Genomic DNA, 288,358 nt, shown 5'->3' on the forward strand with positions numbered 1-288,358 from the left:
TTGCTCGACTTTGAAGACACATGCTTGTCAGCAGTATAGTACGAACTCGTAGATTACACCGCCATCTCACATGCGAGGGTGGGTGGGTGAAAACTACTGAGAATACTGATAACACACGTTGGGCATGGTCGGAGATATGTATATAGGAAAATTGAAGAGCGAGAGCGAGAGGATTTCCTTTCCAGGCCAACCCTTGAAATCATCGCTAGTTCCCACAATTCCGAAAATATGAAAAATAAAAAATTTAGTATCGGAACGTGATATGAAGTATTACTAACTTCTTTCCAAGGCTATGTCCTCCACTAAGTATTAAACTAGGGATCTCGTGCATTGGTAGTACGTGTTAACCTTTCTCCTTTAAAAAGGGACTTGCTTGTTTAAACAGTTATAGAGGGTTTCAACATACAATATTGTTCCAATATATCGGCATTTGATCCCTTTCTATCCCTTGGATGAGTGTAAAATTATTAAAAAATCAAAAAACTATGGGAGAAATAGTGACCTGCAAATAACGGCAGAATACATATACCCTATGATGATGAGATTCTGATGTATGAGGCCCACTAGGTAGCGATTTGCATCAACACAACGCTAAATTTGCGTTCGAAATTCGAAATAGCGGTTACAATTGAGGGGTTTCCGGCAAAACTTCCGTAACTTTAAAAAAAGGAAAAAAGAGTTAAATGTAGCATCATGTAGTGTGCAGCATGCATTTTTGCCGATCCCAAACGTTTCAGCATTCTTGCTAATTTGATGTCGAGAACAGAACCCAAACAACCCCTGCGGGGCTTCTAACCCGTTCCTACTACTACTACTACTGCTACTACATTTGCTGTGGATCTATATAGTACAAGGGCAACGTACTACTACTACATTTGCTGTGGATCTATATAGTACAAGGGCAAACTTATTTTAATGAAAGAAGTTTAATGAATTTTTTTTAAAAAAAGATCGTTAAATCACTTTTTGAATATTATTTTTAATCTTATTTTAACGAAAGAAGTGTTATAAAAATTTTTAAAAGTAGTAAAAAAAACTGTCCGTAGGCAAGATTTGAACCCACGCCAAAAACATTTTCTTTACTAGCATGTTGCGCTAGCCCACTTTTTTTTTCAATAGTCACTTTATTTTCCTATATACATGGTATTACAGAGTAGATTTACAATGGAGAACAAACATGTCTGATCAGCAAAGTGAAGAAATAAAGTGATGGTTGTATCCTACTTGTCCAATACCACCTTAAGAAAGTTTTCAAACGTTTTGTTTTCCTCCAAACACTGACACGTCTTCCATCTTGTTCTTCTCAAAAAATCCATGTAATCTTCCACTGTGAGGAAAGATCTATAGCTGCCAATATACCAAAGAGTGTTGACTATTAGCCATGATACAGCGTTATTTTTAGATTTCGGATAGTACTTGTAATCAGGGTAAATTATTATTTCAGGCAAGATAGCATTGGGAGATGTACGACATATTAACGCTAGCATCGTTACAAGTTGTATCCAAATGTTCTTAACGGTAGTACACGTTGTAAGTCTATGTATCAATGTATCATCATCTCCACATTTTGCACAGGCACTTGAATCGGAACGTTGTATCTCGGATAGGCGTTTGTTTGTCGGGAATAAATCATGTATTACCATATACCAAAAACTTTTCACCGTAGATGTCAAAAAGGTACAATGCAAATTAGACCATATGTGGGACCAATGTCTGCATGGATTTTTTGTGACTACCCTTGGTACATGTTTGGCAGTAGATCTGTCCAAGAGAAACATATAAAATTTTTGAAGTCTGACATATTCCAGGCACTTCCGTGGGTAAATAACTCCATTCAAGTACAGGGTGCGGCACGTAAAACCGGCCCGTCGTAATATACTGGTATATTGTGTTTTTGGCAACACTTAAATAATCTATCTTCCTACCAAGAGATGGCGTGTCGAGGTCGGGTCGACTTACGTGACCTGCAGCAGTCACGTGCAGCCACAGCCAGTGAAACTTGTCGAAACCAGTTGAGAAAAAGGCCTCATTGTGTTAAGCCGGGTGAGTGTCAGTGTGTGATAATGCCGTATTCGATACCCGAGCGTGTTGCCATTGTTGAAGGGTTCATTCTCACTGGATCTTTTGTGAAAACAAAGAATTTGTTACGGGAGAAATTTCCAGGACGTTCTGTGCCAGTAAAAAGCACCATTCAGGAATTGATTGAAAAATGGCGGCGTACAGGATCGGTTCAAAATGCTCCCAGGAATAGACGACCATCTGTCTACACACCTGAATTAAAGATGCAGGTGGAGGAGATAATGACAAGAAGTCCTCGAAAGTCAACCAGGAGATTGAGTCAACAGGTTGAGTAGTCATATTCAATACATTACATTTCATTTATGTGTTGTAGTTAATCATATTCAATACATTACATTTCATTTTATGTGTTCACTTTATGGGCCGGTTTTACGTGCCGCACCCTGTATAATTGTTTGCATATATTTTGGGCTATGTTTTATGTAATCATAATTTGGTGGATTTGGGGCAGGTAATTGTGGTGTCCAGCAACGTAGCCATTGACTTGTATGTGTATCATCAAGATGAAACAAGGTGTAGGTGCGCATGAGAAGTAAAGCTTTACATTTAAGATCTATATTAATTAGTTTTAACCCTCCTAGATTGTAATCATTCATCATAACTTCTTTTGCATTTCTAAAATAGCACCCTGTCCAAATAAACCAGCCGATTACTGACTGGAGTTTCTTAACATATGTATCTGAAATTTGATAAATTTGTGCAGGATACCATAGCTTTGAACAGTGATACGTGTTCACGTACCAAATACGCTGAACAAGATTTAAATTTCGCGAACTATTGCACTATCATCTCTAATTGCATTCACAATTGGAGTCCAAATTGCATTCTCTTGATCGGCTTCTCCACAAGTTAACGTAATTCCTAGAATTTTCAGTTTTTGCTCCGAATCATATTGCACAAGATTTGATGTCATATCTCTCCATGACCAATTATTAAACATCATGCATTTACTTTTGTTAAAATTTATTTTAGCGCCACTCGCAGAACAATATCTTGTTAAAGTATGTTGTACATGTATCATTTGTTCATTAGTAGTACATGTTACCGTGACATCATCTCCTGCAAAGGCCACCACAGTTATAGTGCGGAAATCATGAAGATTGGCTTCCTTATAGCAAATTAGCGTTCGTAATAATGGTTCTATTGCTAGTCCAAAAAGTAGCATAGACAAAGGACATCCTTGACGGATCCCTCTCTGAATTTTAATTGGTGTGCTTAAGTGGCCATTAATTTGTAACTGAGAGGTAGTGTTTGTATATAGATCTTGTATGTTTTTAATGAATCGTGGTGCGATGTTATAAGCAGCTAAAACAGCATACAAATAATTATGTTCCAATATGTCAAACGCATTTTGAAAATCTACAGACAGTAAACATGCTGGCACTTTCCGAAAACGAAAATATGCAATAATGTCACGGATTGTACTTAGTGCATAATAAATATTCTTTTCTCGAGAGAAGGCTGTTTGATTGTCGCCTAGTATTTTGTCGACAAAGAGGCTGATGCGACGTTTATAAACTTTAGTGATTATCTTGATGTCTGTATTTAAAAGCGTAATAAGTCTAAAATTTTGAATATGTCCAGACGTTCCCTTTTTGGGAATCATAATTATTACCCCGTTGTTTTGAAGTACATTGCCGTGTTCGAATATTTCGTTACTAATTTTTGTGAAGACGTCTCCAATGATATCCCAATATTTTTCGTAAAACATATAAATAATTCCATCTTTACCAGGGCTGGTATGCTTACTCGTAGATTTAATTTCAGTGAACAATTCTTCTTTTGAAATGGGTGCAATCAAACTGTTATTATCAATATCTGACAATGAACCTGTTAAGTTATCAAAAAGGAAAGGCCATTATCATCTTTCGCCTGGTTGGCTGTAAAAAGATCTCTATAATATTCCTGAAATTGAGTCATAAGCTCTGAAAACGCTGTTATTTTCCTCCCATCAACTGTGGTTATAAAGTCTATAAAATTATTGTTTTTCCGTTTGAGGGTGCGAACTACATGATAGAGTGTCATGCGTTCATTCGTCAATAAATCGGCAGTTTGAATATTATGTTTATAGGTATCGAAGTATTGCCTTTGTTTTATTAAAATTTTTGCTTTTATTTCTTTTACACGCCAATAGTTCTGGGGAGTCGCATTAGCTTTCCACAAATCATTTAATACACTATATAAAAATTCTAAAGTATTTCTACTGTCCCGTTGTTTTTCAGCACTAATCCATTGAAAAAACTTCCTAATTTTTTCTTTTGTATAGTGCACCCACCAAGCGTTTAATGTAGGAAAATATTTTTGTTGTGTACACCAATACTTCCATTTTTCATTAAATAGCAGCTTTGTATCGTCGGAAAACAAAAGCTGTTCATTCAGTTTCCAATACGAGCGTCCATATGTCTTACGTGTAATACCTTGAACTTTTAATATTAGGGAGACCGCTGCATGATCAGAAAAGGAGGTCGGAACAATTGAAAGTGAGCATACATTATGTAATATTTGTTGGGAGACATACATTCGGTCAAGCCGTGATTTAACTGTCGAAGTTATGTACGTATATTCAATATGTGTATATTGAGTAATCCAAACATCGTGTAGCTTTAGTTGTCGCACTATATTGTCCAATGCATGACATTTATTAAACTGTCCTGTTGTATCTTCTTTTCTCAAAACACTGTTAAAATCGCCACATAACACAATATTGGTCGTTGTTGGTGGTATTAGGGATATAAGGTCTTCATTAAAAAAGATTTCACGTTCAATCCGTTTCGTCGTTCCAGAAGGACTATATGCATTAATATACAGGACATTATCACACACCACACTGATACCTCTCCCTGATATAATTCGATGCACTTGGTCTACTGATATTCCTTTTTTATTACAAAAGCAGTACCTCTCCCATCTAACCCGATATTCACATATGCATTGTAATTTTGTAAAAATTCGAATTCCGAAAACACAACTTCCTGTAAACTCAGAATGTCGAAATCATGGATTTTAATAAAATCCACCAGTGCTCGTTTTCTTATAGGACTTGTAAAAGCATTGATATTTAATGTACCTATACGCCTGGCATTGGGAACTACAATATTCATTACTTCTTAGTTGGTAAATATAGCTGCATATATATGGGTGCATACATACGTACAGATTTAATTTGACCTAGTAGATCCAGAAATATCAACTCTTCATGTTTTCTGCGCATGTAAATGGACTGAAGTAGAAACGAACATTATAGGTGCATGCCATGGAACCACAGTAAATATACAAAAGTAAGAAAAAACTATGTTGAAGGCTCGTTCATATTAGAATCATCCTGTACTTTTTCTGATTCTTTGCTCTGTAAGAGGTGTTGATTGCCAGTCTGACATTGTCTTTGGCTGAGCTTTCTTTTCGTTTTCTTCGTTGAACATGATGATAGTGTACCGTTTTCTTCCCCATCCCGTAGCGTGGAGACAATACCAGTTTCGTTCATATTTCCCGCACTTATAGTCGCCTCGTGCACATTTGCTGACTTTGCGTCAGCTGAACCGGGTTGTTCCGGTGAAACTTTCTCGGCAAAAGCATCACTTTGATTGGAGACCTCAGTGTTAGAACAAACGGCAGTATGTACGTGTTTGGTCCTTGTGCTTGTACTCTGTTCATGTATTTGTTCTTGAAGGGTTAATGTTTGTTGGTTCGATAAGGTACTGAGCAAAGTCGGAAATTCAGTTTCAAAAACTGAGTCAGCAAGGACAGGATCTTGGTTTATTGGATGTGCCTGTGCTAGAGTAAGTCTATCTTTTTCGTCAGCACTAATGCAAGCACTTACAGAGCTGGATGCACCAGTCGGCTCGTTTTTGAAGGGTGTAATATCGCTTTTACTACTTGGTATCATTTGCTCTGGTAATAAATCATGTAATGTCGTATTGTGGGACGGTTCCCTTTTTTGACGGTTTTTGTTCAATAAACAACTATGCACAAGTTGTTGGTCTGAGCCACACAAAAAACATGTTGGTGGCTGGCCATAGTACGATACTGTTGCACGATGACCATTGATTAAGAGTCGGGAGGGGATATGCTGTTTGATTTCCATGTAGACTAGTCTATTCCCATTATTTACAGGAAATAGAAATTTTTCTGACCACTGTTCTTCCACAATTTTTTTAATGTTTCCGTACTTACGTAATTCAGCACTGATTGATGGATTTTCAACTTCCATAGGCAAATTGACTATTTTAACTTTTGTTACATCCTCATTTGCACTCGTTATGAACACGTCACTTACAGTGCCGTCTTCATGCTTGAAAGGTAACTTATCCGGCAAAGTCCGTAAAATATTGTCCATAGCACTTTGGGATATAAATTTGACATATATACAATCAGTGGCGAAGGGTGATAGTTTTAAGAGGGTAGGCCCAATGTTCTACTACTACTACTACTACTACTACTACTAATAATAATAATAATAATAATAATAATAATAATAATAATAATAATAATAATAATAATAATATGAAACAGATTAGACAAATATTTTACTACAGAAATACAAGAAGACGAATTCACATAAATTTAATGCAATTGTGGTTAATCGACAGCACTTATTCGATCCAGATCTCAATTTTCGTAATGAAATTGACGTATGTGACTCATAGATGATCTTAATTCGCCATAATGCAATTTAATTGTTTTAATTGGCGTGATCGGGTGGGGAAGATGGACTATCACATTATCTGCGTTTCACAAGAAATATATGTTGTTTAGTCTACATGTACTAAAACAAACTCTGCTTGTAAAATTTTGTCTAATTACATTGTTCAAAACACATGACAAGCATTCAATCAAGATATTTTGTGTCGCTTAATTCCCCTTTAGAAACAGAATCAGACTTAAATAATCAGATTTATATATATTGAACCAATGCATGCAGAACTCTCTTGCAATCTGTTTGTTCTATTTTCAAGACAGGCGTTAGTCTTCGTTCCTTAATAACACATTAATTCCAAAAGACCACTCACATAGAAGGTTCTTTAATAGAAATTACATTACTATATTCATATTCTCCACATACAGACATTTTTTCTCATTCTAAAAACTAACTAACTAACTAACTCTATGGCCTATGGAACCCGGAGGTTCAGTGCCGCGTTCACAGAAGCTCTCCACTGACTTCTATCCTTAGCTAATTGCATCCAGTTTCTACTTTGTATTCCTATCTCTGCGAGATCCATCTTAATATTGTCCTCCCATCTGCGCCTAGGTCTTCCTAATGGTCGTTTTCCTATGGGTCTACCAGTCAAGACTTTGAAAGCGTTTCTACTTTCTTCCATTCTAGCTACATGACCTGCCCACCTAAGCCTCCTAGACTTGACGACCCTAACAATGTTGGGTAAACCGTATAAACTATGTAGTTCCTCGTTATGAAGCTTCCGCCATTCCCCATTCTCGTTCCTCTTGGGTCCGAATATTCTTCTCAGGATCCTGTTCTCAAATACTTTCAGTCTATGTTCTTCCCTCAAAGTAAGCGACCATGTTTCACAACCATACAGAACAACAGGCATGATTATCGTTTTATATATTTTAAGCTTCAAATTCCTCGACAGAATTCGCGACGACAAGAGATTTTGAACCGAATAGTAACACGAATTCCCTGCTCACTCACTCACTTTTGCAAATGTAAGAAAAAAATCACTCAAATCTCAAAAACACACACACTTTCTAGTGAACTCAACGAGTCTGATTTCGTATAGGTTTGCGCCAACGCAACGGAATAAAGGGGCATTAGTTTGCGATAATAGGCGTAGCGCCTTTAGAATTTCTTGTTCCACTTTTTGCGTTGCGTGTGAGTCCGCAAAATTTAGTAAAGTTGGAACGGAATGGAGCCCACGTTATCTTGCTCTTTATTTGTTTGATATATCGAATCGAAAATCTCGAGAGAAACTAGTAGGTAGAAACGAAAGTCGATAAGCGCTGAGGCCGGTCTCTTCCGCAGGTTATACGCTGGTGAAGAAAACGCCATTTCCAACACGTTCTCTCGCGGGATTTTCTGAGTAGCTTGGCGGTAGTTCTACTGCGCCTGAGACACTGCTCGGTGAGCCTCCCAGCAGTGGTGCCAACTACGATTTCTTTATCGAACAATTTTTTTTTTCAACTTAGAAAATATCATGCATTCTGTGCAAGGAAAATGAATTAATTATAAATTATAATTTCTGAAAGTGAATGGGTAGGCCGGGCCTCAGGGCCTCTTACGACCCTTCGCCACTGTATACAATACTCATCACTATTTAACTGCAAGCCCTCGATTTGATCAATATGTAATTTGACAACATCTGCTAACCAAACATGAACTTCAAAAGGTTTTGGTCGAACACTCATTGTCTGTCTATCAAATGAAAATTTAACTGTATTTTGCCTTACCTTTTTATTCATAACTGTGTTTCTCTTCTACTGGTGCAAAACAAGAGTTTATGCAAATAAACAGATTTTCTGTCGATATATCTATTAAAGAAGATAATGTGATATGTTTACAGCACGAAACTCACAGAAAAGCCTGCCCTATTGCACAGCGCCCAGAGGCATCCACACACTTCAGCAACCACACACAGACTGACTCGGCTACGAGAGCCGACACCATTCGCTCTTTACTTTGTGCTATATGTAGATCATGTCTTGTGATATCGTATCTGTATCGACCAATCAGATCACAGGATATCTGAAACGTTTGGGATCCGCAAATATGCGTGCAGCATTACGCACAGGATTAAACAACGGATTTTTGTCAAGACACCATAGGCCGTACTCCAAAAGATTCGGCGATTCGGCAAAACCCCCACAACCTAAGTCTGGAACTTTTCTAGCAAGAAAGAACATCACTACTCAGTGGTGCTTCATGCAGCTGCCGCGAGAACTCTTACTCAACACGAGGCTCTTTTGACGACTCGATCTACATTTTTGTTCATTTGTTTGTTGATCTGTCTGCACCAGGCTACGGAGCGCAATTGCCAGTCTTTTAACTTGAAATTTTGAGAGTGAAAGCAGAAGACGCCCGAAATTTGCTGTATAACTTCTGGCGGAAATTCTGCGAACAATGTCCAAATGGTGGCTATTGTTTCAAACTGGCGGGTATCCACGCTACAGAGCGCAATTTTCAATCTTTGAATCAGAAATTTGGAGGGTAGTAGCACGATATGCTCTAAATTTGCGATAGACCTTATAGATTTCGACGCCTATCCGACAAACATTTCAAGGTGGAATCTTGTTTACAAAATGGAGTACATCTAAGCAACAGGATATTTTCGAAATTCTAACTTCCAATTTTCAGAGTGGAAGAACAAGGCACTCTAAATTTGTTGTATACATTTTGGCGGCATTCCGACTTAAAATTTCGAGATGGCGGCCAGTTTCCAAAATGGAGGCCATCCACACTACAGAGCAGAATTTTCGTTCTTTTAATTGGGCATTTTGAGGATAAAAGCACGAGACATTCAACAGTTGTATACCTTTTGAGAACAATGTGACAGAATATTTCTTAATGGCGGCAATTTTTCAAATGGTTGGCATCTAGGCAACAGGGAGCCATTTTCTGTGTAACTCTAAATTTTGTGGGAAGAAGTATGAGTTGTTCTAAATTTTCCTTATAAACTTTAATGGCAAACCTAGGGACAATTTCAAAATGGCGGGTATACACACTCCGGGCCATTTTCAGTTTGTTAACGTGAGGCATCTAGTCTGTAGGCTCACTAGTATTAATATACATTGGATAGTGGGGTTTTTAATTCCGTGAAAACCCCAATAGACCTATATAATTTCCATCCTCCCTGCCAGAGCATATATTTGGTATCATTCAATGCGTTCCGATAAAATTCCTAATACCTACAGAGTATTTAGACACAATATCACAAAATTCGGTATTGATGGGATGAAGATAATGCATTTTTTCATTTTCCCAACATTGTGATTTTCATCCTTATGTTTTTTTCGGAAACCCCTTAATTGCTTAGGCATTTTTGCATTGCGTTATGTTCCCATCCGCGAATTTTTAAAGATGGATGCAAGTTGAGACTCATGATCTGTTCTGCTTGTAGTTAGTTCATGCTCGCTAGATATCAACATACTTGAAAATATTAATTTTACACAGAGGATTTGAAATTAGAGGAACATAAGTAATATCCCTTAACGGGATGATCTACCTTTTCTCGGCACAAAAATTTTTATATTGGACCTTATGGGGAGAACATGGCTACCGAATTTCCTCAGTTTCTAAGGAACTAGGTATCTCTAATTGGAAAGAAAAATTTTGCAGCATTCTACAGAAGTTTATTAACGGGTTGAAATACTTAAATTGTATATTTGTCTGCTAGTTTAGCAGAAATAAATTATTAAAAAATAAATAAATTAGTTTCTTTTTATACAAATTATAATATGTCTAACTTTGGAACCAATTATGGTAGAAAGATCAACTTTTTTTGTTTTATTCCTTGAGAAGAAACGACTCTAATAGTTTTAATCACAACCATATCTGATACGTCAATTAAAAAATAGTATTTTAATATAAGTATTAAAGTCCACCTGTCAAAGTTTGACGAGGGTAAGTCACGCCCCACTCTAAGCTTGGCCGCGGAAAGGGCGGGGGTTGGTGAAATGGAGGGGGGAAGGGGATGGATGTCTGAATGAAACAGGTTCTCGACCAGTTTTTGAGATTACCTGTCAGCTGCCAAGTACTGTTAGCTTTATAGAGTTTGTCTGCCTAAATGGTTCCATACTAAGAGACTGGACGATGTGGTGTGAAGTATCCTCTTTTCCCCGTTACCGCTGGAAGTTCATCAAGATGCATTCTAGAGTACGGGCCGTGGTGGCTCAGTGGTAGAGCGTTCACCTCTGGTGCATAGAGTACCTGGTTAAAACCCTGCTCCCACCAAGTGAACTTTGTGGTGGACAAACACCGTGTGCGTGGGTTTTCTTGGGGTTCTCCCGTTTCCTCCCACTTTCTTCATTCCACCATTTCATTCATTTCTCATAATCACCGTCACCTTTAGCCTAACCGGCATAAGCATGGGACGTAAAACTCAAAGATTTCATTTCATCGCATTGCGAGAGAGATCGTGAACCAAGGCACTTAGAAAGATAATTTTGGTGTCAAAGTATAGGTTTCTGAGGCCGATGAATTTAAATATGGCATTGTTTATTGCCACTTATAAACCTTACAACCTGGCAACACTGTTGTCTAACGATTAACTGTACAAAGTTACAAATGCGTATATGCACGCATTACTCTAGAATGTAGCGTACTTCCTTAGGACTAAACGAAACCTACTTTTTCTGGTAGCTTTCATCACAAGACATATTTTACATGGTAACATGAGAGAACATTTGTCTAAATCCAATATGGCAGCCAATATGATGGCTAATTACTAGGCAACCAAGTAATGGACTTATTCAAATGCCTGTCAGTCCTAATTGGCCTAGAGCCTAGAGAATGGGGGAAAGATGCAGGATACGGTCTCATTGAAGAAGCGTCTCTTGAGGGGGCGAGGGAAATTTAAAATACTCCATTTTTTAATGAAAAACATGGTTTTGCCTCCTTGTCCGCAGACAACACTGCACACCAAATGCTCTATAAGACGTTCTCTAAATAGCCCTGTTAGATCCAACCTGTATTGTATGTAAACCGTGCATTTTCACGGGGGAACAGCGGAGCAAAAGCCCTGTTTTTTGTGATATTTCTGGTTTCTCGTGCTTACTTCACTAAGACTAAGCACTGTAAGCCAATCTCGAATTATCCTATAGCAGTGTTAATTTCAGATCATTTCCTCCGGAGGCACCACGCACAGGGGGGAAAGCGACTAAAAATTGCGTGCTCCACAGAAATTTCTGCGAAGATCTCAAGCACCCGAGGGTGAATTTCGCAGCTCTTGGGAGAATTCCCCCCAGAATCACCCCTGAAATCATCACTGTCCTAGGGAGTTGAAACAAGAAGCAGGATACGCAAAAAACAACAAAATTTCAAAGCATTTAAAGTTTAGGCTCGTTGCGCTAAGCACCTTCTTAGGACGAGGATATGGGAATTGAAAAATGCACGTTTTCTTTTATTCATTTATTTATTGAAAAACATGTTTGCCCTTTTTTGTCCCCAGACAACCATGCAGACGACATACACCAATTGTCTTATACAAAAATGTTGCCATGATAGCTCCTGTAAGATCCATTTGGAACGATGTCCATACTGTGCATTGTTATATGGGGACAAGGGAGCAAAGCCCTGTTTTCTTTGACTTTTTCGTTTTCCGCGCTTACCCCGCTAAGACTACGCACTGTCAGTTAGTCTCGATTTATCCTAAAGAGTTGAAATAAGAAGCAGGATACGCAGAAAAGAACATACTTTCAGAATGATGGCGTCCTATGGGTGGGACCTACAGCTCAACGTAGGATCCGAATCACTTGTGTCTTCATCGACAATCAAACAAGGGACTCCTTGATTATAAGGGATGAGCGTAACTATTTATCCACGACACACACATACATACATACAAACATTCATATATATATATATATATATATATATATATATATATATATATATATATATATATATATATATATATATATAAAACATTGGATAGATTTCCTTTATTCTCCGATCCTGGTACTGGAATAGCCTTTCTAAGCATCCACGATTTCTTATTTGCTTTCGATTGTTTATTACTTCTGGTGGTCAGAACTTGACATTCAAATTCCTTACTATTGTTTGGGCATTTCTCGGAATTAGCCTTCTCTTCAATACAAAAAAGCGTCCTACGGGGGAAATATTTTTGTTGAATGTTTACGCAGGCATATCCAAACGTCGGTTCGCGGGCCGGATCTGACACGACGAGATCTTTTATACAGCCCGCGAAATTGTCCGTTATTAAATTATCCGATAATTATTTCTTGTGAAAATGTAATATATTACCTTTTACAGCCCTTGACGACAGTAAGATTTCTGTGATTCGGCCAATCCCTGTTCCTACTTGCAAATGCCTGATTTATAGCATTTACGCTATTAGTAAGAGCTACTGAGGTCAATAAGAGTTGAATTAGATTTTTGCGAGGGGCGCATTGTTATAGCATGTTTTCTAACGCACAAAGGGATGTTCTGAATGGGGGCAGCTATGTGTATGTTTAGCCAATGGAGCCATTTGTATCTTCGTGGCTTTGCACTCTAACTCCAAATAATAATAATAATAATAATAATAATAATAATAATAATAATAATAATAATAATAATAATAATAATAATAATAATAATAATAATAATAAAACTTTTGCCTCCTGAAAATAACCAGATGGTAAAGTTATGGTCGATACATTTTTGGAATTCGAAGGCATTTTAGAATGCTTGTCTATCATCTGGCTATCAGAGGTAATTGATCACCATTTTATCTACATATCTATAATTTTCTTACAGGGTAGAAACACCTCCTCGGAAGAGAGAGAGAGAGAGAGAAAAAAAGAGAGAAAGTGGCCGAACTTGGCCTATTGAACGTGAGAACAGGATGTTTACATTCGCATTGACACCTGCTGTGAAAACGGTCCCTTCATATCTCTCGGGACGAAAACAGAAGAAAAGGGTGGGCGTGGATGCCTTACCGTCGTCAAACTTTGACAGGTGGACTTTAATACTTACAATAAAATACTATTTTTTTAATTGACGTATCAGATATGGTTGTGATTAAAACTATTAGAGTCGTTTCTTCTCAAGGAATAAAACAAAAAAAAGTTGATCTTTCTACCATAATTGGTTCCAAAGTTAGACATATTATAATTTGTATAAAAAGAAACTAATTTATTTATTTTTTAATAATTTATTTCTGCTAAACTAGCAGACAAATATACAATTTAAGTATTTCAACCCGTTAATAAACTTCTGTAGAATGCTGCAAAATTTTTCTTTCCCATTAGAGATACCTAGTTCCTTAGAAACTGAGGAAATTCGGTAGCCATGTTCTCCCCATAAGGTCCAATATAAAAATTTTTGTGCCGAGAAAAGGTAGATCATCCCGTTAAGAAAATCTAAAAAGAAAAAACTGTTTTCGGCAGAAAAGAGATATTTCAATCAGGGGCGTCCGAAGAAAATTTTCTAGAGGGGGACCATCCCCATAGTTGCTATATTATGTCTTGTATTTAATATACGTGGTTTGTTATTACGTATACATTTTCGTGTGCCAGAGGGGGGGCACCCTGCCCTCCCCTATGGGCGCCCATGATTTCAATATAATTTTAGGTTTGTACGTAATTTAGACTGTCACTATCTAACCTCAAAATAATATATCGAACAAATGCCGTAAAGATTGGAAGTCAAAACTTTTCCGCCCTTTCAAAATACCACCATGCCCCTATGGTCCATATATATAGGATATAACCTCCGAACCCGCTATATTACACATCGCATAGCTACTGCTCTTACTCGTTCTAGATATCTTCCTCTGGACATCTTGCAATTTACGAAAGAGACACAAATTCCCATGACTACAACTCGCAGCGCAATATATACCAAACCCATCCACATATATATCGATAATGACCGGACCACATAGGCTACAAGCTTTAGCCTAAGATTACCATCCCTTTTTATGGTGTCTCAAAGTTGACATTTTTATTATAGGCTCTACACATAATTGAAACCTATCATCTCTACAGTAACCATCAATCATTAATGTAAAACACTGGCCAAAGAGAAGGCGTAACTAGTACTCTCAACGGGTCGGGCCCACCCGACCCGTGACCCGAATTGACTGACCCGACCCGACCCGACTGACCCGAACCGTGATCCGATTTGATTGACCTGACCCAATAACCCGACCCGACAACCCGACCCGAGTAGCCTGACCCGACTGACCCGACCCGACAACCCGATCCGAGTTGACCCGACCCGACCCGAACTGACCCGATCCGAGTCGGGTCGGGTCGGGTCGGGTCAACTCGACCCGTTTGAGAGCACTATGGTCACGACATTGGGTGAACGCCAAAATGCACTCATATTGGGAAACTAGTTTTAAAAGCATAATTTTAGAAAATAAAGCATAATTTAAAATATACAGGGTTTTCATAAAGTCTGGACGGATTTAATTTGCTTATAATTTTCATAAAAATGCTCATAATGAAATCAAATAAAGTGCAAACGGTAGCGGAAGAATTAAATTTTTACTTGGCAACACTGTTAGATAAGCGGCAACTCTGAACAAGTTGAGAGAGGGAGAGGGAGGGCAAGGGTCAGTTTCTTACCAAATTACATCCATTATTGTTTTCATTGTTGTTTCAATGTTGATTGTTAAAAGTAAGTTGTAAGCTGTATTGGTGTGTGTGTCTTTTAAAGAAATAAATAAACGAAAAACTCCTCTGAGAAGACTATTTTTTTTACCGTATCAAAGATGGCGTCGGTTAAAGAGAAAGAGCAATGTGTTCTGTGGTACGCAGAGCTAAAATCACCAATTCTGGTGTGTCGAAAGTTCACCAAAGAGTTCAAAAAGCCGGCACCGACCGAGAGTGCAATCCGAAAGTGGCATGCTAAGCTCTTGGAGACAGGAAGCGTCCTGGACCGTCCTCGAAGTGGGAGGCCGCCAACATCGCCTGCAACAGTGAGCAGGGTAAGGGAAAGCATCATAACGGCCCACAGCCTACGCGAATGTGTGGACGTAAATGGCGCCCAGTTGGAGGTGTGGCGGTGAATGAACTGAGCTGGTGCAGATTACAGGTAAAAATTTAATCCTTCCGCTACCGTTTGCACTTTATTTGATTTCAATATGAGCATTTTTATGTAAATTATAAGCGAATTAAATCCGTCCAGACTTTATGAAAACCCTGTATAGCACAATTCTTGGAAAATTCTCTTTAACTGAAAGTTTAACATACTGTGTTAATAATTTTTAAAGCCAATATTTACAATTCAAAATCATTGAGAACATAACAATGCAACAATGAAAAGCTTATTTTCATTTCTGTAAACTTTTCGGTGTAATCCTTTGATGTGAAGAAAAGAAAGTAAAAGAAGAAATTTTTCCGCCAACAATGAATAGTATGCAAGAACTCCATACTATATTGTTACAGTGAAGACGCCAGCTTTAAGTTCTTAGGGGGGCAAAGGAGGGGCAGATACATTTTCGGGGGGCGGCTATTTGCCATACCAAAAATGACATATTTATTACGTTTGACTTATTTTACATTACATTGTGTATTTCATTGCTGTTTTTATGTTAGATCTATATGATTATAAATTAAACTTATTTCAAATAAAATTTGTATCTAACAAATAAGTAACGTCTGCACATGAAATATTTTTCAATGAAACTTTTGAAGCCTAAACATAAATTGAATTACTTTCGCGTATGCTACAAGCAACACATTCGTCTATATGCTACGTCTCTCTCTCTCTCTCTCTCTCTCTCTCTCTCTCTATATATATATATATATATATATATATATATATATATATATATATATATATATATATATATATATATATATATATATATATATATATAAAACTAACTAACTAACTCTATGGCCTATGGAACCCGGAGGTTCAGTGCCGCGTTCACAAAAGCTCTCCACTGACTTCTATCCTTAGCTAATTGCATCCAGTTTCTACTTTGTATTCCAATCTCTGCGAGATCCATCTTAATATTATCCTCCCATCTGCGCCTAGGTCTTCCTAATGGTCGTTTTCCTATGGGTCTACCAGTCAAGACTTCGAAAGCGTTTCTACTTTCTTCCATTCTAGCTACATGACCTGCCCACCTAAGCCTCCTAGACTTCACGACCCTAACAATGTTGGGTAAACCGTATAAACTATGTAGTTCCTCGTTATGAAGATTCCGCCATTCCCCATTCTCGTTCCTCTTGGGTCCAAATATTCTTCTCAGGATCCTGTTCTCAAATACTTTCAGTCTATGTTCTTCCCTCAGAGTAAGCGACCATGTTTCACAACCATACAGAACAACAGGCATGATTATCTTTTTATATATTTTAAGCTTCAAATTCCTCGACAGAATTCGCGACGACAAGAGATTTTGAACCGAATATTAACACGAATTCCCTGCTTTTAGTCGACATTTAATTTCTTCGTGAATATGATTTTCGTCTGTTATATGTATGTAGAGAGAGAGAGAGAGCCAGAGAGAGAATTTACGAGGAGCTGCTGAAAATGTCGTAGTCCAATCCAGAAGGAGTGTAGGTACTAGGTAGAAAAATGAAACCGAAGTTTAGAAAAACATATCTCTATGCTCTATGTACAAATATAAATTTTCATATTAATAATGACATTCTTATTGTTTCTCAGGCCTCTGAAGTGATTATGTGTTCCCAAACAGATAATTTCACGAACATCCAGATCCTTACTGTTATAACATTTTTGTTCTACCAAGGAAAGTCACCGAAGTAAATTAATTAGGAAATCAGTGAAACACCACGGGACTCTCCTCCGTTATATATAGTGGTGAAGAAGTAAGTGGCTTAGTATAAACGTTGCAATTTCTCAACAAATTATGCTTTACATTCAGGATGATTAAAAGCAATGACTCTTCCTGGAATCATAGATGCAATTTGTGACATTATTCTTGAAAATTGCAGCATTTCAGCCAGTGGTGGATATAGCCCGGGGCCGGAGGGCCTAGGCACCCCAGTTTTTGTGTGACAAAAATAATTTAAGCTATTTATATTTATTATAGTCTGAGGTCTGCACCCCGCTTTCTCAGTTTTTACCTTCTCAGCAAAACTTGTGTCAGAGATTCTCGGCATTTCTTTGGAACTCGTCGGTAGCATAATTCAGAATGGCTTGGGTATGCGCAAGTTCTCGGCATAATGGGTTCCCAAAATATATGTCAGGAGAATAAAAGGGTAACGGCATTAAGAGAAGTATTCTTCGAATTTGACCGTAATGCTGATCAATTTCGCTGACGAATAGTAACCTTAGATGAAATATGGTTGTACCACTATGATCCTGAATCGGAACAACAGTCAATGGAGTAGTAGCACTCATTTCTCCATCGCCCCAAGAAGTTCAAGACACAGAAGTCGGTTGAGAAACTATTTTGAACATTCTTCTGGTATAAGTATGGAGTGGTAGACTACCTCCTCAATGGTCAGATATTTAATCCAGAATCTCTACATTACTTACAAAACTGAAAGAAAAATTCAAAGTTCAACGCTGCGGAAAATGAAAAGAAAGGAATTCTGTTCCTTCAGGAGAATACATCTGTCCATCAAGCCCCTGCGAACATAACTGACATTGCATAATCTAGGATTTCAATGTCTAGATCATCATTCTTATTCCGCAGATTTAGCTCCGTCTAACTATTACGTGTACTTATTTCCCAAACTTAAATAACACTTGAAAGACGCATTTTTAGATCTGATAGGGGTAGTGCTACGAACAGTGGTGCGAGGAAATCTAGATTTTTTTAACTTTTCTGCAAAAGCTGGAGCACTGTACAAGGTAGTATATTGACTCTCGGGGGAAGAGAAGAAGAAGTAAAACTTCACCAATCCACGTCCACTCCTTCTGGGTTGGGCTACGAATTTTTCAGCAGTTCCTAGTCAATATGGTAGACGTCACGTCAGTACTTTGAAACAAAATAAGTAAAGGAGCACTAGTATAAACCAATTACTAACTAAAGATCAGCACTCTGACAATGCATTTTATTGGGAATCAATTTCATTCCATAATTTTATTATTATCATTTGCAGGAAGGGAAAACACAACTCTTTTTATCTCCTTCAAAAAATTAAGGCCTTGTAGTTGCAAACTAAGCTGTTATAAGCACATCCTCTGAATATTGGAAGCCGAGAATAATGTTTCAGAAAAAAGAAGTTTTAAATAAAACAAAATATGAAACTGAAAACTTCAAACCTGGACAAATACAAACAAGTTACGTAACTGGTTTTACCTTTCTTTTGTTTCCAATCGAAGTTGATCCAATGAGAAGAAAACAAGTCGACCAAATCTACTATTGTTCGCTAGGCATAATTATTAAAAATCATAAGAAAGAAGTATAACTAAAATTTACCTCAAAAGGGGCTAAATTAGAAAACAGAAATATGCTTGCATACCCAGACGCTCAAAGAAGAAAATTTGAGGATTAATCTGCCACATAGTAAATTCATGGAAAGTAGACTACAATTTGTCAATGAGATTGGTTATGATACTGATATATACATGAAGAATATTTAAAGATTGTACGAGTCTGGGGGGGAGTCTAGGTGGCAGTCAGGGGGGCAGAAGTAGCTACTAGGGGGGCGCTCGCCCCCTTGCCCCCCTCTGGCGTCATCACTGTATTGTTATGTTTACTTTTTGAACTTAAGCACTTTCTGTACTTTTTGGTGGCATCTTTTACTTTCCCTTTCTGTATATATGTACCTGTAAGGCGCACACAAATGATAGAAAAAATTTATTCGAGCAAAGCACATCTCTTTACAATGAATTAAGTAGAAAGTTCATTAAATATGAGAGAAACTAGTTGCAAAAAATATCAATAAATAGATCAAGATATTTAGAATATTTGATGTATAATAAATATACATTATACACGATTAATGTAAAATAATCATTGAAATTAACAATAAAGCATACTTTTTTTAAAAAAAAAAAAGCATAATTAAACAAGAAATAAAGCATAATGTGGGTTGCTCTAACAATTAAGTTGTATGAAGACGAGAAGAAAACGAAAACTGATTCCTTAACGAATTTCGTTGATCTTCTTTGTGTCTACAAAAACGCATTCCTAGAAACCTACAAGCTAGGTATCATCTCTGCAGGCACGCAGCCAGGATTTCGCAATAGGGGGGGTCCGTGACGAAATACTGTGGTTGTCATACCAGGGGCTCGATCATTCTAAGCTATTTTAGTGGCAACATATATTCGTTCGTTTAGCCAGGATTTCGTAATGGGGGGGGGGGGCGTGACATGAAATACGTGGTTACACACCAGGAGATCAATCAATCTAAACTATTTTACTGACAACATACCCATATTGGTTTGTTACGACAATAAAATGAGGATATGTTAATAATTATTTTAATAAAAAGAACGATGAAGAAATCTTGAGTAAATGAATATAAAAAAGTATTGAAAAATAAAGTCTTCCGAGGTCATTTGAACTCGGTTTTACTTGTCTTCTTTCTTCTTCTTTTTCTTATCTTCGTTTAATACCGTCAAGGATAGCAACAAGATCTCTTTCGGGAGTAAAGACATCCTATAAAAAGGATTAGTGTTGCCGCGAAATTCAAAATGGCTCATATTATTGGTGATTCTGAGCATTTCTTAAGTTCTACCCGAGAGTCTTTCTGATCGAACCCATTTATCGATCGTCATTTGCAGTCCATAGGATTAGCATGGAGCTAGACTGAATTCGGAATGCTTCGTCAGAATAATATCCATTTTTAACTTGACCCTCCTCCCCCGTTTCCTCCACACAAAGCTCCTCGTAAGAAAGAGTAACCCAACGCTTGGTGTACTTTATATTTTTGACGCTGATTCAACTTTTTCTCGTTACTTTTTATTTTATCCTTCCCTAATATTTTTCATTTCTGAATCCGAAGGGGGGGTCCGGACCCCCCGGACCCACCCCTTGGCTACGTGCCTGATCTCTGTGATTATATCAGTTTCTAGTGCTACATGTGAAAGGTCATTCTCTTCTTTGAAAAGATTAAAGACTTGTATACGCAAGTCAATGACTCATGATAGGTTGAAAAACTTAGTGTTACTTTATATTGAGAAGAAAATTGCTAAATCGTTAGATCTTTAACAAGTTGTGGATATGTTTGCTGCTGCCCACACGAATAGAAAGATCCTCTTCAAGTAGAGGCATGAACCTATAAGTTATTTTCTTTACCTGTAAAAGTGTATTTGCTTCCACTTAAGTCAACCAGCTACACATATTTTAAACGCCATGATTAAATAACTATTTACTTATATTAGAAATCAATTGCATTAATGAATCCTAATTGTTTGAGGTCCTAAATTCACTGTTTTCCAAAGAGTAAAATCATGAACAATAAAGATGGAAATATTCACATTGAATACACACACACACACACACACACATATATATATATATATATATATTGGAGATGTCCCCCTCAAAATCCTCTTGGGCCCTTCATTGCCCCCCCTGAAAAAAACTCTAACTACGCTACTGGACACCATGCACCAGAGATGAATTATCTACCACTGAGCCACCGCGGCCCTGCTTGGGCTTGGTCGTCCATATCCAATCTCTCTTTTGGCGTTGCTTAAACAACTTCTAGTTTTGTTCTAAAACCAGACTCCATATTGACGTAGATATTAATATTACAGTCGATTGGTAAAATCAATCTTCCACATTTAAAAATTAAAGTACACACAAGTAGAAAAATAAGCATTTATCATAAAAACACTAGCTGCAAGTGTTCAAAATAGATTTATGGTTTCTATAAAATCAATTGAAAACTGCTATTTTTAAATAGGCAGCTAGTGAAAAACAGCAGCTTTCGACTCCAGCCGAGTTTAAACTCAACCTAAACTCAGTTGACCAAAGTGAACTGACCGTACTGACCCGACCCGACAACCCGACCCGAGCTGACCCGATTGACCCTTTTTTTTTTTTTTTTTTTTTTTTTTTGCAAGGGAATGCAGTCCCACAATCAGAAATGCGTTATCATGTCCCGTTCCAAAGTTACGACGCCTCAAAGTCACAACTACAGGATGTGTTCCACATGTTGCCTGTCCATTGCAACACACAACCGGAGTCTCTTAATCCAGTCCTCCTGAACCCGTATCAACACAGCGGGGGTGATGCTATCACAGGCGTCCTGAATACGTCCCTCTAGGTGTTAACATCCCGAATCTACTCCTTATACAACAAGTGTTTTAAGTGTCCCCATAAAAAATCCAAGGGAGTGAGGTCCGGCGACCAGGCTGGCCACTCCACAGGGCCTCGGCGACCGATCCAACGTCCATGCTGACTAGGATAAAGGAGGCGATGATTATGAGAAATCAATGAAATGGTGGAATAAAGAAAGTGGGGAAAAACAGGAGAACCCTAAGAAAACCCACACACAAATGCTGTGTCCACCACAAAGTTCACTTGTTGCGAGCTGGGATTGAACCAGGGACTCTATGAGCCAGAGGCGACCGCTATACATTTGTTATAACTTCCTGACTTATTCTCTATTTCAATCACATTTCAGGATTCCTAGAATCGACAGGGACATGAATTCAGAAACATCGAGGACAATTAAAATTCTTCCCTTCCTACTACAGAGGGACTCGAAAACCTCACGATCATCAGTCTAATAATGATATCAACTCGCTCGGCTCGAGCTCAGGCTCGGCTAGATTCAAGTGAGCCAACAGCTCGAGCCGGCTCGGTTCGGCTCAGCTTAAGTCAGCCATTGACTCGAGCTAGCCCGGTTGCGATGAGAGACCGGCTCGGTTCGGCTCGCCTCAGGTGAGCCATCGGCTCAAGCTGGTTCGATTGGGATGAGCCATCGGCTCGACACAGGTGAGCTACTGGCTCTGTTCGGTTCGGCTCAGGTAAGCAATTGGCTCGAACCGGCTCGGTTGGATTAAGCCATCGACTCGGTTCGGTTTAGGTGAGCCGTCGGCTGGAGGCGGTTCCGCCGGGATCCGCCATTTTCTCGGCTCGGTTTGGTCCAACTGAGCCGAGGATTCGAGCCAGCTTGGTAAGGTGAGGTGTGGGCTCGACTCACTTCTCGGTTGGGCTCGGTGGTGGCTGAGCCGTGAACCGAGCCTCTCAAGCCGTTGACAACACTACAGTCTAACACCTCTGGCTGTTCAGCTATATCCACCGGCTTTCACTCGGCCACTGCGGCCCCTAGCTTTGTACAGTTTGTAGTAATATTTATTATCTTCACCCTCGCAATTAGCTATCGAGTCACAGTGATTAAATTATTCATATGTATTTTATTTATTTATTTACTAAAAGATTTGCGATACTGCCAAAAGATCATTATTTTTGTAAAATATTTATTATTTTCATGAAGCAAGGAGTGAATACTACTAGTAGAGATAGTTCCACTTGGGTTTAGAACTATCGCTACTACACTTTTAATTGACAACTAAGAGTTTATGTTCACTATTTCTGTAAGTTTTCTACAAATTACTTGCAGGGATTATTCGGAGTAAATGTTTTATTTTAGTAATGTTTCATTAATGTTTAGTCATATGTTAATTACTATTTAAAATATTTATAAGTTTCCCCTTCCGGTTATTATAATGATTAGAAATGAAGTTTCCTCTTTTTATAAAATTCTTGATAATTGTAATAATTTATTTAAAGGAAGTAATTCTGGATTATTTGGAAATATTCAAATAAGCTAGAATGAAGACGATAATACTAAGCAACATTATTAGAACAAAACATTTATGTTTAAGAAATTGACAGAATCAAGCTTTTCTAAAAGGAAAGGCAGCGTAGGGTATGGAATTCGAACTGATGATCATGGATAAAAACAAAATACTTGGGAACGTGCACTAACCGTCTACTATACGAAGGTTTTTTAAGGTTCGCTCTCGTAGTAAACGCATATTAGAAAATCAATACCACAAACTGCCTGATCGCTTCGCATATTTTGTGGCTTATTTCCTTTTATTTGTTTGTTTACGTATAAAATGTTTAATATCTACTATTATTAGAGCTATGCAATATGTGTAGCAGCTAACATTATGAAAGATTTGCGTTGTATTTCTAATAAAGCATAATATTCCCTATCTCTCTGTAAATTTCGCTGTGCGCTTGCCATGCTTACGAAAATGGAACTTAGAATTTGGCGATGAGTTTCAGAGATTTCTTTTATTAATTATAACTTCTTTATTAATTTGTTTACAGAAATATTTTTTTTTTTTTTTTTTTTTTTGGAAAGAGAGTTATTTCTATTTATCTAATTTTGAAAGACATGCGGCAGAAATTCTGGACAGAGTTTCTTCTTCTATTAATACTTCATTCCTAGACACAGACCAAAAAACTTTCCTCCATTTTCTTGTTCTTAAACAAATCACGTAATGACCCATACCTTTGGTTGTTCTGTTTTACTTGTTAGCTCTAAATTTCTTGCGTCTCGATTCGTTTTTTTTTTTTTTTACTTTTCTACTTGTGCCCAAGAATTAAAAATAGTTCTGCGTGGGAATCGATCTGTGGACTACAAGTTCTTCAGACCACCTTGCTATCGAATACTCTACGAGGGAGGATGGCCAGAGCAGAGGAACTGATTTCTTTGTTCAAGAGACATACGCACATTACTCTGGCTTCGTTTCCTCGATCTGTGTGCGAATTTACACAACTAACTCGGTCTTCAAATTTTACACGTGATTTCGCCAACAAGTTATTATTAAATTTTCACGCTACATGCAACGTTGATAAAGCATTAAAGGAATAACGCAAATTACAAATAGTGATCGAACTTACAACTCTAGTCACAAGAACGATTCTATTCAAGGTATCACCTGACCTTCATATCTAGAAAGAGACCCGGGTTTGATTCCCGGAAGGAGCTCATGTGTTTCAGATTCCACGTTAATCAATCCCGTTTCATATAGCCTTGCTGCTGAAAGGAACATTAAACTCAAAATCAACTCATCCTATTTAGAAGAAGGGTGAAACAAAATTCATTACTGCTACCAGCTAACAAATATTTATACTCCATTTCTTGTTCTCATAAAATAATAATTCTATCTGTCAATCCATAATATTATTACGTTCATATGTAAACCTAAAAGGAATCTAACATATTATATATCTTCTGTTCCTATCAATAACTTCGATTATGTGTCTTTTTCCTTCCTTCTTTTGTCATTCTAATAATAATAATAATAATAATAATAATAATAATAATAATAATAATAATAATAATAATAATAATAATAATAATAATAATAATAAATGGACACTGTTTTCCTAAGAAGCATGCGACTTTAAGGTCTACAGTGTAGAGCTCTGCCGACGACAACACACTGAACATTGTTTATAAAAAGATCGAAAAGCGATTAGTATCAAGTTGGCCCCACCACTTTTGGACGGAGAAAAATAAATAATGCTATTCGTTTGTGCTACGTTAGTGCTGATTAGTGCCCAAATTTCAGCGTTTGTGCAATCAAAAGAACAAAGTTATAAATAATTTAAATTTCGGGGCCAACTTGACGTCAAGTTGGCCCCGCTTTTTTCCCTAATTCAGATAGAATGGATTTTATAACGTCAAACGTTTGTGCTACGTTAGTGCTGGTTAGTGCCCAAATCTCGCCGTTAGTGCTCTTCAAATAACGCCGTTATAACGAATTAATTAGGGTCAAGTTGGCCCCGCTCTTTTTGCCTAATTGAGATAGAATGGATTCTCTAATGGGAAACGTTAGTGCTATGTTAGTGCAGGTTAGTGCCCAAATTTGAGCGTTAGTGCTATTCAAATAACGCCGGTATAACGAATTAATTAGCGTCAAGTTGGCCCCGCCTTTTTTCCCTAATTGAGATAGAATGGATTTTCTAAAGACAAACGTTAGTGCTACGTTAGTGCTGGTTAGTGCCCAAATGTCAAGGTTAGTGCTGTTCAAATAACGTCGTTATAACGAATTAATTAGCGTCAAGTTGGCCCCACCTTTTTTCCATAATTGAGATAGAATGAATTTTCTAACACTAAACGTTAGTAGTACGTTAGTGCTGGTTAGTGCCCAAATTTCAATGTTAGTGCTGTTCAAATAACGCCGTTATAACGAATTAATTAGCGTCAAGTTGGCCCCGCCTTTTTTCCCTAATTTAGATAGAATGGATTTTTTAACGTCAAACGTTAGTGGTACGTTAGTGCTGGTTAGTGCCCAAATTTCACTGTTAGTGCTGCTCAACTAACGCCGTTATAACAAAATTAATTAGCGTCAAGTTGGCCCCGCTCTTTTTGCCTAATTGAGATAGAATGGATTCACTAATGGGAAACGTTAGTGCTATGTTAGTGCAGGTTAGTGCCCAAATTTGAGCGTTAGTGCTATTCAAATAACGCCGGTATACCGAATTAATTAGCGTCAAGTTGGCCCCGCCTTTTTTCCCTAATTGAGATAGAATGGATATTCTAACGTCAAACGTTAGTGCTGGTTAGTGCCCAAATTTCAACGTTAGTGCTGTTCAAATAACGCCGTTATAACGAATTAATTAGCGTCAAGTTGGCCCCGCCTTTTTTCCCTAATTTAGATAGAATGGATTTTTTAACGTCAAACATTAGTGCTACGTTAGTGCTGGTTAGTGCAAAAATTTCACCATTAGAGCTGTTCAAATAACGCCGTTATAACGAATTAATTAGCGTCAAGTTGGCCCCGCCTTTTTTCCCTAATTTAGATAAAATGGATTTTTTAACGTCAAACATTAGTGCTACGTTAGTGCTGGTTAGTGCCCAAATTTCACCGTTAGTGCTGTTCAAATAACGCCGTTATAACGAATTAATTAGCGTCAAATTGGCCCCGCCTATTTCCCCTAATTGAGATAGAATGGAGTTTGTAACGCCAAACGTTAGTGCTACCTTAGTGCTGGTTAGTGCCCAAATTTCACCGTTAGTGCTATTCAAATAACGCCGTTATAACGAATTAATTAGCGTCAAGTTGGCCCCGCCTTTTTCCCTAATTAAGATAAAATGGATTTTCTAACGTCAAACGTAAGTGCTACGTTAGTGCTGGTTTGTGCCCAAATTTCGCCGTTAGTTCTCTTCAAATAACACCGTTATAACAAAATTAATTAGCGTCAAGCTGGCCCCGCTTTTTTTCCCTAATTCAGATAGAATGGATTTTCTAACGTCAAACATTAGTGCTACGTTAGTGTCGGTTAGTGCCCAAATTTCACCGTTAGTGCTGTTCAAATAACGCCGTTATAACGAATTAATTAGCGTCAAATTGGCCCCGCCTATTTCCCCTAATTGAGATAGAATGTATTTTCTAACGTCAAACGTTAGTGCTGCTTAGTGCCCAAATTTCACCGTTACTGCTGTTCAAATAATGCCGTTATAATGAATTAATTAGCGTCAAGTTGGCCCCGCCTTTTTTCCATAATTGAGATAGAATGGAGTTTGTAACGCCAAACGTTAGTGCTACCTTAGTGCTCGTTAGTGCCCAAATTTCAACGTTAGTGCTATTCAAATAAGGCCGTTATAACGAATTAATTAGCGTCAAGTTGGCCCCGCCTTTTTTCCATAATTGAAATAGAATGGATTTTCTAACGCCAAACGTTAGTGGCACGTTCGTGCTGGTTAGTGCCCAAATTTCAACGTTAGTGCTGTTCAAATAACGCCGTTATAACGAAATAATTAGCGTCAAGTTAGCCCCACTTTTTTCTAATTGAGATACAATGGATTTTCTAATGCCAAACTTTAGTGCTGGTTAGTGCCCAAATTTCACCGTTAGTGCTGTTCAAATAACGCTGATATAACGAATTAATTAGCGTCAGGTTGGCCCCGCTTTTTTCCTTAATTGAAATAGAATGGATATTCTAACTACAAACGTTAGTACTGGTTAGTGCCCAAATTTCACAGTCAGTGGTGTTCAAATAACGTCGTTACAACGAATTAATTAGCGTCAAGTTGGCCCCGCCTTTTTCCGCTAATTGAGATAGAATGGATTTTCTAATGCCAAACGTTAGTGCTACGTTAGTGCTGGTTAGTGCCCAAATTTCACTGTTAGTGCTGCTCAAATAACGCCGTTATAACGAATTAATTAGCGTCAAATTGGCCCCGCCTTTTTTCCTTATTGAGATATAAATCGATTTTCTAATGCCAAACGCTAGTTTTACGTTAGTGCTGGTTAGTGCCCAAATTTCAACGTTAGTGCTGTTCAAATAACGCCGTTATAACGAAATTAATTAGCGTCGAATTGGCCGCGCTTTCTTTCCCTAATTGAGATAGTAAGGGTTTTCTAATGCCAAACTCTAGTGCTACGTTAGTGCTGGTTAGTGCTGTTCAAATAGCGCCGTCATAACGAAATTAGCGTCAAATTGGCCCCGCCTATTTCCCTAATTGAGATAGAATTGATTTTCTAATGCCAAACGCTAGTGCTACGTTAGTGATGGTTAGTGCCCAAATTTAAACGTTAGTGCTGTTCAAATAACGCCGTTATAACGAATTAATTAGCGTCAAGTTGGCTACGCCTTTTTCCGCTAATTTAGATAGAATGAATTTTCTAATGTGAAACGTTAGTGCTGGTTAGTGCCCAAGAATAACGTCGTTATAACGAAATAATTAGCGTCAAGTTGGCCCCACCTTTTTCTCTAATTGAGATAGAATGGATTTTCTAATGCCAAACGTCAGTGCTACTTTAGAGCTGGTTAATGTTCAAATTTAATCGTTTTTCTGTTGAAATAACGCCGTTATAACGAAATTAATTAACGTTATGTTGGTCCGGTTTTGTTCCTTATTTGAGGTAGAATTTTTATAATGCCAAGCGTTTGTGCTATGTTAGAACTTGGTCGCTTGGTTGTGCTTCCATATGTTCTATAGTTGTGATGAAATTTCACGTCAGTGAACTTGGCCTCCACCTGAGGCATTAACAATAAAATTAGTGTCAATCGTTGGTTCATCTTAGTGTACAACCCCTAACGTTAGTTCTTCATTAGTGTACATGCTACAAGTAAAAGAAAACCTTCATGGCTCCAACTTCACATTGGCCTCCACTTCAAGCACTAGCTGAATAATTAGTCATTCGTTAATGCACCGTCAGTGCGTGTAGAAAACACTAATCGTTTCGTTAATGTTTCAATATTAGTGTAGTTATGGGAATCACATTTCAGGAAACTTCCCTAAAGAAATACATGAGTAATTTTTCATTGCGTCAAATTCCCGGTAAATTCAAAAGCACTTATGATCTATTTCAGTGCAATCGTTAATGCTTCTTAGTGTACGAACCCCTAATGTTAGTTCTTCATTAGTGTAGGTTGTACAAGTAAAGCACTTCTGGAGGGCTAGTGTGAATTTGGCCCCCATTTTAGGAACTAACGAAGAAATTAATGACATTCGTTAGTGCATCGTTAATGCTTCTAGAAAACTGTGATATTTTCGTTAGTGCTCACTATTAGTGAGGTTATGGCTAATTTCATGTCACGAAACTTCCATAAGAAATACATGGGTAATTCCTGATTGCGTCAAACTCCCGCCAAATTCGAGAGCACTAATGCTCTGTTCTAATGCGATCATTAGTACATCATTGGTGCGTTTTGGTGCATCAACACCTAACGTTAGTTGTTCATTAGTGTAGATGCTACAAGTAAAACATATTTGGAGGGCAAGTGTGAACTTAGCCTTCCATTTAAGCACTAACGAATAAATTATTGTCATTCGTTAGTGCATCGTTAGTGTTTCTTGAGATCTCTGATAGTTTCGTTAGTACTGCATTATTAGTGTAGTTATGGATAATTTCTGATTGCGACAAATTCCCGCCAAATTCAAGAGCGCTAATGATCTCCTTTTGTGTAATCGTCAGTACATCGTTAGTGCTTCTTTGTACAGCAACCCCTAACGTTAGTGCTCATTGGTGTATGTAGGTGCTACAAGTAAAAACCCTTTGGGATCAAGTTGACATTGCCCCCACTTCAAGCACAAACGAAAAAATACTGCCGTTTGTAGTGCATCGTTAGTGCTTATTAATGCACCAAACACTAACGTAAGTGCTTATGAGTGTAAGCTCTAGAACCAAAACAATTGTAGGGATTAGTGGGGTCAAAACCTTCTGCCTCACTTCTAGCACTAACAAAAAGGTAGTGCCAGTCGTTAGTGGATTGTTCCTGTTTTTTAGTGCACAAACTCTTAACGTTAATGCTTCATTAGTGGAGGCTCTAAAGCCAAAACATGATAGTATGTAATTACACTCTGGTCGCCATTTCAAACACTAACGAAAAAATTAGTGCCATTCGTTATTGCATCATTGGTGTTTCTAGGAAACACTAATAGTTTCGCTAGTACTTCACTATTAGAGTAGATATGGCCAATTGCATGTCACGAAACTCCCATAAGAAATACATTGGGAATGTTTCATTGGCTCAAATTTTGGTCAAATTCAAAAGCACTGATGATCTCTTTTAGTGCAATTGTTATTGCTTCGTTAGTGCTTCTTAGAGCACCAACTCCCAACATTAATGCTTCAATAGGTTGGACGCTAGAAGCGAAAAGCGTTAGCCCTTAAGAAAGCACTAACGATGAAACCTAGTGAAATCGATAGTGCATCGTTAGTATTTCTAGAAAACTCTAATAGTTTCATTAGTGCTGCGCTATTACTGTAGATATGGCCAATTTTATGTCTCAAAGCTCCCATAAGAAATACATGGGCAAATTTTTATTGTCTCAAACTTCCACCAAATTCAAATGCACTAATAATCTCTTCTAGTAAAATCGTTAATGCTTCGTTAGTGCTTCTTGGAGCATTAACTCCCAACATTAATTGTTCAATAGTTTGAATGCCAGAAGGAAAAACTTTGGGAGGTCTAAATACATGTTAGTTTCCCGAGAAAGCACTAAGGATGAAACGCAGTGCATCGGTCGTGCTTCTAGAAAACATTAATAGTTTCGTTAGTGCTTCACTAGTAGCTAGTGTAGAATGGCAAATTATATCATGAAACTCCCATAAAAAATACATCGGGAATTTTTCATTGAGTCAAATTATCACCAAATTCAAAAGTAGTAATGATCTCTTCTAGTGTAATCGTTTGTGTTTGCTAGTGCACCAATTCCGAAAACTAGTGGTTCTTGTCGTGAATGCTTTTGTGCGGAGGGGCTAGTCCTAGCGTGTAGTTAGCTTCCCCCAAGTTTCACCTTTTAGAATGCATACAATTGGAGCAATAATATTAGGAGTTCTGCAATAAAACCTCCGAATGTAATAGTTACCATTACACTATATATGTTCATTAGTGCTTTTAAATTTGGCGGGAATTTTACAAACTGGAAAATGCCACTTGTCTAAATTTAGATTCGCACGCATCTGAATTACTACCAAAACAGTTCACATGGTTAGTGCTTCGTTCACTAAACACTAACATTAGTGCTATGTGAGTTTAGGAGTTATTAGTGAATACCTCTCGTGGGACTAAATTGAAATTTATTGAACTCTACAATAATTGTCCTACAAAGGTGGAATAAACATCAAAAGTTAGTGCATCGTTATTGCCTGCCGAAACATCAAGCACTAACGTTAGTGTTCTCATAGTTTAGGAATTATAAGTGAATAACTCGCTCGGGACTAATTTAGTTTTATCGAATTTTACAATAATCGTCCCATACAGGTGCAGTAAACGTCAAAGGTTAGTGCATCGTTAGTGCTCCAAAAGATACTAAACATTACCGTTACTGCTATCGTAGTTTACAAGTTATTAATGAACAACTCGGGCGGGGCTAACTTTAAATCTTTCAATTTTTATACAATTTTACGCTAATTGTCAGACAGAAATGAGACAAAACCAGAGGTTAGTGCTCCATAAACTCAGCACTAACGTTAGTGCTATCTCAATTTAGAAGTTATTAATGAATAACTCGCGCGAGGCTAAATTTAAATTTATCGAATTTTACAATAATTGTCAATCAAAAGGTAGTGTAATCGCTAAATATTAGTGTTTTATTAGTGCTCTAAACATAGTAAGCACTGACGATAACGATATAGTTTAAGAGTTATTAGTGAATAACTCGGACGAAATTAAATTGAAATTTATTGAATTTTACACTGATTGTGTAAAAGTTGAAAAACCTGATTTTATCCCTGCCGAGTTATTTATTAATAACTCCTAAACTGTTATGGCACTGACGTTAGTGATTAGTGTATTATGGATCACCAACAGTGCACTAAGCTTTGGTGGTTATCCACCTTTGTGGAACAATTAGAGTAAAATTCGAATAATTTAAATTCAGTCCTGCCTGAAGTATTCATGAAATTACAACGATAGTGCTTAGTGTTTTATAGAGCTCTAGAAATGCACTAAGCCCTGGTATTAGTCCCACTTTTGTGGGACAATTAGTGTAAAATTGTGTAAGTGAAAAATCTCATGTGAATCTAAATTAGTGTAAAATGAATAGCCTCGCTTGAGTTCTTCATTAACAACCACTAAAATGAGATAGTACTACGTTAGTACCTAGTTTTTTTGTTTTTCTTTTTTGACTGCTAAGGATGCGCTAACCTTCAGTTTTTGTCCTACCTTTGTGAAACAGAGTAAAATTCGATAATTTTAAATTCTGTTATTCATTGGTAACTCCTAAACTATGATAGCACTAACGTTAGTGTTTTGAGTTTTATGTAGCACTAACAATGTACTCATCTTTAGAGTTTGTCCTATCTTTATGGGGAAATTAGTGTAAAATTCAGTAAGTTTCAATACTGTACCATCCGTGTAATTCAATAATAACTCCTAAATTATGACAACACTAACAATAGTGCTTACTGTTTAATGGAGGTCCAACAATACACTGACTAATGTTGTTGATCTTGTTTCTATCTGACAATAAATGTAAACTTCTACAAAAACTGAAAGATCTAAAGTTAGCCCCGCACGTGTTATTCATCAATAACTCCCAAACTATGATAGCACTAACTTTAGAGATTAAATATCACTACCGTTAGAACTTTTTAGAGTACTAACGATGTACAAAAATTCGACGTTTATTCCACCTTTGCGAGACAATTATTGTAAAGTACGATAAATTTAAATTTAGTGCTGAGTGAGTTATGCACTTATAACTCCTAAATTATGCTAGCACTAACTTTAGGGCCTACTGTGTCATAGAGCTCTAACAATGCACTAACCGCTGGTGTTAGTTCCACTTTTGTGGCACAATTACTATAAAATTGTGCGAAAGTTGAAAAATCTAAACTTAGAACTGCCCTAGTTATTCATTAATAACTTTTAAAGTACTATGGTACTAAGGTAAGTGGTTAGTGCACTAATGTGCACTAAAGAAGCTGTAAATATGTAAAAAAAAAAAAAGTAGTAGCATTTGAGAACCGTGCGGGGTTAATTTTACGGACATAGCATTTTTCATTTTGTAAAATTAAGGCCAAATTTAAAAGCACTAATGACGACGTGTATTGTAATGGTTACTACTTCGTTAATAGGTCTTATTGCAGAACTCCCAACATTAGTGCTTCAACAGTATGGACGCTATAAAATAAAACTTAGGGGATGCTAACTACACGCTAGCTCTTCCCTACAAAAACATTCACAATGAGAGGTTTTAATGTTCGGACTTGGTGCACTAGCGATGCACTAACGATTGTCTAGAAGAGATCATTACTGCTTTTGAACTTGGCGAGAATTTAAGTAGTAAAAAAATTAACGTTTTTCTTTTGGGAGTTTCGTGACATATAAATGACTATATCTACAACAATAACGTAGTACTAACGAAACTATTTGCGTTTTTAGAAGCACTAACGATGCACTAAGAAATTCCACTATTTTCTCCGTTAGTGCTTAAAGTGGGGCTTATAGGGTAATTACTCCCTATCATTGATTTGGTTCTAGAGAATACACTAATGAAGCACTAACGTCATTGGTTGGCGCACTAAGAAGCAATATCGATGCACTAATGAAGACACTGATTTTTCGTTACTGCTTGAAGTGAAAGCAGCGTGAACTTAGCTCCCCAAAGTTTTTTACTTGTAGCATCTACACTGAAAAAGCACTAACGTTATTGGTTGGTTCACTAAGAAGCACTAACGATGCACTAACGAGTACAATAAAAGATGTCATTAGTGCTTTTGAATTTGGCGGGAATTTCACGCAATTAGAAAATTGTCCATGCATTTTATATGGGAGTTTTGGAACTTATAATTTGCTACATCTACACTAATAGTGAAGCATTCACGAAACAATCAGTGTTTTCCAGAAGGCTAACGATGCACTGACGAAAAGCACTGATTTCTTCGTTAGTGCTTAAAGTAGGGATCAAGATCACGCTGGCAACATAGGTTTTCCACTTGTTGCAGCGACACTGATGAAGAACAAACGTTAGGGGATGGTGCACTAAGAAGCACTAACGATTGCACTAGAAGAAGTCATTAGTGCTTTTGAATTTGCCGGGAATTTCACGCAATGAAAAATTCCCCATGTATTTCTTAAGCGAGTTTCGTGACATAATTGGCTATATCTACACGAGTAGTAAAACATTTACGAAACTATTAGTGTTTCCTAAAAGCACTAACGATGCACAAACGAATGGCACGATTTTTTCATTAATGCATAGTGTGGAGAGATCAGCAAGGACTTCCTTTGGCTCTGAAACCTACACTAATGAAACACTAACGTTAGTGGTTAGTGCAGTAAGAAGCACTGAGGCTGCACTAACGAATGGCACTAATTATTTCGATAGTCCTTAAAGTGAGCCCAGCACCAATTGAAACCCTAAAGTTGTTCTACTTGTAGTATGTACACTAACTAAGCACTAACGTTAGAGGTTGCTGCACTAAGTAGCACTAACGATGCAATATTGATTGACAATATTATGCTGCCAATATGTCTTGAGCCGTGGCAAAAATGCGAACTAAAGCTCACACCCTCGACACACCCACGCGTTGAGCCAATAAGAGTTGAGCTGTTGCTGAGCGAGAGAACCTTGCAGTCGTCTACGCTATTCCCAGATTTAAAAACAAGAAACTATCGTATAGAATTCGCACGTTCTGTACTGACCGCAAGATTCGCGTTCCGAAGTGCGGCAACATTGCTCTACGGATGACGAAAGAGAGTGGAATTCCTTCAGCCGATAGCAGCGCTTGGAAAGGAAGACTAAGTATCAAGACAATGTGGCATCTCTATAATTTTATCGTTAATGCGTTAAGTGGAGACGAAAAGTTCATGTACGTGCAATTTCAACACCACTAACGGACAAAATGAAGCACGACCAAGCACCAACGATCAAGCAAAAACTGTTTGCATTAAATATAAAATTATACCTCAATTAGTGAAAAATACCGAGGCCAGCTTGACGCTAATTAATTTCGTTATAACGGTGTTATTTGAAGAGCACTAATGGTGAAATCTGGGTACTAACCAGCACTAATGTAGCACAAACGTTTGACGTTAGAAAATCCATTCTATCTCAATTAGGGAAAAAAGGTGGGGCTAACTTGACGCTAATTAAATCGTTATAACGGCGTTATTTGAACAGCACTATCGTTGAAATTTGGGCACTAACCAGCACTAACATAGCACTCACGTTTGACGTTAGAAAATCCATTCTATCTCAATTATGGAAAAAAGGCGGGGCCAACTTGACGGTAATTAATTCGTTATACCGGCGTTACTTGAATAGCACTAACGCTCAAAATTGGGCCTAACCTGCACTAACATAGCACTAACGTTTCCCATTAGAAAATCCATTCTATCTCAATTAGGGAAAAAAAGCGGGACCAGCTTGACGCTAATTATTTTTTTTATAACGGCGTTGTTTGAAGAGCACTAACGGTGAAATTTGGGCACTAACCAGCACTAACGTAGCACTAATGTCTGACGTTAAAAAATCCATTCTATCTCAATTACGGAAAAAAGGCGGGGCCAACTTGACGCTAATTAAATCGTTATAATGGCGTTATTGAAACAGTACTAACGTTGAAATTTGGGCACTGACCAGGGCTATCGTAGCACTAACGTTTGGCATTAGAAAATCCATTCTATCTCAATTAGGGAAAAAAGGCGGGGCCAACTTGACGCTAATTAATTCGTTATAACGGCGTTATTTAAACAGCACTAACGTTGAAATTTGGGCACTAACCAGCACTATCGTAGCACTAACGTTTGGCATTAGAAAATCCATTCTATCTCAATTAGGGAAAAAAGGTGGGGCTAACTTGACGCTAATTAATTCGTTGTAACGGCGTTATTTGAACAGCACTAACGTTGAAATTTGGGCACTAACCAGCACTAACATAGCACTCACGTTTGACGTTAGAAAATCCATTCTATCTCAATTATGGAAAAAAGGCGGGGCCAACTTGACGGTAATTAATAGCACTAACGCTCAAATTTGGGCCTAACCTGCACTAACATAGCACTAACGTTTCAAATTAGAAAATCCATTCTATCTCAATTATGGAAAAAAGGCGGGGCCAACTTGACGGTAATTAATAGCACTAACGCTCAAATTTGGGCCTAACCTGCACTAACATAGCACTAACGTTTCAAATTAGAAAATCCATTCTATCTCAATTAGGGAAAAAAAGCGGGATCAGCTTGACGCTAATTATTTTTTTTATAACGGCGTTGTTTGAAGAGCACTAACGGCGAAATTTGGGCACTAACCAGCACTAACGTAGCACTAATGTCTGACGTTAAAAAATCCATTCTATCTCAATTAGGGAAAAAAGGCGGGGCCAACTTGACGCTAATTAATTCGTTATAACGGCGTTATTTAAACAGTACTAACGTTGAAATTTGGGCACTAACCAGCACTATCGTAGCACTAACGTTTGACATTAGAAAATCCATTCTATCTCAATTAGGGAAAAAAGGTGGGGCCAACTTGACGCTAATTAATTCGTTATAACGGCGTTATTTAAACAGCACTAACGTTGAAATTTGGGCACTAACCAGCACTAACGTAGCACTCACTCACGTTTGACGTTAAAAAATCCATTCTATCTCAATTATGGAAAAAAGGCGGGGCCAACTTGGCGCTAATTAATTCGTTATACCGGCGTTATTTGAATAGCACTAACGCTCAAATTTGGGCACTAACCTGCACTGACATAGCACTAACGTTTCCCATTAGAAAATCCATTCTATCTCAATTAGGGGAAAAAAGCGGGACGAGCTTGATGCTAATTAATTTTGTTATAACGGCGTTATTTGAAGAGCACTAACGGCAAAATTTGGGCACTAACCAGCACTAACATAGCACTAACGTTTCCCATTAGAAAATCCATTCTATCTCAATTAGGGGAAAAAAGCGGGGCCAACTTGACGCTAATTAATTCGTTATAACGGCGTTATTTGAACAGCACTAACGTTGAAATTTGGGCACTAACCAGCACTAACGTAGCACTAATGTTTGACGTTAAAAAATGTATTCTATCTCAATTAGGGAAAAAAGGCGGGGCCAACTTGACGCTAATTAATTCGTTATAACGGCGTTATTTGAACAGCACTAACGTTGAAATTTGGGCACTAACCAGCACTAACGTACTACTAACGTTTGGCGTTAGAAAATCCATTCTATCTCAATTATGGAAAAAAGGTGGGGCCAACTTGACGCTAATTAATTCGTTATTACTGCGTTATTTGAACAGCATTAACGTTGAAATTTGGGCACTAACCAGCACTAACGTAGCACTCACGTTTGACGTTAGAAAATCCATTCTATCTCAATTAGGGAAAAAAGGCGGGGCCAACTTGACGCTAATTAATTCGTTATACCGGCGTTATTTGAATAGCACTAACGCTCAAATTTGGGCACTAACCTGCACTAACATAGCACTAACGTTTCCCATTAGAGAATCCATTCTATCTCAATTAGGCAAAAAAGCGGGGCCAACTTGACGCTAATTAATTTTGTTATAACGGCGTTATTTGAAGAGCACTAACGGCGAAATTAGGGCACTAACCAGCACTAACGTAGCACAAACGTTTGACGTTATAAAATCCATTCTATCTGAATTAGGGAAAAAAGCGGGGCCAACTTGACGTCAAGTTGGCCCCGAAATTTAAATTGTTTATAACTTTGTTCTTTTGATTGCACAAACGCTGAAATTTGGGCACTAACCAGCACTAACGTAGCACAAACGAATAGCATTATTTATTTTTCTCCGTCCAAAAGTGGTGGGGCCAACTTGATACTAATCGAAAAGCGTTATTCACTAGCTTATTATCTACGTTTTGAACTGCAAGAAATGATCATTTTTCTTCGTGATAATGTGAATACAAAAGTGAAATGTTGTGTTTCTACACAATTTCCTTTTCTCGGATGACTGGATAATTTAAAAACACTTCTATTGTAAAGAAATAAAAAGTATATCTTCAGGGGAAATCGATCTGAGGATCTCGTGAACTTGAGCCCACAGTGTTACCGATTACACCATCAAGACCTGCTTGCAAGGAAAGAACTACATTGAGTGATTCGTCGAAAGAATCCAAGGACTTTACCGGTACATCCCATTGTATTTTTTCCTTGTTTCGTTTTTATCGCGGTCACTTTGTTTTTCGTACAATGCACGAAAAAGCAAATACACTTTTCGCCACGATGCCCAGGAATACTGTTTTAACTGATCAGGAAATAGAAAGCTACTGGCGAAATAATATGGGGTAATGTGTAGTATTTTATTTTCGTAGCAGCAAGCGGCAAGATACTATCCCGCAGAAAACAATGCATTTTTGATTTGACAGACAATACATAATATTAAGAGGCACATATAATCTACTTTTCTTACGTAACAGCACCATTTTCTCACCAAGGATTGTACGTAGCACCGCTTCATGGTTTGTGCCTAATTATTTCACAATTGTCATATTCAATTCACTATGAAAATAATCACTAATTTGGTCGAATTGTACGTAATGTTTCCCATACTTCAAAGTACAATTTTACACCAAATTGTTCTGCATTGCTCAATCTAATGACATGTTGAAATGAAGTAGCACTGTTACCAATCATTACATCACAGACTAGAATATATACAGACGAACAGCTATTAAAATCAGTTTGGATCGCCTACACAGCGAAAGAACCAATCAACGCTCTTAGTGGGCGGGATCAGTGTCGTCGTGTGTGGATGGCGCTGCCATCGGTCTTGTAACGTGACGTCATGGGTTGTCATAGTAACCGGCGGATTGTTTTCGTCTGCTTCGCATCTTACGTTTAGTGTTAGATGTAGTGCAGAAAGATCAGATAATCTAATGTTCACTTTTTCTTGTACTGTCTCTGGGCTGGACGTTCCGTTCCAGCTTTTTTTTTATATATATTAAGCAGTCATCCTTAAAAGAGTTCACTTTGAAAGCAGTGTTTAGACTACAGAACACCACTGATAGATTTACATGCTAAACGGAGGAAATAACTGATTGTGATCCCATCCTTATCACGTATATTTAATGTGACATACAATCGATTATTCCTTCCAGTTATCAGATATAGCAGTGAAATTAAACCGTAATCCTTAAAATAATATAAGTACTACTATAAAATATTTCGATTGTATAACAAAATGGAAGAAAGATAATAAGAAAAATAATCTAGTCTGTGGCTACTTTCTAATTTCCATGTAGGTGACTTCAGATCGACTGGTTAGTTCTGTCATCGTGTGTTAGAGGCGCTACTGTCGCCAAGTTTCCAGTTTTTCGCTGAGTTTGCGCTCTGTATATTCTAGTCTGTGCATTACAGGTTTTGTTTTAAACATATTTACTGGATAATAACTGGCAAATAGGAATTCTTTAAAGTTAGCAGTACACATTTTTCAACTAGAATGCTCTTGCTCGAATGATTTCATCACAGATCATAGAACTGTTGCTTACATGTTGATGATGTCATGCTGACACGTCATTGAAATAGAATATTGCTAACGTACGGTGGCGTGCGGTGACTTTTCTCATAGGGGACTAGGTTCGAAGAGAATATGCGTTGTACAGTGGAGGTACTGAGAGGTATTGTTGATACCAAACTCAATTTATATGTTTCTCTAAACGCTTCTTCTACCAAGCCTTTTTCTCTGAAGAATTTAAGTCACAGTTTTGTTTTAAAAATGTGATAGTTTGTAAACTGATATTAATTCACTCCGCAAATTGTTAAAATTAAAATTTAAAAAAACTCATGAAACTTGCTGTAAGGGTCAAAAACAAGCAATCAGGAAATCGAGATTTGAATCACTGAAATTTCTTTGAATATAACAGCTCAAGAAATTGCAACTCACTGAGATCTTGAAATCTCACCTCCATTTGTCCAATCACAGTATCAATAATGTCATGGTAGAGACGCACATATTTAATTTTTGGATCTGTTGAATCATCTACTTCACGTCTTTTATTAGAAGGTTCCAGTTGTCATCTAATTCTACTTTTCTATCTCTCTTCAAAATCGTTTCTTGTATTCCTAAGATGAGATACCGTCTCTTGTACTTTTTCGATGCAATATTTCACATCCAATGTTTTACTTTAAAGAATGTTGAATAGTATGTCTGTGTGCATAAAAAATATGACTGAAAACTTTTAGTAGAGATGCAAAATCTAAATCCTTCAATGATAATACACAGTCTTTTGCAGTCATGAAAGCTTCGGTGTTACAATTATCTGAATCTTCTGCAATGTCCTCAAAACACCGTAAGAGCTATATTTGATTTTCATTCACTGCATTCACAATTCTGGAATTTTAATTCCATCTTATATTGGCAACCGTTGGAAATCACTTAGTTAGTTTTGATTCAGCAAACCCCATACAGCATTTCGATGAATGTGAAAAGAAATTTGGAATGCCACTTATTGTTGTAAAATAAATTTTACATTCCTTGATGTGATTAACAGATTGTAGAACAACGAGATTGAGTCTGTGAGCATACCAGTGTATGGAGAGTGCACTGGAACACCTTCTTTTCTCAAAAGATTGTAAACCGTTCAAATGTCTGGAAAATGTGGCAGCTCCATCATAGCCTTGTGCTACTCACAATCAAAGTGAGAGAGATCTTGGAAAACATGATCACTTAAGCAGTCGCAGTGCAATCATTACTAACATCTGCAAAAGAAATAAATCTGCCATGAATATTACCGTTTTTTATGTACGGAAGGCGATTAAAAGTTGAGAGATCTTTGCAATGTCCGTAGTTTTGTTCAACATTATTGCTGTAAAAAGTGTATTGTTTATTTCCGACTTAATTTTCTCCAGATTTACGTCACCAACACATTTAATAATTCTGAATCCTGTTTGATGTTCCTTTAAACATTGCTGTGCTGCGAAGATGACAAGTCAATTTAGTATCGTACTTAGAAAGTAACTAAATTACTGCAATATAGTTTCCCTAATTGACAGACTCTTCCTGTTCGTTATGTCCTCTAAATGATAGCCCTTCTTTAGCCATAAAACAAGAAACACACAGATGGTGATCAGAAAAATGGAAACACCTGTAGTTGGAAACACGTCAGATGTATGGGTTGGCAGTAGTGTCGTGGCGCCCGCAGCGCCGGAACGCTGGTGCTGATGTGTTAGTTCGGTTTCCATACTACGTCAGGCGCAGTGGAGCAGCAGTGTCCAGTGGCTGCAGCAGACGGAGGTAGTGTAAAATGGAAGACCTCTCAGATTTTCAAAGAGGGCAAATTGTTGGTGCTCGGTTATGTGGAGTGAGTGTGACGGCAGTGGCTATTGTGTTAGGTGTGTCGCGTGGAACATTGTCGAAGGTGATGACGGCCTACACAACACACGGGAAAACCACATCGGGGAAGCGGAACAATGGGCGGAAGAAAATCATGAGTGACAGGTTACGCCGGGTATTAAAGCGCATTGTCACGCAGAACCGTTGTGCCACTGCGGAGCAAGTGACGGAGGAACTCAGCACCTCCCCCACTTTGTTTCGACAATCACAGTCCGCCGCGAATTACATGACATGAACTTACGGGGTCGTGTTGCACGGGCCAAACCGCTCATCAGGGACCATAACGCTTTCGCACGCCGCAAATGGTGCCGCGACCATGCAACTTGGACCGTTGAGGACTGGAAACGTGTGATATGGTCGGATGAGTCATCCTTCACCCTTTTCCCAACCACGGGCCGTGTTTATGTGTAGAGAATGCCCAAAAAAGCTTATTATCTGCAGTGTCTCCGCCCAACTGTGAAACATGGCGGCGGCTCGGTAATGCTGTGGGCCGCAATATCATGGTTTTCATTGGGTCCTGTGGTTACACTTAGCGGACGGATCACTGCCAACGATTATGTCGCAATTTTAGGAGACCACTTGCATCCTATGGTCCGGATGTTGTTCCCGGACAATGACGCCGTCTTCCAGGATGATAATGCACCGACTCACACAGCTGGCGTTGTTGCAGCGTGGTTTGAGGAACATCGGGATAAAGTTCAACACCTTCTCTGGCCCGCCCAATCCCCAGATCTCAACATAATTGAACATCTGTGGTCCGTCTTGGAAACACGACTTCGGCGACGATTTCCACCTCCATCATCTCTCACAGAACTCTCCGATGCCCTGCACGAGGAATGGTGTAAAATTCCACCTGCTACCATTCACGATCTCTATGCCTCCATCCCACGTCGCATCAAGGCTGTTCTGAAGGCGAAAGGTGGCCGGACACCATATTAATCTGGTAAGTTGCAATTTCGTTCAGGTGTTTCCATTTTTCTGATCACCATCTGTAAATCAATCGTTTCATTAGTTCTCGATTTGAATCAACTTCTGCATTATGCTTTAAAACATCTAACCTTCTTTTCACATTCATTCTTTGCTCACTCAATTTTAATCTCAAGCTTTGGATTCTCATCAAATTTACTAAAATTGTTTAAATGTTATCTGTATCAGAGAAAACAGTATGTATACTTCAATCACACAAGATCATTCAGTTATAATATTAATTCCGGTGTCCCGCAGGGCTCAAACTTAGGACCCTTATTGTTTCTACTTTTCATAAATGACCTCCCAAAATACGTTAAATATTCCAAATGTTTATTATATGCTGACGATTTAAAATTATACAAAGATATACAGGAAAATCAGGATGTATTGAAACTAAATGAGGATCTAAATAACATATATCAGTGGAGAATAGAAAATAAATTATATTTTAATACTAAGAAGTGTAAATTGATGATATTTTCAAAGCAAAGAAGGTTAACTAAAATTAACTCTACAAGATAGATACCAAAGTATTAGAACGTGTATATACATATAAAGATTTGGGTATTACTTTCAGTTGTGATATGTCTTTTAATAAACATACATTGTCGCTAACACATAACGCTTTTAAGCAATTAGGATTTATTATAAGAAACACGAAAATGTTTACAAACATTGATGTTATAGGAACTATTTTTAAAAGTATTGTAAGATCAAAGATGGAGTACGCCTTGGTGATCTGGACTACGAAATACGTAACTCAAAACAATTAATTAGAAGCAATTCAGAAAAGGTTTTTAAGGTATCTGTACTACAAGAAAACTGGACAATCTGCAATTACTAATAAAATTTCGTATTCCAGACTACTAGGTGAATTCAATAACGCAGCTTTTTCGGATAGATGTATTATTTTACAAGAAATTGTTTATTTAAAATAGTAGATGGTAAATTCGATAACAGTGAGTTTTTGCAGTATATCAAATTCAATATAAAATCAAGAACTTTAAGAACGAGGAAATTATTATGGTATGCAACTGCGAAAACCAACACATACAGTAACTCACCTTTAATAAGATTATGTTCATTATATAATAATATAGCTGAGAGTATAGATGACATTGACTTAAGTTTGAAAGAAAAAATATTTTTAAAAATATTGAACAGATATTTGTGCGAAATTAAGTTAAATGGAAAACGTAATTAATATTGGATATTACTATATTAACTACGGTAATGACATTTGATTATTTTCTATTTTCATGCTATTGTAATGTACAATATCAATGGTGAGCACATGAATGTGTGCATGTGAAATGTGCGAGATATGTATGTGTGTTCGTCCATATATATATTTGCATGTATAAATATTGGTGTATGTATATGTACATATATGTATATGTAAGTGTATATATGTATTATGTATGTATGCCTATTTCTAGAATGAGAGCATGAGTTCGTGCTTCATAAAATGTATGCATTGATCTGTGGAATGTCCGTATGCAAAGTTATATATTGTATTTGCTTATTGCTAGCTTAATATTCTTAATATTTTCATTTTTAATATTTTCATTTATAAATTTCTGTTTTACTTATTATTATTATTATATAATGCAATCAATTGTGTACACCTCCTATAATTGGAGAGATCTCTCTGTTGGAGGAAATAAATAAATAAATAAATTAATTAATACTGTAACTTTAATTGTGTTAAAACTATTTCCTGTAAAAAGCAAATTAGCATTAAATTCGCTACCGACAGAACGCCCGAGCTTAGAGCCTATACAACATGATATCCGGACTAGCTGGCTGGACCCTCGACCTGTTCCTCACCCTGAAAAAAGCCGATTAAAACCCGAGCATTTCCGATCTCTACTTAGCTATCTCACCCAGCACACACACGAACGCGGACTAAATTTGTGTGACAATTGAAACAGTGTTATTTTATGAAAATAGAGAAACATAAACAATGTTTTCGTTTTCTTAGGTATTATCACAAAATACTTTAATTTAAAATACCAGGGGACTAGCCTAGTCCCCTCGACGGCACGCCGCTGCTGACGTAAAATTCAAAAAACACGCGTTTATCATAATATGATGTGTCCATTCTCTTTTCATAGGACATGCTTCATTCTTAAAATTTGGAAGGTGTAGGCTATATAGGTCCACTCTTTAAAGTTGTGATTGTCTAAAAACAAAATTTGATAAACGTTATCTAGGATTCATATAAATTTGGGTGGTTCTGCAAATTCCCTTCTACCGTAAACAATTACGAAAAGCTCAAAATTTTGAGGTTATTGACCTCAATTTACCTTCTTCGATAAGACTAATTTTAGATGGAAGCATTTCTCGTAGCAAAAATCGTATCTTCGATATCCTACCGTGTAAATGAAATGAAATCTTTAAGCTTTACGTCCCAGGGTTATGCCGGTTAGGCTAATTGAGACGCAGGTTCGATTCCCAGCAGGAGCTCATGTGGTTCGGATTCCACGTTAAGCAGTATCTCACATAGCATCACCGCTGAAAGGGATGTTAAACTTAAAAGCCACTCAAGGATTTGCTTAGTTTTGGATATATGACGTAAAGTAATCCTGAAAGCAAAATTAGTTTATATAGCAAATTCATGTTTTAATTAAATTCTCAAACACAGGTTATCACCACTCACAGTTCCAGGGGGCCAATTAACCTTGAGGGAGGGTTCACCCCTTGACCCCGTCTGGCAACGGGTCTGATGCTCCTCCGAAATATAAATCCGGAACAACCCGGAACCTCCTGAACGATGTCCTTGCCTCCTAGTCTTCACGACTACCGAGGTCGGTAATAATAATAATAATAATAATAATAATAATAATAATAATAATAATAATAATAATAATAATAATAATAATCAGTAGTAATAGTATCATTGATAATAATTATATTGTCTATGGAGGACACTTGAAGAGAGTATTTGAAACTCCACACAGCGTATGGCTCGATTTGTCTCGTTCCGGCTCGACTCGACTCGAAACTCGATCCAAATTCGAGTCGAGTTTCGAGTCGAGTTGGAGGAAATTTTTCGAGCAGAGTTCTCGAGTCGAGTTCAAAGATGTCAGTTTCTAGTCGAGTCGAGTTTCAAAGAAAACTCGCTCGAACTCGCTCGTGCCCATCCCTACGAAGGATGTACTGTACCTTCCGTTTCGTATGATTTGTTTTCCTGTGCATTTCCATTCATAGTCGCAAATAAATAAAATATGAAAAATTGGGAGTTTCACACCCGCTTATTCAATATGCAAAACAACTTAATATCAATTATATCTATCTATCTATCTATCTATCTATCTATCTATCTATCTATCTATCTATCTATCTATCTATCTATACAGTGGCGGAACCAGGATATGATCAAAGGAGGGGCTACACCATAGTTTGCCGTTTTAACCAGTGTAAAGCAGAATTGAAGTCCATTTTATTCAGTATTTACCTGAGTGTCAAGGGAAGGGGGCTATAGTGGCGGATCCAGGATATAATCAAGGGAGGGGCTAAACCATAGTTTGGCGCTTTATGCAGAGTAAAGCAGGATTGAAGCCCATTTTATCCAGTGTATACCTGAGCGTCAAGGGGGGGGGGGCTATAGTCCCTATAGGACCCCTTGGATCAGAGCCCTATAGGTCCCTATAGGACCCCTTGGATATATATCGGGTGATTCCGTTAGTCCGTACCAGCCCTTTAAATCGAAAACGGTCCGAGATATGTACAAACTGAAAAACACATATCCCATTAGTTGCAAAGGACAACAGAGCGAAGTAAAAAGTTTCGTCCCAGGGTCCCAGACGGGGTCCAACTCAAAATTGTCAACCTGCTCCCGCCAAGTGAACTTTGTGGTGGACAAACCCCGTGTGCGTGGGTTTTCTCGGGGTTCTCCCGTTTCCTCCCACTTTCTTCATTCCACCATTTCATTCATTTCTCATAATCACCGTCTCCTTTAGCCTAACCGGCATAAGCGTGAGACGTAAAACTCAAAGATTTCATTTCATTTTCATTTTCAAAATTGTCAAATGGAAAGAGGGGTCAAGTGGTATATCGCTTGAAAGCTCTTGTAAAAAGAAAGAAGCTACAACAAGTCCCGATTCGCTACGATCACCGTATGCAAAATGGCGGCGGGTGAAAATGTCATCAAAAGTTGCATTGAAAACAATATGGCCACCCCTATAAATCTGAGACGGGCAGCCAGATGTAAAAACTGAAAAACAAGTGTCTCATTATTTCAAAAGTACAACATATCACGGTAACCAGTTCTAGATATCCAGGCAGGGTCCACCTCCAAATTAGCAGTTGTTTGATTGTGCTGGAGGGAAGACCCTGAACATTTTGAACACTGTATTTCCTTGGTAACATACGTTTTCCGGGTACTACAGAGACTGTTCAGTCCTCTTTCGTGACACTACTGAAAAGTGTTGTCTTGTCTCGTCTCGTAGTCAACACTGGTAACACACACAGTATGGAAATGGAAGCGTTATGGTGGACAGGTAAGCATATTAAATTCAAACGTCTAACGTTGTTCTAAGAATTAACCATCGCATAACGTACAAAGGATATATCATATTTACCTTTGAGACGGCTGCTGTCCGTTATGTAACAGATGTGCACTTCACACAGCACGTTTTACATCACGTTTTACCGAAATTGTCGTCCATGTACAGCAAGACAACGGTTCAGACGGCGATAATAATTATAGCCCACAGTTTCAAGCTCTGCCTCTCCTATGCTTCGAAATGCGGTCATTATACGTTGCCTCATATCTTCTGGTGTAGTTGGTCTATTCGTGTAAACAAGCTCCTTGAAACGACCCCAGAAATAATAGTCCATGCACGTAAGGTCTGGAGAGCGAGGAGAGAAAGGAGTATTGGACCCTCTTCCTGGTGGGGTGCTGACTGCCACGGGTGCTAACTGCCACAGCCAATTATTGGTGCTGATTACCACGACTGGCACTGATTGCCAATATCAAGGTGCTGACTGCCACGATGGCGTGCTGATTGCCAAGAGCCTGAGAGAAAGTTGCTAGACGTAACATTACCGGACGCCAAGAAGCATGAAAGAAACTATGATCCTTAGGATCGTGTTGTTCAGACCAACACCTAACAAAGGTAAACAAGTCTCTGTATGTACACTCATGTCCAAAATTATTGCCACGTGGTTATAAATATGTTGTTCTAGTAATATAATTTGATAACGAATTCACCCGGTATTTCTTATAATGTTAGCATGTGTATAATCGGCAAAGACAAGTATGTGGTAAATTTCATGTCAAAAGAGCAGCAAATAAGAACAATAAAACGAAAATAAAATTTTCTTGTCCATTTAGTTACATTTTATTTTACTCATTATGATTTTCGTATTTATAATTCTTTTCCTATGAAATTTATCACAAATATAAATTTCCTGACTATACACATAAGTATTAAAAGTACTCTGCAAAATTATCAAATTATATTCTTACAAGAAGACAGTTATAGATATGCGACAATAATTTTGGACATGAGTGTACTTTCAGTTTTGTCAGAGAGCGGTGCGTACAAAAGTGGTACGATTTATGTATTCTCACTTGAACTCCCTATGTCAGCATGAACTGTGTACAGCTGTGCAAATTGTTTCGAGCAGCTCTTGAAAGTTCCATCAAAAAAGCACTGCTGGCTGTACCTCACAAGGGAAGTTCAGGAGAAAGCACTCGCCTGTAGAGAAACTAAGCATGCCATTTGAAGTCCCAATTCATGCTGATTATAACAAGCTAATAAAATTCCTGTACGGTTGAGAACGGTTCGAGATATTCAACTTGGAAATTTATATGAGAAAATGAGGATATACGCATTTATACGCTTTAAGTACAACATAATTAGTAACGAATATTGACATACGAATTGAAAGCTATCGGAAGTAACAGAAAAAAGTGTTTCGCAATAACTAACGGGTTTGTTAGATACAATTAGTCATTACCAGGGCCCGGATCTTGTTGACAAGTTAACTTTTTTCTGTTACACATAGGACAAGGCAAGTTCAAATAAAAACATTATCCATCAACTCTAGGTTCTAAAAATATATATTTTTAGGGTCAACTTTTGGTCACTTTTTGCCGTTTTGAAGTTTCAGGTAATCTTTTAATATTTTAAAGTAACTTTTAGGTCACTTATGGTCTTTTTATTCTTTTTCTTCTACATAAGGAAATCTTAAAATTAACACTGTTTATGGATGTGAAAAAGATGAAGCTAAATAATCTCTTTCCATGCTTCCTGACTATTGGAGTGGAAAACTGCATTCTTAACAAGCTCATGAAAATTAAGCTGTAACTGCTTAACGAAAGGTGGGGGGTTGGTAGGTGACCAAACAGATAGTTTTGGGTTGTTGACCACAAAGAATGTGATCACGTGAATAACTAAAAATGGATTAGAAGGAGTACAAAGATTTCAAACAGGGTTTTTATCTATTATTCTCATGTAGTCTACACTTGCGAACTTTTGTTTTAAGAGTGCTTCCTAGTTTCAACTCGGGAGTGAATTGATGCTTTCAGTACGTACAATTGCCGTACAATGGACATAAATGATCAATGGAGTGCAGCTAACTGAAAACTTTTTTAATATGAGTGAGAAACGTTAATTAAAACCCAATAGATATATTTTTTTAAAAAAAAATATCAATGTTTAACGAAATAAACACGCAAGTTTTAAGGTCAATTTTTGTGAATTTTAGGGTCATTTTACAGGAATTTTAGTATCATTTTATAGGTCACTTTTTAGAAAATTTTAGGTCAACAAGATCCGGGCCCTGGTCATTACATTGTTCACAATAATCATAGGTTAGAGATGAAAATTGATCACTTTTGTTCTTCTGTTTTATGAAGAAATGACGCAGGCCAAATACTCCCTTGCACCATGAACAGTTTATATGTGCAATTGCGTTCCATCCGTCAAGGGAAAAGTTCGCAGAACCAAAGCAAATTCGACAAGTGATTCAAAAGTTATAGGCCTATAATTTGTTCGTAACCTGCCTTGTAGAACGCAAACTGAAACAATCCAATGTATCGCGGTGATCGGAAGTGATTCGTATGGACACGAACTTTATTTGATTGTTTCGTTGGTACATTATAACGTCCAGATGAAGAAGATTCATACTATGTACAAATCTCCTGCCATAATCTTTGATTGATCGGAATCAAAACACATCAAATGGTTGCACAAATCGTATCAAATGGTTGCAATTCTTTGGTATCTTTTCAACCATTAGGTCTTTGCCATCCGTCATGCAACTTGTAATGGACAATTTGTCTGTGAATGGACCCCAGTGATCAAGCAATAGCAAGTTCAAACCATCAGGCTTCGCCATGGGTGAGAATACTTAACGCATTGAAACGTGCATCCACTCATTTTCTCATATAAATTTCCAAGCTGAATATCTCGAACAGTTCTCAACGGACAGGAGTTTTATTACCTGTAGTAATCAGCATGAATTAGTCCTTCAAATGACATGCTTATTTCTCTGCAGGCGAGCGCTTCTCCCAAACTTCCCTTGTCAGCTGGCTTCAGACCATCATATCCATTAAATAATATAATAAAACAATTAATATAAACAATGAAATGTGCAAATTGCACATATAACAGAAAGGACAATCCCTTTATAAACATCCAAGTGTATGTCGTTCCACTTAGTGAGCAACTTTGTAACTTATAGGATGCCACATAGATTTGCTGTGATGATTACTAAATTAATTAATAATCATAAATTTAGTATGAAAGATTAATTCCTCTCTTTTCAAATACAGTTTCTCCCAGGCTCGTGGCAGTCAGCACGCCGTCGTGGCAGTCAGCACGCCGTCGTGGCAGTCAGCACCTTCATATTTGCAATCAGCGACAGACGTGGCAGTCAGCACCCATAATTGGCTGTGGCAGTCAGCACCCGTGGCAATCAGCACCTATCCCTCTTCCTAACCAACGGTGCTGAAATAAAGTATTTAATGCAGCTCTTCATATACGAGCAGCATGTGCTGGACAACCATCCAATTGCATCCACATATTACGCCGCTCATGAAGTGGGATGTTTTCCAGCAGTTGCGGTAGATGTTCTGTCAAGAATTGATGGAACAGAGCCGACGTTAAATTTCCATCAATAAACCAGGGCCCAATTACATGTATTTCAATAATACCACCCCACACATTGATGCTCCAACGTCTTTGTCGGTCGATCTGTAGTGTCCAGTGCGGATTCTCCGCAGCCCAATAATGCGCATTGTGTAGGTTGACATGGCCATCACTCGTAAATATTGCTTTGTCTGTCCACTGCACGTACATACTGAAAAACGTTGGGTTTGTCCTCAATTTCTTACGGGCCCAATTTAAAAACGGGAGGCGCTTATTACGGTCGGCATCTGTTAGCGCCTGGCACAAGGAGATATGATACGGGTGGCGTTTATGTTTCCACAGTATACGCAGTACACTTGTTTGACTAATTCTGCGATCCCGGGCAATATCTCTTGAAGATACATTAGGACGTACTTCGACAGCAGCCAAAACATCAATAACGACATCGTTGTCATCTACAATTGGAGCATGTTTGGGACCCCCATATTGAGGAGGTATAAGCCCTGTTTCTTTCAGACGATTTGCTAACCGTCGAAGTACATTATGGGAAATTGATTGTCGCTGTGGGAACCTTGCGTTATAAATTCGGGCTGCAGCTCTATAGTTTTGCCTACATTCCCCTAACACCATTAACATGTCAAATGCCTCTCCCGTTCGTATATGGCATTGTTCCAATACAATGGTATCTTTAGCCGACACTGCACTAACACACTATATTAGGGTAGTACGTGCCACCTTCTACAATGAAATTGAAGCCTTCTGACACACACACACACACACACACACACACACAACTCAATTCGTAGCGTGTATTACTTTTGCATAGCACAAGTACTTCACTACAATTCGTACTAACGACCCTTCAGCAAAGCCTGCTCAACTTACTGTGGAACAAACTGTGTTCCAGTGTACCTCACATTCGTGCCTTTCAATTCAAGGTTGTCTGCGACTGTTTCCCTCGAAAGGCGTATGTTTTGTACAACAAAAATAAACCAGCAAACAGCACAATCCAGTTGCAGTAATCATTATCAAAGATGTGTATGTTTATTTATTTCGGTATTTCATTTGAAGTTATACGTTTCACGACATTCATGTCTCATGAATTTCACTTTTACACGACGCATAGGGAAGAAAAGGGCAGGTAAGGACAGGGCTGGAACCTTGTGTCAATCCCATTATTCGCCTGTTGTTACTGAGGAACACTGAACTTAAGATAATTATACAGACGAACCAGGCAGTGACATCATTCAAACCTAGGTCGGAAAATAAGGGGGGAATGCATTCTCGAACGGAAATAACACAATAACGCGGAGAGGGTCGCAACGTGACACTCGGGGATTGGCAAGATTTATACGTCATTGGATAGCACACGCCAAGTCCAGAATACAGATCTATTTATACCGCCATTTTGGGTTCTGGGCTGAATGCGGGCAAATGGTACAAAACAACATGTCCCAGGGGAATGTTGCGTATAATTGCTGTACCCTGGAGAGTTATGGTGTGCATCATGGAAACAAATCATCGCGTAGTGCACACAGCCGAAATATTTCGTCCGTTGCACTAGCCAGTCGGGAGGATACAGTGTTCAATTTCCTTGATCCCATAGTGTCAGAGGTCTGGGACGGAAGAGGCCACCCTAAGAAACAACATCACAACTACCGACAAAGGGCTTTCAAACACACATCCTGTGCGGACACCAAGGTCAAGATCTGGGAAGAGCCCCAGACCTCTTACAAAACAGATGCAGGAAACATTGGTAGAGCACATGCTTGCCTCGTTCCACATCTCGAAGAATTCTGTGCAAGCAAAGTGAAAACAGTTGTTTTCTCCCGATCGACTAGTGTCATTGACTCAATATTTCGGCTGGGGCCGCGGTGGCTCAGTCGTAGAGCGTTCGCCTCTGGTGCTAGGGGTCTCGGGTTCAAACCCTGCTCCCGCCAAGTGAACTTTGTGGTGGACAAACACCGTGTGCGTGGGTTTTCTCGGGGTTCTCCCGTTTCCTCCCACTTTCTTCATTCCACCATTTCATTCATTACTCATCATCACCGTCTCCTTTAGCCTAACCGGCATAACCGTGGGACGTAAAACTCAAAAATTTCATTTCATTTTTCAATATTTCGGCTGTGTGCACCACTCGCTGATGTGTTTTTATGATGAACACCACAACTCTCCAGGGCTACCAGGCACTGTCCAGCAATTTTACCGCCAATTCCACTGGAATATGTGTTTTTTCACATTCATTTCAATGCAACTTTTGATGACATTTTGACCCGCCGCCATGTTGCATAGGGTGATCGTAGCGAATAGGGACTTGTAGCTTCTTTGCTTTTACAAGAGCTTTCAAGAGATATACCACTTGACCCATCTTTCCGTTTGACACTTTTGAGTTGAACCCCGTCTGGGACCCTGCGGGGGACCCTGGGAGGAAACTTTTTACTTCGCTCTGTTGTCCTTTGCAACTAATGGGATACGTGTTTTTCAGTTTGTACATATCTCGGACCGTTTTTCTTGTGGAATCTGAATCGAAAATTACAATGACAGAAAAACGTAAGAAAAGGCTCTGAAAATAATATGAGATAAAACAAATATAGAAAAGGTAAAAACAATGATGGCTGTGATGATTGAGAATATGACGATTATAAAATTTGAGCAAGAAAGTAGAGCAGGTCCCTATTTTTCAATACCTAAGACTAAGTAGTACTTCTAAGGAAGATATGAAATATAAATGATAAATAAATAAACACCGCAAGTACTGCTGAAAGATTTTCAAAATGATTGTCGATAATGATGAGAAGTGTTACTGAGTGAATTACTATGTGAGTTACTGAATGAAGAATTACGAAAAGGAACCATTTTGAAGAGCATTGGATTGTACGGAGAAGAAACATAGGCATTACGCAGAGACAACGAAAAATACTCAAGCTGTCGGAAATTTGTGTTTTGAAAATTTCGAGATGCGGATCTAGCCCGGAGCCGGGGGTCCTAAACCATCACAGTTTTTGAGTGACAAAAATAATTTAAGTTATTATTTATATACTTTGGAAGTTTATAATAAAATCATGATATAGTTATCATAGTCTGGGTTCTGGATGAACCCTCTGGTTTTTACCTTCTAGATCCGCCACTGCGATTTCATACAAACTTAAAACAATAAATACATGAAGGGGCATTGGCAGTGGCGTATTTACGATTTTGTTTCGGGGGGGGAACTTTACCTGGAAATGTGAGAATTCTGCAAGATATTTCATTTACTTTACTATAGTAAGTAAGATTTCGGGGGGCTTAAGGTCAGAAGCCTTCCTTAAATACGCCACTGGGCATTGGGTATAATGAAAATAAAAAAGTATAATTCAAAGTAATTAAAAAAAAATATTAGAGAAGAGAATGTACCCTGAGTGACATGGTAGAACGTATGGTGGAAAGAAAGGAATGAGGTAGAGGAAGATTAAATAGGATAGTATTAAAGGTTCAATTCCTATGTCAAGACGAAGTTCCCTAAAGATCATAGTATATAATGCCTAAATATAGAGCAGGTGATCTACCAGTGATGGAAGAAATTTATGATGAATTCTACTGGTGAAAGATGGATCTTGGAAGGCTATTTAAGGAAGGTATTTAAGGAAGGCCAGCTCTTAATTCAAATAGCTTCCCATCAGGCACGTAGCCAGGATTTAGTGAAGGGGGAAGGGTCTGTGACATGAAATACTGTGGTCATCACACCAGGATCTCGATCATTCTCAACTATTTTACTGGAACATATATTGGTTCGTTTAGCAAGGATTTCGTAAGGGGGGGGGGGTGCCATGAAATTCTGAAGGCCCATGAGCTCGATCAATCTAACTACTTTACTATCAACATAACTTACTACTTTACTATTGGTTTGTTAGGACAATAAAATGAGGATGTGTTGGTAAGTATTTTAATAACAAACTATCGAGTAAATCTAGAGTAAAATAAAAAAAAATATATTGAAAAAGATTTTACAATATTTGCATCCTTCCTCTGTTTATTCAAATATAACAATTTTCCTTTCATTATGACCTCAACTATTATAAAACGTGATCACATTCACTATTATAAAAATATATATACTCAATAATGTCTTGTAAAATATTTTACAAAATCTGCTTTCCTTTCCCTGTTCAATCAAATGTTAACAGAACTTTCTTTCCACATAAATGTTTGTTTTTATTATTCCGTCAACTACTGTCTGTTCCAAATGACAGGTTAAAGAAGCAGTAGTAAATTATCTTTCAAATAACATGTTTGATACTGCAAGTATGCGATGACGAAAACTTATGATAAAAAATGTCCACGCTGTAACACAACTGCACTCTGCTTTCGGAAGCTTGAAATCTCCCTGACTTAGCAGCAGAAATTCTGAGAATTCCATAACTTTTCTAGAAATTTCAAACTCCCTGACTCTTCCAGGATGTCTCGCTCACCTCGCCACTATGCATTGCAAGTAATACAAATCTCGTCATAAAAAAGAGTAACCAAAAGCTTTATATATATAAAATTTTAACGCCGATCCTTCTTTTTGTTCATTTCATTTTGTTTCATCCTTCCTTTACTCTTTCTTTTCTGGTCTCGAAGGGGGTCCGGACCCCTCCTTGGCTACGTGCCTTTCCCATATACTTACGATTTTGATTTAAATTTAGTTGGGGGTTTGCTAGCATTCTACTTGTTCCCCTCAATTTTGGTATCCAGAGATACCTATGGAATAAAGTAAGATTAAATAAATTTTTAATGCTTTCCTTCCCTTTCTTTTGACGTCCCCATTACGCCGCAATAAATTCAGTGGCGTACGCAGATTTCTTTAATGGGGGATTTCTTCGGGCACTCAATTTCATTTTGTTTTAGGACAAACGTGATATTTGTATGTAGGGTTGCCAACTGGCCGGATTTTCACCGGCCTGGCCGGAAATATTGCCGTTATTTTAATTAAAACCGGTGACCGGTGCAAACTTCTTACCATCCCATTTATGACCGTTTTTTCCAAACTTATATCTAGTATGAAGTATAAACTTAAAAAGTAACTTTCATTCTGTAAATTCAAAGCTGTCACCTTTCACTATTTATCAACGATTAATATATTGTTCATCTGTTTACATAATTTTAAAGAGATGACAGGGACTATATCACGGAAAATTTGAAATTTACTTGTAAGGAATTTTACACATTTATTGAGATTAAAAAAGGACTTCTTAAAGCAATTTCATGTAGTTGAAGTATAAGTTTAAAGAATAAATTTCATTTTTCAAATTCAAAATTGTCACGTAAAGATTAATTCGTCCTTTTTTCAACAATTTTAAAGAGGTGGTGATAAATACAATAAAATGATCAATGCCGATCTCAGTTTCTAATTTATAGTAGGGATGGCCAATTCCGGAAAGTGAAATTTCCGGAATCTGGATTCCGGAAAATTTTGGCCATCTCTAATTTATAGCACATTGTATCTATTAAGGTTTTTAGTGAATGTACTAAGGATATACAGAATGCAGATGCTAATGCACTTTTGTTCACGATAGTATTTTCCTTCCCACTGGGGAGGGGGATCCGAACAGAGATACTGCACACTTAGACCTATGTCTTAGCGAATATTGAGGGGACGCCGGCTTTTCTATTTTCCATAGTTGGCAACCCTATTTGTATGTATCTTAATATAACAAATGTTTATTTTTTCATATTTTGCTCAAGGCAAGGAGTTTCAACCCCGAAACTCCTTCTTGCATACGATGCAATCAATCAGTGTTTTCTTCCTTTCTTTGTATTTTTATTTATTTATTTATTTATTATTTTTTACATTTGTATTTTTACAGAGTTATAAATATGACTTTGTGCATATGAAGGTGGGGAGCGGATTTTAAAGTACACTAAACCGAGTGTTATCAATCTGCAAGCACATCAGTTATTTTCGAATCTGTCAAGTTTTTACGATCTTGAACCTGTTTTACTTTTTACATTATAAATCAGTTGCATAGACCCTGAATGAAATGCTATTTTTATTACAATACATTCTTTCGTTGCCTCTGTAAAGATCATTTGCATAATAAAACTTTAAAGGTCCTGGCTCGTTATGGCCAGTGGTTTCTGGAAGAACGCTGTTAGACAGACAAGTTTCGCGGCGACAGCTGTATGTTGTTCTACCCATAAGCCTTTGAGCTAAATATAAGAAACTTAGTAAGCGCACTTTTCGGAATCGTTGACTCTCGGTGGAAAGTGCGTGTAGTGTTGACGTTTTCCGTGTTGTGCAATCCGCGTGGTGAATTTTGCAAAATGAATATTACTTCAGCAGGTATGGTATTTAACATATAGAAATAATAATATGAAGGTACATATACTATTTAAGAAATAAATAATTTTCATTTTGTTGAAAACACGTGAGAAAGTTTGCAAGTCATGCCGGTCAGTCTGCTAGAACACTTGTAAACTTTTTAAAATTTTTGGAATTCTAATCTTGGGCCTAGAAATGTGTATATTTTGTCTTTATTTTGCTTGAACATAATTAAACGGGTTACATTTAGCTTATTTGAATTATTGCTTTAAAATAAAAGATCATATTAATAGCCTTGACAGTTTGGAAAGGGCACGATAGTTCGGTTAATTTTTTGAAATAACTACTAAACCTTAAAGTTGTGACTATAAAATAATTTATAATGACGATATGGTAGATTGTATAAATTTTATTCTTATCATATATGTAGAATTGTAGATACGAACTCTTTTTATTTACTGTGCCCTTGTACATACTACAAGTAAAAGTAAAATTTGCTCTTAATACGCAATATTGTTTCCATGTCATAACACTGTGAAACGTAGCCATTTAATGATTGTCTGGTATTATTAGGAATTTTCATAGTGCTTGTATGGTATTCTTAAGAAATGTAATTAAAGACACTTGCAAGTACACTGGATCTTATTTTTGACATTAATAATATCTATAATCAAATGCTACGTTCATTAACTTTAAAGATTTTTCGGTGATGTACGGGGGAGGGGAGAAGAAAGAAAGAAAAAATAAATATTCTTATTTAGTGTCTTGTTTTGGTTGAATATGCAAACGGAACTATAGTGATACTACCTGAAATCGATTTCGTAATAACACGACTACTTGGAAACAGCATTTTGGTAAGATATAGCCTAAAATGTTCGCGGAAAAGAATGAGTAAATTAATTACTCCTTCCGTTGCAGTAATGAGTGTAAGAGTAAATTAGGGTTCTACACTTCTCGGAGATGTTGAATTTTTATGTTACTGTTTGTTTAAAGTGGGGGGCTAATTTAAGTAACCGTGCCGGTTTACTTTTGGCACACCTTTCACAATAACTGTTCAAAAATTATGATTCTTTCACTAATTTCCTTCTTATTGTTCGCTAAATGATTTGCACTGGGCGATATAAACATTTCTTACTTGGCATAGGTCAAATTCAAGGGAGCCACCGAAAATAATTGTTGAAAAGTTACAATTCTTTTACGATTTCCGTGTAAATACAACGTCCGAATATATGGCATAAAAACTACCGTGCAAAAAGCAAGAACCAACCAGTGCTAGGTGGCCACTATAAAGCACGAATTCTATCTAACTGAATCAGGGCAGGACGAGACTAGTGGGCCCGCGCGGAGTACGTTTTTGAAGGGGACAGGCGCGTCAGCGACGGTGGGTTTACGCGTAAACGAGGATAGGGAAAAGAGATGGATTTTGGTAATGATGAGAGTTTTAATAGCACTTGTCATGGTTTCATACTAGTAGCGCTTCACTTGTACAGCTTTTGTACACTGTGAGAGATATACCGCTGTGGAAAATAGCATCTAAGACAGTCATCTTTCATATACGCTCACTTATTTTATCCGACGTAAAGCATTTGTAATAATTTGACACTTGTAAACCTACAATATTGTTGTATTACTTTGTATATAATTGTATCGCCTGCAGAAATATTCCTTATAAATATATTTTTTCATGCAGAGTGTTGAATTTTATCTGTAAATTTTCCAAAATGCGGTGTATCAAAAGAAACCAGCACCGAAGTAACGTCGGTAAAAAATTAACTTCGAGCACTACAAACTAAAGGAAAGGGATCAGTTATAATTATGGTGAACCCATTTAATGTCAGATTCACTGCTTCGGTCAGAAGCAGGGTTGGCAAAAACCATTATTTTTATTGAAAAGACCAAAAACAGTTTTTTTTTTTCGTTTAAACACGGGTTTTTTGGGTTTAAACCAGGTGTTTTTGGTTTAAATAATTTGCTCTATGTATATATATCACATATGGACAAAAATAAATTTGTTTCGCCTTGGTGTTATTATACAACAACCGGGTTATGCTGGAAGGAGTCACATAAGCTTAAAGCGGAATCCAAGCCCGCTTACGTCCGAGAGAAACTGTCCTCCATTTGAACTCGAAACCGGGACTGATTGGTCACAAATGCCGACTCACTCACGAAAGACTCCTGATGAAAATACGTTGTACTGATCTTTAAATACTTGTTAATATAATTGTCAAGAGTCACTTCAGAAGGACAAAAAGATAAACAGTTGCACAAGTGAAACCATTATTCAGAATTACATATGGACAATTTCAAAATACTGCAGAGTACAGAAGAACGAATTTAGTCCAAGTTAGTTCACTAAGACTTTTATTAGTCCAAGTTAAAGAAATACAGCGACTTAATTTGCACATCAGTAAGAAAAGTGAATAAAGATACGGATTATTTAAGTCCACACTGACCCATTTATACATAAATAGATATCAAAGATACTTCTGATTTCAATAAATGCCTCTCGTGCGGTTTGTATGACCCCCCCCCCCCAAGTACGGCATTTCGATGTATTTTATCAATAGTAAACATTATTAGAACGAAACAATATTTAGAATTTTTCTTTGCAACTGCATAATAATAATAATAAACTGTAAAAAAATCACATAAGAAACATTCATGAACTTATACAAGAAACAAAAGTTGCTTTTGTAATATAATCCCTTTGGGTAATGAATGGGGAATTTAGGTACGAATACGATAGGAATACGAATAATATACGGGAGTGAAACGTAATAACCCACAAAGTGTGTCCATCAAGATTTTACGAACATTTTTTGCTTTTTGGTTTAAACCAGCCAACCCTGATCAGAAGTAATTTGAATAGCGTACGTGAATCACGCAAACTAATCACACGAATCGAAGCAGTGAATGGGAACATAATCCAGTAGACAATTACTAGTTCGATACATTTACAAAGTACACGTATCCTCCACAATATAGATTCATTTTTGACTAACCTAAAACCTAACTATATTGAAACTTTATAGGATAGGCCTATATTGGAACCAACTAAATTGATAATTACAATGACAATAACCTTATTCTAACGAGAACAAAGCAATAATCATTTTGCTAATTATAAATGTCAACATGGAAGCAGAAGCAAAGACCTCACCGTAAGTTTATTTCTTGACATCATTATAAAAATCTATGATTTGGATATCCTTTTCCACGAATAAATCTTCGTTAGGTGCTTTCATCAAATATATGTATATTGGTAAATCGATGCAATATCCCTCATGGAAAACCTTGCACAAATATAAGAAACAATTTTAAGCCAACACGTTTAATTACGTTTATTTCAAAGCTGCAATAAGAACAGTAATGAAAATTACTATTAAATGCCACTAAAGAACCATAATTTTGCAGAATTTAACAGATTAGGAACAAATGAACTGATTAACGAATTATGAAGAAACTTACATAATAACTTGAACGGGAGCTATTTGAATTCAAAAGAAGCTGTGAACTATAAATTGAACGAATAGAATCGTGGGTGCTATAAATTAAATTATATTAGAGCCAAGGATAGAAATTACTTGATAACATAGTAAGGTGTATATTAATAATTAAAAATTGCAGCACTCTAATGCTGACCGCAGATTTACGCTACGTTTCAATGACAGCTTTTAATTTTCTTATGTTTTTTGTAAATTTTAATTGCTTATTGTATAATGACAGCCTATTCTGATCTGTTCCCTCCATTGTAAAGAGAACTTGAAAAATTCCTTGAATCACTGCTATACAAATTTATCGATAAATTCTTTCCTACTCTAATGTTTTTCAGTAACACATCAACAACCCATCATCGTGTTCATAAATATTGTTGAGTATAAAATATTTTACAACCTGTGCTGTTTTAACCAAATCACTTAATGAACTGTGAATGAATTTCTCTGTACAACTTAGGTAATACAACTGGTTATTACCTACCTACAGGGCGGATTCTGTTTCTAAAGTCATTCCTCACGTTCTGTTATAGTTCAGGAAAATGCTAGTATATTCCAGTCTCCACTCATTTGTAATTCAGTTCTGTGTTTTATTTTCTTCTCTGGAAATTATTTAACTTTGAAAGCCGATCAGTACACGATGTAATGCGCTGAGAACCTACAGGGCGGATTCTGTTTCTAAAGTCATTCCTCACGTTCTGTTGTAGTTCAGGAATATCAGAGTACAACATTGGAACACCAAACCAACTCCATTGTCTTTATTAGATCCTCAAACTCTTACTCAATATGAAATTATTTATGCTTCAGCCTAACTAAAGCACTTCACACGGTTTTATAAAACACTGATCTATAATTTTAATTTCTACTTAGCTATAACCTAATAAATAATTAATAAATTCACGTACCTTAGAGTATTGGTGTTTTATTTAATTGTCGATCATTTGGATGTCATATTGACATCTTCCAGACGTGCATCTTGTTGAATTATTAGTTTAGTTAAGATGCTGATATCTTACATTTATTTTCCTTCTTCCAACTAAAATACTACTTTTTTAACACTCTACAAACACATAAACACACTATAAACAGTTTTCAAACACTAGTGAAATAGACAAAAGGCAATTTAAAGTAATGTTAAAAACTCTTAATGCGTACATTATAAAGAATAGACACATGAGTGTTCTTCATAATGTACGCATTAGTGGTTTTTATTTTTTATTTATATATTTTTTGTATGAACCAAAAATTATCCAGATAATTAACTAGCACATTGTCCATTGTGTTCGTAGTGGCGATTTAGTATATTTTTTCAGTGTTTCTATAACAAATTTATATTCTGCATGATTTTAGAGCCAATATATAAATGTACGTACTTGTCTGTGTAGAATTGTTGAGAAAAAAAATGCACCCAAGAGGATAAGAAACTAAAGTTTTATTAAATTTTATGCCACAAGAAGCATCATTATTTTCAGATTGATCCTACTTTGCTTAAGTTTTATTTCACGTTATATCAGTTTTCTGATGATGCCCATAGCAAAGAATGTAGGTGAAATATAGAAACAGGAAATAAATCTATAGAACAAGAACCGTAGAAAGTAATTGTTTCATTACGTAAACTGTTGTGTTCAGTGCGTGATCGACTTAGTAGGTATTACTTGTTCCGAAGATATACATATAATTCATTTCTTGCTTGGTCGATACGAATAAGATGGCAACTTAGCCATCGAATTGTAATCGTTGCTAAAGATTCAACAGACTATTCTTTAATTAATTTGTCACCTTATCGCGCTGTTTAAATTGTATTCTCATATATGTATAAGCTTCTAAGGAAAAAAAAAATAGTTCAATGATATAACTAACCTGATCAGTGCCGATGTATTTATGCCAGTAATATGATTTCGAGAGTCACTTCTGCTCTGATCCTCGGTCGCTCGATGTACGTAGAACAGTGAAATCATTTAATTCATGTAAAATCTATATGGAAAATGGGTGGCCAATTACAACTTAACTCATGTATCGAAAAATAACCAGAACTTAAAAGTAACCGAAGCACTGAGTATCAAAGCTATCCACAAATCACTTTACAGAATGTAACTCGCAGATTTTACCACTGTATACAATTGCAATTGTATCACGCTCCTGATCAAATGCATAATGAGAATTGAATTGGCCAACTGTTTTTCATATCATGGTGTATTGACGATTTTATGTACAGATAGTTATGATAATAGTTCCCAATGTTTTTTGACTTCCGACACATTTGAATAAACCCCTACGACATCGCGACACAGTTCTTTGATTTTTAATTAATAATACTATAAATTATAGTAATGTAAGCGTGTATGTTTCTAGAAACTAGTGACTCTATATAGTATTGACCATTATTGCTTTCGCTAGAGCTGTCGGCAGGTACAATCTGTCTCAAAATTGATTTCAAGTAATTAAGTGTTTCATGATCTTCATATTCTATAGTTTTGCGACACATCGGTTGGGAACAGGGTGTCTATCGGTCACGAAAGTCATGGAAAAGTCACAAAATTTAGCTTTTGAGTCACGATTTTTTTTTTTTTTTTTTTTAATCTGTACAAATATAAGTGAAGACCGGAAAATTTTGTTCTAAAAACGTCAAAATTTACCACCAAAAATGTCTATGGTCGGTTTTAGACGCTACCGAATCGCAACCAAAGTATGTTTCTATCGCATGTATGAAAATTCGGCCTGATTCGCACTTAAGAATGTTACGAAATTTTATGCTTTGGTAATGAAAGGGTCACAAAATTTCATTTTGAAATTTTAGTAGACACCCTGCGATAGAGGAAAGTAAAACACAGAACTGAAGTCTAATTACAAATGAGTGGAGACTTGAATATGCTAGTCTTTAATACAAGTTGTACTAACTAAAACTAACTCTATGGCCTATGGAACCCGAAGGTTCAGTGCCGCGTTCACAAAAGCTCTCCACTGACTTCTATCCTTAGCTAATTGCATCCAGTTTCTACTTTGTATTCCTATCTCTGCGAGATCCATCTTAATATTGTCCTCCCATCTGCGCCTAGGTCTTCCTAATGGTCGTTTTCCTATGGGTCTACCAGTCAAGACTTTGAAAGCGTTTCTACTTTCTTCCATTCTAGCTACATGACCTGCCCACCTAAGCCTCCTAGACTTGACGACCCTAACAATGTTGGGTAAACCGTATAAACTATGTAGTTCCTCGTTATGAAGCTTCCGCCATTCCCCATTCTCGTTCCTCTTGGGTCCGAATATTCTTCTCAGGATCCTGTTCTCAAATACTTTCAGTCTATGTTCTTCCCTCAAAGTAAGCGACCATGTTTCACAACCATACAGAACAACAGGCATGATTATCGTTTTATATATTTTAAGCTTCAAATTCCTCGACAGAATTCGCGACAACAAGAGATTTTGAACCGAATAGTAACACGAATTCCCTGCTTTTAGTCGACATTTAATTTCTTCGTGAATATGATTTTCGTCTGTTAATATTGATCCTAAATATTTGAAAGTATCCACTTTATCAAAAGCATTATTTAATATTTTAACGCCTCCACAATTTGCCGTATTACGGTCCCGACGCACTTCCATGTATTTAGTTTTCTCTGCATTTACTTCTAAGCCCATGTCCCTGCAAGCGTTTAATAAGATCTCTGCATTTATTTCTACTGTTCTCCTATCATCCCCTATTAAATTTACATCATCAGCATATGCCATAACCTGGTGAATGCCGTTCAACTCTAGGCCCTGGTTGCTATCTTTGATTTTCCTTATGGCGTATTCCAGCACAAAGTTAAATAATAATGGCGACAACGCATCTCCTTGTTTCAGGCCATTTTCGACGTGGAAGCTCGTGGACAAAAATTTTCCTACCCGGACTTTACTTTGGGATTCACTTAAACATATCTTAATTAATCTAATTAGCTTTCTCGGTATTCCAAGTTCTGTAAGAACGTTGTATAATGTTTCTCTCCTAACCGAGTCGTAAGCCTTTCTAAAATCAATAAATAGTTGATGTACCGGGGTATTGTATTCCCACTTCTTTTCGAGTATTTGGCGAATGGTAAATATTTGGTCGATAGTTGATCGATTTCGTCTAAATCCGCACTGATAATCTCCAATAATTTCATCTGCGTATGGGGTCAATCTTGCTAACAGAATATTTGAAAGGATTTTATAGGATGTTGACAGAAGAGAAATGCCTCGATAATTATTACAGTCAGTTTTGTCGCCTTTCTTGTGAATTGGAACAATGATTGATTCTTTCCACTCTTGTGGCAATTCTTCCTTGTTCCAGATAAGGAGAATGAGTTTGTGTATCTTGTTCCACAATTTTTCGCCTCCAGCTAAAATTAACTCAGCCGGAATTTCATCTACACTCGGAGATTTGTGTTTCTTCAATTTCTTTATAGCGGCTTCCACTTCTATTCGATTGGGTTCTGGAATATACGGTTCTGCGGTGTGTATCTCCTTTTCTCCACGCACATTAGTTTTTGGCTGCGTGTTCAGCAAATCGTCAAAGAAATCTTTCCATCTATTTAAGAGGCTATCCGTATCGGTGAGAACTGTTCCGTCAGATTTCTTTAATATATAAGCACGAGGTTGATAGCCTTTCTTAAATTCGCTGATCCCCTTATACATGTCCCGAATATTTTTATTTTTACTATTATCTTCAAGTTCCTTAATTTTAGCTTTCAAAAAATCCCGTTTCTTTGTTCTAAAAGTTTTGGAAGTTTCCCGCCTGATATCTGCGAAATTTTGTGTAGTTGTTTCATTCGGATTTTGTAGCCACCGTAATTTTGCCTGTTTTCTCTTCTCTGCTAGTTTAATGCATTCTTGGTCGAACCATGGTTTGTTCCTATGTATTACCGCGTGTCCCAATTGTACAATAATACAAGTTGTACAGCGAGATTAATTCAAAGTTCACTAAGTGATTTGGTTAAATCAGCGCAGGTTGAAAAGTATTTAATACCTCAACCTCAATATTTATAAACACTGTGATTTATTGTTGATGTGTTATTGCGAAACGTTGGAATAGGAAAGAACAGTTTTCGATAAATCACTGGAATAATTGCATGGCCCTGTAAGGTTAATTGTAACATTTGGTTGAGAAAGATTTACCTGATAGTTTCTTTGTTTCACAGTAACAGGATTTAACAAAAATAGGAAAGTTCCTGCATATTATTTCATCAGATGATAAGTGTAAGAGATATTATAAGGAATTATAATCTGTGAAGCGCACGGAATGAAACGTCACACGGAATCTATTTACCGTAATAAGTAAGATTTCCATACCTGTTTCTGGATCTCTTGGTTACAACTAGGTTGCCATTGAAGTTCGGGTTCGAGTCCTCAGCCTTCGGCTCGCCCAGCCTATAGGTTAAAATCGTCCTAAGATTAAAGTTCTATCTGAATACCTCTCATTCTAGCGTAGAAACTTCTTGTATAAAATAAAAGACAAATTCTGACCAAAGCATATACAGTGAAACCTCTCTAAAGCGGGCAGGCATGGGGAATTAAAAATTGTCCGCTATAGAGAGGTTTCAATATTTTCTTACATAAATTAGTAAACAAGGGAATATGCAATTACAATCAATCTCAGGTAATTTATCAAACCGTTCTATACCTGGAGGCATGTTGACATCTTTGGATTCTCCACAAATCGCTTTGAAAGAAATTTTGTGTAATCCGTAACTTCTCTATTCCTTCGTTCGAGGCTTTGAAATCTGTGACACCCATTTCTGCTGCTACCTCCAAAGCCTTAGCTTGTAGCATCGACTCTGACACAGCAATGTTTTGATTTCGCACTCTACAGAACCATTCAAAAACTACTTCATTCACTTGCACACAAACACTGTTCAAGCACTGCGACACTGTTTTTTATGCCATCTTCACACCATAACTTCATTAACTTGTCTTGCGTGTGTGTGTTTTTTAATTATTTCAGTTGCTTGTTTTACTGATACAAAAATGTTCAGCTATCCTTCGCACACCTCAGTTTTCTTTCCCCTAAAATTCAATCAATTCGAATTTTTCTTTTAACATTAGTGGTTTCCGTAGCATTTCGAAAGCTCACAAAAACTTACACTCTATTGCTTATTCGATGCAGAATGACTTAGGAAAGATTTCTTTCTACAAATAGAGGCACTGAGACAATATGCGTATACACGGGCAAAAAAATACCACATTTATCTTCTGCTTGATTAGGGATTCTAGCGGTACAGTACAATGACATGCCATCCAAAACTGCGGGCAACTGTCAATCACTTTTGATTCTAAAACAGGTTGGTTTGGAGTGGAATGCAAGCAAAGAACATGAGGGTGTTGTTAAACATACACGTTTCATCTGGGTTGCTGAACAGCCGGTTGAGGAGCCAAAATGTTATCACAATGCTTCCTTGGTGACACATGTATGGATTATTTAAAATGTACTTTTACTGTACTTTTCAAGTGGTTTCTAGAGACAGTGTCCGTAGTACGAAGGTAAATAATACTTATAAAAGATAGGAAAGACTGTCCGTGTCCGCTTTAGAGAGGTTTGCCAGTATGTTTTTTCTTATTACAGTGTTCGGAGATTACAAAATATGTCCGATACGGGAGGTGTATCGCTTTATAGAGGTGTCCGCTAGCAGAGGTTTCACTATATTATTTAATAAATATCGTTACAGTTTCAGCAAAGGATCATTGCCTTCATCAGACGCATTATAAAATATAATTCCTAAGACTACAGCTTTTATATCTTAGAAAATGGGAGGTCATATCTAGAAACCAGGGTTGGCTGGTGTAAACCAGCTGGTTTAAAAAAACTGGTTTAAACCAAAAGACGAAAAATGTTCGTAAAAGTGTAAGTGTTCGTAAAATCTTGATGAATACACATTTGTGAGTTATCAGGTTTCACTCCCGTAGACCTAAATTCCCCACTCATTACTCAGAGATTATACCACAAAAGCAACTTTTTTTTTTTTTTTTAAAGAAAAATAAGTTTATGAATGTTTCTTTTGTGATTTTTTTTTTATAGTTTATTATTATTATGCAGTTGCAATCAAAGGAAAATTCTAAATATTGTTTCGTTTAAATATTGTTTGCTATTGATAAAATACATCGAAATGGCGTATTTTTTTGGGTGGGTGGGGGGGTCATACAAACCCTACGAGAGGCATTTATTGAAATCAGAAATGTATTTGGTATCTATTTATGTATAAATAGGTCAGAGCCGAAGTGGAGTTAATAATTCTTATCTTTATTCAGTTTTCTTACTGATATGCAAATTAAGTCGTTGTATTTCTTTAACTTGGACTAATAAAAGTCGTAGTGAACTAACTTGGACAAAATTAGTTCTTCTGTACTCTGCAGTACTTTGAAATTATCCATATGTAATTCTGTATAATGGTTTCCCTTGTGCAACTGTTTATCTTTTTGTCTTGAAAATTATATTAACAAGTATGTAAAGAACAGTACAAAGTGTTTTTATCAGGAGTCCTTCGTGAGTGAGTCTGCAGACGTATCGCATTTGTGGCCAATTAGTCCCGGTTTCGAGTTCAAATAGAGGACAATTTCTCTCGGATGTAAGTTGAGAAGCGATTTGGATTCCGCTTTAAGCTTATGTGACCCCTTCCAGCATAACGCGGTTGTTGCATAATAACACCAAGGCGAAACAAACTTATTTCTGTCCATATGTGATACAAATACATAGAGCAAATTATTTAAACCAAAAAAACCTGGTTTAAACCAAAAAATAGTTTTTTTCAATAAAAACCATGCTTTTGCCCACCCTGCTAGGAGTCAATAAGATCCGTTTTTTCACTTGTAACAATTTTTAATTGTTATTTAAAATTAAAATTACTATTTATCAATTTTAGAAATCGTTCAAAGTGAAAGGATGGATCTTATTGGTTCCGAGATTACTTCCTTTCATTTTCTGATATATATAAGCTGTAGTCTTAGAAATTAGCGCATTACTAAAACAGTGTAAATTACTACATACTATTGATGTGAGTTTCAACATTTAAAAGTTCTACAACAATGCTACAATTGTTTTGGAATGTTCTTAATATTAAATATCAAAGCACGTTGATGTTCAGCATAATCACTATATCATTTTTTAGGTAATTGACTATTGGCATCAAGCAGGCTGCGTTCGAAGCGAAGCGGCGAGTGTTAGCTAATAGGAATTAGTGTTACTTACAAACTGAAACGTTCTCTTTCTGTAATAAAGATTTTATTGTTCTTTTTAAAATTTCAGCTGGGATTATATCCCTGCTAGATGAGGAGAATCCAACGGTCAAAGTCTTCGCCCTGAGGAAACTTAATTTGATTGTTGACGAGTTTTGGCCAGAAATTTCTGAAGCAATTGAAAAGATGTAAGTATTCGTTCAGTAAAGTTTGTAATGGTAATTGTTGTCAAAGAGATTATGTAAGTGAATGAATAGAAAACAACACGCAAACTTTCGTTCTCAGCAATTATTTAATATTATGGTACGTTTCCAGCTCATGAATGGAGCTCTTCTTCAACTTATCAAGTGACAACACACTCAAAAAATAACTAAGACATGACAGTAATGTTGTTAATTTGATACATGTCTGATTCACGTTATCACGAAGGAAATAATAACTGAAATTCCCAGTGATGGTGTGTTATCAGAATTCTAGACTGGATGCCTAAGCAGCATTTTTTTTTATGACACTGTCTTTTGTAATTCATTTATTATTTTTCTTTTGCTCTGAAGATTAGCACCGGGGTCATTCCATGTCAAATCAACAGACTATTCAAACAAAGTCTACCTTACTTTACCAGATTTTGATGAAATTTGATACAGTTCTTGGAATCACTAGAAAATGACAAACTTCAGCATATGGAACACATTCTAATACCTCAAATCACTCACCTAGAAGTATTCCTTATCATTCTTTTCTCCATCATTTCGAGTGAAACGCACGGATCATTCATCTTAAGGGGGCACACAGTGGTTTATGTGAACTGGTTTCGAAATCACAGGCCCGCAAGTTCTCAAAATTTACGAAAAATTACATGAGTAACATTTGTTCGCTTTCTGCTGACCTAAAGGATACAAGACGTTGGTTAAGGTGTCATTTTAAGGCTTATGAAAAGAGCTTTCAGGTGATAGATTAAACTATAGATTAAATAAATAAGTAAAGAATAATGGGGATGTCTTCCCATTCACATTTTATTTTATTATTATTATCATCATTATTTTAAGTACAATTTCAAATGAAATTTGCGAAATTATGAGAGCATATGAGAACATTCCTGGGCGTAATGGGAACAAAAACATAAAAACTGGGACTTTCCGAGAAATGAAGACCTATAATAATAATTGTATATGGCACAGTTGAATGAAATCCTATTTAACAATACGTTAATTGGCAGTAAAATTACTATGTTTATTCTATGTCACCCCTATAAGTGTTACTTAATTTAGTTATGAATTATCTCAAGATTAAATAAAGTAAAACATTTAATTTTTCTATCAGACTATTTAACTTATTATTATTATTTGGAATTTTGGAAGATAATTAGTACAGGCTAGAGTCTTATTGATGAATAATAGAAGATAATGTACAAAAGTCTGTGATAAAGTTGACTGTTAATATTTTCACATATCTTACAATACAATCTTTGTTTTATAAGTTTGTGGTTTGACATCCTTTCAGTTCTTCTTATTTCAGTTATCCTCTTAATGACATCCAAATACAGTTTGTAATATGTTATTAATATAATCTTAATCTATAATTGGATTAAAAATTAATTATAACATATTAAAAGCCTAGTTACTGTAATGTATATTTAATGGTTTGAATAATAATTTATTCAACTGTTTTGTACACTTCAGTATATTTCCAATTTTATTTTAGTGAAATACTGCATGAGGACCAGTCATTTGATGAACGTAATTTAGCAGCGCTGGTGGCAAGTAAGGTATATTATCACCTAGGATCATTTGAAGATTCCTTGTCATATGCGTTGGGAGCTGGAGATCTCTTTGATGTTAACAGCAGGACGGAGTATGTTGATACCACAATTGGTAAGTTGAAGGGGAAGATTACTTTGCAAAAGGTCATTTTTATTTTAGCTTTTAGACGTTTCATCAAAAGTTACTACTTGTTCCTGTAATTTTTTTCCTGCTAGTAGTACAATGTCTTTAGGTATAAATGTGAATAGTAGTTTGGATTCCATTTAATACATTGCATTGTGCCCTTTGAATTATTCCATGTTGAATCGCCAGGGGGGGGGGGGGGGGGAGTTGCTCGACAGTCAGGTATTTTTTTTCTTTATATATTCATGGAAATTTACAATACTCATGATGTGCTGAGAAAGATTATGACATTTTTCATCTGCCGCCATATTGGATTTAGGCTTAGTTTTCTTCACGTGAAAATAAGAGTGTGCAGTGGTGCAGAAAACAGACTGCTGCACAGTTACTATGAAAATTAGAAAGTTCAGGCTTGTAGTAGCTAAAGCAGAGATATTTGTGTTTCATTAAACATATAAAAGCAGGATAATGTTTCGGTAAAAAGAATTTTGACGATCTCAAATGCACCTATTAAAAGTACAAAATTTGCCAATTTCGAAACTTTGTAAACTCAAAAGTATATGAAACTAGAGGATGTGGTTTTCTATTTAAGAACTATGACTAGAAGGATTTACAGAAATGGTAAAATATAGTGGCTGGCTCCGAAAATAAGGCATTTTGAAAAATTTCAAATTTTTCAATGAGGAGCAAGTAGTAATTTGAAATTTTGGCCCTAGATATTTCTACTAGTTCTGAATAGGAAGTGTGGATTTCATTTTGTAGTTGTACTGATGAACGATTTACAGCCTCTCAAAATAGTTACGTACAGTTTTTTTTTTTTTTTAATTATTATAACTTGTTGCAAAATCTCTGCAGATATAAATATCAGAAATATTTTAGAGGGAGAAATTCTGGGGGTGGGTTGGGAAACAACTTTGAAAATTTGAATGGGGACCCTCATTTTCTATTGCAGATTTGGATTCTACGGAAATATATAATGTTTTTTTATTCGAAACATTTTTTTCCGTTTTGTAATAGATGGCGCTGCAGTCATTGAAAATAGTTTCTTCACTTTGGAGTTCCCACATTTCATTCCAGAATATATATGTGATAAAAGATAACAATCTTTTGTCTTAAACATTTTCTCGACTCGTATAGATGGCGTAGAAGATTGCTCTGCATTCAGCATTCATTCAGATAATTCAGAATATGACTAGTGGTGGTTATCGTAGTTGGCTTCCTATTATTTTATTGGCTGCATCTCTCCGTGATCCATGCCTATGTCATCGTACAAGCTACCCGATATTTTTATATTTGACACTCACGTCTTTAATTGAAAAATACGTTAATCTGATTGTTAATTAAGAAGTTTACCAATCGCTTCACTCATTTATTTTCTATTACTTTTGAAGTGTTTTATTTTACATTTTGGATTCTATTGACAGCACATTGAATTGGATATATATATTTTTACTGCATTCGGTGAGTTGTCTCATTTGTTTAGAACTGTGTTCATTTGTTGTTTTAGACTTCCCTATGCTATGTAAAAGTGTCGCAAGCAGGGGCGGATCCAGGACGGACTTCTGGGGGGGGGGCGATGGGTTGTAATACTACTACTTATAGCTACTTGTATGAACTCCAAATTCTGGGATGGGTTTTATTTATATATAAAAAATAAGGAAGTTTCCTCTTCTGTGGGGGGAGGGAGGGATCGGGGCAATTGCCCCCTCCGCCCGTGGTCGGAAGTCTTATAGGACGGCAATGTCCGTCCGTCAGTTGACAAATATCAGGACTGAAACGGTAAAGATATCGAAAAGAGGTCTTCTGCAATTGATTCAGTATCCCAAAAATTGCTTCCATCTTCCTTGTTGACCCTCTATTCAGACCGGAAGTGGTTGAAATTAGCAATGTCCGATTTCAATGCGTTTCGTCGTAGAACAAAAACGGTAGTAGATAGCGACAGGCAGTTCTTTGTAATCGGTTCTGCGTTTAAAGAGAACATTATCACCCGCTATATTCTGTAGAAACTGGAAATGGTTGAACTTTACTAGTACTTCCAGTTTTAATATTGATTTCTATAGAGCAAAAACGTTACGAGATACCGAGAAGAGGCTTTCTTTCTTTTTTTTTTTTTTTTTTCGATTCAGTCCTAAGAATAAGTTTTATTTTCTCCATTAACCCTTTGTTCAAACCACAAGTGGTAGAAGTCAATCGTTTGTGGTTCTAACGTTGATTGCCAAAATAAAAATAAATAATAATAAATAAAAAAAGACAAGTGTTTTATAGTAATCGATTCAGCGAAACACGGAAGTGATCGGAATTTACTTTCCAGTTTCAGTACTTATTTCAATAGAGCAAAAACAGTAATGGAGATCAGAAAGCTGTTTTTGATAGATTCAGCATTTCAAGAATGATTTTCGCCTCGACTTTTATTTATCTGTTGTATTGGGAAGTGGTGAAAATGATGTTTTTTTTTCGGTTACAACACTGATCCCATAATAGATAAAATTAAAATAGTTAGCGTCAAGCAGGGCGAATCCAGGATATGATCAAGGAAGGGGCTAAACCATAATTTGCAGCTTTATCCAGTGTATTCCTGAGCGTTAGAGGGGGGAGGCTATAGGCCCCCTTGGATCCGCGCCTGTATATATAATATTTATTCAATACTAAGAATATGTTTCATCTCTGACTTTATTGCAACCGGAATTGATTGCACTTCCGGCTTTAATGGTAATTTTCATTCTTCAAAAACAGTAAGCTATATAGAGTAATGGCTTTTTGGATTCAGCATCCGAGGAACAGGTTTTATTTCTGATCTTATTTCTCTGTTGCAACCAGTTATAGATGTACTACTTCAAGTTGAATTCGGATAGTCTGGAAGTCTACCGTAGTTTCATGGCTAGGGAGAGAGACAAATGATAAAATGCTTGATAGCCACCAACGATTAGTACTACACGTTTCACCTAGTTGCACTATCACGTTTGGATTTCGAAATAATTTTTAAAGGCATTTCAGGTATTCCTGTTATGTTAAATTTGTAATTACTTGATTGTTGTGCATTATGTAATCTTAGTACAGTTTATATATTGTTATTACTCCTGAAGCAGGAGATTGTTTGCCTCTATTTAACTTTTGGATATTATTTCTCATACTTGCAGCTAAATGCATTGACTACTATACCCAGCAATGCGTGGCTATTGATGAAGGCTCTGGTGATTGTAAGAAGATTGATCCGAGGCTCGAAGCAATTGTTGATAGAATGTTCCAGCGATGCTTGGAGGACGGCCAGTATAAACAGGCCGTTGGCATTGCTCTAGAAACCCGAAGAATGGAAACCTTCGAGCAAGCAATTATGCAAGCTGTAAGTGTATTAGTAGCACTGTATAGGTGTAAAGAGATTAAGTCCTCGATTTACTATTTGCTCGTTTAGTTTGCTGAGTTAATACACTTCGTACAGTTAGTGAATATGTACTGAGAGTTAACATTAACAGAGAAAATCAATGTCTTACAAAATCCTGACTGCCTTGTATCTATGAGATGAAATGTTCACTTGCTCACATCACTTAATATTCTTCCGATATAAAAGCACTTTGACCCAATGTAGTGTTATGATTCGATATCCTTCGTATTTAAAAAAAATCGTCACTGGGCAGGATTATGCTGAACGTAAACTTAAATGTTTTCGCTGAAAGACGGAGGCAAGAATACAAAATTTCGTGTGTATCGTGTTAGTATTGCTATAGCAATAACATATCTTTTATATGAAGCAGGATCTGTGTTTGTATGTTTGCTCAGTATACGAATTCACACCGTTGAACCATTCAAAACGAAATTTTAAATATAGTTAGCACTTGGGGTTATTACCACATTATCCTAAGGGTGGGAGAGGCAGGTTAAAAAATATGCCGAAAATAGAGTATGTCAGAAGCCCCTCAAGTTAGTTAGATAAATTCGATATATACAGGGTGTTTCAAAACAACATTGACAACGTTTGGGAGGTGATTCCTGACACAAAATAAGACAAAAAGTATAGACCAACCTAGGTGCACAAGTGCTTCCTTTTGGAGTTACAGGCTGCTGAAAACATGAAAAAATGAACTTTAAAGGTTCATAGTTCCAAAACTACAGGACCTACCGTGGTCGGGTCAAGACTTCACTTAGGAACTAGTGTGTGCTCTATCCAAATATCCATGTTTCAGAATCTTAATGTACTTTCGCAACAAGTTTTATAGAGATAGTTGGTGAGTACTTCAAATTATTTGCCCGTAGTAAAACCGCCTCCACAAAAATTGTTGCGTGAGTACCTTAGGTGTTTTTTGTGGATAGCGCACATATTAGTTCCTCAGTGAAGTCTTGACCCGACTACGGTAGGTCCTGTAGTTTTGGAACTATGAACCTTTAAAGTTAATTTTTTCATGTTTTCGGCAGCCTGTAACTCCGAAAGGAAGCATTTGTGCACCCAGTTTGGTCTATACTTTTTATCTTGGTGTCACCTCCCAAACGTTGTCGTTGTTGTTTTGAAACAACACTATATATATACACGAGTTCATTAAAAATAAATGGACATGTATCCTAGCGTTGTCGAAAATTCAGTTTGTAAAGGGGTAGTTTCTACAACAGTATTTTAATTTCCCGGGTTTTTCTTTCATTTCGATTCAAATATGCATACTAGAGAGGTTAAAAAATACTTTAAAAATATTTACTAAAACTATTCTTCCTGTGGGAAGACTAGAGCTAGTAGGAGTTACGTGGCATATATGTTCGTTTCCTTCGACTTCTTTTATTGGATAATTCATTTTACACCGGAAGTTACAGTTAGACTGTGTTAAAATTTGGTGTTGTCAGCAACCAATCTGGCCTAAATGTAACTGTTCATTGTTATTTCTGCTGGACAATATTATTTAGTACTTACATACAAGGTATTCCTAATTTCAATTTGTGCGTTCACTAGATTCGTGATGCCGTGTTTTCCATTTAACTGTCTTAACTCAGGGAAAGAAAATAAGCACCCTACTGCCTTAGTCAATATAAAAAATATAAATTATTTGCAAATTAATACATCGAACATCGAAAGCGTACATGCATCTCGATACCTAATAAACTCAGTTTTCAGTGTGTGAAGTGTGAAGAGAGGAGTGTGAAGAGAGCGATAATAGCATTACGGGTTTTAGTATAGAAGTAGCCGTTTATAGTAGCAGTAAAAATCTGTCAATTTCAGAAATAGAATCTGATGACGAAGCTAGTGAGTTATGTTTTTAAGTTTCGTATTTATTAATTATTCTGAAAGTGAACATACCAAACATGCAGAATTTCGACCACTGAACACATATGTGCTGTTTATTCTACATATTAATGACAAAACAAGTTTCCTACAAAACAAGATATACAATTTTTTTTTTTTTTTAATGCTTCGTGTTTACATCTTGTACTCACTGATTTTGTGCAGTCACTTTGTCCACAAGAACAGTTTCAATTTATAGCTTTGGTATGCTTCAGTATATTTATTTACTTCGTGTAATTTTCAATGGCGATGACCATTATCATCACTTGCGATTTTGTTTCACCATCTACTGGTATTTTAATCACATCTCGTGGCGGTAATTATATTTTGAGAATTTTACCGGCGTGGTATTAACATTTTTACCGGAAACCAGTAAATTAATAGAAAACATAATTTTACATCATTGAATGGTTCGTAACAATTGTAGTAATTTTAAGTATCTGAGTGTTTAAAATAACATTATATACTCCACTTGAATATTTCAAATAGTGAAACGCACTCAACTTAATAATACTTGTAATTTTATCAAATGGTGCAGATTCACTGATAAGTGACCATCTCGATGGACTACTGAACTCCACTTGAAATTATTTGTAACTTTATCAAAATGGTACATTTTACTGTAAGGTGCCCTTCTTGATGGAATAATAATAAAGAACTTTTAGTGTATTGAACTCCACTTAAAATTATATATATTTTTAGCAGTAAATAAAAATTCCCACCCCTTATAGCATAGACACAAAATGTGGGAATGGTTTCCAGGCATTCCTTATGTTAATTCAAGACCGTCAATTGAATGTTCATTATTTGTGATCCTATGTAGATGTACTGTATATACGAAGGGCATTTTATTACTATTAGAAAGAACTAGGAGTTTTAGGCGCAAAAGTTTGATTAAAAAGAGGTACGGAAAAAGATGAAAACTTTTGGAAAGAAGCACATTTCAAATATTCATAGAAACAGTTCCGATGACGTAATGTGACTAGAATGATGTATTCTTTTTTTGTACCAAAATCACTTCCCATTACACACTTCATACTGCATGTAATGTTGTAACGGCCATGAAAGTCAAGAAATTTAGCTTTTGGGTCACTTTTTTTCTTTCTTTTTTTATCTATGCAAATATAAATAGAGACTGGAAAATTTTGTTCTATAAAACATCAAAATTCATCATCAAAAATGTCTATGGTTGGCTTCAGACGCTACCAAATCGTAAGCAAAGCACGCTTCTATCGCATGCGTGAAGATTTGGCCTAATTCGCACTCAAATTCGCTCTTCAGAAGGTTACTAAATTTTATGGTTTGGGAAAGAAAAGGTCACGAAATTTCATTTTGGAATTTTCGTAGACACCCTGTATTTGAGACTAATCAAAGTAATTGCTGTATTTTCGTTACAGAAACTGTCACGAAGTAGTTATAGTTTTAGTCTTTTAACATATGCACTAACAATGAAAATATTTTGTATATGCACAATTATAAGGTAAGATTTGCGTAGTCACAACGCTCTCGCTTTTGGTGGGGGCGGTCCCGAGTCAGATTCCTGATGAAGGTACTCTGTCAAAAAAGTGTCACAGCTTTTTCAGGCTAGCCTGTATGAGTGTTTTTTTTTTTTCTGGATTTACCTCATTCGCACCAGGAAAATGCCATGATGGTACCCAACATAAAAATTCCAAGCCGCTTGCTTCCTTCTAGGGATGGACACAAAGTTCCGGTTCGAAGAACCGGTTCCAGAGCCGGATCTTAGGAACCAGTTCCAGATCTGGATCTGAAAACCCGGTTCCAGAGGCTGATCTTAGGAACCGGTTCCAGACCTTGATCCGAAAGCCCCCAAAGACCCGTAAAGGAGGGACAAAGTTCACCTTCAAAACACTGCAAAGAGGACCATGCGCTTGTGCCTTCCCCTCCCAGATCCGCTTGTGCCCCCAGAAAAAAATTTTGGTCCACCAGTGGGTGTTAACCAAATGAGTTGGCCAGTTTGCCTGTTTAGCCAATGAGTTTGCCAGTTACCCAGTTTATTTAGCCAAATAAGACAAACGGTCGCCGCCTGGGCGCCTGCCTGTCGATTCCACCATTTCATCTAGCACACTGTTTACAGCGTGCCAGCAGCTGGGGTTTAGCGTAGGGATGGTCACAAATTTTCGATTCCAGCGGAACCGGTTCTTGAAGATCCGGTTTTCAGAACCGGTTCCAAACTTGGATCCGAAAACCCGGTTCCGGAACCGGATCTTCTAGAACCGGATCGTTCACACCCGATAACCGGTTCTGGCCATCCCTACTTCCTTCCTTGGATAGGGTGCTTACCGAGTGACGTCGTTTCTTATATATGAAGAGCTTAAACCCGTAGATTCTGGTAATACCAGGGTGGAAAAAAAATCATGATTTTTTTCAAAAAAATCATTTTTGTTGATTTCTTTGATTTAAATCGATTTTTTGGATTTAAATCAAATCTTTTTCTTCGTATAATACAAGTCGCGAACTGAAGAAAAAACATTAGGAATTAGTATTAAATGTTAATTATGTCATTTACGTGAAAGTATTGGGTTTAAATTTTGAATTAATTCCCAATCATTAACCTGTTTCAATCCCAAACAATGTTCCTTAAGCATTAAGGAAAAAGTACAGCAATGTATATCAACATGACACTTTTCTTTTCACGAAAGTTACTGATATTTGGCAGGCGCATATTTTTAAACAATTGGAACTAGCTAGCGGCACGAAATCCATATAAAGTACATAAATTTCGCCTAAAATTAACTAACTCACTCTATGATCTATGGAACCCGGAGGTTCAGTGCCATGTTCACAAAAGCTCTCCACTGACTTCTATCCTTAGTCAACTGGATCCAGTTTTTACTTTGTATTCCTATTTCTGCGAGATGCAACTTAATATTGTCCTCCCATCTACGCCTAGGCTTCCTAATGGTCGTGTTCGGATTGGACTTCCAGTTAAAACTTTGAAAGCGTTCCTACTTTCTTCCATTCTCGCTACATGTCCTGCTCATCTGGGCCTCCAAGATTTGATGACCCTAACAATGTTTGGTAAATGGTATAAATTATGCAGTTCCTCATCATGAAGTTTTCGCCATTCCTCATTTCCGTTCCTTTTGGTTCTGAATATTCGTTTCAGGATTTTATTCTCAATTACTTTGTCTGCGTTCTTCCCTCAGCGTAAGCGATCATGTTTGACAACCATACAGCACAACAGGCATAATTATCGTTTTATATATTTTAAAGCTTCATATTCCTCGACACAATTCGCGACGATAAGAGATTTTGAACTGAATCATAGCACGAATTTCCTGTAGGAATTTTCTGCAGGAATTCCAAAATAAAAAAAAAATCAAGATGATCAGTTCCAGAAGAAGAAACACTTACGATTGTTAAAAATATGTTTTATGTGACGTGAAAAACAGTTCGAATGCGAGTTGTCCGTGCATTTAAGACATCTATATATAGCAGGCACGTTTTTATACTTTTCTGTTGGCTATTTTATTTCCTCTGACAATATTTCCTGCACAGGCACGGCAAATTTTTTGCGATCACATCGCAGATCGCGGCATGTTCTGCAATGGGGTCAAGTATCCGCTTTATCAAAAGTATTATTCGATATTTTAACGCATCCAAAATTTGTCGTATTACGATCCCGAGGAACTTCTTTGTGTTTAGTACATAAATTTCGCCCAAAATTTTAAAATCTAATTTTTTTCTTGTTTCGGAGAGGGGATCGGACCCCTCTAAATACGCCCCTATTATCTGGAAACAAACAAATAGACGTGTACACAAAAGAGTTTTCATCTTAAATGTCCATGGTGATTTCCCCGTTGGAATAGAAATTTTAAAACCTTGTGTTACAAAGAGAAGAAAGCAGGGTTCACCCGTAACCCGTTCGAACGGGATTCTGCCTGATCGATTCCTACATGATACTAGTTTTCATACTGTGCTTACATACATTTGAGTCTCATTGTATTATGATTATTATCTTCCGTAATCGAAATAACAGAAGAGAAACGGGATTTTACTTACTTTCACTTTAAATTAATTCATTTCGGAATTTGATTTAAATCAACGATTTTTATTTTAAAAATCAAGTGATTTAAATCGTGATTTAAATCAGACTGATTTAAATCAATCCACCCTGGGTAATACCCATGAATATTATAAATACAGTGTGTTTGAAAGAGAACTCCCTAGTTTTAATGTGTCCTAGAATCTGTACAAAGTGACATACACTATTCTAGTTTGTGGTGTTTGATTCATCAACTCTCCAAGTTTGGCTCCCCTGCGGTTGGCAGGTCTGCTTGACCTTGAGACGGCATCAGTGCTGTTTTTTTTTTCTCTGTTTCCTCAGTTCAGTCCAGGGAGGCGTGCAGTGCAGAGCAACTCAGCAACAATTTGTACTCCGCAACAGAAAGCGCAGTGTGTTATTTGGCTTGTGAAAACTGAGTCAGTTATAACAGTGCAACGTAATTTTAGACGTCAGTATGGTGGTGAACCACCTACAGCGAAAACCATCCGTCATTGGCTAAAGTCTTTCAAGGAAACCGGTAGTGTTTTCAAAGCAAAATCACTAGGTAGACCGAGAACTTCTGAAGATGTTGAAAAGATTCGTGTTTCTTGTGTTCGGTCCCCGAAGAAGTCATTTGCCAGACGTAGTCTACAATTAGGAGTGCCTAAAGGTACTGTGTAAGATGTTGTGCGTAAAAGACTTAAGTTACGCGCCTATAAATTGCAGCTGTTACACGAAATTAAACCTACTGATAAAATCGAAAGGTATGAGTTTGCTGCTGATTTTCTACACAAAATTGATGATGATGTCAATTTTTCTAAAAAAGATTCTCTTTTCTGATGAGGCTACATTTCATGATGTCAGTGGAATAGTTAATCGTCATAACTGCAGAATTTGGGGGCAGAACGTCCACATGAAGTTATTCAGCATCAACGTGATTCTCCCAAACTTAATGTCTGGTGCGGTTTGATGGAAGATCGTATGATTGGTCCTTTCATTTTTGTAGAAAAAAACAATAAACGGGGACGTTTACTATGACATGCTGACAGTGCGTCTTTCCCCAAATGGATGATATTGAGGCGGGAAAGGGGCTTGTGTTTATCCAACAAGATGGCGCCCCACCTCATTACAGTAACCATGTGTGTGCGGCTCTTGACACTCGCTTTCCAGGAAGGTGGATAGGCAGGGCTGGCCCAATACCTTGGCACCACGAAGCCCACACTTAACCCCACTGGACTTTTTTTTTTGGGGTCACATAAAAAATGTTGTGTACAGGAAAAGATCAGAGACATAGTGGAATATCGTCTCGACGTGTGCAGGGCCACAAATGGATCCCACGTTGAAGTCTACCAACTTTAAACAAAACTTGAAGGCTACCAACTTTAAACAAAACTTGAAGGAATTCTCTTTCATGATATGTACTCATTGATGTAAGTTTTCATTCATTTCCCAGTTAAATTTATACTTAAAACTAGGGAGTTCTTTTTCAAACACCCTGTATAATAAAAAGAGGTAACACTTCTGTCATATTGAAGCAGACTGATTTGTTCGACATACCAAGCTATTAAATCCTTTATTTTTTTTTCTTTTCTTTCGTTAGGATGATGTGGCTGGAATGCTGTCGTATGCTTTCCAGGTGGCGATGACACTTATACAGAATCGCCGCTTCCGAAACAAGGTGTTAAAGAAGCTTGTGGATCTATACCGTAGTTTAAATACTCCAGATTATGTCAATATGTGTCAATGTTACATTTATCTAGAAGATCCAAAGTCTGTAGCGGAGGAACTAGAGAAATTAAGTAAAGGTACCGAGGTAAGTAGTGATGTTTACTTGTTTGTATTAGTAGTACCGTAATATTATCAATCTATATATATAAAAGAGAACGTACAAAATCCTTTGTCCGCTCATCACGCTAATACGGCTGAACCAATTTCTTTCATTTTTGGGGGGTTATTAGGATTTGGACCCTAGATGGTTTTTATCATATCACTTTAATTTTTAATTACCAGTGTCTTGAGATAATTGACCATTCAAGTGTCCATAACGTACAAATCCTTTGTTATTAGTTCATCATAGGTAAAAATAAACGTATTTATATGCAACCCGCATGACCGTGTCACTCGGCGGGTTAACATAAATGACAGGCGATATACAGCGGAAAATAGCTTGAATCTTCTGTTTAAAATTTTTTAATTGATTTGCTTATTTTTACAGACACTTTTACAATATGCCAGCACCGGGATGACCGCAGCGAAGCGGGGCGGGTTAACATAAATGACAGGCGATATAATGTTAAGATTTACTGCAATCTTCTATGGTTTTTATCATATCACTTGAAAGCGAAAAAGTAAAAATTATCTAAGTAACAAAGTTTATTGCGTTCCGGGGTGACCGCAGCGAAGCGGGGTGAACGCTGCTAGTTACAAATAAATAATTAACAATAATACCTCTAGCAATATAATGAAAGATCATAACTAAACGGTAATAATGTTGGCAAGGATGTCAGCCGAAGCTTATTTATTAAAGATTCCTGGAAAAAGATCTGCAGAACGCCAGTCATGATGAAGCTCGAGGTATTTGAATAAACAGATAGTTGCGTGGTCCAATTTTATATCTAGTCTGGAGATTATAAAGGCGGTGGAGGCGATGGACTGAATCACGTATGTGGTGCATGGTAGGAGCACTGAAATAACTTACAGTAAAGGAAAAGGAGTAAAGGAAACTGAAAATGGCTCTGCAGATATTTCAGTATAATTACATGGTTTGGTAAGGGCAAAGGACTATGTCATTACTTTTTGATTTACAGTTTGTTGAGGTAAAGAACTTATCTCATTACTTTTTTCAGGCTTTCCAATGCTCCTATTTTTCCTATATATTTGCGTCTCTTCCTATAAACTCCTATATTTCCTATATTTTAACGAAACCTCCTATATTTTTGTGGCATTGCTGAAGCACTTGTGAAAATAACATAACAGCGTTAATAGATGCTATGCAGAACGCCTGGAGAAAGTATAAAGATTACTTAGAAGAGTGCAGATCCAAAGAGGCCGCAGTGGCAAAGATTTCCAGAGAAGAAAGCGCGTTAAGAAATGCAAAGCAAGAAGCTATATCAAAGTAAGTTTCAAAGAGTGAATCGTCTCTGAGGAAATGAAATGAAATGGACGAAACAGTACAGAAGGAAATGGAAGTAGCTACTAGACTGATGATAGATGCTCAGACAAGATTATCTTCTATGCTATCAAAAAAGGACATGGCTGACATTAATGTTGCCCAAGGAATGATCCAGACCGCATCCTTGAAGATGAATGAGCTACAGAAAATTCAAGACGAGCAGAACAAAGAGAATCGGAAGATGGCAAATAAGCATATTCAGGCACTGAAGAAAATGAAAGTGTAACTGATACTTTTATCGTTGGATATATTTGCTTAGATGCACTAAGTTCTGTGTGCAATTGTGTATTTAGATTCTTAACAAACCAGCTCTTTTTGTGATTTATTTTTTTATTTCTACTTATTGGATAGTTGAAATGTTCCTTCTTCACAGCTTCAAGAAACTTCGTATATTTTTTATCGTGATTTCCTATATTTTTTCATTAGCATGGAAAGCCTGCTTTTTAATCTTGAGATCGTAAAGAAAAGTGAGTGTGGATAAAAATAGAGAAGTTAGTTAGCTGATTCGTGGGGAAACCATTGATGAAGTGGCATCTAAATTTAATTAGGATATCATAATTACTATCGCTGAAACTGATTTTTTAAAATAAAAGTTGGGCTCCCCTCTCAGGGCCTCAAGTTCAGGTACGTGTACCAAAGATTTATGAGAAAATACTACGTCCCCTAAGAAAAGGTACTTGCCAAGTTATATTGAAGTACGGTTGGTAGGAATGAAAATAAGTTTTTGAACCTAGCATAGTTTTTTGCAGGTAACACGATGTGCAGAAATGAAAATCTTTGTTTTACGTCCTACGGTTATGCCGTGTAGACTAAAGGAAGACGTTAAGTCCAAGTAGTTAAGTGACGTCTAGCCATGAATTAAAATTTCGACTACCGTATGAAATTGTGATAGTAAAAGGTGTAATAATTGTCTAAAAGAAAAATGTTCCTCTTTATATTTAAGACAAAGATGCATGATAGATTTCTTATGTATACTTTTATAATTTTACAGGATAACGCTTTGATGGCATACCAGATCGCTTTTGATATGTATGACAGTGCTACTCAACAGTTTCTCTCCCAGGTGCTGCAGTATCTGAGACCAACTGCACCAATTCCTTTGCCTTCTACAGGTACGTAGTAAAGATCTTAAATTTATTTATTGTTCGTGATGGTGGAAGCAAAGAAATGTGGGTGGTGATGGTCGCAGCTCTTGAATGCTAAACTTAACTTTTTCTTTTGCTAGGATGGAAGCAAAGAAAATTTCTTAGGATTAGATTAAATGAAATAAAAAGTAAGCAGAAAAATACAGGAGGTTGTTCGGTTTATATCGGACGCTACAGTTATTGGGAATGAAGCTAGAACGACGCGTGTGATGCGAGCAGTAGTGTGTCTAAAGTTGTAAGTGGATGAATATCGTCAAATCATTATTGGGAAAGAAGGGTATGTCATGACCTTTCCATTCTCATTTTTTCCTACGTACACATACCAGACGTTTGTTGCTACAGTGTCGGTAGGATTCACTCGGGGTGACTGTTGCGAAAGCTATTACACATACCAGAACAGTCACCCACGGAAAATACCAAGAAGATTCCAAGGAAATGACATCGACAGTGTTGCAGAGGATGTCCTGATTGGCATGCCAGGAAAATCCGTTGACCGAGCCTGCGATTCAATTTGTCATTTTCAACTGTGAGCACAACCATTTGTAAATGCTTTGGTAATGTGCATCCACAAAGCCCGCGTGCACCACCTACTTCCGCTCCGCACTGTACATCGAAAAACTAACTGCAGAAAACTATGAAATAAAGTTTGCACTGTGTAAATGGCAGACGATCGTCACAGCGGATGAAGCCTACATTAGTCCCACTTCCGTTCACATTTAGGCGCTCACATACGTGACAATAATGACAAGAGCTGCTACAACTTTGTTCATCATTGTTGGGAAAGTTTCCCGCGTAAATTTATATGGTTATTATGGGACTCAGTTACGCAGGGGAAATTACTGATACACAAGGTTTATATAAACGTGAAAATGAGCGTAAGATACTTAGAGAAATCCATTACGAGGCCTATCTTCTGGTTGTACGTCCCGCAGTTATACGGTGTGGACGCCAAGCAGGCAAAGATCCTTATGAGCGAAGCTTCACGTCATATCACCAGAACATTTTTATATTTTTATCAGGAAATAGAACTAATAGTAGAAATTCATGTCATTCCGTTTTAAGACATTTCTGTGAGGAACTCTGATGCCAGTCCGATCGATTTGTGTGGCTTTGGCCTGTTAAAAAAGATATCTTCAAGGTCGGCTTCCGCTCACCTCCTCTGGTCTCTAGAAATCTTATATGGAGGATTGGGACCGAATTCCCTTGCCCGTGTTTCGCGGGATGATGTTCCAATGGAAACTTTGATGACGGGCGAGTCTCCTTTGTTAGAGTCCAATAGGACACTATCGATAGTGGTGGCGAGTTTTCTTGAAGGTGAGTTTCCTTTAAAATCGGTCCGATATTAACCGAGGAACATCCTATATTACGTAGCAAAAATTAACATATCTAAATGAATAATACGGAACCATTAATTTTGTGCTAGATAAGTCCATCAATAGTTTACTTCTGGCTTGTTTTTTGTTCTATTTCTGTGATTTCTAATAATTTAGATTGCAGTATGTAAGTAAACTTTCTAATCTTCACTATCTAGCTAAGCACAATTGTGCAATTACTTTGATACAATAGTATGCATATCAAAAAAGTGTTATGGACGTCCAACAGTGATCCAAGACGTTCTTATGAACAAGCCATTCGCGACACTTTCAGCAATAATCCCATGCCAATCAGTACGTTTTTTAAAAAAAATATATAAATTTATGTTGCTCGAAGAGCTTCATTTTTTAAAAGTTATCGTTATAAGAAAAATGGTTGTAAATTGATAGAGGAAAAAATCGTTGGCTTCTAACTTTAGTTGTCTTCCTATTTCCAGTAACTAGACTTCGGGCTCGGGCGGGCTTGGACTGTAAATTTTTAAATACAACCATATTTCTCGGGCCTAACTTTGTAAATATACTGTACAACGATATACAGTATATTGCACCATTCTTTCTGGAGAACTTTTAAAGGACAACTGCAAAATTAAACCTCAAATTGCTGTAAATAAAAATACAATTTTGCATTAATTAAGTTTTTGTAATTCCGGGTTATTTCGGGCTCATTTGATTATCACACGGCTCGGGCCTAAAGGCAAGAACATATTTCGGCTCTGGTCGGGATTCACATTATAAATTCACGGGCCGGGCGGGCAAAAAATTCCGGCCCGTGCAGACCTCTAGTGCATAAAGGAAGAATTTGTCGACGTTTATGTACCTTAAGATTGGATGCTGAAAATAATGACCCGTTATAATGCAGAAAATCCAGTGTTTTTTTTTTCCTTATTGTCAATTTTTAACTAATAATTTCTATCGGGAAGATAATTAGGCAAAAAGGTAGTTCTTCGAGCAACTTGAGACTTTTTAAAAATAACTAATTGATTATGGCGATAATTTATTGCTAAAACTGTCTGCAAACGATATGTGCACATGTGTGCTTTAAGTGAGTGTTGGACTTCTGTTAATTTTTTTTTTTTTTTCTCTTATGCTAACTTTTTCCTTACACTTACCGCAAATGAAAAGTATTTTGAATGAGCTTAATCCTACTTTTCAAAAACAATAATAATAATAAAAAAGAAAACACTATCCCACATCAGTGTTTTTTTTTTTTTTTTTTTTTTTTTTTTTTTTTTTTTTTTTTTTAATGTTTTGTTGCATTTTTTTGGGTTGGTTTATATTTCAGTTAGTCGGATCACATAGTTATGCCGTCGTATTATCGATCCGATGTGTAAAAATTATTTTTGAAAAGCCGATATCAGTACTATTGAGTATTACTGCTGGATGTATGGTGTGACGGTTGATCTCGAGTTCTGTAATGAGTGTTGGCGTTACCTTTAAATGAAGTTTCACCTTTTTTTCATTTATAGATAGCATATGCACAAATTTCAAAAGGTATCAGTTTTACATGATTATTTATATTTAACTGTCCAAACAAAAACGGAAATCAGACATCGGAACGGGAATCCGCCCTTACGAAATCAGAACGTATTACTAACTATGGTAACATAAGTAACGTTTATCTTGGGTAAAATGCGCGATTGAGGTTGAAAATTTCCCTGAGAAGGAATTCGTAAAACTTTTAAGTAACGTACGAAGGGAAACAGACAGAGGAAGAGGAAAGTTTTACAAAAGAAAATGTGAGGACATAGAAGAATTAGAAAGAGTTAGAAAATATGAGGAAATGTACAAGGAGATGAAATCTATGGAACGTCGGAGGAAACAAAGGAGTATTATGATGGAAGTAGGAAGTTAAAATTGGACGATAGTCAGCAAGATAAGTGAAGTGTTATGTAAACGGAAAAAATATGTTGAGGACTTACATGAGACTAGGGAAAGACCGTTTGGGCTAAATGTAGAAGTAGAAAATGAAGTAGGCGAGGATGATAATGGGTTTAATATTCTTCGGGATGAGTTTGAAAAAACTATATCCGGGATTAGGAGTGGAAAGACAACCGGGATAGATAACATACCAATTGAATTCAATAAGGATATGGGAGACAAGGGTAAGAAAGAATTGTTCCGACTGTGCAATGAAATACGTGAAGCAGGCGAGTGGCGAAAAAACTTCCTGAAAACTATCATAATACCGATGGATAAAAATCAAACCCAAAGAGATGTGAAGATCATAGAACTATTAGTCTCATATCTCATGCAGCAAACATTTTGCATTGAATACTGAACATGAGACTGTATGGAAGAACAAATGAAATAATTGAGGAGGAACATTTCGGGATCAGGAGAGGTAAGTGCACAAGAGATGCAGTTGGATTTTTTAGGGTAATCGGTGAAAGGTTTATAAAAAAAAGGAAAGAAGTGTATGTTGTATCTATTGATCTAGAAAAGGCTTTTGACCGCGTGAATTGGGAATAAGTGTTGGAAGTTCTAAAGAAGGTTGGGTTGGAAGGAAAAGATCGAAGACTCATAAGAAACTTACATATAAACCAACAAGTAAGTATTAGAATAGGAGAGGAAATGATAGAGAAGAATGCAATTAGAAGGGAAGTTTGATGGAGTTGCTGTGTCTCGCTAACATTATCTGTCTAGAAGAGAGAGTGAAAAGTAGTCTACGTTATGAAAACAGCATTTGGGTAGAAGGTAGAATGATTAGGTGTATACGGTTTGCAGTCCGGAGTCTGAAAATAAAATAAATAAGATATTAAAAGAAAAGCTTGAGTAAAGGCTGTGAAGAATATGGGATGAAAATGTTAGACAAAAGCCACTTCATTGGAACGAAGCTGTCGGGGTCAAATATAGAAGTAGAGGGGGGAGGAGGAGGAGGAGGAGGAGAATAGAACAGGTTACTAGTTTTTGAAACCTGAGTAATATTAGTGATATGAAGTGCGAACGTGAAATAAAAGCAAAGATAGAAGCGAAAGAAGCCTTTTAAGAGGAAGTAAAGTCTATTTTGTGGGACCTTTAATAAAGATTTGTGAAAAAGACTCATAAAATGCTTTGCGGAGTATTGTATGTGTGACAGAAACATAAACATTACGCAAAAATTATGCAAAACTACTAGAAGCTTTCGAAATGTGGATGTGGAGAAGAATGGAAAGAATTCGTTGGGTGGAGCGGAGTGTTAGAAATGCTTGGGGAGAAAAGAACAATTTTAGATATTGAGAAGAGAAGGAAACTGGTTGGGACATTGGCTAATAAGAAACTGTATGATGAGGGACGTGCTATAAGGTATGGTGGCAGGAAAGAGAGGAAGGGGGCGAAGGAGGCTAATATTGATGGATAGTATCAAAACAAACATCGTACTTGAAAACTAAGAGGTTAGCTGAAGACCATGGAGAATGGAAGCTTCTCAGTTGCGGCAAGTGATCTGCCAGTAATGGTAGAATATCTATGACGATAATAATATAAGTAATGTGGTAGAAGCAAGAATGAAGTTCTAATAATAAATTTCAGTCATGGCTTTTTGAATTAGCGGTCTTTTAGATGACACTGTAGAAGTTAGGATTCATACTCACTGTCAGTAACCACAGATAAATTTTTGATTTCCTTTCACAAGTCTTTCTTAACATTAAATAAAACCTTTTTACTTTTGTCTCACCTTGTATATACAAACATACATACATATGTGAGATTATCCTAGATCATGGTAATAACATCTTAAGAACTTACTGAAAGTATAGAACACATTACGTTACATAATATAACATTACCTAATATTTTGTTTACGTTTCATGCGTGTCCTTATCCTACCCGCCTGCTTTGATGTCCTTATGACCTTACCTAGGCTTGATGAACACCTCTAGCACTACTATGCACAACATTATCCGTAACGTGAAGGTATTTAACTGTGAAATAGGTAAGTTTACGAAAAGATACGTATTTGAAATCTTTCTGTGATCCTTGTAGAGTCTAGAACACAACAGATATCTTCCTATGAGTATTCGCAAGACTTTTCTCTGAGTAAATGTGCGTTTCGCTCTAATTACTGCAAGAATCACCTTATATCTTCTTGTAAACGTTTGTATCTTGGATGCTTGAAGAGTAAGGTATTTAATTGCTAAATCCTCTTCCGCAACTAACAGACTATCAAAAGTATCCACATTGTCAGTAATTTGCTTAACCTGATATCTCGTAGTCTCTCAATCAGTTTTATGATTCAGATTCTTTACATTTTCTCGGAAAACATGGTCTTTGTTTATTTGGCGTAAGTCAACCCCTTTTAGCAACGAAGCTTATGCAATGTATGCCTACACATTAATACATTAATGTGAGAGCTGAACCACAGGAGCCACGCCAAAGGGTAGAACAGTAAATATAATACTACAGATACTATATTTGTAGTAAAGATGTACAAAACTTCTCATTTTTATTTAAAAAAAAAAAAGAAAAAAAAATCACAAAAACTGAAAGTTTGTTGTCTTGAAACACCGAGTGGGTTTTTCACAGAAATCTGTTTCGATTTTCCAAAGAAAACATTTTCAGTTTCCTCCAAAAGAGTTCTCGATTTTTACTGAATCCAGTGTGCTCCCCAAATCCAACGAATCTAGTGTGAACCACAAATGTAGTGAATCCACCGCGATTTTCGCCGAAGCATTATTTGTTCTTGCAGGATTCATCTCCAAACAATTAATGAAGGAGCAAAATGTTTTTGACAGAAAATAACCGGTTTGATAGAATAGTGAACTTCAGTAACGGATTTTGTGCCCACGACTAGTTTGAACAAAAGAAAGAAAAACTCTATTGATTACAGACTGACAGTGACACATAGGCTTCCCAAACAGGCTTTAAGCTGACATCGGTCAAGAATAAAGTGTAAACAAGGAGAGGGAGTAACTTCAAAGTTGGTGTGGTGGTTTCTGCATATATGCACTTATGTGATGAAACATTCCATATATGTCTCACTCGTGGCAAAGTGACCGACTTAGCTCCGGTCTCCGGCTTGGTCTCAGTTTTGACCCCAGTGGTTCGGATCCCATCGTTTCATATAGTGAGTTACACTGCAAAGTGTCACTCAATTTTCCACGACAATTATTGTACAAATTTGGTTTATGTTGCTTTCCTTGGTTTCTGTTCCTCTCTCCCGAATCTTCAAAGTGCGTGGAGTTAATATATGTCAAGAGTAAGGAATAATTATATGCCATCTTCCTTTTTTTAAAAGGAAAATAATAATAATAATAATAATAATAATAATCAAATCCATTATGCAGTTCTGATGTTCTCCGATTTTCCTTGACACACATCGTGTGTTTTATTTGAGACTTAGAATTGAATTACTCCTATTGCTTGGCTTCGTCACACTAATTATGTCTGCATCAGTTAGGGATGAGGAGATGAAATCACTCAATTTTAGAAGGGTGTGTTAGTTGATTATTTAAATAAAAAAAAAAAAAAAAAAAAAAAAAAAAAAAAAAAAAAAAATCATTGCGTGTTTTCTTTGAGCCTTACCGAGAGATCGATTGCATCAATTCGATATCGTCAGTGATAAAGGGGTGAATTTACTTCTAATGTTTTAAGAAAATGTTTTGAGGCAACTATACATATACAGTATATAATAAATCCATTTGAAGCTTACGAATTACTCGTACTCTTGAGGGTTTAAATCATGTACGGCTGCGTTTCTCAAACTTTTTCTAGTGGTTACTAGTTTTTATTAGCCAGAACGTTCTACGGAATACCAGACTTTTGTGACCTTCGAAAGTCAAGATACATATATAAATGTGTGTGTGTGTGTTTTGAGCATATACCGGTATACTTATAAGTATACTTTCACACACTTCTAAGTATATACCAGTACTTGTATAAGTTATTTACAAGTATACTATTTTAAAAATAGTGTTAATTAAGATTTTTAAAATTATATTTTGGTATTAACAAAAGAAAATTCATATTCATTCCAATATTTAACGATTTTTACCAATTCTATCAATTTTTAGAATGGCAGGTAGAGATATCAAGTACTCAAAAACAACTCTCTGAAAATGATTGTGGAAGTACTGGAGGTTTTGAAAGATGGATATTTGGATAGTTCACATACTAGATCCTGAGTAATGTCTTGACCCAACTATGATCGGTCCCATAGTAGTAAAACTATGGACTTTTAAAGTTTGTTTTTTCACGTTATTCGCACCCTATAACTACGAAACTATGCACATGTAATTAATATATATATATAATAGAGAGAGTTAAAGGGTATCAAAAGTGTTTTGTAATAATACGCGTATCTCCATATAGGACTTCCTACTTTGTGAGACGGAGTTTTCGTGGATTTTGTTTCTTTACATCCTTTTCTCCTAATTTTCAGTGTAAGAGGGCAACAACGGGAGACTTTCAGGACTGCTTGTGGTTCGCAGACCACAGTTTGAGAAACACTGGTGTAGAATGAGAGGTGAATTCTCCGTCCGCCTCTAATTTAAACGTACTTAGTTCACGTTTATTGATACTGTGCACTTCATCACCACTTGACTTTGGTCGAGTGTACTAAATTGTTTTGAGTCTTTCGATAGCGTGAGGTTGAGCAGATTTTGATAGTGGTTTGCAATCATATATATATATATATATATATATATATATATATATATATATATATATAAAGCCATTTGAAATATTTCTGGCCCTAAAACTGTGGGTTACAGTTGAGGGTCCATGTAGTGAAAATGAAATTAAAATGGAATGACAAGAAATTAAATAAAGTGACGTTGTTACGTGTTTATCGTCTAATGGCGTGAGCTTTAAATGAATGCTCAGCTTTAAATTTTCGTGTTTCTTTCAAATGCGACCCTGTATTCCAAATTTTGGTCAGTCATACAAAAGACATGGCAGCTTATAATCAGCAGTACGTACCAAAGCAGTTTCCTGTTCAATTATTAAGCACTTTGTTATCCAGCCGGTGTAAATATAACTGGATGGGACTTCGAAAACAAGAGTAAAATCTAATCGTAGGAAGGGGATTGCAAATTCAGTTGGAGCTCTATAACTGATATCCCAACCATATGACTGATTCAGCTGATCACAGAGTGATAACCAAGGTTTGATTCTCTTCATATCAGTGATCATGATCTACTGTGTTTTTCCATTTTTTCAACATTAGTATTCTTTGAAAACCGATATTTCTTCTTTAAAAAAAATTCCGAATTTTTTCCATCAGCGCATCGGTCTTAAAATACCAGAGAGATAGCAGAAGGATTTAAAAAAAAAAGGTATTTTCTTTGGAGGTTTATACTGTTATTTTCTTAGGCTTGAAGCAGACAGTGACAATTTTAGATTGTGGTCAGTCTAAGTACCTGGGGTCCCTGGTTTGATCGTGGCTCGTGCCAAATGGGCTTTCTGGTGAGCAAACACCTTGTGTGTAGCAGATCTTGGGGTTTTCCCATTTCCTCCCACTTTCTTCGTTCCACCAATTTCTTAATTATCATTCATCAGCTTTTTTCTTGGCCTCGTTGCATATCCTGGAATATTGCACTCAAAAGTTTTTGAAATTTTGAAATTACATTTCTCTTAAGTAATATGGGAAAATGCGAAGGAAATTTGCTTTCTTGGGTATTCGTAAGAAGATTGTGCTATAAATATTGGGTCATATTCATTAAAATAAAAATAGTCGTACTGGCGGAATGAAATACGTAAAACTCCGTCCACATTCCACTTGTTTAGGTACCTTCGCACATTGGCTACGTCACAAAATTTTGTGATGGGAATTGTTCATGAAGAGAGCGCGAGGAAAATTCGACAAAACCAGAACATACAAATACAATACCTAGTGTATATATTACCATTCTTCTGTTTTGTCCTGTTCATCTCTGGTGCATGGAGTCCTTAATTCGATCCCAGCTCGCGCCTAGTGAACTTCGTGGTGGATAAACACCGTGTGCGTGGGTTTTCTTGGGATTCTTCCGTTTCCTCTCAGTTTCTTCATTCCACTATTTCCTCCATTTCTCATCATCACTGTCTCCTTTAGCCTAGCCCGCATAACCGTGGAAAGTAAACTTAAAGATTTCATATGATTTTCTTCTGTTTGACCCTGTCGCGTACCAAATTATAGGATTAGTTCCGTAACAATATACCAGTTCGGAATACAGCACAAACACACACATGCAACAAGTTTGTACTCTATAATTATATTTTTACACTCATTTCTTTCGTTTAGTATTGTTCATGCTTTTTGTAAGATCTGTGCGTTGTTGCTTGTTGCTTCACTCTTATTGCTAGCTAGTAATATGGAATTTTTTTCGTTTGTGACCTGTCTGTAATGCATTTCCATGTCATTTTATTCGTAGTTAAATCTAACATAAGTGTTATTTCAAAGAGTTGTGTATTCTTTCGTAACTTTTTCAAGCTTGAATTAATTGAATTTGAAATTTCATGAACTGATTTGATAAACATGAAACCTTTTTAAAGTAGTATAGGAAAGGATACATTTTCAATACAATTTTATATACAGACTATTTCCGTGTCCAATATGGAAAACAGGAGGCCAAATTTTCAACTGCTACGTTCTGCATTCTTTTTCTGAGCCAGTGCTAGGATGAGTTGATAGTTTAGTTTTGAATGACATCTAATATAGAATGTCTCAAGAATGAATTACCTGAATTTTAAAATAAATTTTAAGTGCTAGACACTATGATGTTATTTTCTTGTTATATTTTCATTTGTCTAACGTATCAGTTGTTGAAAATTTAGTCTATAATTTCCTGTAATGGACACTTCTTTTTAAAGTAAGATTCTGCTTTGTAGGGTACATAACGTTGTCCAAGCGAGTAATGTCTGTCTAGTTTAAGAGTGTGTTAATAAAACAAATTTGACGAAAGCACTAAATTTGTGATAGAGCAAGATGATATAGGTTACGTAAAACTTAAATAAAATAGACTTGTGGTGGACAACACTGGGACTTTTTTTTTCTGGGGGTTCTCCCGTTTACTGTTACTTCTTATTCCACATATTATTTCGTAATCGTTCACTTTCATTAATCATCTGTCTCCTTTAAATTACTCGCCTTTGGCGCGGGAGACCCGGGTTCGATTCCCGGCGGGAGCTCATGTGGTTCGGATTCCACGTTAATCAGTAGGTCGACGTCTCATATAGCCTCGCTGCTGAACAGGACTTTAAACTCAAAATCAACTAAACTCCTTTAAATTAATGGATATAATCGTGGGACTAGAATCATGGGACTAGACATATATATGAACTAACAAGTAATTCTATTCCAGAGAATAGGAAAGGAAATGAGAGTGTAATTGGAAGGGGAGTTCGACAGGGATACTGTCTCTCGCCAATAATATTTAATATCTATCTAGAAGAGGTAGTGAAAAAGAGCCTTTAAAATGAAGACGGCATTTCAGTAGAGTTTAGAATGATTAAGGTGTGTACGGTTTGCAGATGATATGGTGCTTATCGCGGAACCTAAAGAAAACATCAACAAGATGTTAGAAAAAATACGTGAGGAAGGGCTGTGAAGAATATAGGATGAAAATAAATGTTAGAAAGACAAAAGCCATGGTGATTGGAACGAATCGGTCGATGTCAAATATAGAATTAGGGGGAAGGGGGAAGAAAATAGAACAGGTGACTAGTTTCCGATACCTGGGAAGTATTATTAGGGATATATGAAGTGTGCACGTGAAATAAAAGCAAGAATACGAATGGCGAAAGAAGCCTTTAGGAGAAAGAAAATACTATTTCGTGGGACCTTGAATAAAGGGTTGAGAAAAACTCATAAAATGCTTCGTGTGGAGTATTGTACTGTATTGGTCAGGAACAGTGGTGGGTACAAAAAACAGGTTTTTCGATTTTCTTCAAAACCGGTTTACTCTAAAACCGGTTCGGATTTTTATCGAATCCGGTTTCAGTTTTTATCAAAATTTGTTCTAATTCTGACCAGAATAGTATTTCGTTGTTCTCCGTAAATAGATTCCGTTTTCTCAGAAACAAGTTTTCACCGAAACCAGTTTCAGTGAAAACCGAGTAGTTTTTTTGGAGAAAACCGAAACCGGTTTCGGTGAAAAACCGAAGTGGTTTTTGAAGAAGACCGAAACTAGTTTTGGTGAAAACCGAAATATCGATTTTTTTTTGATTTTGGTTTTCTAGAAACCGGTTTCCGGTTTTAAAAAACTGTTTTGCCCATCCCTAGTCAGGAACATGGACAGTACGCAAAAATAATGAAAAATGACTGGAGGCTTTGGAAATGTGGGTAGGGAGAAGAGTGGAGAGAATTAATGGACGGTATCAAAACAGAAAAACCGTACTTGAAAAGGTTAACGGAAGACCGTGGAGCATGGAAGCTTCTCAGTTGTGGCAAATGACCTACCAATAATGGCAGAATATCTATCTATGATGATGATTCAGTGGGATAAGCCAACGGAGTTTATTGATATAGAATTTAACATTTGTATTGCAGAACTGTAATAGGGTGCCGCAGGTTTGAACGATATCGGGAGTACTGTTTTGTACTTGAGTCATTATATGAAACTGGTTTCCGTTTCATTTGGCACGTAAAGTAAATACTTTTGAACGATGTAACAGCCAAAGCAGTTTAATTTTATATTGTAGAAATACATGCTATTAAAATAAAACAAAATAAGTTTTTTTTTTTTTTGTATAATAATAAAGTTGAAAACCACCTGATTTTGCGGGACATAGCCAATGTTGATAACTGTTTAAACGTAGATCATTTGCATAATGTTCTCTCTCTCATATTGTCATGTAGTGACGAATTTGTTGTGTATTACAGAAAAACCGGAGGCCAAGGATCAGGAGATGACCGATGCATCTGCTGAGAAACCGCCCGAAAAAGAAAAAGTAGAACGAAAAGTAGAAAAAGCCTTGGTAAGTATTGACTTTTATTCCGATGTACACTTACCTTTTTATCAATTAAACAAGAATTTTAGGAATGATCCAAAAAGTGCATCAAAAGATTGCAATCTTGGCCATTAATTAGTTTTTGGATTAGGGGCCAAAAAAGTTTTGAACGGTCTCCAAATGAGTTTTTTTTTCTTTTCTTTTCTTACGGAGTAAGCACATCATACTGAGTTAAGTGATAGTTTGGGTTTGGCTACACTATGTGTAGTTCTCCCGATATAAGGCTTACAAGAAAAATGTTTGCCTGAAATATATTGATATTTTGATCCAAGAAGTGATAGATGATATTAAAAGAGAAGAGGTTTTTAAATCTCTAATCTGAAATGAGTTCTCTTTAACGATAGACAGCTGAATCGCTTTCTGGAAAAGATAGGTTCACCTCATTTAATTAAAACTCTCCTAGCTGGCATAGTAATTAGCGTGGGCTCCTTTGGTTCACATGGTTGCGACTTCGATTCCCAATTGGAGAGCCTTGAATTCATTACAGTGGTTTGGATTCCACTTCAAGAAGTGTAGGTCCATGTCTCATTTTCTCTCTGTGCTAAAAAGGACGTTAAACTTAAAAAGATGTACACTCATGTCCAAAATTATTGGTACATGTCTGTAAATATGTTGTAGGAATATAATTTAATAACGAATTCGCTCGGTATTTCTGATATTGTTAGTATGTGTATAATCAGCAAAGACATGTATGTGATAAATTTCATGTCAAAAGAGCAGTAAATAAAAACAATAAAACGAAAATAAAACTTTCTTGTCCATTTAGCAACATTTTGTTTTACTCATTCTAATTTTCCTATTTATAATTATTTTCCTATGAAATTTACCACAAATAATTTCCCAATTATACACACAGTATCAGTATTAAAATTACCTTACAAAATCATTGTCAAATTATATTCTTACAAGAAGACAGTTATAGATATGCGACAATCATTTTGGACATGTGTACATTTCTTGATAATAGACCAGATTTCAAGGTAATATTTGTGACCAAAAATCTAAACAACCATTCAAGAATCGCTCACCTTAGAGTGTTGTGTTTTTGATTTAATCTTTAAATTTTATCTGAACCACTAGGTTTGTGTGTAATTTTCCATCTAAAGAATGCGAAAGAGTAGAACACTTACTGTACATTAAAAATCATGAAGAAGCTAAGAAATCGTAATGAAAATCAAGAAAAAAAGCCACTTATTTAGCTCATGTGGTCATGACTTATCATAGGTTGAATAAGTGAGTTGTGCTTGAATCATCGAGCCAAATCCAAAATTAAAAGCGCCAACGCCCAAACTCAGTCCTCCATAGTAGTTCCAAATTCCAGTGAGATCATGAAAGTCAAGCAATGTAGAACTTTCAGCATTATCGAAAAGGAGGATAATTGAAGAAAGAAAGAAAGAAAGAAAGAAAGAAAAGTAGTCCAGGAAATCCAGAAACAGGAATGGGACTCCCACACATTCTCCAACTTAAAATCCCCGGCTTGCTGGCTTATGCCATTTGGGACTTCATATTTACTTTGCAATTAACTTACTGTGAAACTAAATGCGAAGGAAAAAGAACTTGATATTGACACTTGTTTTATTCATAACATTATGGGTGCAACAAAACTGCACATAAGTTTTGGTACACAACCACATATCAACCTCATATGTACTGCGTGTATATATAATGCAAAGTCTATCATCAAAATGTGCTTATTTGGTGCGTCTTACAGAGTTTACTGTTTCGATATGTAAAAGGTTTGTGCTTACTTAAAAAGCGATTAAGGTTCACTTTTCTTGATAAAATACGTAAGCCAGACATAAGTATACACCGAATTTCAACGTTCTGCAGAATATTTTTTAGGAGACTCTCTTCTATAAGCAACACTTTCAATCTTGGTGTGTGTGATTGGCAGAATGGGTTCGTTTCTGTTCCTTTGTTCTACACAAAGCACAAAGTTTTCGAAAGTATAAAGTTTTCTCTAACCTAAAGACTGAATTAATGTTAGAACGCTACCCACAGATAACCCAGTCGCTTCAATAAGCTGTCGTGTAGTTTCACATCTGTCAATGTAGTCTTTGTTAACGCGTTCACTATAGTTGATTTTCGGAACAGTGTTTGTCCAGCGGACTGAAATCACCACTATGGGATATCAGAAGCTGTTTGCGTCGGATGGGTGTGGCTGAGTAATCGTTGGTCTTCTACAGGAATTTAATGACCTATGGTTGGGAGGTATGGTTGGTTGGGAGGTATGGCTGTCTCTTCCTTCTCTATCTGTAAGTAGAAGAAGAAAATTTGTTATACAGCTTCATCATAAAGGACACATATATACACAACAAAAATATAATTTTAGGGCTAGTCGTAAAAACGGTATGAACCATTGTGCAAAACTTTTTGAACGCCCTTTGTATACAGGATATTGATAAAACAGGATTTTTATTTAGTAACTAACATCGTATTATATTAGGGACCGCAGTGGTTCAGTTGTAGAGCGTTCTTCTCTCGTGCATGGGGTCCCTGGTTCGATCCCAGCTCACGCCAAGTGAACTTTGTGGTGGACGTGTGCGTGGGTTTTCTCCGGATTCTTCCGTTTTCTCGTAGTTTCTTCATTCCACCATTTCCTTCATTTTTAATCATCACCGTCTCCTTTAGCCTAGCTGGCATAACCGTGGGACGTAAAACTGAAAGATATAAAAGTACATATTATTATTTTTCTTTAGTCAGAGTTTCCCAACTTTTTTTCAACTTGCGGCACACTACGGGTGTAACTTTAATTCTCGCGGCACACTAATAGATTTTATTATATGTAAATATAAAATACCGTGGTCTTTTTCTGTGATTACTAATCTCACAGAGTAGAAAACTCGATCACTGGTTTTCCACCGTAGTAAATCATTATGCTTATTTTTCATTTTAATTTAAAAATAGAAAACAATTGCAATGAAATATTGGACTTAGGTTTTTAAAAATACGCTTTCTTTTTCGAAAACTGTATCCAACCTTTCACTAAGAGGGAAAATCACCAAATAACGAACGAACAAACAAATCTCTTTTATTTTGAAAACACAAATGTAGGTAATTTGTATTTTTTTTTTTTTTTTTTTTTGGTCAAAAGGATTGAATATTTTAAAATTTCAAGCTACGAAATAGTCTGCAACAATAAAGAAGGAATAATGGTCATAACAATGATAACAAATACTTTTTTCAATATTAAAAATGCACAGAAAAGTAACGCTGTATGAAACTTAAAATTGTAGATTTATATTAGAGGTTCATAGTAATGTGAAATGCAAATATAATTTTTTCCCTATGTCTTGCAATTTAATTGCTATAGAATTAATAATTCTGTTTCGATTTACTCGCGGCACACCAGCGACCCATTCACGGCACACCGGTTGGGAAACGCTGCTTTAGATGATAGCAAGCTTGAATGTGTCAGTGAATTCCATCAAGTGTAGTTGGTCAAAGTGTTAATGTTTCTGATTTCTTTATTTCAGAGTGAAGAAGAGAAGTTGCATCAGCAACGTATCGAAAAGCTGTCGACGATCCTCGGAGGCGAAGTGACGATCGACCTTCATCTTCAGTTCTTAATTCGTAGCAATCACACGGATATGTTAATATTGAAAAATACAAAAGATGCTATTAGAGTTTCTATTTGTCACACTGCTACTGTTATTGCAAATGCGTTTATGCATAGCGGAACAACAAGCGATCAGTTCTTAAGGTACGTTTTGTCTGTTTAAAATTGTATGCTGTGATTTATTTAATTTAATTTATTATTATAATAATAAGAATATTATAGTAAAGCATGTACGAGTTTTACACCTTGGGCTCTGAAGAAAATTACAAACTTAAAATGGTCAGCTTAATGAGTGATAATAAGCTCACTACTATATTTATATTATTTTATAGATATGTGTAGCCAAATTAGTTTCTTTTATATTGTTAACTTCGTGCAGATTTTAGATAATTTTTATCAATTGACTCATTTTAGGAGTGTCATTTTATTTGTAGTTTATTTCAAGATTTCACTTAGTTATCCCATACGTTTAAAATTAATGAACGTGTATGTTACCTTGTTTTATCGTCTTTGAAAAGTAGGAAACTTCATACGCAAATTATGATTGAACCGAAATTTTATTTCGTATTGAATAATATCCTTCTGTAACTGAATTTGCGGAGACCTTATAAGAGATAGGGAGATCTATCTACTTTTATTAATAATTAGTTTATTCCTTTGTGTTGTTTGTGTAACCACAAGGCTATAATGACAGAACCTACAGATTAAAGTATGTTTCAAGCTATTACTTTCAACTTTTCAGGAGATGCGAATTTATTAATATGCACATGCAGTTAGTTGCTTGCCTATTCAATTGTACCAAGCAGTATACTATATGTAGAATAAGTCCATAACTTATTCGTGGGTTTTCCGGAATCAACGAAACTTTCGGCACTAGTTTTGTTTCTATTGACAGTCGGACCCCCCCCCCCCCAAAAAAAAAAAGGTTGCTCAGTGGTAGAGCGTTCACGCCTGGTGCGTTGGGTCCCTGCTTTGATCCCAGCTAGCGCCAAATGGACTTTGTGGTGAATAGACACCGTGTTCGTGGGTTTTCTTGGAGTTCTCCCGTTTCCTTTCACTTTCTTTATTCTACTATTGCATTCGTTTCTCATCATCAGTCTCCTTTAGTCTAGCCGGCATAACCGTGGGACATAAAACTGAAAGATTTCATTTTTATTTCGTTAAAAAAATACCCCTCGTATATGATTGATTTCGCATATATAGGGGAAGTTAATTTGACAAAGCTGTGATTTTCCTCATTGATCAAGTATAATATATAATTCAGCCGTCAGAAGAGTATGTAGTTTTATGACCTTAGTTTCCAAGCACAATGTAGTGGTCTCAAAACTAAGAACTGATATAAAGAGTGGAAAAAGTATATTGCTGTTTAGTTAGCGGACTGGGTATCGTAGTGAATTTTCAAGGGAAACCGGAGATCCAGGTTTGAATTACGGTCCAAAAGTTCATTTTTCACTTTGTTATGTAGTGTATTTTTAGATGCTATAATTAATAATTTTCTTTTCCAGGGATAATTTGGAGTGGTTGGCCAGAGCGACCAATTGGGCTAAGCTAACAGCTACAGCCTCCCTCGGCGTAATTCACAGAGGCCACGAACAAGAAGCTCTCGCGTTAATGCAGAGTTATCTTCCGAAAGAAGCTGGTCCTAGTTCCGGCTACTCAGAAGGTGGTGGTTTATATGCGCTTGGACTTATTCACGCAAATCACGGAGGTGCTATTATAGATTATTTGTTGAATCAGCTCAAGGAAGCACAGAATGAGGTAATTTGAAATCATCTAACTGAAACTGTAATAATGTAACTGGAACTGTAAGTTTGCAACTCTGCTTAGAAACATGTAATACGGAGAACTTCTAATTATAGCTACCGAAAACTGTTACTGTAATGTCAAACAAACAAACGAAAGCAACAACTATTTTAAGAAGTTCCCACAAATACGCCATTTTAAGCAGAATAGCAGTCCGGGGGATTTTTCATATCCGGAAGAGTTTGAGGTATCAGATTGCTGTATAAACAGCAGTATGATCTGTACATCTATTAAAAACCATATACGTGCTTAGAGTGCAATACTTATCTAAGCACTTTATCGCAATAAAACTATTTAAAGGAAGTCAAATTTTCAATCCTGTGTAACTTTGCTCCTACTTGCTAGAAATACATCATGTTTCTAGCATTAAGTTATGCGATACTAAGGTAAGATACTTCCAATGTGCATTGACAAGTTCTTCTCAACATGCATTATCACCAGAGCACGGATTTTCATGTACAAACAAACCGTAAAATTTGCATTAAAAAATTAACATATGCATTGAAATATGCACTAAGAAAAAAATGTCAGTTTCGTACAAAAATATCTTATCTTAATGACCTTTGTTGCAATGAACTATAAACGTTTTGTAGATAAAAATGTTTCTTCCTGGATGTACAGAAGTCACGGGTGCATGTGAAAACACCAAATGTCTTTCTGTGTTAGGTACCTGGAATTTGTGCCTAATACTTGGCAAAGTTTATCTGACGCTATTTTCGCAAGACTGTCAGTTTCACTGGACAGACTTTGCGATAATTCGCCCAGCAAGAAGAGTAAATGCTGCAAAGCATTCTTACGGGATTCCAAATGTCTGATAATTTTAGGTATTCTCGAGAAGCGGTTGTGTATGTACTTAATTTTGTTTTCAATGCCACGTATAGAGAAACATTTTTCTGACAAATAATGGCTGCATCATCGGGATTTAGTGAGTCTGTAACTATCTTCACATGATTTAAGTTATCTGCGTAATACGACACAGCTTCTAACGACGAGCTTCACTGGTTGCGAAGGTACCGGATCTTTTTTTCGCAACTTCGCGAATGATACGTACGCGCGATGGAGCTTTCACAAATACTTTCTTTACATTTGATGCAAGCGCGTCAAGTGCCAGATATTAGTATCTGATTGTTTCTGCGATGAAGACTGTGTGCAGGACAAGTCAGGTGGACTTATTTAGGATACAACACTGTATTATTTTATACAACATTTTATTCCACATCTGCGTTTACAAAGTGATTCATTTCACTTTAAACATAACCTACTTTCGTGTGATATAATTACATTGAAATAAGCTAGTATGCAGCAAAGTTTACGAAGTATGCACGCATATCGAAATTCACTCAAAATATACACTTACATGCACTATCATATGCATCTCAAACGAAGTTCGTTGGAAAGAAAAAAACATTTTCCATGCGTTTCTGCATGTCACTATAAACATGAATATAAATATAAATTAAATACATTAATTTTATTTTGCATATAAATCCGGGCAGTAGTTATCACTATTGTAGAGGCCTCCAAAATTTGGTTGTTTTTCAAAGTTTGAGATATTGTAGCGTTCTTAGTGTACGACACTGAACAATAGGTGGTATTGTATGTTTACGTTTGAATATGTAGATTTGAAATTTGTATTTACCTGGCGTGGTGCCATTTGAAAGGAAGAAAACAACTGTTGGGTTGGCAACACCATTAACCTAGTAGTATTGCAGAGTATTTCAAATAATGTCGTCCTGTTGATATTCGCCTAGTGCAAAATTTCAGTTTTTTGTGTAGTGATTTAAAAGTTATAAGGGCATTTCAAGATAAATGGTCCACCCTGTAGATATAATCAGGCAATAACTCTGAATTTGTGACTTGTTTTCTTCTTAGATTGTGAGACACGGTGGTTGTTTGGGCCTAGGACTGGCTGCAATGGGCACTCACCAGCAAGATGTTTATGAACAGTTAAAATTTAACTTGTATCAAGATGATGCAGTTACGGGAGAAGCTGCGGGAATCGCTATGGGAATGGTTATGCTGGGCTCGAAATCTACCCATGCTATTGAAGATATGGTTGCGGTGAGTATAGTGGATGCACATTTTTTCTCCATTTTGTTTTATCTTCTGAATAATTATCGTAAACAATTGAGAGTAGCCGAAAGTATCAGTGAAAATATTTATTGATTGCGAATTACTTTTACTCATTTAGCTGTAATTCCGATAAGAGTCTATATATGTCTGGTTTTTGGCTCCGGCTTTTGACACTTGTAAAGAAACGACTATTTCCAAGAAAAAAGGAAAGAAGTTAGACAGTCTCAATTAACCGTAAGCGGTGGCTCAGTGATAGCGTTCATCTCTTTTGCATGGGGTCCCTGGTTCGATCCCAGCTCACGCCAAGTGAACTTTGTGGTGGACAAACACTGTTCGCGGGCTTTCTTGGAGTTCTCACGTTTTTTCCCACTTTCTTTCCACCATTTCATTCATTTCTCATCATCGTCTCCTTTAGCCTAGCCGGCATAACCATGGGACGTAAAACTTCAAGATTTCGTTTCATTTTTATTTCAATTAACTGTAAATAATGATGGACTAAACGATAGATTCCATTTGATAGTACGACGCTCATAATCTGGTCACTCTGAATCCCAGTGAGTGATCCAGTAGTGACACGTTCCCCGCGTCTGAAAACTACTGTCAGAACCGACAAGATATCACTTTAGCACTACTTCTCCCAAGTGAGTTCGTTCTTTTTTTTATTTGGTTGATAGTTTCATCTGTGATTCACATGTCTAGTAACTATGTCCAAGATTCCAGGGAAAGCAATTGTATATAGTGGCCAGAGCTTTGCAGAAATTAGAACCAATTCTATTAAAAATTCCTAAGTATATAATGAATTCAAGTAAAGAAATTCAATGCATGATTCATATTTGAAAATAATAAAACTAATCAGGTTTCAGATTCAGAAAATTTGTGTATCGTCGTATTTTATACTTCACCTGCAACCAATAAAATAGAATAATATGTATGTACACTCATGTCCAAAATAATTGTCGCATGTCTATAAATATGTTGTTGTAGGAATATAATTGATAATGATAATGAATTCGCCCGGTGTTTCTTATAATCTTAGTATGTGTATAATCGGCAAAGACATGTATGTGTTAAATTTCGTGTCAAAAGAGCAGTAAATAAGAACGATAAAACGAAAATAAAACTTTCTTGTCCATTTAGCAACATTTTGTTTTACTCATTCTAATTTTCAATATTTATAATTCTTTTTCTATGACATTTACCACAAATATACATTTCCCGATTATACACATAGTATCAGTATTAAAAGTACGCTGCAAAATCACTGTCATATTATATTCTTACAAGAAGACAGTTATAGATATACGACAATCATTTTGGACATGAGTGTACTTATTAGTTGAAAAGAGGTGAACGTAGCCAGTCGTAAAGCAAGACTATAAATATACATTAAAAAGGTAGATCCTTATTTAAGGTTCCCTCGTGCTGAATGGATGGGAGCCTCTAGTTCGATTTTATGGGGGTTCATGAATGACTAAGGAGACGTTAAACTCCTAAACAATAATTTAATCATCATTTTATCATATGCCATGCCATATTAGCGCCAGTATTCATGTGTACGGGTAATGATTAGAATAAGGCCCTAATACTTTAACACTATTATTAGAATGCTATTTTCTCTAATTTGGTCTGATAATTTTGTAACGATTATTCTGTAAGAGGTAGAACATTGAGTGCGCCCAAAAGTGTTACATTGAGAATTATTTTTTAGGTTGCAAAGTATTATTGACTATATTGAACAATTGTATAAATAGAATTTTCTTGACATAAGTCGTGACGTGCGAAAGAGAAGCACAACAGGCAGAAGCCTGTAGTGTACATTATTACAGAGTAAAATTCGTTGGACGTAAAATTCCTGTGAAAATTTTACCATTCTGGGAGGGGTACGCTACAGTCCTTATCGGCATAGGATATAGTGCAATCAACAGATAATGTTCAAGTGTTTTCAGCTCATCTATAAGGGGTATCAGCAATTTGAGATCAAACTTCTTAATAAGAGTGTACCGCCAGAGCAGGTAGGTTGCTCCACAGTGGTAAGAAGAAATTATCTCTAGCCTAACGTACAGCGGATGTGGTTCAAGATGAGCATTTGCTTGTCAGCAGCGAGAATCCATTTAGATGAAGAGTTATTGTCATGGGTAATCTCATACCCCCCCCCCAAAAAAAAAAAAAAAAATGAAAAGGATCATTAACCATGATTTACAGCTCAAAGTGAAATGTAAACCATGTATTTAGTCGCTCACTGAACACACATCCAAAAGCTCAGGGTGCAATGGAAACGATTGTTTGAGCGGAATTAATCGGGTGACAAAAGGTTATATATTATAACCCTCTATGTATAAGGCCTGGATATACTTTCCAAATTTTATGCAGATCCCTGGCATTGTCTACCATCCCAAGGACGCCAATAACCTGCCCGTTTTCACGCATGCTGTGAAAGTATTCTTCTCGGTGGTAGTAGCAGATCTATGCTGTAAGGCAAGCTTACATTTCACATAGTTGTGGCAAATTTCAAAGTACATGCAACATATTATAAACAGCATGTCCTTGAGCCGTTATACTTACGAGATTATCTCTTCTTTGTACGGTGGTCGGGTGTCAGGCGTCAGGTGTATACATTCACCAAGAAAGCGTTCAATCATAGGACTCGAAGAACTGTTGCCAAAGTGGCCGGAATGCCACGCGTGGCTACACAGTATTCAGTTATTTATGTGCACTGGTGGACTTGCGTGCATGAAAGCAGTCTCAAAATATCGTCTACTCGCACAGTAGGTGGTTTGTGGAAAGTGCGCCTGAAGGAGTGGGACAGTTTTGATCAGACTGTTCTTAAACGAAAGCCTCCTGTAGTGGAAACTGTGGTGTCAAGCTAATTCTACAGAGGAGGCTATTATATAGAACGGAATTACTAGATACAAGATTTCACGTCATAGTGCAAGGCTTCGGATTACGTTTCCTTGAATGCGGACAGAGGTTCAGTAATTGTGGTAAGGAAGCAATAGCTTTATTTGACAATACTATAAGGAAAGAGAAATTAATTTTTGAAACAGGTAAGTGTTCTTTCTTAGTCTTACAATGTCTACAGTGGGCGGCAAAAATTAGCTGTGGTGTATTTTTTCTGTAATTAGTTCAGTTGTTTACGGGACATTCATTGTTTTTAGTTTACGGTTGTCTGATAGTCATTTTGCTATTTTCCTTTTAATGTAACATGTATGTGGAGCTAGCAGTTTTTGCTTCCTGTTATATATTGATTATAGAATAAAATCCTGAGACGAATATTCGGACCCAAGAGGAACGGGAATGCGGAATGGCGGAAACTTCATAACGAAGAACTGCATAATTTATACCGGTTACCAAATAGTAGTTAGGGTCATCAAGTCTAGGTGGGCAGGTCATGTAGCCAGAATGGAAGAAAGTAGAAAACACTTTCAAAGTTTTTGCAAGAAATCCAATCGGAAAACGACCCTTAGGAAAATCTAGGCGCAGATGGGAGGATAATATTAAGATGGATCTTGCGAAAATAGCGGTACAAAATAGAAACTGGATCCAGCTGGCTAAAGACAAAAGTCAATGGTGCGCTTTTGTGAACGTGGCATTCAACCTCCGGATTCCATAGGGCACAGAGTTAGTAAGTAGTTAGTTATATATTTGAGACACAGTCTGTTTCTTAAAACTATCAGTATAAGACTATCAATCATACTGTACAACACTAACGGTGTTTCTAGTTTACAAGTGTTCATTTTTAAATATTCGAACAATTAAAATCGTACAAATTGAGATCTGTTAATTCTGTAGTGATACGGTAATGATGAAATTATAGTAATAATTTGCTAATTAACTATTTTATCGACTTGTATATTATAAACACCTAAAATTATCAAAGAAAATGAAGTTTTTTCTTTTCTCAATCTTTGGGTCAGGTTTAGAATTTAGGTGTGTGTGTGTGTATTGAATGCTTTCATGTGACCGTAAATTAAGCACATGTGCATTTGGTGTGCATGGTTTTGGTTTCGTTTCCTGTTGATGGAGGATACAGCAATCGGAGAGGTACTTGCATTAACAGCTAGGAAAATCCAGCATAAAAAGCCAAAAGGAATAGCAACAGAAGTCGATGTGCTTGACCCCATATCTGACTAAAATTCCCCTGACATTAGTTACATATCTTTACGACCGTCAGCGCTTTGTTTACCTTAAGTCCTTTATATATTTACCCTGTCCGTGTTTCCGTCCGTCGGTTCGGGACACAAAAAAATCTCAAGAATGATCTGAAAGGATCACCACCACTTTTGGTCAGGATGAAAGGGTCAAAAATTAGGAATTGAGATTGTTGAGAGTTATAATATTTAAAACGGAAGTGTTAGAAGTCAAGTATTTTCGGTTTTTACTGTAGAGCAAAAACTGTGATAGCGAGAAGTGGTTTCCATTAATCGACAAAGATTATCAATAATTCATTGTCTCCATCCTTAACTTTCTATTAAAACCGGAAGTGGTAGAAATCCACTGCAACTTCCGGTTTCAATGCTGATCTACATAGAGCAAAAACGATAAGAGAGAGCAAAAAACAACTATGTGAAATAGACTTAACGTTCTAAGAATGGGTACCATCTACTCTCTTAACCTCTATTCAAACTGAAAGTGGCAGAAACCAACTACTTTCGGTTATAACATTGATCGCTATAGAGTATAAAGAGTAATAGAGAAAAGCAGGTTTCTGGAATCAGGTAAGCGTGCTAGGAATATATTTCACCCACACACTAATATCTCTAATAAAACCAGAAATGAAAGAAATCCTGCCACTTCCGGTTTTCAAATTGAGAACATATCACAGCATATAAACCAAATTCCTTCATGTGTTGTACACACGACACTGCTACTTGTTTTAATTTAGAGTTAATGTCAATACATCATCGGTTTCCATCACCGTCAGTTGAAATGTTTAATTCAAGTAGCTCCTTATCCTCAGAGTGCTATATCAACACAGAAAATCATATTCTAGCACTGGAATTTGTGTCGAGACGACGGGCGCTAAGATTTTGGCTATATCTCAGCCAGCTATATGTGTAATTAAGTAATCAACTCTATGTGTAGTAAAAAATCAAGAGGGAGTTCAGTTTTATGAACATATTGAAGTCATGGATGTAAGTCGTCGAAATAAATAAAAATCCCTTCCTGTTGCTCTAGTGGCTGTGCACGTAGTTCGATTTCGGTGGAAGTGTATTAACAAATTTGAACGTATCATGGTGGTTCGGATTCCACTTTAAACTGTAGGTCTACGTCTCTCATAGTTTCCGTGCTGAAAAGGGATGCTAAACTTAAACGAAACCATAAGTTAGAAGGACTTGACTGTTAAGGAAGAAAATAAGGACTTGCATTTGTAGTAGTGTTGGACTTTTTTTTTTTTTTTTTTGTACAAAATGTTCCAAATTTAACAATACAATGTGCTAATTAAACCTTTTCTGGTAGAAATAGCTTTCAGTCAGAATTATAATTCGTGAGAAAATTACTGAGATAAGTATTGAAACAAACCTACTTAAAGAGTAATAAAATAAAAAAAGACTGGAAGATTATTGAAGGAGAGTGTATTTAACATATTATAACTTTCATAATTCGATAATAAATCTTAAGAATTACGTACGGAAGGAGACTCCTGAGCGTAAATGGCAATTTATTGAGCTTGCGCGATCAGATCGATTTTTATCTAAGAGGGGTTCAGTTTAAATGGAATTCGAGTATAGCAAAAATGTTGCCGAATTAACTGCAGGTACTAGCTTTACGCGGTAAAGGAAAGGAGTAATTAATACGTATTATGTTTCTTGTGGCTGATCTTTAAAATAATACATTATTTGCTGTTATTTTACAATTTTTTATTCACACTTTTGTACATACACTTACTTCTTGTTATGTTGTAAATTTATGTTCTGCGGTTAGAACACCATCTGTCGGGAATATTTTCGCTTATGTCTCGTTTTCACCGGTGCTCACAGGATGTCGTTGCTAGTGGAATGAGTTCATATCGTGTATTACTTCATTCATTGTTTCATACGGGAAGAGAGAGAGAGAGAGAAGGAAGGAAAGTGGAAATAAAAAGATTGTATTAAAGTTGTTCTGCTCTGTTTTCATTCATAAATATAAGTTTTTTATTTATTTCATTTTTCTGTAAAGTAACACATTTCGTACCATTGGATTACTCCTGGGTGCAAAATAGACATATGTTTTAATAAACATTTCAGAACTGTGTTGAAATCGGCTGATTAGTTCGTTGATGCATGCTTGTGTTCGATTCCCAGTGGAGACATTGTTTAGCGTATAGAAGGACAGAAGAAGTTCAAGTTGTTGTACTTTTTTCATTACGTTTCGATCAGAAATAAATGTATGCAAATAATAATTTCGTGGAGTTTGCAGTTCGTTAAACATTATATATATATATAAATGAAAGAGACTATATTTGTGACTTCATATCTCTGGAACCACACGATCGATTTCGATCAAATTTTCTACGTAGATAAGGTTTGGGCCTGGAATGTTTATCATTTCACTTTGACGGTATAACTTAGAAGAGGGAGGAAGGATATTTAAAAATGATTAAAAATGACTGATATTAGTGTCGAATCCATGGTTTTCGGAGTCTGTGAGATGAACAGTGACACTTCCGATGCCGTTTAAATCCAAATTCAGCCTCACAACTTAGAGGAGATATATATGTGTTCGAAAAATGATCGATATTAGTGTCGAATCCATTGTTTTCGGGGTCGCTAAGATGAGCAGTGACACTTCCGATGCTGTTTAAGTCTAAATTCAGCCCTTTATGTCTAAAATGAAGCGTATCCTCCCCGTGGCAAAAATCGGTATTCTGCTAGTCGTTAATATTATATATTTTTTGAATTTGGAAAGATGATCACGTTATATATAAAACGTTCATAAAATAAGCTTAGTTTCTAGCAGTCATATTTAGAGCATATTAATCTTGAGTTCTCTCGTGATTATTAAGGTTACCGTTCGCATCTTCGGCACAGGAGAACCAGGTTCCATTCTTGGTGGGGGCTTGTGTGGTTTGGATCCATGTTAAGCTGTAGGTTTAAGTTTTATATAGTGGCCGCGGTGGCTCAGTGATAGAGCGTTTATCTCTGGTGCGTGGCGTTCCTGATCCAATTCCATCTCGATATGAGTGGACTTTGTGCTGGACAAAGATTGTGTGTGTGTTTTCTATGGGGTTCTACCCGTTTCATCCCACTTAGTTCATTTCACTGTTGTCAATAATAATAATAATAATAATAATCTCCTCCTCCTCGCCTAGCTTCCGTTCATAATCGTGGGATGTAAAACCAGATACTTCATATCATTCAGTTTCGTATAGCTTCGATGCTGAAAGGACCGGTAAGCTTCAATCCAACCATCATTTGTCTATGTAGTCATACATAGCGTTTTGAGTTAGCACTACTTCGCAGGGAGGAATGAAGGAGCGAACAAGACAAATTTGATTTTAATTTTTGTGACTTTTTTTTTGTATTTCAGTAGATATGTGAATCAGATCCGTGCAAGAACGTGTATTTTGTGTAGGCAGATTTGTTTGAAACGAAGTTACTCATATAGCGTGGATTCAGGAGGAGAGGTAAACGAAGAGACAGCATTCTGTCCCAACTCTTCGAGTGAGTTCTCTGCCTATACGCGTACAGATTTATCTCTCTCACTCAATTTGTAAACAAGTTACGTTTTATAAGGGGTGTAAGAGAAGGTCCATTGTTAAGATAGGTTAATGTGATGTTTAAGTATGATCTTTGTTGTGAATCTTAGGATTGAGAAGCACATTCACTAATGCAGTGTTCACTGAATGTTCTCAGTCTTTCCGTCGGATATATTTTATGATGATCACGCATTTTTGTAATGCAATATGTACGTCCGTTCGTTACTCCACTCGATAACTCGAACGAAAGCAAATTTTTGAATTCTGTTGTTTGCAATAGAGAGCTAGAGCGATTATTAGATAGATAACCGAGGAAAAAGGATGAAGAACAATTTAAAGGAAAGAGGCGTTTGAGTAATTATAATTTTGGCACTATACTCACTTTTAGAATCTGGGCTATTGCTGTCGATTGCGACGGGGCAAGTGGCGTAGGATACAAAGGTCAATCCAACGACAGAAACGTCTCGTTACGTAAAGTGTAAAATGTTTAGTGTATCCATCCTTTAGTTTAACGTCCCATGATTATGCTCGGAGGCTAAGGAGGACAGTGAACGAAATGATGGAATGAAGAAAGTGGGAGAGCACCGAGAAATCCCACGCACACAGCATTTGTTCATCTCAATGTCCACTCGACACAAGCTGGGATGAAACCAGAGATCAAACGCACCATAGGTGATGAACCGTCTTGTGGCTAAATGATTAGCAGTCTTGCTTCCGAAGCGGGAGACCTGGAGCACCTTTTCTTGAAGTTGTAGTATTAGCGAAAGATAAACTACCATATTCACACGATTATTAAGAAAATTAAAATCTGTAACAATTAGAATCGATAACTCGGTGTAACTACAGTTATAGAAAAATATGGTGGTTGAATTAAAGCTAGTATTTCACTTATTGATCAGTCACGATAGCTGTAAAATTTCTTACATAAGTGAGATAACAATTCTTTTTAAAACATTAAAAGTACCATTTTGTAAAAATAAAACATTTGTTTGTTTATGAGCAGGGAGGTTAAGCATTTCCATAATTTCTGTTACGGAAAGAAGTTAAAGAAACTACAGCTAGTCTTCAGTCTAGTTAGCACAGCGAATATATCGAGTTACGAAAAATTTTCCATTGTGTATTCTTCCTTCTTACAGTGATCTCTTGAGATCTAAGCTGTAAAACATTTAGTCCTCAGTATGTCGTAAAATTCTATGAAATTCTCTGTTCAATAGTCAAAATTATAGTATATCTCTATGAAGCAGTTGCCGTGAACCTATGAATAACAGACATTGGTGGACATGATTGTCTGACTGTGAGAGGTTCCACAAATTTAGAATACTAGCAGCTCACGTAATTGTTTGGAATATTCAGTAAATACATTAGTTATAAGTATGAATTTAAGCTGATACTGAAATCCTGTATTCAGTATTCGAATAACGGGAGGATTTACGAAAGGGGAAGGATTCCTGGTTATTACAAAACTGACGGTGTTTGTTCCTTTATTTCAGAGTGAAGCAGACATCCCGTTTTTAACGGGATTGGCCTTTTTCTTTTTCAGAAAGTTTCTGGTGTCTGGAGAAAAATGCAAAAGGGACGCAAAGTGTCCCGATTTTTAAGGGTCCCGTTTTTTTTGTATATATATATACATACATACATACACTTTAACAGTACTTCGTAAGAAAGTCCAACCCTTCTACAAGAAATTCAGTCATCAAAAAAATATGAATTTAAGAGAAAATAGGTACCCGTAATTGTAGTTTCTGTTAATTGTAAAAGATAATATAAAAATCAAATTAAAATAAATTTAAATACAATTTAGTTGATTATCTGCGGAATTGGTTGGCAAGGGCATCGCGGATAACCCGAAAAAGACTAAAAATGAGGTGCAAACACGAAAAGAAATTCGGCATTAAAACTGTTTTATTGTACAAAAAATATAATAAAACTTTTAAAATAAGTACAGTACAGCAGAAACCTTTGCTCTTTGTCTAAATCACTAAAATAAAGAACAGTAAGCAAAAAACAATATTTATATGTAAACAGTATTCAGTTACTCCTTTTTAACACTCGAGTGGTCGCCCGCATACTCTCATCCTGCAGTGATCAATGAATGTAATTTACTGCCATGCAGATAGTTCTTCCCAATTCTCGTGTTTCTTTCCGTACAACAATCGGCTTCTGCTTATCAAAATAGAATTGCACTTCGAAAGTGCGCTATTGCTGGAATATTTTAGAAGATACAGTACTTATTTGCATGCTGATTGTCAGATAACAACGACTACTTACAAAAAGTAATTGAGCGCGACTGCAGCAGTTTTTTTTTTTTTTCGGGGCACTCGGTATAATCGGGTTTTCACTGTATATAAATAAAAACTGATTATTTTGAAAAAGTTAGAAACTTCTTCCATGCTGCCATGAATAACGGTGTAGCAATGACTATACCTGGGCGGACTGTCAAAATAGGCCCGTTTTCCCGTGTTTTTGTTTTTCTAAATCTAGTCACCCTTTATCTTCGAAGTTGCAATAATTAGATTTCGCGAGTGAATTTATTAGGGATAGAGAGAAGTTCTGCATAGAATTTTTGGCCATATGGCTAGCTCTCTCCACCATTGTTTCCATTCGGGGGCCGCGGTGGCTCAGTGGTAGAGCGTTCACCTTTGGTACATGGGGACCGGGTTCAAACCGTGCTCCCACCAAGTGAACTTTGTGGTGGACAAACACTGTGTGCGTGGGTTTTCTCGGGTTCTCCCGTTTCCTCCCACTTTCTTCATTCCACCATTTCATTTATTTCTAATCGTCACCGTCTCTTTTAGCCTAGTCGGCATAAATGTGGGACGTAAAGCTCAATTTCATTTTTATTGTTTCCACTCATTGACGGTTTTCTAGAACTCCCAAAGAAGCTGTTGTGAACAGAGGAAAGAATAATTTTAAGGTTCCGCTTGCAACCTGTTCTGTGGCGGTTCAACCAAGTCATTGACGTATGACAAAGACATTTTGTGGGAAAGTGGTTTACTGTTTACTGTATTGCAACATTTATTTTCAAATGGCATAAAATTTATTTTCTGTACTGACTACGTGTAAACTCAGTATAGGACAACCTCTTAAGTATCTTCTAAGGTTCACAAAATTACCGTGAACTTAAGGGTCGTTACTACAAAGCAAAATATGATGGTGTTTAAACAACACAACTACTGATAACTTCCTAGGGTATCAGAAATACAGATGATGATCAGAAAAATGGAAACACCTGAACGAAATTGCAACTTACCAGATTAATATGGTGTCGGGCCACCTTTCGCATTCAGAACAGCCTTGATGTGACGTGGGATGGAGGCATAGAGGTCGTGAATGGTAGCAAGTGGAATTTTACACCATTCCTCGTGCAGGGCATCGGCCAGTTCTGTGAGAGAGGATGGAGGTGGACATCGTCGCTGGAGTCGTGTTTCCAAGACGGACCACAGATGTTCAATTATGTTGAGATCTGGGGATTGGATGGGCCAGGGTAGGTGTTGAACTTCATCCCGATGTTCCCCAAACCGCGCTGCAACAACGCCATCTGCGTGAATGGGTGCATTATAATCCTGGAAGATAGCGTCATTGTCCGGGAACAACATCCGGACCTAGGATGCAAGTGTCTCCTAAAATTGCGACATAATCATTGGCAATGATTCGTCCGCTAAGTGTGACCACAGGACCCAATGAAAACCATGATATGGCGGCCCACAGCATCACCGAGCCGCCGCCATGTTTCACAGTTTCATGTTCACATAGCTTCTTTGGGCGTTCTACACACATAATCACGGCCCGTGGTTGGGAGTAGGGTGAAGCATGACTCATCCGACCATATCACACGTTTCCAGTCCTCAACGGTCCAGGTTGCATGGTCGCGGCACCATTTGCGGCGTGCGAAAGCGTTATCGTCCCTGATGAGCGGTTTGGCTCGTGCAACATGACCCCATAAGTTCATGTCATGTAATTCGCGGCGGACTTTGATTGTCGAAACAGGGTGGGGGAGGTGCTGATTGAGTTCCTCCGTCACTTGCTCCGTAGTGGCAGGAGGGTTCTGCGTGATAATGCGCTTTAATACCAGGCGTGACCTGTCACTCATGATTTCCTTCCGCCCACTGTTCCGCTTCCCCGATGTGCTTTTCCCGTGTGTTGTGTAGGCCGTCATCACATTCGACACTGTCCCACGTGACAGACCTAACAAAGTAGCCACTTCCGTCACTCTCTCCACATAACCGCGCCCCAACAATTTGCCCTTTTTGAAAATCTGAGAGGTCTCTCATTTTACAGTACCTCCGTCTGCTGCAGCCACTGGACACTGCTGTTCCACTGCGCTTGACGTAGTATGGAGACCGACCTAACACACCACCACCAGCGGTCCGGCGCTTCGGGCGCCACGACACCACTGCCAACCCATACATCTGACGTGGTGCCAACTACAGGTGTTTCCATTTTTCTGATCACCATCTGTATCTAGCAACTGATAATGAGAAGCCAATTTATAATTTTTTGCTATGAGCCATGCTTTACACCGAATGTTTGACATGCATACGAAGTTATGAGCAATGTATTAAATTTTCTGTAGTCCTTCACGAAAATAGTTTTTATAAGAATAGACAACATTTACATGAATATAAGTCCTGCCCATCTTTTGTTCCTATATTCACTAGGAATAGTTACTAAATATTTCTGATATCCTACTGAGGCGATGGCCTTGGTGTTGAAATATTACGGTTTTATTATTATTATTATTATTATTATTATTATTATTATTATTATTATTATTATTTTGCTGTGTAATTCCTAATGTTTCTGAATAATATTAGGGTGTCCCTTATTTAGGGTAATTTCGTGTGCTTACCCGCTAAATGTATTCTATGTGACCGTAAGCACACATTAATGAAATAGTAGCTCCCTAGGAGAACTTAACCCGTGCCGACTTGACAAAATCATGAAATGACGTGTCCACATTATAATATAATTTAGAATGTCCAACCGTGATAACGCAGAAACTAAAAGAGATAGAGGAACGAAACTTTGCACGAAGCAACTAGGGAAAGGACGACATCTGCCCGTGTATTAATGAACATTACCGGATGAACAGTGTTGCGAACCCAAGAGAAAGTTGTGTTTTTGTAAATCGAATGACCTAAATTGGATATTATCATTCGAAGCAACAATTAAAATAAAAACAAAAGGGATGGTAAACGCAGATCAATGTTGCAAACTTTTCTAGAAATAACGTGGAACATACGTTAAATTCAATTCCCGGGGCGCACACAGGGAGTAAGGTACTAACGTCTTGTACACATTAAATCAAATATTGACAGAAATTGTTTACGCGGACTTCAAGTCTAGAAGGGTCGATTGAACAGTGTTGCCATCAGCAGAGGAGAAATGTTGAGTTTGGAAAAGTACAATAACTCGGAAAATGTCGTTAGTGCAGTATGGTTTAAAACCTATAATGCAAGGCTGTAGAGCATGAGGAACAGTACCATGCTTGTGTGAGATCGATAAGTCACGTACTGACCGAGACATTCACGATCTTGTTAAAGTTGAGAAGTAAGGTTTTTAAAAGATTGCAACGCTGCGTACTCCAACGGCGTTTGCATTTACCATAGGTTTCACCTTATTGAAAGTTTGCAACACTGATTTGCATTTACAATTCCTTTTGTCATTATTATCATTGTTGCTTCCAATGATGATATCCAATTTAGGTAATTCGATTTACAAAAACACAATTTTCTCTTGGTTTGGCAATACTGTTCATCCGGTGATCAATACAGAGGCAGGTGTCCTCTCTCTAGTTGCTTCCTGCAAAGTTTCTTTTCTCTCTCTCTTTTGGTTTTCTCCGTTATCACTTCTGGATATTCTGAATTATATTATAATGTGGAAACGTCATTTCATGATTTTGTTGTCAAGTCGGCATGGGTCAACGTTCTCGACAGGAATGTGCTCAGTGGCGGCGATTGGACGTTAAAAGTGGGGGAGGGGGCAAGATATGATCTGAATATTTATATATCAATTTTATTTTTCCTGGTTGTTTCTAACACTTTTGACGAAAGGTTGTATAACTAATAGGATACTGTATTTTTCAGTTAAAATACCGTATATCGAACTTCATATTTTATAAGTAAATTGACAAAATCAACAGGAATAGATACTAGCACTTTGCACTCTTAAACAACGAAGTGTAAGAAGAAATTTGATTCCTTGCTCATTAGCATCTTAAAATTGTTTGATCAGATTATTGAATAACAAATCTTTAAAACAAATAAACAGAAAGGACAATATTAATCATAGTAATGAATAATGAGACTTGTTTCGTAGAAGTTACATTGAAACAAGGATTAATGAACAACTTAATTTTTAATTCCATACATGCTATTAAATGTATGTTATTACTCTTAGAAAATGAAAGACAGTGAATACTACAAGCATATGCTACATAAAAAGAAGAAGAAAAAAAAAACACTTTTGCAGCTTCCCGAAACATGTTCGTTGCCATTAGTTCGTTTTTACTTTTTTTTTTTTTTTTTTGATCTCATCAAAACACAATACTTAGAATCACTCTACACTCCAGTTATACAAAATAACCCTAAAACCTAGAATTATGTTGAATTCACTAAATTTAATTGTATTTACACTCGTACACCCTTAAACACGCCACTTCACTCATATATTACACTGCAAAATAATGGAAAATGAAGTTGTTTCATATTACTCACTTTTTAATCAATATTCCATACTATTAGAAGAAAGGACATTTTAGGAACTGTCAGTTTCTGTGCAATTAAATAATAACTTGTGATTTATTTATTTATTTATTTTTTTTTTTTCGAAATGTTCTCTCAATTAGTTTCAAAGCGGCTAACATATCGAGCTCTTGTAAGAAGAAGTGAAAGTATGCTGGAATTGTTGTGCTCCAATAGGTTAATTTTTGAGTTATTTTCGGTGGCAATTAAAACCCAATTCCTGTAGCTTTCTTAACTCCACGGGCAGACAACCAATACGTACTCACGCAACGGCAAATATTATATGGCACCATTTTTTCTATGAACCAGTAATACATACAAAAACTTTACATTTCCAAATGAAACTATATACTTTAATGAGTTCCTTAAGAAAGTGGGGGGCAACTGCCCCTCCTATCGCCGCCCATGGATGTGCTATGTCACTAATGCGTGTTTACGGTCACATAGAATACTTTTAGCGGGTGTGGGTATCGCAACATGACATTACCCTAAATGAGGGACACCCTAATATAAGTATAATATTTGTAATATGGAAAATTTGAAAAGTGATACATGTAATACTTAATAAAATGCTATTAAATGAGTTGAATACTGTTTTTAAGACTTAGTAGAAATTTGCGAGGTCGAAATTGTTGACAACTGTTCATTGATATTTCTGGCCTGTAAGGAAGGACATAAAATTGATAGGTATCTGGTGTTTTAAAAATGGCACCCACGAACAACAGAGCGCTATTCTCCAGGTCAAAACAAAACGAAAATCCTATATATTGTCATAACTTCCAGGCCCTCCTTCAGCCGCTGTACGGAATCAAAATTTTACTATGTTGCAACGTCGCAGATTAATTTGGAACCATTAGCATTGCTCTACGAATCAATCGAATATTATGCTAATAAGTGATGCAAGTGTCAACGTATGACTTCCATCTGGAAAGTATCGATATAACTATTTGATAGATTTTCTCTGTTTTTTTATCTGCGACGTTGCCACATAATGTAATTTGCGTCTCCAGACGAGGACCCGAAAGCTATACAATATATTTCGCTTTATTTTGACCTGTAGAGTAGTGCTTTCTAGTCCGTGGGCGCGATTTTTAGAACATTCGTACAATCTGATGAGTCTGACTGTATGGATTGAATGCAAGACTGCACTATGATTGCGATTGTTATAAATTGCGTGATATTAGGATATGGAATGTTACTAAATACTGTAATTTAAAACTTACAGAACAGCTAAGGATGATAATTTTTAAAGCACTGTTCACATGCTATTTTTTTTTTATGTAATGTCATATTTTTATCTGTTCTGTAGTTTTTTTTTTTTTTTATACGGTAATACAAGAAGACCACGTTATTAAGTTTTCTGAACGTAAAATAATGTGTGATTTTCATTTTAAAATCATCAGATTTTAATTTATCGGCCAGACATTTTGATATTGTTAGAGCAAAAACGGCGTAACTAACTGTATCAAAATTGTGTAACTGATATTGTTGGAGCCAAAATGGTGTAACTCACTTTATCTGGAATATATTCAACTTTATTCTCACTTCCGGGAACAGAAAATAAGTTTTCCATATTCTATTCCCTAAACTTGAATTGTAATTTAAATATAGTTTTTCAGTGGACAACACGTTGAGAAGATGTGAAAATAAAAATCATCACATTTTTATACTTGATTTTCTCAAAAGTACTAAAACTGCAGTACTTTCAGTTTGCAACTCAACCATCGATCGATATGGAGGTAGTGGGAAGAAGCGTTGTACTGAACCACAAGTAGTTGTCAGTCATAAAGATATTTTGTTTTCAATTTTTACTGTTTTGTATACTCTAACGCTAGAATTCTTCGTAAATTTTGTCTTAAAAATTAGCCCTCTAACTTTATACCCGCCTAGATGCTTCATAGCTATTTCTTTTGTTTCTTTTCTTTTCCTTTCCTTTTTTTTTCGTTCCTGTCTGATGAAACGCGAAATATCTCTCTTTTCTTCCTGGTGAAAGTTTAGCGAAAAATAAATCTTCCTATCTGATGAAGCTGTTGCCAAAAATATATTTTCTTCCCATCTGATGAAACTTTAACGAGTTTTTCTTTTCTTTCTGTTTGATAAAGCTTTAAGGGAAAAGTATACTTTTGTACTGTTATTATTATTTAGTATATGTGGTTATGTTTTCATTATTTACGGTAATTAATTTGCCATCCAGTTTTGGAATTCCTTTGTTCCTGTAGCGAGCGAAGTTGGGCTTCCACGTTTAGTTTATTTTCATATTTTCTGAGCAGGATGGAACAGGATTTACACTATATCAAGTAACAGTACACTAATATTTCATTAACATTCTTCTTTCCAAAAATTAATTGTGTGCAAGTTTAGGAATGATTCAACATATTATCCGTGGAAAATGGAAACTATGATTGTGGTTTACGGGTATCGTATATCCTCGTTTGGTGCTTGCATATGCCGCCTCATTATTCTTATGCAAATGGTCTAATTAATATCCAGTCGTATCGACAGCTTGTGGTTATGGATATCATGTCGTATGAGAGAATGTCAGATGTCGCTTGTGTATTGTCATCTAGCGATTAGTTTAGTATTGTGGTATCAAGGATGTGAAAGCAAATTAGTGATGACTGAGCGTCACGAGAATTTAGCTGTTGAAGTTAATGTGGCATTTAAGCGGATTACTTTTTTAGTAAGGTGAAATAATTTTACGTTTTTTTCAAGAATAAATTTCAAAATAGGAAAGAATTAGTCTTTTCTTACGTAAATATGGCTTAGGGTGCATGGTAGATGCGCTCACTTCTGGTGGAAGTAGTTCCTACTTCGATTCGAGGCCGTGTAATGTTATAGCGGGTATGATATTCTGTCCAGCATGATCGTTAATCCATCGATTTATTCATTTGTAGAGAGGCGGCACGGTGGCTCAATATTGGAGCGCTTCCCTCTGGTCCGTGGGGGGTCTCTGGTTCGATACCCTGTCAAATAAGTTTGTAGTGGACATCATCATGCTTGTGGATTTTCTCGGGTACTCCCGTTTCCTCCTACTTTATCATTCCACCACTTGCTCTAATAATAGTCTGCTAATAGGCATAATCGTGGAACGTTAAACTCGAAGATTTCATTTCATTTAATTCATTTTTAGACTTCCAAGTTATGCTATGCATAAGTATGGAAAGCCTTATGGAACGGCTATTTCGATCCATTCATTCATCCGTTAGTCATCAGATATCAGAGAACGATATTTTTCTATAGGAATTCATTGTTCCAGGAGTAGTTTTCAACTTTTAACTCTCTATTCAGACCGAAAGTGGTAGAAATCAACCATTTCCAGTTTGAACGCTGATCACAATAGAACAAAAACTAAAATAGATAAGCATGGCTTGGGGTTTCGAAATAAATTCAACTTTCCAGGGATAGTTTCTGCTTCAATCTTTATTCTTCACCGAAAACCAGAAATTATATAAATGTGCTACCTCCGGTTTCTATGTTTATTTTCATAGAGGAAAAACTGTAAGAGCAAGAAATTACTCATACAGGGTGATTCTTTATAGGGTTTACAACTTCAATCAGTTATAATTCTTTATTTTAACCACATATAGGCTTGGTTCATATGTCATTATACTGCAAAACACTTCAAGTTTGATTCACGTAGTGAGTGGTTGCGGAGTTGACCACACGCGGCGCCACCGATCAGTCGTTGAAAATGGAGACTCATTGCTGTGGAAAGAGCTAAGTGCGTGTTTTGGTTTGAAGAAACGAAGTCAGCAACGAGAGCACAGCGTAAGTTTCGCACACAATACGGCAAGGAATCACCCAGCAGACCAACAGTACAAATAGCACCAGACATTTGTTGAAATAGGTTGTTCTGTGCGACACAAAGTCTCCAGGGCACTCACCCATGACTGATGATGTAGTGGAAGCAGTTACGGAGTCCTTGAAAATCCACACGACATGCAAGAAACTGTATCCGTCAGACCACTATTTGGCGTGTATTGCATAGACGTTTGTCCATGAAGCCATACAGACTGTCCTTGATTCAAGCGCCCAGTGAAGCGGATAAACACACCCGACATGAATTCTGTGTTACCATATTGGATCGCATTAGTGGTGAAGAGTCTTCTTGAACAATATGGTATTCAGAGACAAATCAGCTTTTCACTTTCTGGCAAAGTCAACACACACACAATTGTATGTTGGGCACGGAAAATCCACATGCACGTGTGGAGCTGGTTCGTGACAGCCCCAAAGTGAACGTGTTTTGCGCTGTTTCCAGAGCAAAGGTGTATGGACCATTCTTCTTTGAAAGCACCATCACCGGCATCGCCTATCTTGATATGCTCCAGAATTTTCTTGTTCTACAGTTAGATGAAGATGACCACGACGGCCGCTTATGGTGGCAGCAAGATGGCGCCCCGCTGCCATAAGGGAATTTCTTGATCAGCGTTTCCCGGATAAGTGGATAGGTCATGGTGGACCAACTGCCAGGCCGCCACTGTCTCCAGATTACACGCCACTTGACTTCTTTCTGTGGGGTTTGTAAAAGATAAGGTGTACACCCTCCCCTACCTGATAATGGACTGAAACATCGCGTCACAACAGCCATCGCAGACGTTACCCCCGAAATGCTGGCTACTGTTTGGCAGGAAATCGACTTTCGTTGGGATGTGTCCAGGATGACCGCAGGTGCAAACATTGAGCCATAATGGATATGTCACAAAAAACGAAGAGTTTTGCAGTATAATGAGATATAAACCAAGTCTGTATGTGGTTTCAATAAAGAATTATAACTGATTGAAGTGTAAACACTATAAAGAATCACCCTATATATGAATTCAGCATCCTAAGGATATGTTTCGTCATCTCGGTCAATTTGTTTAAACCGGAAGTAGTAGAAACTTGCGATTTCCATATCGATCGTGATAGTAAGAGAGGTGTTTTTTTTTTTTTTTTTTTTTTAAATAGGTATTTAGTAACGTGTAGCGACCACTGGCTTTATCTTTCTACAAAGTTGAAAAGCTGTACAAATCTGCTACCAATTCCGGTTACAGTTCTGTTTCTCGTAAAGTAAAAGCGATAGTAGGTACCGAAAATCGGTTTAGTATCACAAGAACAGCTTCCATCTGACCTTGTCTCTGTTGCAACCGGAAGTGATAAATTTATAACTTCCGGTTTCAATATGAAGTCACCGTAGTTTCAAAACTTTTCTATTTCAAGTGTGCCCCTGCTGGCGCTGCTGTCGATGTGTATTTGCCAGTGCCTCCCTCGAAAGAGGAAGGCTGAGATCTTTCAGTAGTTGATGCAGACAAGGTTAACACATTGAATCATTTCACGGATTTTGCTGTGAACTGTCTTGTTGGTCATTCTAGGTAGCCTACGATCTTCACTCGCCAAGATTAAACGGCAGCATGACAAATTGGCAACACAGCCAAGGTCATTCACTTCTTTCCTCAAAGGAAAGGGAAGGTTTCTTCCGTAAGAGATTGGCGGGGTGGGGCCTAAGTATGTTTTATATATTTTCCATATTTTGCGAGGGTACACTTGAAATAGAAATACTCTAGAAGTCTATCGCAGTTTCTCAATGTGAAACAACCTGTTTACTTTCACGATTCGTTTATTTCAGCCTATAAAGAAGTATTTATGTACTTTACAGTTCGTCTTTTGGTGAGCCACTACGAATCTTCCATTATATCGTCCGTCCGTGAACTTCTTTCTCAAAAGCAACGTGACTGATTTTGACCCATGTTGACATGAAATTAATTGATGATGTATTTAGATAGTCTACCGAATGTATTGAGATCGGTGAAGTGGCCTGAAAGATTCGTCTGATTTTGTGTCCATGATCTTTTACTGATTATGAACGACGCAACCAATTTGAAAGAAATTCGGCTTGAGTGTAATTGACGACAGATTAGATTTAGGAGTAATGAAGTTCAAAAGGCGAAACCAAGAAATGTCAGAAATAACCTCAGGTTGAGTCTGTGATACAGACACATTTGAACTTAACATGGCGATCAGGAGCGTCATTTCAGATTTTGCTTGGGGGGGGGGCAAAACCCCTTGATATAAGTAAAATTTCGCGTATTTCACTGATTTACTACTATTTTATTGATAAAATCTATAGAAATCTCAAACTCAGGGGGGCAATTGCCCCTCCCTGCCCCCCTAAATGACGCCCCTGATGGCGATTCTGGAAGTAATGTGAATTATTTCTTAAGTTAAGGGGAAAGAAATAGCAGATGTAACTTGTGAAAGAATTGGTGTTATGTTGCTTTCATTTCTCAAATACAGATTAAAGGACCAAGTGTTTTTATGCAGCTGGCACTCCTGGAAAAGTATAGCTGGAGACAAACATAGGAAAGAACACATGAAGATCAATGCAGACTGGGCGTAACTATAATATGACCAAAATACTTTATATGCATAGATTCAAGTGTACATCCAGTGAAGTCATATCTCCGATCTTAGCGTGAAATCTGCTATAATTTAAGCACGCTTAACATCTGGCACTTTGGTCAAAGCTAGCGTAACTTCATAGAAAAAATAACGAAAATCGTTATGTTTCAAACATCGTCGGTTATGATGCCTTTTTGGGTGATGGAATAAAGTAATAAAAGTGGTCAGTATTCCGCTGTGTTATTCTTGAATGTCTAAGTAATGTTCAAAAATAAATTTGAGAAGTAGATGATGACCCCCACAACAAACTGTTAATTTACTAATTTACCTACTAGGTTTATTATTGTCAATTGAAATCTGACTGCGAGACTGTATTCGTTTCTAGTAGTATCTACAGATCCGATTCAGTGGTGCACATTTTGTTTAAGCCTACAGACCGGTTCCTAGCATGTGCTCATGTAGTGAGAGCTTGTCACAGGTACCTTCCATTGAACATCAGGAAACACCATTAAACTGTAGTAGTGATGATTTGTTGGCATGATCGATGCTCATCAATTTTTACGTCGTTGGAACTTAGGTCATTCGAGGATAGAGCGATCTTGGAACAGTACGTATAGCAGGTGCTATTACGGTATTCGTAAATTCATTTATGATCCATAATTACCGTCCCATGGAGCTGTCTTCGTTAACTTCTTTGCTTGTGGGGATGTTTCTTGGGTGGTGTCAGCAGCTAAGTTTTCTAACTTAAATCCGATCAAACGTGTGAGGTCCTTCATGCAGAATGATAGCAGAACGTCTCATCTCCCAGAGACCGACGGGAAATAAAAGTGGCTTTTCGCAAATGATAATTTTCTGTTAAGAATAGGGATCTCATCATTAACCCTTACTTCGAGTACGGATCGCTGTTGTGGAATGTGTATAGCAGTTCAGTTATCATCATTCCTTATTTAGTTCTGATTTCATAATTTGCAACATAGCTGTTCGTCCGCGCAAACTCGTTTTGTGACAAAGGTTCACTGGTTTTAAGGACAAAGATTTTTTTCTTTCGTTCATTATTTTGCTTTTATGTTCACCCGGCAGCGTCATGTTTCTTTCGTTCTGTAATATTTGACGTGTAGCACGTGCGCTGTTTGCAGCGAAATAACCCGATTTTGCGTTTCCCTTTACTTTTGCACATCAGTGTGTACACACAAACACACACACACACACACAAAAGTTATTTAAAACACGACTGTATATCCAGTGTATGGGCTTTGTAATATAAACACGTTTGAGTGCATTGAAATGAAACGTGAAAAGCCTATGGCTGAAGTAGTTAGTAATATTTGTATATGGTATTTAATAAAGAAGCATATAATTTCCCGTTTAATTTTTTGAGTCAAAAAAAAAAAAAAAAAGGAAGTCCTTCGTATACAGCTGGTTGAATTTAAAATGTGCATTGACTGGTTAGTTGGAGAGGTTGGAGAGGCATGCTTACCGATACTTGAATTGCTAGGAACGTTAAGCTTTTTACTTCCTCCTCCAAAGGTTTTGCTTTTCATTATTTTCATGTACTACGTTATTTCTCAAATTAAGACTTGTGCAGCCTTGTATACGTTTTTAACTTTATATGCACATTTAATAAACAAAATTAGATGATGGAGTGCCGTAACATTTCTAAGGAAATGTTTTCTTTGTAAAATCGAAGCATGAGTAATTTGACATTTCGAACATTTTTGGATCAAAAGATCCAATATATTTCAATCAAAAATTTTCTTGTACGCCTTATGTTTGGAGAACTACATACAGTGTAGCCAAACCCAAACTATCACTTAACTCAGTATGATGTGCTTGTGCTTATCCGTAGAAAATACGAAAAGTCATTAGGAACCGCCCCAAAAAATTGTGGCTCCTGATCCAAAAACTAATTATTAGCTACGATCGCAATTTTTGATCCATTTTCTTTTGTTCATTCCTAAAATTCTTGTTAAAGAAGTAATCATAGAACACCATCACTATTTTAGAAATTTGCTAAGGTTTGCAGATGATACGTCGGAGGTTGGGAAATCTGAAAAGAAAATAAGATGTTAGCTAACTTGAGGAAAAGTTGCGGATAATATGGGATGAGAATAAACGTTGAAAGACCAAAGCATGTGATTGAAACGTAGCGATCTGTATCAAATACAAAGTAGAAAGGTGTAAAGAAGAGCAGATGACCAATTTTCGATATCTGGTAATAGTGAAAAGATGAAGTGCGGAAGTGAGATTAAAGCAAGGATAGGACTGGCGAAAGAAACACTTAGGAAGAAGTGTCTATTGGATCCTAGAATAAAAGCTTACCGGGTTACGAAGGAGGCTGGTGGAGTACAGATCATACCTTTCAATGAGATGAAGTCTCCAGACGCAAGTCCAATGGACTTATCTGAATTCGAAGTGCTTAAAAGGACTTTGGGCAAGTCATGTGATGTATTGTCTGCTAGATATTGTGTAATTTGTTATGTGAGCTATTGTAATCGTTTTAATACTTAAACGAGTCTTTCTTGTGGAACGCCACTTACACTTTGATCATGGGGAGGAGCAGAGGTAAAAGTGAATGTGAAAAGGTGGGGGGACAGCAGGTAGCGGCGTGACGCACACCGTTTCCCCTGCCTATCTTTGCCCATTGTAATTGTTTTTTAGGAACCAGGGAGACGCCGTACATATTTTCGAGGTGGGGGGACGACGTCCTCCGCTTTTCACCTCACTTTTACCCCCTGGGGAGATCAAAACAAGTTTTCTACTTATTCTGTAATGTACACTCATGTCCAAAATTATTGTCGCATGTCTGTAAATATATTGTAGGAATATACGGTAATTCGCCCGGTATTTCTTATAATGTTAGTATGTGTATAATCGGCAAAGACATGTATGTGGCAAATTTTATGTCAAAAAACAGTAAATAAGAACAATAAAACGAAAATAAAACTTTCTTGTCTATTTAGCAACATTACTCATTCTAATTTTCGTATTTATAATTCTTTTCCTATGAAATTTACCACAAATGTACATTTCCCGATGATACACATAGTATCAGTATTAAAAGTACCCTGCAAAATCATTATCATGTTATATTCTTACAAGAGGACAGTTATAAATATACGACAATCATTTTGGACATGAGTGTACAAAACGTCACTTGCACTTTCATCATGGGGAGGAGGTCAAAACAGGTTTGCTACGAATCTATAATTTTGTAATGTACATATCTCACATCTACAAAATGAATAACAGGTTATTTAAGTTTCAGTATTAAGAGTTTAAACAACAGGTGGGACCCCTTCGCCTGGGCGCCCGGGTGCATTGCGCTGCTGATTGCTAGGCTCTGGTTATAAATCAGAAAAAAAAAAACTAATCTGGTGGATATTTAAAAGACATTTTCAGTTAATTTTTAAATCAAATTGAATTCAAATCCAGTACAATAACCCTGTATAATATTGTAGTATGTACTATATTACGTGTTCTCCCAACGCATGAGAGAATTTCATATGAATGAAATGTTCGAACGAGATGCTGTGAATAATCGTTTTGTGAAAGGTCAATAGTCGTTGCATCGTTCAAACGATTCGATTAGGTGCATTAGTCATTGCCTGGATCATTTTATTTGATTGTTATGGATTTCTGCATTCCTACTTGATGGCCACGTGTTAATGGCGTTTCAAGTTGGCTGGCTTGGTGACTGACAACTCATGGAGGATTTTAATTTCTCAGTCTTTGAAAAGCGTGGAAACATCGTCGTTTACTTTTGTGCAGCCTAATGTGAAAATGTAAAAGTGTTTCATATTGCGAAAGTGTGGTAGAGTTTCAAACTATAAGGTCGAATATTCTGACCAGAAAGAGTAGATTTATCAGTTTAGTGTGTAGAGAACATTGATTTATTGTATGATTTAATGGGGAATCAAATAGGTGGAAACTGGAACTTACTCTTGGAATGGTACATCTAAATAATAATAATAATAATAATAATAATAATAATAATAATAATAATAATACAATTTCTCAAGCTGTTCCTATGTCCTATCAAAATCTATGATATCATCAGCATGGGCGCAAATTTGTTTTCAATATTGGGGGGGGACGGGTAAGACCGTTCTCTCTCTCTCTCTCTCTCTCTCTCTATATATATATATATATATATATATATATATATATATATATAGATATATAGATATATATATATATATATATATATAGATAGATAGATAATAGATATAATATTATAATATAAAAGCGATGTTCAAAATATTTACTAAGTTGGAAAGCAATGTTGTGGAGGATCAGGGGAGAGCAGAGTTATCTTCAACATTGGGAGGCGGGCAAATTTGAGGCTTATTCTAGAAGAGAGGGGGGATGAGACATATTACGGTAGATGAATATGATTTCAGAGGTTAACCTGTTGTATATTATACAGCAAGTGACATCAATTTTATCTCGCTTTTCTTTATGGCAGTTGGACAATGATCATCATATTTCCTCCGAAAAAAAAAACAAAACAAAAAAACAAATCGGATTATTGGGGGATAGTCACCTCCAGTTCCAAGATTGAAAGGGGCATGTCCCCCTCACCCCCGGGATTTGCACCAGTGATCACCAGAAACAACCGAATTCAACAAACGAAAATGAAAGAAATTTATGCTAAAGGAGATAGATGGGGGATTACTGAAAGTGGATGATCATGAAAGATTTAATGTAATGAAAATGTGGAAAGAAACGGGACAAATCCGAGAAAACCGACGGATACTATGTTGTCTACCGCATTCGCTTTGTTTGGGATCGATCAAAGAATCCCTCGCACCAGAGCTGAGCGCTACTGCTCTGTGTCATCATGCGATTTCATCAACTTCCGGTTTCAGTACAGACAATAAAGCTAACGATTACTGTTTCAGTGTATGAGAGTCAATATTGAAGCCGCGGGGCCGCGGTGGCTCAGTGGTAGAGCGTTCACCTCTGGTGCATGGGGTCCCGGGTTCAAACCCTGCTCCCGCCAAGTGGACTTTGTGGTGGACAAACACCGTGTGCGTGGGTTTTCTCGGGGTTCTTCCGTTTCCTCCCACTTTCTTCATTCCACCATTTCATTCATTTCTCATAATCACCGTCTCCTTTAGCCTAACCGGCATAACCGTGGGACGTAAAACTCAGATATTTCAATATTGAAGCCGGAAATTGTAAATTTGTACCACTTAAGGTTTCAGTAAAGGGTTAAGGATTGTTAAATGCGAAATCAATATAAATAAACTGTTTCTATGAATTCTATCTAGTATTTTAGGAGGTTCTGATCCATATTGAAACCGGAAATGGTAGATTTCTCTCACTTCCGGTTGGAATAGCAAGGTAACGAAAATCTTTAAGTTTTCCGTCGCACAGTTATGCCGGTGAGACTAAAGGAGACTGTGATGATAAATGAATGCAATGATGGAATGAATAAAGTGGGAGGAAACGGGAGAACCCCGAGAAAATCCACGCATACAGTGTTTCTCCATCACAAAGTCCACTTGGCACGAGCTGGGAGCGAACTAGAAGTGAACGCTCTACCACTGAGCCACCGTGGTCCCCAAGATAAGAACGGAGATAGTTCCTCACTATATTATCATTTGTGTTCTGACATCTGTTGACAGACGTACGGACGGACATATCCGTATTATAAGCAAAGGCGGCCTCACAATAGGTGCAGCTGCACTCACATTAACTTCGGTTTTCATTTTTCCTACAACGATGTATTCAGTTTTGAATATATATATAATATATATTTCTGTTGTGTTGCTTTCTGTTTGAAGTCTATTTCTATGAACAGAAATTTGCAGAAGTCATTGAAAAAGTTAAGCTCAAATTTCCATTCAACATTATTGTTATAAAATATCTTGTACTTAAGTACTTTACATTGTGAAACATAGACATACATACGTAGATTTTCTAAGATATTTTTCTTGAATACTTCCATAGTTTACAGCAGGGATGCAAATAAGCAACAAAATTTTACTAGCCCAAGAAAAAAGCTACTAGTCCACATCCCAATCTTCATAGTTTGAAATAAATAATAGTGATATTAAAAACTCGCCCGCATCGATGAACCACTCGCCCCGGGCAAGCGGGCGAGTGGTTATTTGCATCCCTGGTTTACAGGTACGTGTATTCGTGTATGCAGTTTGCTTGAAATACGCACACAAATGTATTTATGCCATACATACTAAGTATTTTTGTTTTACTCTTTTCTAATCCGTCCCCAACCTCCACCCATTTTACGACAATTCTGCGTCCTTTACTAACTAGAAAGGCTAATTCACGTATAGGATGCCGTTCTCCTGCCATTAAAAACACTCGCCTAGTTTTTGAGAAAATCGAAAAAAAAAAACTTTTGTGAATCTAAAATAATTATACTACACAAGAACCACACCATCTATTAAAGTGAAACTGATACTAAAGTATACCTTACTATTCTCTCTATTATGTTACTAGCAAGCTGACAGTACATAGTATGGTTATTGAGATAAAGACAAATATTATCATTAACCCTTGAACTTCAATTTCTCATAAAATAAATCATTGTATAAAGTTATATATATATATATATATATATATATATATATATATATATATATATATATATATATATATATATATAATATTACGGATACTTATTAAGCTGCATTTTAATACAATTTCAGGGGAAAAAATATATGTGCTTTTCGAATAGATGATTCTTCCCGTTCCCTCACATTATCTATTCTCAAAATGAAAGGGGAACGAGATAAGCATTGAGTAGTTCAGCTGCATGCATGGAGTGTTTTTTTTACTACATTATTGTTAAATATTCTGTCGTTTGGCAGGTCCTGAGACTTCTTTTTAAAAGGTTTGGGCCTGGAAATGTTTCTTCCACGTTTCCGGATCTTCAGCTTCCTTCCCAATATTCTATTTTTCAAATCATCGATCAGTTCTCTTCTTCCTATTCCTCGCTTCCCTTCTATATTCGTATGAAGAATACAATTTCTTCGCAAGGTGTGTTCAATCCTATTGGTCTTCCTACGACGAATACTGGCTAAAAGCGTCCTCTTCTCGCCTACCCGTTTAAAATACATTCGTTTGTTACTCTCTCTGTTTATTGAAGAATGCGTGTTCATTGTGAAACATTATTTGATTAGTAGGATTCCATCACGATGCCAAAGATGTTTCTGCAACAGTTTGGTAGTCGACACCCATCGCTATTAAATCCAAACAGTGACAATCAAGGATCTGGTAGCCACATTCACAAACTTGTAACGTCATGAAAAAATACGTTTCGGAGCTGGGGAGGGCATTTCCAGGGCCTCTTGTGATTTCATTTCATTTCTCAGACATACAAGTATGTCATGTATAATTTTTGTTTCATTTCCTTTGCACCTATCTGTTTTACACAAACATTTCTGGGGCTACCTTCGAGTGGGACACACTGTATTTTATTTCACAATTTTGAAGATAATGGCACAACTAAGGACAAAATCAAAATGCGGGCTTCGTAGCGGTTCAATTCGTATAAAATACTGTAAAGTAACTACTGAATTTTGAGGGAGTCAAAAAAATATTTTTTTACACAAAAACTTGTAACAATCTTGTTTTTATTTAAATAAACAGTTCGTTAGTAACTCAAAACTATAGCATTACTAGCTCATCTAAGGGAAGTCTAAAATAATAATTTTTGCTCTGACGAGAAAGGGAGAAATTAATACATGCCATCGATATATTTTTTTTTTTATTTCTCGTTCTTGTTTCTTTGTTGAGTGTTTCGTGTCAACACTGAGGATATATGGACGTGGAATAACAGTTTAAGATGGAACGGGACCACCGTAATGCGTTCAATGTTTTCCCCGGACATCGAACCCGGACCTCGTACAACAATAGCCGCGAACTAGTCACCAGAACAGCGGTGAGGGCTATTTATTTATTTATTTATTTATTAAACAAATTCCGAGATACAGAATAATTTTGCCATTTTACACAGGGAAATGTTAAGCATAGAAAGAAAAAGAAAAACAACAAAAAGAATAAAAATTTGTCATTCAATACTGTCTCACGACGTATAAGATTGTCGACAAAAACGAACCTAAAATTCTGCGATATACTGTACTACATTGAAAACATCCTCTGGTGAATAAGGAACGACATGCATGGAATTTGCTATATACGATCTGAAATTAAACAACTGCACTTGATTTCTCCTTCCCCTCGAATATATACACTGCCTTTGTAACGGTACCAAAATTTATTGCTGTTTATGTCAATACAAGTAGAAAGGAAAATATCAAATGACAACGAAAAAGGTTGATAACGCGAGACAAAAAGATGACAGATTTCTCGAATGCTATCGGCACGAGCTTTGTTCTGCATCATATATGCTTCACTGAAGTCATTCGAGCAACGGGTTAAAAAAAAATCGAGAGAGGAACCTATATAACATCACACACACAGACAGAGTGTCTAGTTTTCCATTGAGTTCTTTCTGAACAGATATTAACCTTCATTATTTAAAACGTTCAAAAATGAAGACGACTTCATATTATGCCTGAGTGCAAGCTTTGTTTAACATTAATTGAAGTTATTCAGCGTAATAAACGACAAAAAAGAAAATATAATTTACTTTATTACATTTGTATGATCGCTTCTTTATTATCTTTCACGTCTTTCCTAGTTGATAATCCCTCTGTTTTATTTGTTAAAACCGATGGCAAAGAGTACAGGACTTTTACTTTAATTTCTGCTGATTAAACTAAAATGTAGCCAATTTAATAAGTTCACTGGCGCCGTAGCTGAAAGGAAAGGCAGTTAGTTACCTCTCGCTACTATTTTGTGAGGATAGTGCTTCTTCAATTTCCTTCAAAAAAAATCAAAATCTAATCCATATTGACTATTAAAATTTGTCAGGAAGAATGAAATGTTGCGTGCTCTTGCCCTTAGTAGCTCTCAAAATTGAGCCCTGGCACTTGTTTTCAGTACAAAGTTAGTGATGAAAGTAGAGTGTTTCGCTAATTAAGACTTCATATATCCCATTTTGCGGCGGACATTTTTTTTTTTTCGCTAAACACGAATAATATAGATCTAGCACTTAAGTAGAATTTATATAGACTATAAATAACACTGTTTAACACTTCTACACTTTTCATTATTTTACAGAAACGGAGGTAGCCGTTCTTTATTGATTTTTGGCCACAGAACGCGAAAATCGCACTTAAAATTCTCTCTTGGCTCAGGTTTCTAATTAATTTAGCATTTTATATTTTGTATATAATGCTATGGGACATTATAAGTATATAATGCTATGGGACATTATAAGTATATGGTTTGAAATTATTGTTTTACACTACAAAGTATCGTTCTTGACAAGTATTTGCTGCATATTCGACTTCGCAATGTTGTACATTACCAACAGCTAGTGCGAGCGTCTCATGAGTCACATGAGGCACTGATTGCAAGTTGCAACTAAGGCCTGTGATAAACATCTTGGTATTTCAGCTAAACGAATAAAACGCAAGCTCTGGCGTGACGTTGCCAAGTGGTAAAGGGGGTGTGGCTATAGGTAAGCAAACAAACGACAGCGCGATCAGGTGACAGGGGATAGACGTGGATGTGTGAAAAATAAACGTGGCAATACCGCTGACCTCCCATTTGCTAGCAGCATTTAAAGGGAACTTGGAGTGCCGCCTTCAAATGCCAAGATGTTTGTCACGCCGTTTAGCTCCAGTTAACGTCTCTAATCGTACTCGTGGCGTGCTTCAAGCAGTAGTTTGGCAGACTGTGTTACTGGTGAACCAGAAGTTTAAAAGTAGTGAGTGAGAACATTATCGCTGTTGTACACCTTGTCTCAAAAAGGTTGAGCGCATTCTTTATTGCTGTTTCGAGGCAAAAATTTTCTAAGTCCAACTTCGGGAATCTTCGGGAAAAAGTAAACCAGGTTCGAACCTCGAAGCCAACCTTTGCAATCGGGAAAAATCTTGCAGATGTGTTTTTCTTCTTTTAAATATAATAAGACTTGTTACCAATTATATGTAAAAAGCAATATTGATTGAAATACTTAATCATACAATATTTCGAAACTTTGTATTATGTCAGCACATGCTTGTTTGTCATTTTGCTCTCCATACTTAATGGAACATTTAGATACGTAAACGAATCTTTCCATATGTAAAAGAATGGTGAAAGTTAAGATATAGAATTATTCTCTCCTGAGTACTAAAATAAAAGTTAAAGTAGAACAAAAACAGCATTTGCAGTGGATATAAATGTAATTATTATCTTAAATACAGCTATATACCGCTAGAACTATTTTTCGAAAAGCGCTTGTGTTAGCTGAGTGGTACGCCGTTGGATTTCAAATCGTAAGGTTGAGGGTTCGATTCCCATGTGGGGCAATACTTTTATTTATGAAATTCTATTTTCCGCAATGCATGAAAAATTATATAAAATAATTACATTAAAATACGTCAGTTGTATATATATATATAACATATAATCATTGCAGAACATAGTGATTATTATGTTTAAAATATAACAGGTGTTCACAGTACGTTGGTATTCTATGATATATGTGAATGTTAAATACAAATTAAGAAAATAATAACATCGCAATAAATAAATTATGTAGTGTATTTATTTGCAGGTATTTGTCATATAGAGGTTACTTCTCAACATTCGTATTACAGCATGTCATTGATATTCTTGAAAAATTATCCGAGGCATAAAAAGAGGGTATAAACAGAGAATCCAAAGAGTGGCACTTCAGATGCCATGTAAGTTAAGCCCTCATTAACACAATGAAGGAGTTTGTGAAATTTGCTACATGTAGAAATCATTGAAAATGACCAATGTTAGTATACAGTACAACCCATATCTTTCGTGGCCGCCAAGTTCATTGGGAGCAGTTCTGATGACCTTTAAGTTTAAGTTCAACTTCCAGTAGGAGTGAGATCCCCCAGCACATCTAATAAGGAGAGTCGAGTTGTTGAGTTGATTTTAGTTTAGTGTCCCGTTCAGCAGCGAGGCTATATGAGACATGGACCTACTGATTAACGTGGAATCTGAACCACATGAGCTCCCGCTGGGAATCGAACCCGAGTCTCGTCTTTTAAATGAAACAAGACATGTTAAAATCAAAGATGGAGTGGGTCAGTGGGTCGGTTGGTAAGTGGGTGAAATGGGTCAAGATTTGTGAGTGGGTCAGTGGATCGTGGGTCAAAAGGATGTGACCTACTGCGAAACACCACTCACCGTGACTCACACGGGCGCACCGGGTGGCCACCCTTTTAGTCCAAAAATATTTCGTCCAAAGAACATTTCGTCCAGAGACATTTAATCCAAAGACATTTGGTCCAAAAGACAATTCGTCCAAATGACATTTCGTCCAAAAGACAATTGGTCTAAAGGACATTTCGTCCAAAGGAGAATTGGTTCAAATTGCATTTCGTCCAAAATACAATTGGTCCAAAGGACATTTCGTCCAAAAGACAATTGGTCCAAAGGACATTTCGTCCAGGGATGTTTAGTTCAAAGCACATTTCGTCCAAAGAACATTTGGTCCGGTAAAGCTTTGGGGTCAAGGTTTTTTTTCTATTAGAAGAGTAAAAGTGATTCATATAACATTATGACTCAGTAGCTTCTTATTTCTAAAGGAAATTTGAAATAGAGATTTATTCCGCAATTTTCGTTTCGATAGAACAAATAATGCTGAGATATTCAGAAAAACGTAAACGCCTGAAAACAATATGGCCGAACAACAGGAGTGAGGGAAAGGTTGCAGTGTGAAGTATGTTGCTGTAATAACTGCTAACATGACATCTAACATTTTCATGTTGTGAATGAAATAGTTCTAAAATAATTATCGGTAACTAAAATTAATGGAGTTTAAATTTGAGTAAGCTAAATATTAGTTATTCAAACCCTTGTGTTAGAAAAGTGAAAAATTATGTGTCAAGTATCTTTGAAGAAATACTGAGAATAGAAAAATACACATGTGTGAAATATATTCTTACACGAAAGACCTTACTTTACATAGGGTCTCTAAAATGTCTACCCACAATTTCATTTGCTTTGGTCCACTACTTCCTGCGCTATTACGGTAATATTTACTTTTTTTTCGGAGGAGGCCTAGGCCCCAACAGTGTTTTCCGCACAAATTAAAACACGTTTCGTTTATTGTTTTGCGAATTGTCCCTATACGAGGTTTCGTTGCAATTCTCCATACTCTTTAAGAACCTCTGACGTATAATTATTTGCACTTTTGACATTTCGTAATCAACAGTTTAAAAGGTCCGTGATATACGCAACAGTTTTTTTAAGGAAAATACGAAACCCAATTACCTTAATTTACGTCTACAATATCTGTTCACAGTTTCATTCAACTCTGTACACTTCTTCTTGCCTTTTAGGCCTCAAATTTCAAAATTTTGGGTGGGGGATTTTGTCCTTAAAACCGTTTTTCCTCAGAAAATAAACTCGCATTCGTTTATTTTTTGCGGGGGGCGCGGTGGCTCAGTGGTAGAGCGTTCACCTCTGGTGCTTGGGGTCCCGGGTTCGATCCCAGCTCCCACCAAGTGAACTTTGTGGTGGACAAACACCGTGCTCGTGGGTTTTCTCGGGGTTCTCCCGTTTCCTCCTACTTTCTTCATTCCACCATTTTTCACTCATCTCTCATAATCACCGTCTCCTTTAGCCTAACCGGCATTACTGTGGGACGTAAAACTCAAAGATTTCGTTTATTTTTTGCGTAATGTCGTTCCAATTCTTCATGTCCTTTAAGCACTTCTGACATACTGTTATTCGCACTTTTGATATTTCACGATCAAAGTTTTGTAGGGGTCTGTGCCCCACCCAAACCTTTTTCTTTTTTCAGGAAAATACGAAACCAGTATTCCCTTATTTTATGTCTACAATATCTCTGCACAATTTCATTCACTTTGGTTCATTTCTTGTGACCTTTCGGGCCTCAAGTTTCAAACTTTTGGATGGGGGCTTTTGCCCCCTAAAACCGTTTTTCCACAGAAAATAAAAGACGTATTTATTTATTTTTTGCGTATTGTCCCTACTCAAAGTTTCGTTGCAATTCTTCATGTTCTTTACACACATCTGACATACAATTATAAGTACTTTTGATATTTCGTGATCAAAGGTTTGGAGGGGTCTGTGCCCCACGTAACCATTTTTTCCAGGAAAATACGAAACACGTATTCTCTCATTTTATGTCTGCAATATCTGTGCACAATTTCGTTCACTTCGGTCCACTTCTTCTTGCCTTTCGGGCGTCAACTTTCAAAATTTTGAGTAGGAGTTTTTGCCCCCCCTAAAACCATTTTTCCGCAGAAAAACACGTATTCGTTTATTTTATGTGTAGTATCTACCTGCCTATTTTTTTCAAAATTGGAGTGTTACACTTGGGAGGTATTACTTGTGAGTCATAATGTTATATGCATCACTTTTACTCTTCTAAGAGAAGCAAACCTTTGACCCCCAAGCGTTACCGGACTAAATGTTCCTTGGACGAAATGTGCTTTGAACTAAACATCCCTGGACGAAATGTCCCTAGGATCAATTGTCTTTTGGACGAAATGTCCTTTGGACCAAATATCTTTTGGACGAAATGTCCTTTGGACCAAATATCTTTTGGACGAAATGTCCTTTGGACCAAATATCTTTTGGACCAATTGTGTTTTGGACGAAATGTCCTTTGGACCAATTGTCTTTTGGACAAAATGTTCTTTGGACAAATTGACCTTTGGACCAAATGTCCCTGGACCAAATGTATTTGGACTAAATGTCTCTGGACGAAAATCCTTTGGACGAAATATCTTTGGACGAAACGACCCCCAACTACCCACCGCCCCATTCTGTTCAGCGCATTGTAGATAGCATCTTCTGAACACTGGTGAGCTTGTCTACATTTTACTTTCAAGATCTCCATTTTCTTCTTTTTTCATTTGTTTCCAATGAAAAAAGCTCAGGCATTTTTGGATTTTGATATTTGCAATTGTAAGAGTGGCAATAGCAATAGGAGTTCAATTTTGAGATACAGCTTGTGAGCTTTTAGAGGAGCTAACTGCTGGAAAAAAAAAAAAATTGAATCACCTGTAATATATGAATTATTATACCTAGTATAAAAAACTGAAAGTAACTATGTCTGCGTGATTATCACGGTCAAATTGCAAAGTCAAATGAAACGACATTTGGTATATAATCAGGCCCCAATCCCAACTGGGAAGTTATCATACGCGTATCACTTTCATTATAACACATATACTTAGTAGGGAGTAGGTGTCCGAATTTTTGCGAGAAACTGAGTATCTTACAAGCCGTTCAACTTAAAGAGCTGAAATTCAGTATATAACTCTTTAATAAAAATAAACAGAACGTGTCCTGGCATTTTTAAAAATGTGTTTTATGAGCGAAGGGGGGGGGGGATTTTCTATATATTGGAAATTGGTAGTGGGTTGATTTGTTGTAAAAATTATCGAAAACGATTGATATTAGTTGAGGAACTAATTGAGGAATGAAAACTACAGTCCTTTGCATTTTATACCCACTGCTTTCTATTATAATAATTGCTGAAGCTGGTGTTTAATATATGGATCGTTCAGAGCATAAGGCAAACCATAAAGTTGTGAGAAAAATTGACATAACATTTGTATTCCAAGCCTAATTTCATGGGCATTTTAAATTAGTACGGCATGCTTAATTATATGGAAAACTAGTTTTTCTTTCTTTTTTTCTTACGTTGGTCTATTTTATCTTGATTTGATACTTTCAAATTTCATCCTGTTTTCTACTGAAATGTATATGTAAGCCAAGAAAGAAATAATTATATATGATAAATTTAAATTCATCTTAATTTGAAAGATGAGAAACACTTTAACATTGTATATCGTAAAGGTCAGATCCACCGGTATTGTAACAGAGCGGTGCTTGAGCGATTGACGGTAGGAATTCAAACTCCGATAAGTGAAAATTTCACAGTCTTGTTTTATTTCAAGTGTAACCTCTTTAGTCAATGGGGAGAAGGACGTGGATCATGGGTCAGAGTTGATTACGTTGGTGGGTCGGAGTTGGTCACAATGGTTCAGAGTGGTTCATAGTTGGTGGTGGGTCCATTCTGTATTCTACCATTAATTTCATAATTCGAAATCACCCTGTCCTTTAGCTTAAAGACACAATCGTGGAACGTAGAATTTAATATTAGTGATGTAATAAGCCCATAATTGGTCGCTTCTTGTTTTACCTTGGTGCATTATACTTTTGCAGTGGTAAGACAAGTTTTTACCTCTTCTGGGTAGTTTCACAGTTTCACATTTGTAGAGGTGGTCACGGAGTTTTCAATGAAGGATTTATTACCATCTTGAACGCTCGCTATTTTGCACAAGTTAGCATAAAGACTCGAGACTCCTACCATTAAAAAAAAAAAAAAAAAAAAATAGTAATACTCTTAAATGACATACTACTTGATTCCCCTTGCCATTTTCAAATTTTGAGTTGCACCCCTCCTGAGACCCTCCGGGGAACCTTGGGGCAAATCTTTTTCCTCGACACGGGGTACCTTTCAAATTATAAAATACATGTTTTCCGGTGTTGACATCTGTTTCATCGTTTCAGACTTTTATTAGTGTCAACGGGCTTCATGGATACCATGCTTCTTTATTCTCTTAGTTTTCAGATACAAGCCCCCATGCCGTAAGCGTCAGTGGACCACCGATGCGCAACTGGCGGCCTTTCGCCAAAAGTTGGATCCCGCAGCTACGATCCGTGGTGGCCCCACTTCGGTTTTAAAAATTATACCACCAGCGGCAGAGACTCGACGAAACGCCAACGAACCACAAAATTCCTCCCCCAAAATATGTTAAATCGCCCATATGCTTGATTTGTTTATATTCAGGTGAGTGCAAAAAACACTAGGGGAAAAAGCAAGTATCCCAAGGTGGGCGCGAACCTTCAACCTTAAGTTTACTTGCCGCATATTCTTCTGACTTCGCCACGGAAACGATGAAGAAAATCTCGCTTGTAGAAGAATAAATTGTTGAGGTCTTAATTTAGCCAATCAAACAAATCCCTCTATCTTGAGTTCTGTGAGATGGTACTGTGAACCGTTTCGAGATTTATTGCTTTCTGGTGGGGTACTATCTATGTGCAAAATTTGAGAAAATCGCCAACGCGCACCTTCGGAAACTCTCCTCTTGAGTGCAATGTTGACCAGAGATGGTGTGGGTCAATGAAGCCTTGATCCACAACATACTGACCCAGCACACATCGTGACCCACAATGACTCAACACCCAACGTGAACCATTCACCCACCATGACCCACTCTGAACAAACCACCAACTATAAAAAACTCGGAACCATTGTGACGAACTCCGACCCACTAAAATGCATCGTCATTAAATTTGATCCATTATCCACACCATCCTCTTTACTGACTTAAGAGGTTATATTTGTACTAAACCAATTTTTTCCAGTAGTTAGCTCCTCTAAAAACTCATAGCTTGCATCTCAAAAGCCAAGTAGTAAATCCTATTGCCATTGTTACAACTGGAAATATCAAAATCCGAAAGAGCCTGAACTTCTTTCTTCATTATAACCAAATGAAAAAAAGAAGAAAAATAGAGATCTTGAAAGTAAAACGTAGACAAATTTGCCAGTGTTCAGAAAATGCTATCTAGAAGGCACTGAGCAGAATGGGTTGGTGGGTCAATGGGTTAGTGTGAGTCACAGTGATGGTGTTTCGCAGTGGGTCACACCTTGCTGATCTACGATCCACTGACCCACTCACAAATCTTGACCTATTTGACCCACCGACCAACTCAATATCTGATTTTACATTTAGTATATCATTTAAAAGACGAAACATACATCTACACATTTTTTTCTCGATTGCGAATAGCCTTGATAAAAATATACGAGTTGAGATGGTAATTTCTTCTTAAGGTGAGAAATTGATATGATTAAAGAGCCCATCTTGAAGTGGTTACAAACTACATTCCAAAGTTATCAGAAACGCTTTCGCGACCCCAGAAAACTATTACTTCGACAAATATTTAAGTAAGTTTTTAGATTTTATTAATCATATCTCCAAGCCCCTCATCCTGTGAAGATGGGGATGACTTTGGATATAACGCCATTGAGTGCCTCACTACTCATCTCAACGACCCAGAAAACAATGGATAACACTCTAAAGTTCATTCAAGGAATGTTCAGTACCTCATGTAAACAAATACACGTGGTGATTGTTTGATTTTATTGGTTAGAGAGCCTTAGAACACCCATGCGGCAGAAGAAAATAGTCCTTGCCTATAAGGCTTATTACCAGAATTCCTTAGAATTAGACAACACTTTATCTAAGAACTAAATTGAATTAATGCAATAAAAGAGAATACGCGTGCATTGAAAGTGGTTTTGACCCAACTTTAGCGCGAATCACAGTTAACAATATGGCCACATGCGGGGAATAAGTAAAACATCGACAGGGTACAAGCACGTGCTTCTCGAAAGAAGCGCTGACCGATAGCCAATCATCCGGTGACTGGCGGAGTAATACAATTCTGCAATGTTTACATCGGGATCAGAAGGTTCGTTGAATGAACTTTACAATCAGTCATTTTACACTATTTTTACATGTCACTCCTCCCAACTTCCATCCCTTGAGGTATCTGAATTCCACAATATTTTTTTTTTTTTCTAAGATTGAAAGTAATATGTCTCCCATGTTAGGTAAAATTTGCTCCAGACACTCCGGAGTTTCGCTGGAATATACACGTATACATACATCAAAACATTTGGAGCTGTGTGAGCAATGCTTTCGATGTTGCTCCTTTAAATTCAAAATCCAGGTGGCATAGTCGCTCATACCAAAACGTGGCATTCAATAACATTGTGTTTGTAATAGTGTCACGAACTCAAACTATGGATTTGACACTAGAGACATTTTATTTTTTATCCTTTATCGTCCGCCATAATAATGGGTGTTGAATCGATTGAATTGATTTTGAGTTTAACGTCCCGTCAGCAGTGGGGCTATATGAGACGTAGACCTACTAATTAACATAGAATCCGAACTACATGAGCTCTCGCTGGGGGCCGAATCTGGGTCTCCCACACCGAAAGCGTGTGCGCTATACGCTTAACCACAAAGGAGCTTTACGATGAGAGTTAAATTTGGACTGTAAGTTGCTTTCGGAGTTGTAATTATTAATTTCTGCAACAACGAGAACTATGGATTCGACACTAATATTGATCGCTTTTACTTTATATATATGCTGGGGCTTCTTTACCGATTCACTGAACTACGTACTGTGGCATCATTAACAACATTCTATAAAACTCTTATAGCACCCAAGATCGAATACTGCTCTCCCATTTGGGCCATGGCCGCACCTACACATCTCTCTAGACTTGAGTCTGTTCTCAATTTCTTTATTGCAATAGTACGTTCTCGTGTTCCCGCACTTCGAATATTACCTAAGGAGGAAATTTTGCGATATCTTAATATCCAGACGCCCGAAGTACGCAGAAATAACTCTGATTTGAAATTTCTTCATAAGATTGTAAATGGGAACCTAAGATCAGAAACCCTAGTTCAACAACTATCATTGCATGTCCCTTCCCGTAAAATCCGGAATACCCACCTATTCCATCTTGCACGCCCTAGGTTGACAATTATACAGAGGTCTCTTTTTCACCGAGTACCCAACTATTATAATAATCTAACTAGTGAGGTGGACATTTTTTCGAGCTACCCGGTATTTGAAAGAGCAATAAAACGTGTGCTGGCTAAATAATATTACTTGTGCACTCTTTGTTAATATTGTTGATATTACTGTTGTTGTTTATTTTTTAATTCTTTTCTTTTTTTCCCGCTTATTGATATTTCCCTGTGTAAAATGGCACAATTATGCTGTATCTGGGAATTTGTTCAATATATATATATATATATATATATATATATATATATATATATATATATATATATATATATATATAAGAGGCGGAGAGAAAGGGACCACATCCATATACAAAAGCCTTGCAGATTATTGAACTGAAATCCTTTGGAAAGAAATCCTATTCTGCCTTCTTTCTCGAGTATAAATAAGTCTCTTAGACATGACTTCATGTTCGTAAATTTCCTGTTTACATGGTTTGGGGATCGGGAGTTTTGTGTCTGTAACGAAGATTGGAGTTTGTATAATAATTTCTGTTTATACTCGAATAGTCTCTTTACCTTTCAGAAAGCGTAAATCACTTGCTGTAAAGAGAAAATTCAGAAGTAACTTCCGATGACAAATAGCTGCAAATAAATACACTACATAATTTATTCATTGCAATGATATTATTTTCTTAATTTGTATTTAACATTCACAGATATCATAGAATACCAACGTACTGTGAACACCTGTTATATTTTAAACATAATAATCACTATGTTCTGCAATGATTATATGTTATATATATACACAACTGACGTATTTTAATGTAATTATTTTATATAATTTTTCATGCATTGCAGAAAATAGAATTTCATAAAAAGAAGCATTGGCCCACATGGGAATTGAACCCTCAGCCTTAAGATTTATAATCCAACGGCGTACCACTGAGCTAACACAAGCGCTTTTCGAAAAAAAGTTCTAGCGGTATATAGCTGTATTTAAGATAATAATTACATTCATATCCACTGCAAACGCTGTTTTTGTTCTACTTTGACTTTTATTTTAGTACTCAGGAGAGAATAATTCTATATCTTAACTTTCACCATTCTTTTATATATGGAAAGATTCGTTTACGTATCTAAATGTTCCATTAAGTATGGAGAGCAAAATGACAAACAAGCATGTGCTGACATAATACAAAGTTTCGAAATATTGTATGATTAAGTATTTCAATCAATATTGCTTTTTACATATAATTGGTAACAAGTCTTATTATATTTAAAAGAAGAAAAACACATCTGCAAGATTTTTCCCGATTGCAAAGGTTGGCTTCGAGGTTCGAACCTGGTTTACTTTTTCCCGAAGATACCCGAAGTTGGACTTAGAAAATTTTTGCCTCGAAACAGCAATAAAGAATGCGCTCAACCTTTTTGAGACAAGGTGTACATATTGTTTTCGTTACAATGTGTCGGTGATTGAAGGAAAGAGCAGCAATGCCCCGTGTTTGTAAAAATTCGGTGGGCAGTGTGAGCTACATATGTGCGGACGTGATTTGTGGTTCCAGGAAGCAGCCATTGACTGCTGCAGTGCCAAGAGCGTATTTACTATACCTTGGGTGTCGTGTTGGAGACCAGGATAAATCATGGGCTCCCTACGTTTGTTGTACGAGTTGTTCATCTCCTCTCAATGCCTGGATGCATGTGAAGAACGTTCCCATGCGCTTTGCTGTGCCCGCCATTTGGCGTGAACCAACAAACCATAGTACTTTTGCATGCTACCCTGCTTGAAGAAAGGTATAAATACGAAGAAGATCGAATACCCAGTGATATCATCTGTCATTCGTCCAGTGGCCCATGGAGAAGGATTGTCTGTTTCCGATCGTGAGGGATGACGTCCCTCGGTGATCACACACTATCCGAGGAAAGGGAAGGATGAAAGGATTGGGGGAGGAAGGAAGAAGCTTGGGACCTGTATGTTAGGTACCATCCCGGCATTTGCTTGAAAAAGCTTTTACACTTTTTCGACCGAATGTTCCCACCGGGAATCGAAGCCGGGACCGCTAGCACCAAATACGAGAGTTAGCGATTACGGTACGCTGGGCCACTGCGGTAACTTCAGGATCGAGCCTGTTGTATAGATTTCACTAGATTTTATTTAAAATATCTTATTTCATCCATTACCTACTGGATAATGGAACCTTATTAGGCTTTCAACTGAAATAGGGCCTCGTTTCAAAAAGCTTAGAATCCAAGATAAGAAGAAACAGTTTCCAGAAAAGAATCTCTCGACCAATAAAGAAATGCTTGACTTTCCTGCTTAGCAGTTTACTAAAGTATAACAACTCTTTTTAAATACATCTAACCCTGTGTGTTCATATCTACTGAGCTCCTCTATAAAAAGAAATAAAGAAGCGTATCAAATGGACCCATTACTTCCACCCAAGAGACAAATTCATTCCTGTCTAGCACAGGAGGCCAACAAAAAATAAAGAGAGAATAGCGGAAAAGATCGAACAGGCTCACTTTTTTGACGGTCGAGTGTGGCTTCCACTCTACTAGGTTTTGATCGTTGCAGAAATAAAAGCTGCTGTATGTTTCTTCTTTAAAAACATTTTTTTTCCACAAGCAGAAAAAAAGTATCAACATTCTAATGGTTATGATGATGAAACCTGCTAACACTTAAGCTCACAACTTTTATCATTGCTATGAAAATCGTGTTTCCAAATGTGATTCTAGTGTGATGCGTTTTTCCTTCTTCCCCTACCTTCACTGCAGGAACCATAATCGAACTCCGCATCTTGAAGCTACAGAAGCAGTCCACTATTCAATAAACCACAACACACACACACACACACAAAATAATTAATATGTTCCTTGCAGAGTTAGTTGTTAAAACTATTTTACGCAACAGGAAATATGAGTGTGATGCCATTTACATAATGTACTCCACTAACTAGGGATGATTCCATACCGGGACCAAGTACCTTGGGAAAACCTATGTATCATCTGAAAGCTCTTGCCATGAAAAGTACGAAACCGTTTTCAAATCACGGGCAAACCCGCAACCTGACCCTATAAGAGGTCAGTTTGTTAGTGTTTCTGACCCTATGCATGGCATATCCGATAGAAGTAAAAATGAATGTTACGGTGCATCACGCGTAAGTGCCTGAGGCCATCACGATCTTTTTTGGCTTACTGCTAGAACGTGACCAGGGCAAGGGTCTGATATCATTTTGCACCCAAACGTACCTATTTGGTCAGTGTTGCCAACGAATTCTAAATACAATGTGGCAGATAGTTACTGTACCACTGGATATATATCCATGAAACATGGCATAAACATCATTCGTTACCAGAGAAAATATACTGTGAACATATTCATCTCCCAAGAACCCCAGTTTTCAGTGTTGCCAACTAACTGTAGAAATGAAAAGCTGTAACACAGGTTCCGTACGGTGAGACGTTTATACATCAAACTTGGCAGAAACATCACACAACACGAGACCTTCCCTTGCTGGCCCTGCTATAAAAGACGTTGAGTGTGACCGTCTCCCAACCCTTCTAGGTTGTCAGTGTTGCCAAACAAGTGAAAACATCATACTGTTGCAAATGGCGTGCGCGTCATCGAACGAATGTATAACAAATGTGACAGAAGTAATTATAATCATGGGGTCGCGGTGGCTCAGTGGTAGAGCGTTCACTTCCGGTGCTTGGAGTTACTGGTTCGATCCCAGCTCGTGCCGTGTGAACTTTGTGTTGAACAAATACCGTGCTCCTGGGTTTTCTCGGGGCTCTCCGGTTTCCTCCCACTTTCTTCATTCCACCATTTCACTCATTCTCATCATTATCGTCTCCTTTAGCCTAACCGGCATAACCATGGGACGTAAAAAATAAATATTTCATTTCTAAAATCAGCAGCATTGGGTAATGGAAAAACATAGTGTATCCCCGTCTTCCAAGCACCATAGTTTGGCAGTGTTGCCAACCAATGCGAACATTCAAAATTTTCTCATGAAATCTGCATCATTGTAGGACATAATTAGACTGTAATAACTGTTACATACTAGGTTTGTAGTATGTTAGTGTGAACCCGCAAGCACCCATGTTGTCATTGTTTCCAACCATTTTAGAATACATTTTTCTTTTAAGTTGCCTGACCATCGCATGCATAGAGACAAAACTGGGCAAACTTTATTCGGCAAAATAACAAACATACTGTGCTTGTTACTATTCCCTAAGCACCCCAGACTGTCAGTATTGCTTACGTTTTCAAAATGGAAGTTCTTTAAATAGCAGTATACTAGCCTGGAAGTATTTTTATATTGTCTAATGATATGAGCATGCGGCTAAACAAACTAGGGTGCTTGGGGAATTGTAACAATTATAGTATGTTTGTTGTGTAGAACGATGTTTATGCTAAGTTTAGTCTCTATGCATGCAATGGTCAGACAACCTTTTGAGAAAGTGTTTTCTAGAATGGTTGGAAACACTGACAACATGGGTGCTTGTGGTTTCACACTAACACATTACAAACCTAGTATAGATCACAGTCTAATTATGTCCGCCAATCACGCAGATTTCATGCGAAAATTTTGAATATTCCCTTTATCTGGCAACACTGCCAGACGGGTGCTTGGGAGATGGGGAGACACTATGTTTTCCATTGTCCAATGCTGCTTCTGTCACATTTGTTATATATTCGTTCAATGACATGCAAGCCATTTGCAACATTGTGATATTTACATTTGGTTGGCAACACTGACAACCTAGAATGGTTGGGAGACGGTCATACTCAACGTTTTCTTTTTCTTTTTTTTTTTTAAGCTATAGTGTTGTGCAATGTTTCTGCCAAGCTTGGTGTATAAACGTCTCATCGTACAGGACCTGTTTTACAACTTCACATTTTTACAATTGGTTGGCAACACTGACAAATTGGGTGTTTTAAGAGGAATACGTTCACAGTATATTTTCTCTTGTGACGAATTATGTTTATGCCACGTTTCATGGATATACATTTAGTGGGACAGAAACTATCTGCCACATTGTATTTACAAATCGTTAGCAACGCTGACCAAATGGGTACGTCTGGGGGCAAAGTGATATTATTTAAACCCTTGCCCGGGTCACGTTCCAGTAATGAGCCAAAAAAGGATCATGATGGGCTCATGCGTTTACGCGTGAGGCATCGTAACATTCACTTTTACTTCTGTCAAATATGCCATATATAGGGTCACAAACCTAACAAACTGGTCCATTATAAGGTCAGGTTGCGGGTTTGTCCGTGATTTGAAAAGGGTTTCGTACTTTTCATTGTAAGAGCTTTCACACGATATATAGGTTTTCCCAAGGTACTTGGTCCCGGTATGGAATCATCCCTAGTAAGTATTATGGAACTAATAAACAACGAAATAAAAACAAATATCGTTTAATGACGGTGTGCTCCTACAATATATCAGTGATAAGTGTCAAGGCTCACCACGTCACAACTTTTTTTAGTTTAACGTCTGACGATTATGTACTGAGGCTACGGAGGTGGTTTCCAGCGATGCAACTAAGGGAGGGGGCAAATGGAGCTCGTGCCCCGGATACCGAATTGGGAGAGCGCAAAACTGGGCAAATATTTTCACTATTCGGCAAGGAAAGGAGTTTTAGCAAACGAAAGACCATAAAAAATTACCTCAGACTCTTAACAGGGCAAGAACGATTCACCAACCTTAGGATCATATTCATAAAGCGTAAGTTAGATTCCAAGCTATCCTTTGAGAACATAGTAAAAGTCTTTGCAGTCAAAAGAGCCCGCAAAGTTAAATTTTAGTTCCAACTTTTTTGTGTTTTCATTTAAAACTTAACGACTTAAGAGATGAAAAATGTCCGAGTATAATACTCCAGACAAAAGCTTGATTGATTGTCGTAATTAAATATTATATTCTAAAGTAACAGACTGTTGATTCATTCTATACATATGCACATCCCAATATAATTCCTAAAACATTGTGATTTGCAGTTTTTATGATAAGACTATAAGAATATATAAAGCATGCTACTCTCAGATTATTTGGTAATCAAATACTAATTAGTTTGGTGTTTTATCTTGTACTGAAAATTAAATTACGTACTGCAGTTTTGAAATAAAGCTTTATTACTTGAAGCAAAAATGGAATAGAAGAATTACTGTGTGATGCCAATATCAGATGTAGTCGGGGAGAGTTTGTTTGGTTGGTCATGAGGCGGCGTTAAGGCGAGTTCTCGTCCCGAAATAACAACTAGCCTAGTTGCATCGCTGGTGATTTCTCGGCTAGGTGGCATTGTTGTTACGAGGGTCTCTACGAAATTTTTGAGATACGCATTGTTGTGGCACAGTATTTGAATTCCAACAATTGCGTTCGGTAGTGGTATCCAAAACGAAGAAGCGAAGCAAGTTTCAACTCGCCTCGCTTATCGGCGTGGCCGTATCGCCTTCACTTGTTTGTTGATGTGAGCAGTATTCGGCTGTCTAGAATGGAGCTCGAAAGGGAACATTTTCGGGCAATTATCCTTTACGATTTCAAAAGTGGTTTGAACGAGACACAAAGCCTTGACCGTTTGCAGGGGGCATTTGGGGGCCTTGCTCCTTCCCGTGCTACAATTTTTCGGTGGTTTGATGAATTCAGAAGAGGCCGGACATCGCTTAAACATAGAGAGTTGGACGTCCGGCAACAGCTGTGTCAGATGAAAACATTGCCGCTGTGGAATAAATGATTCGAGAACATCCTCGAAGAACTTTCAAGGACACTGAATCTACAGTGAACATTGGATCACCAGCAGTAACGAAAATTATTCATGATCATCTTCAGCTCAGGAAGGTTTCATCTCGTTGGGTGCCTCACACTTTGACTGAACAGTAGAAGCGCATGCGTGTGGAATGGTGTGAAGAAATACTTGCAAGATTTGATGGAGGCAATTCTCGACGCGTCTCTGACATTGTTACTGGTGATGAGACTTGGATCTATCAATTTGACCCTGAAAATAAACGCCAGTTTACATCTTTCCAGACGAAAATTCACCCACGAAAGTGAAGCGACTGCGAAGTGTGGGGAAGATGATGATCGAAACTTTCTTATCCAAATCTGGCCATGTTGCAGCTGTTCCACTTGAAGAACAAAGGACTGTTACTGCTCAATGGTACACCACTGTTTGCCTAACAAAAGTGTTCCAGAAGCTTCGGGAACGGCGTCCAAGAACTGGATTGCGTGGGATCCTGCTTCATCATGACAACGCATCCGCACACACGGCCAACATCACAATTCAGTTTTTAGAATCTACGGAGGTCAAACTTATGACTCATCCGCCGTATAGCTCTGACCTGGCCCCGTGTAATTTTTTCTGTTCCGCAGGATCAAAAATCGCATGCTTGGGAAGAGGTTTTGCAGCCCTGAAGAAGCTGTAGTGGCTTACGAGAATGAACTTTCAACACTTGAAGAAAAAGACTGGCAACACTGCTTCCAAAAGTGGTTTTCGAGGATGCAAAAGTGTGTACAGTGTAGTGGTGAATACTTTGAGAAAATGTAAGTGTTAAATTGATTTTAAGTATGTAAGTTATTTCACATCTCAAAACTTTCGTAGTGACCCTCGTAATACTAACCTTTGGCTTTTTGGCTAGCTGAGGTCTCCGTTTCAAGACCCTCTCGCCTGTTACACCGACAGTTCTACCGAATAAGTTTATTATCCTATTTCAACTACCTAAAGGATAATATTTTATATCCGAAGAAAACTCCCATTTAAGTAACATGGATAATTTTTATTTCCCCTTTAGACTCCCCTAAAATCTAAAAGTATTCAGTTTCGGCGCTTTTTCTGTGGGTTACTCCCGGAAGGATACAATCATACCAAATTTCATCATTGTAGCCCTACAGTAAATGCCTAAACATTTCGGGGTGTAGATGTACCATATAAGTAACACTGGAAAGATTTTTCAGTTCCCTGTGAAACCACTAGAAAATTGGAAAATTTCATTTTTGGTGATTTACTTAGAAAACTCTTAACGAAAAAGTATAAGCATACCGAATGTCAAGTTTTTATTCCAGTTCCAAGTTTCTAAAATATAAGAAAAGAGCTCATTTAAATAACGTAGGAAATTTTTTCATCTCCGCTTTAGATCCCCTAGAACTTAAAAATATTCACTTTTCGTAACTTTCTTGTGGGTTAGTCCCGAAAAGCCACAATCATGCCAAATTTCAACCTTCCACATCAACCGGAAGTACCCGTTATTGTGTGTCAGTGAGTGAGTTCATGTAGTTGTACACCCTCCATTCCAAAAGAAACCGAACGTTTAAAAAAACAAAAAAGCAATGTATATTTTGGAACAAATCATTTTTATTAATCAATGTATTCCCCTTCTGCATCGATACACATATTTGCACGCTCCAACAAGTTGTCAAACGACTTCTCCATGTCCTTTATTGGAATGGTCTTTAGGACGGCGGTCGTCGCCTTCTCAATGGCATCAATTGATGCGTGCACTTTCCTTTCATCGCCAAATGCAGTTTCGGGAACAGATAGAAATCGCACGGAGCGAGATCTGGTGAATAGGGCGGATGATGCAACCGAATAATGTGATTTTTGACCAAAAATTCAGTTACAAGTCGCGAACGATGTGATGGTGCATTATCGTCCAAAAGAGTCCAACTGCCGATTTCGCGATATTCGGGCCGAATACGACGAATTCTTGCCAGCAGACGCTTCATGACGCCCAAGTAAAACTCTCCAGTGACTGCCTGGCCGGGCTGAACAAATTCTTTGTGGATAATTCCTTTTGAATCGTAAAAACAAATCAGCATCACCTTAACTTTTGACTTCACCAAGCGACTTTTTTTTGGGTGTTCCTTCATCCGGCGCTCTCCATTCAGCACTTTGCCGCTTTGTTTCGGGCTCATATTCAAAACACCACGTCTCGTCACCAGTTACAATCGATTTCAAGAAGTTTCGATCCTGCCGAGCACTTTTAACGATGTCTTTGCAATGCGCAATTCGATCAACTTTTTGGTCTTCGGTGAGTTTGTGTGGTACAAACCGCGAATTAACCTTCTTAAGGCCCAAAACTTCGGTCAAAATGCGGTATGCGGTTGTTTGAGGAATGCCTAATTCCATTTCAATAACTTTCACCGACGATTTTTTGTTATGTTTGATGAATTCACGCACTTTTTCGATGTTTTCTTCCGATAATCCGGTTCTGGGACGGCCTGATCTTTCGTCATCATCCAGCGTCTCTCTACCCGATTTGAATCGCCTGAACCACTCGTAAACTTGCGTACGGGATACACTCATCACCATATGCATTTTGTAGCATTTGGTGCGTTTCACTAAAAGTTTTACCCAGTTTAACACAAAACTCAATTGCAGCTCGTTGTTTGAAACTCATTTTCCGACCGATGTACACAACACACTGACAGTTGAAACGCAATAACTTTGTTGCCGTGCATCCAAATGTCATGACATTTATACCAGTTGTCAATGAGGGACTACGCCATCTACCGGTAAAATATTACAACAGATGGCACTAGTGGTACTATTTGTTTTCAAAAGTTCGGTTTCTTTTGGAATGAAGGGTGTATGTATAGTTAGGATGTATCATTTTATTCTACATAATGAAACATATCGATTGCTATATCTCCTAGTTTTTGCACTTATTTTTCGTTAAACGTTAATAATGTTGAATTTTTATTCTATTTTTAACATCAGTTTTGGAATGTTGAAAAGCTACAGTCCATTTATTGCGTAATATAATTTCCATTTTAGAGTATAACAAAACTAGGCATATCTGTTCAGTAATGATTTCAGGGGTTCGCCCCCCGGGGAAGGGAGCAGGGTTTCTCAACCTGGAGGTCGCGACCCCTAGGGGGTTGCGAGAGGGTTTAATAGTGATCGCGAAGATAAGCGGAAGAGAGAAATAGAATATAATACCGGATTTTTTTTAAAAAAATATTTTTAATTTTGTTCTGATAGGCAGTTTTTTTTTTTTGTACATACTTCTAAGAACAACAAAAATAGGACTACTGAATATTTTCAACAGGTGCATAGTTGTTTAAAAATCAATTTTAACGGTTTTTGGTGATATTGAACAGATACACAACAATGTACCAAATTCACGACATTCTGAGGTAACTCAAAGTGGTGGCCTCTCGAAAATTAAAATATTCAATAACTTTTTAAACACCTGTCGAAGTTTTTTTTTTTAATCAAAATTGGAAGTCACTTTATTTTTTATAATGACCCAAACCTAAGGGAGTTATGAAGTTTTAACATTTTCAAACGGCCTGCATTTTGAAATAGTATGACAGGATTCGATATTTGTAGTATGAATGAACTGACCAAATTTGGTTTTAATTAATTCGCTTTTAGGAAAGTTACTGTATCCACTTTATACATTGAAATGAAATTAGGTTGAGAAACATTGCTCTAGAGTTACTAAATTCCCCTCGAACATTTCTCCGATTTTGCTCAAACTGTGTTACTAGTATGTTCGCAATACTACTTCCATTCCAGATTTATTCCCACTGAGAGAAATGTGAAATCACCACAATAGATGTTAATTGCAAAAGAAGTAATAGATTAATTACTAGAGCAACCCACATTATGCTTTATTTTTTGTGTGATTATGCTTCATTTTTTCAAATTATGCTTTATTGTGCTTTATTGTTAATTTCAATTATTGTTTTATTTTAATCGACTATAATGTATAATATTTACTATACATTAAATATTCTATATATCTTGATCTATTTATTAATATTTTATGCAACCCGTTTTTTTATATTTAATGAACTTTCTACTTACTGCATTGTAAACAAATATGCTTTATTCGAGTCCGCTTTTGTTTCACCTGTGTGCGCCTTAGAGATGCATGTATATACAGAAAGGGAAAGTAAGAGATGCTACCAAAAAATACAGAAAGTGCTCAAGTTCATGAGATATACATAACCATACAATGTAGAGTTTTTGTGTGCTTTTCACTGTTCGCGGAGTTTTCTTCTTTTCCCTTTTCTTTTCTTCACATGAAAGGATAACACCGAAAAGTGTACAGAAATAAAAATAAGCTTTTCATTGTTGTATTCTTACGTTCTCAATGATTTTGCATTGTAAACATTGGTTTTAAACCTGCAGTTAAACAGAATTTTCCAGGAATTCTGCTATATATATTTTAAATTATGCTTTATGCTTTATTTTCCAAAATTATGCTTTATTATGCTTTTAAAAGTAGTTTCTTCTGGACCCTTAGACAACCACAACCATGTTCAAGGTACCAACCATATGTCTAAATTGCTATTATGCTTTTTATGCTTTTGGGTTGCTCTATTGATTACTATATAGAAATTAGTTTATAATTTATAATAATTTATAATAGATTTATTTATAATAATTTATAATAGATTGATTACTATATAGAAATTAGTTTATTATAGAATTTTCAATTTTGCTGATACCAGAACTTTACGTTGATTGGAATATTAAAGACAAATACAACGCATCTCTCCACACACCATTTATATATATATATATAATATATATATATATATATATATATATATATATATATATATATATATATATATATATATATATATATATATATATATATATATATATATATATAGCTCCTTGCGCAAATTAAGTTATATATCCGCCCCTCAATGAAAGTTTTTTTTTTTTAAAAAAAGAAATAGTATTAAAGGGTGTTATCCAACCCCCATGTTGTGATCATACTTAACGTTCAGGAGATAAAATTCTTTTTATTTACAATAATGGTTATTGATGTCTTTGCCGCATGAAGTTTGAGTATCATTAATCTTAACTGGGTCATAAAATAAGTTCAGTTGAAATTACAAGGAAAATAAATAGTCTAAGTGTAATAATTTTCTTTAAAAATATAGTGCAACTGCATTATTGTAGATTTGTCAATCCCTAATAAGTTGTCACCAACTGCCACTGAAGAATATCATTGTTAACTTCTTAGTAATGTAGAAGTTGAGTAATTGACTAGTAAACTAGATAATCCATTGTCGCTTGGATAGAGAGATACAATACATGACTTCAAAATAACATTTACCTTACATATGACGACAGGGAAACATGATATATCCATTTTTCAATTAAACTGTGAAATGGAAATGACAGTAGAACTTTCAGAATTGCATTAATTATTACCTTTTGAAATATTGATATTAATGCAGCGGGTAGCTGGAGGTAACGTTTATTTGTTAATATTTACTTGCACAAAGACAATTTTCAGCTACCTATACTGAATTCACTTGTGCAAATACTGGTAGGCTAGGATTAAAAATTTTGAAAAGTTTTAGCTGCGTGGTTAGTGCTTGTCTTTTGGCCGAGTTGTGCAGGCTCAGGATATTTGTTTTATTCAAGACTTTGAAGTAATTGTAAAGCTACTAAACAGGGAGTGAACTCCGGTCAACAAGGCGAGAAATAACTGCAATGGTAACCGAAGTGCTGACACAATATATAAACTAGAAAGAGTCATGTGTCGGGCCATAATTTTAGTTTAATTACGATACAAAAAAAAAAAAAAAAAAAATGGAGGAGATCGATGGTAAAACTGATCAGGAAGTTCGTGACCGAGAAGGTCGGACTACATTACACTAACCTGATATGACCCGAAGAAGATGTAACATCGTGATACACTTGGAGAGTATGTATAAAGCTGCTGATAATGTGATTCTGACGAATACAATTCACTCCCCTTTCTTCCTACTAAATCTACAATTTTCTTTTTATTTTGTTTGTGTCAGAATTTTCCACTGAAAGATAACGGCAAGTTCTGCAGTATAAGCGCGTGTGAATCACAATAAAGAAAAAACTACGTGCTTTTCTTATAAGGGATCCTCAAAATTTAATCAAGCGATATTAAAATATATTAAGGGGACACGTTATAGAGCGCTTACCTCTGGTGCGTGAAGTCTCTGGTTCGATCCCAAGCCACGTAAGTTTGTGGACAACATCGTGTCCATGAGTTTTCTCGAGGTACTCCCGTTTCCTCCCATTTTCTCATTTCACCAATTCTTTATTTGTCTTAATCATTGTCTCGCAGCCTAAAGAGCGTAATTGTGGGATGTTAAACGGAAATATTTCATTTTAAAATAAATGTACTACTCAGTCAATCTCCCGTGCCCTTCTCAAATGACGCCCCAGTTTGAATTCCTATTTGAACTATGGGATCGTAGCGGACTGGATTCTGGAGGGAATCCGCAGTTGCGGATTGGATTCTGGAGGGAATCCGCAGTTGGTTATGCGGATAACCACCGAAGGCGTCATAGGCTCACTCTTTTGTGTGAACCGCGGTAATCTAGAACTCAGGCGCCCCTAGTCAATTCAGAAAGAACTAAAAACATGGCCTAAATAGAATAATAGGCCTACTCACATACTACATATTTTCTCATTACAGATCAATTATCACTCACGTTAGACTTCAATTCTGTCTGTCCGTTTGTTTGTCGACAAACGTAAGAGCAAAAACTGTCATATATTGCACAAAATGGATTTTGATATTGATTCGGGTCCAAGAATATGTACCGCCCTTATCCTTCTATTGAAAGTGAAAGTGGTAAACACCAATTATATACGTATCAATTACAGCTTTAATACTGGTTTTCGTAATACTAGTTTCGATGTCAGTTTTAATATCACAATGTAGAATGATACTTTTTTTTAAATACTCAGCCTAATATGTAACACAGTTATTGTTTTGTTCTTTAAAAAATATTTTTTAAGTGCTGTTATGTTGCTTTAAATAAATGTGAAACTATATAATTTTGCAAAGTCAATATATAATTTTGCAAAGCAAACAAAAATGTTGTAGGATCCCAAAACAGATTGGATTCATTAATTAAAAGACTTGAAGCTTGTGACTAATAACAGCATATGGGTTTGTTAATGAAACATTTTTGTCTTGCGAGAAATTTATAGCATCTAATATATCTTTTAATATCGCGCTTCTTTTGTCTTGTTGCCTTTGGCGTCCACCAGACCCCCGATTGCACGCGCAAGGGTCTTGTCTGTGAGGAATTCCGAGCCAAGCCAACTTGGTATCATCGATTTTAACGTGAAAGAGCGTGCGAGAGAAACAAGAACTAGCTTAGCCTTTTTCTTGTGTGAGACGAGCCACGGAAAGGGTCTTTTGAATACGAAAATCTGCCATCTATCTGCCTGCGCTTTAGACGACAGTTTGGCGACTAATGAGGAGATTGGATGCTGGTGGCACCTCATAATGCTAAGGGAGGTGACAGGATAACCAACATGGAGTTGTGACGGTATTGTCGGAAGTGAGAGATGGATTGTTGGAATGGAGGCCAATCAAGCATTCTCTCCTAAAGCCGAGTATAATGCGGCCCGAGTCGACGAGAGGAAACGGTCGCTGACTATCAATCACTTGCAGCTAAAGGCGTGCTTTTTTCTTTCTTTTTTTTGTTTTCTCACGCTATATTGACACACAATACTTGTATAAGTGTCTTTATAAGAAAGATGGGGTAGTTTTTTCTTCCAGAATAAGCTGAGTGTAGGATATTTTAGCTAATCTTAGTTTTTCATTTGATTTTCTTACATAGCCCTATATGGGTTTCGTTTCACATTGTAAAGTACAGTGATTTCCAAATTATTAGGATTTAATATTAACACCGGAAGTGTTAGTACTTTTCTGCCAATCTTACTTTTAGTAGAAAGAGAAGAGCGCATATGAAGCCAATTTTTGGGACCTTAATCCGTTTTTTTTAAATGCACTTTTCGCTAATATAATTTCTGCTATTGATCAACGTAGCAATCGGAAATGTAATGTCTACTGCTTCCGGTGTGAATAGAGTAATAGGAGTAGAGATTCAACTTACTCTGAAGACATTGAAAGTCTAACAGTAAACCATTTCTCGCTTTTTATTTCCGTTTTTTTTTTCTATATAAAAATCAATCATTAAACCGAAAGAGAAAGTAGATTTCTATCGCTTCTGATTTCATGGTAAGCAAGAGCGCAGATGGAAGCTATCCTGAAATGTTGAATTCATATTTTGTATACAGGGTGATTCTTTATAGGGTTTATAACTTCAATCAGTTATAATTCTTTACTTCAACCACATACAGACTTGGTTTATATGACATTAATATACTGCAAAACACTTCAAGTTTAACAGTAGTGAATAGTTGCGGATTTGACCACACGCGGCGCCACCGGCCAGTCGTTGAAAATGGAGACTCACTGGTGCGGAAAGACTTAAGTTGCGTGTTTTCAAAACTGTTTTGCTTTGAAGAAGTCAGCAACGAGAGTACGGCCTACTGCTCACTGGCGACAAAACAGTTGCGCAACTATCTCGTCGCTGTCGCCTACAATCAGCAGCTTCACGGAGACAAAACAGTATTGTTGCCATACCCTCGCTCACTGGCGACGGCAAGAGAAAAGTTGCCGAGCATTTGTTATCACAATTTACATAATCGGCAACCGGAACAGTTCACATAATCGCTGGTTTCGGGCATTAAAAAAAAAAAAAAAAAAAAACTACCACCCATTCCAATGGTTAAATAAATAAATTTAAATAAATGAAATAAGACCTGCTTGGACAAATTTCATAGTCCTTTTGTACTAATTTCAAGACGGTCAATCCAATAGAACTATTTTCTTAACATGCCCATCTATGAGGTCTCGAGAAAAATAATCTCAAAATTGGGTGGAATGAGTGTCCTCAAATTAGTACGAAAGGTCTATTAGACATGTACCCTATCGTGGGCACCTTTACCATTTGCATGAGTTTTTTTAAAATATATTTTTTAAAATTATCAGTTCACAGTCGGAATTAGCGTGCACAGATTTTCGGACATGTTAAAGGTCTATAAGTTCAAACAAGTCATGAGTGGAACTAACATCGCGGAACTAAATAATTTGAAGAGATTAACAATGAGGGCGGGGGTCAGCAAAAAAACCCTGCAACTTGAGCATGCAAGTTTATTGTGAAACTACGCCTAACAGCGTAAGGAATCAACATAACGTCTAAGTGACACGAATCACGCCAGGAGAAACCTCGGCGTCCTCTCCTGCACATTTATTTTGGAACAAAAGACTTCGTCGTTTCACAATAAACGTACATGCTCAAGTTGCATGTTTTTTGCTGCGGACTGTACAAAATGAAAATCTTCAGGCAGCAATTAAGGCGAACAGTTGCCAGCCACACATGTGAGAAACTGGGACTACAATTCAGTGTGGGTAGAGAAACCATTCGGCAGTACCTCCATCTTTGGCAGAACTACAAGTTAGGTCAGTTGGTCCCACATAATTTGGGTCCGGGCCAGATGGCAACACGACCTCTCTTTCTTTGCTGTCTCATGAGAAAGGACCATTTCTGGACAGGGTATTCACATGTGATGAGAAGTGGGTCCTGTACGAAGCTCCACAGCGCCGTCATCATTGGTTAGCATCTCATGAACCGGTTCCAAAACAGCCGAAACCAGCACTGCACCAGAGGAGGTCTTTCTGTATGTTTGGACTGCTCGCGGCATCGTGCATCGGGAACTGCTACCAGCTGGTGAGAGCATCAATGCAACTGTGTACTGTCAGAAGTTGAGCCGTGGTCAAGAAAATCTCAAAACTTTTGAGCCAGCACTTTTGAATCACAGGGAGGTCCTCCTGCTACAGGACAACGCTAACAAAGGAACATCTTATATTGATAGTAGCGTTGCCAAATCAAACAATGTGCAATCGATAGAGGAGTAAAAAAAAAAGTGAGAAATCCAAAGTTTTACGGGACGACACGCAGAAACACAGGAGATACAGAAGAAAGAAGGATCTAGAATCATGTGAAGGTAGTAGTGCAAAAGATACACTGACACAGAAAGAACTTCAAAATGATTAAAGTAATCAAAATATTTATACAACGGTATAGTAAACAAACATTGTACCCCAGACATGCTCAATAACATCATATGTAATGCAGTGTTACTAACTGAGCACAAAATGAAGTTTTGTTAAATGGCACGGAGCACAAATTATAACATCTAGAAAATCTAATTAGGGGTAGAACCATACCTGTGAAGTCGTGATGTACAGTGTTGCCAACGTTTGAAGATAGGCCTATATTAATTCCTATATGAATATCGGATGTAGAAGAGAGCATACAGTACACGATTCTAACTAGTTAAAACCAAAATATGAGACCACAAACTAATATAATCACTGAAGCACGAAAATAACGGACGAAGCACAGTGTCGAAGCCGGTTTGCCCAAGTGGAAAATCAGAATAGTATCAAACACAACACACACACACAACTGAAATGATGCATGCTCTTGGATTGACAGTTGATTAGCAGGCTCACGTTTCTAATGCACGTAATATTACCTCACACATTATTGGTAGTCAGTTTTTCAGTGTTGCTGTAGATAAAGTGCTCCGCAGTGTATTGGTAATGTATGTACTCTTCTACATCCGAAATTCATGTAGGAATTCATATAGGCCTATCTTTAAATGTTGGCAACACGGTACATCATGACTTCACAGATATGGTTCTAATCATAATTAGATTTTCTACATGCTATAATTTGTGTTCCGTGCCATTTAACAAAACTTCATTTTGTGCTCAGTTGGCAACACTGCATTACATATGTTATTGAGCATGTCTGTGGGTACAATGTTTGCTTACTATACTGTTGTGTAAATACCATTTTGATTACTTTAATCATTTTGAAGTTCTTTCTGTGTCAGTGTATCTTTTGTATTGCTATCTTCACATGATTCTAGATTCTTCTTTCTTCTGTATCTCCTGTGTTTTTGGGTGTCCGCCCGTAAAACTTTGGATTTCTCACTTTCTTTACTCTTCTATCGATTGCACATTGTTTGATTGGGCAATGCTACTATCAATATAAGATGTTCCCTTGTAAGCCCCCTGTGGCTAGGATTATCCGGAACATCATTCTACGCCTTAGATGTGAAACACTGTTGCATCCGTCATACTCCCGGACATTGCACCGTCCGATTATAACCTGTTCCATTCATTGTACAATCACCTTAGAGAACATAAGTTCAAATCCCTAAGTAGAGATGCAAAATGCATTTGATACCTTCTTCGTTTCATGGCCCACCAAGTTTTACCGCTATGGAATCCATGGCTTCCATAATATTGGCAAAAGGTTGTCGATGCATTTGGGGACTATTTTTGATCTTCTAGGCACGTCTTGGGTGACACATCGGTGTTTGAAAGTGTTGGGTGAAAACGCGACAGAACTTTTTTGGTTACCTTTATAATACTGTTGCAAAATTAAAATGAAATTATTTAATGCCAGGGTTGATTGATTTAAATCAATTTTGCTTAAAACAGAAATAAAACGAGATATTTCTTACATTCGGGGATACTAATTGAAGGTAAGTAGAGAACTCGTATCTTAATCCGTATGATGGTAGGGTCTTAATAATGCAATTTCAATCAAGGTATTGTATATTGTTTTTTTAGATTAAATAGTATTTTTTTTTTTTTTAAAGATTAACAGTTAATGTGCCAGGAACTTTGAAAATGCACTGATTTAATTGTTTCACATCGTACAAGAGAGTTGAAAAGAAAGCTTGAAACAATTTAACTTTTAATACTCACAATGTTTAGTTCATGATCATAATATTGCCTCCAGGACCCGGATCTTGTTGACAAGTCAACTTTTTTCTGTTACGCATAGGACAAGGCAATTTCAAATAAAAACGTTATCCTTCAACTCAAGGTTCTAAAAGTATATTATTTTAGGGTCAACTTTTGATCATTTTTTGCCGTTTTGAAGTTTCAGGTCTTTTTTTTTTTTTTTTTTTTTTAATATTTTAAGGTAACTTTCAGGTCACTTACGGTCATTTTAGTCTTTTCCTTCTACATAAGGAAATTTTAAAATGAACACTGTTTACGGATTTGTAAAATACGAAGTTATCTCTTTTCCTGCTTCCTGACTATATTGGAGTGGAAAAACTGCATTCCTGAAAAGCTAATGAACACTAAGCTTTAGCTGGTTGAGTAGAGGTAGTAGTTCGTAGGTGGCCAAACAGATAGTTTTGGGTTGTTGACCAAAGGATGTGATCACGTGAATAACTAAAAATGGATTAGAAGACGCACAAAGATTTTAAACAGGATTTTTATCTATTATTCGCATGTATTCAGTCTACACTTGCAAACATCTATTCTTTAAGTGTGCTTCCTAGTTTAAATTCGGAAGTGAATTGACGCTTTCAGTACGTACAGTGCCGTACAATGGACTGATCAATAGACTGCAACTAACTGAAACAAAACTTTTGAAAATGAATAAGAAATGTTAATTAACATCCAATAGATATACAAAAAATGTCAATGTTTAACGAAATAAACGTTTAAAAAAAACGCAAGTTTTAAGGTCAACTTTTGTGAATTTTAGGGTCATTTTTCAGGAATTTTAGTGTCATTTTATGGGTCACTTTTTAGAAAATTTTAGGTCAACAAAATCCGGGTCCTGCATATCTCAAACATTTTATCGTAACTGGAACTTTATTGGACCTGACCGTCTGAAATGAATTTGTGAACAGTACCTATCTGAGAATAGGTTTTTATCTCGTCACTCTGATTATTAAAGTGCGTACTTTAAGGGGGAGAGGAGGATATACAAAAAAAAAAAAAAAAAAAAGTCTCATAAACCCCTCAAGTAGGAGAATCAAACGTTTTCAAAAATTTCACTTGAAGAGAAAGAGGAAATTCATCTACTTTTCCCCACTGTTAAAATCGATGTCGTTTGTCTAATTATCATGGGAAAATAAGCGAACCATTGCAAATGAATTTTTGAACATAGCACTTGGATCTAGCCTTTTTTTTTTTTTTTGGTGCCATTTTCATTGCAGTGGGCAGTTTAAAGAAAATGTAAGAGGGGTGGTGGTTAGAGTATCTCGAGATCCCTTCGTGTTCGGAAGATGAAATTTCGTATATAACCACCTCCTCATTTTAAACTGGGAGTCAGAGAAATTACACTTTTTCAATTTGTCAGGAACTCTGATTGGTTAGATTTTCACTTTCCGAAAAAGTAAACCAATAATGGTCTGTAATTAACTGAGAGCATGCATGACCTGTCGTTCAATCGATGTATTTGTTTTGAAGTACGTTTGATGGATATACGAATATATTGATATATGTCATTATTGAAGCGCGAATAGTGGACATTTGAAATTCAAATAGATAATACGAAAAATGCTTAACGATTTGCATTATTTTGTTTTAGACATTGCTTTTACAGAATAAACTCAACGTTTATTCGAGGTAATATCTAAAATCTGTACTCAACTAATTTTGGCAATTCCCTTTCCATTCTACCTTTTTTTTTTTTTTTTAAAAAAAAAAGTATACTTAATTGATGTAGCATTTATAGTCCCACGTATCGAAACATAATATTTGAAGTACAATCGAATAATAATGATGGCAGATAAAAATATTTCCTTCCAATTTCCTTACTTATACAGGGTTATTCTTTATAGAGTTTACAACGCCAATCAGTTATAATTCTTTATTGGAACCACATACAGACTTGGTTTATATGTCATTATACATCAGAACACTCCAAGTTTTTTTTGTGACATATCCATTATGTTCAATGTGTGCACTTGCAGTCATCCTCGATACATCCCAACGAAAGTCGATTTCCTGCCAAACAATAGCCAGCATTTCGGGGGTAACGTCCGCGGTGGCTGTTGTGATGCGATGTTTCAGTTCATTAACATTATCAGGTAGGTGAGGGTGTACATCTCATCTTCCACAAAGCCCTACAGAAAGAAGTCAAGTGGCGTGTAATCTGGAGACCGTGGCGTCCAGGCAATTGGTCCACCACGACCTATCCACTTATCTGGGAAACGCTGATCAAGGAATTCCTTACGTCTACCAGGTCGTGTGGCGGGGCGTCATCTTGTTGCCACCCTAAGTGACCACCGTGGTCATCTTCCTTTAACTGGAACTAGGAAGTTCTGGAGCATATCAAGATAGGCGATGCAGGTGATGGTGCTCTCAGCAAAGAAGAATGGTCGATACACCTTTGCTCTGGAAACAGCGCAAAATACGTTCACTTTGGGGCTATCACGAACCAGGTCCACGTGCGCGTGTGGATTTTCCGTGCCCCAAATACGGCAATTGTGTGTGTTGACTCGGCCGAAAAGGTGAAAAGTTGATTCGTCACTGAATACCACATTGTTCAAGAATGACTCATCACCACTAATGTGATCCAACATGTCGGGTATGTTTAACCGCTTCACTCAGTGTTTGAACCAAGGACAGTTTGTATGGCTTCATGGACAAACGTCTACGCAATACACGCCAAATAGTGGTCTGAGGGATACCAGTTTCTTGTTGTGCACGTCGTGTAGATTTTTCGAGGACTTCGGACAGAACTCTCCCTAACTGCTTCCACCACATCATCAGTCACGGGTGGGCGCCCTGGAGCCTTTGTGTGTCGCACAGAACAACCTGTTTCAACAAATGTCTGGTGCCATTTATACACTATTGGTCTGCTGGGTGGTACCTTGCCGTATTGTGTGCGAATGTTACACTGTATACTCGCTGCTGACTTCGTTCCTTCAAACCAAAACACACACTTGGTTTTTCCGCACCTGTGAAACTCTTCATTTTGAACAACTGACTGGTGGCGCCGCGTATGGTCAACTTCGTAACTACTTACTACGTGAGTCAAACTTGGAAGTGTTTTGCAGTATATTAATGACATATAAACCAAAAAAAAAAGAAATATTTGAGTTTTACGTCCCACGGTTATGCCGGTTAGGCTAAAGGAGACGGTGATGATGAATAATGAAGGAAATGGTGGAATGAAGAAACTGGGAGGAAACGGGAGAACCCCGAGAAAACCCACGCACACGGTGTTTGTCCACCACAAAGTTCACTTGGCAGGGGCTGGGATCGAACCCGGGACCCCAAGCACCAGAGGTGAACGCTCTACCACTGAGCCACCGCGGCCCCCGACATATAAACCAAGTCTGTATGTGGTTGAAATAAAGAATTATAACGGATTGAAGTTGTAAACCCTGTAAAGAATCACCCTGTATTTATAATTTCGTGGCGTAAATATTTTACATTATTTTCCTCTTTTGTACAGGAAACTACAAATAAGGATAAGCACCAAAGCTTTGTGTACAGTGAACAAACATCGGTGAAGTTATAGAGAGCTGTAACAGGGCCAACAAGAGATGGATGGTCTCTGACGTTTTTTACTATATGCGTTGGAACAATGCAGCCCCTACTTTGCTACTAGTTCCACGAACCACGGTCACTGTCTAACACCATTAATTAAATTTCCACCAAAAATGCACCGAAAAAATCCCTGACACGAGTTGTGGCAACGTCACTGCGAACTGTGAGACCTTCTCTTGCTGGCTCCCCTATATTGGATATCGCGTAAAGTATGCGAGTAAAGTATGTATCTCATGCTTGTAATAGACTAATGGTGGTTCATGATTTCGAATTTAATTTCAGGCACGCTGAAATAATACGAAATCAAGGGCCCATGAAAGCAAATGCAATTGTCGGAAAAATTCCCTGAAATACAAATTTCCCTTTTACTGGAAGGCACCAAGTGGCCACGTGGTGCAGGGTTTTAGAAAAGTTTTCTTCTAAGGGGGACGGGCAATTTGTTATTCTCGATATATAAAAATATCGACGTCTGCTTTTTCGTCATGGGAATACAGGTGAACCATTTGGAATGAATTTTTGAGCATAGTTATCCTTTCACCCGAGCTGGATTTTTATCGTGTCATTTTCACCAAAATCCTAGGAGTAGTAGTTGAAAATTTGAGAAAAATATGTATCTCATGAACCCTTGAAGTTAGACAGATGGTAATTGGTATATAAAATTCTTATTGAAAATAAGTTGAGACGTGTTCCAGGGTCTTCGAAAATTCTGTCTCAAAAGTTCAGGTTCATTATCATCAAGAAAGCATGCGCTAGCTCGATCTTACGCTCACTCAACTCATTGGGCTTGCGCTCACTAAGACTCAGTTTCGCTATCCTCAAGAAAGCATGCGCTAGCTCAATCTTGTGCTCACTAAATTCAGTGAGCTTGCGCTCATTAAGAGCTCAGGTTCGCAATCCTCAGTGGGACTTGCACACTTCGGCTTGAGCTCACTCGGAATCGGATATAGCTTGTCAACTTATCATAGCTCGCTTTTATAATTTTTGGTCCTTAATTATTGAACTTGAGCCCGGGAAAACTGGCCCCCGTGTTTGGACATTTCTCCTACTGGTATAACATTCATGGGACTAAAGAGTAGAAAAACGCAGTTGAAAATGTCAAAATTTAAAGCTACTTTTTTTTTTTTTTTTGTCACACACTTGTGTGGTCAGACATTCTCTGGAGATAGCTGTGAATTGCTAGCTGATGAGTCGCCCGAGAGAGAGAGAGAGAGAATGAGAATAGAAAACTTAATCCTCGTAAACCGCAGTATATTTGATTGTGAACATGGGCAGTAAAGGAGGAGTTAATGTTATTATTGTGCAGAAACCCTTCATACATAGGTAGTAGGTTTGTCGTAACCTCTACGAGAGTTCGATATTCCGATGTGATGGTCTCTGCAGCTGCACAATATTACTTTCGTCTGTGTCCCCTCTCTCCTTTTTTAAAGGAACAAAAATATAATCACAGACAATATTTTGTGTGATTTTTGCATTTACATGAAGAGTTGAATTTTAGCTGTGGAAGGGTGTTTGGTAGGTGGAGCCGTTGAGATGAAAGGTTTACTTCCGATTTTTCTTTTTTTTATCTTTGCATATATTTTTCATTCAGCTTTTCATATATTTTTTTCGTGCATTTCTTTTCGAGATGAATAACGATCTGCTGCTGTTTTCACCCACGAGGTGTTAAATCTGATTTAATTAAAGCGAAGCATGGAGCTCCGTTGTTTGCAGTTTGGACCGAATAAAGTGGGGAGCGGCTTTGGAGAAAGGGGTCGGTTCCGTTTTGTTGGTCGCTGTCAGTGCATAATACACCTTGTTTGTCAGCGGGTTTCTTCCCAGATTAAAATACCAGGAAATTTCCCTTCTGTGCTCTTTTGTTTGTTGTCTCGAGTTGGGTGACCGTGACTTAGTTGGAACTTCCCTTCATATCTTGCCTTCGCTTTTGCAGTATCTAATTTGAACGAAACAATCTAGGAAAACAGGGATTGAAATTAAGTGCCTACATCTGACAGCTATGGTCAATTTAATATTTTAAATTTTGGAATTGTGAGATAGCGTTTTGTGATTATTTTGCATTCGATAAATGTTGCCTTTGCGTTTGTCATTAGTATAAAGTTCTTCCACTTTAACATTTGAAACAGAGGCCTCGGCAGAAAATCGTAAAGTTGTACAGGTAGGTACGGAAGAACAGTGAATGAATAACATTTTCCTTAAAAGGCCTCATCACTGCGAAATTAAAATACCGCTAATTTTACAGTAATTATGTGATATCTTCAAATAGAAAAAAGATAATCGAAAAGTGAAACAAGACCTCCCTAGACAATATTATTTTACGTGAGATACCGTTATCAAGACTCACTTATCTGCTTTCGATTTTCAGCCATGTAGAAAATCGGCATTTATTTTCGCGTTTCTAAATAACTGCAAACGCAAAGCTACTAGGTGACTCGTGATAACGCTACCTCATGCAAAATAACGTCGTCTAGGGAGGTCTTGATCCACTTTTCGATTATCTTTTATCTATTTGAAGATATCACATAATTTCTGTAAATTTAGCGGAATTTTAATTTCGCAGTGATAGGGACTCTTAAGGAATGGCAATGCCTTAAGGAAAGATAAAGCGAATTATATAACCCTAATCAATCATTGTTGATTCACTGCTGGTTTTAATTCTTTCTACACAACTATCTATCTATTTATCTATCTATCTAGGGCAACATTATCCGTAGTACTTCTTGGTTTTGCCCTACTAGCTTGTACGGGACATTTCCTATGTATCGACAATAATTTCTTCTTGCAATATGTCGGACTCATGACCATTTCAAGGTCTTTATTTTCAGAGTAGCATCCGTCACTCCAGTCATTTTTGTAATCCATAGGATTCTTTTCCTATTTTTGTGGAAAATTTCTGGCACACACAACTCCATATTTCGTTGTATATTTTACACATGATGATTGTCGGATTTTGTTGGTGTCGACGTCTCCGTCATTGAAAATGTCACCCTTTAGACACATTAGCATTTTGGCATATAATATCAAAATTTTTATAAGATGGCACCGTAACTATTCTCTTGGTGCTTATTGTTTTCTGTAAATAAGTTAATTTCCATAGCTTAAGAGATGATGTCCGAAGTTAGATGAAACTAGCAATTTTCAATAGAATAATACATAATTATCTTACAGATATGCTGTATATCGATCTCTGATTTGTTGTTAGTGAAAGATGGTGCACGTGTCCATTCACAACCGAAACATAACATTTTTATCGTGTTTCTTGTAAATTTCATGTGAACACATGGGAATCTAGAGACAACATTGCAGTCGTTATCCTTTCCTGGGACTCTGGATTTTCATACCATATATCGCAGATTGCAAAATACTCTGTATTATACTAGTCAGTAAGTTTGAAGGTGGATAACCATAGTGATTAGTATACAATCTTTTTACGTATAGAGTAGTTCAGTATTGACTCTAGACTTCATACAACTTCTCTGTGTTCTCGGTCTGCTTGAGCGTTGAGTTTTTGCGCTAGAATAAAACAATCCACATGTTTAGACTTGTGGTAGAATGAGTTTTAAACATTGTGACCTGGTGGCCCAGCAGACCTGGAGATGCAAATCGTCATACATATGGAAAAAAATCGTCTGTTAATAATTCTAAGCAGGGTAGTTCTCTCCCAGTTTTTGAGTCATGGTCCCTGGCTTTATCTCAGGGTCATCTCAGTTTGCTATGAACGACATAGTTTTCGTGGATTTTCGTGAGGTACCTAGTTTCCTCCCATACTTCTTCCATGATCATGCATTCTCATTAATTATCATCAGTCTCCTTTAGCCTGAAGGGCGTTTAAGGTAGGGCGTAAATCAGGGGGGCATCCACGCGGGGGTCCACCGGGTCCGGACCTCCTCCCCCCAAAAAAATTTCGTGAATCGGCATACATTTGTACATTTTTATAATAAAACTATACTTGTTTTAAGAGAGAAATGATTGGTATAGCTTAAAGATTCGATCTTGCACTTCATCTATATTCTTTCTTTTGTTATAAAAACAATCTAGTTATATATTTTTTTTCTGATTGTGAGAATATCGGGAAAGTACTTATCGTATTTTCGGATGCAGATTAACACAGGGTCAATACTATGTTGACGTGGTGTCTTGTGGTTGTTGGACTATCAAAAGCCTTGAACTCTTCGCAAGAAATGTTTCTGGGTGCGCGCCTTTGTTGAATTAGACATTTCTTTTGTTCATTTTAAGTTTTTCGTTCCCTATATGTATTTTTTAAAATCCATTAATCTCCAGTCTTTTTAAGCAACAGCTCATAATCATGGGACATAAAACTGAAGATATAATTTTATTTCATTTGTTGGTTTAAGATCCTAATAATTTTTTTTTGACTCCTTTAGTGTGCAGGTTTTGCTGACACTTCAAGGTTGTTATTCAGTAATTCAGGGCCTTTAATGTATAATGGACGTTAAACTTTTTTCGTTTTAAGTAAGAGGGCACGAGAGAAGTGGTTAAAAAAAAAAAAGTTAAATGCGTTTCGAAGTACTCTTTGGGATGTGAAGGTATAGTCTCCTATTATATTCTTTCCGAGGTTTAATAGTATGAGAAAAGATTTTGCACGCATTTCTCTTGATCGTTTCCTCGTATTCTATCTTTAGACAGAGAATTGATGGTGCCTTTATTATCTGCAGACAGTATTGGGGACTCTGCTCTCGTTCAGATGCAAGACGTGTGGTCGTGGTTGGAGCATGTCTCTCTGCGGGCACTGTTCTTCTTGGCTGTGTTCGCTGTTTCTCCAGGGACTACACGTTAAGTGTGAACGACGAAGATAGAGACTCAGTTTAAGTGACGCTGATACGATTAGGTCGTAATCAACGTGGATAATTAAAGACCAGCTCAAAAGACTTTACTGCAGCGGAGCAACGAAGTTCACGGCTCTTTCTCGCAATTTTATCGGAAATGACAGAATACCAGTCACTTGCATAGTGAAGTTACTTCTCAATAAGATCCACTTCGGTTACAAAATGTTTATCTGCTATACTGAATGTGACACAATTAGTTCTATATATTTTGCATACCTGTTCAGTTTAACCCTTTTGCTCCCAAAGTGACGCTTACGTTCTACAGGCTTTTGGAGCGATACCATTGGAACTTGTTTTCATGTTTCTTTCACAGTTCTATATCCCATTAGGTTCTTAATATCCCTTGTATGCTCAAATCTTGGATCTTTAGTAGGTGTTTACGCAGATGTCAGATTTGTCCCACTATCATGCAGATTAAAAAAAAAAAAAAAAAAAGACAAAAAGGGTGAGGTTAGTGTAACATAGAGCTACAAAACAATAAATGAAACCTTTTGGCAATAAATCAATTAAATTCGAGAGAGAATTTGTTAGGTTTGTTATTAATTCAAAGGCAAATTGAACTAATAAAGTCATATATAATTTGTAGTCCCGCTGGCTCCGTAAGGAAAAAGTTTTTTTAAAAAATAAAATCCAGCTTTTTTGGGATGGGTTTTTTTTTCTTAAAAAGCTGACAAAAAAGAAACCAAAATTTTCGCTTTTCCGACTTTGTATGATTTTCTTAAGGTGTCACTATTGTTTTCCTGCAGTGGTTTCTATGATTTTTTTTAAAAAAATCGTATGTTCAGTCTCAGGTTCTTATTGGGTTTCAAACTAGCACTTCATTCCTTGCCAGCAGCTTTGTTATGCAACCCAGCATACGCCAGAGGTCAAGCTGATTTCCTAACCATCTTATAAAGTTCTGAAAGTTACATATGTGTCATGTGTGTTGTACGGATTGCCTAAATTCAAACTGGCAGACATGGGCGTTTGCAGCAGGGGCAGGAGGGACCAATTGTCCCTTCTAAATTTCGGAAAGGGGATCGGTTGTATTAGATTTGGATACTTAGTCAGTACAGTATTTAATATATTTATTGTAGTTAATAAAGTTATGCAATATAAGTAAATTGTTGTTGTTTTTACATTAATTATTCTATCCATTAAGGCAGGGCCGTCGCGTGGGTTCTAAACGCCCGGGGCGAGAATTCCCAGGCACCCCCAATGTGTTACGAAAAAACAACCAGAATTTATTACTCCTAGATTTAAATATGGAATGTAAGATCTTAAAAAGAAGTTGGTATTACCTCAATTTTTTTTTTTTTTTTTTTTTAAGTGAATGGCTTTTATAGTTAAAACATAAAAGTTAATGAAAACATGGTTTTGAATTATTGAAATCGAGCGCTATTCTCGTTTATTTTGAACTTGATGCACATCAACATAGTAATAGCATAGAATATACAAATATTCCAAGATTTAAAAAGGAAAAAAAAATCTTACAGAGGGCTGGAGAGAGTACCAGTTGAATAATCGTAGACGATGTTCTACATTACCTGTAATTTTCAAGTTCAATACCGGTACTCTATTGGAACTCCCTCACGGGTTTAATCTAGATCCCCTGTTGTTTCGTCTTGTTATTAATGAAATTCCTATGTGGATTAAAACTTCTCAAGTTCTTTTTGCCGACGATTTCAAATTATACTCCAAAATAAGTTCAATTGATGACTGCGTGAAACTTCAACAGAATCTATCGAGTTCAATATCATGATATGGTGTGATAAGAATAAATTAGTCCTGAATGTGTCCAAATGTAAATCTGTATCTTTCATGAAAGAAAAAAATCTAACTTTACCTATACAATAAGTGGCACTTCCTTGTCTACCCCAAATACTATCAAAGACCTAGTAGTTATATTTGGTAGCAAATTAATCTTTGCTCAACACGTTGACGCAATAACGCGTAGTGCATATTGAAACCTAGGTTTAATTTATAGGATAATACAGGATTTCTACAAATAATTAAAAATCTTCAAAGTTACTTTTTCGTATGTGAGGTCAAAATTAGAATACTGTTGTACTGTTTGAATACCAAATGTCACTAAATACTCTGATAAAATAGAAAATATTCAGTTTAAAATTTTAAAAACGCTTGCGTACGAGAAAACCGGTTTCTACCTCAAGTATGTTCCTTATGAAGTCTTATAAACTATTTTAGTTTTCAAACATTAAAAAAAAGAAGGGGGTTAATCTGTTGTTCTTATACAAATTATTAAACGATAAAATCGATTGCGCAGAATTAGTTTCAGAAGTAGTATTGTTACGTGTTCCAACAGGTAAGACTACAACCGCAAACACTTGGACATTCTATTGTAGAAAAGCAAAAACTAACATAAGTCTCCTCTGTGAAGAATGTGTGCTTCATATAATGAAATGATTAGATTCCATGTAGTAGATGTATTTAGTTTGTCCCAAAACAAATTCAAAACAATTGTTAGGCAATAAATTATGCAGAATTAAACGACATATATTTGTGTATGTATAATAATGCATGCATGATAGTCTGTTAGATAATCATGTACACGACGTACACGACACTATAACTGGGCATTAAGCCTGTTGTGTTATCCTTATGAAATATAGAAATTTTACTTAGCCGCTGCGTGATCATTATTAAAATATCTGAATTATTTTTTTTTTAAAATTCATTCACCAGCATAATCTGAATTCCTTGAATTTTGTTTATTTTTCGTCCCGGCGCCCCCTTGGTCGCGGCGTCCGGGGCATTCGCCCCGCTCACGCGATGGCCCTGCATTAAGGTGTGTATATTCGCGATTTCACTTATGTATAGATCTTTTACCTTCCTTGAAAAAATCCTGGCAGATGAGAAAAACGTATCATCAAAAAATAGATTCAAACTATTATTATTATTATTATTATTTATATAGAATTTGGCTTAGATCTCGTTCTCCGTTCGGGAACACTTTATGGTAAGCTTCAAATATTCTGTTAGAATCTCATATACATTAAGTTTACAACATTAATGCCATAAGCGGCCATTTTGGGTATAGTAGTTTAACGATAGTAAAAGTCCGCAGTGTACAGTCACGCAACAATGGGAGATTATAAATAATGTTCATTGGCATCGTCCAAACAAAAGGGGTCAAGCATCCATAACCGATAACGAGCGCCGTAGTCAACCTATATGAGTGCAAAGACGGAAGAAATCATGATTATATTGCTCAGTTAGTTCGCACGAATCTTCGCCAAACCACTGCGGACTTTGTTGAATGTATATAGTTATTGGTCAAACGTACTAGTGAATGTTGACTTAACATTTGAACACATTGTCCCACGTCACTTAATCTGTGAATGAAAGGGTGAATGGATGAATATAGTGAACGGTTTAAGAAAGCGAATCCATCCTTTATAGAGAAGAAAATTACAGGTGATGAAACGGGGTGTTAATTATTTGATATTCAGTACAAGGATGCATCGATGTCTTCAGCGAAACTGAAGAAAATACTTCAGATTTCCAACAAAGCGAAAGTCATGTTGGAGTCAATCCGTTGTAGGCGGCCTAAGATGTGGGAAAGTAGTTAATGATGGTTTCTCCATGACAGACTGATCATCCGACCGGTCCCTGATCATTCTAGAATTTTTTGCCAAGAGTGAAACGTCTGTGGTTTAACATCCCGCCTATTCACCAGACTCAGATCATTACGATTTCAACATTTTTTCCCCGGAAGAAATATCTACAACACACAAATGTGGAGCATAGTACTAAGTAACTGTGACAATTAGTGTTGTCAACGCCTCGAGCGGCTCGGCTCACGGCTCAGTCGTCACAACCGAGCCGAGCCAACAACTCACCAAACCGAGCCGGCTCGATCCCTCGGCTCATTTGGGCCGAACCGAGCCGGCTCGAGCTAATGGCTCACCTGAGCTAAGCCGAACCGAGCTGATGGCTCACCTGAGCCGAGCCGAGCCGAACCGAACCGATGGATTTATCGCAACCGAGCCGGCTCAGCCGAGCCGAACTGAGCCGATGGCTCACCTGAGCCGAACCGAACTGAGCCGATGGCTCACCTGAGCCGAACCGAACTGAGCCGATGACTCACCTGAGCCGAGCCGATGGCTCAGTTGAACCGAGCCGAACCGGTTGACATCACTAGTGACAATTATTCAGCAATCAAAACAGCGTCTTCAAAGAAAATATGTAAGGAGTACGCGACTATACTTCCTGAAATTATTTATTTTTACATGACCAGAGGTTAACCTAAAACTTAGTTCTACAGTTCACGAAGAGCTACGTAGGTGACTCATTACAAAAAGAGAAAGTAAATTAGGGAAGAAAACTTTTCTGAGACACATTAAGTGTAAATCTAAATTTGCAACCAAGTGTGCACGCATTTGGTGTTCAGAAGGCATTGCTGTTCCCCTTAACTGCTATCAGCTTCTCTACTAAGAATATTTAATTTTCGTCTTTAAAAGAAATATTAATTTTTGCTGAAACATTAAAAGGTTCGATTTTAGTGTTATTTTAAAACTGATTTGCTACAAATAAGAGCTCGTTCGTTATAAAGTTAATTTCAGTCATTGTTTTAGATATTCAAGAGTCGGTCGAGATTGTGAGACAGACCAGTCCTATCAAGATCTGTTCCAAATTTCGTCTTCTGTCCGACTAGGTAATCGAATATGTGGGAGTATTGATGTGGAAAATATCGTATGAGTTTATTAACATGCGTAAATATTATATGCAGTTCTTGTGAATATTTTTTTTTATAACAACTTGCAGTATGTATTCGTTTGTAGCATATTGCAGATTTAGTGCTTAATGAAGCGAGATTTCATGTCTAGCAGCTCTGCAGACTTGAAAGTTTTTTTTTTTTTTTAAAGTTTAATATGAAAACATCAGTTTATTAATTGGTCGGTCGATGCAAGTTTTTTTTTTTTCTAATCATTAGAATTTCTGTCGTTCTGTTTGTGCTTTGATACTCTTCATATATACTGTACTTGCTTTTTGGTTTAGTATTAATGTGAAATTATCGCATGAATATAGACCAGCGTTTCCCAGCCGGTGTGCCGCGAGGAAATCGAAACAAAATTATTAATTCTACAGCAATCAAATTGCAAAACATAGGGAAAAAATGTACATTGTAGTATTTCACATTACTATGAATTTCTATCATGGAAAAAATACTGTAATTGTAATATATTATTCTACATTCTATTACTGTGTAGCAGACAGTATTTCGGCTCGTACACATTTCCATGTTTAGCTGCTATGTTATGCTTCAATTGAGAGTCATACTAACACCGAGAAATAAAAGCACTTGTACGGTACGCGTCAAGTAAACGTTCGCAGAACACTCATTCGCACGTGAATGACAGAACAACACTTTGTTCAACAGGTGTGTTTTGACTTCGACGCATCGCAAGCTGTGTGATTTCAATAATATGCACCGGTTTTGGTTAAAACAGCAAAGTTTAGAGTACAAGACATTTGTTTGTTCGTTCGTTATTTAGTGATCTTTATTCTTAGTGAAAGGTTGGATACAGTTTTCGAAAAAGAAAGCGTATTTTTAAAAATCTGAGTCCTATATTTCATTGCAATTGTTTTCTATTTTAAAATTAGAATAAAAAATAAGCACAATGAATTAGCATAGGGGAAAACCAGTAAGCGACCTTTCATCTCTGTGGAGGAGGAGATCGGTAATCACAGAAAAAAAAAATCACCATGGTATTTTATATTTGCAAATAATAATAATAATATCTATGAGTGTGCCGCGAGAATTCAAGTTACACCCGTAATGTGCCGCAAGTTGAAAAAGGTTGGGAAACGCTGATATAGACAGTAGCCTTTCACTTCCCAACTCTGTCATCGCTTACAATTTCAACATCCTCTGACAACCCACGACGATCAAATCAACTATAAATATTCAATTAATTATAAAGTTATATTAAAAGATCTGTTACCATTAATAAGGATTAATGCAATGAATCGTTTTAAAAAAACACAGTACGTGTTATTATAAAAGTTATAGTTAATTCCATATACAGGTTTGGTACATTCTGAATTTCCGTGTGCGGAGATTGATGGCAGTAAGAGGAACTCTAATATTCACATTTATCATATCCCGAGCGAAAGCGTGGTGGGGAGAATAATGTTTTGATCCCGAAGCGAAATAACAGTCATTGTATTGGCAACACTCAGGTCCCCCTCGCCCAAGAAAATCAAACAGAGTTTGGTGGGAAAATTTTTACAACATTCTTCTGGGATATGGATAGGGTAGTAGTCATCTAAGAGTACTCATATATGTACTGTCTGCTCGAGGATGCGACTCTGCAGTATTACTCTGCATTACTTACAAAATTAAACTACAGATTGAACGTGCACTGCCACAGAAAATTGAAAAAAAAAGAGGTTTTGTTTCTTCAGGACAACGCCTCTGTCCATCGAGCAATGCAAACACAACTGACATTGCATGATCTAGGGTTTCATCGCCTATAGATCATCCTCCTTAGTCCCCAGATTTAGTTTTGTCAGACTATTACTATTTCGAAACAAATAACAATTGAAAGGACGCCATTTTGCATCTGATAAGAGGTGAATAGTGCTGCGTTATCATTCGTGCATGGAAGTCTTTAGATTTTTTTTTTTTTTGAACTGGTCTGCAAAAGTTGCAGCACAGTGCAAGGAAGTATATTGAACTTCGGGGGAAGTATGTAGAATAACTGTAAAATTTCATAATTTCACCTGCACTCCTCCTTGGTTGGTCTACGAACGTTTTTAGCAGACCCTCGTATTTTTTTTTATTCAACTCAATAAAATATATCTATTGATAAGGGGGCGCGGTGGCTCAGTGGTAGAGCGTTCACTTCAGGTACTTGGAGTCCCTGGTTCGATCCCAGCTCGCACCGTGTGGACTTTGTGGTGGACAAACACCGTGCTCGTGGGTTTTCTGGTGGTTCTCCCGTTTCCTCCCACTTTCTTCATTCTACCATTTCATTCATTTCTCATCATCACCGTCTCCTTTAGCCTAACCGGCATAATCGTGGGACGTAAAATTTAAAGATGTCATTTCATTTTTCTATCTATTGATACATGCCTCATTTTTTTTATTCCCCCTCCCCGTTAAACGTTAATAATGTCGAGTTCAGCTACTCTAGTCTGTTATCCTTGATAATGATCGATCACTTTTGTTTAGAATTTCTTGTAAAAATTAAAGTAGTTGAACTAACTAAACAAGTGATTTGCGAAACTGCTTGTTGGTTACCATCATATTGTAGTTTACATTGCCCTAGTTGTATGTGAGAATTCGCGTTTGCTCGTTAAGATAGTTTACCAAGCGATGCTTTCGCGGATGTTGTATGCTACCATTTTTCTTCTGAAGCGAACGTTGCTGTCTTCTCAGTTGACAAAGCATTATTGTCTTAAAAGTTGTGTTTCTCCTGTTTTCAATTTTTTTGTTTCTTTTTCCTAAAACACCGTGAGACGCTACTATACATTTTGTCTAGTACTGTATACAGATATTTTGCTTAAACTGTGAAAACGAGACCTGCGTAAAGCATTGTAGAATTCGTTGAATTTTTGCTGTTACGGTTTCCACGCCTTGAGCATCTCCTTGCTAAGGGTTTTACGAGTTTTGTTTTTGTTCTTGGTATCGTATTTATAACGGTTTCTGTTGGCTGAGCAATGTAACCATTCATATTTAAGTGTACCAAAGAAATACTATTCAAGACAGTAGCTTGGAATGGAATCCTTGAATTTCTAAGACAGATATTCTCACAGTTTTAGATATTAAATATTTAATGTATAGTCTTGTTTTAAAAAAATGGTCAACTACATGTTTGTAAAAGTCCAAAATTTGCTCTATCTTGTGAAAATAACTAATTTCTGTTGAGGCGGTGTGTGCACAATCACTACTTTCATATTGGTTTTTGCAAAGAATGTTTTGCAATTTTTAACTATTCACCCTAATCTTTCCACTTTTTCATTACTTACCACACGGGTATAAAAGTTGGATCAAATGCTGTAGCTGTTAAGAAAGTAGACTGTTGGGGTTATCACGTGACGACTGGAATCTTTTGTCGACAATGCGGGAAGATCAGGAGCGATGCATGTATCAAGTGCTTTTTCATGTTACAAGGTAGAAGCTTCATGCCACATGATTAATGTTATTGGATGTAGTTGCAGCACTCATGCTACTATAAAAGTTAATTTCTCTCTTGTTTTCAGCGTCTTTTTATCTAATTTTTTAGAGGTGCATCAATATTGTCGTGCACTGAAGAGAATTTTATTTTTACTCAAACGCCACTCTAACATTAAAAAAAAAAAAAAAACTTCGAGGTTTGAAACTATGCTGTTGTACAATCCGCGGCAAAAAAACCCTGCAAAATGAGGATGTAAGTTTATTGTGAAACTACGCCTAACAGCACAGGGAATGAACATAACGTCTAAGTGGAACGAATCACGCCAGGATAAACCTCGGCCTCCTCCCGTGCACACTTATTTTGGAGCAAAAGACTTCGTCATTTCACAATAAACTTATATGCTCATGTTGCAGGTTTTTTGCCGCGGATTGTACAAACATGCAACCAAGGGCAGCAGCCGCCCCTGATAAAAGGTCCAGTCGTGTTGAACATGATCTAAGAAAAAGTAGGGTTGCCACGAGGCTAGATGACACTTCAGGTTGTCTCGTCTCGTGGCAACACTAGAGCCCACAATAAGAGCTGTTACGCCAAGTGGTTAAAATGAGAACTTTTAACCAAGTTTGGTTAACAGAGCCCAACACACAACACGACTACAATTTTCCAACAATGACTGCCTGGTTTTGACTGAACCAGTAATGAATTACTACGACAGGAATATTCCCAAACTGATGGAGGCGCTACCGAATGGTTTCTCCACTCACACTGAATTGTAACCCCAGTTCCTCACATGTTTGGCCACTATTCGCCTCAATTGCTATTTGAAGATCTTCATTTGTACATGTGCTAGTCTTCCGGCATGTGGTGCGTCTTCGAGTGTTTCGTCACCATCCTTAAAAACTTATTAAACTACCGCTGCACTGTCTGCGTAGTCACGACACCCTCACTAAGGCCTGGCATATCTTCCGCCCTGCTGCAGCGGCGTTTGACCCCAGTTGGAACTCGTACCGCATTCACACTCTTTTAATGTTCTGTGGAGGTCCCATGTTCACTCTGTCCTTACGCAAGTTACGGTGTAACTGAACTGCCACTGCCACCAAGAACTGACCTTCGCCTTATCTTCATTCGCGTTCAACTCACGGTGTTAGGACCAATTGAACACAGACCTCCACAAAAAGCGGCAGAACTTTCTTGGTTACATTTTTATGTATTAGGATTTTTATTCATAGATATCCCCATCAGTCCCCGGAATGAAATTTTGTGAAACGCTAATCTCGATGAATGCTTTAACGTTTTACTTGAATTTGGAACACTATCACAAAATAATTAAACTTGAATCGATTGAAGAATGGAAATGAAAGCTGTGTGTAAGAATCATTTTTAAAAAAGGACTTTAGGTATTCCCTGTTGTTTGTTGGATTGGATATTCCTCATTTGGAATAATGAACGCTGGGATGCATTTCGAAGGCAAATAATTTATTCCGAGTTAATAAGTTTTTAAACAAATTTAAAAACTGTGTTTGCATTTTCGAGACACGAGACAAGGCGAAACGAGACATTTCACAAATAGTATGTCTCGTCTCGTAGACGAGACGAGACACGTGAAATGTATGTATAACGGAATATCTATGAAGTAGTTTCAGTTGCAAAGATTTTGAATTCAAGCAGAGGACTTAGACAACAGTTTATTTTTATTTTTTTAATGACAGAGTAGATGAGTGTCTGGATTAGTATCTTTGTCATTTTGAGCACTTCTCTTTGCAGCTACAGTTTGTGCATTCATTCTTTTATCGGTTTTATAGGCTTTTATCGCTCTTTGCAGTATGTCCCAGGTATTAGAAGTGTGAAGCACGAACTTTAATATCCAATTTTAAAAAGTTTTTTTTTTTTCTATCCTATAATCTACTTTCAACTTTTCTAAGGATTTTTAAAGGTGATGGATTTGAACTCTTCACCCTTTGATGCGATTTTCTCATCTGTTGCATCTGTTGTTGATAAGTTTTTTTTCTTTTATTTATATGATAGTATTGGAAAGCGATTTTTTTTTAAGGTTAGGCGATATTTGCTTGCTGTGGAAGTGTTTTTAGTTCTTTTTTTCTTTTAATGTATACTTTAGTACTTTCTTTCGATGTAATCTCTCTGCGGGTAGATACGCGAAACCTTATCTGAGACGGAACGAAAAGGCTCTTAAAAAGAATATAATCGGATTTCGAATTGAAATGAAAGAGATGTTTCTTTGAAAACAGTATGTGAATATATATATATATATATATATATATATATATATATATATATATATATATCACTTGAGTTCTCACATGTGATATTTATACAGATGAAGCTTTTTGACCCTGACATTACTAATTCATTTTTCTCCTCTATTATGCTTCTGATCCACCGACGTAACCTGGGCAACGTAAATAGTATGTAGGAGCTATGGAAATCAACTTTTTTTTTTTTTTTTTTTTTTGTATACGACTTAATTCAGTTTACCTTTTTAATGTTAAGAGTCAGATTTTGCAATAAATATTTCATTTCTGTCGACTCGAATTTTTATCAAGTTTATATGTTTTTGTATTTCTGAACATATTAAAATATTTTTAATTAAATTTCAAAATCCATGCTTTATAAAATTAATTACGCCAAAATTACAGTGTTTAACGAGCCACCCCGTTTTGATTGCGTTAGATTTTTAAAATTTATTTTGAAGCAGTTATTTCGATCGATTTTATTTTATACTCACAAACTATTCTAAAACTAAAAGTGAGCAGTTTTATACTATTTCTTTGTTTTTTTTTTAATCTCTTGTCTTTTTTCTCTGTTATAACCGTAAGTAATAGAACTGTACCATTTCTGTTTTTGTAAATACTGACAGTCATAGAGCAAGACGGGTGAAAGATAAGCGAGATTTTTAAAAATGAATTTCAAATAATCCCGTTCTCTATCTCCATAGTAATCACTAGAAACCGGATGTTAGGCAAAATGCATATTCTTTAATGTTAAAGATATGATCAAAAATAACGTTTTAAAGTTTATATAGGGGGTTATAGTTTCGATTTAAGCCCATTTTATTTTGCCTATTTTGCCTATTTCGACCTTTACTGTCTAAATAATTGCTTTAGTGCCTAATATTGCCTCTTCTATGCATTTTCTTCAAAATAAGTCTTCATTGGGAAAATATATAATTTATATAACATAAGTAATACATACATATATACGTATATTAGGTGTTTGTAAACACAAGCACGTGGTACGTTACAATATATACACAGGGTGAACTTCAAAGATGTGCAGATACTTCCGAGGTGATTAATGATATCAAAAGTTCTCTTGTAGTTTGTCGAATTCAGTGTCGTGTGCGAGTGATAGTGATGCCAATTTGGAATCGAAAATCGAATCTTGACAATTGGAATGGAACAGATAGATGTGCACATACATTGGGAGGTGATTCGTGACATGAAAAGACAAAAAGTCCTGTTGCATGTGGAATTCCGCGTCGTCTGCGAGTGACGGGTGCCAACTTGGAATCGAAAATCGAATCCTGACAATTGGAACGGAACAGATAGATGTGCACATACGTTGGGAGGTAATTCGTGATATGAAAAGAAGACAAAAAGTCCTCTTGAATGTCACGAATCACCTTCCAAAGTATGTGCATACTTTTATGTCTCGCTCCAATTGTCAGGATTCGATTTTCGATTCCAAGTTGGCCCCCTTGTCACTCGTATACGACGCGGAATTCCACAACATGCAAGAGAACTTTTTGTATTCTTTTGATGTCACGAATCACCTCCCGAAGTTTGTGCACATCTTCCAGGTTCACCCAGTATATAAGGAAACATAACAAGCTTAGTTTTTATATATACAATAAAAGAAGATATTGACAAAGAAGTATGTTTCTATATTCTTTGAGTATTATTTATGACTTGAATCTATTTTTTAATAGTATCGAGTATTTATTTTCATTATTTCGAGCTACATTTTAGTGTCTATTTTACTGCCTATTTTCTAGGATTTTCGTGCCTAAACATCCGGTCTCTAGTAATCACACTATTGAAACTAGAACTGGTTAAAATCCGCTGCAACTTTGGGTTTCAATATTTTCTCACATAGAGCAAAAACGTATTAGATAACGATAAAGATATTATTGTTATGCATTTAGTGTTCTAAGCAGGGGCGGATCCAGGGGGGGCGATCGGGGCGATCGCCCGCCCCCAGAAGAGGAAACTTTCTTCTTTTATATATATAAATAAAACCCATCCCAAAGTTTGGAGCCCTTAAAAGTAGCAGTATGACAACCCACCGCCCCCCCCCCAGAAGTCGGTCCTGGATCCGCCCCTGGTTCTAAGAATAGGTTCATTGTCGGGTCTAATCTTTCTATTGTAACTAGAAGTAGTAGAAGTTTGCTACTACTTCTGGTTTTAGTATTTATCCCTATAAAGCGAAAACTGTAACAAATAGCGAGAGACGGATTTTTGGTATAATGTTTGGTTTAATGAATCTCCATAAAGCGAAAATGAAAACGGTCCCATAATATAAATTATTAAGATTTTACAATGCCTGCTTCACTTACAAGGAGAAAACAGACTTTGGTAAATTAACTTTGGGGCCATTTTTTGCAAGGTGATAGTGCACATTTAAAGTGTTCATATTACAAACTGGGAGAGCGCAATGGCCTAATATAGCAGAGAAAAAGCGTCTTAAAATTTTCGACTCGCCGCATATGTTGTACGTTGCGCAAATTTATCAAGTGACGGCTTAGCAGAATCAGTAACATCTGTGACTCACGTGCCAAGGGTCCCGGGTTCTATTCCCCTGGAGTCAACTTTTTTTTTCTTTGCTTGAACCAATAATAGTAGCCACTTGTAGCTACAAGTAAAATGTTAATTCAACATATGTTTATAATAAATTAAAACAATAGAAATAGGTGTAAAATCTTTCAATGTTCCACGTTAACTACCAACGAAATGTAATCTATTTCGTAAATATTTTGATATGACGAGTTATATTATGGTTACCACAGTCGTTGTGTAAAAAATGTTCTTGACGCTTCGTGTCTACATCTGTTGACAGTGTGTGTATTACAAGCACTGGCGCAAATGGCACGGGCGGATGAAGGGGACATAACTCCTCCAACCTTGAAACTGAGCGACTGTCCTCCTAATAATCCGATTTGAAATGTGAGTTTTGGGGAGAAATGTGATGATTTGTGTCAGATTGCCAAAGGAAAATGAGATGAAATTAATATCCCCCCAGAATAAACCTCAAATCTGCCCCCTCCTAATTTTGAAGACAACTCGGCTTCCATGATCCTCCACAGTACTGTTTTTAAACTTCATAAATATTTTGAACATCGCTTTAAAAAATATAGGAACGGTCTTACCCGTCTTCCCCCCAATGTTGAAAACAGATTTTCGCCGCTTATTGCAAGGGGAATAAGAGGGAAATCTCCTTTGGTTATAGTAACCTCCAGTATTACCAAAGGGGATTTCCTTCTCATCCCCCTTGTAATTCTCACACTGTCAACATTTCTTTTCGTACGATTATTCAAATAAGTGAATATTCGAATAACGGGAGGAAAATTATTTTAGTAATAACTCTAAAGCGTAATGCAGGGATCACATTCTCATTGGAATGAAGTACAGTTTCCTTTTTCTTTTTTTTTTTTTTTTATTATTATTTGTGTGGGTGTGTGCGTGCGCGTGTGTGCGTTTGATGTCAATAAATACATTTTGTAACGCAAAAATATTAGGAAAGATTAACAACATAAACAGGAAAAATAGCTTTTAAAAAATCAGTGTCGGAAATGAAGTTGGTGGTTTTAGGTCTGGAATCCATGGTAATTACAAACATCAGACAAAACAGATACAGATCATTTGAATACTAGAAAATAGAGAGAGAGTGCTTCCTGGTTGTGTGAATAGTTGGCATGTTTGTTCGTGGGGAAATCAATGGGCTATACTTAACCAAATACCACCATGAGTTCGGATGTTGCAGTTTAAAGCGATAGATTCATTACACAGTTTCCGAGCACCCGGTTAGCACTTCCTTCATGAGGTGGAATTGGTATTAACAGGAAATGCGGAAATAGCTTTAGACAACTAATGTGGCTGAGTTTGCGTCGGCAAATGGGAAATCCATCCAATAGACAGCTATATAATTAATTTGAAGGGTAACTGTTCATTATATAACAATATATATGTCTTTCAATATGTCCAAAAGTTGACTGTTTAGGGTACTGACTGAGGGGGGTGGTAACTGGAAATGAAATATGTTGCGGTAGTAAGTATCAAACAGAATGTCATCTATTCAGTGTATTTGCCGTCAGGTCAGTGTATTCTCTCCTATGGTTATGCAAATTCAATTTCATCTTTTACCATAAGGCACAACTAACATATCACACCTAGCTGAATGCCGCTCACTCTAGCTTCGGAACCGTTTTGTCATAATTAAAAAATGAAATCTGACCAAAGCAAATCACTTTTAATAAATAATAGTGATTTGCTTTGTTCAAATTTTATTTTTTTAACTAAGCAAACGTAGCGTTGAAAGCTGTAGTGGTGACAGTCAACCAAGATCATCGATGATTTTGCAGTTCCTCTACTTGTGGATTCGATATCACAATTATTGTAGGGTAATTCCGAGTAAGTTAGCCACACGAGGGAAATTGTCAATCGCTTTCATTTGCATAGCTGTAACCCGATTAGGGTCAGAGATGGAGTGGATCAGTGGATCTTGGGTCAACATAATGTGTGACCCATTCTGTGACCACCACTCACTCTGACTAACTCACCCACCATTACCCACTCTACTCTACCAACCCTCTTTACTCAGTACATTGTAGAGAGCATCTTCTGAACACTGGTGAATTTGTGTACGTTTTACTTTCAAGGCCTCCATTTTTCTTCCATTTCCATTTGTACCTGAAATGAGTATAACTAAGTAAAGGAACTTCAGGCACTTTTGAATATTGATATTTGTAATTGTAATAATAACAGTGGAACTTATTACTTGGCATTAGGGACATAGTGATTTTTTTTTTTTTTTTTTTACCTACTTTACTTTTATTTGAGACTTTCATCCTATTTTCCACCGAAAAGTATATGTAATTCAACAAGGAAATAATTATATATAACAATTAAATTGAAATTCATCGTAAAATGGTCCATGACAAACACTTTATCATTTTATATTGTAAAGGTCAGATCCACCGGTATTGTAATAGAGCGGTTCTTGAGCGATTGACTGTAGAAATTCATACTCCGATTAGTGATAATTTCACAGCCTTGTTTTATTACAAGTAAACTCTTTAGTCAATGAAGATGAGGGCGTGGATCATGGGTCAGAGTTAATGATGATGGGTTTTGGTGGGTCGTCGGTCACGGTGGGTGTTGGGTCAAGTTTTCATTGACCCATGTAATCTTGATTAGGGTATAACTCAATAGCAGAGAGCTTTTGGTACAAGGGTAAATTGTTGTGTACAAGCGGCGTTTCCTGTCTAAAAATATGTAAAATTTTCAGCGATTATTATTTTCAAAACTGTCAATTATTTTATGACTGGAAAGAGGAAAAAAGAAAAGAAAAAAGAGGAAAAAGTGTTAGGAAAATGCACACATGAAATGGAACAAAAAAAGTAAGAAAAAGAGCTCAGGAGCAAAGAAAATCAAGGTTTATTTTTGAAAATTTTCGCCCCTGGTCGCGCGGGTCAACCTTATTCATATGTACGGGGGCGCCGACGTATACTCGCCCCGGGCGCTGGTTTTCCACGGCACGACACTGAATAGCTAAATATCTATGGTGATGAACATAATTTTGAGTGTCTTTTCAATTAAGAAAATAATTAAATAAGAGTGTATATACTAAGGGAAAATAAATACAAATACTAACTGTAACAATCGAAACAGAAAGTAATATTGGAATAGCACATATATAAAATAATTCAATCTTTTTTATCACCACCAATCTATATCGGTTTTTATGGCTTATTCAGGTAGAAAAAATCCTTGGAAGAAATTTTTTATTGGTAATAACTTCAGTTCGTGTAGCAATTCAATATTCTTTATTGCTGCTTTTTAGATAATATTGCTCTATAAAGTTATAAGAGTACTGCCGAATTCTTCCTATCTAAATCATTCGAAAGTTAGTTCGTTAGTTAAAAAAATGTTTCGTTATATTGAAGATTCAGTTATATTCACAGTTATGACTAGGATTGGTGGAATATTCTATTAGTGGGTTTCCGTTATTTAAATCACAATATTTGTTTATTCAAACGTTCGAGTTCCGATCAGTAACATTATTCTAGATCAATCTAAAATTTCTATTTTTTTTTTTTTTAAGAAGCCGAAGGTTATTTCAATTATACAGTAAAACTTCAAATCACCGATTGGACATGATTATTTGTGCGTAAATGAGAGTTGTCCTTTGTATGTTCCAAAAATATAAATTACTCTAAATTACTCATAGTGTATGTGGTAATTATATACAATAACCAAGGGTGCCAGCCTTGTAAGGTTTGAGGACTCCTTTTCATTTTAGGAATCATTGACTATTTGTGTGTTCAATAGCTTGCTAGAGGGAATCATGAAACAGTTAAAGTGATCAATACGAAGAATGACACAAACTACCGCGAGCCACTTCTCATGATTTGCCGGTTGATGCGGTGGCTACCGCTGCAATATCCAGTAATTTGTATATTCGTTATGAATGTAAATATTGCCTAATATCGAAATAACTTTCTTGGTCGTATTTTGAATTACCAAGGGGATTTCCGTGCACAATGTCTCCCCCCTCCCCCAGGAAGGGCGAAAGGGGGAAATTTTATCGTAAAACAAACTACTTTTGTTCTGATATTTTGAAGTTAAGAATGGAAGATGCACACTCCTAAGGAAAAAGAGTGAACTTGTCAGAGAAGGAGACATGTTCTACATAGAATTCGTGGCAATATTACTGGCTTTCCACTTTTTCCCCCATTGAATATTTTCTAGGCTTTCCATCAGAAGACAGTTTAATACAGTTAGAGAGAAGAATTGTAAGTTCAGTTTGCAACTGTTTTAAATAGTGGTTCAGCAGGTCATTGATTGTGTAGCGTATCAAAGGCTTATTTTTTTTAATTGCGTAAAGTATTTTTGTGGCAAATACATATAAAATGAGAATAATTCTGTCCGTTAAGAGACAGCTAAAACGTCGGGAGAAAACAAACTTACTTGGGCCTAATTCTGTACCAGCCTTCGCAAAAATTGCATTCTGCTCAAAAAATGCAAAAATCAGATATAACTGCTATCGCAATGCAAAATCTGCGTTTTGGTTTGTGTTGACGCAAACCTTGACGGAATGTGACACCGTGTCCATAGAATGGAGAATTCTAGCCCGTAGTAATACATGTATTTTGCGGGGATACGAAAAACAAGCCTGCTCATATTATGGAGGTGTCCGGTAAGGGAAGTTTCACTGTATTTTTTTAAAAGTTCGTTAATGGTACAAAAATTAAGAAATTTTAAAATTTTGCAACGTTGTAACGTAGAAGGCTTTGAGAGTTAACGCGGTGATAGCCTGTTAAACGTCCATCATCTGCCTGGCCATAGACTTTTATGACTATTTAAACTAAGGATAGAGTATTAGGGTTTTTAACTTTTTAATACATTTAAAATTTAGTGTATGGTCTCCCATCAATTCAGGAAAGCAATTAAAAAGCCGTAAGTTTATTTTTTTTTTTTACGTACGTTACATCTGAGATAGCGCACATTTGCATAAAAAAATACGAGGATAATCCAGAAAAAAATTAGTTTTGTTGTGAAACAGGAACTGTAAATGTGTATGTGGAAAGATTTATGGTACATAAATTACATAATTTACTTTTCAACATAATCGTCCTACATATTCAAGTAGTAACGAGAGCATGATATCAGTTTTTCTATCGTCATTGTACTCTGTTGTTGCCAATGTATTCAAAGCATCTTTTTTTATCAGCAGTGGAATAGTGCCTTTTCGGACAGATTCTGCACTTACGATAGTGTGATATAGTTTGTCTATACCATCATTGTATTCCGTTGCTGCCAATGTATTCAAAGCATCTTTGAGTCCATCAGCAGGGGGAAGTAGTCTAATTTCCGGACACTCTTTCAACTGTTGGAAAAGGTAGAAATCAAAACCCCATTCCCATTTTTGTCGTAATTGTGTGGGTTACAATCATTTATAGTGTTTGGACCTTTTTTGCTCGTCATCGTGGTTGCGATTCTCGGTGGGAGATCATTAAAATAATTTGAACGCATTACTGTGGATCGAATTCCATTTAAATTGTCCGTCCAGTCTCATAGTCTGTCAAAAGGGACGTTAAACTTTAAAATACAGTGTTTATGTTCGTCTTAACCACCTCACAGCTTGGTTCAAACTGAAGGGTCGTAGATGTGGTACAATTCAGCATTTTCCCACTGCTAGTGAATGAGGGCACGTTAGCTCAATGTTGGAGCCCTCATATCGGATGCGAAGGGTCCCTGGTTCGATCCCATGCCATGTGGGTTTGTGGTAGACAACATCGTGTCTGTTTTTTTTTTCGGGATTCATCCTTTTCCTTCCACACTTTCATTTCACCAGTTCTTTCACACTCATTCACTTCCTTTAGTCATCCGTATCCTTTAGTCTACAGGGCATAACATAGGACTTGTAATATTTCATTTTACTGGTGAATTCAAACGCTGTCGGACATGGCTGAATACATTGGCAGCAACAGGATGTAATGCTGGTATTTTTTAAAAAATGGTATCATGCTATAATTGTTTGAATGTGTATGGCAAATATGTTGAAAAGTACGATAACATAGATATGATTTTAAAAAGTGGCAGCACTATTCTAACGTCAGACGGTTATGCCTCAATACTACAAGAGTTCTGTAGCTGATGAGGGAATATTAGGTGTGGTGAGTGGTAACGACTATGTATTATGCAGTCAAAAATAGCAGTGCTGTACAGTAAAGTAAAGGATGAAATGAAAGCGCCAGAACAATAGAAGTCGGAAAGACGAACAACGTGTGTGGAACACGGTTGATGTGGCAGCTGAGTGCAGCGCACAACAAATTTTTCAAGGATTCCTTTACGAATTTTTACCAATATAAAGAAAGCACTACGACATAAGAGAAGCCATCGTCCGTACCATACGGCAGTCCCTGCAGGACATCGATAAATATTGACGCGCTAACGGTGTATGATGCCTTCCACGCGAGTGGCAGTAGGTGATAAGAGATGGGAGGCAAATATATTGAAGGAGTTGAGTTGAGTTTAACATTCCGCAGGCAGGTATTCTCTGTGCATGAAGTCAGGTGCGAATTATAACAATGTTATTACTGTTTATACAGCCCTCGTACTTTCTGTACCACAAATCTTTTGCACACGTTACTTCTAATTTGTTTCACAACAAGACGGACATTTTTTCCTTTTCTGAATGCTCCTCGTATTATAGAATGACTCTTACCAGGATTTTCACTTCAAATTTATTTTCCCTTCAGTTCAGGGTAAAAGGGAGAGGACGGTGTGACGCCATGCGTCCCCCTACCTTTTCAGTTTCACTTTTACCCCTGCTCAGTTCATTATGTGAATTCTCATAGTTTATATCTAATCCCCTGGATTGGTAGGCATATAATCTTGGAGAATTTAAAGGAATTTTTAACAGAATTACATACATGCTAATTTTGAAGAAAACATTGTAATACCTTCATTACATCGTCTACTAGATGCGTTGAATACTTTGGGTTTGTTTGAAGAACTACCAACTCTAATTTTGAGTTAGGTTTCAAATTTCAATTATGGTTCTGGACACAATATGTTAACTTCTATATTTTCTGAATGAAAATTCCTGATAATGGTTTGCATGCTTCTTGATTTATTCTCCATAGGATAATTAAGACGAAGCTTTTTACCTGGAATCAACTATTCACATGAAAAGGGGATAATATTACGTCTGATCCCAGGAACACAAGACCGTGCTTCTGTACATTAGATAAGTAGTTAAAGCATGAAAAAAAAAAAAAAAAAAAACACGAAGTTCTAAGTCATACTTGAACTATGGTATATTGCATAAAAGAAACATAAGTGATAGAAGCAAGAATGAATTAAATGAAATCTTTCAGTTTAACATCTAATGATAAATGCCCTTTAGGCTAAGGGAGGCGGTAATTAAGACAAGTAAATAATAATGGAAGAATTGATGAAATGAAAATGCGGAAGAAAACGCGAGTAGGCTTACCCCAAGAACCCACGGACACGATGTTGTTCTCAACAATAAACAAACAAATAAATATATACTATTAGTTTCGTGATTTCACTACCTTACACTTCACAGATTTTGCTATAAATTAACAAGAATTATACACATAAAATTTCTTCTGCACATTTTAGCTATAGATGAATATAACGTTACGTATTTCTGACAGTCCTTCCGGCATCATTTGCTTCCACTTGGTTCCAAAGCCATAAGCTACCGGAACTTAACAGGTCATCCAAAGGGGAGGGGAGAAGTCTCAAACTCCCTCGTTAATATTTTTATGTAATCAAAGGTGAAGGAATTATTTTAAATTTTCTTAGCCCGTGAGCGTGCCCTTACTCTCGTACATAAAACACATGATTTATGTAATTTCACTACAACAGCTATAGTATCCTTTGTTCAGGGACGTACGCAGGGGTTGGGTCCTTGGGGTCTGGACCCCCCGAAATTTCGACTTTTGTGTAAATTTAGTCTAATTTTGGGCAATTTTAAAAATTTTAATATAAAATACCCTCATATTGAGTTTGGACCCCCCCCCCCCCGAAATAAATTCCTGCGTACACTACTGCCTTTGTTAAATACTGTAGTTCATAGAAACTGATTCAGCTGCCGCCTGCTTGACCAGTATGACTAGATACAGACTTTATTGAATTCGGAGACAAGAGAGATAAAATAACCTTTGATATTCTGGGTAATAGTCTTAAATTACTTTAACCCTGTAAGACCAGTCTCCCAAAGAGATCCTGCACGCACTTCATAGCTTCTTACTTTGTTTGAATGGTAGTTGGTTTTTGGAATAACATATTACTCAGTTGGTTTTACAATGTTACTTTTTCAGGATTTTCGACTCTTCACGGAACATTAGCACATGTTCTTTTTAAGTGTCTCAAAAGAAGCTTCTCCTTTATTGTCAGCTCGTATGTTTATCTGACATTTCATTCGTAACATCTTGACCTGTGAATACGTTCGTTAAAGTAATATTATAACCTCAAGGCTACAGAAAGGATTCAAAATTTAGTCTATTGTTTTCATGATTTCCAGAACATCCTTGTTGTTTCTGTTCATCTTGTCTTAAAGTTCGAGTTTCATGTCTTCAATATGTGACAATCCACTTAAATCTAATAAATAAGTCACGTGTTTTCTCCTTTTAGATCTTGTTTTCAGCCATCTTACTCTGGTAGAATCGGAATTAGCAAATGGCTATGAAACCACCAGTCCTTGACACGGTATCTTTGTTCACAATTTGTTCTAGCGCCATATCAACATTAACACGAGAAAAGAAATAACTAGATCGTTTAATAGAGAATATTCCTGTGGACAAGGACAAGCAGGGCAGTGCTCCAATCGTTTCTGGACTTCTCTTCCGATGTCAAGAAGTTTTAGGAGGTGGATTGTCATCCAGCTTGGGTCTATTTATTACATGTGATAAAAAAGGACATTTGTTCTGTGATTTGTATGTCCATGTCAACATAAGTTATCCATTTAAGCAGAACCGAGAACCTTATTGAGAAACATCACGTTCTTCTACTTTTGGGATAGCAGTGAACTTTCTACAAGCATGTCACTTGATATCCCTGTCTATTTTCGTTCAAACAATATGGAAGATTTTTATATATTTTGATTTCTTCCAACAAATATAGTAGCAGCAACTTCTTTAACCTGTCTCCATCCACGTATGGTCCTTAAACTTTGTGACTTCTCCATTAACAACATCTGTATGAATAAAGCACTCCATCGTTTCTTTCGTTCTTTCCATTTTTATTGAGTTCCCCCGTGGCTAAGCGTTTAGCATACGCGCCTTTGAGGTATGAGACTCGGGTTCGATTCCTGGCCGAAGTTGTGGTTCGAATCCCACTTTAAACTGTAGGTCTATGTCTCATATAGCTTCGCTGCTAAAAGGGAACTCAAAATCAAATATTAAAAAAATCAAAACCTTCAATTTTCGTTTATGCTTTCTTGAACATAAGTGACTTGATGTCTGTTAACGTACAAATTATTATGCGACAAAATTACTTCCAAGTTAACTACAAGAATACTATTTTATTTGTTCAACACCGAATAGCGGCAAAAGTTTACACCTTACGTAAAAGAAAATAACTTGAGCATTATCCAATGAGAAGCTACATGCGATAAAATACCTCAACAAATAAGCGATGCGGCGGCCATTTTGATGAAGTCATATTTCGTACTTCCACCATTGATATTTAATAAAACACTGATATTTTGATAACATAATAAGCTTTTCTTAAAATAACATAGTGGTTTTGGCAATCATGAGTAAATAAGCCATAGATCTCGGACTAATACCAGTTGACATTTTCTTCATTTCTGGTATAGACATGAGTTCTTCGAGTCTGATTGTTGCTACTGAGAAGGTCGAAATCATGCGTAATAGATTAGACGTCGTTCTCATGTTGAAAACAAGTCAAAGGCTTCTGTTGGATGTAGAAATAAAGAACTAAGTGTGGCATTCCTGTCGATGTTTTAAGTTTGTGAAACTTCGTGCATTTAAAATGAACTTCATTTGGTAATAAATATTTCTGTTAAGGGACGAAGGGAATGAGCAGCGGAAATCGTCACAGATCACACACATACACACAAAGAGAGAATCTAAAAACATGCTGACATGTTGTTTCTAGTCCTTGCTTAAATTTAGCAATTTGAACTGCAGGTTACAAGAGCTGAAGCTCCCTAGAGTGATCCCCTATCTCTTTATGTTCATTCATGATTCAACATCGGATGCGACTCGAACGGAAGGTCATGATTATTTCAGTTTCTGGTTTATTCACGTGGCATTTTCTACATTGTTGTACCACACATATAGGGTATGCCTCTTTTTGTAGTATAAAAGCGAATTTCATTTCTTCGCAACACTGAACTCACTAGTATAGCGTTTAGGGTTCAGCCAATGGAAAACTGAAGGAAGAAACGCGAATTGGGAGGTAATTTCTTTTTGTGTGCTACCTTACACGTGCAGTTTGGTGTCATTGTCATACATTGGAGGGGGGCATAAAATGTGTTACACGTTGATGATTGAATTCGATTAATAAAAGGAAAGTAACCACATACGCCTTATCTGAAAGCTCGACATTTGCGGTACTGTTCGAAATTACTTCTTATTTTCTAAACTGAGAATAGATTTTCGGGCATCCAGTTAGGGAAGAGGTACACAGTTTCAACGGATAAAATCAATGCGAACATAGGTTAAATAATAAGCAATGAAGACCTGTGCTTTTCGAAGGTATACAAAAATCCACTTCGTAACAAAGTTCAGGTTGAAGTGGATCAGAGTTGGAGTGATGTGAATTATAAGGAAAATGACGTGCACAAGCCTTTGTATGGTATGAACTTGTGATAAGCTTGCCGGCTTTCTCAGTGACAACTCATTGTGTCGTTTCACGAATCCTGAGAGCCAATCCTATCCTGCTCAATGACGTATTCTGAAAATCTGTACGGGTTTACTGCAGGCTATATGGGATAAATGCTTACATCACATCATTTCTTGATAGCCTGCATATCATATTTGATATTTTATAAAATGCATGCACAAACACGATCTTCTAAATAATAATTATATATCTACTATAAGTTGTAAATTAAGCATTTTACCTGAAGCGATCAAGGCCGAACACAAAAATAAATTTCGAAGGATGTATTTTATTTACCGTAAAACGGGACTACTTTGACAGGTTTTGGACTAGTTTAGATGTGTACACGGGACACTTTCTGCAACCAATGAATGATACTATTCTCATCATAACAATAGGTATCTAGGCTATCACATTCACTACTAAACCTAAGTTTCTACAAGTAAGTTTTGGCGGGAAGAAATTAAGAAATACCGGTCAAAGTAGCCCCGGAATGGGGCTACTTTGACATCATATGTATTTGCCAACGTATGGAGTTATTTTGACATGGAATTTATGTAAAGTGTATAAAACACTGTTTTGGTCATGTGTAAGATACGGTATGCTGTATACTTGATAAGCACTAAATCTTTATTTTGTTGTGGTACATCATTATACACCACTATACAAGTTTTTCTAAAGCTTTACTTTTAACATCTTTTACTTTGAACATTACGGGGCTTTACCTTACATTGTTACTTTATTTTTTACTCTACTTTTTTTTTTACTTTACTTTTAACATAATTACATATGTACCGGTATGTTATCTTTACATGTAACAATTGAAAGAAAAACCTTGGTCGTCAACATCACAGTCGTAACAAGCATATTGAGGATTTTTTGATCCACCATTACAAAACCCATACACCCATTTTTTGCACAGGACACATTGAATCCACTCTCTATATCGTCAGAGTGCGAATTAGATTATTCATTTTTGGGTGGAATAAACAGTGGCGGATCTAGAAGTCCTTATATTATATATTGGGTGACAGGAAGGATATTGAGAGGGGGTAGAAATACAATGGGAGAAATCCCTCATCCCCTCCGGCAATTCGCACCGTGGACACCATATCAGCCTTTATCTATGAAAGTATATGCAACAATTCTCACAGGAAGCACGAATTGCTCATCTGTCAAAGTAGCCCCACTCGATGTCAAAGTAACCCTAAATGTCAAAATAACCCCGTTTTACGGTATTTAAAAAAAAATGAAAGAATAAACTTGAAACTGGGTTAGAATGCAGTTTTATACAGAGTAAATTTAAAATATTTTTTGTAGGATTCCCCTCGCAACATCCACCCTAGATAGGCCTTGGTAGTTTAACCCCCCTTAAAAAAAATCTTCTGAACAACATCAAAATTAACGTTATTGAAAAGGCACGCTGACACAGAACGCTTGAGTTCAGCATTGAAACTTGAACATAATTAAAAGAGCTCTATCACTACAGTGGATAGTCAACAAGCTTAAAAGTTACAAATTCTTTTTTTTTTTCCCTTTCTTCTGAGTCTAATGGCTAGAGTACGTGCCTATTTATCCGGTCTCGGATTGAACGTTCTGCAGTGGTCAGATCCCATTGTAAACGTAAGCAGTGTTTCTTTTAGAAACTATGTTCCGGGGGGGGGACTCTCCCTATTCCGGGTCACTGCTGGTACTATTCTATTTATTATATTATAGACGCATTATGTTGGTCTCCTCCGGGGGGCAGTGCCCCCCCTAAAAATGTGTGGAGGAAACACTGAAGCGTAAGTCGCGTCTTTTATAGCTTCGTTGCTGATGTGAGACGTAAATACAAGTCAACCTGTCATTTGTTTTGTTTCGTCCCACCGTGCCTCATCTGTTCTATTTTAGAGAACAATATGAAAAAAGTGTCCAAAATAGAGCCTAATATGAGAAAACATATGGAAAACGTGTGATACTGCAATTTAAGCATTCTTTCCTTGCATTTTTCGAAAGTGGTATCGAACAAATTTAACTACTAAATATAATAAGTAGCCTTAAAGAGAGCAGGGATGAATTCAGGGGGTAGCCCGGGGGAATCTCTCCTCCGAAGAAAGTTCATTCTCCCCCAGAGAAACTCAAAATTTCAATCACAAAATGTAGAAATTACTTCACCCATACTACCCTCCCCCGAGGAGTTCATATTCCTCCCCCGGGTGTAAATGTCTGAATTCAACACAAAGAGAGTACTGTAGGTATACCGTAAAGAACCATCTATCTAGTCTGGCTACATTATAGGCATTGGAATGCCATATAGAATAACGGTAGCGAACATTGTAATCAATGTTGTTCGCTGAAATTGGAAGTTCTGGACGATAATGGTGAAAACTTTGATTGTGATCACAGAAGTCAAAATAATCTACGTAAATCTAGTAATGAAAAGTTGTTAATGGAGATCTTGTCCATGTGGAAATATGCATACTTGTTTTCATGTGATAAATTCAGACGTGATAAGCAACCAGGATCGCTTGATTGTCCTGCATTGCAGCATAACAACTTTCCTTTGATGAATTTAGTTACGATACGCAACTAGAATCGTTTGACTGCCCTACATTGCTCAATATCGGCCTTCCTAGGAGACGAATTTAGGTATGATAAGCAACCGGGATTACTTGATTGTCGTATATTGCTGCATGTCTGCTTTCCTGTGAGATGAATTTAGGTATAAATAGGTGTAGGGATCGCTTGATCGTTTTACATTGCAAATGCAGATGTGACCTACAGCAACTGGAAGAAATTTGCATTGAAAACTTTCTTCAAGTGTGAACTCGAAACTTGACCATTCAGGCGTGAGTACAGAGGCAGATATTGCTAGTGTTTTTTAGATTAAGTTTTTTTTTTTCCTCGTAAGAAACTTTTTCTTCTGTAGATTCTCCGAGTAACAGAATAGCGTCACAGCTTGAGTACTTGGTCTGAGTTCCATTCGGAGCAACAATCCTGATAACGGTGCCTTGTTTGACTACAAGTTTGTTATGCAGCCCAACTTACTAGTTGTATTGTTTGGGTAACCATTGGCTGGGTTATACTTCAAACTTATAGAGGGAAAAACATAGTTTGTCAGGAAATAGGAATGTAGACAGAAGAGTACGAGAACCATTTTGTTTTACATTTAGTATTAAATGTAAATTCATTTTATATTCTTAGTTCAAACTACTATTCTGAAAGTTTAATTATCCTGTTTGAGGTGGTAGTGTTAATATTCTATAATCCATTGTACGAATAACTATTGAGATATTTAGATAAACCTTGCAGCATAGTAAGTAGTGTCTTTGTTGATATCTGCGTCACCATCTCGCTTCGTTCCTACAATGTATTACAGTGAACGAAAATAAAGTTTGGTGGCCTTTATTAAAATGCCCTTCATATGTTCTGGACTAGTAAAACTTAGATTTCTCATTCTAATTAATTTTAATGAGAATTAGTTATTTTCAGGCTGCAGGAATAGCCTTTCTGTATTAGTTCTTTTCAATTCTACTGTGCAATTTCATTTAAGTAGATTAAAAGTAAGAAAAAAAACCCTCATATTGTATGCTTTTTGGTGCCTGTTGTACTTTCGTAATCTATTTTTCTCATTTATTTTATGCACGACTAGCGGAAAGGGTTTTTCGTGGCAGGTAGTGGGCGTATGTGGGTGTTTAATGCATAAATCTTTCATATTTGTTTCTTGGAAAGATTTAAAAATACAAATTAGCACACTCCTCACGGATTGTGTATTTTATGTAAATAACTTAATGCATTATTAAAGATGGAATCACGTTCGTTGCATAATTGCGTTGATAGAACGTCTGACATGGTATACATATAATAATAATCAACAACAACAACCGGCAGACATCTCAGCTCTCGGCAAACAGTGATCGCGATGCAGGCAAATTAAATCTATCCATAGCTATGTTGCAAGAACTGTTTCCAAGAGGCCTTTGATTTTACAGCGTGGTGACTGCATGGTCAGGTGATTCATCAGATCTTGAAATTTTATTTCATACTGGGTGTTTGCTCCTGCACTGCATAAATTCGAGTGAGTTTTTAGGAGTCTGTAGCTCGTAAGGGTAACTTTATTTGGAAGATATTTGCAAGGTAACTTTGAAACAAAATAACATAATGACAAACATTGTGGTGTACGAAAATAGGATAAAATTTGGGAATGCCTCTTTTCTCCTTATCAGATTAGCTCCTTGTTAGCTTACCAGATTCTCTTCCAGTTTTCTTATCAGGAACTCCACTTGACATTTCCAGTTTGGCGTTTATCTACTTCACTGCAACTTCCATATACTGCAACGTTTTATTTTTACAATGACGTTAATAGATCCCAGGAAAAGATGTATTATGTCTTCAATTATCTGGATGATGATTCTTTGATTTTCCCTTAGCATGACGCCTATGGTGTTAATCCCATTAAGGTTAAGGTGGATGGGCGTCCAACTCATGACGCATTTCATATTGTAACGTCCCTTAGGCCCTATAAACTTTCTTCTTCCAATTGAAGACTTGTACACTGTATCCATAAGGTTATTTTATTACGTCTTACGTATACGTAGCGGTCTTTTACAGTCTAAAGCAAAATTTGGTGGTAGATTTTTGCTCCTATTCCTATTACTTACATGTCTTTAGTTGACGCACTGTAATTAAACAGGATTCTTGGGTTACTTAGTAAGTATATATATAAACAAATACATATTACTATACTACTATTACACTCACAAATTATCTCCACCCCTTTGTTTTCTACAAGAGCAGGCATTTTTTTTTTTTTAATGTTTGTCTTACATCAGATTCGGCGACACACTCCATCCATTCATCCTTCTTAATAATCGCAATATGAATATTGTATGTACTTAATTTTTTATCGGAATTTGTCAGTAACACAAAAGGTCAGTAATATAAAAATAACTGTTAATAGTAAGACTATTCATGGCTTTGGATTGATTATTTTAACAAAAGAGACACTGACCAAAGCTTAAAACCCACTTTATTTTAAATTATAATTTGTAACTGAATCGGATATCTAGCATATCCTTCTTCAGACACTATCGAAAATAAATGAAAATCTATTATTTTTTCATTTATTTTCGATAGTGTCTGAAGAAGGATATGCTAGATATCCGATTCAGTTACAAATTATAATTTAAAATAAAGTGGGTTTTAAGCTTTGTTCAGTGTCTCATTTGTTAAAACTGTTAATAGATATATTATTTATACATTTTACCAATTTTTTTTTCTCGTCTCGTGTCGATGCCCGTGAAACTTTCATCGTCTTTTTCTATCGGAATATTTCTGGTCTTGTGTGGTAAATTTATGTACAAAATGTGTGCCCTGATTTTCTTAATTTTATCGAGAAGTTAGGTCCGCGAAGGATATAATATAACAACATTTAAATTATAGCATTTATTACTGAAGTGTATTGTATTATGACATGAGTAAACGTTGCTAAATGCTCTTAATTGTATTCGTACTTTTTTTTTTTTTTTATAACGAGGAACCATTTAACACTAAACAGAGCTTGAGATCTAAGGCTTGGGTGAACAAATGTTTTCGGTGAGACTCGCGAAATTTTTACCTCGTCGCTAAAGGCGAGAATTCTTACGGTTTTACTCTTGTCTCGTCTCGCCTTGAATTTGAAAATACACTTCTCGTCGAGACGAGACGAGAGATTTCCTCATCTCGTGAGCGACACTATTCTTGACTTAAGCACTAATGGAATTGTATAGTCAACTGCGCCCTCCAGCTTATTTACCTGCCCAGATACACATTTTACATAGGTTTACTCAACGTCAGAGCCACAACAGAATAGAAGTGATATACAGTTAACCATGGGCTCCTTTTCAGGAGGGAATAATAGATTCAATTGAAGTTTTTAAAGGCCACAACTTACTTCGGTTGAAAAAAAATATATTGCTATATTGAACGATAGCTATCAGGTATATTCGACTCTGTGAGAAACTATATTTCTAACTTAATTTTTTTTCTCTTTTTCATTTCAGTATGCCCAAGAGACTCAGCATGAGAAAATCCTCCGAGGACTGGCCGTTGGAATTGCTCTTACAATGTACGGTAGATTGGAAGAAGCTGATCCTCTCATTACAACTCTGTGCCAGGATAAAGACCCAATCCTTAGGCGTTCTGGCATGTACACTTTGGCGATGGCTTACTGCGGTACAGGAAACAATCAAGCCATACGAAAGCTTCTTCATGTTGCTGTAAGTATTTTATTTTAAAATAAACATCCGAAATACAACTTGCATCCGGAGTGCATAGCGTAAAAAACGATAGATAATATCTGCTAGTTTTTTTAAATACATATGTAGCTCATAAATAAATGAACAGCAGAATAAAAACAACTACTACTATTGGCAACGAGCAACATATTTTTTAGCGCCATAAAAATTAATGTGTCTTAATTTTCTCAAACTACGCATGAAAATTTGCCCACAATATGTAGTTTTGTTCAGATCGATATGGTCTATCAATCAATATCTCTCTCATCTTTGGACAATATTAAAGTTTTAGAATTAATCCTAATTTTGGGCTATAACTCATTAATCATACTATAGAGTGTCCCACAAAGAATCTAACTTTTGAAATACCCGCTATTTCTGTTCTAGTACGCGAGCTCCTCCGTGGCTAAGCGGTTAGCGTACGCGCCTTTGGCGTGGGAGACCTGGGTTCGATTCCCGGCGGGAGCTCATGTGGTTCGGATTCCACGTTAATCAGTAGGTCCACGTCTCATATAGCCTCGCTGCTGAAAGGGACGCTAAACTAAAATCAACTCAACTCTGTTCTAGTACGTTGGTAGCATTGCACGTTACACACTTTTCATCTGTTGTCTTTGTGGTTAGTAGTCACGGAGCGCCTCATCTTGTTAGTGGTCATCTTGTTTTTCTGAACGCGTAGGAATGGAGGGCTTCATGACGGAACAACGTGTTGTGTGAAAACTTATGCAAATGTGATGAATGTTGTGCAAAAATTGTTAGCAAACTCCGTGGAATGTTTGGCCAACGTAATGCACCTAATAAGGCGACTGTGATAAGACTGCTAAATTTGAGAAAATCGGTTGGTTGTGGGCCCTCGGAGCGTCCTCGTGTTAATCATTCTGCGGAAAACCGCCATCATGAGTGATAATATTGCTGTAACTTTGGTCCATAAAAACAGATGACGGTCATGCGATATTCGGCGCTTCCTGACTACAAACCACAAAGGCAAGAGATGAAAATCATGTAACGTTTGGTGTTGCCAACTTACTAGAACAAAAATGACGGTCATTTCAAAAGTTGCGTTCTATATGGAACACACTTTACTAGGTCATTTAATTCACTCTGACTTGCTAAATGTGATTCCACTGAGGAAGAGCCAATACAGTCTATTTCTCATACACTGTCTGGATCAGTTTTATTCCTTTAGAACTCTGCGTAATGTTCACTTAATCAAATTCATTTATAGCTGGTTTTTCTGGTACGGAGAGCTCTTGAGAATGCGGGACAGGGCGAATTGCTGACGGTCGGTCAAGATATACGAGAGTGTGTGTTTCGATTTAGAAATGTGCCCAGCAATATCTATCAAACAGAAGTAACAGTCAGGTACGCGATCTCTTGCTTCCCGCCAAATCATAGGGACAAAAAATGGGATTCTATTTTCTATTTAATCACGCTCTAAGTGCACGGCTTCTCGATGCGTTCGCAATGCGTATTTATGGCTTATGCTACACTTGGAATGCTCTGACCATGTATTTAATAAATGTGGATGGCTAATCACAATGCGGTGCAAACGCAAAAGCAATAAAAACGCGGAGAAAACGTCAGCTCGAGCGTATTTGGTGCGTTTCGGAACAATAGACCGCCTGCTGTTTAAGAGATGACTAAAGGAAGGAAGAAAAGGAAAGACTTGTTGCCATGCAAGGGGATTTTAGCAAGAAACAGCTGCTTGGAAGATGCTTTGTGCAGAGTATTTGAACTCTGCTATTATAAAGTATGTGCGTGTATAACAAAAGAAGATTCACAAAAATAGAAGGAAATTTCGAAAAACCAGCTATTCACAGAAAAATCTATGTAACGCAATAGGGTTATTTCTCGTGATTCGCATGAGTGAGAATAAGTGTGTGGCAGTAAGGCCTGGAAATCCTGACAGTATGGTTTATAACTCTGGCGAAAGTAAAATTACCAAGTAACCGCCTAGGTCACGTTCGCTGCGGATGGGGTAACGCATCCTGAGTAGCCATAGTCTGAGACTGAAGACAGACACATACGTGTTGTACCCATCTTTTATCTTGGTCACCAAACTCATACCTGAAGTAAAGGTTATAGGATAGTCCTTACTAACAGTGGGAGTAATAGTTCTTCGGTGCAGTCTTAACGTACACTGCTCACAAATGTAACCGAACCCATTACTGTTGTTGCCCAGCACCTAGATGACATTAACTGCTCAACAATAATTGATTTTAGGGAATGAGTTTTTAAACTCGCTTCGCAGTGCACAAGTTTCCTGTTTATAGTTACTTAAAAAGATAAAATAGTTTCAACACGTCGCATCCTTCTGACAGCGTTTGCAAATAACGTTGCACAACAGTGTAGAGAATATAGAAAACTTTTTTACGGTGTACAAGTATGCTGTTTACCTACTTGAAACGATATTTTAAACGCACCACATTAACACGTAACACTGGAAGCAAGATTGCTTGAAAACAGTGCTGCCACCTACGAAACACTTTTCATCAGTGTTACTAACTTACGAAACTAATGATTTCAGGAATACCGTATATTTCTTACCAATTCGAGAACGAATTGGGTCGTTTTTCACAAACTGTAGTTGACACATGAAGATGTGGGCTATACGTGTATTTTTTGTTTCCTAGAGGTTTTGCCCTTTGCCACAAATCTAGATAACAGAATCTTCCCATTCCGAAAGTGAGATTTTCTGAATATTTCACTCTGTGCAGTTAAGAGTAGCCAGTTTTAGACAAAAATGTTATGAGCACTTAGTTTGCTAGTGTTTTCCCCTGGTGTATCTGGTTTTGAATCATTTTTTCGTGTTCTGATTGTTGTTTTCTTCAACCATCTGAAGCTTTATTATGGTAGATGTTAATATATTTTCCTTGTTTAAGACTCTCCTCAGAAGAGTTATGAGTTTAGTAGCTTAAGTAATTTCGTCTCGTAATTTCCAAATAAGTATATTTCCACTGTTCAACAGAAGTTTGCTGTATGCAGTTGTTGTATCATCCACAACTAATATCTGGTTAAAATACCTCTGAACTTCTTGTACTCCTGCAAAGAAAAGAATAAGATATTATTTTTCATTCATAATAAAATTGAAGAAGGTTGATGCAGGCAGATGTTGGTTGAAAGCCCCACAACCTCATCAAGGCCTCTATTTCTGTGAGGGCCTACTTTTGACTGGAGAGGGACGTAAGATCATATGCACCATACGATCTTACGCCGGAGAACCAGATTCTAGCAAATTCCTTGATATTTCACTTAGCAAACCCTTTGGAATTCCTTTAATGCCAAAGATTTTGCTGCGATACTTTATCAAGTAACTTGCTCAGTGATGATGAGATGAAGGGTGAGAGAATTCTAACAAATTCCTTGGTATTTCACTTAGCAAACCCTTTGGAATTCCTTTAATGCCAAAGATTTTGCTGCGATACTTTATCAAGTAACTTGCTCAGTGATGATGAGATGAAGGGTGAGAGAATTCTAACAAATTCCTTGGTATTTCACGACGCAAACCCTTTGGTATTCTTTCAATCATACTTTACCAAAGAATTTATTTTCAGGGTGAAAAAGGAGGCAGAGAATGATGAAGTAGAAAGATGCTAATGTGTGTGTGTGTAGAGGATTGTGGAAGATGAGAAAGTGAGGAAATTTTGAAGAAGGTGTTAAGTGTAAGCCCGAAGAAAATGGAAATAAAAGAATAAAGTGCTGTTATGGATATAAGAGTATTGTTACAACAATACTTGCATTTTTTAAAAGAAATATATATTAAATTGACTTTATTCAAAATATTCTATGATGTAATTATCTTATGGAGTTACAATAATTGTTTATTTGTCCTGCTGTTACCAACCGTCAATATTGCGTTAAAAAAAAAAAAAAAAAAAAAACTCTTTCGAGCAATACGAAACATTCTCATAACTAAAGTGATTTCTACGTGTTACAGACAAATATTAACAGGAAAATCTTAATAAGTGGTTTGTTTCTGTGCTTTATGTCGTTACAAAGGGACTCTCATAAAAAACAAACAAACGGAACTTTTGAAATTCCCGCCATTTCTGTTCTAGTAAGTTGGCAGCACCAAACGTTACACGATTTTCATCTGTTGTCTTTATGGACAGAGCGCCGAATAGAGCACCATCGTCATATGTCTTCTGTATGGATAGAAGTGGGGCTCTTCACGATGGAGCAGTATGTTGTCATAGTGAAAACGTATTACAATAATTAAGCGCTCCATTCCTACCCATACAGAAAACAGATGACGATTATACGCTAGTTGGCGCCCCGTGACTACTAACCACAAAGAGAACAGATGAAAATCGTGTAAAGTTCAGTGCTGCCAACTTACTAGAACAGAAGTGTGTTCTTTATGAGACACCCTTCATATACTGTCCTGTTGTTAGTGCCAGAATGAAAAAGCTTGACGAGGGTGCACTTCAGTATGTTTCATCTTAATAAATGTGTCATCATACATAATTAATTTTTAGGTTTTCAAAAATAGTACTTTTCCTCGAATACTACGCATCAGAATTTTTATTTCACTTGTATTTTGTTCAGCACAATGAAATCTATCAATGTGTCTAATCTTTGAACATTCTTTTTCCGTTCTACGTTGGTAATACAGGAAATATATTTTTATAGCAGTACATCATTTATTTCTGGATAGCGATTTTCAGTAAGGATTTGTGTTTCGTGAAAAACAATTTAAAGTTGCAAGTGCAGTGTGGCAAATTGCCGGAAGTATTATCCATTTACGTTGAAAATTATTACTGGTGCTTCCACATTTGTTCCTCATGATTCCCTCAATACACACACACACGTCTTCTTTAGCCTACGTGCCATAACTGTGGAATATAAAACTGAAATATTGCATTTAATTTTAAACCCGTTTCATGTAATATTGCGTGTTAACTTCAAAAAAATGTTTCGTCGGCGTCTAAATGACAAATCTGTAGGGACATTAAAATTTTTGAAAGCATGTCCTAAATTCAACGATATTATATTTAACGAAAAGAAATCCAATGGTGAGACATATATCAGTTGTTAATCTCATCTGAACAAAATGATATGAATAAGTGCAAACTCTCGTCCGTAATTTTCGAGAAAATCGACAAAAACATTTTTTTTAAACCTAGAAATTGATACTGTATTATAACCATACCATCTACGAGGATGGTTGCAAAGCATAAAACTTATGCTATTCATTATACCTTAACAAAAATTTATTGTAGATTAATAATATTTCTATCTTTTCTCATCATGTATAGCCGAGAAGCGTACATTAAAAATCATGACTTGTCTGGAAAACTGGTCAAGAGTAGAAGTGAGGTTAGTGTTACGCTTCCTTTGTGCCAAAGACACTACACCTGCTGACATTATATAGGCAGATTGTAGAGATGTATGGGAAGGGTTAAATTTGAAAGCGATATGTAAGGAAATGTGCCTTCAAAGAAAGACGGACCAATATTGTTAATGACAACCCTGGACACATCGGTTGACTTAGTACTTTAACTACTGACGTTACGATTGGAACGACTTGAGTACCCGTTCTACAGCCGTGACGTAGCCCCAGTGACTTTCACCTTTTCCCCGTTCTAAAGCAAAAATCGGCTGGTCACCATTCTCTGGCATGTGATTATGTCAAAACTGCTGCCTCACGGTGGCTATGAGAACTTGAGGCAGATTTCTATGCAAATGATACAGAAAACTTTATCTGCCATTGTGACAAGCGGTTGAACAAAAACTATGATTACATCGAGAACTAATGTTGATTGCACTCTTATCATCAGGTGTGTAGATCTTGCAGCTATGTCTCACACATATCATCATAGGCTTTGTAACCTTCCTTTTGATCGTATTAAGGTGAAACTGATCCTAAAGTGTATCCTCATCAAGATTTTCATTATAACATTAGCAAGACATTATTAAAGAATCATTAATAAGATGTAGCCGAAAATTATAATTACGGTAATTGTAAAAGTTCCGTTTAACCATAATATTATATCCAAAGATGAGAAGTGGCAGATGTATCAAAACTTCGAGGCAATAGATCAACTCCGTTATGAGTTAAAATGCGCGAAAAATGAAGAGGTGACAATTATTGGAAATAGATGCATTCCAATCAAAAATGGTCAAAGTTTCCCAATCGCATCAGTCATTTGGGCTCCGCATTGGTAATGTGTCCGATGTTAAATGGAAAAGCAACGTTTCCAGTACATTAGGCTGTTCGAACAGAAACCTTAGGGCACGCAAAAATGATATGGGTACGTGCACGATGTTGTGTGAAGGAACCTAAAACACCTCGAACCAGTTCACAACAATGTTGTGTTTTGGTATGGTAAGAATCGAGAGGAACAGCCTGTATTGAACTGGCAACATTGCTTTTTTCTTCATTTAAGATAGGGCATTTTACCTGTGTAGAATCCAAAGGACTGGTGCGATTGGAGGACTTCGACACTTTAGACTAAAATCCATCTATTTCCAGCAACTGTTTTATCTCCACTTCTTCATATCTTTCTGCATAACGGAGTTGGTCTATGGCCCCCGACTTTTGATACACCCGGTATGTCAATTGATAAATCATATCTAGGTGAACAAAATCAAATTCATGAGAGTAAATTCTCATGTGGTTTTTGAGAAATTCTGAAAACGTAAATTTTTATAGCGCTAAAATACTTCGTACGTTACCAGTAATAATTTTTAGTCTGACTCTGCTGTAGAGACCTGCACGGGCCGAATTTTTCCGCCCGAGCCCAATCCAGCCCGAACGTACCGGGCCCGAAATGTTTTGCAGATTTTCGGCCCGGGCTCGGCCCGGTCCGATAAGTTTTTAAAAATTCGTGGCCCAAGCCCGGCCCGGGTCCGATAAATTTAAAAGTTTTTGGCCCGACCCCGGCCCGATAATTTTTTTTAAAAATTAGCTCGAGCCCCAATCTTTCTCAAAATTTAGTACTAAATTTGACCTAACCTCAGAAACATTTTCTAAACTCTGGTTCACAACCTGACGCTTGCCTCCCGAAAGGTACGATTGCCTCCTAAAACTTTGCCTGTCATCGAGAGAACAAAAACTCCATTCCCTGTAATAAAAATCTAACTTAATTGATTTTTAGCATAAAGTGAAGATAGCAATATTGTTTAGCGACAGGCAAAACATTCCCACCCCTTCTTGTTATATTTTGAGTTCAGTGAAGGTCAAGGTCAGAGCTCAATTTACCGCATAATGCCTGCAGTCCTCTATAGTGAAAATGGAACCGCTAAGCAACACAAACTGTAAATAGTTATTGCATTTTTTGTAACATTTTTCACGGACACACTTCTTCAACGTTTGGCTTTATTCCAATTATCGTTTAACGAAAGTGAATAATTATTAAAGAATTGCAATTGATCGGCCCCAGCCCAGCCCGAGCTGAAGATAAATCAGTATCGGCCCGCCCAAGCCCGGCCCGGCTCAAAGAAATAACAGAGTCGGCCCGCGGGTCGGGCCGGGTTCGGCCTGTGCAGGTCTCTACTCTGCTGGAACAGAATATTTACGTATTAAGGTCTTGTGTATGTCATAAGATGCAGTGTTTAGTTGCAAATTGTGTCTTCTAACGGACACACACACACACACTTCTGATGGTGAGACATACATTCCTTAAGTGACACACGTAGTCCTAATAGTAATGAACATATATATACATGGGCAGCATTAAAATATTGAAGAAAGAATAATGCCTCTCTGTTATTATTATTATTATTATTATTATTATTATTATTATTATTATTATTATTATTATTTTATTCGAAAGATGCATTCAGTATGAACGGCATAGCATGAGTGACACACTGTGTTACTCATGACTAAATTGCGAGTAGGAAATTTCCACGGTTTTCGATGATGAATATGTAACATGTTGGTACTTTTTCTAGTGTAGCCTGTGGGCAAGGGCGCCCACCAGGGGGGCAAGGTGGGGCGCTCCCCCCTCCCAAGAGGAAATTGTACTTGGGAATATTGAAAATCCAATAGAATTTTTACATTAGTTATAGCAAAATTTGAAACTATATTTGAAACGTCGCTTATACTTCCCCTCTTCCCCCTTGGAAACCACGACATGGGCACCTTTGCTGTTGTATGGTTGCAGTCTTGTCTGTACTACTTTTTTCTAGTATATTTGTAAAAAGTCAAAAACTAGTATATTGGTGAAATCACCAATCTGGAGAATAACAGGTTTGTATAATAGAATGTGTGTAAATAACAATGAATTGGATATATGTGACACGTCGCCTAAGACATCACATATATCGCGCATGCCGTTATCAAGAGTTACGAATATGTGATTATGTAATTTTCAACACTAATCTGGTCATGGCTTGTTGGGAATAAATAAATAAATAAAATATATCCTCACTTCTTGTGCAGTTACTCTCTTGTCCGTGGTATTGTTTCTACTGTATCCTCACGGCTTGGACAGTTGTTATCTTGTCCGTGGTACTTTTTCTAATGTAACCTCACAATTTGTGCGGTTACTGTCTTGTCCGTCTTACTTGTTTTCTACGTATACTTACGACTTGTGCGATTGCACTCTTGTCCGTGATACTATCTTCTAGTGTATCCTTGCAGCTCGTGCAATTGCTGTCTTGTCCATGAACTTTTTTAGTGTGTAACCTCACGGCTTGCGCGGTGATTTCCTTGTCCGTGGTACATTTTTTTCCCTAGTGTATCTTCATCACCTGCGCGATTGGTTTCTTGCCCGTGATAGCGTTTGCTAGTGTAACCTCACGACTTGTACTAATCTTATAGTTGGCATTTTTTGTTTAGTGTAATCTCACGGCTTGTGGAGTTTCATTCTTATCTCTTTTTTAATGTATTATCATGATTTGTGCAATTGCCATCTTGCCTATGCTCACAAGTTCAAACTTTGCTGAATGCATAGTGCCTTGGATAGAAATTCCAAACGTAGATACAAGTAGATCACAATATTCTCGAATACTGTTTTAAATAGTGCACCGTCATGCACAGCCTCCTTATTACAGGAAGGGCATAAATTTCAATTTTTAAAACAAGTCTATTTACGTTCATGGTGTTGCCAGTAAGAGACCGTTTCACTTGACATATGATACGAGGCATTTACATAATAGCAAATTTTGTGTGCTGTAGTTGCCTTGTTTCTTGTTTAAGTTTCTATGGAAGTGTAAAAATGGGGTTTATTTTCGTCCTCTCTGTGTATTCGTATCTAACGATACTTTTTTTTTTTGTTTTGTTTTGTTTTGTTCTGGCTGGTAGGAAAAACGAAAAAAAAGGGCGGAATTGAACTAGTTATAAATGCAAACAACCTAAACCTCTGTATTATAGAAGGCATGGAAAGAGAGATGATAGCATAAAGTGTATTATATATATATATATATATATATATATAGATAGATAGAGAGATAGATAGATAGATAGGGTGTCTAAAAAGTCCTTTGACATAGGGTAACTCTGTTATTGTCAGTTACAACAAACTGTAAGAGGAAAAACCGTCTCCAAATATGATGTTTTTAATGTAAAGGATTTTTTTTTTTAATCGGACGAGCCGTTTGGGCTGTACACTCTTTATGCGCCCAATATTAAATGAAAATGCAACGTTGCCATTAATAGAGGGACTGGGGAATGGGAGGGTGCGGCGGGAGGAGGATACATTTTATAAGAGGATGGTGAGTGGGGTCATTTTTGAAATGGGGGCTGGCCATCGACATGTTAGTATAAAAGACAGTAACTTCATTCACTTATGTTGTGGGTTCAGGTAAATGACAACGTTGCATTTTATTTAACATTGGGCGCATATATATATAATATTGTATGTTTTTATGTGTGTATGTGTTTTGATACAGGAAACAACGAAAGAAGGAAGAAAAGTCTTACGGGAAGCTTTGTTCAAAATATTTTCCTATTTCGTGTAATATACAAACGAGCACAAAATGCGTGAATATCTTGTATCATGTTTTTATCATCATCCTTAAAGATAATCGTTAATATTTGATGCATGTGACGTAGGCTCTGTTTTGTCTATATGACAGTATATGTCAAAACAAATAATTTTTCTTTCCAGGGGGGGGGGGATAAATCAGTGTCATGCTAATGTTTAATACTTGAATTCTGTATGATTTTTATAACTGATCCCTTAAAATTCTACATTGGAAAATAACGTGGATGAATTATTATGGAACTGTTGAGCAGGGAAAACGGGAAAATTTTCCATTCAGGAAAATGCACTTCATTGTGGAAATTAATGTACAGAGAGAACGTTTCAGCTCGAAAATTATCAGTCATCATTCCGAAAATGCCTGGCACGCAATGGTTTCTTCAACGGAAAGAGGAATTAATCGCTGGGTGCCATGTGTGAAAAATACGGGAGTGAGGCAAAATTTGATAGCCCAAAGCAGCATGTGTGACACTGTTTTGTGCAGAGTGAACTGGGATGTCGTAGTAGAGCAAAAAGACCGCTTGAACAGCTTTCTTCGACGCTTTGTCTTAATAGCGTTCGGTAATTTCGTCAGGATATGTCGGTAGTGTACTCCTGTGATAGTTTGTCTCTTACGACCATAATCTATCTGCACCACACGATACTAGTCCCAGAAAATACTAAGAATTATCTTGCCTGACGATGGTTGGGTCTTTGCCGTTTTGGTGGTAGTGAATCCATATGTTTCCACTGCTTGTTTTATTCCTTTGTTTCGGGGTCATAGTGCACCTAGCACTTGTTCGTGATGATTATGCTTTTAAAGAAGTCATCTGGATTGTCCTGACATAGCTGCAACATTTACGCTGCTGCCTCGATTCGGCGGGCTTTTTGAATCGGTATGAGCAGTCGTGGAAACCAGCGAACGCCAACCTTTATCAGGTACAAAATGTTGTGCAAGATGTTGAAAACTTACCTATGACTGATTTTCCCTTTTTTCACTGTCGTCTCGATTGTGATATGCCGGTCTGCGAGCACTAGGGCCTCCAGTTTCGTTGCGATTTCCGGTTCTTCACAGATAGATAGTATGCCTCTTTGTTCGTTGTCATTCAGATTTGTCTGACCACATTGAAAGCGTCTGCGTCAACTAACCACCGTCTCATATGATGGTGCATTGTTGTCATACACTTCCACTAACGCAGTATGGATTGTTGCAACGTTCTTTCTCAAATGCAGAAAACGAATACAGCACGATGCACTTCATCAATGGGTTGATCCATTTTGTTTTGGCTTCTCGAGCGGCTTGCGATAGTACTGTGGCACGGAGATTTCAATGTGTAGCAAGACTACAGATATGTACCTATAAAGAAACAAGAAATAAGTAACTTCATTTTTTTTAGGTATATATTTATCAGAAAATGAAGAAAAAACACTAAATGAAAAGCTAAATGAAATTTTAATGTTTACCAACAAAATAAAACACTTCTTCGAACTTTAGTTTAACTTATGAGGCTGTATTGCAGCATATAAATGATAAAATGTGAATGAATAGGCAGAAATGTCTGTTTGCAGACGCATGCAAGATTCAACAACTTACTGTCGACTTAAGGCGCCATCAAAACATAAGCGGCGGCTCCAGTAAACATTGGGGCGCCAACTCGGTAAATTTGAAAATTCGCTCCGGGATCCATCCTGGAAATCTGATGAAACCGGATTAGCGATGGCCGGACTTTTGAATATGAACCTGTAAAGTGAAAATAATTCTCGCATCGTAATCCTGGGATCGCTGATTCATTCTCGCGGACAGCCATCTTTACTGGCGGTTTGCAATTTTTTTTCTTCCCTGTTAAGTAAAGGGCCGGCGGTGATGAAACTGGTCACTGACTTTGAACTGTGACTGAGAAAACCCAGAAGTTGTCACACTCATAACCTGACAGGCCCAAAGACTATAGAAGGAACTTCGTCATGCATCCGGAGAAACTCAGTCTACTAACGTAATTGTCACAAGCCTGATTCCTTGTTCTTATTAGTATCACGCAAGTGGGACTTACAAGGGTATAACATTGTCCGTCCTTTACTCCTCACGATTACTCTCGAACGAAGGCGAATTTTTAATTTTTTTTTTTTTTTTTTTTTTTTTTTTTTTTTTTTAAGAATAGATATCTGGAGCGATTATCTCGGCCGAGTTGGTTAATGGTTTCAGTTAATATCAGCTGCGACTTTAACCCGTCCATTACTCTACACGATAACTGTTGAGTGAAAACAAAATTTTGAATTCTGTTTTTTAAAGTAGCTAGGTAGAGCAATTATCTCGGCTAAGTCACTAGTGGAGTAGATCAGTTAACATAATCTCGGCTAGCAGCGACTTTCATGTTGGCAATCCGTATCTCTCAAATGGAAGTTTCGCGTGATCGTCATTAATGTCTTTAACAGAGTTTATTAAATCTATCACTTTTTGTCTCTCCTATGACAACATGTAATCAAATTTGGGTTTACTTTAGAATTTACGTTTGATGAGGTGTTGATATTCAACGTGATTGTGTTCTTGCCTTCGGTATTGGAGACTGGGATTCGGAGCGTACTGATTGTTGACTGGATTGACGGCACTCGCGAACCGTCGTAAGGCACGATTAAGTAGACCGGGCAGACGAGAACGGCGTGGCGGCCACGGCACGTACACCTGTGAGATCAAATGGTCTGAGTTGCGGCAACAAATGACTGTAATAGACGGAAGAACAGGCCGAAGTCGGGGTTCAACCGAAGAAACTGCAGATTCATAGTGATCGGAATCCCACACGCGCTGAACTCGACTCTGTCTCCACCCTCAACTTGCTCGAACTGAGCTCTTCTCACCTTGTTCCCAGGTTTTGTAAAACTGGTTGCCAGGTGGAGAGCTCTGACCACCTGGCCATTTCTGTGCTTGGTAGAAGTGTATGTCACATTAAACTGTAAAGCTGAATCTGCTGAGAGATCGACTGTGCAAGATAACAAACTCCGAACATTTACATTAAACGTATCATGATTAAGGAACGTCACATCGGAAATCGAACCCGTGAATCTTAGAGCTCGAATAATGAATGTCATTGACCCATTGTAACATTTTGCAATAAGTTCAACCTGGTTGATTAGGTCTCAGACCGCTTCCTTCCTCCCCAATCCATCCTTTCTTCCCTTTCCCTGGATAGTGTGCTCACCGAGGGACGTGATACCTCAAAAACGTGACGGGCTCAATGGCATAGATGCAGAAAGCCCAGATATCTAAATCCTAATCCTAACTTTCGGGTCACAGGGACTTTTCATCGGGACGGATCAGCTAAGTCTGAAAGCGAAACCAGACTCGTGACCCAAGTGATTCGTCCCATCTCTGGAATACTGGGATGACATGTTTAAATACATAGAACGTCACAGACTTCCTTCTAGTCCAGCATTTCCCAACCTTTTTCAACTTGCGGCACACTACGGTTGTAACTTGAATTCTCGCGGCACACTTATAGACATTATTATTTGAACATATAAAATATCGTGGTATTTTTTCTGTGATTTCTGATCTGAGAAGAAAGCTCGATCACTGGTTTTCACCCTTGGTATATCATTATGCTTATTTTTCATTCTAATTTAAAAATTGAAAACAATTGCAGTGAGGTATAGGACTCAGATTTTTAAAAATACACTTTCTTTTTCGAAAACTGTACTTAGCTTTTCGATTACTAAATAGCAAACGAACAAGCAAATCTCTTTTACTTTTAAATTACAAATGTAGGTAATTTGTATGCATGTTTGCTTTGTCGAAAGGATTGAATATTTTAAAATTTCAAGTTACGAAATAGCCTGCAACAATAAAGAAGTAATAATGGTCATAACAATGATAACAAATACTGTTTTCAACATTAAAAATGAACAGAAAAGTAACACGGTATGAAACATAAAATTGTAGATTCATAGTAGAGGTTCATTGTAATGTGAAATACAAATATACATTTTTCCTTATGTCTTGCAATATGATTGCTATAGAGTTAATAATTTTGTTTCTATTTCCTCGCGGCACACCAACGGCCCATTCACAGCACACCAGTGTGCCGCGGCACACCGGTTGGGAAACGCTGTTCTAGTCTTTTATACAGTGAAACCTCTCTAAAGCGGACAGCCGTGGGGAATCAAAATCTGTCCGTTATAGAGAGGTGTCCGCCTTAGAGAGGTATCAATATTTCCTTACGTAAAGTAGTAAACAATGTAATGTCCAATTAGAAAAAAAAATAATTGCATGAATCATGTATTAAGGAATATTACCAAAATGATACTGAACCTGCATTATCCTCTGCCATTCAATACTCTATGTTCTAGACACAACATGGAGATAAGATGTTATAGTTTTCTGCACTTAACACTTATCACTACTTACTACGATTACAGTGTGTTCCTTTAATTTGTAGGTTAATTGCAGTCCAGTAGTGTCTTTTTCTTTTTTTTAGACAATATGCGTACCCGAGGAGAGAAGATACTAAATTTGTCTTCTGCTTGGTGAGAGATTATAGAGGGACAGTACAATAATGTGTCCGCAGGCAACTGTCAATCACTTTTGTGTCTAAAACAGGTTGAGTGGGAATGAAAAGCGAGCAAAGCGAGCATGAGGGTGTTGTTAAACAGATAATGCTTCGTCTGGATTGCTGAGTAGACAGTTGAGGAGGCAAAATATTGTCACAATGCTTCCTTGATGACACATGTATGAAGTACCGGCAATAGTTCAACGATTTCTGTTCTACTGGCTTCCACAAGAAAATGTCAAGTATACCCGTAGATTTAGTTCTGAAGCTGCATGTAACTCTGCACTACCTCGTCATTTTAATGGATAAATTCTAGTCAGCTATTACCAACCTTTCTTGTTATTACTTAGATATTATTATTATTGCCTTGTATTATCGTCTCTTAAATTTGTTAGATATTTGTGTAAATTAGCACTGAGCCGTATCTGGAATTAAGTTCGTAAATAAATACGAACATAAATAAATCTTCTAAGTCTCACTTGCGTGATTCTGATAAGTAATACCATAGTTATACGCAGCTGAACATATCACAAAAGGTAAAACAGTCTAAACGTATCCTCACTTGAATTTCTCGAAAGATATTTCGACTAAGCAAACTGATTTATTTCATCAATTTCTTTCGTGAAGCATTTCTTTAGTGAAATAATCTTACTATGTATATTATGAAAGCTAGAAATGTATATTTTCTTCTGAGTGTTGGAGACCTATTCTTTGTCGAGGAAGAAGCTAAAGGAAGAAAGAGAGAAATGTTGCTTTTCATTGGGCTGTGCTTTCATTTTCTTTCATTGCTGAGTCGTCAAGGGTTGTAATAGGAAGTCGTCGATTGCTGCTAGAACGTCGTCATCGTCGTCTTTCTCTTTTATGAAAAATAAGTCAATTTCCGTCTTGCGCACATCATTTCCTCTCTCCACCACATCATCTTTGGTAGCCAATTGGATTTGATTAGCCACCAAAAACTACCACGTTTTTAAATTGGGTGTTTCAGAACATATTTACATGCAGATTGTTTTTTTTTGTCTCTTTCTTCCATCTCCGTACTCTTATCGTCCTTCATGGTTAATAACTTGGTGTAAATTTATACGAGAAGCGTTGAGGAAGTAATTTTTTCTACCCACGTTTTAATGAATCAAGATGCTGAAGTACACGCAAGGCGCCCAAAAGAACTGTTTTTTTTTTTTTTATTAAAGTTGTCAAAATAAAGTTACGCATGACATTATCGTAGAATCTAAGTTTCGTAAATAGTTCATGTAACTCAACACATTAAGTATTTTAGAAAAAATAAATTTTACCATATGGCACACTCTGATACGAGCTGCACGAATTTATTTATACCCAGGCCGGCGAACGATGATTTCTGACAGCTCAGCTCGCGAGGACGACTGAGAAGTGCGGTGTTGCCATGTACTTCTCGCGCAGGGGGAGAAATGTCTGCTTCCTCGTTGAGGGTGAGAGGGGGTGAGTGAAAGTTCGGCAATGTGCGGTGGTTACCATGGATACGCGACAAGTTCTGAGCCTAAGGTTGGCTGACCTGCTGTCTTCTGCTCGCTCGCCGTGGCCTTGTGCAAAGCTGTCAGAAATCATCGTTGACTGGCCAGGGTATAGTTGATGCTTATTTTGTGGCGCAGATACTGTAACAGTAACTTGCAGAAATATTTATATGTTGTTAAGGTTAATGGTCTGTATCTTATTATATCATTTCTTATGGTCTGTATTGCATGGTATCATTTCCTTTTTTGTGACCAAACATTTGGAAACTTGTTCTTTCTGGATAGTTCTTTATCTAGTATGAGAGGAAGCCATAGTGGAAGTATGTAAGTTTTTTTTTTTTTATAAAGAAGATTAATTATAAAAATAAATGCAGAAAATCCACGAAAAATACAGTAGTTCAAATAAATTCCATTTCTTGTGTTATCATTTGAACAGTTAGTATATGCATTATTTTAAAAATATCTCGATAATTTTAATACAACGAACTCAGGGATATTATATAACCTAAAACATTATAATATTAAAATCTACCAGACATTCTCTCCTATGTGTTTGTCCTCTATTATCAATAGATATGTTCTCCGTTTCAAGCTCAAATGACAGGCCTGACATATATTTGACTTATCTTTCATACTAACTCGGGCTTTCCGTTACCCTTGTTGAGTAGCCCGGGCAAAAGCAGATTTGTTCCTAAGTTTACCTTGTCCTTCAGCCACTGTGTTTGCGTATTTTCTATACCATATTGTCTATCGTGGCAGACACGTTACTGAATATTACACATTGACGGATGCAAAAAAAACCTGTGCTATAACGTACCCAATCCTAATCTCTTACTCTAACTCAGGTATGCCATTAACTTATTTCGTTTCTGTATGTAGTATCTTTTCGTTTATTCTATCTGGAAAAGCTTGCGAGTATCAAACCAAGGCTTCGCGATAATGAAGGAATTGGCCATCCCATTATGTATTACTTGGTGCAGCGGTATGTTTTTGACTCGCTCATCCATTGATAATTCCAGATGGTTCCGTTTGGTTAAATGATTAGCATTAAACTTCTATGCCTCATCTTAAAGTCTGCATTGAAAATAAAACGGCATCTCGAAATATAACTTCCATATTTTCACTAAGAGAAGAGATCATTATTGACAGTATAGCATTCAGAAAATTCAACAATTTATATATTTCCCGACGGTGCACGTGGTTTCGGGTTCGATTCTTGGTGAGTTTCGAGATCTCAACTCACATGTCAGTACAGTAGTTCAGAATCAACCTTAAACTGTAGATTGCCTCATACAGCCTTGGTGCTGATAAGAAACGCTAAAGTTTAATAAACAACAACCTAAAGTTAGAATTAAACATGAGAAGATATCCGGCTATTAAAAAATGCAGAAAGAAAACGAAAAGAGTGCCTCATGAATGACCGGAGAATGGAGATTATTTCCAAAGGGCATCAGGATCGTATCTCGTAAATTTTAAAGATAATTTTAAAGGTAACATGATACTAAAAGAAACGCACCATTTTTAATTTTCAGCGAATTATTTAACACTATGATATGTTTGGAATTCATCAGTGGAGCTCTTTGTCAGCCTACCAACTAGTAATAAAAACTGTACTGTTGTTATATGTAATATAATGAAACGTTTTTTCGTAGGTGTCTGATGTGAATGACGATGTTCGTAGAGCAGCGGTGACCGGCTTGGGATTTCTTCTGTTCAGGTAGGATTGTTTTATTTATTTATTTATATTTATTTACAGGTACTAATAATGTGAGATGCAATTGCGGTGTATCACGTAGGGATGTGCGATACTTCGATATATCGATCGATCGATATTTTGTGAATATCGAAATTTCGATATTTTGTAAATATCAAAATCGATATATCGATACTTCGATATTTTCGATATTTCGATACTTCGATATTTCGATATTTTTCGATACTTCGATATTTCGATATTCTTCGATATTTCGATATTCTTCGATATTTCGATATTCTTCGATATTTCGATACTTCAATATTTTTCGATACTTAAATATTTCGATATTTTTCTATATTTCGATACTTCGATACCATTCGATATTTTGATAATGGAGGTGGTCTCCATAATTACTAGAAAACATGTTTTAATCACAAAAAATAAACATAAAAATGTTGCGTGCAGTTTGCCCGTAAATAGATGGCTGAGCGCCGCAGATCAATAACTGATATCAAGGCATATTTTGAGTTCTATACTGAAATGGCTGTAACATATTCTGTGTGCCAAACATGATCAAAGCCCAAACAATATAGTCAACATGATGCCAGAATCGAGAAAATGTGGCGATCCATAAGGGCGCATATAATCTGCAAGCCTTATCCTTAGTTTTCTCGAAACTTCCTTGATGTTAGTCAGTTATCTGTGGCGCTGAGCCGTTCAAACACGACATTGTGTAACAGGAAAAGAGCTGAATAATGAGTACCTGCTGTGTTTATAATCTCTGGTATAATTGGATAAAATAGATATATTTATACAATATTCCAGATATATTTATACAATTTCTACATACTACTACTCTTATGTTGTCGGAAACGCAAAAATTACGTGAACTACAACTAAACTTGCACACAAACTTTTATAGTATACATACTACGAATCTTTGTTTCTTACAAATGAGTATAACTGGTGAACAGGAAACTTATTGAAGTGAATATACAAGAGAAAATGAGATTTTCGTAAAAATAATTCTCACCATCGTGATAGTAATAAGAATTTAAGTAAATGCTCAAAAGTTGCACTAAATAGGAATTAAGATTAACTTTCTCTTCCTTACACAAATCTCATTAAAAAAAAAAAAAAAACAATAATGTTATACCACCGGACTGAATAAGCGAAATCTTACTTAAATGTTACAGTGCTATCTTTAAAAACTACACAATACTCTTCTGAAATCTAACATGTTTTTGTAAACCTGACAATATTTCAATTCTTTTTTACGAGTAGGTAATAAAACCTTACCAATTTTTATTTTGTAAAGTATCATACAATTATCTATTTGTCATATTCAAAATATGTTATGACGTGTTCACAACTTCAAAAAACAAATATTTTAATATTTATAAAAATGATAGCTACATTTTACTATATACCAAATAATTCAATCAGTTTGCTTAAAGAAATTAGTGATGTAATATAGGCAAATAGACTTGTATGTCAGTATATCCATAAAGTGTATAATTTTACTTATAGGGTGTGACAATGAATCGGGCCATTTTAAAAACGTTATTAAGAAGAAATGATGAAATTTATTTGGGTATAACAAACTGGAATATAAACTAGATATGAAAGCATTTACTTATTTGTGAATTTAAGTCACCAGACAGAAAACAATCTTGCACAAAAAAGAAAAACAGATAGCACTTTCTTCTTTAAGGGGATCTTCTACCTCATCGCTTAGGTTTCTAACTCTCCATTTGATAACACGTAAATTTTAATATGGTAATTTCTAACAAAGTATTACAGGTAATGACCTGAAATTTTTAATACAAATACATAAGACCCATATAAATCCAACCACGGTCTCCAATTTACGTTACATGCGTTAGATTAATTGTAATATATTCTTCAGAAAGTTTGGCAACTATGCTGTATATAGCATATGGATAGATCTTTTTGAAGGTATTGAGAGCCCTCTGAACCTCTAGCCCTACTAGTCTTCGCGACACGTGGTAGTGGTTTATGAGCGCTTCAGGCTAAAAGCCAATGTCGCCTCTGTTCCTTTCCTTCTAATTTTCTTTCTTTTTCTCCTTTTTTTCAAAAACTTGTTTTGGGCAGCTTTGCCCTTTTGTCGGCTGTCTATAGAAATAGCAGTCATACTCCCTGGAATTGTTGATTCTCGGTTGGAAGAGTCACTTCCTCACCGTCGCGAACCTCAGTGTTAGATCGACAAACAAAAATAAACTCGAAGACAGTAAATGTAAAAAGACAACAGCAGCAGTAGTTTGTATTAAAAATTTGGAACGAACAAAAAAATTGTATCTAAATGACGTATTTGTGTTAAATGTACTTTATCATGATAAGAAGTTCTATATTCTTCTCGTATAAGATGCTATAAATGCTCTACTTTGTAATAAAACTTAAAGTAATGTCTTTGAAAGATGGTATTAGACTTGGCAAAAATTGGTTTTGTGGGGTCAATGTAATATTTCACACATACAATATTTTTATTCAGTTTTCAGAAATTAGTGTATTGGTAATATACAAAGTGTACAGTACATGTAATCAGTGTACAATATTAAGATATTTTATTGATAATTGTTTTTTGGATGACAACTTCAGGCATATAATCATTCTATTCTTTTCTATAATGTAATTAATATAAATGTGTACACAGAGTATGAATGTTGTTTGACAATACCAAGGTATTTCGTTGAAAAAAAAATGCTTTTTGTAGGATCATTTTAATTTTAGATATATAGTCATTCTACCTGTTTTCATAAAGTAATTAATATAAATGTATCAACAGTATAAATGTCGTTAGTGTTAGAAATGTAGTGAAATATTTCGTTGATAATTGTTTTTTGTAGAATCATTTGAATTATAACCTTATAGTCATTCAATGGGGTTCCATAGTCTAAAAAATGAAATGAAATCTTTAAGTTTTACGTCCCACGGTTATGCCGGTTAGGCTAAAGGAGACGGTGACAATGAGAGATGAGTGAAACGGTGGAATAAAGAAAGTGGGAGGAAACGGGAGATACCCCGATAAAACCCACGAGCACGGTGTTTGCCCACCACAAAGTCCAAACGGCGCGAGCTGGGATCGAACCAGGGACCCAAGCAAAGGGAGTGAACGCTCTACCACTGAGCCACCGCGCCCCTTGTTCCATAGTCTAGTGGTTAGAGCGTTCGACTCCTGATCGCCTGGTTCTTGGTTCGATTCCCTGCTAGAATACTCAAATTATTGGCGTCTGCCCATCGTCGTGAGGCAAGCTGGGTAGCCATGTGATTAAAAGACATGACAGTCTATATAATTAATATAAATATATACACAGTACAAATGTTGTTTGACAGTAGAGGTATTTCGTTGATAATTTATTTTTGTAAGATGTATACTATTTTTATAATGGTAGAATGTGTGTATACTATTTATAGGATGTAGACTTATACATTTCTTTGTATAGACTTTTATAATGTATAATGAATTTTTATAATCAAGAGCGAAAGTTTAAAACCTTAGAATGGGCAAATCTTGACACGAAAGCGAGATGTACCCGTATAAAGATTAATAATAATAATAATAATAATAAAAATAATAAGGGAAAGAATGAAGACGTACTAAAGGGAGCTAGTGAAGGACGAAGAAACAAAGGTGTAGGCGCCAACAAACAATTTGTACATTAAAAAATCACTGTTTTGCATTAGGTAGCCTTTAATCAAGTTGGCAGAGACAAATTAAATCATACAACAATAGAGTTGAAGCCAAAATGTTAAACCAGATTCTGAAGTTGTATTGTAATCCACATGTCTTAGTTGTATAACCCTTATCTCTGACCTTTGAAATTTCCCACACAGAAGCAAAATGCCCTATTTGGCAAAGAATAGTAATGATATTGGTTTGCTTCATAGAGAGAGGTTTCCACCTTTGCTGCAAATGTTAAACTTGTCTCTCCCCTCCATAAGGCTAAAGACAAGCAGTGCTTAAATACAGCGGGTGCCTCGAAATGTTGATAACCATGAAGGACCCCGGCACTTTTTTTCGTCGTGAATTTAACAACTATAAAAGTCAATCAGATGCGGTATTGCATTTGTTAAGGAAGGTAGAGAGGCTTATTTCATATATTTATGTGGAAGAAAAGCAAAAGTTTTTATCACGTAGAGGGAGGTAAAAGAGTGTTTGTTTCATGACTTTTTTGTGTAAGAACAAGAAGAAAGAGCCAAGAAACAACTTGGACTTTAAATACCCAGTGTTTTTATTACATATTCTTTCATCATGGTCGAGAGAAAAAAAATAAAAAACAAGAAACAAAGGAGTCTCTTTTTAATAGTACTGCTGTAGTTTTAAAAGAATCGATTCTCGTTATCAGTAAACAATTTCCCTACTAAAGAATAAAAGGTTTAACAAATGCAGTTCCCCACTCCGGTGATATTTTGCTTCTCTTTTGCCCTTTGAAGTGTGTTTGTGAAGGGAGGAAAGATAAATCTAACAGCCTTTCGATTACCACGATCCCGTCCTACAATCCCTTGATATCTTTAACCGTCATAAGTTAGAAAAATGTCGCGGCAGTAGCGCTGAGCGCTCACTTTACCCAAAATAACACATTAGTACTGTGATCGGTTGTATCATCCCGTTGCCTTATCTGACGGTTAAGAGATATCGAGACATTTTATTAAAACTGGCCCTGAAAGTGGCTGGAAAGCTTAGAACAAGCACTGTCATGCCCTACTTTCTAATATCCATAGCATTTTTTCTTTGATATTTTTCGATACTTCGATATTTTTCGATATTTAGATTTTTCGATATTTCGACACTTCGATATTTTTCGATATTTCGATACTTCGATATTTTTCGATACTTCGATATTTCGATACTTCGATATTTTTCGATATTTCAATATTTTTCGATATTTCGATACTTCGATATTTTTCGATATTATCGACCGATATATTATCAAACCTTCGATATTTCGATATTCGATATATCGATCGACTTTCGATATTTGGTCGATATCGAAGTTCGATATTCAAAACCGGATATCGCACAGCCCTAGTATCACGTCTAGTTAAATTACATATTCCGTGCTCCTCTTTGATGAAAAAAAAAATTCCTTTAACCTTTGGAGTTTTCTAATGCTTGACACACTGTCTTAAGATGTTAGCAGTGAATATAAATTTGTTAAATTACTTGATGATGGTGATTTTTGAGTTTAGCTTCCCTTTTAGCAGCCAGTCTACGTGAAACGTGGACCTATAGCTTAATGTAGGATCCGAACTACATGAGCTTCCACCGGGTTTCAAACCCGGGTCTCCCACACTAAAAGCGCGTACACTAACCGCTTAGCCACGAGGAAGCTCGTCTAAGTGATTTGAGCTTACTAGGAAAGAGGTACAGGTCCAATTGATTTTCCATAGAAATGGGAATCCCTTTCCGATATAAGTGGCTTTTAAGGTGTATTTTCATACATAGGCGCCAGCTTTTTAGATTTTCCTGGGGATACTGAATAATGGTAAACTAGCATTATTATTATTATTATTATTATTATTATTATTATTATTATTATTATTATTATTATTATTATTCCAGTTACCATTGATTTGTTATGAACCTTAACTCATTTAGCTCTAGAACTAACTAATTCTATGGTCTGTGGAACCCAGAGGTTGAGTGCCGCGTTCACTTTTGTCCTTGGCCAGCTGAATCTAGTTTCTACTTTGTATTCCTATTTCTGCGAGCTCTACCTTAATATTGTCCTTCCATATGCGCCTGGGTCTTCCTAATGTTCGTTTTCCGATTAGATTTCTAGTCAAAACTTTGAAAGTGTTCCTGCTTTCTTTCATTTTGGCTAAATGACCTGCCCACCTTGACCGTAACCATGTTTGGTAAACGGTACAGATTATACAGTTCTTCCTTACGAAGTTTCCGCCATTCACTATTGCCGTTCCTCTTAGGTCCGAATGTTCATCTCAGGATTGTATTCGCAAATACTTTGTGTATGTTCTTCCCTCAGAATAAGCGATCATGTTTCGCAACCTTACACCACAACAGGCATGCTATATTTTAATCTTGACATTCCTCAGCAGACTTCGCGATGTCAGAAGATTTTGAGCTGACGCATAATGTCGTCTGTGAAACACGTGTTGCTGTATACGGTACTGCGAAGAAACCCTCCGGTAGAAAACTTCGAAATATCCATGTTTCACAGTTCTATGTTATCCATGTAACGAATACTCACCTATTTCGTAAAATGTATCCCTGTACAACAACTTTATATTGCGTCTATACCGGGGATTGTGTAACACGGGTATTTAGATAGAGTGCTTGCTAATTCCTGTGTAATTGCTTGAACCATTTGCAAGAGGTCCCGTATTTTTCAACCCAAGGCGTTTCAAAACGCGATGTTCCACAATTTGGGCAGTTTATAATTCTAAAAAGAGCGTTTTCAGACCAATGTGTATGAAAACAATTTTCTTTCATTTGATATAAGTAACACCTCCTAAATTTGACATGGAATTCATTAACACCATGTTTAAATACAATGAAAAGGCTTATGGCCCATGTTAAATCGAAACTATAATCCATATTAACTTTATCCGCTCCCTCTTAACTACTTGTCGCTAATGTAACATTCTATAAGAAAATGGCAGATATCTTGACATTGTATTGAAATGTGTGTTTTTAAATACTGTTACTAGCTAGCACCCAAAATAATCCGCTTAGACTGTATACTGTAACTTATATTGTTCTGCAATTACTTGAATGCTGTGCAATTCAAACTGTCACATAATCCCTCTTTGCGAATATGGGGACTGTGGTCATATTGTTACGGCTGCTTAATCCCCGGTTGTAGCCAGCAATGGTTTCATACCTTGTTTCGAAGATAAACCACGAAAAATGTGTGTGTAATCATGTGACAATGTGGTGGTTCATGGTGTGGACACACGTTAGCTTATACGAAGTAATTTCTTTTCTAAATGTTCGCCATTGGTCCTGGGAGAATGTCTAGCAAAGCACATATACAGAAACGAAAAAAAAAAAAAAAAAGCTGTAATTGAATGACTTTGACTCAGTAATGCACGTTATACAATTCGAAATAGGCTACTATGTGCAAGAAGAGTAAAGTGGCAAATTTTATTAATTTATGTCGTTAAAAGAGCTTACTTAAACCAAATAAAACTGTACATAAATAGGAATTGGTGTTTTGATCTCGTTTGTTTGTTTCAATAGAATATTGTTGGAAATTATTTATACTTTTAAACGAAAAGAGTAAGGAAAGTCTCGTTATCGTTTAAAAAAGTCACATTCGGACCTCCATTGAAAATAAAGAATATATGTGCAGGAGACACACCATTCAATGTATCATCGAAACTAAATTTTAGATTAAAGGTTTTTATGGAGCTGTTCGAGGGAAGTTTTTCATGTTTTCCGCCTATGTTCTGGTTGAAAGTCGAAAAGTGTTATTTTCTCGAGAACGGCTATGTTGAGTGTGATATTCGACAAATTTCGTTCGAGGAAAAAAAAAAAAAAATGAAGGGTACTTTATTTGTGAAGGAGTTTTGTCCGTATTGTTATCGTGAAAACTATTGTTAATAAATTTATTTTTATCAATACAGTATAGTAAAACTTACCGGTTGCATGTGTGGGATGGATATGCGCTTGGCTCAACTAGGATTGCGTACGAGATGAGACGAAACAATTATCAAAACGAGATTCGAAATGAAGACGTTATTATTTTGTTTCAAGACACTTATTTGAGACTAGACAGCCTCAACTTTAGTCTCATGCGCACCCCTATATTGGATCCATTTCAGTAAAACTGACTTTGTTGAAATCTAAGTTATTACAAGGGGCACGTTGGCTCAGTGGTAAAATGGTTTTCTCCGGTGCGAGGGATCTGTGGTTCGATTCCCACCCAAGTAAGTTGTGCTGGACATCCTCATATTCAGGGTGTCTATCGGTCACGAAAGTCAAGAAAAAGTCACAAAATTTAGCTTTTGGGTCACGATTTTTTTATCTGTACAAATATAAGTATAGGCTGGAAAATTTTGTTCTATAAAACGTCAAAATTCACCAAATTGCCTGTGGTCGGCTTTAGACGCTACCAAGTTGCAAGCTAAGCAACGTATAGTTGGAATTTTGATACATGTGGGCGTTTCAGTTCACTGTACGAATATATAATTTACTACTAACACGAATTCAATATGGCTTATACAAGAGAGAGAACTTTGAACTGCTAGGTTGTGAGTACGAAATTTGGTTCATGGGGCTTTTTCGATATGGAGTTTGCAAACAACATATTTAGTTACCCAGTTCCACGGGACACATTGTGTTTTTCGTAACTCTTTTCTTAATTTCGACTGATAGGAGGAAAGATAGTGTAGTGTTCGTGAACAAATCTGATCAAATTTAAGATTTTATTGGTTTTACAAGTCTCATGGCTCCTATAGAAAATCGTTTCAGGTGTATGGTAACGAATTGGATCGCTTGGTAGCAACACACATGAAAACACCCAAAAAGTTATTCCGGAGTCTTGAAAGTACTATCATTGACTTGTAGGAATCATAGTTGATGTGTGTGTGTCTGAGTAATGACTCCAAAAAATGTCTTTTGAGAGGGTTACTGTAGTGCTCTTCCCGATATTTGTTATAACCAAAGAAGAAAGCAGTATATGACTTTTCTGTGTGTCAAAGAAAGGTATCAACGCTGTATTGAATCACAATAAAACTGGCACCCCTGCTGTTACTGGAACCTTCAATATTTGGGCATCGTAAGTGTCGGAGACCAGGGCACACGCCCATAACTTGTGGGGAGCAGGGGACAATTGGCAGTCCATTTAAGCTTCCCGCTGATAAAGGGAAGGTGACGCTTGAAGATACGACTTTCTTACTCCATATGCTACGATACGAACATGAATTTATAAGTGAAGCATTGAGTAGCTTCACCACACCTCAAAATCAACACGCAAAATGAAACCTTTTAAATGAAGCAGAAGTGTGATCTTGGCCCACTGTGACCTTGGTAAAAGTTCTGCTATTCTAACCGTCACAAATAATATGTCTTAAACCTTTAAGTTGTGATAAATGCTGTTCCCTCAATTTAACGTGTAAAGCATAGGATGGATCAATCGTACCATTTCCAAAAGAACTGAAAATAATTTAAAATGATGCTGCTGCTCTGCTCTATCATCTGAACGAAATTAATTTCTTTAAGATGAAGCAAATATGTAATCTGGGCTCTCTTCAGTAAAACATCAACTGGAACCCCTAGAAATAATAAAAATGTTTTTAAGGTTTTAAATTTTGGGGAGGCCTAAGTTTCATACTTTCCTCTGCGTCTGCCGGCCTAATTGCACAAGATTTACATTTGATAGAGAAGCATAAGGTTCGAGGCCCATCGTCGTTTGCATGTTTTGTCCCTCACAATCACATACAAGAGAAAGTTAAAGAATCGAAAGCTGTACAAAAACCATCCTGCAGGGCGGAGATGGAAGTTTGTAGTGACTTTGGACGAAGGATGTGTGTGTCTTTTGGTAATAAGATGGCTATCTTGTACCATCCTCGTCAGTTCAGATCACGTTCTGTCTGTGTACTTGAATGCGCGGGAAGTTTCCCACTTCGGTTTATGGATGTTTGTGGTTACTGCTGTAATGGCGAACTTGCGCTACGCAGAATGGACAAAAAGGATAAAATCAGTGCAGCTTATTACCAGGCGAACATCTTGAAGCCACTATACCGCCATGATATTCCATCTCTATACGGCAACTTTACATCTCTCGTTGCCATTCACCAGGACAAGAGGTTTCGTCGTACGACGAAGTCAACAGTGACATATATAGAGTAGATGGCATGTGAAAGGGGAATTCATGTAATCCCGTTTGTAGACATTCTTGCGAAACCTGCTGCATACTCTATGGATTTATGTGGATTCCCATTGTTGAAATTGACGTTAGAACGTCCCAGCCTCGTACTCGTGGTCTTTGTCAAGAGGAACGGAACAGACTTGATCAAACTGTGCTTCAGTGCAGTCTCCTTCAGTGGAAACTGAAATGAAGGGCAATAGCTGACAGGGCTTGCACATCGAACACAACCACTAGTGGCAGCACGATATTTCTTAAGCTGGTAAAGGTATTAAGTTCGTTACCATAAACCTCAAGCTACGGGAGACCCAAAAGTAGGTATACATCCCTGCCTTGATCAAGTATAAAACTCTAGCTTATGGGTTTATTTGCTTCGGCTCTTCCGAGCTTAAGATGTAAGTAAAAACACATTAAGAACAAATAATAAAGAAACCAAGTCTACCTGATGGATAACAATAAGAAGTTATATAAAATGCAGTAGTACGTTACTGTATACCTACTTTTGGACCACCCTATACCTTCTGTATATGCATTTTGTGTGTGTGGGGGGGAGGGTTGATCTATCCGTTTGTCCCGATGTAGTTAGCCCTATTCAACCTACAGGTCGCACTGTTCAACGTATCTAGATCAATTTTTAAACTTAAGGTTTTAATCTGATTTTCTTCGGGAAGATTTTCTAATTTCTCTTCCTACCTCAAAAGTAAAGTTATATACTAGAGAAGTGAAAACTTAAGCTATCTTCTCGAAAACTGCTGTGATGTGTTTATACTGCATACATTGTGCCGTGTATGATTGGAAAAGTGTGTGTTGGTCTGATAAATCACGGTTTGTGCTACTCCTCTCGGACGGGCATGTGCATGTGTAGCGCCAACAGCACGAACCTATGTATCCTTCGTGCATGGCAGGTTGGAGCGGCTGTATGGTTTAGGGATGCTTCTGTTGGTATGGACTGGGACCGTTATTGTGCATGGACCACAGTATGACATCTGTTGTGTATTTGCAGGTGTTAGGGGCATCACTTCACCCAGTTGTGCTATTCAGCCGGTTAGCACTTCTTAAAATATTTCGAGTTCGCAGAACATCTAGACATAACAGTAAATTTTAACCAGTTATACCCAGGAACAGTAAATTTTAGTTTAACTGTCTTTGTTTCTAGAAATTCTTGCACATAAAGAGTTAGACATATGATCTCTCAGAACAAGGTGTAAGCGTTTATTTCTTAATCTGAAATGCTCAGATATCAAGAATGAGAATTGAGTCACATTGAGTGTAGTGGTGAGGGTCATATCTGAAACACACACACTATTATCAATAATTGTTGATCCGTTGCTAGATTAAGATCTTCCCAATACTTTTTGACAAAATTTTGCGTTTGTCTATCTTGCATGGTTTGTTTCCTAAGAGTCTAACTCTGTCTCTCTCTTTCTCTTTTTATATATATATATATATATATATATATATATATATATATATATAGAATATGATATACAGAATCTGTTAAAAATTAGAATAAGATCACTGCGTTCACCTTACAATGCAAAACATCTACCTACAGAAAGATGGTATTTCCCAGGACCACAATGCACGGTGCCACTACGCCAGTACTACTTGCTTGGCTTCAGAAACATTCCATGGAGCTGCAGGATTGTGAATTGGCCGCCGAACTCACCGGGTCTTAATTCTGTAGAACATTTATGCGACATTGTGGAACGAGCTTTTCGCACCATGATTCCTGCACCGATATCTGTTGGCTCATTGTGGGATGCCATCAGATATATATGCCACGGTGTCAGGTCTCCGTGGAAACATATCAGCAGCCACAAAAATCCATGCCATGCCGTCTCCAAGTCGTCATCTGAGCAAAAAAATGGACCAACAAACTAGGTGGTCGCAATTTAGTGAGCACTCGGTGTACTTGACATTCATTCGACTTGCACTACAAAACCAAGCAGCAAGAATTTGCCCTCTTTGGAAACCAGAGAGATAGTCCATTTTACACTATCACCATCTACTCAGTTCACTACCCATTATCATGCTACTGCTCCTCACGTAGTACGGAGTTAGCCATAATATCACGAACAGCCTGACGCTGCAGTCACCACCTGAACGTTGCGAACTTAAGCATCTAATATGTTTCTAATTCCAGATGATTCCACTAAATTGATAAATATCTATATATAGAAAAAAACTGGACTGTAACTGGTGATTGTGTATTGCAGATGATAATTTTTCATAGATGATATTGTGCTACAGAGGGGAGATATGATATGATAGGAGAGATTTCATACATGTGTATACTGCATAAGATTATAAACTGAAATCCCAAAATTAAATTGTTTGCTTTACATAGTTTAATTTGATTGCATGAATATAAAAATTGTATTTAATACGTGATAGCTGGATAATCATCTCGTTATTGAAATGTTTGCAGTAATTTTTTTTTTTTTAAATGTATACTGTTTGCGCATTCTGTAATAATTGATATGCTACAGATATGATTGTTTGTATTGGTCTCGGTCGCTATTTACAAGCTGCTTTTGCTATCGGAAGTAATATTGTTAATTATCAATGTGTTAAAATGTAACAAAAGAAGAGAATAACGCCTGGTCGTGAAATACTAATTCTCTCTCTAAAACCAATGCCAAAATTGGAAATAATCCTGCATTCAGTGAGAGGATATACTGGAATGCAATAGAAAGAGGTGAACATAACACTGTGTTATTTCGTTAATATGTGGGATTAAAAACGGAAGCTAGAATTACGAGATAAATTTCTGTTTGAATGCGCTTTGAAATTGATCATTCTTCATTTAAAGTATTTTTCCATAGAACAAAATTACATTGAGCGTTTAGTAAAATTTTGCTTTTATTTCGTGGAGGTGTATTTCTTTTGGAAGGAGTCCAAATGTATTTTTCTGAAGTTTCAGGGAACCGTGTGTGGAGTCGCTGGTTCGATCTCAGACCATGAGAATTTTTGGACAACATCCCTGTCAGTAAGAATACTATTTCTGCGGGAGAAATATTACCTTCCGAATTCTTCCTTTGCTCCTACATTCTCATTCCAGCAATTCTGTCGTAATCATTGACTTTGATAAATCATCCACCTCCTTTATTTAGCCTGTAGGTCGTAATAGTAAATAGTGAAAGATTTGGCTTTGTTTGCTTTCCGAAGTATCTCTCTTCTTGAGCTATTGATTTATTTGTATTTTTAGAGTTGACTCCAGGAGTATTTTCCCTTCAACATGTTTTATTTTTATTTATTTTTAATTGTAGATATCAAAGTTCTCTATGGTCACGTTGGAAAGAAAGGATCAGAAATAAAGTTGTCTTTCAAATCTTTAGGTTTGACAATTATGTAAAATGAAATTTCTAAATTCACATCTCAATAATCTAAAGAAGATGGATGATTAAGGTCCTTCGCACACTACGACACTCCGTGTGTCGAAGACGCGCGACATTTTTTTTTTTTTTTTTTTCTGTGGCAGGCTTGTCGCAGGGTAATGAGTTTCCATTTGTTACAGTGGATGTGGCGCGGGACTTTCGCACACTGCGCGACAATCGTGACACTGTCGCAGCCTTGTCGCGGGAACGTGCCACCTGACACACGCTAAGACCTTCGCATACTACGTGACTTCGTTCGAAGACGCACTATAGCGCCACAATTTATCTTTTCAGCAACCAGACACTCATTCTAAAAGATAAGCTCAATGGAAGCTTTCGATACGGACGCTTTCATTGCAGAAATTCAGACACAACCCAGGCCCGCAAACAGAAAGGGGGGCTAGGGGGCCTGGCCCTCCTTAACTTTTCATGGCTCTTCCAGACCTCAATACAAAATTCTATTATGAATTCAGAAAACACAATTTAGATATTTGTAAGAGAATTTTTGATGACTTGCCCACCCCCTAACATATTCATGGCACCCCCCAAACCTCTCTGGCTGGTTGTGGACCTGGCACAACCTAGTATACGGAACTCTAGCAGTAATTCCTATAGCAACAGAATTGAAAGTCGAAAGCATGGGAAAAATATGTGCATTCCATAGTGGATTCATGGATATGCCATCGGAAGAGAAGAATAGTATCGGTAAGTACACTGGATGTTGCAATTTTGTTCTTTCTTACATTTTCCAAAATTCGGTACCAAGCCAAAAATGAACTGTTTGGTGGAAATTGCAACATAAAACTAAATTGTTCATCGCTTCATTTTACTATTTCAGATAGACTTTTAAAAAATAGCACAAAATGACCAGATAAATACAGAGGTTGTTCTGTCCACATTTGGCCAATTTCGACTTACATAAAAATGTAGAAGAATCCATGGCGCAAGGTCCGTAAGTGCTCGATGTGTTTCCCTTGGTTCCTAACAATAGCCCGACAGCGTAATTTCCACTGTAATAGGCTTCTCTGAAGAACTGGGAGGGGAATCTTGTCCCATTCCCTTTGCACAGCTTTCCGAAGTTCTCCCATAGTTGTCACACGCCATTTTCCCAAAGCCCGCTTCAGCATTCCAAGTCCACAATAAGTCCATAGAACTTGCATCTGGAGATTTAACAGGTACCTCATTGAAAGGTATCACCTTCATACCACTTGCCTCCTCCATCTTCCTGTAGAATGCGAGGGACGATCGTGAGGTATGTGATGAGGCCATGTCCAGGTGAATGCGCACAATATTGGCGTCATTTCCGTACATCGTTGGAATCTCATGCTCGTAGATTGACTACATGATCTGCTCCTAAAACTACTGCGAATTTATTTTGCAGTTCTTCGCCACTCTACAAATCTTCAGTTTACCTCGGTAACAGTAGCCAGTAACGAACATGAACCCTTTTGGGAAGGATTCTTTACAGACACGGACCCACCTTCTGAAGTTCTTGGCGCCTTTCTCTCGGTACATGATGGCTCTCGATTTGCTGCAGTCGGAAAGGTAAATCCATGCTTCATTGAGCGTTACGACATATATCCACCTTTGTTTTGCCAGATGACGTTCGTACAGCTTACGGGCGTTACAGTTCCGTTCCTTTTGGTGGGTATCCGTAAGAAGATGGCCGCGAGCTTTCATGACTTTTTCCAGCTTGAGTTGATGGTGTAAGGTCCGGCTCACAGTCCCCAAAGACACGTCAAGACGATTAGCCATACACCTTTGTGTTGGCGGATTTTCTTGCATTGCCATTTTGAGAAGTTTCCTCTGCATGGTGAAGGTGGCCTTGGTGCATTCCCGCTTCCTAGGCAACTTCGTTGGTGATCCAAATGGTGGAGCTTTGTTGTCCTTGTACTTTTTAATAACATTTTTTATTTCACTTAAACTGATGTTGCAACCATTCTTCTTGCACTGTTTTCTAATGACAGAAACACTAAAGTGGGTGTCATAAAGAGCCGCAACATAGCCTTCCCAAAACCGGCTTAGTTTGGGCGGCATTTTGGTCACAGAGCGGAAACCCACATACTTGGAAACAAATTTAACACAACACTCACAACAATGGTCCTGTTTTGTGCGTTATTCTCGTCCGCGCGGAAAAACAACTCCGTTCCCAGGAAGCCACTGCACGACACTGCAGGACGCCACGAGCCAGGTCGGATGAGTCCATTCTGCCCGGGAGGGGGAAGGAAGGAAATCGGCCAAACGTAGGTTGAACAACCTCTGTATATTTTACACATTCACAAACTGCGATCTCGTAGGCCAATATGTAATTTTATAACATTTCGTTATTTTTATATGTTCTGTGTATTTAATATGTATACTGTACGAAAATATGAAAAATGATGTTATATAAGCACTTAGGCACAACGGGCTGATGCCTCGTGGCACTCCATAATGAAATTTATAAGGAGAGGCCGCGAGACATGAAAATAATTTCTCATGTAGTCAGTGGCGAATTTAGCAATATACTGACTAGGCCCCAGATGTATTCCGCGGATCAAGGGGGGCCGCTGACTCCAGGCTGCATACGTAGTCCTATGGATGTGCTTGCACTTTATCGTTAAAGAATATAACAGATTGTTTAGTTTTACGGTAATTTAAAAATTGCGTGTTACAAACAATATAAAATGCATTGTCCTCTTGTTCTGGCTTAAAAAAAAAGTCACATTCTCGCGACACGGGATGTAAGATCTAGTGTCTGTCGCATCCTTTCATTCTTTCTTGGCAGGCCTTTTGGCCTCTGGGGGAAGTTTCGGGCCGAAGCCCTTGCCTTCATTCGGTGTTTTGGGATTCTCGGGATGTGGGACTGTTAGTTAGCTTGGGTTGGGCTTGCAACTGTCGCAAGGCCCCTCTGTGCAGTCATGGGTTGAGTTCGGTTCAGCGTGGTGGGCCTGGCATCTTGTAGGAGTTTCTTCTTGGAGTTCTTGTTCCTATGGCTGCTATATGCTGGTGAGGGGAATTCCTGATTTTTCTCCAGAAGTTGGCTGATCGTCTTTCCCTGACTTCCTGAAGAAATGGAAGATCGAGGTCTTCGTGGATTTGGTCCAATCGCGTGTCCTTTGTGTGCCCGGTGATGGCCCTGGCTGCTCTATTTTGTACTATTTGTTGCGAGTTCAATCTGCTTTTGGATGTGTGTTCCCACGCAGGGTGAGCGTACAGGAGGATGGGGCGTATGCTCATTTCGTATACGTGTCTTCGGGTTTTGTGTGTGAGGGATGGGGAGAGGAGAATGGGAAGGAGGGCTTGAAGCCTTTGCGACGCTTTCTTAGTTGTTGTTGCTATATGGGTGTCGAATAGCAGTTTCCTGTCGAGCTGGACTCCCAGGTACTTCGCTTCGTCGGCTTCTGTGAGAGGTGATCCGGCTAGTTGGAACTGGAGGTGTTGCCGGGTGCGGTGCCTGGTGAAGTCTACGACGACTGATTTCGTTGGGTTGATCTTGATCTTCCACTTCTCTGTCCAACGATCCAGTTCTTCTAGATGTCTTCGAAGATAGGTGGAGGCATATCGGATGTTCCCGTGACTTGCAAAGACAGCCGTGTCGTCTGCAAAGGTAGCCAGGGTTGTGGTTGGGGTGGTGGGTATGTCAGCTGTGTATAGGGCGTACAGTATTGGGGAAATGCAGGAGCCTTGTGGGACCCCTGCGTGGATGGTACGTTGAGTGGTGGTAGTTCCTGCGTGGGCAACTCTGAATTTCCGGTCTCTAAGATACGAGATGAGAAGCCGTATCTGATAGTGTGGGAAGCGCTGCTTGTAGAGTTTATGGATCAGTCCGTCGTGCCACACCTTGTCGAAGGCTTTCTCCACGTCTAGGAACACTCCCAAGGTGTGGCCTCCTTCGTTAAATCTCTCCGTCAGTAGTTCGACCACCCGAACGAGTTGTTGCTCAGCACTGTGGCCTCCACGGAACCCAAACTGATGGTCTGGTAGAAGCTGGGCGTTGTCGATGTGTTGAAGGAGTCTGCTCTGGAGGATCCGTTCGAATATTTTACTTGCGTGCGACAGTAGACTGATGGGTCTATAGTTCGAAGGTTGAGTTCTTGTCTTTCCTGGTTTTGGTATCATCACTATTCGGGCTTCCTTCCATGATTGAGGATAGTGGCCTAGCAAGAGTATTGCGTTGAAGATTCTGGTGAGCAGCACAAGGGCCTTCCGTGGGAGATGTTTCAGGGCCTGCGGACTGATGTTGTCTGGGCCTGAGGCTCTATGGGCGTTGATTCTTCTTATAGTCCTTTCTACTTCACGCGGGGTGGTGAGCACTTCAGGTGGAGTTGGATCTTCTATTGGTGTGTGATGGAGACTGCGATGAACCTCTGCGCGGATGTCGGCTGGTGCTGGGTGCGGGAGTGGTTGCATTGTCGTTTCCAAACTGTCTGCGAAGAGTTCCGCCTGATCGTTTAGGTCGTGGAGCATGCCTTGTGGTCCTTGGAGGGGAAAGATTTTGCTTCCTGAGGATGGTCGCGAGATAGCTCGGACCAGCCTCCAAAAGTCTCTGCTGGGGCTTTCAAGTTCCTGCAGTTTGGCATTCCATCTGGTTAACTTGATTCTTAGTAGGCGTTTACGCACCCTCGTTGTCAGATTATTCCAGAGCGTTTTATAGCTTGGGTGTCTGGTCCGTTGCCACTGTTTCCGAGCCCAGCGTTTGAGGTGGATCAGAAATGTGGTCCGTCGTTCCTCTGCCGTTGTTGGTTGCTGTTGTCCTCCTGTCGTGGTGGTGCTGAGCCTGTGAGCGGTGTTGATGGAAGTTGTGATTGTTTTAACTGCAGTCTCTAGTTCGTCCGTCGTGCCAAGGGGCAGTCGTGTGTCTGTCAGTTCTGCCATCAGTTGTGTGAATTGGGCCCAGTCAGTGGTGGCGATTGTCGGTAGTCTAGAGCTATTGAGGTGATGGGTTATGGAAACTGTTTGTAGAACAGGTATGTGGTCAGAGCGCATGGCATGTATGACCTCCGGTCCTTCAAGGATTGCAACGTTGGCCAGTAGAACCATGTCCAGCACATCCGGTCGACCCCCGTTCCGAGGGTAGTGTGTGGGCTCTGTTGGTGCAGCTGGGATGTAGTCCATGTGTCGTAGAGCTTGATGTAGTAGTCTGCCGTTTGCGTTGGAGACCCTTGAGTTCCACTCTGGATGTTTGCAATTTAAGTCGCCGCCGATGATGATTTTTCTTCCTAGTTGACGCAGCGTCTGGAGATCATGGGGGTCCAGCCTGGTTCCTGGTGGTCGGTAGGCGGCAATCAATTGCATGGGTCCTTCTGGTGAGTGCAATGTGACTCCCGTGACCTCGAGGGAATGCAGTTGCATGGGCGGGAGTGGGTCGTGGGGTAGGGAGGTTTTGATCAGGATTGCTGTTCCCCCTCGGCTGGTTGCTCCGGGGCGATCTGTTCGGTAGACGCTATAGTTGCGTAGGTGAAAGGAGATGGGAGGTTTGAGGAGGGTTTCGGTGACTAATAGGACGTCGACTCGTTCACGATGAAGGAAGTCTTCCAGGATGGGTTTCTGAGTGCGGATGCCTTCCGCATTCCAATGGACGACACGTAGGTCACGGGAGACGTTGCGCTTAGTTTGAGCCATCATCCATGAGAGTGGCAACTACTTCCAACATGGTGGTCATCTTGCTGATTGGGTCAGTGGCGGCAGCAACTTTCTGGAGGCCTTGCTTCAGTTTGTCAAGAAAAGTCTTGAGATTGAGTCCTTGAAACAGGGACATGATTTCCTTGATCGTGGACCCTATGGAGTTGTCGTTGGTGGTCTTCTCAGTCGGTGTGGCGCTGGGTGGCGGTTGCGTTGGCTGGTTCTGTGTTTCCGTGCTTTGGTTGCCTTGGTTCCGGCTATTCTCTTTTGTGTTGTTGGTTTTTCCCTTATGTGATGTGGACGGTTCTGCTTGGTTGTAGTCGTTGGTCTGCATGGGCGCTGGATCTGGCGGTGGTGGGGGAGTCTTGCTGTCGGGGGGGTTTGGCTGTGGTTTATTGTCGTTTCGTTTCGGTGGTTGTCTCCTCGCTCGTTCTGCCTTGAGTAGGGGACATCCTTGGTAACTTGCTGGGTGATTTCCCCCACAGTTCACACACTTGGCGGGAGTTTCCCTGGAAGTTTTTGGGCACATTGTGCTGAGGTGAGGGTTCTCGCACTTGACACATCTGGGGTTGGCCCGACAGTATTTTTGGGAATGACCCACTCTCTGGCATCGAAAGCACTGCAGCACGTTTTGCCCTCGATACACTTCCACTTGTATTCGATAATTCATCAGATATTTCAGGTTATATATTTCAGCTAGTCCTGGCGACTTCTCGAGTGACACAAGGAACAGGGGGAACAGGGGGCGTTCGCCTCGTTCGTCACATCGTCCCTTGAGTTGGGTGACTGACGTCACTGGATAGTTCAAAGATTGCAGTTCTGCTTTAATTTCAGTAACTTCTGTATCAATTGGTAGTTTTCTGATGACCACCTTAAGTGGGCGGCCTGCTTTGGGGAGTTCGGATGCGTACTGCGTGTTTGTCTGCATGCAGTACGTTTCAATTTTGGCGTAGTCTTGCATTGTGGAAAATTGAAATCTGATGGAGTCCTTGCAGTGCCTGGCGATCGGTGGGACCTGGCAGAGTTTGGACATGGAGCGTATGAAATTATGTTGTTTTTCGATGCCATACACTATCAGGGGGGGGACATTCCTCTTGGCCACTGATGGTACATCATCGTCGTCAGTTTGAGTGTCTGGGTTAAGGTCATCTGTCTGGGGAAGAGCTGCGAACTTGTTTCGATCTCGAAAGTCCACTAGTGATGCGGTTGGAGTTGTATTTGGTCTTCTGGCCCTTTTCTTGGGGTGCTTGAATTCGGCGTCTGAGTATTGGGAGTCACTCTCGTCAGCGTCTGACGTCATTTCTATAAGATTGCTTGTTGGGTCGTCTGTTTTGTCGTGGATGTCGGGTGTTGGTGGCGGGGGAGTGCCGCCGGAACTTTTTGTGGGGGGGGCCACTGGTGGTAGCGACTGATTCTAGTTCTTCTTGACTCAGGGGGGGGATAGTCTTGTTCGATGCACTACGGCGTCGTTGCACTGTCCCAAGGCTAATGAACCTCATTGACTTGAACTGCTTGGTTAAGCTGCCCATTGATGGTGGTTGGGGGGGCTTCCTCACTGGGGGGGCATTTGGGTCCACTGGGGGGTTTGGGCCTGACGGTTCAGGGGGTTGCTTTGTCATGGCTGGGACGTTTTTGTAAATGGGGTGTCACTGTGCGGAGTTGTTGTAGAGAGATACACTTCTGGCTGTTGAAAGGACCGATGTACACTGCTTTGTCCGTGGCTCTTGAAAGGGCCGATTCGGAGCACTGTTCGCGGTGAAATTTAGCGTAGCTTCGGCTAGTTGCGAGCAAAGTTATTGTCGGGAGCCTTTTTGGCTTGCCCCCGACTGGCCTATTTTTCTTTTTGCCAATGTACTTTATCGCTTCGTCTATATGCAGGGAATATTCAGTTTATTTATATTGGGGAGGGCACTATTTTTCACTATTTTCTTCTCACTGGAGCTCCGGCTCCTGCCGGCAGTGAACTGAAGTGGCCCTGGTCTTCTTCTGAGCTTTTATACGATTCCTAGCAATGTAAAGTGCTTTGACCAATCAGAAGAGGGGATTCTCAATTGAATTAGCCAATCACGGAGAGGTGACTTCTATTTAGTCGGCGCTCTGGAATGACTATATTTTAAGCGTCAGTTCTGGCGTGGTGAGCTGTGGAGCGCTTTGTGTGCTCTCATGCAACATGCAACATGCACACGCAACCTACTAAATAGTCACTCCACAGCACTTTCACTACACTTTTTGACACTAAAAGTTCTGAGATGGGAGCAGAGATGTTAATGTTTATGATGATAATGTTCTTTGAGGTGAAAAGTTTATTTTACCACAAGAAAACACTAAAAACACGGGAGCGGCAAACACTACACACTGTTCGCATCGCGGGTGTGTATCGAATATATATCAGCGACGCGGCGACACAGCCTGTCGCACGTCTTCGACACACGAAGTGTCGTAGTCTGCGAAGAGCCTAATGAAAGCGAATCACTGTGGAAAGTTAGGCGGAATATGATGTGGGGGAAAACTGTTGAGAATTATTTTTTTAAAAAAGCCACAAACTCACTTAACTTGTAGTGTTGCCTACGAGAACAAATTTCAGGTCTTATCTCGAAACTACACAAGAATCGAGATGAGAAATTCATTTTCAAATTCAAGGTGAGACGAGAAATAATTCTAATCTCGTTTCCGAGACTAGAATCGAGACGAGATGAAAAATTTCTCGAGTCTTCTGGGTAACGGTAGTTCATCCAAGTTTTAATCTCAAACACTGTTTTAGTATTAGGTGATGAAATTATATATATATATATATATTGATAAAGTGATTGCACAAACAGAGTTAAGAGCATTTATCAACATTTAAAGATGCGTAAGTCATTACACAATATACTCCAGTAATATATATGAATTAAACGTTGTTATATCACTCTCTTCGTTGAATCTCGTAACACGGAAGAATTCTGATAGTTTGTAAATGAAATGAAGAAGAAAATCAGGGCATAAAATTTGTACATAAATTTACGAAACGAGACGAAACGAAAATTCAACAGAAATTTACAAAACTAAACCCTGTTTCTCGTCTTGCGGGCCACACTAATAGCCTGGGATCGATTCAGGGATCCCTCGGACCAGAGGTGAGTTCCTTGCCACTAAACCACCATGATCAGACTATATGGGACCTTTGTGGACAATATGCATTTACTGGAATACACATAGACTGAAGCGCGAAGCACCTTGAAGATTACGTACAAAAAGGGCAAAAATAAAAAAAAGAGGGAATAAGAAAACAGACTCTATCTTGTAGGTCGTTGCGAAGATTTACGAAAAGTGTCGAATGTTTTTGAATTGATTGTTATGGAGCAGAAACGTGGAGGTTTGACGAAGAAAAATGAAGCACGAGAAGATTCCGTATGGAGAAGATTAGCTTGCTGCAAATAAGATCCAATATGGATGAGTTTCCAAAAGTTAGAGGGGGAGAACAGAGCAGCGAACATATAAGAAAAAGGAGAAAGAAACTTGCGACATTAAGGAGATATTTATTCGTAATTACAAGTAATTTGTGATATTAAAGGTTATCAAAGAGGGTAGCTGAGGACCGTAGTACGTGAAAGATTTTCAGTTGTCTGCTAACTACCGCTAGAGGTATCTTCTAAGACAATTCTCCCATCAACGACACAGAATTTTCCTTTTCTTGATTAAATTTTTCCTAGTTTATAAATGTCCTTGATGCATTTAGGCTAAATTCTTTACTTGAGTGATTTATCATTGGAAGAAACCATTGAGCTTTAGCAAGAGATCTGCTATTGACCTGTAATCTACCCTCTCCCTCAATACACCATCCTTTTTCCAGAATAGTAACAGGAGAGTGAAGCCACGGCAGTCATTTACTAAGACCTCAAAAAAGAACTACTTCGAAGACATCTGAACGGAACTGAGGTTTCCTGATTCTTTTGAATAAAAGGTTGAAGGAAAATAGAATCATCTACAACTCAATCCGACTATTACCCTGAATCTCTGCATTTTCGTGCAGAGAATCTCCTTTTCCCCCAATTGCGTTTTTAAATCCTGTTGTGAGCTACCAACCAAAAGAATTAACAACTTTTTTTTTTAAATCTTCATTCCAGTAAATATAAAATCAAACTATCCAAGTTAGCAAATGTCTAATATATACACAAAAAATCAAACTATCCAAGTTAGCAAATGTCTAATATATACACAAAAAATCAAATTATCCAGGTTAGCAAATGTCTATACAGACGAAAAACAACGTGTACAGCTCCACGCGTATACTATCAACTGTGAGATAAGGCTGACAATGGCAATTGCGCGGGAGAAACAAACAGTTGTCAGCGCTCCCTCTGCTTTCGTTAGCGTCACCTCAGTGGAGGAATCAAGGTTAGCGAACCGGAGCGTTAACGCGATGTCACTACGAGCTACTAGTAAATTGCGATCGACAATTTGAAGATCACTGCTATAGAGCAAAAACTATAATAGATAGCGAGAAGCGGTTTTTTAAAGCAAATAATTAAGCAAATAATACATTTGATCTCCATCATTAATTTTCTTCTAAAATGGAAGTGATAGAAATCAACTACAACTTCCGGTTCCAATAAATAACATGCATTGATCAAAAGCGATACGAGGTATCGAGAAGCGCTTTTCTATTAGGAGAGGGACTCGATTTAACGTTGTAAAAATAGGTACCATGTTTTTCTCTTAAACCTGTATTCAAACCGGAAATGGCGTAAATCAACCACTTTCGGTTTTAACGTTGATCGCCATTGAGTAAAAGCGGTCATTTCTAACGAGAAGCGATTTTGTACTATCAATTACGCGTCCGAAGAATATATTTCACCTGCTCTTCAATCTCTCAACTAAAACAGGAAGTATTCAATATTGAGAAAATATCACACCATAGCATCAAATTCCTTAGTGTGGGGTACACTTGACACTGCTACCTTTTTTAACTTTGATAATTGCTGTTACAAGATAGATTGATGGAATGTTTATTGCTTTTTCATTGTGTATGTGTCTCACGTGCAAAATAACTTTTAAATATCGTAGAATTATCTAGCTGAAGAACTCGTTCTTCGCAGAGGAAAAGTAACTTTATGAAAAATATTTGAAATCTATATTTGAATCTACTTTTCCCCTTAAGATTTTTTTTTTAAACCCAACCTGATCCGAGGGCTAACTCGGTTCAGAAATTCATTTCATACGGTGAAACTATTTATTCTTTGCGAAAAATTTATCTTACCTTCCGCTTCTTCATGGAGTACGTATTTCAAACAGTGTAATGATAGAACCATAGGTCAACCCAAATGCTATGTTCAGAAATGCATTTTAAACGGTCCATCAGTATCTCTTACTTTCAGTATATGAAGGAATATACCATCTCTGCTTCCACCAAATTGGAAAAGAAAAATGGAAATACTATTTTTTAGAGCTTCATGGAGAGCAAATTCGGAGACTTTGTTTCATTATGACAAATTTTATGGAGTTCACATGTCCCTATGAATGTGTAAATGGATAATTTTATTTCCTTGGTTTTTAATCGTAGGTCAGAGAGCTATGATACTCAAGTGAGACTCAAATCGTCCCAGTCCTTCTAGGCTAGCCTCAAGACGAAAATCTAACCGAAACAATATTTGTGCCAATTGGTATGTTTGGGGGAAGCTAGTGCCCGAATAGTGATACGCCAAAATCATACACTCCGTTTCGTACACAGATGATGGACTAACGATTGAGATCATTTTGGTACCAATCGGCGTTGTTGGGGTGCTGGTGCCGAAACTAGATACATCAATTTGTAGTATGTACTAGATACGTTATGTATTTTTTAAACACGTTAATGTATTTTAAATATTTTTGAAATTAAAAATGAAAAGGAACAGGATGAGGTATTATAAACAAGAGTGAATCAAAAGATGAAAGTGAAAATGACAAAAAAATACGAAAACAAAATAAGGAACTTACAGAGGTGGAAAACCAAAAACCAGAGGTATTTAAACTAAACAATAAGTAAACAAATGGTCAGAATGGGCAGAGTTGTCAATAGCGTCGTCATAGTCAAGTTAGTTGACCACTAGATTGGAATCCTTGTCAGGATGAACCTCAGCCTGTACAAACGAATTTTCCTGTAAGTAACCTTGATTTATTTATGCCAAGAAACTACACACAAGAAGTTCCGTGTAAGGAAGTTTTCCTCCATGACAGGCTTAGATTGTTTTAAATTAATTTCTGTATTTAGTAAATTTGTAACTTCCCTTTTAATTCAATGTAACTGGTGTTAATTAAGATGCATCTAAATTAGTATTTGTTTTTCTACCAAGAATACTAAAACCATTTCAATTAATCAATTCTCCTCATAAACAATGTGTATTATATAAAAAAAATTCTCTAACTCAAAATAACGATAATTCACATCAAAATAGTAAGCAATATCCTATAATCATTATTCAAATTTGTAAACAATCTCTCTATTTTAAAGTTACGAAACAATGTCACGTTTCCATTGTGCACAAACTAAAATTTGGCGTGCACAAATGGACAACGTTTTGATACCAATCCGTGTTAGGGGCGGAGGGGCTGGTACCTAAACTAAATATGCAGATATCTCACACTTCCTGCTGTGCACAAAGGAAAATTTTGCGTAAAATGAGACTATTTAGGCGCCCCAATCGGTGGAAGTGGGGTGGAGCAACCGTTTAGACAGCCTCCCCAAATTAATTTTTGAATACTTTAAAATTGCTTTGTGCACAAATGTGCAGAAATATTGAAGTCTATTTTGGTGAAATTCGGAAGAGTTGGTGGAGCTGTCAATGGACGTAAGTTTTAGGTAGGTACTAGGATTCAGCAGTTTGTCTCTACCTCCCTCCCCCCACACAAAGAAAATACACTTCATGTTTGTGTAATTCTCTCTCTCTCTCTCTCTCTCTCTCTCTCTCTGCACTGAAGTACCAGTTGTCCATTGTAGTTTTCGGATCAAAATCCTTAAATGAAGGTCTATTGACGGAAATTGTCAGTAAATCATCCAGTATGTGGGTCTTCAGTGAATTCCTGTAGGTAGTCTAACTCGGTTGAGACTGCTAAAGCTTCTTTCAGGAAATTTTCACTGTAAGCCTTTTTCAGTGTTTGATTCAACGTCAATGAAGAAACCCAAAGTTTATATTCTGTCAACTCTGCGAAGATAAAATCCACTTTTGCATAGTATAAATCTGGTTGCAAGTACTTAAAAAAGCAGTTATATTTCTGCCACACCAAATTCAAGGATTTTTCCTTTATGAGGCCAACCCAAAGTGTCAAATACACGAAGGAACAGAACTACGTCTGATGATACAGATTGCAACCGTTCTGTTATGTGCATTGAACTTGTTGCCAGTTCTATGAACTACTGAACACTGGTTGCCAGTTCTAAATTTCTAGTCGCCGATTGCGACCTGGCGACCGGAAATTTTGCGCCCTGGGATAGATGATGATAATGATATGCCTACATGAAAAGAATATAAGATTATGTAAATTTTGGTCTGTCTTATAACCTGGATTTTGCTTCAGAAACTTGCTGGTTTCTGCCTTTACTTCTGTAACAACAAATTTTGTGTGCTAGTGCTGTACTTGCTCCGTATGAACTAACGTATACTGTTGATTTCCGGTCTCGAAGAGAAAATAATCTGATGCTCTGTTTTTCCTGCTCCATTATCTCTCAGGTTGATTTCATCAGTTGTCACTGTAACTAAATGTGATTGCATGTTGACTGGATCAGTTATTTACATAGTCCCTCTTCAGAGTATTTGATTCTATGTCTCCCAATCGATGCCCGTTATAATGAAAACAAACTGAGGCCTTGATTTACAGCATGGCATACACACACACACATACACAGAAGTTATAGCTGACGTATTGTTGATTCGTTACGGTTGGTTGTAATTTGAAGTTAAGTTACATGGACCGTGTGTGTTATCTCAGTGCTTTTGTGATGGAGACTGTTAAATTCACAGAATTACGGATGCTGCGAGGTAAATAGATAAGGGAATTCCTATTGGAAAATGTGCATTTAATTTCATTTCGCTTTTTAAAATTGTATATTATTGATTTCTTTTGTTCAGAATATGCGACTGGGCAATAATTTAGTTTTTTAATACGTGAGTAATGAATGGCAGTCCCCGCTCGTTAGAATCGAAGTTTTTGTGTATCCTGATGACATTATTTCGAGGTTTTATGAATGATTTAGAAAAGAAAAATTACAAAAAAAAAAAAAAAAAAAAAAACTGTGTAAATCGCGTTGCTAGAATAGTAATGGTATGTTTTTCTGAGAAGAAAGATTGTTTATCTGTTATACGGTTTCACGAGCGGCTGGTTATGTCTATTTTTTTTTTTTTTTTCCTTGAATGGAAATAATGAAAGGGAGATTTCAGATAGAAAACTGTGAATTGTACGGTCCCAGATTTTACAATTCTTGCCTTAAATTAGCTTAAAGAACACAATTATATTAGTCTGTCTTAATTAACTTTTTTTTTTTTTAAAGCTTTTATTTATTACATTCCCAGTCAAATCGCGAAGATCATCTGCTTTTGCTGTGATTGGTCTCCTACTGAGAGAAGCATTTTGGATATCGAAAGGGCCTATCTGGTTTGCCATAAGCACCAGACTGTGTCATGTCATCAGGTCGAAAGTCACGTTGCGTGCTAATTCGAGTCGGAAGATTCGAAATCAAGATATGAGATACTTCAAGCACGTAACCTTCGTGTAGGGCGCCCTGGGTAATTCGAAGATGATGCATGTACTGTGATTTTACTCAAACAACTTGCCTTTTAACAATGTTCTGTCCATATTTACCTTCGTTCTATACATTATTTTTAAGCCTTCCGTTATGTCTTTGCAGTATTTTTTCAATTAGTGGTCTCCTTATTATAGTTTTTGAGATACGTGGACTACAAGTTTTTTCATTTATTTTTCATTGCCTTTAATGTTCATTTCGTGATTTTTTTTTTTTTTTGACTGTGTTCCATCCATTTTAGGACAATTTCTTTTTTGAATGTAGAATCTATATAGTCTCTTCTGCATTTGAGCTGAATTTCAGCCATCTCCCTGTTTTGGTTTTTGAGATTTATTGGAATTATATGAAGGAATTATTTGTTTTTCCTTTCATTTTCCATTGACATTAATGTTTTGTGCTTTTTTGATTGTGTTCCATCCATTTTAGGACTATTTCCTTTTTGAATGTAAAATCTCTGCATTTGAGCTGAATTTCAGCCATCTTCATGTTTTAGTTTTTGAGATACGTGGAGGTGCTCTTTTTCCTTATGTTTAATCCATTTTTAGGGCTTTTCTTCTACATTTAAGTTGAATTTCAGCCATCTCCCCCAAAGTCTGTTCACAGCATGGCAACTGGATAGGCCCTTTTCAGAACGAAAGCATCTGAACCATCTTTTGCCTGTTACTTTTGATCATGGATCTTGATCATAAACAGCACACATTTCTTTACGGCTTGCGCAGTGTTTACTCATTTATCGAAGTAAAATTGTAAAATATAGCACAGTTTTGCGGAAAGTTCATTCATCCGTACGGCAGAGTACCTTACGTGTGATTATAAGAATTCGAACATGTTTTGCGTTCCTACTAGCTTGAGCTGTCAGCTGTCGAATGACGAAGTTGTTAACATTTCACCATTACCTGTAAGTAGTGCCGTTTAAATTATTCGAATAAATGATCAAAACAATTAACTGAATGAATTCAAGTAATATGTGTCACTGTTAGGTGTGTATGGCACCGTTATAAGGGAAACAAAAATTGATACAATCTGCTCCTTAACAGTGTTTTATACATATATAGTACCGTACAAGCGAGAAATAAACAATCTTTCAGAAAAAAAAAAAAACTATCAATTATTGGCATTGAGTGGCGTACTTTCCAGCGACATAGAAATTATTTTTTCTCAAAATCTATTGTAGAAACATCTCAGTTATGTCAGGGGTGCCCACAAAGGGGGGCCTATGACGCAAACTGCGTCATTGAAATATTTGGGGGGGGGGTAAAATCTATATAAATATGTTTGAGGGGGTGTAAAAATTAATCGAAAAGATTTTTTTTCATGGAAGAACACCTACGGATAGACAATTGAGGGGGGGTGCGTCATGGACATGAGGGGAGATGGGCACCATTGGTTATGTTTTAACTCGATGTGATCTTGAACACAAAGTTTGAGTTAATCACTTTCCGGCCATATCTCATTAACTCTTGTCTTGCAAGCAAATCTTTTGAGGGTATGGGTATCAACAAAATCGTTAAGGATATATTTCAGTATAAGTTTCACCTTAATAGTGCATGGTTATGGTATGCATCAATTTTAGTTTTTTTTTTTTTTTATTTTAAACGCGCTATCCTCGAGCCTCTCGAAAACTATTCGTTGCAATTTACATTTACACGTCTCATTTTATTCAGCTTAATGAGATCTATTAACAAGCATTTATGTGATATCTGGACATTTTTCCTTCGCAAAACTCTAATAATATTCTAGTTCTCCCGTAATAGTCGAATAAAAAATGTTTAAAGAAATGGAGATCAAACATCTCCGTATTTGAAATTATATATATATATATATATATATATATATATATATATATATATATATATATATATATATATATATATATAATATAAATTTTAAATATGAAGATTTTTTTATCTGTCTAAATATGAGGAACTTTGCGTGTAATATTTGTTTATAAATCCACTCTTCTGTTTGCGACCGTATGCCTCGTTTGCGATCTCTCCGCTTCACTATTCTGACGAAACATATATTTTAGCTCATTTATTTAAGCGTTGTTAGATTGGTCTCTAAAGCCAGTAGAGCGTGATTAGGGTGATCAGTTTCTTTATGCTTTAGTTTAAAAATGTATATGAACAGCTGGAAGTTAACAGCTGGAATGAAATGATAGGATTAGAGCGAGAATTAGGAGTAGAGAGTGATAGATTGTTTATAGAGATAATTACTTGCCATATCAATTAATATTCCTGATGCAAGGTACTCAGACTTCGTATACTTTAAAAAAATAAGATTCTTTCAATATTTGTTTCGGAAGCTTATAGAAAATAACCGCTAAAGTTCATACATATTAAAATAAAAACTGTATACGATGTTTCTTCGTTTTAAGGGTGATTCTTTGTTTTATGTGTGTTGAGAACAGCAATAAAATCGCATTTGTGTTATGTTGAAGTAAACAATAAAGTAAGTAAATAAGAAGAGAAGGTTGTGGAACACCCGTATAGTCGATTGATAACTTACGATAGAATATGATCTGTAGCAAATTGCTAGTCACGACACACGACTAGTGCAGCCAACTCATGTCAACAGATCGAACTAACTATAAAGACGTGCCGTTAACCAGTTGTGTGTGTGTGTGTGTCAGTAACATTGGAACGACAATAATTCTACTCTAATATAATTTTCTGAATGATTATTATTTTGTAGTGTCGCCTATAAGACAGAATTTGTTAAAAAGTAAATTACTGGAAGAACTTTGTTTCGTCTCGTGGGCATCAGTATTATGTTAAGAACAGAGGAAATGAATTGCAGTTTTTCCCTACACATTCTGTGTGTTTCCAATCTACTATAAGGTTGTTCCACAATCCCTTATTCTATCACCGTTAAATTAAGTATTTACTTCCTCATAACACAAAATGCAATTTTATTGCTGGTGTTGAGTTCCATTAATATATATTTTAAAAAGCATTTACTAATATTTTTTACGTGTCTAGATGTTAATATAGGATGTTTTTTTAAGAATCTATGGAGCAGAGATAAATTTAAAATTGCATATACTGTGCATAGCGTATATGGATGAATTCTCACTACACTTGATGAGCCATGCTATACTTGGCCACTACGTTTGCCAGATCTGGCGCCATGTGATTACTTAATTTTGGACGTTAGCATTCACTTCTAGCTCTTGGATGTTTGACGTAGTTGTGCGATTTTTAATCTGAGAGAAATACTGTGAGATAAAGTGAGGAGGAGATAACATGAGAGACATACATGGAGAAACTGTCCAACTTGCATGAAAAATGATGAATCCACAAGCAAGTTAATCGTGTGTAGCCTCGTTCATGCATGTTGAAAGTTTTCAAAATCTTCTGTAAACTTACATGATGGTAGGCACGTAGCCAAGGGGTGGGTCCGGGGGGTCCGGACCCCCCCCCCGTTCGGATCCAGAAATGAAAAATATTACGGAAAGATTAAACAGAAAGAAACGAGAAAGAGATAAATCAGCCTCAAAAATATAAAGCTACAATAAGTGTTTGGTTACTCTTTCTTATGAAGAGCTTTGTGTGGAGGAAACGGGGAGGGGGAGATCAAGTTGAAATTGGATATTATTGTAACGGAACATTCCGAATTCCATCTAGCTCCATGTTAACCCTATGCAGCGACGCAAATCTGTCTTCAACATTGGGAGGGACGGATAAGACGTTCTCATAATCTTTTTAAGGATGTTCAAAATATTTATGAAGTTGAAAAACAATGCTGTAGAGGATCAGGGAAGTAGAGTTGTCTTCAAAATTGTGAGGTGGGAAGATTTGAGGCTTATTCTGGGGTGGGGACACCAATTTCATCTTACTTTCCTTTGTGGCAATCGGACACAAATCATTACATTTTTCCCCAAAAAAACGCATTTCAAATCGGATTATTGGGGAGAAAGTCCTCCCCAGTTCTAAGATTGGAGGGTACATGTCCCCCTTATCCCTCCGGGATATGCGCCAGTGACCCTATGGACTACAAATGACGATCGATAAACCGGCTCGGTCAGATAGCCTCTCAGGTAGAACTTAAGCAATGCCCAGAATTACCAATAATATGAACCATTTTGAATTTCGTGGCAACACTAATCCATTTTATAGGATGTCTTTACGCCCGAAAGAGATCTTGTTGCTATCCTTGACGGCATTAAACTACAATAAGAGAAATAAAAAGAAGACTAGAAGAACCGAGTTCGAATGACCTCGGAAGACTATGTCTTTTTCAATACTTTTTTCTATTCTTTTCCGCAAGATTTCTTCATAGTTTTTTAAATTAAAATACTAACATATCCTAATTTTATTGTCCTAACAAACCAATATGGATATGTTGTCAGTAAAATAGTTTAGGTTGATTGATCCCCTGGTGTTGTAACCACAGTATTTCGTGTCGCGCACCGCCCCCCCCCCTTCCATTACAAAATCCTGGCTACACGAACGAATGTATGTTACCAGCAAAATAGTTGAGAATGATCGAACACCTGGTGTGATAACCACAGTATTTCGTCACGGACCCCCCCCCTATTGCGAAATCCTGGCTACGTGCCTGATGATGGTTTTGCCGTTCTTCATCCAAGTTGATCATATATGTGCTCGTTCACACAAGATTATATATATATATATATATATATATATATATATATATATATATATATATATATATATTATATATATATATATATATATATATATATATATATATATTATATATATATATTATATATATATATATATATATATATATATATATATATATATATTATATATATATATATATATATATATATATATATATATATATATATATAATATATATATATATATATAATATATACAGTAGAAACTCGATTAACCGTCACTCTCTGTTATCCGTCACTGCTCCGGACAGTACTGTACTTTAAATGTGCCGTAATTGACGCCATCCACCGTGCAGAGCACGTAATAAAGTGTAAGTGAAATGGACTGAAATAGTCATGCGTCACTTCCGGTCATGCTAGTTTCCACACAAAAACTTGGTACAGTACTGAAACCCTTATGGAGAAAAGCATGGACTTGAAACACTCAAAATGCCAGAAATTAAATTCCAAACTGTTATAAATTATTTTCAAGACGAACCTATATTAGTGTAACATGGAAGGAATACGGTTTACTCGGGTCCTGTTCAATCATTACAAGTTGTGATGGATATTTATACGTCGGTACAGAAGAAGTTTCATTGAAAGTTTGCTGTCATCTGACGATGCAACGACAGTTAAGGAATTTTGGAAAACCTACAACATTAAAGATGTTATATTTAATCTTGCTAGTGCGTGGGCGGATCTTAAAGATTCAAGTCTGAAATATGGTTGGAATAAGCTTTGGCCTGAACCTGAACTTCCTACTGATGATACGGTTAGTGTTGAGGAAATTGTCCAACTTTACAATACAATAATTGGGCAGTGAAACTTTAACGACAGAAGAAATAACAACCTGGTTAGAATGCGAAAAATGGATGGAAATTTTCAACTTTTGAGTGACGACGAATTTATATCTAATGTTCTGCAGGCCAATGACGAAGCTGACGACGGGGATGAAGAACCTGAAACTGAGCAACGACCAGCCACTAGCCACTCCGAAGCCGAAAAAATGTTAACCCAGTGCATCGATTGGTTTGAGAGACAAGAGGAAGCGAATGCCACGCAGATACTTCTTCTTAAAAAAATACGCAACATTGCCGCACAAAAAGCTCGGCGTTCGAAGAAGCAGAAAAAGATGACAGATTATTTTTAAGTGTGTGGTTATATTACTACCAGTTCAGTATTACTCTTGTATGTAAATAGAGTACAGTAATTTAAATACAGTATAAACATGTATTATTCACTTGTATAAGGTTATTTATTTCTTCCAGAACCTTTTATATCTACTTACTGTAGAGGTTTATATCGATATTTCTGTTATCCGTCTATTCGCTTAACTGTCACGGTCCCGGTCCCGAGGGTGACGGTTAATCGAGTTTCTACTGTATATAATATGGGTCCGCCAATTACGACAACGAAAGAAATCACGTGACTTCACTCTTTCCTCCGTAATGCGAGGTTGTTAACGATGCGTTACATGACAAGGGATTCGTTTGTGTGGAGTTACAACTTTTCTCATCACTGTCATTTCTGATTACAAACGAAGTGACTATTTCCAGTGGCTCGTTATACGTTTCACTGTCCATTCGTAAATAGTTCACTATATCGTCATTTTCATTTCTTAATTCTTGAAGTACGGTGTGTGACAGAACGAGTCTCTGTAGCCAATCGTTGGTCCATTTAGTTCGCTTCCTTTTCAATTTCGTATTGCACAACTCTATAGTCACTTTCTTATTGCAGAAAGTTCAAGCACGTGTTTGCTCGTCCTCCACAATCCTCAAACTAATCCGATTCATTCTTCCTGTAAGTTGGTACGTGTGTGGGCAAACAATTCTTCCAACATGCATGATGAAACAAATCTGTCATTCAAGTATGCGCGTCTATGACTCCCTTAACTTGCTGAACCATCGACTACGCTGTCGAGGTTCCTGTTTACCTGTCACAAGTATCTTTTGTCAACGTCTAGTTGCGTGCCAGCTACTTCTCAAACTGAGAAGGCGAGAAGCAAACTGTGACGTAACCGAGCATTCATTTGAAAATGACTGGATTAGAGGTTTGAAATACTTGCACACCACCTTTATGCACTACTTTCCGCAAGTTCTTCGTGACTTGATATTGCACTGCTGACAAATTCACTGCGTCTCCGGGTATGGGAGAAATTTTATTACCATATCGTGTAACTAAGAATATTTCATATGTCTGGAAATTGAACAGTTCTGGCGCATCTTACACTCGTGTAATTTAGTAATACTATTTTATATATGAATCTACCACACTCTAGTTTTAATATTAAATGGGATTGGATGGAATTAACTTCAGCGTCGTTTTCAGCAGCGAGGCTATATAAGACGCGAACCTACAGTTTAAACGTGGGATCCGAACCACAAGAGCCCCGCCGGGAATCGAATTCGGTTCTACCACGCCCAAAGGCGCGTATACTATACGCATAGCCACGACAGAGCTCTTTAAATATTCAAAAACCATCTCTAGTAGAAGAGCGAAGGAATTTGCAACTCTGAATAGACGTATAGTAGCATGTTTTGAGTACTCTGTTGTAATTGAACATGGCAATAATGTACGAACTTGCAGCAGTTATCCACTCTTGGTCATTTTCTTTCTGTTGTTCTATAGTCTTTCTGTCTCCCTTTTTCTAACACCGTGCGTCGGCGTATCAAATTGACGGGGAAGTGAAAGAGAATTATCTGCGCTAGTGGAGTAATAATGGTGTCGATACCTGTTTGAGTTCGTCATCTCATCAAGTGCTTCCAAGGGAGAAAAGAGGTGGATAGGAAATTGATTAAATAGAGAACTAGCTGTACGGAGGACGCTTCAAAACTTCAGCCACGTATCGTTAACGTAATGAAAAAATCTCCTAATTACTTTTCGGTGGTTTTACTGGACTTGTCTTTTCAACGCGTTTGTCGACGTGCATCAGGTATATTGTCGATCAACATTTCCATTCCCTTTAAACGTGGTTTTGTAGAAGGAAAGAGTAATTTACATAAAGTTCCTTTGTTGCGTCAAGTTTTTTGGACTAAACTGGTCTGTCCATCACAATGCGTATAGGAGCTTTATGCGTAGCTTTTTTTAAATAGAGGGACTCGTAATCGCTGTATTATTTTTAAATATTAGGAGTTACGGTAACAGTTGAATACGTAGTGAAAGTTATAATAACAGTAAAGTTTGTAACGTAGCATTCTCCGTTCCTGTGAATGTTTTATTCATGCGTTACAATATTTATCAACTCCTTATGTTACTACATCTCAACGAAAGAGTGAGGTCTTCATTTTGTATTCAATGATACATAAAAAATAAAGTAAAACTGATTAACGTCACAAAATATGCAACATCTATATATTGAAATGTTAGATATGTTTGTCCCCAATCCTTTCGATAATGAGATCTCGAAAACCACAAGTACTAGAAACGTGCCGTTTCCACTGGTCGATTCCAAATTTTATGTAATTGACCATTCTAATTGAACATTTAAAAAGCATGGCCGTTGTTTCTTTATTGCATTTTTAGGGGCACACGGGAAGTATTGAAATTAAATTATCCTACGAGTTATATATTCCAACATCATAGTTGTATAAGGAATTGCATGTCTATCAGGCGTTCATGTTCAAATTATAATGAAAAGTGAAGGATAACCATTACTCCAGTCTAAGATGAATCTGTATTATTTGGAATGTTTTGCCCAATGAAAACCATATATCACTGACATTATAATTAATTGTGTATGTAATGTATTTGCTTATTACATACTGCATGCAAGAAGAAATAAAATACTGATCAAATATAAAGTAGAAAACTCCAACCGGAAGTAGGTTCAGTCTTGCAAACTGTGCCAGATATTGAAAAAAACAATCGAAAATATCTCCTCGTTGTGGTACCCATTGTCGATTTTTATCAACTCTTTCACTTGTGTGTTAAGGGACATGTACAGATGTTGTGAGGAATGACAAGGAGATTCATGCTTATATGTGAATGAAGCGCTGTGTAGAGAGCGCAGGTTCAGCTAGTATTACGTTAAAACATACATGAATGTAATTTAATATTCTGCAAATACTTTTATTGTTACTTATTAATCTAAACTTTAATCCATTGAAATTGAGATTTGAGCAGAAAGCCAAAGTGAAGTTCGAAAGGTTTGATACAGAAATTACATACCTTACTTTATTTTTGAATATTCGCCATATACACTCCTGATACCAGTTTCTCTTTACCCTTATTACCGCTGATGTATTCAAAGCGTCTTTGAGTTCATCAGCAGTGAGAAAGTTCTTTCTGGACAGATTCTGCACTTACGATAGCGTGACAATTTTCTATACCGTCATTCTACTCTGTTGCCGCCATTGTATTCCCAAGCGTCTATGAGTTCATCCCGTACCATTAGAACTCGGATTTTTGGTAATATGATGCAGCTAATATGAAGGGCAAATATAATTGTTCGCAAGCCATACTAAAACAGAAAAATCCTAGAGAGGTGTAGACTTATTGTATGCCATCACTGATGTAACACTGTGCTGCAAAGAGGCAGAAAATTTACTTCGATTACTTCAGTCTACGGGAATTTTCATTTGCGATTCACGTTTGTGAATGTCAGTTTGGATAGAAACAAATGAAAGGGAATATACGGTCAAGCAGAAGCCAAAAGGGTTCAGAAGCTTGAAGTAACACGATGGTTGGCAAAACGTAAGCCTCTTTCACCCATGTTCTGTAAGAACGAAGATTTTGTTTATGATATCAAGAAGTACAATAATGAGTGTGCTGCAGGAAATAAGTACATTCAGTGACTTTGATGGAAATACAGTCAGAGCAAGAACTTTACGAGATAAATGGTTGAAATTCGAAACTCTAATAAAAGAAGCTCTTTACATAGAGCTATTTGAGCTTACAACAGTTAACTTCGAATTACCTACAGTCCCCAAACATGGACTATTTAAAGACATGGGAAATGGTCCAAACGCTAACAACGGGTTTGAAATGGAAACGTTTATGGAAACGAAACCTTTATGGAAACGTTAAAACAAACTTCATCTCAGGGTGGATACTGATTTTGCAACGAAAAGCATTCGGAGTAAAAAGCGCTTTTTGATGAAAACTGCTCTGATGAAGACTCGTCTTTCCAAGAAGGCGGCCGGTGGAAGAAGTTCCAAGTAAAAACCTTCTACAGAATTTGTGATATCGCTTTTACAAATGTTGAGGAGAAGTTTACTCCAAGTGAATATTTAATGAAAAATTGTGCCTGTTTGGATCCAAAGAGAATTGAAGAAATAAAGAAAAGTGGGTTATTAGATGGAGCTCTGAAAATAGCAGAAAATACAGACGTGTATAAAGAAACCCTGTCACGTGAACTCAAACAATTTGGGACCCATTACAAAGATTACTACAAGAATCTGAGGGATGCTTCTACTAATGACTTCGATGTGGTTCAGTTCCCAACTGATTCTGGAAACGAAGACGAATGGGATGTAACCAACACGGAATATCTGGATCAGCTGAATCCTCTCCGTTGTAAAGAGGGTTGTGTATATACTGCGCGTATACACTCTTATATGAGCTAACTTTAAATGAAAGCACTTAATAGCAATTTATATTGTGTGTACAAATATATTATGACTTTTCCAAGTACCCCGGTAGACTGTGAACACTTATTTTATAAGTTGAAGATCATTAAATCAAAACTGAGGTCACTTTTGTGGCAAAGTCTACTGGAAAATTGAATGCTCCATAATAATAAATTAGTCCAGAATTATCCCATTACTCGATATTATTGAAGGCGAAATAGCAAAACACTCAAGAGATCTTAAACGATTACTCGTGCTGTGAAATTTAATATAGTAAAACATCTGTACCTAAAGGTATTTTTCCTCCTGTGTATGCTGGAATAGGTAGGCAGGCTACTGCTAATTTATCTATCCTACATTCACATTTTTGTTGGATGTAATTATAATATTCTGTGCTGTGCAACATTTACGGTATTTCGTTGTAATCGTTTTGTGTGTAACTGTATATGCTTAATATACAGCCAAAATGTTTAGATAAATTTGTCTATGAGGCGCCCCTCTAATCCAGTGTCGGACTGGAGCCGTTAGAGCTAGGCGGAGATGGAAACTTAGTGTTCCGGATTATCAAATAAATGTATTTGTGTCAACCAAAGGTTCGATACTTTTTGAACACACCTCGTATATATATATATATATATATATATATATATATATATATATAATATGAGAGACAGATAATATTGGCAGACATCATGTATATAAACGGAAACTACTGCAATTCATGCAGAATAACAGATACGAGCTGAGTAACAGCCATACTTAAGCATAATTTTCTCTTTATTGACTCGTAAGGGGAATATTGCAGACAACCTGCCTATACCACTATTTCTGTTTCTTCTTTCTATTGACATCTATGATACGTAAGTTGATCTAAAAGTTTCATCTATCGTAATTACTCATTATTTGGAGATTCTGTTTAGGAAGATTCCAGAGTACATACGTATTTATCCTGCAGATCTTTTCAGTAAGTTAGTTTCCTCATTGTATAGCAATAGAAACTAGGGAGCCAGCCGAGTTTTGAGATGGAGAAAATCCTCTTACTGTAAGGTTGCATGAAGAGGATTTACTCGTGAGGAGCATTACAAGTGCTCGATATTGGAAGACTTTACGTACTGGTTAATGAGAAGTCGATATTAGCTTGGAGACCAGAAAATGGAGAAAAGTTCGTTTTAAGTACTAGCACCAGTGTGTTAAGAGCAATTTGCATTGGAATTTTTCTCGTAAGTTTCTTTCGTGTAGATTAGTGAACCGTGATTTTCTCTCTTTCTGAGGCGTCCTCGCTGAAGTTTATTGGTTGTAGTTTGCAAGTTAGTCTGTTGGCCTTGTTTTTCAAAGTCTTAATTTTCTGGCTGGTAGAAAATATTATCAACACCATTATTATTATTATTATTATTATTATTATTATTATTATTATTATTATTATTATTTCATAAGAAATTCATATTTTTGCAATAGAAATATGTTCAGCCTTCAATGAAAATTTGACAGGAGGAAACAAAATTCAAGATATATATATTGGAAGATATTTAAATGGTCAGGAGACTATTGCTTGCATTCATCCATTCATTACTCCTATTTGCGCATGAGTTTTGCTTCCAGATAAGCTAATGACATGCGAACCTCTTCGGTTTTCTTTGGGTGGCTGCGAATGAATACGCTAATAATTCGGAAAACCTGGGTTTATATTAGGAATGGGCAAAACCGGAAATCGTTTTCTTAAAAACCGAAACCCGAAAAACCGACATTTCGGTTTTCTCCAAAACCGGTTCGGTTTTTCACCGAAATCGCTTTCGGCTTTCTCCAAAACCGGTTCGGTTTTTCACCGAAATCGCTTTCGGTTTTCTCCAAAACCGGTTCGGTCACCGAAACCGCTTTCGGGTTTCTCCAAAAACATGTTCTTTTTTTCAACCCGAAACCGGTTTCGGGGTGAAAAACAAACCGGTTTTGAAGAAAACCGAAACCGGTATCGGTGAAACTTTTTGGAAAACACAAAACTATTTCTCTGGAAACGGATTCGGTTTCCGGAGAACAACGAAACACTATTCTGGTCAGTAATAGAACAAATTTTGAAAAAAAAAAAAGGAACAGGTTTTGAAGAAAACCAAACCGGTTTTGTAAAAACCGAAAAACTGGTTTTGTGCCCACCACTAGTTTATATTGGCTTGTGCAGTTGGAGGCATGCATCCAAGCAGGCTGTGGATATAACAAAACGTGTGTAGTTTAAACTTTTTTTTTTCTTAGGGTATGGAACCTAATGTTTAATTTGCTGTTTTCCTCACGTATTTGATACATAAAATCATTTTCTGATATTGATTAATATTTGTGTGTTGGATACCGCTTTGTAATGATAAATTAACAGATTGCACTTAAACATACACATGTTGTATTATAAAGCAACGTTCCAAAGTTATCAGAAATTGGGAATCTCCCTTCATTTTCAAGGTTCATAAAAAACATCTCTACATTGGTAGATAATTCTAAGGAGTTCCTACAAAGTTATCTTTAAACTTCAATTTAGGGACGGGAGATTCGTGTTGCTTACGCAGGAAAATAAGTTCGAAAAGGAAAAATATATTACACAATTTGTTGAAAATAACATCTGTAAAAAGTTGTGTGCGCAATGGGGATATGGTAAATAAATACAAAAATAGAGGAAAACATTAGGTGTCTGATTGACTGACTCATTACCGTTTCTTAATATTTGACCCAGAAGCGAAAAAAATGGGTGAAAGAGAAAAGGGGTGGGGATTACAATTATTATTGAGTCTCGTCAAGTTAGACACATCAAATTTGGTATTTGAACTTCTCATTGAAAATAATAACATACATGTTTGACCCTCCTTTTTTTTTTCTTCATATTTGACCTAAAAGGTTGCTTTAAATTGATTTTCAGTTTAGCGTCTGTTTCAGCAGCAAGGTTATATGAGACGTGAACCTACAGTTTAACGTAGGATTCGAACCACGAACTCTCGCCGGGAATCGAACTTAGTTCTTCCACGCCGTAGGCGCGTACGATAATCGCTTAGCCACAAGAAAACTCGTGACCTAGAAGGGAAGAAAAGAGCTGAGAAGAATGAGAAGTGAGGGTTGCAATAATAAGATAACCATTTTCGGAATCTCTTAACCCTTTCATTGCGTAAGTCGACTTTTGTCGACAGAAAGAAAATTGCCCTCTCCAGCGAATGTCGACTGCAGTTAATGTTTTAAAATTTTCTTGTCCGTATCTTGGGCTTGTCGAGAGTAATCGCCAAAGGTGTTCCGTGCGATTTTTTGCATTCTATTGTTTATCAAAAACGTAAGAGAAAAACATGAAATCACCTACTGACGTACAAACACCGTGTGTGGGAGTTTTCTCGGGGTTTTCTAGTTTCCTCCTTTTTTCATTCCACCATTTTCTTCCTTAGCCTCGGTGCATAATCATGGGACGTTAAACTAAAAGAAAGCAAATGCTAGATTTCACCATAAGATTTCTGTTACTAGATCTGTTAATTGCATTCATTTCAGATTTCGCTTTGGGAGGAGTTTTCACCGCACATTTTTCATTACTATACTAATTTTTGATACTATTGGGTTATGGGGGGGTTACCTGTATTCCTCCCAGAATAAGATCCTGGCCAGAAAATATGATTAAAAAGGTTTTTTCCTGGAAGTAGTAGGACTGATTTTTCTCCTCCAAAACATGATGGAGGAGGAGGATGTTAAGGCACTGGTTGGGTGGGGTAGGGGTCTTAGCTACCCAGCGCACTAGTCGCCCGTCGTCTCCAAGCCTTCACGGAGTGTGGATCGACTGTAAGGTGAACCCCTTTGAAGGCGCCTTGTCACCTCCGCAATGAATCGTTTGTTAGAGCAGCGTTACCCGGGAAAGTTTTGCGTCAGACCAGGTAAAACTGCAAGTGAGACCCATGACAAGATCAAGACTGCTTATTGGAACGATGGCATGGGTTGATCTAATGTTTTTGAGTCGCACAAATTGTTTCGGGAGGAAAAAGAGCAGGTTGAAGATGAGCAGCGGTCAGGACGCACATCAACGGCAAAAAGTGACGAAAATTTAGTGAAAGTGTGAAATGTTTTGAATTTTGACCGCAGAGTGTGTGTGTGTGTGTGAATAATATCAGAACAATTAAACTTGCCAAAAACTATTGTGCACGAAATTAAGACCGAAAGCTTCGGAATGAGAAAAGTTTGTGCAAAATCGGCGCCTATAGTGTTAAACGATGAACAAAAACAGACGTCTTGTGGGTTATCAAGAACTTCGTGATTGTGTTCGTGACGATCCAAATATTCTCGACAATGTTAACACGAGATTAGTCGTGTCTTTTTGAGTACGACCCCTCCACAGAGCTCTGAATGGCACACTTCCGCCTCACGTCGCCCAAAAAAGCTCGTATGAGCAAGTCGAAAATGAAATTGATTATAACTTGCCAGACTCAGAAAACCAGTCGCCCGCGTCCGTCCAGCAATCGCTGGACCGTTGAAGCTTCATCACGACAATGCGCCGAGCCATACTGCCTTTGCTGTCATTTACTTCCTGTTCAAACATGACATCATACAACTTCCCCAGCCACTGTAGCCCAGATGTCGCTCCCACAGACTTCTTTCTTTTCCCGCGACTGAAAAGGGTAATGAAAGGACGGCACCACGGCTCGGTGTAGGCCATCCAAGAGGCTGTAACGAGGGAGCTAAAACCCATTCCACTTTTTGCGTTCCAGGGAGCCTTCCGTGATTGGCAGAGTCGCTGAAAACGCTGTGTTGATGCAGAAGGGGCATATTTTAAAAACTGTTAAGTCGATGTGTCAAGATTGTGAATATGAATATATATATATATATATATATATATATATATATATATATATATATATATGAGAGAGAGAGAGAGAGAGAGAGAAATAGTAGCATACATGAATAATTATACTTTTTTCGTGGTATCGGGAAAATCCTCAAAACGTTCCCTGCTGTTTTTGTTGACATTGGTTAGAGATATATGACCCCCTGTTACCTAAAAATCAACGTTGCCATATCTTTGTTGTCCCTTCCTTTTATCTTCCATTCATCGTTGTTTTTTTTTTTTTTAAATGCTGAATTTTGTACAGTTTATACAAGTGTTTTGGAAGTACGGCAACATTGAAGATAATGACAGCGCACGTGCTGCCTAACACCAGCCGAGGGTTGTGTGGGGGGGGAAATTGGTAGTGGTTGGGGCAAGAGATCTGTAAGTTTGTCTGCAACAGTATATACAGGACCGTAGGGGGCGAGCGGGGCGACGGCCTCGGGCGCCGAAATGAGGGGGGCGAAAAATTCGGGAGAAAAAAGGAAAAAAGATAGGAAAAGATGCTTGGAATATATGTATGGGGGCGCCGTCGTATACTCTTGCCCCGGGCACTGATTTTCCACGGCCCGGCTCTGTATATATATATATAAATTTAGTCCTACTACTTTCCGGACAAACCATGTATATAACCAAACTTTTAGAATACTGGTTACTTAAATATTACAAGTCGTGAAGTTAATGCATGCATTTTTGTGTTTGTTACTGGAGAAGTGACAATAAATGATTTTCTTGACTTTAATGTTTCGTTTTAACTTATCCCATTGAAAAAAGGAACATAACTTACGGATCGACTGTATATAATAAGAATACATCAAACTCGACAGAAGATAAAAATGAACTCTTGCACGAAACGAAAGTTCAATCCAGGTCTGAGATTATTTTATGTAGTCTTATGTAGTAAGGTTTCAAAAGAAAGTAATGGAAGTTTATTTTCATTATTTTATGCCAGATGGAAATAATTTAATTAGTTTCAAAAGCCAATTATGTACTGTTGGCTTTTTCTTTCATTTTCGTTTTTTTCTGTCTTTTTGATAAATAATACACAAAAAAATCTTGGAAGCTTGTTTTAACGAATGAAGTTTAAACAACAACACTAATTAGGGACGAAATAGAATTAAATGAGTTTTGAAAATTAACTTAAAATTCTTTTGTAGTTTTACCAGTGTCTTGTATAAGTTGACTGTTCTTTCTCAGTAAGTTGATCTCCACCTGTCTTGAAGGAAAGTTTCCATGTATCATTATTCTGCTTGAGTGACGTGAGCGCTCTATGTATGATCATAGCAGTTCACCTTTATTTTGTTGCTAATTTACTTTTTCTTTCTTTTTTAACGTCTGAGTATTAATTCCAAAGTTGAGCTAGGTTTGAACGGTTTTACAAGGCGGATATGATCGAATTGTCAAGAAGTGTTTGAAAATTTAATTTCCTAATCACTTTGTAATAATAATAATAATAATAATAATAATAACTTATTAAATCTTACAAGTAACATGTTCGTAACTGTTGAGAGTATGTATGCTAGCTATTTAATAGCGGGTATATATGTAAAGTTATGGTTAGGTAGAGCAAATTATTGTCGGGTATCATTTTCCCCCACTACGAAGTTTTATTACAAAATCTTCCCTTTTATAAACAGTACGTTACAAAAATCACTATGATGTAAAATCCTCTAATAACTCGTAAAATCTGCTATCTCGATGTCCGAGAAGTCTACAGAATGATCTCCACAGAGTTTCGAGCAAACTAACTGGACAGCATAGGAGGCCCAGAGCTCCGAGCAAGCTAAAGGCTTTGGGTTAGGCTCCTTTCGAAGCTCCAGGCAAGCTGAGAGAGTGGATTTGATCAGGCATAGATTGATACCAATTACTATGATCCTCGTAGTTTTGTAGCTGCTTCAATGTGGCGGTAGCGCTGGTGACCCTTCGTCACATGACTAGTGCTGCTGCTGGGGTTTCTGTCGTCTACCTCCGTAGCGGTGTTCATAAGTGCAAGCATATGTTGAATGTTTCTAAACAGAATCAGTGTCCCCGCGTAGCGTAGTCGCTAACGCTCTCGCCTTCGGGTTCGATTCCCGGTGGGGACACTGGGTCAAAAGAGTGTAACAGCTTTTCAGGCCAGCCACTTTGAATGAGGTTTTCCTGGGTTTTCCTCATTTACACCAGGCAAATGCCAGGGTGGTACCTATAGGTCCCAGGCTGCTTCCTTCCTTCCTCAATCCTTTCTTTCTTCCCTTTCCCCGGATAGTGTGCTCGCCGTCCCTCAAACATGACGGGCTAAATGGCCATAAGATGCCGAGAGCCCAGAAATCTAAATCCTAAATCCTCTAAACAGAACCATGTTCGGGATATTACAATATGTATACAGTATAGAAATGAATAAATTATTCCAGTAGAAAGTGTCAGTCATTATTGACAACGAAGGATATAATTTTTAGCTCCAGAAAAGTTAATTTTTATCGATATTCTGAAAAAAATATTAGCATATTATTTTGTTCAACTCCTTGTAATCTATCAACTGACTAGCAGCGTTCACCCCGCTTCGCTGCGGTCACCCCGGAACGCAATAAACTTTGTTACTTAGATAATTTTTACTTTTTCGCTTTCAAGTGATATGATAAAAACCATAGAAGATTGCAGTAAATCTTAACATTATATCGCCTGTCATTTATGTTAACTCGCCCCGCTTCGCTGCGGTCATCCCGGTGCTGGCATATTGTAAAAGTGTCTGTAAAAATAAGCAAATCAATTAAAAAATTTTAAACAGAAGATTCAAGCTATTTTCCGCTGTATATCGCCTGTCATTTATGTTAACCCGCCGAGTGACACGGTCATACGGGTTGCATATAAATACGTTTATTTTTACCTATGATGAACTAATAACAAAGGATTTGTACGTTATGGACATTTGAATGGTCAATTATCTCAAGACACTGGTAATTAAAAATTAAAGTGATATGATAAAAACCATCTAGGGTCCAAATCCTAATAACCCCCCCAAAATGAAAGAAATTGGTTCAGCCGTATTAGCGTGATGAGCGGACAAAGGATTTTGTACGTTCTCTTTTATATATATAGATAGATAGTCGTATCTTTGGGCAGTGTTTTAGCTAAACTGAAATTAAGGTTTAAGAGTTAATCATATTATTGGGCTGTATCTTATTGACCATCCTATGTACCAGTGGCTGATCCACAGTGGAGGAGCAATAACCATGACTACCCTCCTCGTAAAATCTACCCTAAGCTCAGTTATTTTTGCGATACATAGACACTTTTATAATCTTACACAATCTTGAAGATTTCTGTTCGCCAGGTCGCCATGTCGACTGAAAACACAAGTCTCTTACCTAGATAATTCTACTTGTTTTCCATCATTACTCCTCTTTTGTAACGCTGTGTTAGCATGAGTTTTATATGACATCATTTATATTGTTACTCTCGATACATTGGCAATTGTTGATATGCTTGATCCAACCTACAATTGTGGTTATTTCCAAAACCTGTCAAGTTCATTTTGATCAAACACTGAAATAGCGCTTGTTCCAAGTTTAATCGCACTTCCTGCTATCTGAAACGAGATAAAATGTATGGATAAAGGGGATAAAGGGAACCTTCACAATTGTTCCTGTTCGGAATTTTGCTCCACCAATTTTTGGCCTATTGTTTTAAAACTTCTGTTATACACTTTATTTATTGGCTTAAAATGGCTGAAATAATATCGCTGGATTCTATTCTTCCTCTGATAAGAAAATCATGCACCTATCTACGGTCGTAATGTCCTCCATTATTTCAGTTAATTGCAAGGTAATGCTTTAGCTTGTAAAGTGAAAAATTTACTCGCAAAGTTTGTTGGAAACTACGCTCAGCACAGTGTATCTTTGTGTTACTAACAGTCGTTTATGCACAATATACATTAAGTTAATATTAGCCAAAGACAGAGTAAATTATTTACTTACGTAGCCATTTAAGTTTGATGGAATCGGGAGAATGTTTGAATTGAAACTGTTTGAGGAATTGTATGTTTAGCTCGTAATTAGTAGTTTTACTTGGTTCCTAGAATATTACTTCTCATATTACCCTTTATCTTCACTTACACCATAGAACTGAAGTTTTGTAGAGGAAATGTCAGGGTGTTATTTGTTGGGAAGTAGTAATATTTTTTTCTTAGCTTTTTCCTTTTGTATTTATTTTCCTAGCTTAGAAACGTGTTTCCACCGATATTATATGCACTAACAATAGTGTTCCTTTTTTTCTTTGTTACTTGATTTTGCTGCTGGCTTGTTCGTGGAGTGCGGTGACGCTATAACAGTGCCGTATAACACGTCTTTTAAATTTTTTGTGTGTTCATAAAGTACAACACATTATCAATAAACGAGGAAATGAAGGTAGTATATACGAGGCTAGTCCCAAAAGTAAGGTCTCCAAAGCACTATAGATTGAGGGGAAATTGCTCATGCGGCTGTTGGCAACACTGTTATGTTTGTTGTTTCCTCACTGAAACAAGTTTCCATGCCCTTCGGTGAGATTCTCAGTCTTGGCATTGCAGCCGTTGGTAATGGAGCTCCCGCTTGGCACTAGTCGCGAAGTTATTCGGTTTTAGAAGGCAAGAGGTGTTAAACCGTTTGAAATTCGTCAATTGACGAAAGTTTAGGGCTAGTTGTGCAGGATATCAAAACGTCCGCAAGTGATAGAAGTGGTTTGCAGCTGGTCTTACTACAATTCATGACCCGTAATAAAGAAGCGGGAGACAATTTCCAACGAAACTTTCACGAAGGTTGAGGAAACCAGTGACTACCACCTGTTTCCTAAGTTGAAAGAAAATTTGACCGGGACACGCTTCAGCAAGGACGAAAGAGAAGATACAGTGCTTCCTCAAACTCACGGCGACGAGCTGGTATGATATGGGCATATATAAACTGCCATGATACCGAAAATAAATAAATAATGCATCGACCAAAATGGCGTTTGTGTAGAAAAATAGAGGTGTACAAACTTAGAAATGAAATAAACATTGTTGCTAATTAGCTTTTTTATATTTCTAAAAAAAAAAATAGAAACTCTTACTTTTGGCATTACCTTCATAAAAGACGATTATATATATATATATATATATATATATATATATATATATATATATATATATATATATATATATATATATATATATATATGTATATATATATAACAGCCTATAAAATCCAAAAACGTTGAGAGAGACCAGCTATAATCTCTTTCAACATGAAATGCGAACACTAAAGTTGTTGGTCACTAGAAGCTCTCTTCAAGTCTAACACGTCGCTGATTGATATTTGGAAAGCAATCAGACGAACCAAGTGGCGGAAATATTGATAGGCAAAATTATTCGTGTCGGTAAATCGACTCATTAATTCATGGAAATGATTATCGCTCCTATGAATCATTGAGGCGTCTCTATTTTCCTTGCGCGCAAATGACTTAGCCTCGACCATGTGAATATATATATATATATATATATATATATATATATATATATATATATATATATATATATATATATATATATATATATATATATATATATATATAAAATATCTGTTCATTTGAACGTACCCTCTTTTGATGTTTTTGTTTTCCAACTCCTGTTCTACTCACATAAAAGTAGGTGCAGAATAGGGACGCTAAACTTCAACAAGAAAAGGACTGATGGTTAAATATCCTCAATGTACAAGGAAGAGTCATAAATCGTGCAATATTCTGCCACACAACATACTTGTATTACAAGTAAAACAACATTCACCATATAGCCCCTCGTGTCGGACTGTATGCAGCTGCCTTCCTGCCAGTTCAATTCCACATTGATATCATATTTTATCTTAGAGGCAGGGAAGTTAGTCACTTCCCCCGTGCTGGTTGGTGAAGCATCGTGATAACAGAAAGTGCGCATGAACTGAAGCAGGTAGTAATCTGAAGGGGGCAAGATCAAGACTGTATGCCGGGTGTGCCGTCAATTTCCTGATTTTTTGTTGCACTTTTCGAGCCAACTGTGGTACACAGCAATTTGATCGACAGCCGTTTTTGTTGTGTTATCCTGTTGTAGCAGGGCGCGCTTTCAGTTTAACCATGCAGAATACCATATCTTTGGCTTATTGCAACATACATCAACTCCAGCTGGTCAAAATAAAGGTCGGCACTAATGGTACGTGTGTTAAGAATGAACTCGAAATGAATTACCCTTCCGTAGTTCTAACACACATACTCACACTCACACTCTGCTTGCCGCCATGTTCGCTGCAACTGCTGCGCATGCGCCAAATACTCGAGAAGGAATACATTACGTCACCTACAAGTTTCATCATGATCCGGCTATTCATCGATTATTTACGTACGAAAATCCCGATCAACCTTGAACGACCCTTGTAGTAGAGACGAAAAGATAAATTCTTATGGTGTACGAATTATTATTTTCGGGGTTCACGCTGGCTGAGGGGTAGAACACTTACCTCTGGTGAGTGAGGTCCCTGGTTCCATCCCTGGCCAAGTTAGATTGTGGTGAACAACATCTGTCTGTGGATTTTCTCTGGTTACTCTCGTTTCCCCTACATTATCGTTCCACCAATTCTTCCATCATGATTTGCTTGCTTTAATAATCCGTCTCCCTAACCCTAAAGGACATAACGTGAGACATTAAACTGAAACTTTTCATTTCATTTTAATATTGTTTTCTTTTATATTTGTGTAATTGGTGTACCAATTAATTTTCAAATTGATATATTTGGTTAACAGCGTTGTTAACTTAAGTTTTGTGCTGCAGAGAAGAGTGATTGTTTATTTGAATGTAACGTATATTCAAGTTGTTAGTGAGCTGCTTTTTTATCTTTTATAAGGTATTACTATTGCTTATTTCTTACCTTTACTTACATCGCTCGTATGGTGATGACAAATGACAAAGGCATCAATGGAGAAAGTTACAACAGTATGCAGTCGTCATCGAGGGTAGTACAAACAATTAGATTAAGACGTCTAAGATGGACGGTAAGCCGAGAAGAAAATGGAAGTATAACATAAAGCGGAATCTTTAAATTCGGAAGATATTCATTTAGCGAAAGTAGATTTCATGTATTACGTATAACCAGGAAGTTTGGTGCCCGGAGGTTCAGTTCAACATACATGATTTTGAAGATTGCTTGATACTCTGTATAATTTCAGTTTTGATGTAAAATTTACTTTTCTTGCATACCCTGAGTAAACACGTTTATAAATTTTAGGCGATTTAACATCGTGTTTAAGTAACTTTTGCGGGGAGGCAATCACCGATTGACTGAAGAGTTTGCTATTCAACTTTTTAAATATTTAATCATTGTAAGGAAGTCTCGATTCAGAAACCTAGGGTCTTATGCAGTCTTTCTGACGCTGATTAGTACCATACTAGAGTGTTCGACTAACATTTGTTTTCTGCAGTAGTCAGACCTTTAGTATGATGCTAATCATACGTCAAAACGTCTTTGCATAAGGCGGCTAGAGTTTATCTTTGGAATCGCATTTTCTAGTGTACTATATTGGCTACGCTTAGGCCTATATACTTAATACTGTTCAAATTGTTCGGCGATTTTCACTAGATCATTGATAAGAAAACAACTTATGTTTAGGGTTGAATTTTTAGTGGTGGTTTTAACTTTTGTATTCTTTCACCACCTCTCATATGCAGATATGTTTTCGTGGCAAAGAATGTTGCAGGAGTTGGATAGCAACCGATTTGAAGAAAAAGAGGAAATAATTGATTACAATGTTGTTGAACTTGTTGAGTTTGTTAAATTTAGAGATGAAACAGTTTAAAGTTCCTATTCTTATTTATGTTGTATTTAGTTTTGGAATGTGCTGAAATAGATTATTACAATGCCCGGTGTTACTGTTGATATAGATTTTGGGTTTCAATTGTGTTACTAAAATATATCAACTAGAGAACAGTAATTATTTGCATTTATTGGTGACATTCGATGATTTATAAAGGTAACCAAGAAAGTTCTGTTGCTTCATGTGGAAGTCTGTGTTCAATTGACCCTCACACCGTGAGTTGAGTGCGAATGGAGATAAGGCAAAGGTCAGTTGTTGGTGTGGGTATATCCAACATACTACCTGGTTGTGGCAGTTCAGTTATACCGTGAACTTGCGTAAGGACAGACTGAACATGGGACCTCCACAGAGCGTCATGAGGGCGTGTATGCTGTACGAGTTAAAACTGGGATCACCGCTGCTGCAGCGGGGGGAGATATGCCAGGCCTTTGGTGAGGATGTTGTGACTTCACGGATAGTGCAGAGGTGGTTCAACAAGTTTAAGGACGATAACGAAACCTTCGAAGACGCACCACGTGCCAGAAGACCAACACATCTACAAAATGATCTTCAGGCAGCAATTGAAGCAAACAATAGCCAGACATGTGAGGAACTGGGACTAAAATTAAAAGTGGAGAAACCATTCGGCATCACCTCTATCAACTTGGGAGGCACTATAAGTTGGATCGATGTGTCCCACATGATTTTACCCCGGGTCAGAAGGCACGCGAGCAGACACTTGTGTTTCTTTGCCGTCTCGTTTGAGGAAGAAGCCATTTCTGGAAAGGGTGTTGACATGTAATGATAAGTGGATCCTGTACGAAGCTCCACGGCTCCGTCATCATTGGTTAGCATCCCATGAACCGGTTTCAAAACAGCCGAACTTGCACTATAGCAGAAGGTCCTTCTGTGTGTTTGGTGGACTGCTTGCAACATCGTGCATCGGGAACTGCTACCAGGTGGTTAGAGCATCAATGCAACTGTGTACTGTCAGCAGTTTAGCCGTGTTCAAGAAAAACTCAAAACTCTGGAGCCAGCACTTCTGAATCGCAAAGGGATCCTTCTGTTATATGACAACACTAAGCTCCATGGTTAGGATGACCCAAAATACCATTCTGCGCCTTGGATGGGCGCCATACTCCGGGACATTACACCATCCGATTAACACCTGTTCCATTCCTTGGACAATCACCTTATAGGACGCCAGTTCAAATTCCTAGTAGAGATGCAAAATGTCTTGATACCTTCTTCGCTTCACGGCCCACCAAGTTCTATCGCTATGGAATCCATGGCCTTCCAGAACGTTGGCAGAAGGACATCGATGCTGATGGGGACTATTTTTGATCTTCCAGGTGCATCCTAGGTTCACATATCGATGTTCGAAGGTGATGGGTGAAAAGGCGACAGAACTTTCTTGGTTACCGTTATACGTATAAAGTTAGTGAATATAAAACTTCACTGTTGAGTAAAATAACTGAAAGTATAGTGCAGATTAAATTGTAACGAATCTTACTTTTGCAGATTGTAAAGTAAGCAATTATGCATCAGAGCCATAGAGCTCATGTTTTATTTATTTTTTTTTTAGCATAGGTTATTTTGTTTATATAATTTTCTTTTACTGTGTGGATATTTTGTAGTGTTTTGTGACCTTTTGCAACAGAACTGTATGTATCCTTCATTTGTAGCCTGTTCATGAACTTCAAGACTTCCTATAGCGTTTCATTCCATTTTTTTTGGGGGGGGGCGCCACTGATAACGGTAATAAATTTTGAATTATGGATGTATCATAAACTATGGTATGAAATGCAATAATTCAATATGTAATTATTGCTAAAGTTAGTACCGGTACCTTACTGTGATTTCTGCTCAATATACAATACAGAATAGCCGACCAAATAAGAAACTGGTAGATCTTCAGACAAGAATCAAACATTGAGGCATCAGAGTGTGGGACTCTGGCATCTGTTTCTACCGTGGAAGATTTGCAGAGATTTCCGAATCGCGTCCAATCTTCCATTTTACTTCTTTCTTTGAATGCTTTTCGCTTCTTGTTCTTGTGCGGGAAGGGGGAGGGCTTTCCTAGAAAATAAGAAAGTCTTATGTTCAATAGTTACTAAAAGTTGAAACTCTGAACAAATATTTTCGTGGGTCTTTTTGTCCTCCTGTCGTGTCAACTTTTCTCCTTCTTCTAGAAATGAAAGGAAATGGTAGCTTGAAAGAAGAGTTAGTTGATGAAACTTAGGAAGAAACTGTTGACTTCATTTTCTTTCTTTCTGTTATTGTGATATATCTTAAATTTTGACATTTATTAAATCATCGCAAGTAAGTTCAAAAGAGAAATAAATTTTCATACTTTTGTCTCGGTTTTGAAGAATAGTGTTGTTTTCATGTTATAATACAAAGAAAAATGGACATTAATAATTTGTTCTTTATGTACTTAGCTTTTCTTCAACAGCAAGGATGAATGATGTGTTAATATTAGCATGAATCTTAGTGCGCAATATATATCTTGGTAGGATGCAACATATAATGGGAAACTTCACGGAGCTAGGAGTAATAGCTAAAGCTCCAGTCTATTTGAAATGATTAAAAATCATGCACTAAAAATACCGTATTATGCACACGCGCAGAAACTCCTAATTATGAGGGGTGCTGAAAAGTTCCTGGCTTAGTTTCCCTTCTGTGCACATAAAACCTTCATTGTAGATTCATATAAAAGATTAGTGTATAATGGTGAAAATAGGTTTTTTGTTGTGATTAATATAGTTTATTATTATTATTATTATTATTATTATTATTATTATTATTATTATTATTATTATTATTATTATTATTATTATTATTATTATGAAGCAGATAATTTTCGTCGAATTTTGAAGCAGTGATTGTGGTTTCTCAAGCAAATTTCACAGTTTTTAAGTGTCGGACCGTTAAAAGTCCCCCCCCCCCCCTCCAGGGAACAGTAAAGGATATTCAGACTGTGATCTACAGACAATCAGGAAATATTGTCCTTCCTGCAGCATCATCAAAATTTGGATAGCTCGTTTTCAAGGCTGGTCATTTTGCCGTTGAAGATGAATCTCGTAATGGAAGAAGACTTCCAATTTTAGTCTACCTGGCAACATGTAATGCTGTTCATCAACTGATCCTGGAAGACAGACGAATATCAGTCGAAGAATAGACCAAATACTGAACATTTTACTGAAGCCATTTGACTATGTCCATAGTGTCATTTCAGGTATTGATTTGGGAAAGGTGAGTGGGATAAGACGCTAGCATGTAGGTAGATTTTCTCGTTTTTCATTAGTAGGCCTATAATGTTATACAATTGATTTACATATAATGTTCAGTTTTTCACAACGTCCCACGTTTATGCTCTGACATGTGGGGCTAAAGAAGACGGTGATAATGAAATAGTAGAATAAAGGAAGTGGGAGGAAATGGGAGAATCCGAGTAAATGCACTTGGTGTGAGTTGAAATCTAACCAGGGACCCCACGCACCAGAAGTGAGGCTCTACCACAACATTGCGGCTATATATATTCCCGGTGGGGATATTCGATCGGAAAGGTGTAACAGCTTTTTCAGACTAGGCATCCTGAATGAGGTTTTTCCTGGACTTTCCTAATTCACATCAGGCAAATACCGGGATAGTACCTAGAATAATGGTTCCAGGCCACTTTCCCATTCTTTCTTCCTCCCTAATTCCCTGGACAATGTGATCGTCGGGGACATCATCCGTCATGTATCTGACGGTCCTGGGCATAGATGCTGAAAGCCCAGAAATCTAATTCCTAATATTCCTTTTATATTAGAAATATATGTTTCTTTTTGATTTAAGATAGGGCGGTTTACCAGTGTGAAACCCAAATCGCCGTCGCTATTGGAAAAATTTCTTCAGGTTAGATTCAAAATTATCTATTTCTACTAACTTTCCTCTCTTTCATTTTTCGCAGTTTAGCTTATAACACTGTTGGCCTGTGATCCCAGACTTTTTATAGATCCTGTATATAATATAATTTCAAAAGCTCTGAAACCCCTGATGTATGGGTTTGTAGAATGTACTAGTTACACTTTTTATTCCTCGTATGTTTGCAGTACTTCCGTTTGGTCCAATCTTTCAGGATGTTTTGCGAGACTCATAGATGTAGCCAATTATTGCATAACTTGATGTAACAAACGGATTGCGAAATCGAATAAACATAGCGTTTTGTGTTAATTAATTACGCTCACAGCTTAACTTTCACAAGGAACGATGCAGATTTGCTGTCAATCAGCATATTCCCAAGTATAACCCGACCAGCGAATGAGTGCAGATGGCCGAGTTTAACTAAAATGTGAACAGCAGTGTTACAACCGATTAACTTGTAATTAATCTAACACGGTTCTTACTATCTTGTTAAAATAAATACCGTTTCTAAAGTTTCGGAAGTTTTGAGTGCTAAGTTATGAAGAAAATGAGCGCTAATGTTAAACACTTAAGTTCAGTATTGATTAAAGAAAAAATATGAATTTATTACATGATAAAGCAGTGTTATACCACTTACATGCTCATGTTTTATAAAATGCTCTTTATTTCAACTCTACCAAAGGGCTGGATTTCGGTACTGACCCTAAAACAAAGATGCGCTTTAATAAAATTTTAAAAATCAGTCTCAAGAGTCAAATTATCCAATACCATAATAGTTTTAAAAAGTACAGGGAAATTCTCTTCTTCACCCACCTTTCCTCCCAAATGGCTCACATTTCTCGAAAAATAAATAAATAAATAAAGGAGCTTTCCCAGTTTAACATCCCACAGGTATCACTTTAGGTTAAGGGAAACTGGTGAAGGGATGACTAATGAAAATGAATTATTGATAAATTAATTTTTTGTTCTCTCACCGACAATCGAACCCGGAATCTCAGGCACCAAAGGCATATCCGGTAGACTAACGGATAGAACTTTCACATTCTTAGAGTAAAAACTTAACTGATTTCTCTCCTGGCTGACACTCGAGAAAATAATTTGTCAACCGATAAACATATACACTTACAAATCAAACGCAGTTGAGGCTTGACTTTGACTTGATTTTATTTAAACTGACACTCGAGATATCGCACAATTCTGTAAACTATCAACCCTAAATTAATATACTATTAGCCATTGACACTGTCATTCCTGCCTTTTAAGGCCGCTTCTGTTTTATAATAAAATCGAATAAAAGGTAACCAGTTTCCATACAATCTGCTTAATGCACAAGCAGCTTACTGAATTGTCGATTGTGCTATGTAAAGAAAGTTTTTTATTTATTTTTTTTTTTTAATTTTAAATTATTATTATTACCCATCTGGTCCCTACATCTTTTCCTCTAAGGCCAGATTTTAAGTGAGTTATTGTACCAGTTGCTGAACATCGTACCGGTTAGCTTACATCCTCTTAACAGGAATTTTCAAGTTTTTTCAAAGTACTTCAAGCTAATTCGAATTAGTAAGTTTCGTGCTCGTCAGTTTACCATCAAAATCTTTCGAATAACGTTTTATACAATAGTGAATAAAAACTTAACCATACGATGTAAAATCGTAGCATTTCCAAGATTACAGTTTCGTGAATTATTATTAGAGATGACATTTGATTTGTGGACTTTTCATGTAGCCTTAAAATAGTTACGCACGTGTTTCAGCGTTTATTTTATATATATTTAACGAAGAAGACAGGGAGAAAAATGGGAATCACTAAGTAAGTTGCCCATATCCTGAAATTTCTTGTTTACATAAAAGAAGTCTGGTATTGATACTTTTGATTAAAAGTAATTAAATGACATGTTCCAGCGTTCATTGAAAATAGACAAATGTTTCAAATCTAGATCTAGAAGTAAACAAAAAAGAAAATTGGGAGTACGAGTTCACTACGATGCTCATACGATGTGTTCGAATTTCGTGCGATACTTCAAGTCCAGACGAATTCTATATCATAGACACAATAAAAGAAAAGCGAAAATTTCCCTGCAATAGTACGTTGGGACGTTGCTTATTTAAGGTAAAATCTTGAAGATAAGAAGCCCAAAATTTCTCGTAAAAGAGGACTGGTATGTTTTTTTTTTCTTTATTTAAAGATAAAAGTGTGCTTTTGAGTCTTTTCGTTGATAGTTATGTATGTTTAGGTGCTAGATGTCTCTATAAATATTCTTTAAAGCTTTGTTTACATACAAGACTAAATAGGTAAGGGCCTACGATTTGAAGTCTTTTAAAATTATTTTCATTGTACGAGCTGTTTTCATGGTTTCAAACAAAAATATTGTCATTTGTGGTATATAAGAAATATGACACACTAGAAACGAGATGAGTGCGTTGTTTTCATAGACTTAAAACACGAGATAAACATTTTATAGTTCTTTTTCTTTCTTTACAAGACTTGTTTTCAGCGACTATGCGTAGTAGTAACCCTGTAAGAAATGATTGGTGCACCAAAAGAGCTAGTTGGATCTAAACTTGAAAACCAATCATTGGAACTTGTTGCAGGAGATCTTAAAGAAAATCGCCTTTTCTCGTCGGAGAGTTGTTTTGCCCATCACGAAAGAAGTCTGTGAGACGAAAATACTTCCCAAGATAAGCAAAATCCTCTCGTTATACTTTTTTTTTTTTTTTTTTTTGGTTGCCCATCCTTCTTAAAGAGTACAGTTTAGGATATGAAAGTATTGAAAAAAAAAAGATGGAAAAATGCTTTCGAAAATGTTCGAGAGAAAAATTTATACATAAAAAGGATAACTCTGGGACTTCAGAGAATTGTGTATTTCTTATGATTGATGTCGGGTAATTGAATGCGGTATTTTGTTCATATCTTACCATTTTTACTTCGATTTTACTATTGAAAGAGCTTGCTATCCATTTGTGAAAAATGCGCCTTTTGAAGGCAAACTGTTCGTAAACACGTTTGATTGTGATAATAGCAGAGAGGCAGTCTGTTTCAAAGACGGCCGTACGTACTATCATTAGTTTTCTCCCTTGTCGTAATGTCACAGAATGTACTGTATATAAAATTGGAGTGGTTGCCTTTAACATGCCAATGTTTTGTTAGATATATGTAAAGGGTGGCCCAAAAGTAGGTATACAGTCCCTTACTGATTAGCTCATTGTATTTCATTATCAAACAGGTAGACCTAGTTTCTTTATTATTTGTACTTAATGTCTTTTTCTTTATACGTAAGCCCGGAACAGTCGAAGTAAATAAACTAATAAGCTACTACAAGATCAAGAATGTTATACTTGATCAATGCAGGGGGCCGCGGTGGCTCAGTGGTAGAGCATTCACTTCTGGTGCTTGGGGTCCGGGTTCGATCCCAGCCCCCGCCAAGTGAACTTTGTGGTGGACAAACACCGTGTGCGTGTTTTTTCCGGTTTCTCCCGTTTCCTCCCACTTTCTTCATTCCACCATTTCATTCATTATTCATCACCGTCTCCTTTAGCCTAACCGGCATAATCGTGGGACGTAAAACTCAGATTTCATTTCATTTCATTGATCAATGCAGGGATGTATACCTACTTTTGGGCGACCCTGTGAAGTATATTCCCTCTTTCCTATTAAATATTCATACAAAATTGTGTACAGAGAAAACAATGTTATGAATACCCAGCCACTTTTCCCTCAAGACTGGAGGTGTGTACAGATGCTTATATCCGCACCACTGTGATATGTACACTCATGTCCAAAATTATTGTGGCATGTCTATAAATATGTTGTTGTAGGAATATAATTTGATAACGAATTCGCCTGGTATTTCTTATAATATTAGTATGTGTATAATCGGCAAAGACATGTATGTGGCAAATTTCATGTCAAAAGAACAGTAAATAAGAACAATAAAACCTTCTTGTCCATTGAGCAATATTTTATTTTATCATAATTTTCGTATTCATAATTCTTTTCCTATGAAATTTACCACAAATATACATTTCCCGATTATACACATAGTATTAAAAGTACCATACAAAATCATTATCAAATTATATTCTTACAAGAAGACAGTTATAGATATGCGACGATCATTTTGGACATGAGTGCACTTATTTTCAGTTTCTTTTCGGATAACTGGTACAATTGGGAATACTCGTGAAAAGGCCGTTTTCATCATCAATTTTCTAAGACGTGATGTACTAAAATGTGTTTACCTTTTTGAGGATATACCGTCAGAGGGAATTGTGTATCAATGGATTTTTTTTTCTCTCGTAAAGCCCTATAATAAAATAGTAAGGTGACTTTATGATAATTTTTAGGGTGTGTGTGACTTATTCTTGTTTCTTTTTATTCTCATTTTCCTTTTGTATTCTAAACGAATACGGTGGACAACATGGTGTCCGTGGGAGATTTTCTCGGGGTATTCACGTTTCGTCCCACATTTTTGCCCCACCAATTCTTCCATAATCTTTCAGGTGCTTAATTATGTCTACCTTAGCCTAAAGGGCATAATCGAGGAAATGTTAAACTGAAAGAGTTTTTATTCTAAACGAATACAGATACAACTTGTAAATACGAAAGATTTGGAATTCGTTAAAGAAAGAAAGAGAGAAAAAGATACTTGCTCCAAAATATACGGATACGGTGTAACCGCCTGTAGTTCTGTTCGCTGTCCTTGGCTCGTGGTATTACCAATAAGTATACTCCTGATACTTTAACTTACCTGGACAGGACGACGAAGACCTCTCCAAGAAAGGTTACAAACTGTTTCCAAAAAGCTCGTCGGTCTCAATAATGAGATGAGCATTAGGCGCCGAGAGGTTCGGGTGTCTCGTCTCGAAAACCTCACGGACGATCAGACGGTCATCCAGACCATAACGCACACAAACATCACTCATACATACAACGAAAACACACTGGGTTAAATGACACTATACTTATTTATTAGAACACTATTCTGAAAAAAAAATAACGAAGAGAAATGAACACAACACTGGACACTAATAAATTTTGCCGCTGAAATTACGTTTTGCCCTTTTCGGGAAATAGAGCCCTTTCTATATATATGATTATAATTCAGGTATCACTATAAATACTTTGCTCACACCATTAACACACTTGGGGGATTCGCACTGGGGAAAAGTTGTCTGGATCGTCCCACGATGAATCCAGTTGTTACGAGTCCTGCAGCGTAAAGGTGAATCTTCAGCAAACACACAAAAGAAGATCTCCACAATGGAATACAGATATTGGAGGGCGCGTACGTAACATTTTAAACGCACAAGGTCTGAGGACCTGGGATTTCACTGATTGGGGCTAGCCGTAAGAAATCGTCCTTCACCGGCTAAATAGCTTGTGCCCCTTGACACAACTTATGTTTGAAGTTCAACGCGAGATGCGTGGTTGCATCTTCCAGACCTGGAGTCAAACTCCTCGAGCATCCAAGCTCAAGCTACGGGTTGCAATGGTCAACGGAAAAGTGTTGGCAGTTCATTTCAAAAATCACTCGGTTAACTCACCTGTATGCACATACAAACAGAATACGGAAAACAATTTATGTTAATTTTAGTCAACTGCCTATAATGCACTAGACACGGCAATAACACTGGCGTGAGAAAGTACAGATAACGGACTACGAAAATTGTGAGGCTGGTGCCACTTTGGCTACTGGGACATCTGGTCAGCCCGTATTTCTCTAATCTATTGTAATGTTTCCATAAACGATTAACGAAAGCACTTAATTCAGTTCCCAATAACTATAGAATATATACTGTGTATATAATGAGTCAGGGAGAAACACTGAAATGGTTAGTCACTAACTGAAATGTTCTCAGCAAAAGCAATGTTTTAAATATATATATGAAAAAACGATGAAAGACTTCTTTGTCCAATTGTGTGGGAAAGAAGCAATTCCCACCAAAGAAAGAACTTATGTGCGTTGCAGAATAAAGTATAAATCGAAAATAATAATCACTGTCTTCAGAAAATAAACAGGGCATCCAGAAAAAATACTTCTATAACCTGGTAGCGGTTATAACGGCAATGGTAGGTTTTCCATCAATTTCGTAATTTGTTTCTGCATGAATTTCGTTCAGTTTTATTTAGTGTAGTTTATTTACAATAGAAAGATATTGTAGATATATAAAAATCTTTTTAGACTACCTGATATCATTATACGTCCATCATACTCTTAAATTAGATTATATAACCACCCTGTTGGAAACCGTGTTTCGAAATACTCTGTCAATTGATGTGAAAAAGTCATTATTTATCGAACAGTATAAACCATGTTCTTTTTCCACATAGGAAAAATATTCATTGTATGTGAAACTAGCTCAAATCTGAAATAAAAGAATATACAGAACATTATGGACGCGTATTGTGAAAGTACTATTAAAAGCTGTTTCTTGTAAACTGCGCAGTACATGTACACACAAGCTTTTCAAGTTTATTTTGTGTGTGAGAATTGTAATTTGAAAATAAAAAGCAAACATATTCTTGTTAACAGTCTTCTATCTGTGCTATCTCCGCATGTGTACACACTTTTATCTGTAACAGAAAACATAACTAACCAAAAAAGAGTAAGTGGAAACTAGGCATCATGAAAAGCGGACAAACGTAAATACTATGAAATCCGGTATTATCGTTATAATAGAGGATTTTTCTTTACATGCAGAAATTTCACAGCTTGTCAGTTATGACGTGATAAACTGCAATGTAGTTTGTTTTATTGCATTTGTGTAAGGACATTTAGACTGGTATGGTAATCTAGCATATACAGACTACAACTGCAATGGAATGTGGGAATATTGGAAAATGGCTTTAAAACCTTGGGAGTTCCCGTTAGTCCCTTTTTGTAGTTATTCATGGAAAAAATTACTACAGATATAATTAAGTGCATAATATAATTTAATTATCTTCATTAGATTCGAAACTATGTTATGCGTAAGTATGGTAAACTTTATAGAATGTAGGTTCGCACGTATGTTGATAAGTATCAGAGCAGAAACGGTTGAAGACAGCGAAAAACTGTTTCTTGGATTCGATTTAGTGTTTGTGAAATTTTCTCCATTATTTCTCTATCCAGACCGCAAATGGCAGAAATCAAATATTTTATATTTATGCGTTAATCACCATAGACCAAAAACTATAATAAATAGCGAGATTTTTTTTTTTATCGGTTAAACGTGTTACGAGAAGTTTCGATCTGTACTCTTAACGGATAATGGCGATTTCAGCGATAGATATGTGGCTGCATGGTTGCGAAACATGGATGCTTTAAGGAAAATTGCGGACAAAGTATTTTAGAATAAAATCCTGAGGTTAATATTCAAAACCCAAAGCGACGGGAATGGCGAATACTTTATAACAAGGAACTGCATAATTTATACCATTTATCAAACATAGTTCGGGTCATCAAATCTAGGAGACAGGGTATACAGCCAGATTGAAAGAAAGTAGAAAAGCTTTTAAAATTTTAACTACTAGATCCACTTGGTTGAGGACAGAAGTCAACAGAGAGCCTTTGTGAATGCTGCAGTGAACCTTTGGATTCCGTAGGGCATAGAGTGAGTTACTCTTTTTTTTTTTTTTTAATTTTATTTTGATATCAGCCACACTTATATTTAGACCTATTTTCATACCTGAAACTGTATCATGTTTGACACATGGTTCGGAATGGAAACCATTGCGGTACAAATTTGCATTTCAGCGTGACACCAAATCGTCCATGCCCTTTAGTTTGAATTTGTCGGTCGGCGTTGACGACGGGTGTTTGCATGATATACAGAGTGGCCCAAAATAGGTATACAGTTCCGTACTGATCGGTCATGACATTTTATATCATTTACTTTTTTTTTTTTTTTTATCCATACATGTTAACTTAGTTTCTTCATTATTTGTTCTTAATTTCTTTTCACATGTACTTTAAGCTTGAAACCGAAGCAAATAAATTCATTATCTTCATCAATTAAAATGTCATACTTGATAGATGCAGGTCTGTATACCTACTTTTGGGCCACTCTGTACTGTGACGTTTTATTCAGGTGTCCGTAGAGATATTGGGGGTTCATCACCCGTTATGATGCGATGAAGGAATGAATTTCCTTCGTGGGATATCGTGTGTGGTGGGTCAGGGGAATGCCCATTCAAAGGTGTTTTTAATCTTCACTCAGATATTTCAGCGTCAAGCGCGCATACTGTTCAGCAGCCAAGTTCAGAAGGGACGATATTCCTCACTGAACCATATAAGATTTGGAATTCATCTTCAGTGTCATGCAACCTCATTCGTCTGCCTTCACGAATCATCGCATTGACGTCACACATATTCTTGTTGGTGATGGACTTCACTGGTCTCTCACTATCATCATATGTCAGTTCTCCTACCACTTGCAAATGCGTTGCACTACACACTCTTATTTGTGCGATATAACACACTCTCCATAGACCTCCTCCAATTCTCGATGAATGTCAGATGGTTTCTGTGCCTTGGTCCATAATAATGTCTCGCACTTCCTTCTTGGGAGTAATATTCAAGTCCATACACCATCTTTAAATTGTTTTATTTACCAGACGAGTTGACGTAGAATGCTGTAATTGCCATCAGTCTTGCCTCACCTTTGTATCGGGACCATAAAAAAAAGTTACAGAAAAAACTCCGGTTATACAATGTTTTTGTATTGCTGTCACACTGTCGAAGGCATATTTCGCAACGACCATTTGTCACATTATTTTCAGCAGGTAGTTCAGGCTCACATCTGTTCCAACAATTTTCTCACGTAGCAAGCTATAATTAGTTCTCAAACTAGTACAGTACATATAGCAATCGTCGGTAACGAAGAACAAAAGTTTTACAATATTATAAATTATGAAAAAAAAAAAAATACGTTTACGTGCTGGTGGGGTCCAGCATACGGGTCAATCCATTTCAAATCACCCAGGTAATGTTGCCAACATTTTTTTTTTATTTTCCTGATTTTGTTTTAAATCATGAGTTCCCTCTAGCTAGATAAAATTTATGTGTCATAGGTTTTTCTGGCAACTATTTTTAAAATGGCGATTGGGCAAATTTTAATTAAAAGAAAAAAACGTGGTTTCCGGAAAGTTTAATTGCCAAGCTATTTTTTTAAAGATATCGGAGTAATTCGAAGATCAGTGTGTTTAGCATGAAATGAACTTTAGGAATACATTATTTTAATTTTTCTATCATGCAAGAAAATCAGTTAAACTTTTTACTGTAAAAACTCGGAAATACCAGTCGTTAATTTTGAAGACCATTAGTTTTATGAAGGAATAGGGTCTCACTAATATGTTATTTCTGTGTTGAATACTTATATAACTACCTGCCCTTTATTAATTTAAAGTAGAAATATTTGATCATTTGTTGCCTGTAATGCCAACTATAATTTCAAGCCCTAGTTTGCTACATTGGCACTGCACTAACGTGTAGAAGGGTAGCATTTTTACTGAAATTAACTGTTCTGTTACTGACACGGGAGGGTCCTACAAGTTGTCGCTAAAATCTGATTGCCACATAGCACATCTGATAGAGCATTATGAGAAATGAACATGAGCAAAATTTAAGGTGCTATGGACCAGAAGAATAGGAGCTACGGGAATTCAAAATTTGAATATCCAAAGAATTATGTCATGGAATTACGTACGTTTAAAGTAAATTTCTTGATAACCGTTAAAGCAATCAAAACAAAAGTTGCACAATATAATGAGAACAAAATGACCCATCGAAAACCATTAACATTGTTGCCATAGGTGAAGCAGTGTTGCCAATTCAGCATAAAAATATTTTATTATAAATAGCATCATATACAAGTTTGCACAGATTTGAAATGCACTATTATCACTAAACATAACAGTGAAGTGTAGTGGTACAGTGTTGCATGCTATTGGAGCTACATGTGCTGAAAATGTTCAATTCTTTACAGAGACATAAACTACAAATTTCGTTCTTTTAAGTGGCATGTATTGTAGTTCTCTCTCTTCACTGTTTAACATAGAACTATACAAAATAGATTAGTAATTTTTATACATCTTATATAAAAGTGATATAAATGACAGAATATTTGCCAGTGATTTGTTTTAATGTTACTGAGAAATCATACAGTGCAATTTTTTTCTTGAATATCTAACTCTATAACATCTATCAAGTTTTATAGATTCTATATATAAATAACAGTAAGGACAGTTATTGTAAGAGATTGTTAATAACTTCACTGAACAATCTCAGTGCAATTTGTCTCGAACATATAACTATACAAAAGTGATCAATAACTTTTTCCTCCAATAAGTGATAAAATGGCACAATATTTGGCAGTGGTTCGCCGTAACTTTACTGATAAATCTTATATTGCAATTTTTCTTCTTCTAATCTTTCGTGAGACAAGTTCCATTATATGAGTACTATAATTGATGATTCTTACTTTACGTAGTTATTTGTAGTTTGTGAATTGGGCTAATTGACGTTCTCCCTATTGTTCTAAGTATTGTTGCGCATAAAGGGACGAATGAGTAGAGCATTGTTAAAAATTGATTACTCACTTCTAGTGTTCTGTTGTCGCAGGTTATTGTGTGCGTATTGCGGCGGCTGTAATTGCTTGAAGCTTCATGTAACCCTCAATTGGAATGTAGAGCATGAATAGACGCCGCAATTTTGCCTTCGTTGTGCAGGAGAACTTGTAATTAAATACTATTCTGGCTTTAAGGCGTAACAAGGAAGCTTTGTTTTCTTTTCGTAGCAAGCTTATTATGTCATTCATTATTATCATGCTTCACTGTCCGATTTGAAAAACTGTCTTATTTATGATGGTAGTTTGTGTTGATTATTGATCATCTCAGTCCCAAGTTACAGAAGTAGAACATTATATTAACAGTGTGCCTAAATCATGTGCAAAGATAATCATATTTATAAAATAATATGTACTGACAAGAGGGAATCGTGCATCGAGATCATAGCAATTTTAGTAAAGAAAGTATTATAAATACTTCTGTATCTAGTCTAATGTATTTCATTTATATACCGATTAGAACCTGTCAATTTGCAGGTGATACAATTATTATACAATATACTTAGTATTATCCGAGGTAATTAGGACCTACTCTACCTCGGATAGTACGAAGATGATAGTTATTAGGTATAGTAGTGTGTAGACCTACTATAAATGACAAATAAGTTTTTTTTTTTTTTTTTACATACAGAATAAAAAGCCCAATATATTTACATAAATAGAATACCATACAAAACTTATTTTTTGAAAAAGTCCGTGATTGTTTTCTGGGATTTCTTTTAGCCTTTCTTTGATGCTGCGATGTTATAGCGATAGAAGATGACAGACGGCTGGGCCCAAAGATTTGGGATTAACCGGTTCATCATCAGCGAGTATGCACACCATGTCTCACAACAACTGTAATCTGCATTTTTTTCTTTTAGATTGCCTTTGTTAATCCAGAGTGTCGGTTAGGCGGGACTTGGATAATCGTGAGTCTACTGTACAATGTGTCTATTAAAGTTGCGACACATTTGAATCTTTAGTAAAGTAACAAGAAATGAAAATACAAGTTCGATAGTAACATTGATAGATACATAGATTCAGTTTTTAGGCATTATATTGTTGTTTCTTGAAGTTTATTGTCTTTTTGTTAGCGCAGAGGCTTTGTGAGACGTGAGTCTACAGTTTAACTGAAATCTGAACCGTTGAATACAGTAGACTCCCGAATATCCGTTCTAATGTGGCGGAAGGGCAGGCTGGATAACAAAAGAAGAAAGTTGGAGTTCTATGAACTAGTTAAGCATATCCCAAGAACAATTTACGAATACAGTACTGTACGTACTGTACTGTTATAATCAGGAACAGCGGCAAGCATACTCTATTGAGGTCCGTTACACACTGAGGAAACAATGAACAAGGTGCAGAACGCCGCTCTTTCCTTGTGACAACTTGCATTTTGCACACGACACGTAGGAGGATTGTAGCAAATACCGACGCCTGCTTCCAATGCCTTGGCAATGTTGCCAATGCAACCCTTGCCTTCCTCATGTAGTTATCATAAAAGAAAACTAGGTCGGATAGTCGCGAGCCGGATACTCATGAGTCTACTGTACGCTCAAATTTCAATTCTCACGTACATGGAATCAAACCCAAGACCCGTGCACTCAAGGTGTGCAAGCTAGCCACGAGAACAGGTAAAAGAGTATTCTGTTGTTAGTTTACGACCCTATTCATAGAGGACATGCAATCTCACGTTTAAAAGAAAATGGCAGTTCGATAAGAGAGTGCTCAAAATTAGATGCTGGTTTATTAAAACTCAACAAATGTATACTTCTGTAGAAGCATTGTCATAATTTTCAGAAACTAAAGATCCTAACCAAGAACAACCCTGAACATCGCTGCACGAACAGTAATGTTAAACGTGTCCGAGAAGAATGAGAAAGAGAGAGAGAGAATATAACACGATAGTCTCTACAATTCATATGGTTCAATAGAGAAGATCACTACCTTATCTTTACAAAGCTTAACGTCGATAAACTATTAAACTAGCTGAATGACTTTTGGAAGAGAGAAATATTAAGCAGAATAGAAGATTATGAATTTTTAAAACTCACATTGTTCTTTAAAGCATTCTTCAGCGACATAACGTTCGCATTTGAGGATCAATAGAATACCCATCAGTACCACAAAAATAACAAGACACTTCCCGAATGTTAATATGCTGTGCAGTTTTATGGGCGATTGCGTTGTTGGAGTTAACTTTTTCGGTGTGAAAAAGAGTCAAGACAGTTTTAGTAGATAGTGGAAAATACACACTTCCGCAACTTCAAACATTTCTGCAACATGATAGTACACTGCGTTACTGATGGTGATTTGGTCATTCGCTTTGCCTGTAGATAGATTGTAGGAGTAGGCCGATTCCTTGCTGCCTAAAGTCACTTGACAGAACCCTTTAGGATTTTTTCTGTACCGTTAAAGTTACTACTTGACAAGTGAAACACATTTATCGTAGACCTGCAAGTTTGAACAAAAGACGCTGTAAATATCCACATACTCAGGCAAGCCTGCCCGTAAATCAAACATTATTTTGATATTCGTCGTGCAACGAACTGTCCTCATATACAGTCAACATAAAATTACCTGTTTTCTATACACTTGTTTTCTTTTGTCGCAGACTGTACAGATGTTAGCAATGCACAATGGTGTATTTAAGGGAGTGGCTATCGGGCTCAAGCCTCCCCCGAAATTCCACGTACAACAATAGTCCTTCTTACAATTTCTAAGAAAAAATGTAAGTGCTTATTCACGTATTGTGCATCCGAAACAAGCTCCTAAATACGCCCTGAACAACACATGTCCGTAGCCAATTATAACATAATCAGAAGAAGTAATGTTCAGAAATGAAGTTTTTTTTTTTTTTTAACCTATACACACAAAAAAGTTTTAAAATTCTGATACTTTTATAGTACTCGCGCCGAGTCGTGAAGCTTGGGCTCTAAACCAATCATAGAAATATTTTGCTTGAGCTCCAACACATCGGAAAACTTCGGTCCCCAAGTGTGGGCTCGGGAAGCAGCTCCACGAATTGTACCGAAGTTTTCCGATGTGTTGGAGCTCAAGCAAAATATTTCTATGATTGGTTTAGAGCCCAAGCTTCACGACTCGGCGCGATTACTATAGTGTGCTTACTTAGGTACACTCACAACCTGTATATGTAAGGTGCAGCATTGAATCTGCTTAATTTTCAACCCTGTTATTTAAAGGAGAGAGTTGAGTGGGGGTGAAATCACTACTCCCACATTCTAAGTTACCGAGAAGTATTTAGTCACATTGAAACGGTGGACTTAAAAATAACGTGCGCTTAATGTAAGAGGGTTTTACAAGAACGGTTACAGTTACATTTATTGCTTAGCGTGAATTTGAAAGACAATACTCAATATATCGCAGCCGTACTCTTCCATCAGGTCATGCCATTAAGATTTGGATTTGAAAGTGATAAGTGCATAAGTGATTGAGTTTTGCACCGGTGAAATTTTAGATAATTGTGCAAAATTTGCCGTATGCTGCGACCAGACATTCCTCATGATACTGAATGGCGACGCGCTGACCGGCGTGGACTTCGTCACAGTCGCGATATTCTCTGGTGCACGTATTTTTTCACAGTACCAACGTTTTCACAGCAAAGGTACGTTGTTCTTCAGTCTACTATTCCATTGCAAATAAGGGCTGTTTAGTAAGCTACAAGGTTGCAGTAATGATTTTACTTCCATTCAACTCTGTCCTTTAAGAAACAATGTTGCAAAATTGGTCGATTCACTGCCGCATCCTATATATGTAATGAATGAGTGACAATAATATAATCACTGATGGCTGGTGAGGGAAGTCACATTAGTAAAATTGTAAATTTTATCACTTTGAACTAAGATTAGAAAACTTCCCCAGAATGTTCTTATTCCTGTATACAAAAATTAAAGGTTTCATCCGTTAGTTCGCGATGCAAGGTTTAACAGACGTGACTTTCCTTACGAGTTGTTACTGAATGAAAAATTCAAGAAAGCATGGCAAATTTTGTCACGCATTAACAAGTATAATTCCTATACTCCACTGTATTTCTAAACAGCGTACTCAGCTTTTGTTTCGTATGTAGAAATGGATAATAGAAATAAACAGGGAAAAGCTGTTATATCTCATCATAGAAAGCATATAGGACGGGAAAGCGTGAAGGTAAGAGAATCATTAAATAATAAATTCTTCATTAACTTGAGTATAAACAATATACAAATAGGTGAAAGTTTGGTAAATAAAGAGCACATTTTGAAGTTGAAAACAGATACTCTGTCTTGGCATTCTATAACTTGTCTCGTAACAGTCCGCGACACAGTTGATTTCACAGCTTGATTGCATGCATATCATTATCCCCTGTCTACTTCGTTATTTTCCCCGTCAGAAGCAGCTTTCTTCGCCGACTGGAGAACTGGCTGTTGCATTTGACTGAATTACCAGACGTACGCAGCGAGGGAGAACGGATTGTCTCCCCCAAATAAGGCAGCATCGGATTATTGGCAATTAAAGTAATTTACTTGTGCTCTGAGGAAGAAACTAATTGGAGAACACAATTTGTTCATCGATGTGGCGAATTAGTATCGTATTATTGGATGCTAAGAAAGGAAAATCTATATTTTTTTGCAGATAGACAATAAGATAAAAATACTTTCAGAAAATATTAATTAAAATTAAAGTATGGCACCTCAGTTGAAAGGGAATATTCCGTTGTTGTAGATTAAAGGTAAAACCATTCAAAAACTGAAGTCAGTGGTAGAGCGATTACCTTTGATGCTAGGAGGCCACTAGTTGGTCCCATGCCATGTGAGTTTCTGCAGATTACATCGTGTCCGTTGGATTTCTCGGAGCTATCCGCAGGTTTAATGGATATCGGGTGCACCTAACTGGATCCCGGATTCAATTCCTGTTTAGACAGCGTATAAAAATTTGAATACGTTACGGTGGTTCGGATTAAGCTTTGATTCGTAGGCCCACATCTCATCTCAGTGCTGAAAAGAGACTCTTCAGTTTTCATCCCGCCCCCTACAATCCGTGCCGCGGGAAGGGCGAGCGTGGCGACGGCCCCGGGCGCCGAAGTAAGGGGGCACAAAATTCAGTAAAAAAGAGGAAAAGTTACTCGGAATATATGTTTGGGGCGCCGTCGTATTGTTACGACCAATAAAATTCTCTCTTTTTTTTTTTTACCGGTCGACAGAATATAATAACAGCAATAATGATAATAATTATTATTATTATTCCAAAGTAGAAATAAATAATTAAAATATTAAATAATTATGACTAAAAAATGGATATCATATTTTAATGTAAAAGAAACTGATTTTACACTATTCATTATTTTGAAAGAAATCTACTGTACTGACATTAAGCAAAATCTCGTTTATTGATCAGAAGTTACCAGGATCTTGTCCTAAGCAACAATTCCATCAGTGAAATTAAATCTTTGTCTTTCTCATTAAAAATCTTATACTGAAGGTTGGTAATTACATTGAGAAATTTGTAACTGCGCTTAAATTGAAATGAAAAATAACCTGTTCAATATATTTATTGACTCAGAAATAACAAAGAAACATCCATCATCGCATGTACATGACAGTTGCCTAGACAGTGAGTTTGGCCTCAACACAGCAGCTCGTATCTTCATCTATCCATTACTTAGACCTAATACATATAAATAGGGCCTGGTAGCGCCTGTTAAGAAACTGGGATATTATACCTCAGGGTTGTCTTGCAGTATAAAAAAATGATT

At 37.1% G+C, this 288,358-nt stretch overlaps 1 protein-coding gene across 1 annotated transcript; it reads left to right on the forward strand.

The window, feature by feature from the left end:
• The first annotated feature begins 56,578 nt into the window (after positions 1–56,578).
• On the forward strand, positions 56,579–217,774 carry Rpn2 (Regulatory particle non-ATPase 2). Its single transcript, XM_081769646.1, has 12 exons — positions 56,579–56,737; positions 68,462–68,579; positions 70,093–70,262; positions 73,409–73,611; positions 81,138–81,350; positions 83,701–83,821; positions 96,002–96,096; positions 99,606–99,832; positions 101,194–101,446; positions 103,364–103,552; positions 199,825–200,040; positions 217,644–217,774. Exons 1-12 carry the CDS (start codon positions 56,719–56,721, stop codon positions 217,710–217,712), a joined length of 1,893 nt encoding a protein of 630 aa, XP_081625772.1. The 5' UTR covers positions 56,579–56,718; the 3' UTR covers positions 217,713–217,774.
• The last annotated feature ends 70,584 nt before the right edge of the window (positions 217,775–288,358 follow it).

Source organism: Thermobia domestica, chromosome 8, assembly GCF_964235325.1.
Source record: "Thermobia domestica chromosome 8, izTheDome1.hap1.1, whole genome shotgun sequence".
Classification (NCBI taxonomy): domain Eukaryota; kingdom Metazoa; phylum Arthropoda; class Insecta; order Zygentoma; family Lepismatidae; genus Thermobia; species Thermobia domestica.

Excerpts from the sequence above, each read along its gene's own strand:
- Rpn2 (XM_081769646.1), top strand. Across the intron at positions 73,612-81,137 it reads AGCAAGCAATTATGCAAGCT|GATGATGTGGCTGGAATGCT; the intron begins GTAAGTGTATTA and ends TTCTTTCGTTAG. Across the intron at positions 83,822-96,001 it reads AATTCCTTTGCCTTCTACAG|AAAAACCGGAGGCCAAGGAT; the intron begins GTACGTAGTAAA and ends TGTGTATTACAG.